This window comes from Martes martes (assembly GCF_963455335.1).
Source record: "Martes martes genome assembly, chromosome: 7".
Taxonomy (NCBI): Eukaryota; Metazoa; Chordata; class Mammalia; order Carnivora; family Mustelidae; genus Martes; species Martes martes.
Genome location: NC_137894.1, coordinates 92,392,267 through 92,680,624, shown reverse-complemented (window position 1 = coordinate 92,680,624; position 288,358 = coordinate 92,392,267). Strand labels below are relative to the sequence as shown.

Genomic DNA, 288,358 nt, shown 5'->3' with positions numbered 1-288,358 from the left:
AACTAGAAAATAGGACACAGAAGAAATGAATATGAATGCAAATGGATGTCAAAACTCTGCATATTCTTGAAGATAATAAAGTTCAAGTTCCACATCCAATGCAAATTACATAAAATTTGGTGCATTGCTATTATCTAAATAGATAGGAAAATAGTTTCCATCTTTAATCAAAAGAAAGATCAATCACAGTCATTTGCCACAAAACTTGGAAAACTGGTACAGAAGTTGTATTGATGTATCTCAGTTTCTGTGAGATGGAGAGAATAAGAACCAAAAACTTTCTTCAAATTCCAATATGATCTTCAAACAGATGTTAATGACTGCACTGTGGTAGACTACTCAGACTTCTACTTTGGTCTCATTTACCCTCAAAGCCAATTTATTTCAGGTCCACAAGCACTCAGAAAAGCAGGCATGGTTCATGCCCCCACGTTCTCCCTAAGTGTGTCAGCAATATGCAACTCAAATCCTTGGACTTCCTTATTTTCCCCTTGCTTTAGGATAAAGTCATACATCATCACAAACAACCAAAACTAATTAGGCACCAAAGCATTATGCTACTAACACTACTCCCCCTTAAAGAATTTGTTGCAAAAGCATAGACTAACTTTAGACAGAAAGGAGTGTGCCAAACTTAGGACAAAATTGGCATGATGTGTGTATCAGATGATCATATGAAACCATCAGCAGTTATCAAGATTGAAAAACAAAGACAAAGGATAATTTTACAAGGAAATAAAACCCTCACTCCACTAAACTCATCCTCTTAATAAACTTAAATAACCTTAGCTAGTGAAACACTTATAAATTACATATAATTTTGATGAGTCAAGTAATTTAAATACAAATTACCTCTTCTCTAAAGTCTGTGTATTTCATTTGAGATACAGAATTCATCATTTGAGTTGTTTTTTCTTCTTCTGGTGAGAAGTAATGAGTTCGATTTTACATTGTTGATATGTGTTTAGGATAGTTTTAAAAAGAATAGCAAAAGAGGTTTTTATTCATGGAAAATAAAATTGTCTAAGAGAATACATTGGATGGCCATTAGATTTTTTTCCTTACATTTCTTTTCCATGTTAAGCTTAATTGATGATGTAGTTCAGTTCTTAGAAATATAACATTTTTTATGTCAAAAAAAAAGACACAAATTAATTAACTAGGAAAAGAAATGAGTACATAGACACACGATCTTTAGGGTATTGATAGGTGGTCATTAATCATTCTAGGAAGATTAAAAGAGTACAGGCCCCAGTAAAAATCTGCAACATTTTTTTTAGCACCAGGCCTGTGGCAGTTGAAAAATCCATTCTTTCTGCCTTTGTTAATAAAATGCACAACTTATATCTCTGAAAAATTTTATAGCTAAACCTCTAGAGACTTACCTTCTCTCCTGTACATAAAGAGAAAATGTATAGAAGTGGAGACTTGTGAGTAGATGACCTTGCAAGTTTTATTCACTAGATTATCTCACTCATAGAGTAGTATCATTTTGAAGAAAGGAAAGCCCCATGCTAAATAAATGTCTCTCCTTTGTGCAAAAACCTATATAATGAAATAGCTAATTTAATAAAACAATTCCCGTATAATCTAATATATAAGGTAAAGTTACTTTATATATTTTACTACCTGATAAAAGACACAAATGAAGATTATCATGCTTCTATCAGTTAACTATTGCTGGGTAACAAACCACAACATAACTCAATGGCTTAAAACAACAAACATTTATTATTATAGTTCACATGTCTGTGAGTCAGCTAGAGGTCAGTGCAACTCAACTAGGCTCATCTACGCATCTTCTAATGCAACTAGACGTTGTCTAAGAACTCTGCTCTATGTTGGTTTTGCCTGGGGCAGCTTAACTAGGTCAACTCCACTCCAAGGGTGTCTCATCCTCCTGCAGGAACTGGCAGGCTAAGCTGAACATGTCCTTTTCGTGGCAGTGGCAGAATTACTAGAGAACAACTGAAATCACACAAGCACTTTTTCAAACCTTTGGTTATATCATGACTTCTAGTGTTCCATTGACCAAAGCAAGAAATGTGGTCAAACACAGATTCAATAGAAAGGAAAATATATTCTGTCTCTTGATGGAAGGAGTAGGAAACTCAACTGGCAAAGGGTGTGGCTAACAAAAAGACGTAAAGAATGAGGGTCATTAATGTAGTCTACCACATAATTGATAAGAGCCATGGGCAATAAACGAGATTAATATGAAATCTATAAAGCAAACTAGAAAGCATTTAGAAAATGCTGGAAATTAAGGGAAATTTCTTTTTTGCCTTATTCATAACAGTGGCACAAAGACTTACTTGTCTGTATAGATATACCCCCTGGTTGAAAACTGATATAAGCCGATTTGGTTATTTGTAATTATCAGAACTTCCAACCACTTTAGGTAGAGGAAAGTGCTGTGATTTCTCCTCCACAATCTAACTACCAGATAGTATGTTACAATGAAAGTAAGCTTCAAAACAAATTCTACTATATATAAAAACACTTATATGACCCAAAGAGTCATATAAGATAATTTTGTAAGCTTGGTAAAGTTCATATTACCCTGTCATTTTGGGCATTTTGATAAGTGAAACACATAAAAGTTTAAATTCAAAGTGAACACAGTATCCTGAAGGCAACATCAGCCAACTCTCTAGCAATCAAGAAACTGAGTTCTTGGAACTCCAGATCTAGGACACTGTTAGCACTATTTTGTATAAGTGAGTTTTTTTCCAAATTTTTACTCTTTGTTTTGCAAGAGAGGCAATGAATGTATAATTCCAGTCCTCAACATTTACTGAACACCACTCATTTCAGCAGGGGATAATTATTTCTAGCATCTCTTTTTGTTAACTAATGAACATTTTGGTACTTACTTGATGGTGATATTAGAATTGTTGCTATAACAAACTTTTGAGTGTATTTTACTCATTAAGTTACTTCAGGGAGTAACCAACAACTCCTAGAATATCAATTCTGATTAGGGCACCTCTGATGTTCACTAACAGCCCCTCAACTATAAAAGAAAATTAACTTAAACACACCAAATACCTCACACTGTTTGTACTGAAATATTTTAAAGTAAATTACAGGCGATATAATCCCCATACGATACAAAATGTAAAACATGATCTTCAAAATAAAGTCTGGCAGCATAACTGTATAATAGTCAGTAAGTCTGTCTTAATATTTCTTTTTTTTTTTTCCATCTTCTAGCACTCAGAGTCTCAATTTTTAAGGCAGGCTCTGCTGCTTTTTCTATGATTCTGTTTATTTTGTTCATTTCACAAACTCTTCCCAATGTTGGTTATAAATGCAATCTTCATTTCTTCAGTACCTCTGAGTTCCTGAAAATCTTGCTTCTACAGTCTGAAACTGACATCTAAGATCTATTTTTAATTCTCAAGCAGAAATCTCTCTGCAGTATTTGATATTGTTGACCACTATCTCTTTTCTATCTTTTCTAACGCTATCTGCTACAGACCTTGAGCCTCCTCTAATGGTTCTTAAACGAGCTCTTCCAACTTCCCCTTCCCCTCACTTATATGCCTGTATGCCTCAACTTCTATCCCACACCCATGCAGACCTCAGCACCTTTGCACCTGTTTGAGGGAGAATTTCTCTCCAAATTTACCTTGTGGAGAGTTAGTTCATCTGTCCCCTCATGGCTTGAACTATCACCACAATATTGAAGACTCCCACACTGACTGCAACTAAGCTTCAAACTCATGTCATCAAACCATGTCTTCTTCTCTTAAATTCTCCCCACCAAATTAGCCATCAGCTGGTCCTTCATCGTCCTTTCCAACTGTGCCAATTCTCATTGATCTTTACTGTTTTAATAGTTTCTGTTGGGGCACATGGGTGGCTCAGTTAGTTAAGCATCCAACTCTTCATTTTGGCTTGGGTCATGATCTCAGGATCATGAGATCAAGCCCTACATTGGGCTCCATGCTGAGCATAGAGCCTACTTCAGATTCTCTCTCTCCCTCTACCTCCCATTCATCCATACACACACTCTCTCTCTTAAAAAAAAAAAAATAGTTTTTCTCCTCTTTAACAGTTTTTCTCACATTCATTTGACAAATATTTTTGTTAAATACTCACTACCTGCTAGGCACTTCTCAAGATGCTAGGGATACAGCAGTCAGTAAGATTAATTAATAAAAAAAAATAAGATAGGGGCACATGGGTGGCTCAGTCAGTTAAGCAACTGACTCTTGTTTTCAGCTCTGGTCATGATTTCTAGGTTATGAGGCAAAGCCCTGTATCAGACTCCATGCTAGGCATGGAGCCTACCTGGGATTCTCTCTCTCCCTTTCCCTCTGTCCCTCCACCCCCACTTTATAAAAATAGAATAAAATAAAATAAATAAGGTAGACACCTCATCAAGTTTGAAGCCCCCTTTCACTGAGATTTTCCAGTTCCTATATTTCTTTCAAAGTGCTTTTCCATGACCAGAAAGCTATCCCATTCTAGTTCTACACCCCAGTTTTTCTTTTTGCATATTCAATCTCATTTTCTGTTGTATATAAACTATACCTTATCATTTGTCCTTGAGTTGAATAATTTTACAGCTAATGTACACATACATAATCTATATATATATGCATATTTAATTATATATAACATAAACAATATGTATAAAGGAAAACTTTTCAACTATTTTGTAAGTTCTGAATGGGTAATGTATTACTATCTAATGTCCGTAGCACACAGTAAGAACATAAAGATATTTAAGAAATGAATCAATAAGAATACCACTGGGAAGGGAATATCTTTTGGAGCATAAATGGAACAGAGAAAAAATATCAACTTAATTCTTTATTGCAAAAATAATAGGTAACTCTTATTGAATAATTAAATGTGCCAACCATCACTGTAAGAGCTTTACACATATTTAATTCCCCCAAATAAAATCCAATGAAAGATACCATTATTATCCCCAGTAAATGATAGGGTCAGAATTCAACTCAAGGAAAATCTGATTCTAAATCCAAATTCCAATCTATTTAGCTATACTGTATCTCATGGCTCTGAGTCTACAGATTTAGACTTCTGGCACTATCAAATGTTTTTATTCTAATAACCTTTATGAGTATCTGCATATTAATGTCATAGTGAAAGCTCCAGCTATCAGTAGAAAAGAAAAAATCCCTAATAAATTCATGAATTAGACTTCTTTTAACATATCAGCTTTGTATAAGGTGATTTTATAATTTTTCATACAAATCAAAACACTTTTGGGGCTTGAGGAGCTACCCTATTTATTACATTTTGCTGCATAACAAATTATCCCAAAATTTAGCAGCATAAAACAACAAATATTCATTATCTCACATACTTTCTCAGGGTCATAAATCCAAGAGAGGCTTAACTGAGTGATTTTATGCCAGAGGAACTTCTGTAACTTCTTAGGAAGTTACAGTCAAGATATAGGCCCAGACTATAGTCATCTGAAGGCCTTCCTGGACTGGAAGATATGTTTCCATACCCCAAATAGCTATTGACAGAAAGCTTCAGTTCCTCACATAAGCTTTTCCATGAAGGCTGCTTTTTGCAAGATATCAGCCCTCCCAAGGGGAATGATCAGGAAGAGAGAGAGAGAAGAAGAGGCAGAGGGAGATGAAATCATAGTGCCTTTTACAAACTAATCTCAGAAGTGACATATAATCACTTTTGCTTTATTCTACTGGTCAAACAGACCAACCTTGGTGTACTGTGGTAGAGCATTAACACTGAGAGGCAGGGATCATTGGGTACCATCTTGGAGGATCTTATTAATAATTAAGCCAGGACAATAGACATAAATGAGGACAGTGCATAACAAATCAAGGTTTATCACTTTTTCTGTTTGATTTCTATTTATCACATCAGGAAGTAATTTCCTATCTATAAGAATTGTTTAGTTCTGGGGTGCCTGGGTGGCTCAGTGGGTTAAAGCCTCTGCCTTCGGCTCGGGTCATGATCCCGGGGTCCTGGGATTGAGCCCCGCGTTGGGCTCTCTGCTCAGTGGGGAGCCTGTTTCCCCTTGTCTCTCTGCCTGCCTCTCTGCCTACTTGTGATCTCTGTCTGTCAAATAAATAAATAAAATCTTTAAAAAAAAAAAAGAATTGTTTAGTTCTATGACTAAGTGCCTGAAAAACCCATAATATGAATAACTGCTGAGACCTTGTCCTCCTCACTCCTACCAAATCCCTCTAGTGACAGTGATGTGGAAGCCACCAGCAGTCAACAACCAGTGGCTTTTCAAACAGGTCTCCTCTACTGCAAATACTTGATTTTTGTTCCCCTGTGTCCCTCACAATTTCACCTAGGTCCCCAAGGCCCATATATGTCTCTTCACCAATCTGGGAGTTTCATGAATGAAAAGAACGTCAAGGACCTTGTAAAATACTACTAATATTGAAAATGAAGTACTTTATAACTTAAATAGGTCTTGATAAGACTAATCCTGAAATTATAACCATGAACATTTCTGTTTAGGAGGATCAGTTTACTGGGAGAAGAAAGCACTGAAATCTAAACAGGATTTGCTAATAATTATTGATACTTCCTACACTGGGCACTTTCCTTCAAAAGTTAACATGACCACTATGTCATCTTAATAACTTCCTTGTGAATTGACCCTGGTGCTAGAGTCAACTCCAATTCACCTTCTTAATCTTTAGAACAAGAACTAAAGTAAAAGCAACACATCTAGATTAAGGAATTTGGTTGTTGGTTTCATTAACTGTCCTTTGTTCTGGGATATAATACTAGACATCAAGGAGATCTATCTATGTCTTGATATAGGACAAAAAAATAAAAATAATAGTGAAGATACTGTTTTATTATTCATTAGAACTGAGTTAAGTAAACCAACCAAGTCAGAAAACAGTATTTTCCTTCCATTAACTATTAAAGGCAACAAAAATAAAGAATTGTGGATGTTAGAAGTATTTGGGAGGAACGCAAACTATTCTTTTTTACCCTGTGCATATTACATAAGACTATCTTAGAAGGGAGTTCATTAAAGTTGGACAATGTGTGGCTCTCTCAAAGATACAATAACCATAATAATAATATAGTTGGAGTGGTAATTTGGGAGTCGGGCTTAAAACCAGAGAGTCCATTCATGATTCATTGCCACTGATATGTTGATATGCTGAAGAGAGAGAAAAAGATTGAGATTGAAAGAGAAAGAACAAGACTATACCTCCTTCCCCCTATAATTTGTCCAACCTCATGACCAGGAAAATCAGGAATTACCTACCTGAAGTATGAAAATGATTGTAAACTTCCCATGAAAATCAAGCAAGAAATAATGAGCCAAAAGAAACAGAAATAAAGTATTTCACCAATGTCTATCATGATTCATTTTTAAATTCATTCAATTTCAGAACCATCTTGATAAGCTCTGTTAGTAAGAATAAAGGAAAGTAACTGCTTAACCAGAGTACATCATTTGTTTGCTTTCTTCCACCTTTCAGTTGTGGTGGGGAAATAAGTTGGTTGCTATTTTCTAATTTTTCCTCTATTGATAATATATCCCCCCATATCACTTGTGAGCCGAGATCCTTTTTCACTTTTAAAACAAACCTCCTGCCAACTGAAGCTGACTTCACCTTACTAAAGGTTGGGTAATTCCACTAGGCAGTAGAATATGTCATTAGTTACTTAAATGTTGATTTCCTTGGTGGAGTCCTGTCAACTAATTTCTTTTCTTGTTCATCTATTCCACTCTAATTCAGGAACCACTATTGATTTATCCCAAGTCAATTTACTCCAAAAATTTTCTAGCTGTGATTTGGGAATATTCATTGAGGTGCATGGAACAACCACCATGAATCACATATTCATGTGTTTTTAATCTTAAACCTTTAAGCATCTGCTAGAGTTATTCTTGCTTCTCTTTTGTTTTTGCAACACACAACACACACAAAACATTATTTAATGGAGAAGCTAAATTGAAAAACTTCTCTCTGTTTAAAAGAAGTCATAGAGTACATATTTTCATGCAAAGAAAATGTTTTGTGTGTTTATAAACTGAATAAAGGAAAAGAGCATTCAATCTTGTTTGAAACTGCATACTAGCTATATTCCTTACATTGTGTTTTCTAATCACACTGAGTCACTTTTCTAGTTTGTTCCAAATTTCCCAGTTTTTCTGACTAGGTTTTCTGGATTTTATAGTAATGTAGCTTGTTCTTAGATGGAATTTCTGATTATGTACACAAACCCAATAAAATTAGCTGTTACCCATCAAACATAGTCCACATTGCTCTTCGCTACTGGTTATCAAAAGCTATAGAGAACTGACACCCAGGTATATCAACACAAATATTGTACCTTGTATTTTTGCATTTCCTTCCCACATTACAGTTATTTTATTCATATAATAAATATATACAGAGTACCTGGTATATGCTAGATAGTAAAAAGACAAAGAAACAAAGTGCTTTATCTCCAGGGAAATACCATTTCAGAAACATTGAATTTATTTTATTTTTAATCTTAACTAAATGTTTTTCAAATATTTTTAGCCAGACTATCATTTTTTTCAAACCTAATATTACTTAATACATACAACAGAATAAGCTGAAAAGCTGGGATGGCGAGGCTCAGTGGAGGACAGTCACTGGAAGCCCTGATACTCAGCTTCTAACATGGACAATGAGATGCCTCTGAGAATCCTAAAATTTCATAGAGCACTTTTAAATACAGGGACATAGCCAATCTGCTTATTTTTCAGGTAAAAACAAAACAAAACAAAAACCTATAAGTTATAGGTACTATACATCTTGCCCAGAGTCATCAGCCAACCAGAGGCACACCCAGAATTTTCTGTGTTTCCTGACACTCAAGTTCCCAGTTCTTTCCAGGGAGCTATAACCACTTCTGATCTTGATACTTTGTCAAAATTATTTCCTTGTAAATATTTATCTTTTGGGGCACCTGGGTGGCTCAGTGGGTTAAGCCTCTGCCTTTGGCTCAGGTCATGGTCTCAGGGTCCTGGGATCAAGCCCCACATTGGGCTCTTTGCTCAGCGGGGAGCCTGCTTCCCTCCCCCTGTCTGCCTGCCTCCCTGCCTACTGTGATCTCTCTCTCTGTCAAATAAATAAATAAAATCTTTAAAAATATATATTTATCTTTTAAGGTTTGATGAGTTCTTAAGACACATTTGATTACATACCAGAAGCAAAAAGAAAAAAGAAAAAGCTTCCAGAATTACTCATCTCTGATGTTAGACCTTAAGTTGATTTTTAAATGCCTTATCTCTTCCATAAAGTAGACGGGTGAGAACAAGGTAGTTCATCAGCCCTTCACAAGTCAGAGCACTTACTACTATAGCACAGCAGAAAGAAAAGATTTATTCACCTTTGGGTCACTGAAAGAAATTCCTATTACTAATACTTCTAACAAATAGCAATCCTGCAAACCTCCCAGAAAATAAATAATTAAATAGTAAACACATGCCCAAGGCTGCTATCCTTCCAAAATGATTTCTCTTCTGTTGCTTTGCCTTTTTGTACTATTGCCGCTAGATGTTTCTCACACCTTCTTTCAATACTTAGAGTGAAGTTGTTATGTCACAAATTTTGCCCTCATTTCCCCATGCCATGTGCCTTGCTGCTAATAATATATTCCATTGTTAAGAATCCAGGGGCAGCTGGACATAGTGATCAGAACAAGAATAATGCCTCTCACTACATTATTGTTCATTATTGATCCCTGCTATGCATATACCTGAACTACTCAAAAAACTGATTTGGGCTGGCTTCACCTCTAGCTCTGGATCACAATAAAACATTCTCTCTCCCTTCATCAATTAGTATATGTTCATAGCCAAGAATATAGCACTTTTATTAAAAAGTTAATTCTGATCCTTTATTTAAAATAAAAACATTAAATGTTACCCCATGCTATGTTGGTAAAACATGAAACTCAAGCTCCTGAGGTATACTGCTTTTATGCTGCAGATATTGAATTGTGACCCTTACCATTATAGACTAATTAAAAGTGAAATTTTATGGCATCCCAGCAGGCAGTCTGCTTTTAAAGATTTTAAAAAAAGAAAAGAGTGAAGAATAATGAATTATAAAGGCAGTTGACGCTATCAAAAAGTGCTTAATTTAAAAAGCATTTCCCATAGTCGTGGTACAAGATGTTGGTGCTCATAACTAAATTAGTTTACAACTCACCTGAATTAAATTCTTTAATCATTCAATCATTACCGTGTATATTGTTTAAGGAGGCCAAATGACCTTCAACATAATTGCTTTCTTTTTTGTTGTTGTTGTTGTTTTCAATATACACTTAATTCCTTGAAACAAACCATCAACAGATTTCTTCAATAAACAGCTTAGCTTTATGTTAGATAGCCAATATACTTTGGAAATTTTCCCAGTAATATTCAGAAGTTATATGTGTACCTTAAAGGCAGCCTAATCTTTTATCCTCGTGTAAGAAATTTCTGATGTAAGGAATAGCATGTTGGTTTCCATATTTGTATAAAATAAGTCATAATACCACTTGACCATATGAGTATCCACTATATTAATGACTTTGTTTTATGACTCCACATTTAATTTTCATGATCTTGCTGCCCCTACCAGTTTAACCTTATATATGTACGGTCTCTCTAAATATTTTGGATATGGAAAAAGAAAATATATAATGTTTGAAATAAAACAGTATTAAAATAGACCCAACCTATGTTGTGTAAAGTAGCCTTGTAATAAAGGAAAAAGAATATAGAGTCATCCAAATGCTTTGAAAATATCATGGGCCTTTGTTACACCCAAGGATATGTCCTGAGCCCTTTATGAATCCCAAATTTGTGAATATACAAAAGCATATCATCTCCTTCATAAAATTCAATGAGGTACAACTGAAAAATTTAGGTGATTACTTCAGATGTTTAATGATCCCATAAATATGAGACTGGAGTCATTTGTAAAACTATTAAAATAAATTCTGCCTCTAAAATAAACTCACCACTACATTACATCATGTCATTGCTGTAATAATGCAACACAAAATTAACTGAGCCTCTACATTCTTATAGCTTAAACTGGGCCCTGCCCAGGCATGTGTAGCCAAGTGCCTGTGTGGGAGCTGAAGTCCACTTGCCAGGCTGAGTACAGAGCTGCATAAGGCCAGCATCAGCCTAGTGGAAAAGGAGTTTTTTCTATTCTCACAAAGGCTCTACAGATTCTACTGATGACCCTGCTTCTACTAACTCTGGACAAGCTGAAGTTGAGTAATAAATCATGTAGCTAGAGCCCAGATTGTCTTTCTTAGTCTACCTGTTAGCATTACTGTGTGGAAGGAAACATGAAATGCCTGGAAATCTGGCCTAGGGGAAGATGACTGCAGACTGGCTGACACCTGTGTAAGGATTCTGCATCTAGGTAGACACATGCTTGGATTGTTCAGCCTCTCCTTCCATCCCCCACCTCCCTCCAGGGAAGATAGGTGACTGAGTCACTTTCTGTGGTACCGGGTAACAGAGCTCACTGGCCAGCACTGAAGAGGATGACAGAACTAGAACAATGCCTGGCATATTCTCTTTGGGATGGAATTTCCCAAAAAGATCATGCTAAATACAGGCCAGTTTGTATCTGATCTCTCTGAAAAATCAGTGGAGATATAGGGGTGGGGAGGTGGGGGGAGGGAAAATCTTTTCAGGTTCCCAAGGGAACTTGTGGGGAAGATATTCAAATGATGAAACTGGAAGAGTTTTCCCCAGACCAAGGAAAGAAGAAAGGCCAGACATCCAGGTATCCAAGGCACAAAGTTCTTTTTGCAAGATTTGCCCATGGTGCTGGCCAAAAAGAGAAAGGCTTACAAGGCAGAGAAACAGGAGTCCCTTCTACAAGATTTGGCCATGGTAAGAGCCAGGACTGCTGAAGAATTAGAACAAATGTAGAAAACCTGAAAGGTAATGATGCTGGGACAGATAACCCCCATGTACTCTTGACCCAAACTAATTTCACAGCAGAAGTGAAAAAGCAACAACTAACTGCTGAAGGAGGCACTGTGCCTAACCTCAAGGAAACACAAAGGACAAAATGAAAGGAGCCTCCCCTCCTCTTTCTACTCAGGCGAGACAGTGACTGTGAGCAGGAGAGGTACTGAGATGAGGCCCCCAGGGCTTCCAAGTACACCTGGCTGGGGCCCAGGGTTGTTAATTTGCTATGCCAAAAAAAAGTGATGTCACTCATATTAGAAAGCAAGTCAGGAACTTGAGGCCAATTACTTGAAGACTGATTCCCAAGTTCTGGGTCCAGTCCTTGATCAAGGAGGAATAACAGGAGAAGAGGGGGGCTAAAGGTGGTAAGGGAAATTTCCTCACCCTTTTCAAGTAACTCTGCCCCCAGAGATAAATGGGAGAAATCTCTGTTAAGTCGTCAGAGATACAGAGTCCCCAAAGGTACAGTGAATAAACGCCAACGGTTTAAAATGGTGGAGAGAGCATACCTGAAGCTAAGCTGTTTTGCTGGCCTTTTCTAAAGAGATGGCTAAGCATAAACAAAGTTTCCAAGTTAATGTTTTATCTATGAGTAGCTCTGTATTATAACGCAGGTGCCAAATCTTTCTCTGAGTCTCTGAGATCATAATGAAAACTAATTGGTTTACATGTGTCCAGAGATTTTGGGTTTGCTTCACTGGGAATATATATGTATGTTATATGTTACTGTATAAATGTATATTCCCTTTGATAAGATTAGAAACAAACTTTTGAAATTCTGCTTGGAATAGGTCTATGTGGTATAATATGGAGCCTGACCAGATAGATTGATTAAACATTTGGTCTAGGTGTGAGGGACAGTGAAAGTCCCTACATTTAATCATTTTCTGGACAGTCAACATTCTCTTGTACACTGAGTTGCAATGGTCTTAAGAAAAGTAAAGTAAACTTGGTGTAAATATGTTTGTTTTAAATTACTAACATCTCCATTTCAGGGTAAATAGTTTCGACTGAAGCCTGAATTACACCCAACAGAAAAATGAGATGAGAGGGTACAATTTGATAATAATATGCCTAGAAATAGGGGTATCAAAATGTTCTTCACAGAAGCTAAGACTTTTATTCTATTATCTCATTCTGGAATGCTGGTGTGAATCTGTGACTTCTCAGTACAACACCCCCATCTGACCACTCTCTACAGCCCTTCTCTAATACGCAGTGATTTGTTAAACAGGATTACAAAAGTTTTCTACTTAGAACTCTTTAGTATTAAAATCTTTTACTATAAACCAAAGATAAAAGATGTCATAGAAATGAAAAGGCAAACCTTTTACTGCTGGGACTTGCTTACCCTGTGCTTTAAATTTAAAATGGAATAAAAACATTATTATATTTGACCCTTTAATGTAATTTCATCCTTTAAATATTTTCTGCTTTTTCCATTAGATGATCATGGAATTACCACAGAATATAAAATTGAGGATAAGATATTAGTTAAAATTGTACATATATATAGCATACATATTATATACTTTTTAAAGAAAAATTTGAATAATGGAGTACAAATGGGAAAAAAAAACTGAGAAAAGACGTTAAATAAAATTTAAAAGTCAGTGCTTGTCTTATTTGCCTTTCATTATCATCTTGATTCAGTGTGTAGGAACTCTCTGAAACTGAGCAGTCAGAAATAATTCTCCGCAGTCTCTTGGATTTCTTGTGAGTAGAGGCACTGACAGCGTTTGCTCTGGACTACCTTTTCAAGGATGCTTATAAGGCCAACATGCTGTCCAGTAAAATAAAGTGATCTCTCTCTAGGGCAAACTTTGTGCAGGTTTGCCTGCAGGTCCTTACAAAAGATTGGGGTTTCTAAACTCAGATTCCTCAGCTCAAATGCAAACTACTATCTGTGCAGCACCCACCTGGGCCTGCACCATGTAAACCTTGTGGGACTTGGGGAGTACAGGGAACTGAGGGGAACATGAAGCTCATGCTGACTGCTGCACTGTGAGTAACAATGTCCTTCATATCTGACTCAGAAATCCTGTCTTCTACCAGCATTGGTGAAATTGTGCAGGCTAACTTGTGAATTTGCAAACAGGGTAAAATCCTAGTCCCTTCACAGTTTTTGATACCAGGCACACTATAGGGGTTCTCTTGTATTCCCCTGGAGATAAACTGGAATTTTTTGCTATTATTTTTTTTTTTTACTTCAAGAAAATTTAGTGTTGAATGATGGTGACAAGATGCTCTTGGAACTATTTCCAGAATTCTAGAGCCAAGATTACAAAATGAAACAAGAAAAGGAAATGGAGACTTTAGAGCTTAAAGAGCAAATAATAATTCAAACTTATGAGTTGGAGAGCCAAGAAGAAATATAGTATACATTACAATTAGCTGACAAAGGAAAAAAGCAGTAGGTCATAAAAGGAAAGAAATAAATAATAAGCTCTTGAACTTAGTAAAAACTGAGATAAATTGAACCCATTAATCTCCAGACACACTCATGATCTCTTCTCTTTGATCCTCACTCTGACTAACCCATGGGTGCTAGTTTCTGTCTTTATGATGTGACATTCCTTTTAGTCTTGCAATCTCACCTGGAGGCTTGAAACAGACTCTGACAACTGCCAGCAAGAGTTTTTAAGATGCCACTGGGTAAATAGACTTCCTTTGCCTGTTTGATTTACATGTATTTCATTTGTTTTGATAAAATGCCTTGACTTCTGAGATACCAAAGAAAACTATAGAATGTGATAGCTAAAGATAGAGACAGAGAACAAGACACAGAGAAGTATAAAGAGAATTCAAGTCTATACTTCTCATTGTATAGATAAGGAAAGTAAGAGCTAGAAAAATTAAAGAATAATTTGATGTTGCTATATTTTAAATTGATTATGACAAGCCAGGAATCCATATCATAGGAATCTCTAAAACGGAGAAAAGAAAGGCATCATTTATGTTTTTATTTTATTTAACAGTATCACTTAATTATTTTTGACAATTATTTCTTTTTTCTAATATGGTCTTCAGAGAAAAGTTGCTACATTTGAGCTATAGAAAATCTCAGTTTAAGATCTTTGAGACTTGAAATGCATTTTTTAAAAAGAGGTTTTTTTCAAAGATTTATATATTTATTTGAGAGAGAGAGAGCATGCACAAGTGGGGAGAGAGCTAGGAGGAGGGGAGAGAGAGAAAATCCTCAAGCAGACTCTCTGCTGAGCCTGACTTGAGGCTGGGTCCCAGGACCCTGAGATCATGACCTGGGCTGAAATCAAGAGTCAGCCACTTAACCAACTAGCCACCCAGGCACCCCTTAAAATTAGATTTTACTTATGGCATTATTTATTCTGATCACGAACATTGTGAAATGGAAAATTTCAAGTAGGTTTTTAAACTGTGCTCAAACTTGTGAAAAATTTTCAGAAGTCACCATTGGGTCAGGAGATATCAGCCCTTTAAAACAATTCTAGAGAATTGTTTGAATCAGCCCCACATTAGTTCCCATGATCCAATCTCCCCGAATCTTGACAACTTAGTAAGTCTCCTTTGGTCTGTAGTTATTAGTATGTCTCAGCATCTACTAATGTTCTTCAGAGTAAGCTTATTTTTCTACTCACCATCTTTCCTCCAAGATCACAAAATAAACCTGTGATTCATGCAGTTATTTGCAGGACTGATACTATGCACTCATGACTGTTACCACTGCTGGGTCAGATGTCTTTCCTAGCCTCTCTTCCTTTTATATTTTTTGTTGTTGTTGTATTTTGCTTGATGCTTCTGACTCAATCTACCAACTATCTAACCTTAGCTCAAAACACAATCCATTTGATTACCTATATTACAAGGGTACTTCCTCTTAAACTTATTGAATCAGTCTTCCTGGCTCCAGGGCAACCAGCATTAGTAAATAAAGACACCAGTACACCAGCAGTAGTTCAGTTCTTTATCCTCTCAGAGGTGATTTTGGAGATTTTATTCACTTGCAGACAGTAGGTGTCCTCTTAAAATCTCTTCACTTTTTTAGAGTCTCAGATGCCTCCTTCAATTATTTCTTCTATCCTTACTAATTTTAAGATCATTTTTTTCACAGAGAATGTTGAAGCAAAATTGGATTGGTTTATTTCTTCTCTTTCACCCAGTGGCTTTTTTATGAGTCCTGAGCAGAGAATGTCACTTCTTTGACTTTCTTATACTCTAAAAATTTTTGTAAAACTTTGTTAACTGCATCATACTTTTAAAATACTCAATCCATCTGAAGATATAGTACTTCTGATTCTATTCTTAAAAATCTATGACAGTCTCACATCCATCCTCTGTCATACCCTCTTCTTTCTATCTTTGCTCCTGTCTTTTAAAATCGGAGCTCATTAGGAATCGTCAGTTTATCCATGTTGACTTATTTGGGTCCTTCTTCTTCTTCTCCCTCATTTGTAATCATGTGGCAAGAATGGCCCGTTTGATAATATTCTAAACCTTTAGCTCATTTCTCTTTCAAGGACTCGTGCCATGTAATTATGCCTATTTTTCTCTTCTTAACTTCATAAGGTCTGTCTTCCTAAAATCTAGGCTGTTTATTATGCCCAGTATTCCTCTCACTGGTTATCATTAAGTACTCAGTCATGCAGTTACAGACAAGAAGCTAAGAGTCAGAAAGTCTAGATTGTAATCCCAATTTTGTTCATAATTCAACCATGGAGATCAGTTTTTTAACTTCTCTGAGCCCCAGTTTCACCATTGGAAAAGTGAAGCTAATATTCTAATACTGAACTCATAAATTACTGAGTGAAAAAAATATATAGTTTATAAAAAGTGACTGCCATGTTATCTGATAAATACCCTCCCTTACTCATAATCCAAATATTTCTCTTGTTGGTCAGAATTAAGTTCCAAATAACAGATCTCTTAACTATTTAGATGAAATTATCAGTAAAACGAGTCAAGAGCATGTCAAAGTTTTGGTTTATTAGAGATTTAGAATGCTCTAGATAGCTGAAAATGCCCATCACTACCATAGCTTGCCTTTATGTAAGTTTTTGTGATCTGATCATACACATTTACCATCCATTCTCTCTTTTAACAATGTGACCAAGAGTGAAATTCCACTATAATATTGTTTCTCTTCTCTCCTTTTTTTCCATGGGTTTTCTCATGGGCTTTTGTCATTGCTCATAGCAGTCTTGAGTTTCAAACCACCCATGTTCCTAAGTTTACTTTGTTGATTACTCATACTAAGTATGAGTAATAACACTAAGGAGAATTTCAAGGACATAAGTAGCATTATTGACCTCTTCCTAACTGTTATATCATTTGTATGAAGCATTTTCTTCACTCTTTTTCCAAGCCACATTATTTAAGAATAATATATTGCTTATTTGGCAATAAATGATCAAAAGAAACTGGTTAAATTGTTGAAAGTTGTTTCTATGAAAGTGGCTAGAAAGTAAGAGAATAGGGAGTCTGCTCCTTTTTAAAACAAACCTTGGTTTACTATTTGACTTCTTAAACCATGTGTTTAAAAATAGAAAAAAAAAAGCTAATCTTTACAAAGAAAGAAAAGGCAGTTGCTCTGAAGGTTTCCATGATTTAATGGAAGACATCAAATGGTATTTGGTTATGTAGTATTAGAAGCACGTACAAAATGTTTGGGGAGAACATAAGCAGGCACATTCATTCTTCTTTGGACAAAGAGGTGATAATAAGCTACACAGATTAGGTCTTCTTTGGTTAGGACCTTAAATTTTTAAATGGTTTTAAGTTGTTTTTAAATGTTTAGTGGTTTTCCAGTCAAAATATAGGGAAACGATATTCATATCTAGCCAGGGAAAATAGAATTAGCAAAGGCATGAGAACATGAAAGTAGTTTCACTTCTCAGTAACTCTGTGTCATTACTATGGCTAGACTGTGCCATAATCTACATAAATGCCAGGTGATAGGGCTAGAGAGTTTATTTAAGTGAAGATGGCATAAAGCCTTGGGGTGCCTAGGTAGCTCCATCGGTAATGTGTCCAATTCTTGGTTTCAGCTCAGGCCAGGATCTCAGGATCCTGAGATTGAGCTCACAGTCTGCTTGAGAGTCTCTCTCTGTCACCTTCTGCCCCTCCCCACAACTCATGTGCACATACATGCACTTGCTCTCTCTCTCTCTCAAATAAATAAAATCTTTTTTTAAAAGATGGTACAAAGCCTTACATATCAATCTATAGAAAAATGTCTTTTAAGTCAGAAATCCAAGCGTACATGCTGGATGACCTTACCATCAATCCAGTGGCTTAGTCAATAACTGAGAAGTCATCCTTGACTTTTCCATATCTCTTAACCCACATTTCTCACCTATCACAAACTGTCACTTCCTATGAGTAGATCCAAGTGAAGCACAGAGCTTTTATGCAATGCATTTTCTGCACAACTCTATGAGGCAGCCCTGTCCACCTTATTCCAAATTCCTACCATTTCCTAACTAGGGATAACTCCTTCCCTTCCATTCTCTCTGCTGGTAACCAGAGTGATCTCATCAAAATGCAGATGCTACAATGTCTTCCTCCTACTTGTAATATTATAGTGACTTTTCATTTCTCTTAAGATAAAAACCAATATCCTTAACATGGTCTTCAAAATTCTGCAGGGTTCAGGTCTAAGTATCATCTCCCCATCTCCATCATGTCCCACCATTACATGGAGCCATTGCTGTCCTCCAGCCACAATGGCCTTTTCCAGTAATTTAACACTTACATATGCCCTCCACCAGTGGCCCTTTGCCGTAGCTTTGAACCCTCTTCCAGTACTTTCCATCACTCCCATTACCATTTTCACAGTTGCCTAAATAATTTCTATTCATCCTTTAGATGTGCACCCTTAGGACATTAATGTATATATCTTCTGTGGCACGAATCATGACTGTGATATTAAATTCATTTATAAAATCATTTGACTAAAGATTATCTTCTCTCCTAGACAAGAAGTTCAATGTGAATAGGACATATATCTACATTAATACATTTAATTCATAAATGAATAAATAACATGCTTATTGAAATCTTCAAGAGTTCTGTAAAGGTCTTAGAGAACAACAGATAATTTTTGCCTACACAGCAACAATTCCAGAAAAATTGGCTCCCCAATGCCATGAATACAATTGAAATGGATGAGTTGCCTTGAAATGTCAATATACAAAACACAAAAAAATACACAAATAAACATAAGATATAATTGGAAGTGAGCTCTGAAATGGCACACTTAAGATTTTATGTCATCTAAGCAATGTGACAGGTTTTTCCATGTTTTAGGTGGTCCACCCTTAATCCTCTCTGATTCCTATTTTCATCTTTTTTAAAAATGAAAAGAACAGACTATAAGGAGATTGATAAAAATACAAAATCTCTTCAATAAGAGTCTCCTCTTCCATTTCCTTCTAAGTAAAAATAAGTGTCATCCTCAAAGCTTCTAGCCATCAGCAGGCCAGATAACCCATCTGTTTTTTTTAATTAAACAGACGGAACATTACTTCATTGGAATTGGACACTCTCCAATCTTTCTAAAGTTTTTCAACCCACAGAGCTATTCATCTATTTTTTAAAAAACCAAGAATGATACCTCATATTCACTCCTTTACTAAAAGTAAATATCCTGATTTGCCAATATATTTACTTCCTTAACCTATTTGAAACCAGATTCTCTTTCCAGAAGAATAATGATTAATATTTTAATTTAACTAACTGTGTTTAATTATATCTTCTATTTTTAGATAAGTAAGAAGAGCAAAGTTTTGAAGTTACCAGTAAATGGTTAGCAGAAAAATTCCATTTTCTATTAACAATAACTCAGTAAGTCACCCAACAGCTAACTGCCACAGTCATAAAGAAATTAATTGCCCACCTTCGATCAATCATTTATACAACAAAGTTTTATATTAAATACTTGTCAGGCACTCTACTTAACCTGGGAAAAAAGATGAAAGTTATAGTTCCTGCCTTCAAGGAGTTCAGAGTCTAGGAGAGGAGAAAGAAAATTAATACAACTTGATAGGTACTAAGACAGATTTCAGTAATGCCAGTTGAAAGAAAAGAAAATGATCCTAACAAAGGAGAGTAATTTAGGCTGAAAAAAAAACTTCATGATTCTTTGAAAATTAAAGGGCTGAAGAAACTCTAAAAGATGAAAGCAAAGGCTAGAAAAACAAGTAGTATTCATTTTTTTTTTAATTTTTGAATATATCACACTGGAGAGTTTACATTTTATCTTAAAGTTGAAGAGAAAAGATAGTAAGAACACTTGTGACATCAAATTTCTCATTTAGAAAAATTATCTTGACAGTGATATGGAAGATTAACTTGAAAGGAGAAAAACCTTCCATAAAGCCTAAAAACAATAACTCCTAAAATAGAAGACAGTTTCAAATTATCATAAAAATAAAAAGAAATATTATACCTAAGCTATCTAAAAGGTTTGAAATACTCTTCTTGCAATGCAAATAATTTTTTAAAGATTTTATTTATTTATTTTAGAGAGAGAAGAGAGAGACAGCATGACCAGGAAAGGTAGAAGGAGAGGGAAAGAGAGAGAATGTCAAGCAGACTCCATGCTGAGCATGGAGCCTGATGTGGGGATTGATCCCAGGACCCTGAGAACAGTCAGATGCTTAATCCACTGCACCACTCAGGCACCCCACAATACAAATAATTTGTTATAGAAACCCCTTGACCCCAGCTCTATAAAAATTAAAAACTTAGTCTCAAAATTATCAATAGTCAATACCTAATTTTATTTTTAATGTGACCAAAACAGTCTTAACATTCTGCTTAGCTTGACTAAACTTGGGTTTGTTCCTGAATTTAGGGTCCTGACCTCCCTTTTTTTAAAAAGCATTTACTTTCGAAAACTTAAAATTGTAAATTCTTTCTCTGCCCCTTTGAGATGTAATTCTTCTCCCAGAGTGTTGCTAGTTTTATAACAAGGATTCAAGAGCCATCATTTTGAAATGTAATCATCAAGAAAGACAGTGCTCCTATCTTCCAGTCTCTCTGAGTGGGTAGGAGCCTAACTTTGATAAATGTCAATTAGCAAACACAGATGGCCTAATCACACTGACCAACTTTTCCCCATGTCCTCCAGTACTTTCCCACTAACTCGCTCCAATACCTAAAAAATCCTCCCTCCTTTTGTTCCAGTAGAGTTGAATTCAACCTTTCTCCCCTACTGCTCTTCCTAGAGCATTCATCCACATCTTCTTTGATTTACTAATTCCTCTTCATCCTTCACATCTCAGTTTGAATATCACTTCCACTAGGAAGTCTGCTGTGCTACCACGCCTCCAAGTCTAGAACCAGGCCCTTTCTCCACTTTACCTTACATAGTATTTGTTATGGACAGAATGTCTGTGTCCTCCCCATGTCAAAGCCCTACTCCTCAACGTGATAATATTAGAAGCTGGGACCACTGGGAGGCAATTAGGATTAGGTGAAGTCATAAGAGTGGAGATCTCATGAATGATATTAGTGCCCTTACAAAAGTTATAAAAGTGTTTGCTTTCCCTCTCTTCTTTCCACCATGTGAGAATACAATGAGAAGTCAGCAGTCTACCGTCTGGAAGAGGATCTTCACTGGAACTGTATTTGCTACACTTTATCAATTGCCCATTTTCTTGTCTCTATCCTTTACTAAATTCATAATTTCACCAGGATAAGGAGTATATTTGTTGTGTTCTTTATAGTACATATAATATTAATGAATAAATATTTGTTGAATGAAGTAATGGATGATTATGAAAGTGGCCCAGATTTTAGTGTTGAAGCCAGGACACTGATTAGGCTCCTGACTCTCAATATAGGATGTTAACTATGTCACCTATCTGTTTTCATGCTATGCAATACCGTCTTCAATCCTGAATATAATGTGCCAGAATGCGATGCCTTTGTTAGAAACCACAACCTTGAGTGGTAACCCAGAGAATTTAAGACAAATTGCCCTAGGAGAAAGTGATATACCTTTTCCTTTACATGCATTAAACTATCTATAAAAGTTTAAGAGGAAGATAACTTCATATTACTATAAAAATATAAAAAGAAGAATCAAGTTGAACCACCAGAAAGTCCTTATATTTGGACCATATCACTTTAGTCCCTCAAAGGTTCACATAAGGCCACTACATTTGAAACTCCAGGGGCGGAGCATCTGGGTGGGTCAGTCAGTTAAGAGTCTGACTCTTGACTTCCGTTCAGTTCATGATCTGAGGGTCATGAGATCGAGCCCCACATTGGGCTCCAGCCTGCACATGGAGCCTGCTTAAGATTCTCTCTCTCCCTCTCTTTCCTCTCCTCCCCACCATACCCAACACCCCTGTGTGTGCATGAGTATGTGCATACATCTCTCTCCCTCTCTCTCTATCTCAAAAGAAAAAAAGAAAGAAAGGGAACTCCAGGGGCACTATGTACTTAGAATTCTGTGTGAAAGGCACACTTCTTCCCCCAACTCTCCTTGAATACATGTCATTGTATATCGGAATAGCATCTTGTGGAGTTTTATAAGGCAGTGGTCCTGGAATCACTTCCACTCAGTTGCTCTTCGTGTTAAGCCTCTGGCTTTTATAAAAACCTGGAAATAGACATAAGAAATCGCTCCTACATTTCAGTATACATATTGTTAATATAATCAGTGTACTCCATATGAAGTCCCACAGAGAAATATACATTTTTAATTTAATATAATTTTTAATTTGCTAGTTTCTTCAAAGAAAGTAGAAAAATGCACAAAACACTATCCAGTCTAGAAAATTAGTGAGTCCCTACTCACTGCATCCCTAAGATAGAAGAAGTTGGCTGTGGACTGGCCAAATTCCAAAATAATCTTTGAGCTATAGTTTCAAATATCTTTTGGGAATGTCTAATTTCAGTAATGCTGGAGATATGAGAAGGGGCCCAACTGTTTCACTTCCTTGGAAAGAAGCAATCTCCCCATCTATATCTCATTGCCTTCTTCTTTCTTAAAAAGCCAACTAGGATCCAGAGTAAGCCTGAGGGAAAAGAAGTATACTTTGATATGCCTAGTCTAAGAAAAATAAGTACTCAGAACTAAACTAACTCATCAGCACTGAGGATTCCACCAGACTTTGACTCAAAGTTGAGGTTAGAAAAGAATGATATTCCTTTTTCTGGTATTGTTCCCTATGGATATATGTCTCCTGAGAGGTGGTAATGGAAAAGAGAGGCTGAATACTTGGGACACTTCTTTATTTCCACAGAAGTATCCATTCTGACAGATATAGAATACCTAAAATTGCTCAAAAGAGAAATTTTAGATACCAAAACATATTATAAAACTGTAATTATTCAAATGTGGTATTTCCAGACTGATAAATTGAACAAAACAGTTTTTTTTAAGACTTTTTCATTTATTTATTTGACAGAGAGAGAGAGAGAGACAGAAAGAGAGGGAACACAAGCAGAAAGAATGGGAGAGGGAGAAGCAGGCTTCCCGCTGAGCAGTGAGCCCAATTCTGGGCTCGATCCCAGGACTCTGGGATCTTGACCTGAGCTGAAGGCAGCTGTTTAACGACTGAGCCACTGAGGCACCCCTAAAATACTTTAAGGATTTATTTATTTATTTATTTATTTATTTATTTATTGAGGCAGGTATAAAGAGAGGGAGAAGTGGGAGGGGCAGAGGGAAAGGGAGAGTGAGAATCCATGAGCAGACTACCTGCTGTGTGTGTGGAGCCCAATGCAGGGCTCTATCCCAGGACCCTGAGATCATGACCTAAGCTGAAATCATTACTTGGATGCTTCACCAGCTGAGGTACCCAGGAGCATCTGAACAAAATTGTTTTAACCAAGGGAGTAACACAACCAGATTTGCATTTTGAGGGGCACCTGGATAGTTCAGTCAGTTGTCTGCTTTCAGCTCAGATCATGATCCCAGGGTCCAGGGATAGAGGCCCATGTGGGGCTCTCTGCCCAGCAGGGAGTCTGCTTCTCCCTCTTCCTCTGCCCCCTCCTCCTTCTCCTGATGATGCACAGGAGGGATCTCTCTCTCAAAAAAAAAAAAAAATAAATAATAAAATCTTTTCTTTTTTAAAAATTTGAAAGAGAAACTGGAAAGTGGACTAAAAGAAGGCAAGAGTGGCCCCTGGAATAACAATTTTTAAGCCTTTGCGATAATCCATGTAGGAAGTAACAGGGGACTGAACAATGGAAATGGCAGAGGGGATGGAGATAAATGTAAAAATCCATGAAATACCTTAAAAATTAAAAACATTGTAACTTGCAAGTTGACAAGATGATGGAGGTAAGAGAAAGGAAAGAACTGAGAATGGTGCCAAGATTCCTAAATTCACCACCTGGTGGATGGTGTCATTCACAGATATGGGAAACAATAGGAGTAGAAAGTTCAGAAGGAAGATATTCATTAGAGTTTTGAGATAGTTTTAGTGTAAGATAACTGTATGATACACAAACAGAGATATGGTGGTTGTTGTTTGAGTTCAGAGAGAATTATGGCCTGAAAATGTAGATTTGGGAGTCAGCAACATAGAAGTAATTCTTAAAGCCATGATAGTGCTGAACAACACCCAAGTGAATGTGTACAGGGGGAAAAGATGTATGACAAAGCTTTAAGGTTTACCTAAAGATAGTAAAGATTGGTCAAAGGAGATGACAAAAAGCAAGACGGAGAAACTGGATGAAAAATGGGAGAGTGATGTATCAGAGACAACTAGGAAAAGAGGGGTTTTTCAAAAAAGGAGTTGAATGTGACATTGGGTCAACAGTGTCAAAGATTAGTGATAGGTCAAGTAAAAATAAAAAGAACTGAACTGAAAAATATCCATTGAACTCAGAACAATGAAGTCAGGACCTTGACAGAGTAGTTCAGTGAAATGAAAAGCATCTATATGGCAAAAGATTGAGAAATGAAAGCAAGGAGCAGAAGCAGGGGAATATAGACAACAGTTTTTTTGTTTTTTTGTTTTTTTAAAGATTTTATTTATTTATTTGACAGACAGAGATCCACAAGCAGGCAGAGAGGCAGGCAGAGAGAGAGGAAGGGAAGCAGGCTCCCTACTGAGCAGAGAGCCCGACGTGGGGCTCGATCCCAGGACCCTGGGATCATGACCTGAGCCGAAGGCAGAGGCTTTAACCCACTGAGCCACCCAGGTGCCCCTAGACAACAGTTTTAAGAGTTTCAAATGTAAAGAAAAGGAAAAAATGGAAAAAAATAAGGTAAGATTAGAAAAAGACATCACAGGGAGATTTTATTGATGTAATTGTTTCTGTGGTTCATTATTAGGTTAGTTGTTTTTGTTGTACACATTTTTTTTGTTTTTTAGGTAGGCAAAAATTGAATATGTTTAAATGATTATGGGAAAGCATGGTGGCCAGCCACAGAGACAATCCCAATGATCCCTGCCTCCTGGTGTTCATGTAACATCCCCTGGACATACACTGAATAGTACAGATCTGTGCAAGTAATGGAAATGTGTAGAAATAATGGTGTGTGATTCCTAAGCTAAATGATAAAGGACAATATGACTTCTGCCTTGCTTTCTTGAATCACTAGCTTTGGAGGAAGCCAGCTGTCATCTTGTGAAGACACTCAAGCAGCCCTATGGAGTTTTTCATGTGGCAAGGAACACTCATCCTGCTCACAGCTAGCAAGAAACTGAGACCTCCTGCCAATAGCCATGTAAGTGAGCCATTTTGAAACAGATTTTCCGCCCTGATCAAGCATTCAGATGATTGTCCCCTGAGGCTGACATCTTGACTGCAACCTCATAAGAGAGTCTGAGCCAAAATTTCCCACATTCCTAATCTACAGAAACTGTGATAATAAATGTGTGTTGTTTTAAGCTGGTAAATTGTTATGCAGCAATTAATAACTAACACAAAAGGTTATAGTATTAAAAGGGAGAGGTTAAAAATACAAAGAAGAAAGAAATCATCAATATGCAAGGTATGCAAGGGCAGGTAGAAAAAGAAAGCATTCCGTAAGTGAGATGACCAGCTTCAGATCAAAATAAGGGTGTCTCTTTTATTTCATAGGAGGGAAATAAAAGGATGGGTATTTGAGGTCAAAGCTCTTGGTCAGTGGCAGGGAGTGAAGAAGTATGCATCTGATATTCTCAGTTTTCTCTGTAAGAAGAAAGGAGTAATATGTTAAGAGTGAAGAAGGAGGTAGGAGAGGTCTACAGTTTGAAGAGGATGGGGATTAAGGAGCACCCTTGTGATAAGCACCAGGTATTGTATGGAAGTGTTAAATCACTATATTGTACACCTGAAACTAATATTACACTGTATGTTAACTAACTGGAATTTAAATAAAACTTTTAAAAATTTTAAAAATATAAAATTATTTAGGAAAAAAAAAGAAAGAAAGAAAGAAATTTTACATAGCCTCTGTAGAGAACAGGAAAGGAGGTAACCAGGGAGACATAGAAGGATTTTTCAGTGGCACTGAGAGCCCAGTTAATGTCAGAGATCATGAATTTTTTATGTAACCAATATGTGGATTCTCTCCAAAGTAGAGGTGAGCTATAGGAGTACCTGTTGGCAAAGTCTCAGAAAGCAACTTTGGATCATACTTCAAATTAAGACAAAGTTGCCTGTACTGTGGTCTAATCACAGCTTGATAATTAAAATTGGCAAGTGTTATTGAAGAGAAGCATGGTGCCATACATCATGCAAAAATAGAAAACTGGCCAAGAAAATTCACACTAATCCTCCAATACTTGTTCTATAGAGCTATAAGCTATGTAACTAGCTTTTTAAAAAGGTCAGCCAGGGGCGCCTGGCTGGCTCAGAGGGTTAAAGCCTCTGCCTTTGGCTGGGGTCGTGATCCCAGGGTCCTAGGATCAAGCCCTGCGTCGGGCTCTCTGCTCCCCAGGGAGCCTGCTTCCTCCTCTCTCTCTGCCTGCCTCTCTGTCTACTTGTGATCTCTGTCTGTCAAATAAATTAAAAAAAAAAATTAAAAAGGTCAACGAATCTAATAGTATAAAAAATTAATAGAGATGTTTTCTGGATATTATTAATGATTTGTTATTTTTTACTTTTCCATATAATCACCTTTTCATTATCTTCTAGTCTCTCTTAGTCCTCTAATAGGCAATTATTAATGGAGTCTAATGGAATTGTCTCAAAAATAAGCAAAAATTACCTCCCTTCATGCTTATATGTAATAAACTGCATTCTTCAGAATTCGCCCATCACACTTGTTGTAATGAGCACTGGGTGTTTTATATAAGTGATGAATCATTAGATTCTACACCAGAAACTAATATGACACTGTATGCCAACCAACTAGAATGTAAATAAAAACGTGAGAGAGGGACGCCTGGGTGGCTCAGTTGGTTAAGCAGCTGCCTTCGGCTCAGGTCATGATCCCAGTGTCCTGGGATCGAGTCCCACATCGGGCTGCTTGCTCGGCAGGGAGCCTGCTTCTCCCTCTGCCTCTGCCTGCCACTCTGTTTACTTGTGCTCACTCTCGCTCCTCTCTCTCTCTGACAAATAAATAAAAAAATTTAAAAAAAAAAAAAAAAAACGTGAGAGAAAAAAAAAGAATTTGTCCATCATATATGTTTCACCCATTGAACACAACATATACATAAACTTAATCTAACAAATAATTAGGAAATAATTGGTATGTTCTAATCTACAAAGTAAACTTTCCCCTCTAAAATAAATACCCATCATTGGAATTCAAATAGCAGAGCAGTAGTATACAAACCAACTTCAAACCAACTTCCGTCTAACTAGTTCTAGTTTGCCTCTTTAAGAATTTTTTTTAATTCCCAAATAAACCATGCTTAGCAAGATTTATACAATCCCACCATGCATTAGCTGAACAATACACAACAATACCCTAAATATGAATGCAGCTCCTTGTATTAATCATATTCATTAAGGGATAAAATATTTCATACAAATAAAAGTTCTTAGGCCCCAAGGTATGAAATGCAATATTTCTCAGCCATGACTATTTTTAAAGAGGCGTATTTCTGAAAATACCTTGGGCTTTACTTCAGCAAACAATAACACACACTAATGCAAACAGATACAATGCCAAGTCATTATTCCCATCCTTATTAAGGCAAATAGTCAGGCCAACCTGAAGCACTATAAATAATGAGAGTGTTAAACTGAATACAATGAATAATTCATGAAACCTAATTCTTCCAGCCTCTTTGGCAGTTCTTTCACAGCCAGCTGAAACAATTCAGAATGATTACAAAGATGTATCATCTGTACTGTTGGGGCGTATGACTTATCTTTTAAACTAGATCGTTTATTTAAAAAATAATAATCATCTTATGGCTACTTTGCATTCTAAATGTTTGTTTTTTAGGATAATATGAGGCAAATGTACCTTTTTGGAGTTTAGAAATGAGATAATGTCCAAGGGGTATCTGCCTCACAATTGAGACCTGAAGTGAGGGTTAAGTGGAGCTCCAAGAGTACACTGGAATAGTCTATGACTCTCAGAAGCATTGTGTTCTTTTTGTGGTCCAACACTTCACCAGCATGAAAAAATATAGTATCATCAAAAAGGATCCTGAGCATTAAGTGAGCTGAGACACTAACTCTATTTCTGGATCTGCCATTGACTTGATTTGGCCCCACCCATAACAATGAAACTTATCTAGACTTTAATCTCTTACTCTATCACATTTGAGTATGGACCCAAATAACCATGAGGTTCCTTCTATTTTCTATATTCATCAATCTCCATCACCAACAAACCCATCTCCCAGCTTCTAACCATATTCTATTTGATTATAAGAATCATGAAGGCAGAGATAGGCCTATTTTGTTCACCAACATATCCTCAGCACTTAGCATAATACCTGACCCACTGGAATATTTAAATAAATATTCATTGAATAAACAAATGAACCCATTCCAATTGAGAAACACAAATTCAATCCCAAGACTGTTTCTTCTTCACACAATATTTGATACAGCAAAAGTTTGGAACAGCCAAAGCCCCAAGTTACTGAAACCGGCTAAAGATAAAGGAATTACTACATTCAACAACAAATATCTTAGCATTTGGTTTTCTCGCCAAATTATCAGAGCAACATATTTTCCAAAGTGTATTGTGGAGCAAGAATAGAATATGTTGGATACCTGGGTGGTTCAGTGAGTTAAGTCCCTGCCTTCTGCTCAGGTCATGATCTCAGGGTCCTTTGATTGAGTCCCACATCAGACTCCTTGCTCATCAAGGGAGCCTGCTTCTCCCTCTGCCTGCCGCTCTCCCTGCTTGTGTCCTCCCTCTCTCTCTCTTACTCTAACAAATAAATAAAATCTTTTTAAAAAAAAGAATGGAATATGTTTTTGTATTTACTCAGTGTAGCTAGGCTTAGGACTAGCATTCTGAATATGAACTGACTATCCTTTTCTATAGTAATCCTATTGTAAAGGAACAAATTCTCTCCCTCGCCCAATACACATATATGAACGAATGCACACTTAAGCCCATATCTCACCTCAAAACACAGACTCAAAAACTATACACAATAAAAATGGTTTTAAAGTAGACACCATGGAATATTCTGGAAGAGAATATTCTGTAGTTGCTGACAACTTCATGCTTACAACAGTCTATTTTGTATTTTATCCCCATTGTTTGATTCAACCTTTGATCTATGGAATTTTGGCATTATACTCAAGAATCAAGGTTTAGCACTCTGTTTCCTACCTCAGGAATCCTTCCTGACTTAGGATAGCAGTGTGGGGGAGGAATATTTTAACTTGAATTTCAAAACATATGAAATTTATTCAAGCAGGCTATTGTAACCATTCAAAATATGAAAGAAAGACAATTTATATCTAATAAAAGCCTCTATAACAGACACCTTGTACTATATTGTGCTTTGTATAATAATGATACAGTATGAAAGATTATAATGTAAGCCATAAAGTATAGCAGAAAATCCCAGAACCACTTAATGAAGTCATTGTGGTGACTCTTATAATAGATACCCAATATTTACTCTCCCATTCTTCCACTGAGTAGCATAACTGCAACTTCAGAAATTTATTTAAGCTCAAATTTGCCAGTGCTTGTTTTAGGAATGAGTATGTGGTACAATTACTATCAATTAGACATGAGAAGAGAAATACTAGAAGCTTTTAGAAATATTATTCCTTCTTCCAAGGCAGTGGGGAAAAAAAAAAACTGGTATCTCTCTATAGCTAGAAATTAATAAGAAAACATATGGCCCAGACTGCAGTCAGGGAACAGGGAACCAGCCTTGGTTTGAAACCCAACACTACTTACAGCATAATGGAAAAAACAGAAAGAGCCTAGGTTCCAATGACATTAGTGTATCACTAAAACAGTTAAATCTGTAGCCCACTTTACTTTTGGATTCTCTTTTATTTGAGAAAATAAATGTCCTTATTGTTTGGGTTAGTTAAGTGTGGGCTCTGTTCCTGAAGCCCAAAGAATTCCATTTGACACATTTAATTTTCTGTATGTGGAGGCCATCTCCTATGTAATTCTAAATAAGCATATAATTAAGGCGATTCAAGATGACTTTTTTTTAAACCAGAATTTTAAAAAGGATAACAGCAAACTAGTTAAGAGTTCAGCCATACATAACATAAAAAATTACACACAATAGCCCACTCTGAGCACACAGTATACTCAGCAAATATTTCCTATTTGATTTATCAGGTTTTTTATTTGATCATTCACAAGTGATTTCTTTAAATGCTAAACATAAAAGGCATCCTAGAAATAAAACTTTATGTGTCAGTCTGTCATTGTGCAAAGAACTTTATGGAAGTTAGAGATGGAAGAAGCCTGTCTGATTTGTCCCTTTGTCAAGGCATGAGTTTCTTACAATGTATTTTCTCGTTAAAATTATCCAAAGGGTCTCAATCCTGAGGTTTTAATGAATAAGCTGACTTCTAGCTGGGATTGAAAAGAGATTTTTTTCCCCCCTGAGGAATAGTACTACAAATGTGATCAAGTGAATTACTGAGGGATTTCACCCTACTCTATAAGACTCCTGGTCTGTTCCAGGGTGATAATCTCTAAATACAGAGAATGAGGAAAGGGCAAATGTTGTATATTTGTAATAGTAAAATGGAAACTCAAAAGAGAAATTAAGTTCAACAGAAAGAGTTGCTCTCAGCTTCCACCACAACTACAGACAGATATAAATTCCATGTGAAAGTAAACTTTCTAAAAGATCATTCCAATTATAAGGGCCATAAAAACAACCTCAATTTTTTCACTTGGCCTCACCTCCTAACATGCATCAATCACACTAAAGTAGTCGGGCTTTACAGTTTCTTAGGATATATGTACTCTTCCCATGGTTTTGTTTGCAATGGTTCCTTTGTTTAAGACGAACTCCCGCTCGTCCCATCCCTTCCATAACTGCCCTCCACTCCTGCCTCTATTCTGTTTTCTCATCTCTTCCCTATTCTCTCTTCCTCTCGTCCTCCCAGTTCCCACTCACCATTTCAGGTCTAATTCAAATCTTTGAGCATTCCTTTCCTCTGAATTCCTGTAAAGGAAAGTCTGTGCCACAAAATTCTGTGTCCTGATTTAATGAGGCAAAATGGTATGATGAAAAGCATGGTCTTTAAAAGGAAATAAGAATTCAGCTCTGACATTCAATAGCAGACCCTCAAGGAATACTACTGGTTATTATTATTAATAGCAATAACAATAAGCAGTTATTAAAAGTTGATTTAGCTATGTGGTAATTTTATGATCCTGAGCAAGATATTTGACCTATCAAAACCTCAGTTTTTCTATCTGTAAAAACAATAACATCTGTCCACTAACCTCATAAAATTGTGAAAACTGAAATGAGATGATATGTGCGATAGTGTTTGTAATGATTATACAAATATTTACATAATAGATTCTAAGAGAGATATTGAATATACTCATTAAAAGATTATTAATAACATGAAAGAATGCTTATGTTGCAATGGCAAATGAACAAAGAAAAATAAACAGTAGTTCAACAATGTAATAAAAACTACATAAAAAGTACATTTTATGAAAGAGTCTAATGAGACATTAGTAATAGTTTTCAGGGCAGGAACTAAGCTAAATCAAGTGGGTTGCATAGGCACAAAATTTAAGAAGGCACTCTCTTATTTCGTGCAAAAGCAAGGTCAGCCTCCTTAAATTTTCTGCCCAAGACAATATTCTGGATACCCAGATAAAGCTACAATGCTAGGGCAACAGAGGGCCAATTTAGAGCTGAAAAGCAATGGCTAAATAATTGGCACACCAATTAATTAAAACTTTCAGTAGGAAGACTATATCTTAACTGTTTTTCTTATAATCAAATTGTTTCTAAAGATAAATTCTGGGGCGCCTGGGTGGCTCAGTCATTAAGCATCTGCCTTTGGCTCAGGTCATGACCCCAGGGTCCTGGGATCGAGCCCCACATCAGGCTTTCTGCAAAATGGAAAGCCTGCTTCTCCCTCTTCTGCTCCCCCTGCTTGTGTTCCCTCTCTCGCTGTGTCTTTCTCTGTCAAATAAATAAATAAAATCTTAAAAAAAAAAAAGATAAATTCTGACAAAGGGCAAAGTCCCAACTCTTAGCCAGAAGAAAGCATAAAGCAAAAACAAAAGCCTACCATAGATTTCAATGTAATGAAATAGCTTACCTTGAGTTGGAACCAGAGTCTGCCTGGAATTTTTTTAGTCAATATATGATTTCATGACCTAGAACAATCAGTTTTCCAAAGAAATATCTCAATAATGATATAGGTAGCATAATGTTGTTGACAGCATGAGAGTGCTGAAACCAAATCAGCCAGTTTCAACTCCTAGTTCCACCACTTGTAGGCCTATTCATTTAAGGCAAATTACCTAATTTATTTGGGGTTTAATTTCCTCATCTATAAGTTCAATATAACAATAACACCTTCCTAATAATGCTACCATGAAAATTAAATGAGTTAATCTACATGTAGTGATAAGAGTAGTGCATAAAACATAGTAAATCCTTAATAAATCTTGGCTACTATTACTAGCTCATGATTACAATTCTTCCTTTAGTTAAAAAAAAAAAACCATAAATGCCTCTGGGGATAACACTGTAATTCGTGGTTATTTATACTAGACTGTAAATAAAAGATCTGAAGGCAGATTTGGGAGGAAAACATGAGGAATCAGAAGTGGAGATTTAGGAAAACATGTGAGTAGTAGGTTTGTAAAAAAATAGGGGCACCTGGGTGGCTCAGTGGGTTAAAGCCTCTGCCTTTGACTCAGGTCATGATCCCAGGGTCCTGGGATTGAGCCCCACATTGGGCTCTCAGCTCAGCAGGGAGTCTGCCTCCCCCCCCACCCCCCGCCTGCCTCTGTGCCTACTTGTGATCTCTGTCAAATAAATAAATAAAATCTTTTTGGAAAAAAATGTTAAAAATAAATAAATAAATAAATAGAAGAGGAGGACAGATGGTGGAGGAGTAGCAGACTGAGATGACATCAGGTCATAGGAGTTCAGCTAGATAGTTATCAAACCATTTGGAACACCTACAAACCCAAGAGGAGATCAAAGAGAAGAAGAGCAGTAATTCTAGGAAGAGAAATCAACCACTTTCTGAAAGGTAGGACATGGAGAGAAGTGAATCTAAAGCAACAGGAAGATAGACCGTGGGAGGAGGGATCAGGTCCCAGCAAGTTGTGGAGTAGTGGAGCACAAAATCAGAACTTTTAGAAGTCTGCTCCACTGAGGGACATCACTCCAGAGGCTAAGCGGGGGTGGAGGTCTCACAGGGACAGTGTGGTACAGGTCCCACAGGGTCACAGAAAAACCGGGGGTATCTAAGTGTGGCAGAGCTCACAGGTATCAGAGCAGAGAAACTGACTACAGAGACAGAGCTGAGGAGTGAGCTCTCAGCTCAGGGTGACCTTAAACCATGATCCACAACAGTCGGGCCACTGCTCTTTGAGCATGGACCCCACAAGTGGCAGATCCAGGGATACTCACCTTCCTCCTCTGAGCAGTGCAGCAGGAATCTGCTGGGTTTGGAGACTCCAAATGAGGCCGTGTGCCAGAGACAAAAACGCTTGGTCACAGACCAGGTGAGCCCAGAGTGCAGCCAGAGACTAAGGAGACGGGAATGACTGGCTGCTTTTCTCTGAGAGCACACTGAGGAGTGGGGCCCCAAGCTCTCAGCTCCTCTGGGTGGAGACTGGGAGGCAGCCATGTTCATTCCCATCCTCCAGAGCTCTACAGAAAGCGCTCAGGGAACAAAAGCTCCCCAGAGTGAACCCTAGCAGATTACTTAGCCCAGCCCCTGGCAAGGGGGGTGCAATTCCACCTCGGGCAAAGATATTTGAGGATCACTGCAACAGGCCCCTCTCCCAGAAGATCAGCAAGAACATCCAGCCAAAACCAAGCACACAGATCAAGGAGAACAGCAGAACATCAGAGCCAGGGGAAATCAATGCATGGAATTCATGGCTTTCTCCCCATGATCCTTTAGTCTTGCAAAGTTAAATTAATTTTTTTTAATTTTATTTTTTTCTTCTTCTATTTTTTTTAACTTTTCCTCTTTCCTTTTTTAATGTTTTATAACTAGTTTATCTTAACAATACCTTTCTGAGGAAAAAATCCTTTTAAACCTTCATTATTATAGTCATATTTTATCCTTCATTGTATTTAACCTTATTTTTTGTATACATACAGGGTTTTCTTTTTCTAAAAAATTTTGGGATACAATTTCTTCTAACATATCAAAATTTATCCTAAATCTAGCACAAGGCTTTGTTCTAGTCTCTAGCCTGAGCAAATTCTCTCCACTTTCTTTTTCTTTCTTTTCACAACCAACTTATCTTATCAATTTCTTTTTTAGAATTTTTTTAAATTTTCATCTTTACATTCATATTCCATCCCTTCATCGTGTTTACCCATATATATGTGTGTGTGTGTGTGTGTGTGTGTGTATATATATATATATATATATGTATATATATAATAGTCATTCTTTCTTTAAAATTTTGGGAGGTAGTTTCTTCTAAAAGACCAAAATACCCAAAATCAAGTCGATGGCTCTCTGCAATTTTTTTTTCTTTTTACCCCCTTTCTTCTCCCCCTGATTTGGGGTGCCTTCTGACTTGGTTAGCATACATTTTACTGGGGTCTTTGCAACCCTTAGTATTTTTTATTCTCTTGTTCATATATTATTATCTGGAAAAAACGACAAGGCAGAAAAATGCATCACAAAAAAAAGAATAAGAGGCAGTACCAATTGCTAGGGACCTAATCAACACAAACATTGATAATATGTCAGAACTAGAGTTCAGATGGCAATTCTCAAGGTGCTAGGTTCAAAAAGGCATAGAAGATATTAGAGAAACCCTGTCTGGAGAAATAAAAGCCCCTTCTGGAGAAATAAAAAAAACTAAAATCTAACCAATCAGAAATCAAAAAAGCTATTAATGAAGTGCAATCAAAAATGTAAGCTCTTACTGCTAGGATAAATGAGGCAGAAGACAGAATTAGAGATATAGAAGACCAAATGACAGAGAATAAAGAAGCTGAGCAAAAGAGAGACAAGCAACTACTGGACCACAAGAGGAAAATTTGAGAGACAAGTGATATCATAAAACAAAACAATATTAGAATAATTGGGATTCCAGAAGAAGAAAGAGAGAGGGGAGCAGAAGATATATTGGAGAGAATTATTGTAGAGAATTTCCCTAATATGGCAAAGGGAACAAGCATCAAAATCCAGGAGGAGCAGAGAACCCCCCTCAAAATCAATAAGAATAGGTCCACACCCTATCATCTAGTAGTAAAACATACAAGTCTTAGTGACAAAGAGAAAATCCTGAAAGCAGCTCAGGACAAGAAGTCTGTAACATACAATGGCAAAAATATTAGACTGGCAGCAGACTTATCCACAGAGACCTGGCAGTCCAGAAATAACTGGCATGACATATTCAGAGCACTAAATGAGAAAAATATGCAGCCAAGAATACTATATCCAGCTAGGCTATCATTGAAAATAGAAGGAGAGATAAAAAGCTTCCAGGACAAACAAAAACTAAAAGAATTTGCAAACACAAAACCAGCCCTAGAGAAAATATTGAAAGGGGTCCTCTAAGCAAAGAGAGAGCCTAAAAGTAGTAGACCAGAAAGGAACAGAGACAACATACAGTAACAGTCACCTTACAGGCAACACAATGGCACTAAATGCATAACTTTCAATAATTACCCTAAATGTAAATGGGCTAAATGCCTCAATCAAAAGACACAGGGTATCAGAATGGATAAAAAAACAAAACCCATCAATATGATGCCTAAAAGAAACTCATTTTAGACCCAAGGACACCTCCAGATTTAAAGTGAGGGGAAGGAAAACAATGTACCATGCTAATGGACATCAAAAGAAAGCTGGGATGGCAATCCTTATATCAGATACATTGGATTTTAAGCCAAAGACTATAATAAGAGATGAGGAAGGAAACTATATCATACTTAAAGGGTCTGTCCAACAAGAAGATCTAACAATTTTAAATATCTATGCCAAAACATGGGAGCAGCCAACTATATAAACCAATTAATAACAAAATCAAAGAAACACATTGACAATAATACAATAACAGGAGGGGACTTTAATACCCCACCTCCCATTGAAATGGACAGATCATCTAAGCAAAAGATCAACAAGGAAATATAGGCCTTAAATGACACACTGGACCAGATGGACATCACAGATATATTCAGAACATTCCATCCCAAAACAATAGAATACACATTCTTCTCTAGTGCATATAGAACATTCTCCAAAATAGATCGCATCCTGGGTCACAAATCAGGTCTCAACTGGTACCAAAGGATTGGGATCATTCACTGCATATTTTCAGACCACAAGGCTCTGAAGCTAGAACTCAATCACAAGAGGAAAGTTGGAAAGAACTCAAAAACATGGAGGCTAAAGAGCGTCCCACTAAAGAATGAATGGGTCAACCAGGAAATTATAGAAGAATTGAAAAAATTCATGGAAACAAATGATAATGAAAACACAACTGTTCAAAATCTGTGGGACACAGCAAAGGCAGTCCTGAGAGGAAAATATATAGCGATACAAGCCTTTCTCAAGAAACAAGAAAGATCTCAAATACGCAACCTAACCCTACACATAAAGGAGCTGGAGAAAGAACAGCAAAGAAAGCCTAAACCCAGCAGGAGAAGAGAAATCATAAAGATCAGAGCAGAAATCAATGAAATGGAAACCAATATCTATAGAACAAATCAATAAAACTAGGAGCAGATTCTTTGAAAGAATTAATAAGATGGATAAACCCCTGGCCACACTTATCCAAAAGAAAAAAGAAAGGACCCAAATTAGTAAAATCATGAATGAAATAGGAGAGATCACAACCAACACCAAAGAAATACAAACAATTTTAGGAACATATTATGAGCAACTATATGCCAGTAAATTTGACAATCTGGAATAAATGGATGCATTCCTAGGGAAGTATAAACTACCAAAACTGAACCAGGAAGAAATACAAAACCTAAACAGACCCATAACCAGTAAGGAGATAGAAGCAGTTGTCAAAAATCTCCCAAGAAACAGAAGCCCAGAGCCAGACGGCTTTCCAGTGGAATTCTACCAAATATTTAAAGAAGAATTAATACCTAGTCTCCTGAAACTGTTCCAAAAAATAGAAATTGAAAGAAAACTTCCAAACTCATGTATGAGGACAGGACTATCCTGATCCCAAAACCAGACAAAGACCCCATCAAAAAAGAGAATTACAGACCAATATCTTTGATGAACACAGATGAGAAAATTCTCACCAAAATACTAGCCAATAGGATCCAACAGTACATTAAAAGGATCATTCACCACGACGAGGTGGGATTTATTCCTGGGATGCAACCTTGGATCAACATCCACAAATCAATCAATTTGATACAATACATTATTAAAAGAAAGAGCAAGAACCATGTGATACTCTCAATAGTTGCTGAAAAAGCATTCGACAAAGTACAGCATCCTTTCTTGATCAAAACTCTTCAATGTGTAGGGATAGAGGGTACATACCTGAATTTCATCAAAGTCATCTATGAAAAACCCACAGCGAATATCATTCTCAATGTGGAAAAACTGAAAGCTTTTCCGCTAAGGTCAGGAACATGGCAGGGATGTCCATTATCACCACTGCTATTCAACATAGTACTAGAAGTCCTAGCCTCAGCAATCAGACAACAAAAAGAAATTAAAGGCATCCAAATTGGCAAAGAAGAAGTCAAATTATCACTCTTTGCAGATGATATGATACTTTATGTGGAAAACCCAAAAGATTCCACTCCAAAACTGCTAGTACTCATACAGGAACTCAGTAAAGTGTCAGTATATAAAAGCAATGCACAGAAATCAGTTGCATTTCTATACACCAACAACAAGACAGAAGAAAGAGAAATTAAGGAGTCAATCCCATTTACAATTGCACCCAAAACCATAAGATACCTCAGAGTACACCTAACCAAAGAGGCAAAGAATCTGTACTCAGAAAACTATACTCATGAAAGAAATTGAGGAAGACATAAAGAAATGGAAAAATGTTCTATGCTCATAGACTGGAAGAACAAATATTGTGAAAATGTCTATGCTACCTAAAACAATCTACATATTTAATACAATCCCTACCAAAATACCATCCATTTTTTTTTTCAAAGAAATGGAACAAATAATCTTAAAATTTATATGGAACCAGAAAAGACCTTAAATAGCCAGAGGAATGTTGGAAAAGAAAGCCAAAGTTGGTGGCATCACATTTGTAGACTTCAAGCTCTATTACAAAGCTGTCATCATCAAGACAGTATGGTACTGGCACAAAAACAGACACATAGATCAATGGAACAGAACAGAGAGCCCAGAAATAGACCCTCAACTTTAGGTCAACTAATCTTCAACAAGGCAGGAAAGAATGTCCAATGGAAAAAAGACAGTCTCTTCAAAAAATGGTGTTGGGAAAATTGGACAGCCACATGCAGAAAAATGAAACTGGACCATTTCCTTATACCATACACAAAAATAGACTCCAAATGGATAAAAGACCTCAATGTGAGACAGAAAGCCATCAAAATCCTTGAGGAGAACACAGGCAGCAACCTCTTCAACCTCAGCCACAGCAACTTCCTCCTAGAAACATCGCCAAAGGCAAGGTAAGCAAGAACAAAAATGAACTATTGGGACTTCATCAAGATCAAAAGCTTTTGCACAGCAAAGAAAACAGTTAATGAAACCAAAAGACAACTGACAGAATGGGAGAAGATATTTGCAAATGACATATCAGATAAAGGGCTAGTACCCAAAATCTATAAAGAACTTATCAAACTCAACACCCAAAGAACAAAGAATCCAATCAGGAAATGGACAGAGGACATGAACAGACATTTCTACAAAGAAGACATCCAAATGGCCAACAGACACATGAAAAAGTGTTCAACATCACTAGTCATCAGGGAAAGACAAATCAAAACCACAGTGAGATACCACCTCACACCAGTCAGAATGGCTAAAATTAACAAGTCAGGAAATGACAGATGTTGGAGAGGATGCAGAGAAAGGGGAGCCTTCTTACACTGTTAGTGGGAATGCAAGCTGGTGCAGTCACTCTGAAAAACAGCATGGAGATTCCTTAAAAAGTTGAAAATAGAGCTACCCTACAACCCAGCAATCGCACTACTGGTATTTACCCTAAAGATACAAAATTAGTGATCTGAAGGGGCACATGCACCCACATGTTTATAGCAGTAATGCCCACAATAGCCAAACTATGGAGAACCCAGATGTCTCTCAGCATATGAATGGATAAAGAAGATGTGATGTATATATGTAATGGAATACTATGCTGCCCTCAAAAGAAATGAAATCCACCATTCAGAATGACGTGGATGGAACTAGAAGGTATTATGCTGAGTGAAATAAGTCAATCAGAGAAAGACAATTATCATATGATCTCCCTGATATGAGGAATTTGAGAGGCAGAAGGAAAAAATGAAACAAGATGGGATCAGGAGGAAGACAAGCCATAAGAGACCCTTAATCTCACAAAACAAACTGAGGGTTATTGGTATGAGGGGGCGTATGGAGAGGGTGGTTGGGTTATGCACATTGGGGAGCGTATGTGATATGGTTATTGCTGTGAAGTGTGTAAGCTTGATGATTCACAGAGCTGTACCCCCTGGGGCAAATAATATATTATATGTTAATATAAATAAATAAATAAATAAAAGAATACACTGTAAAGTCCACAATATTTTGCTCACGGACATAGAGCAAAGATAGGAGCCTAGTTTAAAAGTTGAAGAGCAGTACCTAGGATTCCTTCTTTTCCTTCCACTAAATTAACTAGTAAGAAATATTTGGGCAGTCTAATAGTTAACTAGACCTATGTAAATAAATAAATAAATAAATAAATAAATAAATAAAAAGTGTTCTCAAGAAATTCCCTGGAAGAAACACAATTCATAATCATGAAATAATTAGAGACTAGCTCAGCATATAGGAAAAAACTGAATTGTCTGAAATAATATACACCACCAAAGTTTAGCCTCTATTGAGGCTATAGGAACCCATCTCTTGCCCCACACAATACTCCCCAGTAGCAATAACTTCAAGGGTCCTGGCATAACATTATTAAATCAGAGATAATTAGATGGGCAGAATCTGAGATTTTATTGGTGACTACAGAGATCAAAGATATGGTCTCAGCCTGTCATAGAGAGAAGCTTTCATGAAGATTTCCTAAGTCCCCACATCATAATAACGTTATAAGTTTCATAGTGCTCCCCCCGTCAAAATAATACCTACTTCCATGTAACATGGAGAAGGGAGGAGAGGGAGGAGAGGGTGTCATGTCAGGAAAGAAAGTTTACTGTCTTTTTCCGAAGAGGTTTCTAAAACCTACCTGGCTCACTGGCTTAACTTACTCTTTGATCTTTCAAATAGGTCATCACGAGACTCCTTGATCCCTCAAGACAAGCCTCACAAATCTTAAATGTATAAAGGAATAAATGAAGGAAATCAATCTTCACCATTCTACCTTAGTCTTGTTTTCAGAAGGAGCCATAACTGATTATCAGAAAATTAGCCTCCATATCTCAGCTAACTGGTTTTCAATTAGTGAAGTGTTTTTAAGCTGCGCTTTGCAACTGTTTAGCAGAGCATGAAATCCATTCTTAAAAATTATGTTATATATTTGTATTCAGGTTTACATGTATTTAGATCATGATATAAAATGCTTTCTTAGCATGGGTCACAAGTCAAAATATTTGAAAACACTGGTCTAATCTATTAAGAGGGAATGAGATGAACAAAGGAAATGCACCATATTGACACCTAGCTATACAATACATTGAAATAATTTTCAGCAGATGAGGGGAGAGGACAGGTCATCTGATCTACCAGATCTGATAATATCAGAACAGTGTCAGTTCTTTTTCTTTTTTCCAGAATTTTAATTTTAATAAACATATAATGTATTTTTATCCCCAGGGGTACAGGTCTGTGAATCGCCAGGTTTACACATTGCACAGCACTCATCATAGCACATACCCTCCCCAATGTCCATATCCCCACCACCCTCTCCCGTCCCCCCTCCACAGTGTCAGTTCTTAATATGATAGCTCTACTTGCCTCTTCTCATAGAAGGATCTGGAGAGGACTCCAAATTTAAATGTTGAGTTCATTTTCTCTCACTACTTACTATGTAATGGTTGTCATTTCCCTAGATCTATAAATAAAGGTATATATGCCTATGGGTGCTGAAGAGTTTATGTGTCTATGTACAAAATACATACATGTATAATGGTATTTCTTGTTAAGATGGGCAATACTGGACCTGTCCATAATAAATCTTGTTAAGGAGACATTATCTGATAGAACACATGTAATGTAGGCAATTACCTCAGAGGGTGTGGAGGAGAATGCCCTAAAGAAACAAACTGCAAGTTATGATAAGCTGTCTGTGAACATCGAGTAAAGGCCTGCAGTAAGGTAGCCAATAGGACAGCTGACAAGAAACACAGACCATTATGTATGTGTGAAATGGCTTCCTTGTTCGTTTCTATCCTGCTGTTTTTTGCCTATGCACCCCTGGAGATGTCAGCCCCACTGATGCCAAAACTGCCCTGAAAATGTATCCACCTATCCAGCCAGTTGCTTTCATCACCATTACTGCTCATTATTTTTATCATTTCTCTTTATCTTCTTTTTTAGATGATGTGCATTATATGTTATATGCTATCTATGCTGACAAATTCATAAAATTCATTATGTGCTACATTTCCAGGCTGTGTATATGAAGTAATTCAAATAACATCTTCATGAGAAAATCATTTTCTCACCCACACATTTTTCATCTGCACAAACTCTAAATCTAAAAGAAATGGAAAGGCTAAAGGAAGCATACAGAACTTCCCACAGAGCAGAATAAATCAATTTCACTTTAGTCTCACCTCTTTATCCCCAAATATGGTCATTACACTACCTAGAACTGACATAAATAGGAGAAAGAAATGCATGAGGGAAGAGAGGCTGGGTGGGAGTACTATTAAATGCCATTTTCATAGCTCTTAGCAATTTTACAAAAGCACTTACATATACATTATAACATTTAATCCAAACTACATTTGATGCTGTAGAGAATATTATTCATCTTCATTTTTCAAATAAAGAATGGAGGCTCTTAAAGGTAAAAACAAAGCCAAGATTAAGAGTCCATCATCTGATCCTTCCATCTATCACATTGCTTCTCTACTGACTCAAGATGTTTGGGGCTTGTTCAAAAGGGATAAGTTAAAATCTTTTTGAAAAAAAAATGTTTTAAGATGTAGGGTGGTATATCATCTCAATCCCAACACAATCTTCTATCTGCTCTGGTCATAAGTCTCTACTACTAATTATCATTTTCCATATTCATCCAAAGCAGCAGTGATAATTGTCTAGAACAAAGCAAATATACTCTACTTGTTCCCATTCTCTCATAGCAAGCCTACTTTCTGTATCTGAACCTAACATATAATACTCAAAATTTAGACTCAAAATCAGGAAATTTTGTCATTTTATTCTATGTATAAAACGTAAATACAGGATACCCAAGAACCCAAGTTCAGGTCATCCCAGGATGTTTCCCACACTTACATGTGTATGTTTGTTAGGAAAGTCAAAGTAGATGTGAAAAGAAACAGCTTCTCTGGCAATTCAATCTTTCCCAGTCTCTTATGTCCAAGAGAGTGACGGAAAAGATATTAAGCTATTCAGCAGGGAAAGTATGGAAGTGTTGAATCACTATATTGTACATCTGAAACCAATATTATACTATACATTAATTAACAGTATTTTAAGTAAAAACTTAAGCAAGAACAAAATATTGTTATTAAAAGGAAGAAATCACTTTGATAGACATAACATTTTATTTGAAAAGAATCTATTGAACATCTCTAATGTACAAGACTATACCTGCCTACCTACCACAAAAATAGTAATAGTGGTAGAGCTTCAGAAACCTTTCTTGCAGTCTAGGACCCAGCCAAATGAACAACCATTGGTATTTTGATATCTTTTCTTAATGCTCTCCTTTTCTCCCTCTCTTGCTTTCTTCCCTAAAGTAATAGGCTATAAATATAACTCAGAACTAAGAGTTCCTAATTAGGACTACTCATATCCACATAATATCGCAGAAAGAACAAGTCTGAATCACCTCTTGCCCTGATTCAATAGCTAATATCAACAAAGGGTTCAGTTATCCTATTTTTTTTAAGATTTTATTTATTTATTTGACAGACAGAGATCACAAGTAGGCAGAGGGGCAGGCAGGGAGAGGGGTGGGGGAAGCAGACTCCCCGCTGAACAGAGAGCCCGATGCAGGGCTTGGTCCCAGGACCCTGGGATCATGACCTGAGCCAAAGGCAGAGGCTTTAACCCACTGAGCCAGGGAGGGACCCCACAGTTATCCTATTTTTGGCAGAAGGTTTTTTCCTGGGGTTTCTTTGTTTGCTTGTTTGCTTTTGTTGTTGTTTTTCGGTTTTTTACAGCTAGAAAGATGTACTATATATATACTACATATATATACACACTATATATATATACACAATATACATATACTATATATATATAATAAAGTTTAGTAATGGAAAAATTTCCCAAGTATGACATAACGAGATTACACATAATACACATACACATACAACCTAATCCAAATCCAAACTCAAAATAACCAGGATCCGAAAGGAAAAAATATCAGAGACATCAGAGAGTAAATTTTTCTTGTCACTGTAATTGACCAAGGCTTCATCATTTTTTCCTTACCATATTGTTTTCTTATAATATTTTTACCATATTTCTGATTATTCATCCTATAATACTATTTTGTCCTCAACAGATGGAAGTACTGCTATTGTTTGAAAAGTTTTTATTGTGCAGTCAAAACAAATCTTTTATTTTAATCATTTACAATTAATTAAGGACACAGTACTTAAAGTTAACTATGGTGAATCTTTTTGTAAAGTGAGTATTTGTAGCAATGCATAAAGTTGAAATTTCATATTTTGGGTTGCACGTTGGCTTTTTCATAACTGGAATAGGTTATTTTGAAGTTTCATATTCACAACTAAATGTGATACTGCAAATAGAGTTGACTGTATGTCCATCAATATTTTATGTTAAAATGGCTGAAAACACCACATAACTGTCTTGATTTATCTCAGTACTGTTTACTCCAAGGAGTTCAGTAAATGCATTACAGATGCAACAAGGACTTCAACAACTATAGCGTCTGGTTCTTATAGAGAGTATTCCTCACAAGAAAATAAAAACTGACAACCTAACTCGGTGTGAAAAGGTATAACCTAATGGTCTAAGATACCACTCTTTCTTTCTGACCTCAATCTATCATTCAATAACACAGTTTACCATAAGTGAACTGAGACTGAGACTTACACCCACTGAAAACTGCTTACCATTTCTAGAACAGCACATGCTTTAATGATGTGCATGCAAGCTTCTCTGATTTAGAAGGCTCAGCTTAGAAAGTTGCTCTCATCAGGCTTAGGTAAAGTAAGATTCTAACCTATCCACACCTTATTAACTAAAAGTCTCAAAAAACAAAAACAAAAAACAAACCCAGCGCTACTCATTTTCTTTCTTGGTTATTTTCAGAGAGGAAATGAGAAACAATAGAAGGAAAAGGGAATTGGTTATCAATCTCTCCCTTAGAGAAGGTCCTCAGTGCTTTAAAGAGAGGCTGATTTTTATGCTTTATATTCTGCTTTCCCAGTGGCTTAGGGGAAAGGTAGAGAAAGAAACTATACATCAGAATGAGAGAAAACATTTCATTAGAAGATGGGAAAATTCAGAATTCCTTATAAGGTTCCTTACTTCTCTAAGGTCAAGGTCATATTAATATAAATCCATCTTAAGTTAAGAAGGGAAGAGAGGAAGCCCTAATTACAAAGAACACTCCTGTAATTGCTTAGCTCTTCTCAAGGCTGTGGTACGTGCAAAGCTTACTTGGTCAGCAATGAAGCAATAACCCAGAGCCCTGTTTGCACAGGGAGCCTGAATCCTGACTTGCACCTGTCTGACTCATCACCACAGCCAATTGCCTTCCCACCTGAACTGAGATGAGCTGATGTTTTACTAAGTAGCAGTCCCACTTCTTCCAATAAGGAAAATCTGGCATGCTGTGGCATTCACTACAATAATTTCATAAGAGCCTTTCAACCTCTCCCTTTCAATAAGACACAATAATAAATTTAACAAACAGCTCCAATCAAATAGATTAGCCATTCAAAAACTGTGTTGAAATATAGAAACCAACAGGTTTCATCTCTTTCCCTCTCAGCATATAAGAAATAAGGAAGGTACCAGTAATTCCCTTCCAACGTAACCTTTTTAAGCTTTTCAACTCTGGGATACTTTTACCTTTCAAAAAAACAGAAATGTTGCTTTAAGTATTATTTTCAAAACAACAAATTATCATTTAAGATGAGAAACACACTTGTAGACTTTTTAGAGGTTATAGGTTACTTTCCCCGAGCATAACAACATTTGAAATCCAAGCATCTTATAAGACTCCTTTGCTAGAAATAAAATTTGCAAGGATGGTTTTATGACAAAAAATAAAATTGTGTGTGTGTTTCTGCAGATACAAAGGAAGAGGGAATATTTTATCCTTCTTATCTTGCTGAGATTTTCATCAGCAGTTAGAAGTCCCTACCCAGAATTTCATTAATTAGTATCAAGAGAAAAATAAAGAATAGGCTAAAAAGCTCAAAACTTACAAAGTATAAAAGGGAAAGGGCCAAATAAGATTTTTTTAAATTATTTTTTTATAAACATTTAATGTATTATTAGCCCCAGGGGTACAGGTCTGTGAATCGCCAGCATTACACACTTCACAGCACTCACCATCCAAATAAGATTATTAATAAGTGAAAATTGGGGCATGTAATGTTTTGCATCCTCATCTGGCAACTCAATGACATTACATTTAGAAAAATAATTATTGCTCTTATAAAGGGAGCTCCATTACATGGGAGAATTATGATAATTTGCATGAATAGCTTAAGCTTCAAAACTCTGACTTGGGAACACAAAATTTGTAGTTAACATATTAATTCTAGATATTTCTTTCATTAAAAAGTTGGTAAAAATATATGATGTTCTTATCTGAAATATAAATGAATTTTTAATTCCTTAAAGGGATTCTGCATTATGTAAAAGAAATTTGAGAATTAGTATGCAATTCTGAGGATCAAGGCCCTTTCTAGAAGCATAAAATATTCAATTAACTATCCTGTAGAATTTTTAATTGTGACATTGAAATGCTAAGCAGAGTATTAACATCTATTATTCTTTATGAATTAATATTTTCCAGGACTGCATACACTGTCGGTTCTCTAATAGAACCTGAGGGCACTATTTAAGTTTTTGGTTTCATGTCTCGACCCATGTTAAAGGGTCATGTTTAATTCTGACAAAGCTCCTTTTCATAACCAATGAAGCATCATTTCAAACCAAGGAAATATACTTGTTTAATTTCTAAGGGGGTATTTTTTAAGACACTAAGACAACTTCTTGCATAATTTCAAAATCAATTAAGATGTTCCAAATTCCTAATGCTGTGCTATAAGAAATTATTACCATCATGTGCTTTCTGGCTCATCTCTTTCCTTCACAGAAAGAGCAACAAGTCCTCCACCCTACTTCGAGAGTCAAGCCAGCTCTGCATAAAAGTGTAATCAGCACAGTAGGAGGTATTATAACAGTATTCTTGATACACCACCAAAACTTAAATGAAAAGAACTAATAGCAAATAATGGTTAAGAGTCTGAATTATGAAGTCAGAAAATCAGACAGAGCTAATCTAAATATTGAATGACTTTGATCAAGTTACCCAATCCCTTCAAATCTGTCCTCTCATCTGTAAAATGAGAAAAATGATAACACCTACCGCCATAGGGATCCTGTCAGAATTATGAAATAACACAGGTGTAACATTGAACCCACTGCTTGGTCTCTAGAGAATGATCAGTAGCTATTTTATTTTACTACATTAAAACTCTGTCAATCACCTGGACATTTTTTTTAAAGATTTTTATTTATTTATTTGACAGAGAGATCACAAGTAGGCAGAGAGGCAGGCAGAGAGAGGGGGGAAGCAGTCTCTCCGCTGAGCAGAGAGCCCGATGCAGGGCTTGATCCCAGGACCCTGAGATCATGACCTGAGCTGAAGGCAGAGGCTTTAACCCACTGAGCCACCCAGGCACCCCCGACCTGGACATTTCTAAAATTCAGCATAATTCCAGAATAATAAACGGGTTTTTAACTTATCTATAGCTGTAATCAGTTGGCAGCAGCTGCCTAGAGCATTGTGCTAAGAATAATCAATGAAACTAAGGAAAGATTATATTTGCTTAGTAAGAGGGGAAGAATTGTAAATATATTATAAAAACTTCTTATGTAATTTCAAAATCAATGAGATTTTCCAAACCTGAGTCTGGACTCAGCAGAAAAGAGTTATCAATTATTACTCTCTAGTATGAGCCCAGGATGGGGAAATAGCCATGTTTCTATCCCTAGTATAGCTCTGTATTTCTTGTCATATAAGTAATTTTTCCTGCTGATGAATTTTTTTGCTTTTCACTTAGTTTGCCTTCATGCAAATAAGAAAATCTGTTCATAGACATTTCTGCAAAGAAGACATCCAGATGGCCAACAGACACATGAAAAAGTGCTCCACATCACTCAGCATCAGGGAAATACAAATCAAAACCACAATGAGATACCACCTCACACCAGTCAGAATGGCTAAAATTAGCAAGTCAGGAAGTGACAGATGCTGGTGAGGATGTGGAGAAAGGGGAACCATCCTACACTGTTGGTGGGAATGCAAGCTGGTGCAACCACTCTGGAAAACAGCATGGAGGTTCCTCAAAAAGTTGAAAATAGAGCTACCCTATGACCCAGCAATTGCACTACTGGGTATTTACCCTAAAGATACAAATGTAGTGATCCAAAGGGGCACATGCACCCAAATGTTTATAGCAGCAATGTCCACAATAGCCAAACTATGGAAAGAACCTAGATGTCCATCAACAGATGAATGGATAGAGTGGTATATATATACAATGGAATACTATGCAGCCATCAAAAGACATGAAATCTTGCTATTTGCAATGATGTGGATGGAACTAGAGGGTACTGTGCTTAGTGAAATAAGTCAATCAGAGAAAGACAACTATCATATGATCTCCCTGATATGAGGAAGTGGGGATGCAACATGGGGGGTTTGGGGGTTAGGAAAAGAATAAATGAAACAAGATGGGATCGGGAGAGAGACAAACCATAAGAGACTCTTAATCTCACAAAACAAACTGAGGGTGGCTGGGGGGAGGGGGATAGGGAGAGGGTTATGGACATTGGAGAAGGTATCTGCTATGGTGAGCACTGTGAAGTATGTAAACCCAGAGATTCACAGACCTGTACCCCTGGGGCTAATAATACATTATATGTTAATAAAAAAAATTTTTTAATTAAAAAAAAAAAGAAAATCCGTTCGTATGTGTAAAAGAAAAATCGTGAGCAGATCCAGAGAAAATTACTAAAACAATCTTGGTCCAAGACATGTCAATTCAAACTGCCAATGCAACACTGCCAAGAATGTTCAGTTGACTGACAGGTCATCACAATAAATGGGGTTTTCTTTCTTTGTTTTGTTTTTTAAGTAGGCTCTATACCCACTGTGGAGTCCAACTCTGAGCTTGAACTCATACCTTGAAATCAAGACCTGAGCTGAGATTAAGAGTCAGGTGCTTATGGGTGCCTGGGTAGCTCAGCTGGTTAAGTGTATGCCTTTGGCTCAGGTCATGATCCCAGGGTCTGGGGATTGAGACCTGGAATTGAGTCCTGCATCGAGTCCCACATTAGGCTCCCTGCTCAGAGAGGAGTGTGTTTTTCCCTCTGCCTGCCACACCCCTTGTTCATGCTCTCTCTCTCTCTCTTTCATAAAAAAATCTTTAAAAAAAAAGTCATATGCCTAATCACATTAGCCACCCAGGTGCCCCAATAAATGTTTATTTTTTAAATAAATACATATGTATAAACATTAGGCCAAATAGTTCTACATATTGAAAAATAATGTGTTTGTTTCTTTTTGAAATGTACAAAGAAAGCTAGAGATCACTTACATTAAGGTAGTTTTTGAATAGTGGTGATTTTTTTTTTTTTTTGCGGAAACAAATATTCAAAGATAGCCTACCTCCCTACTGCCAACTTCCTTAGTTTAAAAATTTGTATGATTTTAATAGTTTCCTATCTCACATTTAGGTCTTTAATCCATTTTGAATTTATTTTTGTGTATGGTATAAAAAAATGGTCCAGTTTCATTCTTTTGCAGGTTGTTGTCCAGTTTTCCCAACACCATTTGTTGAAGAGATGTTGTTTTCCCATTGGCTATTCTTTCCTAGTTTATCAAAAATTAATTGACCATATAGATGTGGGTCCATTTCTGGGTATTCTATTCTGTCCCATTGGTCTATGTGTCTGTTTTTGTGCCAGTTCCATATTGTCTTGATTTTAGAAAAGCAAGCAATACAGAAGAGAAAAAATTTTTTAAACAATTTAAAAACAGAGTTCATCTGCTAAACTCATTATTACATAAATTCATTAGATTTACAAAAGATGTTTTTCAACAGTTCATATATAATCCTATTCAATATTTATCTTTTGCTTAGATAACATGTCAAAATTCAGATTTTTGTTACCATTAATGTAGTATAGTTAATAATAGCATCCAGCAAGACATGAAAGATTAAGCCATCTTCCCCAAATAGCCAAATAAACAAACATTGACATAGCATCTTAAATTTACCAACTGAAATTTATTGCTAATTCTACTCACACAATCAGTGAAATAAAGTGGTTTTATTAAAATACAATGCTAAAAAAAAGAAAAAAATACAATGCTTTCATCCATAGTTTGACTAACATGTATTTTCTTTTTAATTTTTTTTATGTTGTAACACCTCTTTTTTAGTAGATAAGCAGAACATTTCTACTATCACCTGAAAATGTATGTTTCTTTCATAACTGCTCCTATAAAATACTTAGTATAAACCAACTGGTCTAAGAAAATTTGTATGCAATGCTTTTCACTATGTTATTATTTTGAAGAAATGTAAACCCTTGTGTATTAACACTAAAATGGATTGTATCTAAGAACTACAGAATCTTAAAGTTGGAAGAGTGCTTAAAGCAGTGATTGCCAATGATTTTACCAGTAAGAACCCCTTTCAAATGTCATCCAAAATAACTCATGTTTTGAAAAATTCCTATATCCCAAAAAATACATTTAGAGAAGTGATTATTGTCCTACTCTTAATAAACATATGAAGCTATGCCCACTTTCCAATGGGCTTTAGAAATAGCTCGTGCACCAATGTGAGTACATTGTGCTGTTAAAGGGTGTGATATCCAGAACCAGATGCCTAGGTTCAATCCTCAAGTCACCACTTACTAGTTGCATGATCTGTGCTTGTTTCCTTAGTATTATAATGAGAGTAACTACCTCATAGAGTAAATACCCTTAAGTCCTTAAAGAAATGCCTGGCAGATGGTAATTATTTATAAAGTATTATTATGTTAATATTACCATTGTATTCCATGAGGAAGCAACCATCTTTGAAACTTACCTAGTCTAAGTATCTAGCCAAGTATCTTTTTCTATAACAATCTTGACTGATAGCCATCATCTCCTTCTTGAACATGTCCAGCCAACAGAGAATGTGTCAGCTATCTATTGCCATAATAGTAGTGCATAATAAACCACCTAAAAACACAGTAATTTAAACCTATAACTCTTCAGCTTATAATGAACAAATGAGTCAGCAAATTACACTGAGCTTGCCTAGGCAGTTCTGGACTTAGTTGTATTCAGCTTGGACATCTAGGGGTCAGCTGGCCCTCAGCTGATTTATAAAGGCCTCAACTGAGAAGACTAAGATTACTCATACATGTCTCACTGTCCAGCAGTCTGGCCCAAGCATGTTTCTATGGTGTTGGCAAAGATGGAGGAGAAAACAAATCCCACCATGCAAGCCTACCTCAGTCTTCTGCTTGTGCCACATATGCTAACATCCCATTGGCCAAGCAAGTCACATGGTTCAGGCCAGAGTTAAGAGGCAGGACAGATCAAACTGCCCATTGTGGGAGGCACTGCTAAGTTACACGGCAAAAGATGTGGAGACAGGGATTGTGAAAAGTTAGATCATCACTGCCATTATACACAGGGAGTTTATTAGATCAAAGTCAGTGCTTCACAATTTTCAGACACATATGCTTGTGACTGAGCCAAAACTTCCATTTCTTTAACTTCTCTAATTTGTTCTCAGTTAATCTTCTGGAGGTACAATTGTGTAGCTCTAATCATTCTTCCACATGACATTAAGTAGCATTAAAATATTTGATTAGGCTCCTCATAAGTCATATCTTTTGCAAGCTAAAAAAAAATGCAACTCTATTGTACTTCATATCATTTGGAAAATGATCTTGCTTATACTGTCAATATTCCCCTTAAATCATGGTACTTTATATATGTCAGAGACATTCTTGCGTTACTCCATTATTGTCACTATTCCAGGTACTGTTATTACATCTATTATTACATTTAAAAAAATAGCGTAGGCTTTTTGGCTGCCATAACACACTTAGAACTCACACTGAGCTTGCCAGCAAATAAAATGCCCTGGTGTTTTTCATATATTGTTAAGGGAATCTCCTCTTAGTACAAATTTCCCATAGATGGACCCAAGAACAGACTTTCTTGAGTATATGCTTTAGTTAACAATAAATCAATATGGCATCATCATGGTTTTCTTGTTGACAGTTTCAATTATCTGAATTATTTGCTACATGTTTGTAAACTCACTGATCACTCTATCCCAAATGCTGGTCTCTAGTGAATTGCCTATTATCTACTGCCAAAGTATTTACCATGATTTGTTACCAATTGTTTGTTTATAGCTCTCTCTACTAAAATATAAGCTCCAGTGGGCAGGAATTATTCTTTCCTCCATTGTATACACATTTCATTCCCTTGCCCAGACCTTTTGTGATGTGGCCTCAGCTCACTCTTCCGTGGATACACTTCAGTTGGTCAAAGTCATTTTCAAAATATGAAACCCAAAACTAAACAAAATCCACTGTATATGTTTTATCTGGAAGGAAAGGTGTTATTTATCTGTGATAGGACCAATGATTGAACTACTACCTTTTTTTTTTTTAATTGTTTTTGGGCAACTGCATCACACTCTCAACTTATTTTAACTTTACAGACAACAATATCCTTAAAATGTTTCATGTACCACATTATACACAAGGTTTTTTTGTTATCTTTTTTTTCCACCTAAGTGAAGCACTTTACATTGTTTGGGGGAATTTCATTTTCTTATATTTAACCTCCCATTTCCCATTCTAGCTAATCAGGATTATTTATATTTTAATTCTATTATTTGACATATTAGCTTTGCCTCCCAGCTTCATCATTTGCCAATCTAATGAGTATATCATTTTAATAAAATAATTTTAAAATATTGACCCCAATATTTCAAAAGACACATTACTAGAGGTATATTTTAGGCATTACTCAACCACAGCCTTCAAGCCAATTTTTGTGTCTTTAATGTATTATGCTTTCAAAGGATGTTTATATTTTAGTGTGAAAACTTTAAAAGGCCAAAAATCTGCAAGGCCAATAGAAATTAATTTCTAACAATGAAACTTAAGAGTTGTGGAAGGAAGAGTTCTGCCAGGAGAATTCTATTGTAGTTGTCTATCTATTCATAAGCCTATACTAGCTAATAGCATCCTTGCCTACATTTTAAATTCCTTCTCTTCTCAATGGTAGTTGAGTTATGCTGAGAATTAAAAGTATTGCCTTGAGTGAGACTGATCTGGAGGAGATACAATCTGCTGATTTCTTTTAAACATAAACTCTAATGCATATTATTTCTCATACTAACAAACATCTGTGGTACACAGCTCCACATAAAGAATCCCTAAGGGTTCCAGGTAATCATGAGGGCTGTAACAATACAATTTAAAATTATTTTCTCATGTAAAATCTGAAAGAAGTCAGAGCTTCCAGATATTAGACTTGATTTTTGGCATACCTAAGTTACTGTGATCATCTTCTAAATTCATTTTGGATTCAGCAATTTTACTTCCATTTTTATAACTCTCTCATGTCACTGAATCTTCCCTAGAATCTACAGCCCTGACTCAGTGAAAACGAGGTGAATCACAAGCTATACTTGTTTTATTTTTAGTGTGCAGCACAATCCTGAGGGAGTTACAGATGTTCGGAGACAAAACACACACACACACACACACACACACACACACACAAAAGAAAGAAAGAAAAGAAAAGAAAACCCTTGTTAGGCTAAAATAACACTCCTTTGAGCCATAAAGAGAGTGCTTCCTATTGCCTGAACCTTAATACAGATCAAGAGAGAGGGGGCTGCATGACACTTTCAGGAGAAACTATGTGCTCTCTGCCCTTTTCTGATGTCTTTTTCAGTGTGACAAAAGAAACAAATAGCAAAGGAAGAACCAGGTGAGTAGTCTACCACACAATTTCATTTCTATTACTCACAGGCTATGTGTGAGATGCATGGGGAAAAGAAAACCAGGAGTGGCTGCTTTCCAGCCAAAACAAACCCTTTTGTCAGAGATGAGAAAACTGTTCTAAAATTATGCTAAATTAAAGCATGTCAGTAGATAGGTTCCAAACATGACTCTGAAGCTATTTTTAAACAAAGTGGTAACTACTCCCTTGACTAACAAAATGTTTGCCAGTAATTAACTCTACTTTTTCTACCTTCTATTCACTTTAGAAAGTTTTATATTTAACCCAGACAGCTGTAAGAATTGAATATAAATTAAATCTGAACTTAAAATATTACTACACAATTCAAGTGGTTTTTTTTCTTCTAAACGAGTTTTATGCTGATGAAATCACATAATATCAGGTTTTATTTTTACAACACACTGAGTGTTTATCTATAGATACCCTGAGGTGACAATAGCTCAGTAAAAATACTGCTTTTCTTCTCCTTGGAAAAGTATGTAACTACATGAGCTTAACTGGTAATGGGGACTAACCTCCCAAAAGAAAGTCCCAGCTTCCAGAGTGACATCACCTTAAGACATTATGAAACAACTAACATGGCTTACTCAGTAAAATTAACTTTAGTCAAGCAGAGAGAGTCAATTATCATATGGTTTCACTTATCTGTGGAGCATAACAAATAACATGGAGGACATGGGGAGATGGAGATGAGAAGGGAGTTGAGGGAAATTGGAAGGGGAGGTGAACCATGAGAGACTATGGACTCTGAAAAACAACCTGAGGGTTTTGAAGGGGTGGGGGATGGGAGGTTGGGGGAACCAGGTGGTGGGTATTAGGGAGGGCACGTATTGCGTGGAGCACTGGGTGTGGTGCAAAAACAATGAATACTGTTACACTGAAAATAAAAAAAATAAAAAATAAAAAAAATTAACTTTAGTGTAGCTCATATAAAGCAAACACAGTATTCAGAAGGCAATGGTCCTTGTTTTATTTAAATGACATACTCTATCAGTAGCAATTCCTGAACTTCCTGATGGATTTATGGACCACCTGTGAGATATGGTCAAATAGAAAATTTTTAAATTACAAATATTTATTACAATTATAGGAATTATTACAAATATAGGAATACAATTATGTGTATTTTTACTTATACCATAGCATCTTGTTACTCAAAGTGCATTTTGTAGATCACTAACACTGGCCTCAGCTATATGCTTGTTAAAAATGCAGAATCTCTGGCCCCACCCCTACCTCCAAGTCATAATCTGAATTTTAAACAGATTCCCAGGTGATTCCTATGCACACTGACGTTTGAGAAAAGTAGACTTTAAAAATCGCTTCTAGGGGTGCCTGGGTGGCTCAGTGGGTTAAAGCCTCTGCCTTTGGCTTGGGTCATGATCCAGGGTCCTGTGATCAAGACCCACATTGGGCTCTCCGCTCAGTGGGGAGCCTGCTTCCTCCTCTCTCTCTGCCTGCCTCTCTGCCTACTTGTGATCTCTCTCTGTCAAATAAATAAATAAAATCTTTTTTAAAAATAAATAAAAAATTAAAAAATAAAAATTGCTTCTAACTCAGATCTTCCACAGTCAGGACCCTACGCTCCCATTTAAATAACTAAAGCACATTAATATAGATGTATTGTCGAGTCCTGCATTCTTTTTAAATTAAGTGGAATAAAAATTTGTATGAACTTGTCAAATAATGAATAAATAACTGATAGTGGCAGCCAGAATGAGAGTTACAGGAAAATTGTACTTAACCAAGGAAAACAAATCTGATGGATATTATAACATATTCAGTATGCTTAATGCTTTTAAAATTGCAAAGGATGCTACTAATTAATATCAAATGAAGCAGCTATACTAAAACCAGAGGACCACATCCAAGACAAAGGCAAGAAGCAAATTATAATGTCAAATATAAGGTTTCATTTGAAATAGGAAATAGAATTTTTTGTGCAGATTGTTGTGGAAAAGACAGATATAGAAAGTCATGAGGTAGAGCTTATTAACATCCTCCCCTTTGTCTTTCTGCCCCACCTTGCCCCATGTAAGTATTGTGGAGAGAACCCTGTGTCCCATCTCTGAGAAAAACTGCTCCTAAACAAACTCAAGCAAGTGATCACTTCAGGATTTTAAACAAACATCTCTAATTCCTCCCTATACTATTGCCACAGTGACATTTTTTTTAATGCAAACAAACAAAAAAAAATCATTTCCAGATTGAACCCTCCAGTGGTCCAAACCCCTTAGCAAATACACAGATCCTTTCATGAGCTGCTCGTGACTTTCCAGGCTCATATCCTGCTACTTCCACATGTCCCACCATACAGCAATTCCACTCCGCCAACTCTAGCTGCCAAGTCTTTGCCCTTTTTTCCTCCTTCCTAAAATGGTCCTCTCTGTTGCTTCCCCCTTATTTCCTGGGTACATATCTTTCAAGTTTTGGGTTTCAGTAGAATTATTCTTTCCTCTGTTCTACCAACATAGTAGCACTTAAGATGCTATATTCCAGTTTATTGACATCTCTTTCTCTTCCACTAAGCTAAGTTTCTTAAGGACAGAAATGCCTTACTCATCTTTTAAACCCAGTAACTAGTACACTAACAGATATTAGGTACGTGTCCCTTCCTGGATTCTCTAATTTTTTTTTTTAAGATTTATTTAGTTATTTTTGAGAGAGAGAAATAGAGAGAGAGAGAACAAGAAGAGGGAGGGACAGAGGGAGAAAGAGAATCCCAAGCAGACACCGCACTGAAGACGGAGCCCAACGCAAGGCTCAGTCTCATGACCCTGAGTCGAACGCTCAACCAACTGTGTCACCCAGGCACCCCTGGATTCTCTACTTTTTATTAATTGCTTGATTAGCTGGACTCTCATTTGATGAGAGCTTGGTGTTGATTTCTTTCTTTCTTTCTTTCTTTCTTTCTTTTTTTTTTTTTTTTTTAAGATCTCTTCAATGTTCGGGGCACCTGGCTGGTTCAGTCGGTGAAGCATCAGCCTTCAGCTCAGGTCATGATCCAGGGTCCTGGGGTGAAGCCCCACAAGGCTCTCTGCTCAGCGAGGGGTCTGCTTCTCTCTCTCCTTCTGCCTGCCACCCTACTACTTGTGCTTTCTCTCTCTCTCTCTCTTTTTCTGTCAAATAAATACATAAAATCTTTAAAAAAAAAAAAACTTCAATGTTCATTCTCTGAATCCTTCATATTTGAATGATAACATTGATGGATATATTATTTTGAATATTTAGACAAATATTCCTTTGTCTAAGAATGTGTTAGGCATACTTATTTCTTGCAGCATTCAATGTTTCTGCAAAAGACTAACACCAACCTGAATTTTCCCCTTTGTAAGTAACTTGCTTTTTTCTGCTTGACGTCTAAAGAACTCTTTCTTTTCTTTAATCCTGAAGGCTCAATAATAACCAGGTCTCAGTGTTGATGCTCAATATCAAATTTTCCTGTTAGATGTGTGCACTTCCTTATTAAAGCAATTTTCCACTACTATATCTCTGAATACTTTTTTGTCATCTGTTGTATATACTTCAGAGATACCAACTGTCTTTGTCAATCATCCATGTCTGTCTTCCTCTTCTTAATTGCTTTTATCTCCATCTGCTTTGCATTTACTGTGATCTTATGTCTTTCTTCTATTACATTAATTTGAATTTTCACTATCATTTCTGTTCCTTATTCTTTTAATATACTTATTAGATTTAAAATGTTATCTCAGTGAGTTTCTTTGTGCACTTGCCCTTTTGTCTCATTCTGTTGTTTTATATTCTTGTGTTTAAACTTTCATTTTATTGAATTTGTACTCATATAAAAATTCTCCTACAGCAAGAAGCGCTCACAATGAAACAGTTTGTTACTGAAGTTATGATTTTTGCAGACAATTTTCTCATCTGATATATGTATAGACATATCTTTGTCTTTCTCTATAGTAAATTTGCAGAGTTTTAAGTCATTTCTTTTCATCTTGCACATGCTTAAATAGGTAACACTGTCCAGACATTATTTGCTCTAGTATAGTGTTTTGAAATCATTTTTATTTCTTCATACAGTCTGTCACAAAGGTCATGCTAGAAGATTTAACTTTGCTAATGTCTATAAGAGAGAAGAAAATAATAACTAATACTTTAAAACAGTACTATGTGTCAAATACTGTGCAAAATACTTTAAATTAATTTACTATATTTATGAAAAACACTAAGATGTAGTGGTTAGGAGAATACATTCTGGATAAAACTATCGACACTTGAACCTAGAGAGTTTATCTTGAGATAATATATTATTTAATTTCACTAAACTTTCATTTCCCTCTCTCTAAAGTGAGACTAATAGATCCTGGAACCTTGGATCCCAGGCAGTTTTGCAGAACGCTGATGTCTATGACTCTAACATGGACTTTCATTTAAAGAAATTCACAGACCATTAATGTACAAAAACATAAATCAATTTGTATTGTGGCATTCAAATCCTAGCACTTTGGGAAAGCATTGTTCACAATAGCCAATATATGAAAACAATCTGTGTCCACTGGTGGATGAATGGATAAAGAAAATGTGGTATACAATGTAATATTATTCAGACATAAAAAAGAGAAACCCTGCCATTTGTGACAACACATTTTCTATAGAAAATAGAGCTACCCTACAAACCCAGAGGATATTATGTTAAATAAAATAACTCAGAAAGATAAATACTGTAAATCTTACTTATACACTTACTTATATACCAAAAACATGCAACTCAGAAACAGAGAGTAGAACAATGATTACCAGGGACTGAGAGATAGGAAGATGGAAGATGATGGTTAAAGGGTATAAACTTTAAGTTAGTTATAAGATGAATAAATTCTGGAGATATGACATACAGCATAGTGACTATAGTTAGAGGTACTGGTATTCCATAGTCGAAATTTGCAAAGAAAATAGATCTTATTTTTTTAAATTTTTTATAGATTTTATTTATTTGCCAGAGAGAGAGAGAGGGAGCACAAGTAGGGGGTGCCTAGGCAGAGGGAGAAACAGGCTACCTGCAGAACAAGGAACCCAATGCAGGATTCAATCCCACGACCCAGGGAACATGACCTGAGCCGAAGGCAGGTGCTTAACCTACTGAGCCATCCAGGTATCCTGAAAACAGATTTAAAATGTTCTCATTACACACACACAAATCATAACTATGTGAGGTATGGATATGTTCATTGACTGTGGTAATCATTTCACAATGAAAATGTTATTAAGCCATCACACTATAAACCTTAAATATGTATGTTTTATTTGTCAATTAGGTCTCAATAAAACTTTTTAAGGAAATTTTAAAGGAAAAAATTTTAAAACCAAAGCAAATGTCATTCTCAATGCGGAAAAACTGAGAGCTTTTCCCCTAAGGTGAGAAACATGGCAGAGATGTCCACTATCATCACTGCTGTTCAACATAGTACTAAAAGTCCTAGCCCAGCAATCAGACAACAAAAAGAAATAAAAGGCATCTGAATTGGCAAGGAAGAATTCAAATCCTCACTCTTTGCAGATGATATGATACTTCATTTCGAAAACCCAAAGACTCCATCCCAAAATTGCTAGAACTCACACAGGAATTCAGTAAAGTGTCAGGATATAAAATCAATGCACAGAAATCAGTTGCATTTCTATACACCAATAGCAAGACAGAAGAAAGAGAAATTAAGGAGTTGATCTCATTTACAACTGCACTCAAACAATAAGATATCAAGGAATAAATCTAACCAAAGAGGCAAAAGGTCTGCACTCAGAAAACTACAGAATATTCATGAAAGAAGTTGAGGAAGACACAATGAAATGGAAAAACGTTCCATGCTCATGGGTTGCAAAAAAAAAATATTGTGAAAATGTCTATGCTACCCAGAGCAATCAACACATTCAGTGCAATACCTATCAAAGTACCATCAACTTTTTCATAGAAATGGAACAAATCCTAAAATTTGTATGGAACCAAGAAAAGACCTCGAATAGCCAGAGGAATGTTGAAAAAGAAAACCAAAACTGGTGGCATCACAATTCCAGACTTAAACTCTATTACAAAACTGTCATCATCAAGACAGTATGGTACTGGCACAAAAACAGACACATGGATCAATGGAACAGAATAGAGAGCCCAGAAATGGACCCTCTCAACTCTATGGTCAACTAATCTTTAACAAAGCAGAAAAGAATGTCCAATGGAAAAAAGACAATCTCTTCAAAAAATGGTGTTGGGAAAATTGGACAGCCACATGCAGAAGAATGAAACTGGACCGTTTCCTTATACCATACACAAAAATAGACTCCAAATGGATAAAAGACCTCAATGTGAGACAGAAAGGCATCAAAATCCTGGAGGAGAACACAGGCAGAAGCCTCTTCAACCTCAGCCACAGCAACTTCTTCCTAGAAACATCACCAAAGACAAGGGAAGCAAGAACAAAAATGAACTATTGGGACTTCACCAAGATCAAAAGCTTTTGCACAGCAAAGAAAACAGTTAACAAAACCAAAAGACAACTGACAGAATGGGAGAATATATTTGCAAATAACATATCAGATAAAGGGCTAGTACCCAAAATCTATAAAGAACTTATCAAACTCAACACCCAAAGAACAAAGAATCCAATCAAGAAATGGGCAGAGGACATGAACAGACATTTCTGCAAAGAGGACATACAAATGGCCAACAGACACATGAAAAAGTGTTCAACATCACTAGTCATCAGAGAAAGACAAATCAAAACCAGAATAGGATACTACCTCACACCAGTCAGAATGGCTAAAATTTAACAAGTCAGAAAATGACAGATGTTGTAAGGATATGGAGAAAGAGGAACCCTTCTACACTATTGGTGGGAAAGCAAGCTGATGCAGCCACTCTGAAAAACAGTATGGAGATTCCTCAAAAAGTTGAAAATAGAGCTACTCTATGATCCAGCAATCACACTACTGGGTATTTACCCCAGAGATACAAATGTAGTGATCTGAAGGGGCACATGCACCCAAATGTTTATAGCAACAACATCCACAATAGCCAAACTATGGAAAGAGCCAAATGTCCATCGACAGATGAGTGGATAAAGAAGATAGATAGATATAGATAGACATATAGATAGATAGATAGATAGATATAGATATAGATAGATGTAAAATGGATTATTATGCAGCCATAAAAAATGAAATCCTGCCATTTACAATGACGTGGTCGGAACTAGAGGGTATTATGCTAAGCCAAATAAGTCAATCGGAAGATGACAATTATCATATCATCTCGCTGATATGTGGAATTTAAGAAACAAGGCAGAGGATCATAGGGGAAGAGAGGGAAAAAGGAAACAAGATGAAACCAGAGAGGGAGACAAACTGTAAGAGATTCTTAATCTCAGGAAACAGACTGAGGGTTGCTGTAGGGGAGGGGGGTCTGGGAATGGGGGGACTGGGTAATGGACATTGGGGAAGGCAGGTGTGTGGTGAGCGCTGTGTATTGTGTAAGACTGATGAATCATAGATCTGTACCCCTGAAATAAGTAATATATTATATGTTCATAATAAATAAATAAATAAAATATAAAACAAATACAAATAAACAGGGTATACAAAACTCCCTAAAAAAAAGAAAAGTAGGCTATTAATTTCATAACGAGATATGATCTATTTAATACTATAAATGACATTCAAAAATATTTGGCAGACTTCAAAGTATTTTTTCAGAATTTGTAAATAAGAGCAAAGTTAGTTTCCTAATTTACTAAAATCACACATACAAAACTATGTTTTTTGAAGCATGGGAAAATGTTTATTTTTTAATGTTAAGTTTAAAAAGTGATACGAAAGTGCATAAAACCATAATCCTAGCTAATTAATAAACATGCAATAAAAAGACTAAAAAGTAAAGTATAAACACATTAATAATGGTTATTGTGGCAGACTACTTTTAATATTGTCTTTTAATTTTTAAAAATAAAAAATAAAAAGAGTCTGTACCAACCTCTTTGGGTAATTATTTGGCAAAATATACTAAAGCTGAACACATACCACATGTGACCCAAAAGCTAAAAACATTCACTGAACACCTTATCCATCAGGCCTTGTCCTGACCACTTCATATATATGTTGAAGTGGTAAGGATAGACATCCTTGCCTTTCTCCCAATCTTAGGGGGAAAGAATTTCATGTTTCATCATAAGTACAGTATTGCTAAAAATTTTGTGTAGATACATTTTGTCAGTTTGAATAGGTTCTCTTCTATTCATAGTTTAATGATAATTTTTATTATGAAGGGGTGTTGAATTTTGTCAAATGCTTCTACTGCATCTATTAAGATGATCATATTGTTATTCTCTTTTCTTAATGTTATATATTACATTGTTTGAGTTTTCTGACATTAAACCAACTTTGCATTCTTGGAATAAATGCCATTTTAGTTTAAAAAAATGAGACTAATAAAAACATCTAATATCATTGTTGGGAAGGGAGTAAGTGAAACAAAGTATGAAAAATACATAAAAGAGGCATTTAGTGCTTGTCAAAGGAATGAATGAATATATATGCTTCAGATAAAACTTCTGAACATCACAATACATTTCCAGTTTCAGTTCGAATAACTTGATACTAAATTTGACTAAGTTTGTGAATTGGGCCTTTATCATTTTTTGATACAAGTGCGGCTATCTCACGCAAGCATGTAAGTTTGAAATAGCTGAAATTTTTTAGCTTGATGTCACTGAGAAATTGAAAGAGGAGGTTTGCCACCTAGTGGAAACCTGTTAAATTCTCGTCCTGCTTCTGAGTTCTGGCAAATTCGTGGATTCAAGTGAATTGCTTATTTTATATCTTCTGTGAGAAACTTCCCTCACATAACTTTTCGTACACATTTACAGGGAGAAAATGCTCTGTGGTAGAGCAAAATCATTATCATCATCATCCTCAGCAGCATCAGCCCCAGCTTTGAATTATCATCTGATCAAACAGGATCTGCTCTACAAGATAACATATATGTCACAGCATTTTCAAATGAGGCTTAGAAGAAAATTCCAGAAAATAATAATACAAAAGACACATACTCTTTTTTTTTTTAAGATTTTATTTATTTGTTTGACAGAGATCACAAGTAGGTAGAGAGGCAGGCAGAGAGAGAGGAAGGGAAGCAGGCTCCCTGCTGAGCAGAGAACCCGATATGGGGCTGGATCCCAGGACCCTGGAATCATGACCTGAGCTGAAGGCAGAGGCTTTAACTCACTGAGCCACCCAGGCGCCCCAAGACTTGTACTCTTTAATGGAAATTTCAGAATTTCTTCCACAGTGTCCATGCAGAAGGGCCAAGAATATAAGTAGGTTCATGATCCTAGGTTTCATCTTATTTTAACATCCAGTTTCCCTATAAGTACTCCCTTTTCTTTCTCTCTGCACTTATCTTTTTGTGGATGACAGTCTGATCATGAAGTTCCAAACTATTTTGTCTTTCAAGAAACTATTTTCTTTTACCAGCAAAAATCACTTAAACACATTTTCTTTTCCTCTAACAGATTATCATGTTTAATAAGCACTTCTTGGTTTGAGGTTAATATTACTCCTATAACCACCATAAAAATAAAACCCTGAAGTAGCTAAGTCTTATGAAACTAACTCATATCTCAAGAAACATATTACACTGGTAGGGTCATGAGCTTTGGCATTAATGTACAGTTCTTCAGTCAAAGGGTAACTAATCTACAAGTTGAATAAGTTTCCTTCTCTCTGAAAATGAGGAAACTTGACAAAGTTATGGGTGATAATTCTTTTTTTTTTAAAGATTTTATTTATTTGACAGAGAGAAATCAGAAGTAGGCAGAGAGGCAGACAGAGAGAGAGAGGGAAGCAGGCTCCCTGCTGAGCAGAGAGTCCGATGTGGGGCTCGATCCCAGGACCCTGAGATCATGACCCGAGCCGAAGGCTTAAACCACTGAGCCACCCCGGCACCCCATGGGTGATAATTCTTAAAAGAGGAAAGTAAAGAGATTCCATAAAATTATTTGAAAGGTTAATGGTTTTAAAATATAATGAGACAGGAACTATGGTTAGGAGAAAAAAAATGTGCAGTAAGATAGGACAAATGCATGTGTGCAAAGGATATGGTAGACAGTAGGTTCCAGGACCTTATGTCTTTCAAGGCCACCATTAGGTAGGGCTATTTTTGACTTTCATGTACATATTAAGCTGACCCATCCATAAACCAAGTTTGAGTTTTCTTGTTATCCTTCAGGCATTCATACAGAATCCCTATAGAATCAGAGGCATGAGCTGAGGGAAGGGCACTAATATAATGATGTCATGGAGGAGGGGGGTCTGTAATACCTGCACACAAAGCTTGTTTGTGCCACCTGGTCATGCTTATACTTACTCCCAAATGTACCACTTCCATTTTGCAATATACTGTTGCTTGTCCTCTCTGACCTTATTATTTGGGGAGTCTGACAGGATTCAGCTCATGATGGGAATTTCTAGATAAATGGTCACTAGATGCTCCATGACCAGGCATCATGTCTCCACCAGGGAATAGGAGTACATCAAAAGGTATATAATTCTCTACTGAAAATGTCATGGCCTTGTTCCAGAACTCAAGGAATTTACATTATGATTTGCTCACTGGTGCTTGTGACAATCTCCATACAGCATCTTTTCTTACCAACACCTTTAACATAATGGATTCTGCCAAACTGTATGGCCCAAGTGACAGGGTTGCTTACATCACAGCACACACCTGTCACTGAGTTCTTTTCTGCTCTAGATCCCATTTAAAGTTAGAAGCCTTTTATGTATATAAACCAGAAAATTATCTCTAGGACTAGAATTATGCTACCTCCAGACCTCTGCGGATCACCAGGTATTGTGCTTCCTTTTAATTTTTTTAATTTTTTTATTTTTTAAAAGATTTTATTTATTTATTTGACAGATAGAGATCACAAGTAGGCAGAGAGAGAGGAGGAAGGAAGCAGGCTCCCTGCGGAGCAGAGAGCCCGATGTGGGGCTCGATCCCAGGACCCTGGGAACATGACCTGAGCCGAAGGCAGAGGCTTTAACCCACTGAGCCACCCAGGCGCCCCTGTGCTTCCTTTTTAATGTAGGAGATAGGTGATGCAATAATTTGTATTTCACTTTAAAGGAGATATCCAGGCACACCATTGATCAATAGATCTCTGAAATATTCATAGATGTGGTAGACACTTGAACCTTCATAGGATATTTCTCCTGCACTCTAGAGTACACATCTTGCCAATGCCTCCACTGTGTTAGCTATCTCTTGCAAATCCAACAAAATCAACACAATATCATTAAAATAATATAGTACAGAATGTCAAAATGGTCCATATCTACTTAAAATATATTCTGACAGAAGGCAGGAGACTTAAAACTTCCCTGGGAGAAGCCTATTAATGAATATTATTATCTGTTCCATATCATTATTATCTGTTTCTTATTCTCTTTTCTTTTTTTTTATTTCTTTTCAGTGCAACAGAATTCATTATTTATGCACCACACCCAGTGCTCCATGCAATACGTGCCCTCCATAATACCCACCACCAGGCTCCCCCAACCTCCCACCCCCCACCCCTTCAAAACCCTCAGATTGTTTTTCAGAGTCCATAGGCTCTCGTGGTTCATCTCCCCCTCCAATTTCCTTCTTACTCTCTTTTCTAACTGAAATAGAAAAGAAAGCATTTTCCAACTCAGTGACCATTTGCCACATACCTAAAGCCAAACTAATTCACTCTAGCAAAGGTTCCTCATCAGGCACAGTGATCAGCTGAGCCTGTGTTAGTCTACAGTCATGCTTTAAGATCCATTGGATTCTGCAGGGGCCAGGTAAATTAAATGGAGATGTGTTAGGGACTACCACTCCAGCATCCAACCAGGAGTTGGCAAACTTTTCTGTAAAAGGCAAGGTTCTAACTATTTTTGTGTATGAGTCTGTGGTCATACAGTCTCTGTGGCAACTACTCACCTCTGCCATTGTAGCACAAAAGTAGCTGTAAATTATATATAAATAAATCAACGTAGATATATACCAATTAAAGTTTATTTACAAAAAACAGTTATCAGGTCAAATATTTAGTAATAGCCATTCAATCTTGTTATCTGTTTATATGTATATACAGAGCTTTCCTCCAATAAATCTCAAATACCTAATATATTCACCCACTAGAATATTCCCTTCTGCCAGTTTACCCTCCCAATTCACTACGGGTAAAAGCTTAACAATGAACCACCACTTTTGTCAGAAAGCTATTTGGGCTCTTTATTGGCTACCAGGCAGTGAGTAATCCAGCTCATCCAGATAAGATGGGGTTTTAACCGCATCTTATCAATGGTTTTAATCCTACTCTCAGTACCAACTGCCAGCGGTCTAAGTCCTCTACAAGCAGATGGATCTGAGTTTGAGGTACAAGCTGTTGATTAATGACCAATGCCAATGAAAGGGAAGAAGGGAAACAGGACTGAGGAGAGGAAAAAAATATGACAAAGATCCAATAAAGCCTAAGCCAGTTTGGCATGAAGTTCTGAAGCAGGTACTGCCCATCAAACTATCTTGAGCTGGGCCAAAATGGCCAGGCATTTAAACCTCTGCTTCACTCAGTCACCCAATGTAAGCTGCCCACACAGGATGTGACTTCAGGTAAAGTTGTTCTCTGCAGCCAAGGCAAACACTGGAAAGAGACTTGACCAATGTGGTAGGCTTGAATAATGGCCCAAATGTATCCATGTTCTAATGGAACCTGTGAATGTTACCCTATATGGTAAAAGGGACTTTGCATGTGTGATTTAGTTAAGTATCTTAAGAAAAGAAAGTATCTTGGATTATTGGGAAGGGGAAGTGGGGAGCAGCTAGAGAAGTTGTGTAATCACAGTGGTTCTTTGAAAAGGGATGCAGGAGGAGTCAGAGTCAAAGGAGAAGGCAATATAATGATGGAAGCAAAGATTACAGTAATACACTTTGAAGATGGAAGGAGGGGCCACAAGCCAAGAAATATAAATGGCCACTAGAAAATGAAAACAGCAGGGCAACAGATTATCCCTTCAGAGCTTCCAGAAGGAACTAGCCCTGCCTACACCCTGCCCTTAGTCCAGTGAAACTGATTTTGAACTTCTGGCTTCAGAACTGTTAAAAAAGGTAGAAAAAAAAAAAAAAAACAGGTTTGTGTGGCTTTAAACCAATAATTTGTTCCAGCAGCCATAGTAAACTAATACTGCCCAAAAATGTGGTTGGTGTGTGTCTCTGCCTGCCACGCTGTGGTAAAGTCATAAAATCTCAGTCTCGGGGTCTTATAGGAGATGTGTATAAACTTTACTACAACATCTGCACCCTAGAAACCCTTTACTGTAACAAAGAAAAGGGGGCAGACAGAAAATAAGATTTCATGAGATTAAACACATTCTGTAAGTCATGATGGATCAAAATCATAGTCTACCATTCACGGGTAGGGAGCACTAGTGATCATTTAGAGATAGAAGATAATGTTGATCTTGGACAGTAGCCCCCAGACAAGAACCCCAAATGAAGCCACCTTAGACACTAGATCTTAAGATACTAGAGTGTAAGACACAAAGATGGATTCACATCCAAAAATATCATGTATTCAATAGCAAATCTAAAAGTCCTCAGGTTTATGCTTCAGTGACTTCTATAATCAGGGGAATGGTGTATTCTACAAGCCTGAAATAATATAAATACATTGATGGAGTTCCTCAAGGTTCCTATTCTACTATGCCCTGTATATTTAGGGTATACTGGCCCTAAAGATAAAACCCAACTGAGAATCATGGATACTGGAAGTTGGTAACCATGTTTAATCAGACACTGGTTGGTTGAGATAAACTATCTAATGCATAATGCTCAATTCCAGGTAAAGTTGCTTCTTTCCCTCCCTTCGCCACATACCCCTTCAGACCCTCTCTGATTCCTCTTCCTCTGGTAACCTTCCATGTCTCTTCCCCTACCTATACTCCACCAGGCTCTGTTCAGTAAGAGTCGGCAAAAGTAAACCTAGAAGAAAGTCAGAAACTACGGCCCCAAAGTAGCAAATGTGTATGTGCTTGGCATTTGTTACTTTAGATGTGGTATATGAAAGACCATGGCTTACTGTGCTAGTTCCCATATTTCCCATCCTTAGGAGAATCAGAAAAGTCTGAAAAAGTTATCTTAATAGAATAGATATAAGGCTCACCACAGCAACCTCAGACTGTGATAAGAGTGTTGAGGTTTTGGGGGGTTTTTTTGCTCATCACCTAACTTAGGACTGGGCCAGTGGCGGGGAAGTTGATTTTCAAGACTGTTTCATGAGGGGTAGAGGGATTATCTTTTATTGCATATTTTCTCCTAAGACAGAGGCAGAAATATGAGAGAAAACTTCTATTGGTTCAACTATCAATTTAATAATACATCAGTATCATTCTTCTCTGGATTATGTGGACAAAAATGAAATTATCTTTATATTTATAATACACTTTGGACAAAAACCCACTCACTATTTGAACATTGAACATCCATATGGCCTTGGCTTCTATTTTCCAAAGGAATAAAAACATCTGCAGAAGAAAGTCCCCAAAGCCCAACTGAAATAAATTTTACATTTCTTCTATTTTCATGCTAAGGTTAGATAATCATAAACGAAACCTAAGGAGATACTTCTACATGATTCTTCTTTAGGAAGACTCAGATCTTTAGAAGTGGGGGAGGGAGGGGGGAGAGAAGAGACACTGTAAAAACAGTAACAGCAAAAGACATTTTTATATTTTTTTAAACTACACAAGAGCACTGAAATGGCTGAGTGGGACTTTTGAACAACTATTTGGGTATGTGTACATATGATGGTTATTCATATTTTAATCTCATCTATTAAACAGACATAAACCATTCCAGAGAGAAGATTCCTCTTATTTTGCAAAGACTTCCAAAGGAAAAAACTTGGACATTTCATGTCATCTGTCAGGAAGCTTCTTTTTTAATTAGGGTGACTACCTCTGTCCCTACAAAAGGGTATTCTCACTTGCCTTCATCAGTTCCCAGAGTATAGGTCTCAGCAGGAAACAGAAAACACTCAGCTGAGATTTGAAGATATTTTAATAAAGAGCCATCCACAGATATGAAAAAACTTAAGAGATTCAGCAGGGTTGTTGAGCACTCTAGGACTGTTAACCTCCTAGAGGTGAAGGGACAAGCTGGAACTGGAACAATGGAGGAGTTGGGAAAATGGAAGCCTGTAGTTGTAGAGCTTCAACCACAGCCAGAACACAGCTCTAAGGCAAGGACAGAGAGAAGGAAGAAATGCATTGATCTCTCCTCTCTCCCTCCTCACACTCCAGATGCTTCCTAGATGCCTGGGTGCCCCCCATTGCCTAAACCAACTAGAAGCCAGAGAACTCTAAGAAAGTCTACATAATGCAGTTTATGTAGTTAGTAATTCTTGAGGCAATGCAGTCCATTCCTAGAAAATTCTAACTTTGAAAATTTTTATGTGTAGCCAACACATCTTTAGAGCCTCCATCTACTTTTTCTAGTTCTAACACATTGGGCCATGCATCATTCCTTGGGGCAATAAAAATACTTTTCGATAAGGTAGACAGTAAATATTTAAACAGAACTACAATGTTTCTCTGAATATTCTTTTCAGTAAAGTTCAATAGTAAGTTTTTAATTTTTTTAATTTAAATTCAATTAATTAACATACAATGGATTATTGGTTTCAGAGGTAAAGGTCAGTGATTCATCATTCTTATATGATACCCCGTGCTCATTACATCATATGTTCTCCTTAATGTACATCACCCAGTTTATCATTTATCTTTTTGTTTCGAAATTGTAATACTTTGTTTTACTCCATATGAAAGTAATATATTCTCAACGTAAAAAAATTTTAATATCAATGCATATAACATATAAAGTAAAAGCCTCCCTCCTAATCCCACATCCTCAAAATAACTACAGTTAACATCTTAATGTATACAATAGACACAACAGGGATGGCAGTCCAGTTCACAACTCTACCTCAGTGGCCATGCTGGCAAACTGTAGACTCTCACCCTCACGATAACACTGATTGGTTAAAAATGTAAGCATTCTTAGGGCTAATCAGAATCCTGCACTGAGATTTTCACATGGGAAGCTCAAAGACAGGATTTTTTTTTCCCCACTCTGGTTTTAGAGTTGTACAATGTGTATCTGTAGAAGTTGCTGGCAACTGTGTTCCCCATAACATGGAGAAATCCTGTCTGCAATAAAAGAATTAAGCCAAAATAAGAGAGAGAGACAAAAGACGGAGGGGGGGCGGGGGAAGGCTGATAGTATTCAGGTTCCATACTCTGGCCCCTGAATTTCCTGAAATTTCCCTCTTTTTCTTCTACTTCTTCTTCTTCTTCTTTTTTTTTTTTTAAGATTTTATTCATTTATTTGATAGAGAGAGCCAGAGCCAGAGAGGGAACACAAAGCAGGGGGAGTGGGAGAGGGAGAAGTAGGCTTCCTACTGAACAGGGAACCTAACTCAGGACTTGATCCCAGGACCCTGGGATCATAACCTGAGCCAAAGGCAGCTGCCTAACAACTGAGCTACCCAGGCACCCTAAAATTTCCCTGCTTCTTAAAGCAAATTACTTTTCTTTCCTTTGTTTATGATTTTATTTTCTAAAGATTTTATTTATTATTTATTGACAGGGAGAAAACAAGGACAAGCAGGGGGAGAGGCAGAGGGAGAGGGGGAAGCTGACTCCCTGCTGAGCTTGATCCCAGGGCCTTGGATCATGACCTGAGCCAAAGGCAAATGCCTAACAGACTAAGCCACTCAGGCACCCCTATGATTTTATTTTTCAGTAATTTATACACCCAACCTAGGGCTCAAATGACAACCTGAGATCAAGAGTTGCATGGTCCACCTGCTGAGCCAGCCAGGTACCCCATTTTTTTAAGATTTTATTTTTTAGTAATCTCAAAGCAATTTCTTTTAGTATGAGTTATTTCAGTCCTTTCAACAAATCTCCTTTTCCATATAAACTAATTTTAGTTGAATTTGCCACCCTAGGAGTTACTGGCTAATTCAAAGTACATCTTTGCAAAATTTTAAAATCCACCAAAAATATGTTCAAATAAGTGGGATTATAGTACGATTACTGTTACTTAACTTGTTTTGCTTCTTAAAAATAATCACGGACTTCTTTCTGTGGCAAAACCACTACATCTCTCATCAGTTTTAATGGCTCTCTCATCAGTTTTACGCATTCATTTGTGTAAGGCACCATTTTTTAATTTAACCAATTATCTACAGAAAATACTTAGAAAATTTTTCATTTCATTAGTATGAATAATGCTTCACTTATCCTTGTACATATATTACTGCATACCTATGTAATTATATTTTTGTATAAATTTCCAAAAGCAAGATTTTTGGCTCAATGGACACATACATTTAAAACTTTAATAGTTATTATCAAATTTCCCTCTAGAAAAGTTTTAAATATTTCTATTTCTAACAACTGTGTGGGCAAGTGTCCTCACCAGCACTGAGCATAACCACAGTTAAAACTTTACCAATATGGTTGTCAAATGTACTGTCTCATTGTTATTTTTGTTCACTTATCTAATTGTAAGAAGGATTGAGCATCTTTACACTTTGAATGGCGATTTATAATTATATTTCTTTCTCTTCTCCTTTTTCTCCTCCTCTTCTTCCTCCACTTCCTTCTTTGTACCAAACATAATATTCCAGGACTGACATATCGGAATCAGAACAGGGCAGGGCCATCAATCACTGCATTTATTCTAAATACTCTTGGTAACACTGTCAATCACACATTACATACATTTTTTGAGTTATATGTGAGTTAAGACAAGTGACAAAAGCCAATTCAAACTGGCTTAAGGACTAAAGGGACAATTAGTTCATATAACTAAGAAGCCAAGGGGTATTACTGGGTTGATATGTTGGCCAACTGAACATAACAATAAATAAATAAATAAATTAATTAATTAATTAAATAAACTCACTTGCAAGTTTCAAGGAAGAAAGGAAAGAAAGAAAGAAGAAAAGAAGAAAAGAAATGCACCTTCATCCATGCGTAGTTTTGCTCTCTCCATTTTTTGGCTCTTATTGTTCTGTGTTTATTCTTTGCTCAGACAAAACTCTTCACATATGGTGTCAAGATAACCACAGAAACTGCTCACATCCTCTTTGTTTAAATCCATGAGAAACAAGAAATTCTACTTTCCTGAGGCTCCTTTGATCTTCATAATTAGCATGGTAATCTTTAATAGGTGTTCCTAAGTTCATATGATCAATTTACTAACCCCCCCTTATGTGCCGATAAATCTTATAGTCCTTTCGAGAAGGAGAGTAGAAAACCCTCACACATCACAGAACAGAAATTAGACCTCTTGCATAATCCTCAAACACTGAAAGCTGTAAATAGTTACCACTAAATCTACACAGAATCAGGAAATGTTACAGGTCACTGCACCCTCTCACGGTTAATGACCCCTGTTCCTTTAAAATCTTCTTGGCTAGGCAGAAACCTCAAAGCTGGCTTTTGGACAAGAGTACACCTTCTCCAGGTGGCTGGAACACTGAAAGAATAAAATTAAATTAAAAAAACAATAAAGATCATAAATGAAATATTTGGATTCCCCCAAAATTACACTGGGATACATTTCTATCTCTATGACAAAAAAAGCTCTGTGTACAACAGCTTCCAACATGGAACAAAGGACAGCACAGCATCAACTGGAGGCAACTGTGGATGGATGAAATGTATTCTCGTTCACTATGTGCAGTCCTTTTATGCACTAGACCCACATATGCCTCCAGTGAAAGGATACAGAAGTCTAAGATCCTTGGGATAGAAAAGAAGAGGACATGGTGTGGGGATACTTCAAGCACCCTAAAATATCTTAGAGCAAGCACTCTAGCAGCACACATTAGCACTCTGAGAGCCAGATAGAATGAATCTTATCTTAATAGTCAGCAGTGCAAAGAGCCAAACTAACCATATCAGAGACTACTCCATATCAGAGACTAGAAGAAATGTAGAGAACATGGCATCTCAATCAGGGATCTTTAACCCTTCCCTCTCTTAGAAGTGGGAATGAGAGAAAAAAGAAATAGACAGAATTCACTAGGAAAAGACAAGTAAAAAGTAAGACTTAAGAGAATGAAGATGGTCTGTCCAAGAGACCATGGAGAGAACATAAACTCTCCAACCACCACCTGCCTCCCATACCAAAATCCTTGGATCTCCCAAAGTTACACAGAAAGAATAGAGACTAATCTTAATTGACTTTTAAAAGAAAAGGTAACCCCAGGAAGCTAGAAAATTTGAGATATTTAGGATGCACATGTTATTTTCTTGCCACCTCTCCTCTATATTACATTTCTGCAGTTGGTTATTGCTTTGAGGAAACCAAATGTAAGACCTTACTGCTACTCTAATAAGACCTTTTTCATTCCCCAGTTAAATTCTATTTGGTTTATTCATCCCATTACTCAAGACTTTTGAAGATATTTAGGATCCTGATTTTATCATGTTTGTTCTCTACCCTAGAGTTATAGTGGTAGCACATTTGATTTGCCTTTCTTCATCATCCTCATCAAAATCTTTAATAAAAATGTTGGTAAGCTAATATTTGACAAGAGAACCAAAAGGAGAAAGGAGAAAAGACAGTCTCTTCAATAAATTGTGCTAGGACCATTGTATATTCACACATAAAAGAATGAAACTGGACCTCTATCTAATACCACTCACAAAAATTAAGTCTAAATGGATTAAAAGCTTTAATGGAAGACCTGAACCCATAAAACTCCTAGAAAAAAACATAGGAATAAAGCCTTGACATGGGTGTTAGTAATTATTGGTAATTATTTTTTTGGATATGAGACCTAAAGCACAAGCAATCGAATCAAAATAAACAAGTGGGACTACATCAAACTAAAAAGCTTCTGTACAGCAAAGGAAACCATCAACAAAGTGAAAACCCACAGAACAGGAAAAAATATTTGCAACCATACATCAGATAAGGGGTTATTATTCAAAATATATTTTAAGATTTTATTTATTTGTCAGAGAGAGAGAGAGAGAGAGCGCAGAGCACAGGCAGACGGAGTGGCAGGCAGAGGCTGAGGGAGAAGCAGGCTCCCCGCTGAGCAAGGAGCCCGATGTGGGACTCGATCCCTGGACGCTGGGATCATGACCAGAGCCGAAGGCAGCTGTTTAACCAACTGAGCCACCCAGGCGTCCCCAAAATATATTTTAAAAAACTGGTACCTGGGTGGCTCAGTACCTCAGGTGGCATCTGCCTTCAGGTCCAGTCATGATCTCAAGGTCCTGGAATCAAGCCCTGCATCAGGCTCCCTTTGGGGAGTCTGCTTCTCCTTCTGCCCCTCCCCATGCTTGTATTTTCTCTCACACACGCTCTCTCTCTCTCTCTTTCTCTCATGCTTTTTCTCTCAAGTAATTAATAAATTTTTTTTAAAAAACTCATACAACTTAATTGCAAAAAACACAACTAACCCAGTTAAAAATGGGTAAAGGACCTGAATAGATATCTTCCAAAACAGATATCTGAAAGGCCAACAGGTATGTGAAAAGACACTCGACATCACTAGCCATTAGGGAAATGTAAATTTAGACCATACTGTGATATCACCTCATGCCTGTTATAATAGCCATTATCAAAAATGACAAGAGATAACAAATGCTGGCATGGATGTGGAGAAAAGGGAACACCTGTGTACAATTATAGGGACAATAAACTGGTAGAGTCATTATAAAAACCTGTATGAAAGATCCTCAAAAAATTAAAAATAGAACTACCACATGATCCAGCAATTACACTGCTGGGGCTATATTTAAAAGAAACAAAAACACTAACTTGAAAAGATATTTGCACCCTCATGTTCATAGCAGCATTATTTATAATAGCTAAGACACAGGAAACCTTAAGTGTCCATCAATGGATGAATGGATAAAAAAGTTGTGAGATATAAATAAATAAATACATACACATATACATACATAAATATTTCAGCCATAAAAAAATGAGGAACTCCTACCACTTGTGACAATAGAGATGGACTTTGGAGGCATTATGTTAAGTGAAGTAAGTCAGACAGAGAAAGACAAATACTATATGATTTTACTTACATGTGGAATCTAAAAGTTTACATAAAATTTTATGAGTTTACATAAAAAAGAGTTCAGACTTGTGGTCACTACAGGTGAAGGGTAGGGAGGGGGGAATTGGAAGAAGATAGTCAAAAGGTACAGACTTCAGTTATAAGATAGGTATTACTGATGTAATGAACAATATGGTGACCATAGTTAACACTGTTGTATGACAAGTTGAAAAGTTGCTGAGAGTTAATCCTAAGAGTTTTCATTATAAGGAATTTTTTTCTTTTTTTTTCTTTTCTGCTTGCTTTTCTTTTTTATATCTACATGAGATGATGGATGCTAGCTGAATCCATTACGTAATCATTTTTACAACACATGTTAATCAAATCATCAAATCAAATCATCACACTGTATGCCTTAAATTTATACAGTGATGTTGTATCAACTATTTCTCAATAAAACTGGAGAAAAAATATTTAATGTTAAGTTTTACAGTCTTTGATAGCAGAGAGCTATCAAAACAACCACTAGTGGGCATCATTCAGCCAGTTATTTCAGAAATTATGCATATCATTGCATGTTCTCAAATTTAAGAAGTCCATATCAAATGTCCTGTTGAAGCCTACTAATATTACTCTAGTATTTTCCCAATCTTCCGGAGGCATAACCCCAACAAATAAAGTTGTTTGAATTTTGTCTGGGAATTTTCTCTGCTGATAATGATTAATAAAAGGGAATCCTGTCCTGGGATCAGTATGATAGTTCTAAAGTACTTTATAAACTAAGATCAGACTTCTCTTTTTAAAATTATATCTTTTTTTTTTTTTAATGCTCAGCAGTACTCCCTCTTGCTCATTTCTGAGTTCATCTACATATTTAGACTCACAAGACCAGAATAGCTTACACTTGGAACCAAAGGACACAAGGACAAAAAGCATAGCAAGTCAGAAAGGTAGTATCAGACATTTTCCATATATAGAAGTCCTCAAGGCAACCCACCAGCCCAGGAGCTTATCCTCATTGACCACCCCCAAATAACAGTTCAAGTGGAAGAGAATGAGATCCACATGGACATGTGCAATGATCATCCTGGATTAGAAGCTCTATGTCCCAGTAAGAACCAATATTCATAGGCATAACATCTGGGTACCCCCCAAAAGACAGTTACTGAGTATTTAGAAAAGCCCAAAGTTTTGTCTTCACTCCAGGAATTTATAGTCCACAACTTCCCTGGTCTAGGTGAATTCACCAATCAGGGTCATTTTTACCAAAAACAACATTGCTGGTTATACAGCTGACATTCTGCCTTTATCAGGTTTCCAAGGAAACATAATGAGAAAGCTAACCCAAAGTTAAATTGGGCCACAAAGAAAGAGAAAGGTTTTCCTATCCTTTTACTTATTCTTTCTATATACCCTTTCCCAAATTTCTATTTAAATACCTTATGAAGTCACACACACACACACACACACACACGCACATACACACACATGCACACACACACACACACACACACACACACACACACACACAATATCTCATCAACACCAAAAACTAAGACAGATGAGCATTTCAATGCTGGAGTCTGAAAGAAATTGTACTTATTATGAGACATGAAACTTCCATGAGGAAAGCACTTAAATTCTGATCCTGAAAAGGAGAAAGAATGCATACTTTACCACTGTCTGTTTCTGAAGAGATACGGGGTCTCTACCAATCAAAAATTTAGAAAACCATTCTTCTTTTCAAAAATGGCCAATCCACGAAGTGACTATTTCTGCTTACCATTGGAAGACAATTTTCTAGCAATCCCTGTGCTTCCTGCATGTGTTGTAAAGAGGCACTGACAGCTTTTGTTCCAGTATAACTTTTCAAGGATGTTTGTATAGAAAACAGTCTTGAAAAATAGAAACAATGTTTCCCTCTAGAGCAGATGGCAGTTTTGTTTCCTGACCAGAAAAAGTAAAGCTATTGTCTTTAGTGAAATGTTTCAATGAAAACTAAACTAGTGGACAAGAAATATCAGAGACTTAAGCTACAGGGATAAGGAAGCTAGTAAGAAGCAAGCTGGTTTATATTGCAAATTTGAGAAAATTTCAGAAATTGTAATAACACTCCAGGTCTATCTGAAGGCAAAGTGTTGAACTGAGCTGAAAACAGGAGAAATGGTTGAGAATCTACATTTTTAAAAAAAAGTTTCCCTGACCTTCTCCAGCCTAAAACTTGAAGACACGTGTTAAAGCTGAGGGATTAGTTGCCATTTGAAAACAGATTGATTAAAAGTCTTCATACTGAAAAGTGATATCCCTAGCCCTCTCTCTCTGTCCCTCTCACAGAACAATAGCAGACAAGTTTATACTCTCTGCAGACTGTTCTCTGTTTAGCTCTCCACCACTTTCTGACCTGTTCTGTGAGGATATCTCTGTGGACTACATTACCCAGGCCTCCTTTGCCTTTGGCTTTCACTTGAAATCAGCCAAAGAGAGGCTCCCGCAGAATAACAAAAGCTGGAAGGACAGAGGGGTTGGGCTATATATTCTACCTCGTCCCCCAACACCACTACACACTTTTGACAGTGGCTGTGTTCCTCTACTTTCAAACACAGCAAATGTTAGGTATACTCTCATACCCAGTTACAGATCTTTGAGGTTCCAGTAACACTGTCCTTTCTCCTTGCCTCTTTAGGCCTGGGGGAGATAAAGGCTTACAGCTGTTTTTAATCTCTGGGTATTTCACCATCCCTTGAAGGATCCTATTTGTAAATATTCCCCTCATTAAATTCTCCTGAAAGCACTCTTCCATTATGCACTGCCATTACCCCTTTGAGTGATCCAACTACTTCCTGAAGGCCCAAACAGATACATACCCTATGAAAGTTTTGCAGGAAGCCCCTAGTGAACCTAAACAAGCCTAAGAGAAAGATCTGCATATGTTTGTTCCTAAACAAAAGGGAATAGCATGAACGGATGCCCAGAGGCATGAAACAGCTCACTGTGTTCTAGGGACTATATTAGGTGTGTAGATGTATGAAGTAGACAAATGCCAACTCACAGGGCACTTTTTAAGCCACCTCAAGGATCTTAGATCCTGTAGGCTCTTCAGAGGTACTGAAGGATTTCAAGTTTGAGTTTCAGATCAATCAACGTGGAGACAATATAAAGAAAAATTTTGATATCCACAAGGCTCTAAGATGGTGGCTAAACTGTCTTTCTCTGAGATAAAGAGCAGAGGATGAGAGAGTTTAAGGGAGGCATTCATGGAAAGAACAGGCTGTGAGGGCAGGGAGGGAACATAGAAGGGGGAAGGTAGGCAGAATGATGCAAATTTCCATTCTGAAGATGTTGAATATGAAATATCTGTGGGAAATCAAGGTGAAAGTTTCCTTGAAGCACAGGGAAAGAGCTTCCTTTCAATTTACTGAACCAACTTAGTCAATATAAACCAGATCCAGATCCACAGGGGAAAAAAAAAAAAGACTGAGCAAATTTTCCTTTAACCAACATAAGAGAGCAGTAGGCAACAGGCAAGACCAGTTAAGAGTTTCCCAGTGCAGCCACCCATTTAACCACAAGATGGAGTCAGAGTTAAACTACAGGAGAGCCTTAGAACCTCCTCCAACGCAGGGAAGCCATCATTTACTATGCCTACAGATTTTGTTTATTAGCAAAGAAGAGCTACTCACTGGCAAGTATGGCTGAAAACAAACATTAGGAACATTCTAAAACAAATTATATAGGCTCCAGTATGGTCTAGGAGCTAGGAAGATAGTGTGTGTGATGAGCAGACAAGAGTCAGGTGTCTGTTTATATCAGACCTTAGGGGCTATGCAACAGCAGGTCTGAGCCTTTAAGACAAACCACAATTCATAAAAGTTGATCAAGTTAGGTCAATTGGCATAATAATCAGAAATAAGAACAAAGACACTAAGCAGTCTATGTATCACCAAGCAGGATACCAGGCTTCACTCCAGTTGACTGTTGAAGAGTCCCAGGTACCCTCAGGCTAAATATTAGACTGGGTCTCATGCTATCTTGGCCCTTAGTAAATGCATGCACTCCAGGTGCTCACTATGTAATTAGATGAGTTAGCAAAAAAGAAACCAAATCAACCTTCAAATCTCATTCCGTCATTCTTAATCTCTTTCCTAGGCATCATTTCAACACAAATGGAGGCAGCAGGACCACAGTGAGGTTTTAGGCATTTAGCTGCAAATTGGGAAGAGGATGGAATATTATGGTTTCTTTGAGTGGCAAGGATCTTCGAGTGGCAGAATTGGGCCAAGATGTTTTCAAGATGCCAACTATTTGGAGAAAGAGATATTTGACAGAACATAATCAGAAACAGGGATTGAGAAAATCAAACCATTTCCTATTTACCACCTAATAATTTGAGATTCTTTAATAAACTGTTTCCATTTCAAATCTTTGACTTCAAATTGGCTTCAGTGTAGCTTTATGTAGCTTCTCTTATTCTTACTAAATTTGTTAGAAACAAAAATTGCCAATCCTGCCAATCAGTGCCACCACAAATCTCGATTTGAACTTTAACCTAATGTTCAATATGCTCCAGCAATCATTCTGTTTCTCTCAAGTCAGCCCTCACATTTTCCATTAATACTGTTCCAAAATGTAATCACTGTTCTCACAGAGGAATTACAGTGAAGATTAAATACTTCAGTACCTCTGAGTCTACTTTTAACCCACGATCTCTCTTCCTGTAACAGACAAAAATATAAGCCATGAGAGAGGAGTCAAGATGGCAAGGAGTAGCAGACTGAGATGACATCAGGTCATAGGAGTTCAGCTAGATAGTTATCAAACCACTTGGAACACCTACAAACCCAAGAGGAGATCGAAGAGAAGAAGAGCAGCAATCCTAGAAACAAAAAATCAGCCACTTTCTGAAAGGTATGACGTGTGGAGAAGTGAATCCGAAGTGACGGGAAGATAGACTGCAGGGGAGGGACCAGCTCCCGGAAAGCAGTGGAGCAACAGAACACAAAATCTGAACTTTTAAAAGTCTGCTCCACTGAGGGACAATGCTCCAGAGTCTAAGCGGGGATGGAGCCCTCGTGGGGACAGTGTGGTCTCAGGTCCTGTGGGGTCACAAAAGGATGGGAGGTGTCTGAGTGTGGCAGAGCTTGCAGGTATCCGAGAGGTGAAGCCAGCTACAGAGACGGAGCCCAGGAGTGAGTGCTCAGCTCGGGGTTACCTTAAACTGTGATCTGTGGCACAGCAGCCCACTGCTCTTTGAGCAGGGACCCACAAGAGGCAGATCCGGGGAGACTCACCTTCCTTCTCTGGAGACAGGAATCTGCTGGGTTTGGAGACTCCAAATGGGACTGTGTGCCAGAACAGAAATGCTCAGTCACAGGCTGAGTGAGCTCAGAGCACGGCCGGAGACCAGGGAGACAGGAGTGATTAAGCACTTTTCTCTGAGGGCACACTGAGCAGTGAGGCCCCGACCTCTCAGCTCCTCCAGGCCGGTGACTGGGAGGCTACCATTTTCAAACCCAACCTCCAGAGCTCTATGGAAAATGTTCAGAAAACAAAAGCTCCTGAGAGCAAACCCAAGCAGATTACTTAGCCTGGCCACTGACAAGGGCCATGCAATTCTCCTTGGGCAAAGACATCTGAGAATCACTACAAGGGCCCCTCCCCCAGAATATCAGCAAGAACATCCAGCAAAGACCAAGCTCAGTGATCAAGAACAGTGGAATTCCAGAGGAGGGGAAAGCAAAGCATGAAATTCATGGCTTTCTCCAAATGATACTTTAGTTTTATAAAGGTAATTAAAATTTTTTAATTTTATTTTTTTCTTATTCTAATTTTTTTAACTTTTCCTCTTTCCACTTTCAACATTTTTTTAAGTACTTTATCTTAACGATAACTTTCTTTTTAAAAAAATATTTTAAACCTTCATTATTATAGTCGTATTTTATCCAACATTGTATCTAACTTTATTTCTTGTATACATATAGGGCTTTCTCTTCTAAAAAAATTTGGGGATACAATTTCTTCTAATAGATCAAAATATACCCTAAATCTAGCACAAGTCTCTGTTCTTGTCTCCAGCTTGAGCAAATTCTCTCCACTTTCTTTTCTCTCTCTTTCCAACCAACTTATCTTATCAATACCATTTTTTATAAATTTTTTTTAAATTTTCATCCTTACAGTCATATTCCATCCCTTCATCACATTAACTCTTATATTTGTATATATATGTTTTTCTTCCTTTAAAAAATTTTGGGAGGTAGTTTCTTCTAAGAGAACAAAATACACCCAAAATCAAGTGAGTGGCTCTGTTCTATTCATCACTCTAATACATATACATATTTTAATATTTTTAAATTTTTTCTTAAAATTCCTTTACCCCCTTTTTCTATCCCCAATTTGGGGGCTCTTCTGATTTGGTTAGCATACACTTTTCTGGGGTCTTTGCCACCCTTTTAGTATTTTATTCTCTCATTCATATATTCTTTTTTTTTTTTTTTTTTTTGGGAAAAAAAAAACACATTTTAATGACCTGGAACATCTTTCCCACAAGAATTAGGGAGTGGCTGACACCATAAACTTGTGGAATGTTATATACACTTCTGCACTCACTTCTCTTTACTTTTTAATCATCTCATTTTTTTAAATTTATTTATTTATTTTTTTATAAACATATAATGTATTTTTATCGCCAGGGGTACAGTTCTGTGAATCGCCAGGTTTACACACTTCACAGCAATCACCATAGCACACACACTCCCCAATGTCCATAATTCCACCACCCTCTCCCAACCCCCCTCCCCCAAGCAACCCTCAGCTTGTTTTGTGGGATTAAGAGTCACTTATGGTTTGTCTCCCTCCCGATCCCATCTTGTTTCATTTACTCTTCTACTACCTCCCTAGCCTCCCATGTTATATCTCCACTTCCTCATGTCAGGGACATCATGTGATACTTGTCTTTCTCCGATTGACTTATTTCACTAAGCATGATACCCTCTAGTTCCAACCACATCGTCGCAAATGGCAAGATTTCATTTCTTTTGATGGCTGCATAGTATTCCATTGTGTATATATACCACCTCTTCTTTATCCATTCATCTGTTGATGGACATCTAGGTTCTTTCCACAGTTTGGCTATTCTGGACATTGCTTCTATAAACATTCGGGTGCACATGACCCCTTCGGATCACTACGTTTGTTTCTTTAGGGTAAATACTCAGTAGTGCAATTGCTGGGTCATAGGGTAGTTCTATTTTCAACTTTTTGAGGAACCTCCATGCTGTTTTCCAGAGTGGTTGCACCAGCTTTCATTCCCACCAATAGTGTAGGAGGGTTCCCCTCTCTCCGCATCCTCGTCAAAACCTGTCATTTCCTGACTTGTTAATTTTAGCCATTCTGACTGGTGTGAGGTGGTATCTCATTGTGGTTTTGATTTGTATTTCCCTGATGCTGAGTGATGTGGAGCACTTTTTCATGTGTCTGTTGGCCATCTGGATGTCTTCTTCGCAGAAATGTCTGTTCATGTCTTCTGCCCATTTCTTGATTGGAATATTTGTTCTTTGGGTGTTGAGTTTGATAAGTCCTGTATAGATTTTGGACACTAGCCCTTTATCTGATATGTCATTTGCAAATATCTTCTCCCATTCTGTCAGCTGTCTTTTGGTTTTGTTAACTGTTTCCTTTGCTGTGCAAAAGCTTTTGATCTTGATGAAATCCCAATAGTTCATTTTTGCCCTTCCTTCCCTTGCCTTTGGCGATGTTCCTAGGAAGACGTTGCTGCGGCTGAAGTCAAAGAGGTTGCTGCCTGTGTTCTCCTCAAGGATTTTGATGGATTCCTTTCTCACATTGAGGACTTTCATCCATTTTGAGTCTATTTTTGTGTGTGGTGTAAGGAAATGGTCCAATTTCATTCTTCTGCATGTGGCCATCCAATTTTCCCATTACCAATTATTGAAGAGGCTGTCTGTTTTCCATTGGACATTCTTTCCTGCTTTGTTGAAGATTAGTTGGCCATAGAGTTGAGGGTCTATTTCTGGGCTCTCTATTCTGTTCCACTGATCTATGTGTCTGTTTTTGTGCCAGTACCATGCTATCTTGATGATGACAGCTTTCTAATAGAGATTGAAGTCCGGAATTGTGATGCCACCAGCTTTGGCATTCTTTTTCAATATTCCTTTAGCTATTCGAGGTCTTTTCTGGTTCCATATAAATTTTAGGATTATTTGTTCCATTTCCTTGAAAAAAATGGGTGGGATTTTGATAGGGATTGCATTAAATGTGTAGATTGCTTTAGGTAGCATAGACATTTTCAAAATATTTGTTCTTCCAATCCAGGAACATGGAAGATTTTTCCATTTCTTTGTGTCTTCCTCAATTTCTTTCATGAGTACTTTAGAGTTTTCTGAATATAGATTCTTAGCTTCTTTGGTTAGATTTATTCCTAGGTATCTTATGCTTTTGGGTGCAATTGTAAATGGGATTGACTCCTTAATTTCTCTTTCTTCTGTCTTGTTGTTGGTGTAGAGAAATGCAACTGACTTCTGTGCATTGATTTTATATCCTGACCCTTTACTGAATTCCTGTACAAGCTCTAGCAGATTTGGAGTGGAGTCTTTTGGGTTTTCCACATATAGTATCATATCATCTGCAAACAGTGATAGTTTTACTTATTCTTTGATGATTTGGATGCCTTTAATTTCTTTTTGTTGTCTGATTGCTGAGGCTAGGACTTCTAGTACAATGTTGAATAGCAGTGGTGATAATGGACATCCCTGCCATGTTCCTGACCTTAGCGGAAAAGCTCTCAGTTTTTCTCCATTGAGAATGATATTTGCAGTGGGTTTTTCATAGATGCTTTTGATAATATTGAGGTATGTGTCCTCTATCCCTCACTTTGAAGAGTTTTGATCAGGAAGGGATGCTGTACTTTGTCAAATGCTTTTTCAGCATCTATTGAGAGTATCATATGGTTCTTACTCTTTCTTTTATTAATGTGCTATATCACATTGATTGATTTGTGGATGTTGAACCAACATTATAGCCCTGGAATAAATCCCACCTGGTCGTGGTGAATGATCCTTTTAATGTACTTTTGAATCCTATTGGCTAGTATTTTGGTGAGAATTTTCGCATCTGTATTCATCAAGGATATTGGTCTGTAATTCTCTTTTTTGATGGGATCCTTGTCTGATTTTGGGATCAAGGTGATACTGGCCTCATAAAATGAGTTTGGAAGTTTTCCTTCCATTTCTATTTTTTGGAACAGTTTCAGGAGAATAGGAATTAATTCTTCTTCAAATGTTTGGTAGAATTCCCCTGGGAAGCCGTCTGGCCCTGGGCTTTTGTTTCATTGGAGATTTGTGATGACTGTTTCAATCTCCTTACTGGTTATGGGTCTCTTCAGGCTTTCTATTTCTTCCTAGTTCAGTTGTGGCAGTTTATATGTCTCTAGGAATGCATCCATTTCTTCCAGATTGTCAAATTTGTTGTCATAGAGTTGCTCATAGTATGTTCTTATAATTGTTTGTATTTCTTTGGTGTTAATTGTGATCTCTCCTCTTTCATTCATGATTTTATTTATTTGGGTCCTTTCTCTTTTCTTTTTGACAAGGCTGGCCAGGGGTTAATCAATCTTATTAATTCTTTCAAAGAATCTATTCCTGGTTTCATTGATATGTTCTATTGGTTTTTTTTGGTTTCTATTTCATTGATTTCTGCTCTGATCTTTATTACTTCTCTTCTCCTGCTGGGTTTAGGCTTTCTTTGTTGTTCTCTCTCCAGCTCCTTTAGGTGTAGGGTTAGGTTGTGTATTTGAGACCTTTCTTGTTTCTTGAGAAAGGCTTGTACCACTATATATTTTCCTCTCAGGACTGCCTTTGCTGTGTTCCACAGATTTTGAACAGTTGTGTTTTCATTATCATTTGTTTCCATGAATTTTTTCAATTCTTCTTTAATTTCCTGGCTGACTCATTCATCCTTTAGAAGGATGCTGTTTAGTCTCCATATATTTGGGTTCTTTCCAAATTTCCTCTTGTGATTGAGTTCTAGCTTCAGAACATTGTGGTCTGAAAATAAGCAGGGAATGATCCCAATCTTTTGGTACTGATTGAGACCTGATTTATGACCCAGGATGTGATCTATTCTGGAGTATGTTCCATGTGCACTAGAGAAGAATGTGTATTCTGTTGCTTTGGGATGAAATATTCTGAATATATCTGTGATGTCCCTCTGGTCCAGTGTGTCATTTAAGGCCTTTATTTCCTTGTTGATCTTTTGCTTGGATGATCTGTCCATTTCAGCGAGGGGAGTGGTAAAGTCCCCTACTATTATTGTATTATTGTTGATGTGTTTCTTTGATTTTGTTATTAATTGGTTTATATAGTTGGATGCTCCCATGTTAGGGACATAGATATTTAAAATTGTTAGGTCTTCTTGTTGGACAGAGCCTTTGAGTATGATACAGTGTCCTTTCTCATCTCTTATTATAGTCTTTGGCTTAAAATCTAATTGATCAGATATAAGGATTGCCAACCCAGCTTTCTTCTGATGTCCATTAGCATGGTACATTGTTTTCCACCCCCTCACTTTAAATCTGCAGGTGTCATCGGGTCTAAAATGAGTTTCTTGTAGGCAACATATTGATGGGTTTTGTTTTTTTATCCATTGTGAGACCCTGTGTCTTTTGATTGGGGCATTAGCTCATTAACATTCAGGGTAACTATTGAGAGATATGAATTTAGTGCCATTGTATTGCCTTTAAGGTGACTGTTACTCTATATTGTCTCTGTTCCTTTCTGGTCTACTACTTTTAGGGTCTCTCTTTGCTTAGAGGACCCCTTTCAATATTTCCTGTAGAGAGGTTTGGTGTTTGCAAATTCTTCCAGCTTTTGTTTGTCCTGGAAGCTCTTTATCTCTCCTTCTATTTTCAATGATAGCCTAGCTGGATATAGTATTCTTGGCTGCATGTTTTTCTCGTTTAGTGCTCTGAATATATCATGCCAGTTCTTTCTGGCCTGCCAGGTCTCTGTGGATAGGTCTGCTCCCAATCTAATATTTTTACCCTTGTATGTTACAGACTTCTTTTCCCGGGCTGCTTTCAGGATTTTCTCTTTGTCGCTAAGACTTGTAAATTTTACTATTAAGTGACGGGGTGTGGTGACCTATTCTTGTTGATTTTGAGGGGGGTTCTCTGCAACTCCTGGATTTCGACATTTGTTCCCTTTGCCATATTAGGGAAATTCTCTCCAATATACTTTCTGCTCTCCTCTCTCTTTCTTCTTCTTCTGGAATCCCAATTATTCTAATGTTGTTTCATCTTGTGGTGTCACTTATCTCTCAAATTCTCCCCTCATGGTCCAGTAGTTGTTTGTCCCTCTTTTGCTCAGTTTCTTTATTCTCTGTCATTTGGTCCTCTATATCACTAATTCTCCCTTCTGCCTCATTTATCCTAGCAGTAAGAGCCTCCATTTTTTATTGCACCTCGTTAATAGCTTTTTTTAATTTCAACTTGGTTAGATTTTAGTTCTATTATTTCTTCAGGAAGGGCTTTTATCTCTCCAGAGAGGGTTTCTCTAATATCTCCCATGCCTTATTTGAGCCTGGAGAGAACCTTAAGAATCGTCATTCTGAACTCTAGATCTGACATATTACCAATGTCTGTATTGATTAGGTCCCTAGCCTACGGTATTGCCTCTTGTTCTTTTTTTTCTGGTGAGTTTTTCTGCCTTGTCATTTTGTCCAGAGAAGAGTATATGAAGGAGCAAATAAAATACTAAAAGGGTGGCAGAGACCCCAGGAAAATGTGCTTTAACCAAATCAGAAGAGACCCCAAATCGTGGGGGGGTTAAAGGGGATAAAAAGACATTTAGAAAAAAAAAATTAAAAAAAGAAAAATAAAGAAAAAACATAAAAAAGAAAAAATATGTATATATTAGATAAACTAGTTTAAAATGTTAAAAAAGAAAAGGGCAAAAGTTAAAAAAATTTAGAAGAAAAAAAATTTTTTTAAAAATTAAATTAACCACAAAACTAAAGAATCATGGGGAGAAAGCCATGAGTTCCATGCTTTGCTTTCTCCTCCTCTAGAATTCTGCTGCTCTCCTTGGTAGGTGAACTTGGTCTTGGCTGGATTTCTTGTTGATCTTCTGGGGGAAGGACCTGTTCTAGTGATTCTCAAGTGTCTTTGCTCGAGGCAGAACTGCACCACCCTTACCAGGGGCCAGGCTAAGTAATCTGCTAGTGTTCACTTTCAGGAGCTTTTGTCCCCTGAACGCTTTCAGTAGAGTTCCGGAGGACGGGAATGAAAATGGCGGCCTCCCAGTCTCTGGCCTGGAGGAGCCGAGAGCTTGGGGCCCCACTCCTCAGTGCGCCCTCAGAGAAAAGAGCCCAATCACTCCCGTCTCCCTGGCCTCTGGCCATGCTCCGAGCTCACCCAGCCTGTAACCAGTTCAAGGTAACCCGAGCTGAGGGCTCACTCCTCGGCTCTGTCTCTATAGCTGGCTTCCCTGGTCTAATACCTGTGAGCTCTGTGACACTCAGACACCCCCGATCCTTCCGTGACCCCGCAGGACCTGGGGCCATGCTGACCCCACGTGGGCTTCACCACGGTTTAGCCTCTGGAGTGATGACCCTCAGTAGAGCAGACTTTTAAAAGTCCTGATTTAGTGCTCTATTGCTCCGCTGCTTGCCGGGAGCCGGCCCCTCCCCCCGGGGTCTATCTTCCTGTCGCTTTGGATTCACTTCTCTGCCAGTCCTACCTTTCAGAAAGTGGTCGATTTTCTGTTTCTAGAATTGCTGTTCTTCTTCTCTTTGATCTCCTGTTGGATTTGTAGGTGTTTGCAATGGTTTGATAAGCTATCTAGCTGATCTTCTGCTACCTGATGTAGTCTCAGCCTGCTACTTCTCTGCCATCTTGACTCCTCCCTTTCCCCTTGTTCACATATTCTTCACTGGATAAAATGACAAGACAGAAAAACTGACCACAAAAAAAAAGAACAAAAGGCAGTACCAACGGCTAAGGACCTAATCAATGAGGACATTTGTAATACGTCAGAAGTAGAGTTCACAATGGTGATTCTCAAGGTACTAGCTGGGCTCAAAAAAGGCATGGAAGATATTAGAGAAACCCTGTCTGGATAAATAAAAGCCCTTTCTGGAGAAATAAAGGAACTAAAACCTAATCAACCTGAAATTTAAAAAGCTATTACTGTGGTAAAATAAAAAATGGGGGCTCTTACTGCTAGGATAAATAGGCAGAAGAGAGAATTAGTGATACGGAAGACCAAATGAAGGAGAATAAGATGAGCAAAAGAAAGACAAACAACTATTGGACCACGAGGGGAGAATTCGAAAGATAGGTGATACCATAAGATGAAACAATATTAGAATAATTGGGATTCCAGAAGAAGAAGAAAGACAGAGAGGGGCAGAAGGTATATTGGAGTGAATTATTGTAGAGAACTTCCCTAATATGGCAAAGGAACAAGCATCAGAAACCAGGAGGCACAGAGAACCCCCCTCAAATCAATAAAAATAAGTCCACACCCCATTGTCTAATAGTAAAACTTACAAATCTTAGTGCCAAAGAGAAAATCCTGAAAGCAGCCGGGAAAAAGAAGTCTGTAACATACAATGGTAAAAATATTAGATTGGCAGCAGACTTATCTATAGAGACCTGGCAGGCCAGAAAGAACTGGCATGAGATATTCAGAGCACTAAATGAAAAAAACATGCAACCAAAAATACTATATCCAGCTAGGCTATCATTGAAAATACAAGGGAGATAAAAAGCTTCCAGGACAAACAAAAACTAAAAGAATTTGTAAACACCTAATCCGCCCTACAGAAAATATTGAAAGGGTCCTCTAAGCAAGGAGAGAGCCTAAAAGTAATAGACCAGAAAGGAACAGAGACAATATACAGTAACAGTCACCTTACAGGCAACACAATGGCACTAAATGCATATCTTTCAATAGTTATCCTGAATGTAAATGGGCTAAATGCCCCAATCAAAAGACACAGAGTATCATTATGGATTAAAAAAATAAAACCCATCAATATGATATCTACAAGAAACTCATTTTAGACCCAAAGACCCCTCTAGATTTAAAGTGAGGGGGAGGAAAACAATGTACCATGTTAATGGACATCAAGAGAAAGCTGGGATGGCAATCCTTATATCAGATCAATTAGATTTTAAGCCAAAGACTATAATAAGAGATGAGGAAGAACACTATATCCTACTCAAAGGGTCTGTCCAACAAGAATATTTAACAATTTTAAATATCTATGCCAAAACATGGGAGCAGCCAACTATATAAACCAATTGATAACAAAATCAAAGAAACACATTGAAAATAATACAATAACAGGAGGGGAGTTTAACACCTCCCTCACTGAAACGGACAGATCATCCAGGCAAAAGATCAACCAGGAAATAAGGCCTTAAATGACACACTGGACCAGATGGACATCACAGATATATTCAGAACATTCCATCCCAAAACAATAGAATACACATTCTTCTCTAGTGCACATAGAACATTCTCCAAAACAGATCACATCCTGGGTCACAAATCAGATCTCAAACAGTACCAAAAGATTGGGATCATTCCCTGCATATTTTCAGAACACAATACTCTGAAGCTAGAACTCAATCACAAGAGGAAAGTTGGAAAGAACTCAAAAACATGGAGGCTAAAGAGCATCCTACTAAGAATGAATGGGTCAACCAGGAAACTAAAGAAGAATTGAAAAAATTCATGGAAACAAATGATAATGAAAACACAACGGTTCAAAATCTGTGGGACACAGCAAAGCAGTCCTGAGAGGAAGTATATAGCGACACAAGCCTTTCTCAAGAAACAAGAAAGATCTCAAATACGCAACCTAACCCTACACATAAAGGAGCTGGAGAAAGAACAGCAAAGAAAGCCTAAACCCAGCAGGAGAAGAGAAATCATAAAGATCCCAGCAGAAATCAATGAAATGGAAACCAAATATCTATAGAACAAATCAATGAAACTAGGAGCAGATTCTTTGAAAGAATTAATAAGATTGATAAACCCCTGGCCACACTTATCCAAAAGAAAAGAAAAAGGACCCAAATTTGTAAAATCATGAATGAAATAGGAGAGATCACAACCAACACCAAAGAAATACAAACAATTTTAAGAACATATTATGAGCAACTATACGCCAGTAAATTTGACAATCTGGAAGAAATGAATGCATTTCTAGAGAAGTATAAACTACAAAAACTGAACCAGGAAAAAAATACAAAACCTGAACAGACCCATAACCAGTAAGGAGATCAAAGCAGTCATCAAAAATCTTCCAACAAACAGAGGCCCAGAGCCAGATGGCTTCCCAGTGGAATTCTACCAAATATTTAAAGAAGAATTAATACCTAGTCTCCTGAAACTGTTCCAAAAAATAGAAATTGAAAGAAAACTTCCAAACTCATGTATGAGGACAGGACTATCCTGATTCCAAAACCAGACAAAGACCCCATCAAAAAAGAGAATTACAGAACAATATCCTTGATGTACACAGATGCAAAAATTCTCACCAAAATACTAGTAAATAGGATCCAACAGTACATTAAAAGGATCATTCACCACGACCAGGTGGGATTTATTCCTGGGATGCAAGCTTGGATCAACATCCACAAATCAATCAATTTGATACAATACATTATTAAAAGAAAGAGCAAGAACCATGTGATACTCTCAATAGTTGCTGAAAAAGCATTCGACAAAGTACAGCATCCTTTCTTGATCAAAACTCTTCAATGTGTAGGGATAGAGGTTACATACCTGAATTTCATCAAAGTCATCTATGAAAAACCCACAGCGAATATCATTCTCAATGTGGAAAAACTGAAAGCTTTTCCGCTAAGGTCAGGAACATGGCAGGGATGTCCATTATCACCACTGCTATTCAACATAGTACTAGAAGTCCTAGCCTCAGCAATCAGACAACAAAAAGAAATTAAAGGCATCCAAATTGGCAAAGAAGAAGTCAAATTATCACTCTTTGTAGATGATATGATACTTTATGTGGAAAACCCAAAAGATTCCACTCCAAAACTGCTAGTACTCATACAGGAACTCAGTAAAGTGTCAGTATATAAAAGCAATGCGCAGAAATCAGCTGCATTTCTATACTTTAACAACAAGACAGAAGAAAGAGAAATTAAGGAGTCAATCCCATTTACAATTGTATCCAAAAAAATAAGATACCTAGGAATAAACCTAACCAAAGAGGCAAAGAGTTTGTACTCAGAAAACTATAACGTTCTCCTGAAAGAAATCGAGGAAGAAACAAAGAAATTGAAAAATGTTCCATGCTCCTGGATTGGAAGAACAAATATTGTGAAAATGTCTATGCTACCTAAAGCCATCTACATATTTAATGCAATCCCTATCAAAATCCCATCAATTTTTTTCAAAGAAATGGAACAAATAATCCTAAAGTTTATGTGGAACCAGAAAAGACCCCAAATAGCCAGAATAATGTTGAAAAAGAAAGCCAAAGTTGGTGGCATCACAATTCCAGACTTCAAGCTCTATTACAAAGCTATCATCATTGATGACCATAGAGTTGAGGGTCTATTTCTGGGCTCATAGATCAATGGAACAGAATAGAGAGCCCAGAAATAGACCTCAACTCTATGGTCAACTAATCTTTGACGAAGCAGGAAAGAATGTTCAATGGAAAAAAGATAGTCTCTTCAACAAATGGTGTTGGGAAAATTGGATAGCCACATGCAGAAAAGAGACAGTCTCTTCAACAAATGGTAATGGGAAAATTGGACAGCCACATGCAGAAAAATGAAACTGGACCATTTCCTTACACCACATACAAAAATAGACTCAAAATGGATGAAAGACCTCAATGTGAGAAAGGAATCCATCAAAATCCTTGAGGAGAACACAGACAGCAACCTCTTCGACCTCAGCCGCAGCAACGTCTTCCTAGGAACATCGCCAAAGGCAAGGGAAGCAAGGGCAAAAATGAACTATTAGGACTCCATCAAGATCAAAAGCTTTTGCACAGCAAAGGAAACAGTCAACAAAACCAAAAGACAGCTGACAAAATGTGTGAAGATATTTGCAAACGACATATCAAATAAAGGGCTAGTACCCAAAATCTATAAAGAACTTATCAAACTCAACACCCAAAGAACAAATAATCCAATCAAGAAATGGGCAAAAGATATAAACAGACATTTCTGCAAAGAAGACATCCAGATGGCCAACAGACACATGAAAAAGTGTTCTACATCACTCAACATCAGGGAAATAAAAATCATGTACATTCCTCAAAAAGTTGAAAATAGAGCTACCTTACAACCCAGCAATCACACTACTGGGTACTTACCCTTTATAAAGATACAAATGTAGTGATCTGAAGGGACACGTGCACCCATATGTTTATAGCAGCAATGTCCACAATAGTCAAACTATGGAAGGAAACTAGATGTCCATCAACAGATGAATGGATAAAGAAGATGCGTGTATATATATTCAATTTAAAAAGATGCATGTGTATATATACAAAAGAAATGAAATCTTGCCATTTGCAACATTGTGGGTGGAACTAGAGGGTATTATGCTGTGCTAAGCAAGTCAATCAGACAAAGACAATTATCATATGATCTCCCTGATATAGGAATTTGAGAGGCAACATGGGGGGTTGGGGGGAAACAAGATGGGATCCGGAGGGAGACAAACCATAAGAGACTCTTAATCTCACAAAACAAACTGAGGGTTGCCGGGGGGAGGGGCGGTAGGGAGAGTGTGGTTGGGTTATAGACATTGAGGAGGGTATGCGCTATGGTGAGTGCTGTGAAGTGTGTAAGCTTGACGATTCACAGACCTGTACCCCTGGGGCTAATAATACATTATATGTTAATTAAAAAAAATAAAATAGGTGTCCCTGGGTGGCTCAGTGGTTTGGGCCTCTGCCTTCGGCTTAGGTCACGATCTTGGGGTTCTGGGATCAAGGCCCCCATTGGGCTCTCTGCTTGGTGGGGAGCCTGCTTCCCCCTCTCTCCCTCTGCCTACTTGTGTTCTCTCTCTGTGTGTTAAATAAATAAAATCTTTTAAAAATAAATAAAATAAAATAAAACATAAAAAAATGTATAAGCCATGAGAAGATTTCAACTTTAAGACTATTCCTTACCTAAAAATCCACAATCACTCCTTTCTTCCTCACAGCTATTTATTCTAAAAGTAAAGTCCTCCATTGTGGTACCTGGGTGGCTCAGTCAGTTAAGTGGCTGCCTTCAGCTCTGGTCATAATCCTAGGGTTCTGGGATCGAGCCCTGCATCGGGCTCCCTGCTCAGCAGGGAGCCCGCTTTTCCCTCTTCCTCTGCTGCTCTGCCTACTTGTACTATCAATCTCTCTGTCAAATAAATAAATACAATCTTAAAAAAAATTTTTTTTAAATCTTTTTTAAAAAAAGTCAAGTCCTCCATTGATATCAGGCTAATAATTCATCAATGTTTACTCCAAGAAAAAAAAAATCCCACTAAATCAAAAGCTAATCTTTCCAAACAAATTTGTTAATTTGGAATTTTAGTTTTTAAGATTGTCCAAAATTCACAGAAAGCAGACTGATGGTTGACAAGGACTGTGGGGTAAGGAGAATAGAGAATGACTGTTTAACAGGTATGGGATTTACTTTTGGGGTGATGAAGATTTATTCACGGCAGTTCTTGCACAGCATTGTGAGTGTACTAAATGCCACTGGAGTGTATACTTTTAAATGGTTGATTTTAAGTTATGTGAATTTCATCACAATTTTTTAAAAAGAAAAAATGTGTTAACTATGCAGAAACATGAAAATATTCACACTGTACTACAGTTATACACAAGTATTAAAAAACAGGAAATAGAAGAGGAAAATATCAGTATGATTGTATACAGTAAGGATAAGTAATGTCTGAAAAACTCTTGCTTTAGTTACATGTATTTATGCATTTATTCGGTACAATATAAAACATATATCTTATTGTGGGTTGCACAAAAAGACAGAAGCCACTGCAAATAAACTCTACCTTTTATAACCTTTTAATTGTCCTTCTATGGCAGCCATGAAGTGTGAAATTCAAACCTCCATTCATTAAAAAGTGTCACTGGTCTATGAGGAGTGCAGTTAGCTAAACAGCCTCCAACTGCATTGCCATCAGGATCTGTTAAACCTTTGACTTCAATAAACTGACAGTTACCTGCAAGAGAAAAAAAAAAAAAAACTGGGCCACCAACCTACTCACAAAATCAAGTAAAAAATTAATTCAAAATTATAAAAATTAATTCAAAATGGATTAAAGACTTGAATGGAGGACTTGAAACTATAAAACCCCTAGAAGGAAACATAGGTGGTAAGCTCATTGACATCAGTCTTGCTGATTATATGTTTGGATTTGACACCAAAAGCAAAGGCAACAAAAGCAAAAATAAATAAGGGAGACTACATCAAACTAAAAAGTTTCTGTACAGCAAAGGAAACCATCAACAAAATGAAAAAGCAACCTACATAATGGGAGAAAATATTTGTAAATCATATATCTCATAAGGGATTAATATCCAAGATATATGAAGAATAACTCAATAGCAAAGCAAAGTAAAACAAAATGGAACAAAACCCCAAAGTCTGATTTTAAAATGGCAGAGGGACTGAATAAACATTTTCCCAAAGAAGACAATGAAATGGCCAACAGGTACATGAAAAGACACTCAACATCACTAATCGTCAGGGAAATACAAATCAAGACCATAATGAGCTACCACCTCACACCTGTTAGAATGGTTATCGTCAAAAAGACAAGAGATAACAAGTGTTGGCAATGATGTGGAGAAAGGGGAATACTTGTATATTATTGTTAGGATTGTAAACTGGCATAGTCACTTAAAACAATAGTATAGAGATTGCTCCAAAAATTAAAAATAAGAACTACTATATGACCCAGGATTTTACAGTTGGGTATATATCTGAAGGAAAGGAAATCACTATCTCAAAAAGATATATGCACCCCCATGTTCACTGCAGCATTATTAACAATAGCCAAGACATGGAAACAATCTAAGCATCCACTAAGAATGAATGCTAAGAGAAGTGGTATATATATACAATATAATATTATTTGGCCATAAAAAAGAAGAAAACCTTGCCATTTGCAACAATATGGATGGATCTTGAGGGCATTATGCTTAGTGAAATAAGCCAGACAGAGAAAGCCAAAAACTGTATAATTTTACTTTTATGTGAAATCTAAAAACAAAACAAAATAAAATCAAACTCACTGATACAGAGAACAGACTGGCAGTTGCCAGAGGCAGGTGGGAATGGGTAAAATGGGTGAAGGTGGTCAAAAGGAACAAATTTCCAGTTATAAAATAAATAAGTCCTGAGGATGTAATGTATAGCATGGTGACTATAGTTAATAATACTTACTGTATATTTGAAAGTTGCTAATAGAGTAGATCTTAAAAGTTATCATGACAAGAAAAAAATCATAACTGTGTTCTAATGGATATTAACTAGACATATTGTGATCATTCTGCAGTATATACATATATCAAATCATTATGTCGTACACCTGACACTAATATGATGTCATACAACAATTATATCTCAATCCCAAAAAATTTTAATTTAAAAATGGGGTTATTTTTTAAGATTTTATTTTTAAGGGCACCTGGGTGGCTCAGTGGGTTAAGCCTCTGTCTTCAGCCCAGGTCATGATCTCAGGGTCCTGGGATCCAGCCCCACATCAGGCTTTCTGCTCAGCAGGGAGCCTGCTTCCCGCTCTCTCTCTGCCTGCCTCTCTGCCTACTTGTGATCTCTCTGTGTCAAATAAAGAAGTAAAATCCTTAAGGAAAAAGATTGTATTTTTGAGTAATTTCTACATCTAATGTGGGCCCTATACATACAATCCTGAGATCAAGAGTCACAAGCTCTACTGACTGAGCCAGCCAGGCTCCCCTAAAAAAAAAATGTTTTTTAAGCCTTTGAGTCAAGGCCATCTTCTTCCCTGGAAGCTGTCACCACTATGTATTCCAGGACCTACCCATTTCTGCCCACTCCAGGACACCTCTGATGGATTACCCCAAGTCCTGTTGTGTTAGCCAATACTTTGTCAAATCTGCATTGCAATTTTAGGCTCCCTCTGCCCGATTCTGTATCAAAGTATGAATCAAAGTCTAGAGGTTTATCAGGCCCAATCCTTCTTCCTCTCCCTTGACCTTCACAGGCTTTATCTCCCAGTAAATCTCTGGTACTCCTGACTCCATTTCTTCTTGCAGGATCTAACATTAGTCATCTTTATAGCACTTACTACAACTTGTAATGTGTTTACATGTTTGTAGTAATGTCTCTATTATACAGAAATCTCTGGCAGTTTTTTCTTCTGAAGGGTCCTCCCCTCACACAGCCTGGATAACCTCCCTTTTGACTGCATCCTCATCCCTCCTCTAGGCCCAGACACAGCAGTAGTGATTATATAGTTACACCTTACATAAAGGAAACACAACTGAGAGTGAAAAGAATCTAAAATCCTGTTTCAGGGCTATATCTTACAAATGTAGGATTTCTTAACCCTTGGCATTATTGACATTTTAGATTGGTTAATTCTTTGTATTGGAAGGGCTGTCCTGCACACTGTAGGATGTTTAGCAGCATTCCTGTCCTCTACTCAATAGATGCCAGTGGCATCCCTCTCAGCTGTGACATTTATGGTTTAAATGTCTCCAAACATTGCCAATTGCCCCACTGCGGGGTGGGGTGGTGGTGGTGCAAATCACCCTTGGTTGAAAACTATCAGCCTTGAAGAAAGAGCATCTTTCTTCTGATTCTCCCCAAAACGTAAAATGCTATATGATCAATTAGTACTCTGCTGGAACTTACCATTGTCCTGGGAATATTCCTCCAGGCTAAGCAGACCCAGATGCCTTGGCAGCAGCTCCCACCCAGTGTGAGGTTTCCATTCTCTTCCTCCTTTGTCTGTCCTTTGGACCCTAGCATGTGTTACCATGAATAACAGACTTAAGCATGGACAGATTATCCAGAGGCTGACTGAAACTTAAAGGAAGGCCCATCCAGGGCAATATGTTGATGTCCCAGTGGACAAATGAACATTGTCCCTTTGCCTGCATGCCTTCTCAACACAGTTTGCTATCCATAAACTGTTTCCTCCAGTTTTGTTTGGAAAATCATTAGTTATCCTTCTATCTGTTGCTGTTCACCCTGGAGCATGTTATATACTAGCTATTTCTAATATGAAGAGTTATATTTTTTAAAAAAAATTAAAGTCTATATTTCTGAGTGTCTACCTTTAATAAGGTTCCTAGTCTGGCTGAATGTGTGAGCCATGGCCATTTTCGTAAGAGGCATAGAAACTTCTCATATTTCTATTCCAGATGCTTTGGAATATGAATGCCTATCTCCTCAAAGTCTCTCTCACACAATGCACATTTCATACACTTTCATACATATCACTTAACAGATATCTTAAGTCTAGCTTTTCCCACAAATCTTGTGCAAATTCATGTCCAGCCATTTTCTCATTATACTGCACAGACAGAAACTTCATTTTATCCATGTAGATTTGTTTTCATCTCCTCACCTCAACTGTTTTCTTTTCTTTACTTGCAGTCATTTGCATGTTTTAAATTTATATTTCGGACTCTGAATATTCGGTGTGCATAAGATTTAGTGAAAACAGGACTTAGACAAGGGGATTGCAAGAGTCACTTTAAACAATTAATCCATTACAACCAGTGCAGTCCAGTGTTAACGGGAAAATGCGACATATGGTCCTAGGATGCTGAGGAATCTTCCTGGATGAAGAATAAAATAAATTCTCCTGTCCCGTGCTGTCTTGTTGGGGAGGGGGGCGGAGTTAATGGAGAGAAGTTGCTGAATCAGAGCTGGAAGGGGTTTAGACTGAAAACATTTGTTACTCCTCTGGCACCTCTTTCTCTGCCCCCAAGACTGAAACAGGGCGCGCTACACAATGCTTCCAGCTAGCGAATGCGTCTTGCCAGAGCGCTGAGATGAGGGACGCACCATAATCCGCGGTGGTTGGAGTAGAGCATCACTGGGTGCCATCTAAGGCAAGGCTCAGTCTCAGTGCATTGTCACAAACTGCTTTGCAACCCAGAGTCGTCAAGATTAAAGCTTTTGGGATTCGATAAAATCAGGTTCAGAAAACATCACACTTCTTGGGGAAACAGCTCAAATTAAACATGCCATTGCAAGTATAACTTTGCATTCAGACTATTATGCTCTAAAGAACAAAACATTTTTTTCTCATTCTCAAATATCTGGCTGCCAGGGAAAACTAAAAGCTCTCTCAAAAGCACTCGGAAAGCTGTTTCTTCAGACAGGTGAGCAACAGATAACAGAACACCACCAGCTCTCGAACTAGTAGCGGAGGAGTGTAGCTGAGAAAGGCCAAACTTAATAAAACGCAGGAGCGCGGGAGAACGCAAGTGACGTCTGACGTAAGCCTTCCTGCCGCAGAGCATAACGGGAGGAGCGGCGAAACGCGCTACGGGCGCGCGACATCTGAAAACGAAACGAATTCTGCAGAAGACTAGAGCGGCGCTCTGGGTACTCTTGGCAGCTTGGGGTTACCTTCCTCTTGTGGAAACAGCATTGTCCGCGCGGTAGGGGCCACCCGCAGTTTTTTCGAGTCACTCAGTGACGCAGTTCCTGAGCGCGCCAATAAGGGGCTGGCTGGAGGGCGGGCTCTTCAAATTTGAATTCCCAAACTGTTGTGGGTGTCGGGGAACCTCGCGGAGGAAGTGAGGGTCACCTGAGGCCCGGCTGCGGGGCCTGGAGCTGACTTGGGTGGGAGGCGCGAGCCCTGGGATCGCCCAACCCACGCGAAGCCAAGCCCGGACTGCCGCCTTCTAGCCCTGTCAGGCCCTTCACCCAAGGTATGAACTCCTTCCCCCGACCCTCGCCTCCTGCCACCTGTCCCCTCTGACGCAGAGAGTCCCAGCCTCTCAGCGTTTTCAACCCTCGTGGGCTTTTGTACATTTTTTGCTTTGGTGGTGGTGGGGGTGTCTCACAACTGCACATTCATTGCGTACATAGTTGTTGCGTGTCTACTATCGTTCAGATTCGTTTCGATGGTGAAAGCTCTAAGCCTTTGTTCTAAAATCACTTCTAGTAAAACAAAAACAAAAAAACCCTTTACGTTTAAGAGTGGTTTGTGTGCATCACTGCCCTTGGACCCTAAGATCCACGGCGCTATAGAAACAGTTGATCCATCAAGCTCATGAGTTCTTCTGGTTTAATTACACATCGGTTACAAACTTACGTAGATGTTAATAAAATTATTTAGAAAATGGTGGGCCCCTTCATCCTACTCTTCAGAGTTAAACACTATTCACAATTTGGTACACTTGCAGATTTTTTTTTTTCCCTATGCTTATGCTCATGTGTTTTACAGAAATGAAATTATACGTCCTCTTCTACTCTTTCCTTTTTTTTTTTTTTAAATTTAATATAGCCTAGCTATTTTCTATGTCAGTACATATACGGGAATATATCTTTTTACTGAATAAATAGAATTCAACTCCATGGATGTAGCAGAATTTCGTCCTGTAGTGGTGGAGATCTAAATTGTTTATAATTTGTCCAGTACTTCAGTGAACTGTATAGTGCTTGTTTAGGAACTTGGGCCTTGAACTCAGACTTAGGTTCTGCTCTTAATCATGGTCAGTAGAACCTTGGGCAGGTTATTTAACTACCTGTCTGTGCCTTAGTTTCCCCATCTTCAAAACTCTTCAGAATTGCTGTAAGGTTATGTAGTATCTGACTACATGCAATAAATATTGACTGTTACTGCCACTTATATATTTGCATCCTTAATGTAGTTGTTTCTGTAAGAAAAAAATTTAGAAGTGGAATTTCTTGGTCAGTAGCATACACACCTATATTTTGAAATTGATCTTTTCCAATCTGATAAGAAGTCCCACTGTTTAAATTTGTATCTCTTCCTTTATTAGTAAAATGAAGTGTCATTTGACTCACTGAGTGGCTTTTCCTGTGCTTTATTGCCTTTCACGCCTTTTGGCCCTTTTCTGTGTTGATCATTTTCTTAAAATTGATTCATTTGGTCACTTTGAATGTTATTTCTGGTAATTGAGTTGAATCACTTCCTTTATTATGTCTAGTGCTGGGGGGTTTTGTTTGTTTGTTCCCCTCCTCCAAGTGTATCATATGCCAGTTAACTTAAAATTCCTCTCATTTTTTTCTCATCTCCACCTCCCAGTTTTGGTTAGTGTGCTTTGGGATTTTTTACCCTTTCCATCATCATCATCATAATAGTTATTATTACTGCTACCCCTATAATAAATTCCTAGAAGAACTTTTCATGTAATTTTGGGAAGAAGAGTAACAGTTACATTCAGAATCATATCCATGAGGAAAACAGTTGTTTAGCCTTGCTTATATATTTTTATGCAGTATTAAGTGCTCATAGCTAGCTTTTTCATATAATGGTTTTCTCATGCCTGAGTCTTTATTTTAAATAAATAGCATTTTTTTCCTTAGTGCATTAGCATTTGTCAGTTTTTAGAATAAATGGCAACAATTAGATTTTCCAGATAGTTTTAAGTAGTTAGTGAAGCACAAGCATACCATTTTAGAATTCACCTTCTCTTCTCTAGTCCAAGAAGGAACTAACAATTTCTTGTTAGTGACCTCCATCTCTTAGGTCAAATGTGCTTGGCTGTCAGGATACTCTTTTCCTCAACTTGAGAAATACCTGTTACAGAATCCCCATCCTCTAACATCTGTCTCTTCTTCCATCAGAGTCTGAGCACATAATTTTTGTTTTGTTCTTCTGTTAACTAGGAGAAGAATGGGACCTTAAGGGTTTGGCCTCTACCTGGTGATTTCCTGATTTTCTTTTGTATCTATTCTACAAAGCCTCTGTGGTCAGAAAATCCTAAGTAATTTTTTTTCCTCCATATCCTCTCTTCCACCAACCACACTGAAACCACAGATAACTATTGCCAACTCTTTTGGCATCTGTTGAGTTGCTATTTATCACATAGTGGGAAAGAGAGACTCCTAGGAATCTTCTCTCCTTTTTGGGGGGGGGGGTGGAATTTGAGGTTTTCCAGAATCCTGACTACTCACATCCATTCTACTACATGTTTGAATTAGGAGGGAAGAGATTGGACAACATGAAAGAGGAGTTATATGCTGGTTCTTCAAGCTGTTTAGTGGGACCATAATCTTCTGCCTTTAGGTAAAAACTAATGTATGTCTACTACAGATTGGGCCTGTTTTCAGTTTGACTAGTTTATTTGCATTTTATACTTCCTGTTGAGCATTTCATTAGGTTGTGAAGAATTGAGATTGTGTGAAACTGTACATACTTTGCCAATTTTTAGTGTGCAGTTGTCCCAGTTTATTCATTTTTTATTTTGAGAGTTTAAAGTGAACCACTAATGAGTATTTTAATTCTGAGCACAGGATTCCTATCACTAGCACATTGCCAAACACATAAATCTATGCATTATTAGTATATATTTACTGAATTAACATTCTGTGGAAGAATTCAGTAGTTTTTGTGTCACAGGACTAGATTGCCAAGATAGCCTTCTTTGTCAGCTCTTGTTATTAAGGAAAATTTCCTTTTTTTGTCTTATAAATTATTGGATAAGATACTATTTGTATATGAATTTTTAACATGCATACTTCTCACACAAGTTACTTAAAGATACTTGATTTCTTTGATCTGACTGCATTAGTATTTTCTGTGGTACACTTTTTATGTTTATATGATGTCAAAGACTGATTAGAATAGTTATAAATTTAGCAAAAGAGATGCAGCAAGTTGAAACTAGTAAGTTCCAAGCATCTTGGGTGGAAACGTTTTATTTATTTACCAAGTATTATAAAATGCAACTATATGGCTCACCACCTAGAATCTTAATTATAGGTGTGGTAAGTAAAATATATTTATAAAAGCAAGCTAAAACAAGTCTAAGACCATGTATGCTCAAATACATGATTTCCGCTAAAAATTCTAAATATCATTAATTTCTTTTAAATCATAATGAGTATAATTTACTTTAACTTGAGGATTTTTCAACTAAAACCTCATAGTTAAAATGTTCAGCAGCATAACAAAATCAGGACTGGGAATTATTTAACTAAAAATAGAATGAATCTTTCAGCTTTCATTAGGTTGTATCATCATAGCTGCTGCCTTAGAATTTAAGTGCTGAAAAGGAAAAGTGATGTTTGTGAAATTTAATCTTTTAGAGTCTAATATAGTGCCCTATGTGGATGTGATTTAATGCTTTTTGAAGCAAATATTAGATTGAAACCTCTAGGACTTGAGATTTAAGTATGTTTAAAAATCAGATATTCAAAATTCAATTTTTATAGTTACTAAGTAGATGATTTGGTGAATACTGCTTTTTCTAGAGAAGTAAATTTAAAGACCAAACTGCTCATCTAAAATATTAATAAAATGAGTCTTTAACAAAAACATAAAACCTTAGATTTGTGAGCTATAGATTATCCAGTGTTATGAACCAATTTTACCTTTTAATTAGAATAATATTGTTATTGAAAGCAAATAAATTTTTTTGCATGAAAGCATTATAAAGGTTGATTTCACATTAAACTACAGGTTCCTCTGGGCTCCTGCTGAAGGTCTGCTACCCTGAACATTGTGTTTAACTGAACTATCTGTTAGAGAAAATTTATTTCTACTGTTTATCAAGATGATTGCAACACCTTTGAAACACCCAGAAATTCATTTGTCTTCAGAGACCTCTTCTCAAAGAAGGAATATGCCCATGCATGCAATCTTTTTTGACAGCATTCCTGCAGGCACACTTACTCCTGTGAAAGATTTGGCAAAATATCAGAACCCCTCTTTAACATTGAATGACTATAAAAAGAATAAATTCCTAGAAATGACAAATTTTAATAATAAAAATATATTTCATTCCACCATGCTAGCAGAGGCTACCACCTCTAACAGCTCTCTTGATATCAGTGCTATAAAGCCCAACAAGGATAGATTAAAAAATAAAACAAACTATGAATCACCAGGAAAAATATTTCAAAGAATGAAAGAAAAAGTACTGCGTGACAAGCAAGAACAAGCATCAGGAAACAGGAGTTTGTTGGAACCACCAAAAAGTGAAAAGAAAAGTTTCACTCCTAATGGAGCTGAGAAAAGACTATTGCAGTATACCTACATCTGTGAAGAAAAGGAAAACAACAAATCATCCCAATCAGATAACAGTTCACCAAAAGGTTAGTTTTATTATGTGTTGGTTGAAAAGCTATGATGTGTTGTATTTATTGTGTCTAATACTGTTTTAGGTACTCAGGAAACAAGAGTGAACAAAATGGACAAAAATCTCAACCCTTGTGTAACTAGCTCATATTCAGGTGGTGGGAGAGATTTAAAATAAATAGTTTTTATAGTACAAAAGAAAAGTGTTATGAAAAGAAAAGGCAGAGTAAGGGTTATGGGGAGAGCTGCAGTGGGTTGTAATTTTCCATGTGGTGGTCAAGCTGTGGTTCAATGAGAAGATGGCATTTGAGCCAAAAAACTGAAGGAGGTGATAGATACAGACAGAATATTGGAAGAATGGAGAGGGATGATCCACACAAAGCAACAGATGACACAAATGTCCCGGAATAGGAGGAGTCCTCAAAAATTCAAGAACCAGCTATGAGATTAATAAATCGTAGAGTGAGTGGACAGAAGTGGAGAAGAGAGGATGGTTACAGCCAGATAACATAGAACCTTATAGCGAATGTTTGGTGTTTTACATGAGCAAATTAAGGAGTCAGTGGAGGGTTCTGAGCAGAGAAATGACAAGATCTGACTTACATTTTTAAAATATCACTTGCTGTGAATTTGAAATAGTGCGTTTATCTAGGTGAGATAAGGTGTTGATTTAGGTTTAGGTGGTAGCAGTGAAAATAATAAGTGGTTGGATACTGGGTATATTTTGAAGGAAGAGCTCATAGACTGGGTGTGGAATATAAAAGATACAAAGGTGGGGAATGTAAAGATATAAAAGATGTATAAAGATATAAAAGTTTTATATCTTATAAAGATTTCTATTTATCTTTTATATAGATACAAAAATGTAAAACCACTTCTAGGGTGTTTTTGTTGTTGTTTTGTTCTGGGTTTTTTTGCTTGAGTGTCTATAAGGATGGAGTGATTTTACTGAAATGGGATAGACAAGGTGGGGAGGAGCTCAGTAATTAAGTTTTTTGTATGTTAATTTTGATATATCTGTTAAAAATTGAAGTGTAGATGTGATTAGGTTGTTGAAAAAATTTAGTTGGGATTTAAGGAAGTGGTCCAGATGAGAAAAATGACATTTGGGAATCATTAGCACCTAAATGATGTTTGAAGAGACTAAATGAGATCGAAGAGTAAGGGTAGAAAGAGAAAGCATTCAAGGATGAGTCCTAAGGCACCCCAGAATTTAGAAGTTAAGAATAAACCACAAGAAGAAGTTAAGGAGGAAGAAAAACCAGAAGTGATACTTTGGAAGCCAGAGAGTCTTTCACTGTATCTAATGCTGCTGATCAGTTAAGTAAGATGAAGGCTGAGATTTAACCATTGGATTTAGCAACATGGAGGTCATTGGTGGCTTTGATGAGGGGATTTAGTGGAGTGATCGGATCAAAAACATGATTCAAAAGGGTTCGAGAGAGAATGTGAAGGAGAGAAATTGACAGTGGTAAGTATAGACAACTCTTTGAAGGGAGCAAAGAAATATGGGAGGTACGGTTTTAAAATATTTTAGTTTTGGGGTGTTTGGCTGGCTCAATCTGTAGAGTGTGCAGCTCTCAATCTCAGGGTTGTTGAGTTCTAGCCCCATGTTGGACCTGGAGCCTACTTTAAAATATATATATATATATATATATATTTTAAGTAATAATAAATAATCTAAAATATATATATATATATTTTTTTAGATTATTTATTTATTTATTTGACAGATAGAGATCACAAATATGCAGAGAGGCAGGCAGAGACAGAGAGGAGAAAGCAGGCTCCCTGCTGAGCAGAGAGCCCTATGTGGGGCTCGATCCCAGGACCCTGAGATCATGACCCGAGTTGAAGGCAGAGGCTTAACCCACTGAGCCACTCAGGCACCCCAAAAATATATATATATTTTTAATATACATATATATGTATTATCTTTAATGTATAGTGAAAGAACATTTTTGTATGCTATTGGGAATAATCTAGTAGGGAAAGAAAAACTAAAATTGGTAGTATGATAAACTTGAGTAGTTAAGAGGGAACAGAATCTATAAGTGGAAGTTTGGCCTTAGCTGGGAAAATAAACATCATAAATCAAAGAAGAAGATAGGCAGTGTTATAGAACTTAAGAAATGAAGTGGGCAATAAAGTCATCAGCTGAAAGTGAGCATGGGACACTGGCATTAAAATTTGAGGAGGTGGAGGTTTAAATAATACAGGAGAGTAGAAGAGTCAATGGTCTAGGCCTAAATTTGATTTCTAGTGCAACATTAACGATCTACTTGAGACTTGTGAGCATGAACTTAAATGAGATCAGTCAGTGTGGTTATGAGTTCTCCTTTAGCCCTATTTAGCTGCATGGGTGCTGCTGGGGTATAGGCAGGGAGTTGGATTTTATCAGGATTGTAATTTTATCAAATAGGATGAAGAGGACAAAGGAGTTGAGATGTGTATGTAAAGGGACCATGAAATTTTAGTTATACAAAGGAAAGGGGACCTAAAGGAGATAAGGAAGTGTGAAGAGTGAAGAAGTGTTAGGTATTGTTAGATTAGTCATTGGATTTGAGAGAATGATATGGAAAGATAGAATGATCAGAATTTGGGACTTTTGAAATAGAGAATTTAATGAGTTGCAGTAATTGATAAACATAGTTTACGTGCACTATCTTATATAATCCTTTCAGCAGACACTATGGGTAGATGCTCATTTAAAAGTCTGGGAAATTGGGTTTACAAAGAGGTTATGTCTGCCCTACGTCTCACAGGGAATAAGTGATGTGCTGAGAATAAATATAGGTACTTATTGGAAAGCCCATGCTCTTTATTATACAGTAGACTGTGGATATATTGTTGTATTTCAAAGACAGTGATCTATTTTGATACAAAAAGCAGAGTTTCTAAGGGAGTTTAGGAGGGAGGTAGGGGAGTACACAAAATATGTTTCATACAGTTTGGGAGAAAAGGAGAGAAGCAAATAATGCACAGTAAAGCATGTTTTATTTGTTAAGTGAAATTAGAGAGGGAGGAAGAAATAACACTGCTTTGAGAATCTGATGACTCTTTTCCCAGAAAATGCACATACATAGAAACACAAATTTTGTGTGTCATTTCAGAGACCTTTTGGAGAATCTGCATAGACTTCGTACTCTAAAATAAATGACCTAGATTCTATAGCATATTATATCTGATTGAATTACCTACTTGCCTTTACTCCTTTGCCATGCCATTTCTAGTAGAATGAGTTAAAGAAATAGGAACTTGCCCTTCTTTTATGATACACAACAATATAATAAAATCCTTATATTAAAATTTTTAAAGCCGAAGCTGCATATTTACTAAAGCAAAATCATTACCAATTTTTGTCAGAATATTTGAAATTAAACATATAAAGTAATTCAGTTTTTCCTCCAATTTTAAGTCTATTACCTCCCCTTTTTGTGTGAAAGAAACTCATTTCTACCTTCAAGAAGTCAAACCAACCATCTAGGATATAAAGCAGAATAAAATGTAACCAATTCTTTTAGTTCCTACTTGTCTAATAGATAAGCCTACCAGATTTTTGTCTTTGAAGTTCTACTAAAGAGATGTCAAAGGCATATAAATTATGGTTATGTCTGCTTTTGAGTCACAACATGGCAACTCTTAACATACAGGCTACACCTTTTCAACTGTTCTTTCATGTTTTAGAAATTTATAGCAACCAGAAGCAGAATCAGAATTTTTTTTTTAAAGATTTTATTTATTTATTTGACAAGCAGAGATCACAAGTAGACAGAGGCAGGCAGATAGAGAGAGGTGGAAGCGGGCTCCCCGCTGAGCAGGGAGCCCGATGCGGGGCTCGATCCCAGAACCCTGGGATCATGACCTGAGCCGAAGGCAGAAGCTTTAACCCACTGAGCCACCCAGGCGCCCCCAGAATCAGAATTTTTAAGACTGGATAGCGCTTCATATATAATCTTAAGATGGACCTCTCTGATTTTTGGCAGCACCAGATTTTATTCCAGATCACTAAACTTTTAAGTTCAGTAATAAACTTTTGTGTAGAGCTGGCAAGTTATAACATGCAGAGTTTTGTTTTTTTTTTTAAAGATTTTATTTATTTACTTGACAGAGATCACAAGTAGGCAGAGAGGCAGGCAGAGAGAGAGAGGAGGAAGCAGGCTCCCCGCGGAGCAGAGAGCCCGATGCGGGGCTCGATCCCAGGACCCTGGGATCATGACCTGAGCAGAAGGCAGAGGCTTTAACCCGCTGAGCCACCCAGGTGCCCCAACATGTAGAGTTTTTTAAAAATTCTTTCTCAGCATACTATAGATACAGAGAATGTAATAAAAGCATGAAAAGATAAAAAGGGAAATGTAACTCATATGTTATAGAGGTGTACTATATTGACCTAATCATTATTGAACACAAGTAAAAGACATTTTTTCTTCTCAGTGACTAATAAAATTCAATTTCCTCTTTCTTTAAAAAAAAAAAAACCAAAACTCAACCTCAATGCAAGAAGTTCCTCTAGAATCATCAAATAGTACTTTCCTTCTGAAAAAGTAAAAGATTCAGTGTCAGCAGGAAAAGAAAGCATCTCTGCATAATTTAACTTATGGTAAAGAGTTTTTTTTGTTTTGTTCAGTGTTCTAGATAATTATTCTCCCTTTGTAGGCATCCCTTTCAGAGCAAGACTGGGCCAAAGGTGAGACATTCCTAACCTGAACGCTTCTTTTTAATATAAACAGTTCAATGTTATTCGTTTCTCTCTTTTAATTTCATATGATTCTTCTGTAAATTTTGTTTGATCTTGTTTTTTTTACAGAGGTTCCATTTCTGAACCAAGAACATGAAAATGTTTCAGCTGCTGGATCCTCAAACAAGGCATTACCTAGAGCTCAGTTGGGTAAACAAAATTTTCACTCAAAGGAGAATACATTTGTAACCACTAAGTCTAAAAAGGACACCTTTGTTTTAGAAGGCGTTGATTCTATCATTGAAAAATCCCAAAATTCTACTCTTGAGACTCTCAGTACTAACTGTGTTCCAATTAAAAATGATGGCCAGTCAATGGTTTCTGATAGTAAGATACCAACAGAAAGGACTTCACAACAGGAAATTAAGGAAGGAAATGAGAACACAATGCCCAGAGAGACTGATGTCCTGGGTTCCATGAATGATACATGTAAAATTGTGCTTGCAACTCCAAGATTTCATATAACAATACCTCGGAAATCAAAAAGAAATGCTTCAAATCATTCTCCTCCAAGTACACTTCAAACTCTTACAAATGAAGTTAAAAAAAATAAGGTAGGACGACTTAAGACAGATTTACATTTATGTTTTTACCCTAATTCTTCAAAAGCTGAGCTCAAGCTCTCATTAAGAGTAGGTTCATTTTTTTGTTTGTTTTATTATTCAGTGTCAAGGCATTGTGCCTAGTGAAAAGAGCAGTGGATTGAAAGTAAGAGAAGCCAAGTGTTAAATTTTAACCTTGTTCTGTTACTGGTTGTATAATCTTCAACAATTTACTTACTCCCTTTGGGAATGAACACTGAGTTCCTTGCTGTTCTTAATTTTTTTTTTCCTGATTCTTGGGGTACTATTAACTGCAATTAAAATAGGAGGGGATTATAGCTTCTGAAGACTTGAGAATTTTTCCTGTTTTAAAAATAATACAGAGTGATCAATAAAACACTTCAGGCTATCACACTATGTTGCATTAGGATAATTCTCTGAAAGAAGTGGGATGAAATACAAGTTCAAGGAAAAAGACACAGTGAAAATTTTCTAATTGTTAAAGGTTTATCCATAAATTTTTTAAAGGATGATAGTGGTATTTAAATTCCATCTAAATTTGAGGGGTACCTTGGGGCGCCTGGGTGGCTCAGTGCATTAAATTTGAGGGGTACCTGGCTGGCACAGTAAAGCATGTAACTCCTGATCTTGAGATTGTAAATTCAAGCTCCCTGTTGGAAGTGTGATGTAATAGTTGTTGTTTTTTTCCCTTTGAGATTTAATTTTATTTTAGAGAGCGTGCATGAGGGGTGGGGATGTTTTGCAGATAGAAAAGGAAAGAATCCTCAAGCAGACTCCTTGCTGAGTGTGGAGCCCAATGTGGGGCTCAATCCCAGGACCCCAAGATCATGACCTAAGCCAAAATCAAGAGTCCGATGCTCAACCAACTGAGCCGCCCAGGTGCCCCCATAATAGCTATAGTTCTATATCTCTATGTATTCTTTGGAAATTGCATTATTTGCAAATATTTAGACTTCATGAAAATTTTTAGATGTTGCTTTAAAAATGTATGAGGTGAGTTGAGCAAAAAGTTTGAAGATGACTGTAATGGGAGATCCCACATACTAATTCTGTCATTGCTACAGTGCTGTTTATCTTATTTACTACAAGAAGACCAAGCCTTCCAAGACTCTTACCTGTATACAGTTCTGTACATGCCCTAGTTCTGACCCAATCTGTCTCTCATCTCCAAACATTGCATTGTACCCTCTTGAACTCAAGGTATATCATCAGCAAAATTTTAAATTCTCAATTTTCTGTGAACATTTCTTAATCTTGCTCTAACCAAAATATGGCTTCTTTTCTTAAATAGTGGCTCTTTTTTTTTCCCATATCTCATATTGTTGGACGTAAAGATGATATAATGTATCTCTTTTGTTCCTCATTACTGTTTCAGGCCATTTTCCTTCCTTTTCTCTAATACAGCCCCCCCACCTTCTTTGAAGCAAGTGCTATAGCTCTTGTGACTTTATCATTCCCTGTAACTCCTTGTAGTCCTGTATAATACAACTTGCTAGTCATAACCTTGCATTACTATTGAAGTGTTTAACGCCTGTTATTTTCTTCTGCTACTACTTCTGTCATCAACTCTGGTGACACTGACATCCATAGAGATGATCCATCCAGCCTCCTTGAATTCTTGATTTTTTTTTTTTTTTTAGATTTTATTTATTTATTTCACAGACAGAGATCACGAGTAGGGAGAGAGGCAGGCAGAGAGAGAGAGAAGCAGGCTCCCTGCTGAGCAGAGAGCCCAATGAGGGGCTCGATCCCAGGGTCCTGGGCTGAAGGCAGAGGCTTTAACCCACTGAGCCACCCAGGCGCCCCCTGAATTCTTGATCTTAAATGACCTTTCCCTTAACCATTACCGTCTACCCTAGTCATACTCATACTTCTGTCATCAACTCTGGTGACACTGACATCCATATGGATGATCCATCCAGCCTCCTTAAATTCTTGATCTTAAATGACCTTTCATTTAACCATTTTGTCTACCCTAGTCATACTCATACCTTGTCTTTGCCAGTACATGCTCCAGATTCTCACTTTCAAGCATCCTGCTCACACAAACCCCTGCTTTTCCAGATCATTCTACCCCTAGCACTCTTCCCTCTCCCTCACCATGAATACTCCACCTTACTAAGGTAATCCTTTAGACCACAGGTGCTCTTCTTTCCTCATTTCGCTCTTTATACAGATTCCATGGTCCCATCATTTTAACCATCCCTTTGATTTAATTCTCAGGACTCTATTGCTTTTCCTTCCATTCTCATTCTCTTTTTTTTTTTTTTTAAAGATTTTATTTATTTATTTATTAGAATGAGAGAAAGCATGAGAGAGGAGAGGATGAGAAGGAGAAGCAGACCTCCTGCTGAGGTGGGAGCCTGATGCGGGACTGATCCTGGGACTTCTGGATCATGACCCCAGCCGAAGGCAGTCGCTTAATCAACTGAGCCACCCAGGTGCCCCTTCCTCTGTTCTCCTTTGACAAAGTTGGGATCCTAGTTAAATTTCACTCATATACCTAAGAAATATCAGGTGGGGGCACCTGGGTGGCTCAGTTGGCTGAGCATCCGTCTTTTGGTTTTGTCTCAGGTGTAATCTTAGAGTTGTGAGATTGAGCCCTGGGTGGGGCCCTGAGCTCAGTGGGGAGTCTAAGACTCTCTCCCTCTGTCTCTCCCTCTCCTCTTTCTCATAAATAAATAAATCTTAAAAAAAAAATGGCTGAAATGAAATGCACAACCACACTGGTCTCATTTTAAATTTGACGGCAAACCTTAAGGGGGCTCTCAGTATAAACATCAGTCCTGCTACACTTCACTTGTTAATCCACCTCATACTCTGACTTTCCTAGAATAGTATTTCCTGCTTTTTCTCTTAAAACCTCCAAATCTCCTCTCTCTTCCCCATTCCCAAATTATTGAACCTCATGTTCCCATTACCAAATCCACCATTCTGGCTGCTCTATCCACATATTCTGCTTCCCCTTCTCTTGTAATGGATGAACAGTTTGTGCTCCCTTTTCAAGGCCATTTCACTTCCTCTTACCACCTATAGAACTTTGTCCCTCTAATTATCCCCTCAGTTGTTTTCTGTCTTCTGGAAAATTCCCATTAGCATATAAATGTGCTGAAACATGGCCTGCATTTAAAAAAAAATGCAAAGAAAAAGTCCACCTTCCTATTACTCCCTATCCCATTGCAACTGTCACCCCATCTTTTTGTTTCCATTTACTGTAAAACACCTTGATAGAGGTATATGTATTCACAGTTTTTGTTCTTATTCTTTCTGAAATATATTCTACTTTGGACATTCATAAATCACTCTGTGAAGATTGCCCTTTTCAGGTTCCCCAGAGATCTCTATATTACCAAACCAGTAATTATTATTTTTTATTATTCTCTTGCTGACAAGGATTTAACACTGTGAATCAAAACATCCTTCTTAAAACATTGTATTGTTTTTTCTATTGAATTCCATGATACCTCACTCTTGATTTTCTACTGTCTCACTGGCCATTCTTCTCATTCCGCTATGCTGCTTCCTCTTGTCACAATCCATAATATTGGAATTCCCCAGAATCAGTCCTTGAAAATGATTCTCTAGTGCCTGCACACACTCCAAAGACTGGATTATCCAGTGCTGTAGCTTTACATTCCATTTCTTTACTGATAGTTCCTGAATATATATCTCTAGTCCAGAACATTCTCCTAAACCCTACAGTCACATATTCAATTGTCTATAGGACTTCTCCATTGATATTTAATAGGCATCTCAGATTTAATATGTCTAAAATGATTTCTTCCCCCCAAACTTCTCAACTGTGTCCCATACTGGTACATAGTAATACCATTCCCCCAAATTTTAACTTAGGTTAAAATTTCAGATTTGTTTGAGACTCTTGTTTTTCTATCATACTCCACTCCAGACTGTGAGGAAATCCTGTTGGCCCTTCTGTCCTAAATCTAGCCACTTCTCACTACTCAATCACTACCTTAGTCCAGGGTACCATAAATTCTTGGATTACTATAATAGATTAATGGTCTCCTTGCCCCCCCCTGTTCTCTGTCTCCATTCTGTTCTTCAGACAGCCAGAATCACCATCTTTTCTTTTTTTTTTTTCTTTCCTTTTTTTTTTTTTTTTTAAGATTTTTTTGTTTACCCTAGAGGAAAAGAGAGCATGTGCACAAGCAAGGGAAGGGGGAAAGGGAGAGAGAGAATCTTTAAGCAGACTCCTCGCTGAGCACATAGCCCTACACAAGGCTCGATTGCATGACCCTGAGATCATGACCTGAGCCAAAATCAAGAATCTGACATTTAACTAACTGAGCCTCCCAGGTGCCCTGCCAGAATCTTTATATAGTACATTTTCTACCCAGTAACTCCTTAAAATATTAAGTCATGTCACCACTCTGCTCAGAATCCTCCATTAACTTTTTATCTTTTTATCTTAGGAGAAAACCCTAAGCCTTTACCATCTTTTACAGGGCTCTACATAATTCAGTCCTTGACATGCCTAATCTCATCTCTTACTCCCCTCTGTTGCTTTCTTGCTTATTCAAGCTGCTGTGCCCTCTATGCTATTTACTTGGGGACTTTGTACCTGTTCCCTTTGCCTGGAAGAATGTATTCCCAGGTAACCCATATATCCTATCCCTTACTTTACTCAGTTTTCTGTTCCAAGACCTTTCCTATTATATCTAAGTAAGCATGTCTTGTACCCATTTTTGATGATTATCACTGCCAGACATTATTTGTCCATTTGTTTGGATATAACCACCACCACTCCACTTGCTTCTACACATCCACCCCCCAGCCCCTGTGAGCACACAGTAGCATACACACACACACCAATGTTTGATGTAATAGGGCAGCCATTTTGTTTCTTGCTGAATCCCACTGCCTAAAACAGTGCCTGGCATATAGTACAGGTCAAGAATATTATACTGAATGAATATGAATGCACATTTTGATATTTTATGTAAGCAGGATGGTACAAAATTCTGGAGCCAGAATTCCCAGATTTGTAACCGATCTGTGCCCCTAACTAGCTATGTGTGACATGGGCAAGTTATTTAACTTGACTTTATAGTTACTTTATCTATAAAATGAGGAAAATATTACCTGCCTCCTAGTGTTATGAGGATAACATGAGTCATTGAATCTAAAATGCTTGGAACATTGCCTAATATTATTTTTTTTTATATTTTTAGATTTTATTTATTTGACAGTGAGACACAACGAGAGAGGGAACACAAGCGGGGGGAGTAGGAGAGGAAGAAGCAGGCTTCCCGCGGAGCAGGGACCCTGATGCGGGGTTCCATCCCAAAACCCTGGGATCATGACCAGAGCTGAAGGCAGACGTTTAATGACTAAGCCACCCAAATGCCCCTTATTTTTTATTTTTAACATCATCTCCATCTGACTGTCCTTGATCTATCTTAGATAGTTCCAAATGTCCAAGTATTAAAGATGAAAAAGGAATTTCATTGCCTGTTTGTAATTGAGGGAAGAATAAAATAAAAAATAAACATAACTGAGGAGAAGTGCAATAACTAGAAGGACCTTCCATTTTAGCATCTTTTTCTGGCTCGCCATAAAACTATCACTGAAGAATTTGTCTTTATAAATTTATAATTTTTTGTGTGTAAACTAAATGGCTATTCAAATTAGTTATGACTTTTGCTGAATTTCTCATCAGAAATAGTTTAGTGTTGTTACTTAGTAGAAGCAATTTCTCAACACAGACATTCACAGAAATTTTCCTCTATAGTAGGATTTTGTCCTAAAATGAAGAATTCTCTGAGCTGTTTAGATATTTGCTCTGGATTAGACTGCTGTGAAATATAGATTATTAGTAATCACCTTTGTAGTTTAAAGAAAATTAAATGTAGTTCAAAATCAAATTTACAGAAAAAAGAAAAATGCTATATTTTTTAAGGATAAGAATGATGGTGGGGGCACCTGGGTGGCTCAGTGGGTTAAAGCCTCTGCCTTCGGCGCAGGTCATGATCTCAGGATCCTGGGATTGAGCCCCACGTTGGGCTCTCTGCTCAGCGGGGAGCCTGCTTCTCCCTCTCTCTCTGCCTGCCTCTCTGCCTACTTGTGATCTCTGTCTGTCAAATAAATAAAATCTTTAAAAAAAAAAAAAAAGATGGTAGAGTATATACTACACAGCTTACTCTTATATAAGTCAGGTCTTTTGTCTTTAATGGATATCTTAGAATTTTAGGTGAATTTTTTTTCCTCCAGTGGTTGAGATATTTGATATAAGAATATTTGACATAGAACTGGTTCTGGATTGGACAAAAAATTATGCAGTACAACTTCCAATCTTCCTGTTTTCTGTTTCATTGTATATGAGAGTCTTTACGTTGTTACTATTTAAAATAGAATGTGGTTCTTACATAGATGAGCACTAAGTTTATGAGTTTTTTCTTTTTATATGATGTAAATTGATTTTGTAATGTTTTTGCTACAAGTAACACAGGAAATATGTACTTCGTTTTATGCTGATAGGTGGTCCAGCTACAGGAATGGATGATTAAAATCATAAATAATAATACTGCTATATGTGTAGAAGGAAAATTGACGTAAGTATAATACTTCAGTATTTTAATAAAATTTATAAGTATATAAGAGCTGGAAGGAGATGCATCTTCCTACAAAACAAAGACTTTGTAACAAGGTTACAAACTGAAGCCAGAAAAGTAAAAGGACTGTGCAGAAGCTGGCCATGTTGATTATAACCAGATTTCTTGTTTTCGCCTGTTAAGTTCCTTTTAGAATAGTAACAACTCAAATTTGTATACACAATGCTTTTTTTTTTTTTTTAAGATTTTATTTACTTATTTGACAGACAGGGATCACAGGTAGGCAGAGAGGCAGGCAGAGAGAGGAGGAAGCAGGCTCCCCGCTGAGCAGAGAGCCTGTTGTGGGGCTCGATCCCAGGACTCTGAGATCGTGACCTGAGCCGAAGGCAGAGGCTTTAACCCACTGAGCCACCCAGGCACCCCTCACGATGCTTTATATTTTAAAGAGCTTCTATTAAGTGGACTGGTGTTCTCTGCTTAATTATATATGGGTAGTTAATATTTACTACGTGCGTTTCAGTCCAGATTCTCACATCTAAATTGGGACAACCAGATCTAAATTACTGATCCAGAAAAGGAATCAGAATTATTTAACACTTTGCCATACAACTACATATTAAGTAATCATTGGCACTCTCTGGTTCTCCCTAAAGCAAAAGCGTCATCAGGTGAGTGGACTTTGCCTAATTTTGCTACTCTATTAGCACCATTTTCTCTTTTTCAAAACCAGTTTCTTAGTGGTTAAAAAAAATTGTAATAAAAGGTTGTCATAAAATAAGATATCACTGTTCAGGGTACTCACCTAGAAGTTTGTAGGTTACTTATTTAAAATCTGTCTTACCCATTCTATTTCTACTTGTCTTGGGCCAATATCCTTAATGTCAAAGAGGTGGTCTTTGTTGGAATCGCACTGCTGCTGCCTTACCAGCTATATGAAGTGGGCACCTTATCCTTTATCAGTCTCAGTTTCTTCATCTGCACAATGATAATAATAATATTACCTATTCTTTGGGTTATTTTGAATATTAAAATAGTTAATATTTGTGAGACTTGAGAACAGTGCTTTTGGAGTGCTACTTAAATGTTAAGTAAAGTGAAACAAAAAAGCACAGGATCACTGTATTAAAATATGTCTGAGTTTAGTCCCATTAGACCAAATGAAAGGAACTTAACTGTCATATTACCCTTAAAATTAGTGTGTTTATTACTAGTTATCTGATGAATTGGGAATGTTCAACATTTATCTAATACATCTTTATATTTTCTTTCTGTTTTATATTCCTAGCTTCATTTAAGGAAATACAAAGAGTAGATTTATGAGTTAGTGATTTGATCTTGCAGTTTGTTTTTTTTCCCAGTTGGAACTCTTTTTTTGGTATTTTCAAAAAGGAAGGTAAAAATACTTTGATGGGTAGTGAGGGTAAAAAGACAAAAAGTACTCACAGGATTAGGGGAATCCAAACTATGTAACTGCATGAAAGCTAAACACAGTATAAGCCCTGAGGAGGGGGACAGGAAAACATTCTTCAGAAACTTGGTATCAGTTAAGATGAAGTTGCAAGCATTGTCAGCACCATTTAGAGAAGGCCCCTGCTTCCTTGCTAATGATAACTTTTGTATTGGTGGTTTGGTTTGGCCACAGTACAGTTTCTTGGTACATACTCTGAGGATCACATTAGCCAGGCAGTTGAATTCTGCTGCAGTGTTTGGCCTTCAGATGTTTATAATTAAATGAATAATATTGCTAAATGTTTCTAGAGTGCGAATTTATTACTTTTTATTATTATAAGTTTGTATACTTACGTATGTAAATTGTGACTACTGGTAAAATGTGAATATTTTGGCCTTTAATTTTCTCCTAGAGACATCACTAACATATATTGGCACAGTAATGTCATTATAGAACGGATTAAGCACAACAAACTTAGGACTTTATCAGGCAATATTTACATATTAAAAGGGATGATAGATCGGATTTCCATGAAGGAAGCAGGTAATGACTCATTATTATAAATTACTTTAAATGAATCAATTAACCAATTTCTAGCAGTGATACCTATTTTTTTTTATTCTTAGGTGTTTTAAAATTATGAATCAGTCAAAACAAAAAATTAAAACAGAGTTGACCACATTATGTAAAACTATTTATTATATGTGTTGACTGTTTTTCTCTGATTTAATCACCCTTAATGATGGTTTAAATAAGTCCAGTGATTTTTAAAAAGTCAAGTGAAATATTGTTATGTGAGGAACTGCTTTATAAGGCTGTAATTTAGCTTCCTAGTTTGTTGAACCTGCCCAGCACAACCCCAGTCCTATTATAATCTAATTTTCTGCCTATGCCTTGTACACAGTAATGTGGCTGAAGAAAAACATACCTGAGTATCTTAAAGTTTGTGATTACCAGCAACAAGTTGTTATCTCTTGGTATTCTACCACATTTCCCTATTGCATTCACTCTCCCATCCTCCGTGATGACTATTGCATATTTTTACAAATTTTTAATACCTCCTTTTTTCCTCTCACAGTAGAGGTGCTAAGGGAGGGAGGGGAGCACCTGAGCAATAGAAACAATCAGAAGAGAACTTTACCATCACATCTATTGACCTGCTTGCATCTGTATCTGCTTTTGTTTATGAATGAACTGTTCCTGTCTGTGTCAACCTCTCCATTTGTACCATACTTTCATTTTCCCTCTTTTACTCAGGGATATCACTCCAGTAATTCTCCCTTACCCTGTCAAAAACCCTTTTAACCCCACTTATGTCAGGTACTGCTTGCAGCAAAAACAGCTCAGAAGATTCTAATTCCTTGAATTCTTTCCTGTTTAAAAAAAAATCTTTAATCATGCCTTAAATCACAATTCTTTACCAAATAGCCCTTATCAGAGTTACCAATGGCCCCCACATTGCTAAATCAAGTATATGCTTATCACGGTTATTCATACTTAACCTCCTTGAAATACTTCTTTTTTTGCCTTTTGGAACACCGTATTCAGATTTTCATGCTGCCTTACTCCCTGTTCCTTCTTAGTTTATTTGCTTATTTTGCTCTTTCTTCTTTGCCTCTAAATATGGGGTAGACTGTAGCTCTTTGTATGTACATTCAATGATGTGCTTATTTCTTTGAGGCTTTAAATCTCATCTCTATGGTGACAAATGATGAATTTATATCTTACCAAAAAAACTCCCCAAGCCACTCAACTCATTTTCCATCTGCCCATTTGACATCTCCGTTAGGATGTCTGCAGGCATCTCAAACTTGGTATGTCTAAAACCTGGTCTTCTCCCTATAATCTGCTTAGGTAATGTTAATAGTCTTCCCCCTCTTTCCTTATTTCCAGTGGCTAGCCAGAATGCTTGGAGGCATTTTGAATCTTGTCTCTCTCACACCCACATTTAGTGGGTCAGTACATACTATTGGCATTATCTCCATAATTTATTGAGAAGCCAGTCCTCTGCTGACCTCTGTGGTCCAGACCTCCCTTATCTTTTGTCTGAATCATTACAGAATCCTATTTCTACAGAATCCTAATTCTTCACTTGTATTTCCAGAGACTTCTCAAAATAGCAGCTAATACAGTCCTGTTAAAGCAAGTTAAATTCTGTGGCTCCCTTGCTGAAGATTTTTCTATAGCTTCCCATCTCACCCAAAGTAAAAGAGTAGGCCCATAAGATGACCCCAAAGCCTTATCATCTTCCATGTTCCCCTACTGCCTCTATTCCCTTCTGAGTCGTCTCCTAGTACTAGCTTCTTTTCACTTCTCTCCAACTATACTAATTTTTACATCAGACCAGGCACACTCTTACCTCATAGCCTTTTATTTCGTTCCCTTTGCTTCCAGTGTTTTAATCCCATATTGCCACATGGCTCCCTCCCTCATGTACTTCAAAGCTTTACTCAAATGATGCTATTTCAGTGAGAACCTCATTTAAAAATGCTGCCTGCACCCCTCTTCCTCCCCCAGCATAAGTATACTAGTATCCTTTCACTCACTGGCTACTTAATTTTTCTCCATAGCATTGGTGACCATCTCACAAACAAGATGTTTATTTATTGGTTTGCTTACTCTTTCACACTAAAAGTCAAGTCCATGAAGGCAGGAATTTTTGTTTTGTTAGCTGCTGAATCCTTAATGTCTGTGGCAGTGCCTAGCACAAAGTGAGCAATAAGTATGTGTTTTTTCAATGATCTAATGAACCAATGACATGTCTTTAAAATTCTCGGCTTTTAGATAATTTTTGTTTGTTTATTGTTAAATAGGATATCCAAATTATCTCATAAGGAAGTTTATGTTTGGCTTTCCAGAAAAATGGAAAGAGCATATTGATAATTTTCTAGAACAATTAAGGTAAAGTACTTCTTAATTTTTTTTTTAGTATTTCTTAATTTTTAAAAAAGTAACTTTATTAAGATATAATTTATATTCGATAAAATGCACCCATTTTAGGTAAAAAATTTGGGGGGCTTTTACAAATATATGTTTATGTAACCAATTAAATTGGTTTTAACTGGTTTTTGGGGGGGCAGGGAATGCTAGTTTTGAAGTTCTCTCTAACCCTAGATTTTTAGAAAGCAGTAATACTTTATTAGAATTTCTGTCATATGGAATAAATCTAAAAGGAAAATAACACCGTTGACATTTCAGGGAGCATCCTCATTCAAACACCATTTAAGAGGCATGTTGCTGTTAAACATGGGTGTTAAGTTCTTGGTCCTTTTTCATTCATTCCTTCAGTAGTTATTGTCAGTTGCTTAGCAGACGCTGTGTTGGCACAGGAAAAGCAAAGAAAATTTGATTGATTCTTGCCATTAAAGGAACTCACAGGGAATACAGTGGTATAAGTTAATTAATCACAGTACCATTGTATAACTTATAATGCTGGGGTGGAGGGATGGTCCTGTGAAGAGCCAGATAAAAAGTGTTTTTATGGGCACACTGCCTCTATCAACTATTCAGCTCTGCCTTTGTAATAGAAGAGCAACCGTAGACAGTACTTTAATGAATGAATGTGGCAGTGTTTCAGTAAAATTTATTTCCAAAAATAGGCAGCTGTCAGCAATTGTTCTGTAATTTTCTTACAATATTAGCTTAAGTACAAAATGAAAGAGCATAGAGTAGTAACACTTACAAGGTTTTATATGATTCATTTAAGGTGTTGTCTTTCAGTTCTTTGTGGGGGAAGAGGTAGAAGTCATAAAGGTTTAAATAATGTAAGATTAAAGATAATCTTTGCTTGGGGGGTAAGCTTTATCTGAGCGACTTTATTTGTTCAGGGTTTTTTGGGGGGTTTTTTTGTTTTTTGTTTTTTGTTTTTTAGAACAAATATTAGAGGAAAAAATGCTATACTTGTTTTTAGGGCTTGTGAAAAGAAAGAGAGAAAGGCCAGACAAAAACAGAAAACGGGAAGATTTGTCCCTGATATACGAAAATCATCAAAAAATGATGCGAGAGAAAACCAAACAGATGTCCTCCAAAAAGCCAGCACTACTTATGACATTGATTGTTGTCATTTGGGTATGTTTGCTCTTTTTTTTTATCTACACTGGTTATAGTGTATTTAGTTTTTGACTTGCACTGCCCTAAAATTCTTATTTTTTAATACTTGAAAAACTACAGTGCAGTCTATTCTCTGCTTGCTTCTTTAAATATTATGTTTTAGTTCATCAGAATCAAGAACACTAATAAACATGTCAATGAAAGGTGACTTTCTTTCACTTTCCTAGACTTAAGTATTTAGGTTACCAACCCACATTGGACCTATATTACAGATGCCTATATTTTATATTAAATTGCATTTTTGTTAATAGACAAAACCAGTTTGCTTCCATGGAGGAAATGGCATGTTTTTTTGAGTGACCATTGCTGTAAGGTAGCTGACAGAACTGTTGTGTCACCTCTTTGCCAAAACTGTAATCTGCCTCATATCCCATCCTACCCCCTGCTGGAAAAAATGTATGAACATTAACTTACTACTCTTTCTAGATAACATTTCTTGAAAGAGAATTCTTTAATGTGGAAAGGCAGTTTATCTTCTATTTAATAATTTGTTAATATCTCCATCTTTGTACACATAGAAGTGAAAAATGGTAAGCGCAGTAGGTTGCCAGGAGCCACAGAATTAAACGTGTGCCATGGTAATTGCCAAAATAAACCACCATTAAGGCTCCCAGATGACCAAGTAAATAATACTTTTCAAAATGGAGGAGGAAATGACTTATCTAATAAGGTAAGCTTTTACTGTACACTGTGATATGTAGAGTGGTGGTGTGATGCTACTAAAAATGTTCAGGACCAAATCAGAAATCATGAATTCTGTTAAATATCAGCCTTGACAATGTCTTGATACTTATTTTCTCCATGCCTCATTGGAAAATTGAAGTCAATAAAACAAAGTTTAGCTCTTAGAGTAATGCTTAAATAAAGTGTGTGTGTGTGTGTGTGTGTGTGTGTATATGCACTTGACATATCACAGGTATTAAATCATTATAGGAAATATCTAAGATAGTTGATACCCACATGGTGATTCCAAAACTCAAGCTCTGGCAAATAAGTTTCTGAATGCCTCCATTAATGAAATTTGTATCACTAAAAGTACCTAGATATTTGCATGCTTGATACATACTGTGAAAATACTTGAGGTCCTGTTTATAGGTAGTAGTTGTTAAAATAAAAAGCTATTTTTTTGTTTTGAAGGAATTAAATGGTAAGAAAGAATATGAAAACTTGTCTTCAAAGAAACCTGAAAATTGTGAAAGAACAGATGAAACAATAATTAAAAGTCAGAAGCAAGGTATTATATCTTTATTGATTTTATAATAAGCAGATAACTCTTATTTGAAATGTTTTTAATATAATAATACTATATAATATTATGTTAAATATATAATAAAGTTATATTAAATATATAGTAAAGTGAGCTCAAAATTTCCAAATCTAAAGTGGTAAACGAAGTATTACAATGGTTATAAGTGTCGGGGGTTTTTTGGGTGCTTTTTTAGAACAGCAGTTTTTTCTTTAATTGAACCATAATTAACATACAGTGTTACTAGTTTTAGATGTACAATAGAGTATTGTTTTTCTATGTAACATAATTTGCATAATAAAATAATCTATTACCTTACATGCCATATTTACTTGTAGGTTTCCCTTCCTTAATCTAGATACTAAATAATTTTTATTTGTTTATTTGTTTAACCCCCTTTTTTTTTTTAAAGTAAACTATTCACCCAACATGGGGCTCAAACTGATAACCCTGAGATCACATGCTCTACCAGCTGAGCCAGCCAGGCACCCATAATTTTTTTTTAAATAACAAAGCTATACATTATTTTAAATATGATTTTTGGAATGTTTATGGTGATATAACTTTACTGGGTTTACATTTAAAAGAAATGTTTAAAGACTATGAATCTTTTTATGAAATTAATGCCATCATTTAGCTATGTATAAGTGTCAATTTTCAGTATGATTTCTTTGAAATCCTGCATACCAGAATTTAAAAAGAGTCTTTTCTCTATACATTAGCAAGTTTCAAATTTCATGTTGAGTTAAATCCATCAGCTTAGTAGCATGTTTGTTTTATTTCTTATAAGTGAAAGGAAGTGAAAGTGAAGAACATTTATTAAATGTTTAAAGACTATCAGGATCATGTTACTTAGGTTAAAGTATCCAAAATAGGATGAATCTTTATTCAGATTATTTAATAAAATGAATAAAAATATTCAGAATAAAAGTATTTTATTTAAAATTAGAAAGCTCCAAAATTTCAAATTGCCAGTTGAACATTTGAGTAGGATTTATGTGAGGAATTAAAAGAAAACACTTCCGTCAGGAAGATAGATGATCCATTGAGAAATCTTGTAAAAACTTTCTTGATTACTTTTAATTAGTACCACTTCTCCATGAATTATAATTTAGTGGCTTCTTTTCTCCCCAGCATCCAACATTACTCATCAGTCTTTATTTTATCATTCATCTTGTAAAATGGTACATTATATGTGTAGGTTGTTGCAGTATTTCACTATGATGCTTGGTGTGATGGTTTATGATTTGTACGTATTACTTATAATGGCAATTGGAGAATTTCTCTCATTTTAATTTGCTTTCTTTAAAAGTGACACAGTATAGTAAGGATTCCCAAGTTCTGGTTTGATCGTTATTCCATAATGCTTCATGGAGTTTGGACAACTCAGCAAAACTATGTTTCCATTGCCACCATTAGGGATGATAATGGGGCACAGAGATAGAGTTCCTTGTTCCCCTAACTAGGATAGCTTGCATTTCATGTAAGGAATTATATACCTAGTAAAGTTTTAGCAACGCTAGTGGCTTTCTTATGTCACCTAAATATTTTACTTCTAAAGAGTTGATTTACTATATATTTATCATTTACTGCATATTTGAAAGGCTCTGTACTAACTCCAACAACAACAAAAAAATCTAAAAATGAAGATAAAATTCTTACTATTAAGGATTTTTTTGCAGTCTAGTTCAAAGATAAGACAAGTTTGTATATTTATAATGCAGGGCACATTGTCAAACATATTATTTGAAAGTATTCTGGAAATTTGAAGGAGAACTTCTCATTCAGTTGAGAGAATCAGGACAAAGTTTGTGGATGACGTGTATTAGAGAATGGAATTAAAGCAAGTAGTGATTTGGTTTGTGAGTAAAGAAGACTTTCCAAGTAGAATGATAGTGAAAACTGAAAATCAAGAAAATTGGGAGAAATAGTGGTCCAGTAGACAAAGAATATAGTTCAGATTTAAGTACAGTGAGAGATCAGAACTACATTCAAGGCCAGACAGAGGAGTTTATGTGTACACTAAGTAGACTGTAGGAAGTCACAAACTGGTTGGTATAAAAAATATGTTTACAATTGAGGGGCAATAATCTGAACAGACTGGTGCTTCAGGAAGACTAGTAATGACAGTAATGTGTACATTGGAGTTTATGGGAAAAAATGTTTTATTTTAGAAAAAAAATTCTGTGCTTTATTTTGTAGCTAATTTGAGATTTTGATGTTTGGTTTTGTCTTATGAAATTAAAGAGAGAACTGAAGAATCGAATGTATCCATTGACATTCTAACCTCAAGACAACTGTTTTTCTCAGACAAAGAAAGAAAATGTATGGCTCTTAATCAGAAGGAAGCTTATATTTTAGTGACACCACTTAAGTCTAAAAAAGTGATAGAACAAAAATGCATGAAGTATAATCTGTCCTGTGGCACCATTAAAGCAGTAACAGATTTTGCAGTGCCAAATCATCAGAAAGAAAGTAAATCAGACTTAAATGGAACTGCACATTTGATCAGTAAGCCCACAAAGACCTTCAAAAATGCATTTGAGTATAGTGTGGATCAGAAAAATAAAAACAAGGAACATTGCAATGAATGTGATTTGCTCACTGTCAACCAGAAAATCAAAATATCTCATCCTAAAAAGGAAAAGACAGTCACCTCCAATTTTAAGAAAAATACAATGTTGTTACCAAAATTGAAGAAAATCAAAAAGGCATCTGTGTCATTTTATGAGCATCAGTCTTCATCAGATTTGTCTAGTGAAGAGAGCGAAACAGAAAAGCGAATTAGAAAGAAAGCTGAAATTGCTAAGAAAACCAGAGCAAGGAATACCAAAGAAACAGTGGTTCACCTAAGGAAAAGCACAAGAACCACCACAAGGAAAATCCCAGTGATATCTGAATCTGAAACTGAAGAAAGTGAAAGTGAATTTTATATCAAGCAGAAGAAAGCTAGATGTTCTGCTAAAGAAATTCTTCAGAAAGCTGGTATTAGGAATGAGTCTCCAATTACTGAGGCAGTGGGCTCTAATGAGACAAATAGGCATTCCTTTGATTGTTTTCCTGATATAATTCAGGATGAAGAATGGAATGAGAAGGAATTACAGAAACTTCATTGGTAAGTAGTTAGATTTGACTTTAAAATATCTAGCATAGTCACAAAACAGTGGAAGACGTAAAAATTCCAATAAAAAGCTGATGATTAGAGTGACCTCTAATCATTAATATGGAAGATATCCAAAAACACATGGAGAGAAATTTATACAAAGAATGGAGGGAGAATCCAGATAACTTCCAACTATGTGCTTTGTGGCCATCTCTACAGCTTCCATATGAACAAAAAAAAAGGTTAATCTTCCTTTCTTTCCCATTTAATGTTTCAAGACAGCTACCCTCCCCCTCAAGAAAAGAGTAACTATGTGAGGGGGTGGATGTGTAATTTAACTTGATTGTGGTTGTCATTTTACACCGAACATGCATATTAAGTGATCCCCTGTACACTTTATACAATTTTATTAAGGTGGGGAAAATACTTTGACAGAGAAATGCTGCTGTCTTATATCATATTTTAAGAAATATTTTTTAGTTAAATTTATAATTACAAAACTTTAAAGCTGAATTCAGACCTGCAGATTATTTAATATGGTCTTTTCCCCCTGCATTTACAAAGTAGCAGTAGCCTCAGAAATTAGGTGATCCATCCAAGGTTTCATGGTTAGTGCTGCTAATAAACCAAATATGACAAGAATTGGATTTAGCTACATAGACTTGACAAGCAGTTTGAGTAGTGCAATAGCATTGGAAGCTAGAGCAGAGTTGAGCAATGGAGAGTGAAGAGAGAGTAAAGACAACCTAGGTGGATAACACAAGAAATTGGCAGTGTTAGGGAACAAAAAAATAGGTAATAGAAGAGTGTGAATATAAGGGAAGATGTGTTTTTGGTTGCTTATTTGTTTGTAAGAGGACTCAGAGTATGGTGGTGAGCTGATGGGAATGATCTAGTAGAAAGAAAGGAAGATGTGACTGGTAAGAGAGAAAATAGAAACACACCACGATCGGTGATTCATTTGCTTGAGTGCTCCCTAACCTTGTAATATTTGGAATTCATTTTCAGATCTACCTTCTTGAAACACTGTTCTTGAAATCTCTGTGCTACTATGTTCCTTCTCTTTCATTTTCTTAAATGTTCCTTCTCTGTTTTATTTTCAGGCAGAGAATTTTCCTTCTTCTCCAAAGTTCTTTGTTTTGGGTGCTTTCTTGCTATGATAAAGTAGTCTTCAGTGCCCTTTTCCTTCCATAGTTCTAACTTTACTTTTTGAACAGGGATTCCCAAATTTGTATCCCTAGACCTGAATTCTTATATTTTGATTTCTATTTCCCATGGGGCACCTGGTTGGCTCAGTTGGTTACACATCTGCTTTGGGCTCAGTCATGATTCCGGGTCCTGCTTCTCCCTCTCCCTCTGACCCTCCCCCCACTTTTGTTTTCTCTCTCTCTCTCTTATAAATAAATAAAATCTTAAAAAAAAAATTTGTATTTCCCTTTGCCTGTTGGGCATCTCTTCATAAATCTCACAGACAGAGATTCTAACATAATATGTCAAAAACTAAACTTATTTTCTCCTGCCAGTCTACTTGGCCTGACATTCCTGATTCTGAAAATGTAATTCTTTCCATCAACAGTGTTTAAACTTTATCATTATTGATTCTGTTTTTAAATCAGAGGAGTTCTCAAGGAGCTATAGGTTTTTCCACAGGATCATTCCATCTGCACTCTTTCTCTTCACACTACTCTTTTTCAGACTTCTAATGCCTGCCTGAATTATGGAAGTAGCTTTGTATTTTTACTTTGTTGTTTGCATCTGTGTAATCTGTTTTATGTATCTCCAGATTAATTTTAATGTAATGTTGTGCTTCTAACATCAGAAACCTGCCCTGCATTCTTACTAATCTTCAAATTATATAGAGATCCTTCTGTCTTGCAGTGACAGCATATAGTACTTTTACTTTAATTATCCTTTCCAGCTGTATCTCCCATCATGTTGTTACCCTAACAGTTTTCAACCTTTACTCTATATCCATTTCATCTACGATTATTTTAATGCTTGAAATTAAGATTCCAGTTCCCAAAGGAAAGCACATTCTAGTGTTTTTTGTGTGCAACTATGAACAGAATGCACGGAACAGCTTTTTGTTGACTCAAGAAGCTAAATAGTAGCAGGCCGGTTTGGAAAGACTAGAATTTTAAGTACCACTGAAGTGAGGACATAATTCTAGTTTTCCCTCTGGTGTTCCTTAACCTAGATTAAGGCCACTTAAAATGTAGAAGTGGGCACTGAGGCATGACTAAGAGTTCAAAGAAAAGCCCTCCACTTCTGGCTTGGGGAGAAGGAAAAGGGACTACTAGCACTCAGCAACAGTAGAAGTTGTCCCCCAGTTCTCTTTTTCTTTTCTCCTTTCCCTTACATCACAGTCTCCATGTAATCCTGCAAGGGTGAAAATCACAGCAGTATGTGGGGCCCACATGGACCTAAAACTGAAAGTGGGAAACCTTTCTCCAGTTATAGATAGGTCTCAAAAGGGTAAGGCAACTGGGGTTCCTTCGTGTCTCAGTTAAGTGCCTGCCTTTAGCTCAGGTCATGAAAGAAAAGAAAAAGGTAGAGCTACCTGTGTTGGAATTTTTCTCTTTCTGTCCTTTGTGCTTGGCATTGCAGAAGGATAGTTGTATGGAGTGTACTGCAGAGCTGGGTGACTAAAGCCCTAGGTTTCTGCCAGAGAACCAAAAACAGGAACCCTGGGGAACTAAAAATTGCAAAGGTAGGATCTAGGGAAAAAAACCCTATATAAAGTTGTTTATGAACTTTTGGGCTCACCCCTGAGTTGCAAATGTGAGGATGATACTAAACCGCATACCCAAGACTGACAACTGAACTGAGAGGGAGAGTGCCACCCAGTTTCTAAGCCAGCCAGCCACTTGGTATCCCCCACACAGGATATTTTAATAACACTGCAAAGCTTTAAAAATAGAACATACTGAAACTACTACCACAAAAGACTGACTGGAATTTTTAGCTCAGGCTACAACCAGATTGCCTGCTAAAACAAAAACATTAGCATTTTCCATAGATAAACATGACCAAGAGTTTTACAGTATTTCAAAATGCCTAGGAAATAGTCCAGAATTACTCAGTATACAGAGAAACAGGAAAATTTTGATTTATTTAAAAAAAAATGCTAATGCTGAGATGACACAGCAGAATCTGAAAATATTCTGAAGCAGGTGTATTAAAATTGTCCAGGAGCCTTTCCCAAGAGCTGACAAGATGGCGGATGTGGAACAGCAGAAGCGTACCTTCTGCAAGTTCACCTGTGGCATCGCAGACCTTGACCAGCTGCTGTACAGTCCTGGCAGGTTGATGCAGGTGTACGGTGCCCAGCTGCAGCAGAGGCGAAACTGGAGTTTGTGGGGGAAGCCATGCTCACTGCTGGAGCACCTGTGCAAGACCAAGAAGGAATCTCCCCCGCCATGGCATAGTCCCGAGGTGCGCCTGCAGGACATGATCACCATGCCCAAGATGGTGGGCAATGTGGGGGGTGTCTAAAGTGGCAAGACCTTCAACCAAATGGAAATCAAGCAGGAGATGATTGGCCACTACCTGGGCAAGTTCTTCACCACCTACAAGCTTGTGAAGCACTGCAGGCCCGGCATCAGGGCCACCTACTCCTCCTGCTTCATCCCTCTCATGTAGCCTGTTCGGCCAATAAAGGCACAGAATTCTTTAGTCAAAAATTTTTAAAAAGCTCCAGGAACTAAAAGCAAACATTCTTGAAAAGAACAGAAATTCAGAAAACCTCAGACATAGAAGACAAAAAGGCTCAAATGAAAATTTTAGAACTGGGAAATAGAATAATCAAAATAAGAAACTTAGTAGATAGGCTCAAGAACAGAATGGAAATGACGAAGGAGCCAGTCAATATCAGAAATGAAGGAATAACAAGAGAAGTGGTAACTATCTGGGTACATACAACAGACTGTTTTCTTGAATTCTTTAAAATGTTTAATGGTTGATAGCCAATATTACATTGTATGGTGGAGCTTTGAATATATGAAATTTAATACATAAAACAACTATAATATAGAGAAAGAATGAAGAGACTTATGGTAAATTTTCTGTTCTACTGGAAGCAGTAAAATATTGATTCTAAGTAGATGATTATGTTTGTAGTAATCCATAGAGCAACTACTAAGAAACTATAGAGAGGTATTTTCAAATATACATTATAGATAAAATACTAAAAAAAAATTTTAATCCAAAAGAAGACAGAAAAGGAGAAATAGAGAAATAGAAAACAGAACAAAGCAGACAGCTAATAAAATTATTTAAATCCAAACATAATTATGTTAGTGGTCTGAATGTGCCATTTAAGACAGATTATCAGCATGAATTTAAAAACATCCCTGCTATAGTGCCATGTAAGAGAACTTCAAATATGAATAGGTAACTTACAAGTAGAAAGATAGAAAAATACCATGGTAATTCTTAGCTGAAGTGGCTATACTAAAACCTGTCAAAGATTTTAGTGCCAAGAAAATTATCAAGGATAAAGAACATCACAAAATTAGAGAAATGTCAATCACTAGGAAGACAACAATCTTAAATATATATGCATCTAACCAAAAAAACCCTCAAAATACATGAATCAGAATCAGAGAACTAAAAGGAAATGACTGAACTGAAAAGATAGGTAAAACGACATTTACAGTTGGAAACTTCAGTGCTTTTCTGTTGCAATTGATTCACTAGTAGACAAAAAATTAGCAAGGCTACAGAAGAACTGAACAACACCATCAGCTAACTATCTAATCAACGTTTATAGAACAGTCTACCCAAAAACGGGGGAAAAATACATTTTTTTCAAAGGATAGGTGGATCATTCACTAGATTGAACATTGACTAGGTCATAAAAACATCTTAACAAATTTAAAATAACTGAAGTCATGCAAAGGGTGTTTGTTCTTTGACCATAGTTGATTTAAACCACAAGTCAATAAAAGAAGGCTAACAGGAACGTTTCCAAGCAGTTGAAATTTAAATAACACACTTGTGAATAATCCCTGGGTCAAAGAGGAAGAGGTCTGTGGGAGAAAAGATACTGAACTGAACAGAAATGAAAAAATATCAAAATTTGTGGTGTGAGCACAGAAGTTCACAAACAACTTTATGGGGTGGTTTTGTAGAGCTCCTCTCTGTTGATTTCTGTGGAACTTTCCACATAAATGAGTCATGGTACACTCTTAGAATGAATGGACTACTGAGTAATAAAAAGTAAGAACTACTGATAATGTAACAACCTGAATGAATTTCAGAGGCATGCTGAATGGAAAAAAAAAAAAGCAGCCATCTCAGAAGGTTACATCCTGTATAATTCCATTCTGGAAAGACAAAACTAAGAAAACAGATCAATGATTGCCAGTGGTTATAGTGGTGGACACAAAGAGGAAGCACTAGGAATATTTTTCAGCGTAATGAAACTATTATGTATCCTAATTGTGATCATGGTTATATAAGTCTTTATATTCGTTAATATTCATAGAACCATATCCAAAAAGACAATTTTACTATGTTAACTTAGAAAAAAATGTTAAGGTGCCTAGACTGCATACTCTTAAAATATTTAGATATGGCAGGCTTGGGTTTGGGCTCTGCTTTTCTAGGGTTTTTGTTTGTTTGTTTGTTTTTCCCAAAGCTCTAATCCCAGCCATGCCTTTGAAATTTACCATACTACATATATTCTGTTCCCTAACTTTGCGTCCTGTCTCCTCATCTTCATTTCTTTGTCAATACTGTTGTCAATACTGTTGCCATATTTTCACCTGTTATATTTTACCCATCCTTCAGATTTTATCTCACATGTCAGTCACTCCTTCCTGTCACCTTTCTTTGTCATCACTTACTCCTACTACCCCACTTAACTATATATAATGATTCTTTCTTAATTAGGTATAATACTTAATGCTTCTTAGAACATAAAGCAATTCCAATCCTGACTGCATAGCACAACAATCACCTGAGGATCTTTTGAAAAATTCAAAGTGTTGCCACTGTAAACCTACTAAATTGAAATCTTTAGGGGTAGAGTCTGTGAATCTATTTGCTTATTTTAATAACTTAGTTGCCTGCTTGTACATTTGGTGTAACCTCCTCAAGTGATTCTTAGTTGCATCCCATTATTTTGTACTCCTCATCATGCTTATAACCTAGTTAGGAAGTAATTACTCTTAAGAGGTTTATGAAAGTATATCAGGGTAATCTGACTTAGCTTAAGCAGATACTTGAACTAAGATCTGAAAGACAAAAATTATTTGTCAAATTTTCATGATAAGTTCATTTTAAATAAAACAGTAGAATAAAGTGGCAAGGAAGAAAGCATATTTACAAATACTGAAAGAAGGCCAAAATGATCAGAGTACAGAAAATGAGGGCAGAGCAATACAGGATGAGATAAAAGAGACAAGAACAATGTAAAAGTCATAGTAAATACTTCGGTTTTTATGCTAGTGAGTTATAAACACAAGTTATACTTTTCTCCCTCTGTCACCTATAAAAGCAAATTTTAAGTAGGATTGGAGTGACATTATATTTGCTTTTTAACATTATCTGGGATAAAGTAGAGATGTGTTAATTGCAGACTAATTAAATGCACTAAGTATTTTTATTATGAAAAATAGTCCTGGCAGTTCTACACTTGGGAAGCTGGAGCCTCCCAATCCTTTTAGTTCTTCACTTTAGAACACCTGTGGAATGATTAACTGTGCAAAAAGTGGAGCATTCATTAGTGTTTAATGCTTGTAAGTATTTGTCTTCCTTTTATGCATGGAGTGAGTAGTATTCTATAGTCAACTTGTCCTTTCACAAGAGCTGATTCGTGTAGATTTACAATTAGATAAATTTATTAAGTAATACCCTAAACTCATCATTTCCTAATTATTTTACTGCATTTTATTATTACTATCTATGCCTTAAGGTTCTTTACATCAATTATATCTATATGGTGGAAATCCTGTATAATTGTGTCTTATCACACATTTCTTACTCCACATTCAGGGACATTATGTTGGTAGCTTAAAATCAGCCACAATAGAGGTATTTACCATATGGAAATTGGCAAAACCCTACGAATAAGGACTTTTTAACCCCAGAGGGCTGGTTTTTAAAATTTACCAGCATAATGCTGCATAGGTTAATTGATGAGTTAAGTAGATCTTTTCTGGCTGAACTGTCTGCTTAACCACAATATGTAAAATCTGTTTGGGGAGGGAGGAAAGCAGAAATATGTGTACCAGTTTCTAAATATTTATAAATAAAATTTCAGAATATAACTCATTTATTAAATTGGGTGACTACCTTATATTGACAGTTTTTTTTCTCTTTCAATTTTTATTTCCCTCAATTGTATATAAAATATTGTATTCTGTAAATTATGATAGAATGAGAGTAAGAATAACACTTTTTAGTAAGAATTTATAACTTGAGAATATATAGCAACTTAGTGCTCATTTTCCAATATACTTAGCTCCGGTAAGATTAGTCATGCTAGAGTCCCCCAGAAGATCAGATCACCCATAGTTAGACTTAGGAAAAAGATGTTGAGAGAACTGAGATGAATTTCAGGTTTCATAGAATACAACAAAATGGAAGATACCTACCAAATATGTAAAATTATATCATGTTTTAAACACTCAAGTAAGTTACTGAATGGAAGGAATGGTTTCTTCTTCCTAGTTATCTAGAATGGTTTTGGTTAAAATTCCTTTAGCTCAGTAAGTCTCATTGGTTTAGTGGTATCCATTCAGGAAGGTGTTTTTATTAATTTGAATTTCTTGTTCTTTAACTGGTTTTGGTCTTCCGTAGTGCTTTTGCATCTCTGCCAAAGCACAAACCTGGTTTCTGGTCAGATGTAGCTATGGCTGTAGGTTCTCGATCTGCTGAAGAATGCCAGAGGAAATACATGGAAGATCCCAGAGAAAAAGGATCCCAGAAAAATGTCACTAAGAAAAAAACAGTCAGTCCCAAAGGCCAAAATGGTAACCTTTGTAAATTGTTTTTTCCTAGTTCTCAGTACTGATTTCTAATCACTCACTAGATATATTTATCTATGTATTGTTGTCTTACAGGTATTTTCTCCAAATTTTATACTTAGAAAGAATTCTAAAGATCATCTGTTGAATTTTTTTAAGTCTTATGTAGATAGTTAATCCCGTCAATAGTAGCCTTAGCAGCCTTATGCTTTGAATTTATTCTAGGAAATCTCCAGTTAGATCCAGAGATTTCAGTATCTGGATTATTTTTCTAAGAGTCTAATTTGAGTCCACTTGGTTAGGGCCCCCTAGAAATTCATAATAAAATTCAAATTAAATTTATTTTTCATATTCCCCAGGAGTACACATTCCTGCTCAGGGTTTATGACATAGCTTATGCTAAGCTTTGGAAATATTCTTTCCTTGCCCTAACTCAATAAGGTTTATATTTTTTTACAAAATCAATAAATTAGGCATTTAACAAAGGGAATGTAGGAGGTAACCTTTCTTTCCCACTGGGTAAAGACCTTTTCCACCTCACCCTGGCTGATCTTATGTAGTTTCTTCATGAGTATTCTGTGGGCTAATTATATTGCATAGATCCCAGTACAGAAAGAATCTTCTGTTATATAGAAGATGTATTAATAGAGGATGCATTTACTTAATATAAATATATAATTTAGGTTTTACAAAGTCTGTTAACTTTAGAGCAGTTGCTATAAATGACCAAATCCTTATCAAAATGTTTTGCTGACTCCTAAGGCAAGATAGTTGATGCTGATAAGAAGCAAATTATTAAGATAACTGCCAAAGTGGGAACTCTTAAAAGGAAGCAGCAAATGAGGGATTTTCTGGAACAGTTGCCAAAAGATGATCATGATGATTTTTTCAGTACAACACCTTTGCATAATCAAAGAGTACTGGTAAGTGTCTTAAGTGCGTGAAATCGTTTCTTTCTTCATATTGACTTTTTACATCTTTTTTTTAAAGATTTTATTTATTTATTTGACAGACAGAGATCACAGGCAGGCAGAAAGAGAAGAGGAAGCAGGCTCCCTGCCAAGCAGAGTCCGATGCGGGGCTCAGTCCCAGGACTCTGGGATCATGACCTGAGCCAAAGGCAGAGGCTTTAACCCACTGAGCCACCCAGGCGCCCCTGTCTTTCATTTTTGTATATGGTTAGTGTTCATCCCTAATATTTAGGCCAAGGACTGATAGTTCCACAGACATGACTCAAAGTATAGTATAGGAAGCATTCTGCCAGTACAGGCTCTTCTCATCAGGGTCCAGACTCTACATTTCAAAGGTAATGGGTATAGAGCCAAATTGAAAACCCAGAAATGTTAAAATAGGCTAAATGTATATATTTAAAATTTCATATGCAATGAGGCAAACTTACAAAATTATTACATACTGTATAGTAAATACAGTGGAGGGATTTAATGGCACACAAAGTTGACATTTGTATAAATGAATTTTTATAGTATGAAAAATCATAATTAAAAACTTCAGCAGCTGGGGGCACCTGGGTGGCTCAGTCAGTTAAGCCACTGCCTTTGGTTCAGGTCCTGATCCTAGGTCCTGGGATCCAGCCGCATGTCAGGCTCCCTGCTCAGCGGGGAGCCTGCTTTTCCCTCTCCCTCTGCCTGCTGCTCTGCCTACTTGTGCTCTCTCTCTCTCTCTGTCAAATAAATAAATAAAATCTTTAAAAACATCAAAATAAAAAAAATTAAAACTTCAGCAATTGGGAAAAAATATTTACAACACATAATGCCAGTGTTTATAATATAAAGAACTAATTCAGGTGTTACTAAAATTAGTAAAATTTGTCAAGGTGCCTGGGTCACTTAGTCAGTTAAATGTCTGACTTTGGCTCTGGTCATGATCTCAGGTCCTGGGATCCAGCCCTGAGTCAGGCTCCCTGCTCAGTGGGGCATCTGCTTCTCCTTCTCCCTCTGCCCCTCCCCCCACTCATGGTTGCTATCTCTATCAGATAAATAGAATCTTAAAAAAAAAACCATGTCAGATTGGGGGGGGGGTGGTATGTGCTATGGTGAGTGCTGTGAAGTGTGTAAACCTGATGATTCACAGACCTGTACCCCTGGGGCTGATAATACATTGTATGTTTATAAAAATTTTTTTTTTAAATTATAAAACAAAATGTCAAGATTGCAGGGAAAAAGTGGGCATGAAAAAATTTCAAAAGACTGAATGAATACTTGGGGAGGTGGTTATATTAGCTGACAATCAAAAGAAAACTAAGTATATGTATATATTTTAAGTTACAGAATCTTTTGTAAAAATTAGTTAAAATACCCACTAACAAAAGCAGTGGAGACAATGATGTAGCCATACATCAGTGGATGTAAAATGAATCATACCTTTTGGAAAGCATCATGGTCTTGTTAAAGAACCATTAGATTAATTGTATTCATTGGAATTTATCCTAAGAAATTCAAAAGAAGCCAAAATTCTGTTTTTTTAAGATTTTATTTATTTGAGAGAGGGAGAGTGAGAGGGAGAGCCAGCCTCCCCACTGAGCAGAGAGTCCAACGTGGGGCTCAATCCCAGGACCTTGAGATCATGACCCAAGCTAAAGGCAGATGCTCAACCAACTGAGCCACCCAGGCACCCCGAAGTCAAAAATCTGGACAAAGATATTCATTGCAGGTTTATATTAACAGTAGCAAACTGGAAGCAACATATATATATCTAGTAAGGATGCTGCTCATAAACAAATACAATATAAATATTAATTGCAAATTTGAGACTATATCTTGAATATAAACGTAAATGTTAAAGAGTATTAAGATTAATGCAAAAACGGATAGATATAGACAACTGATTGAAGTGTAAAAATTCAGAGAGTTGTTTTGTTTTAGTGAGCTAAACTTCAAGGGTAATTTTTAAATTACTCATTTTTTTAAAAATTTACTCATTTCTTAATATTGTTACATCATTTCCAATACTAAAAAGCTACACAGTGCTTTAAGAATTTAGTAACATCATTTTCTGGGGTCTTTTAGCCTACACAAATAAAGGGAGGTATTTTAAGGGAGCCATCTGAGGCTCTTACTGTGTTTCCTACATAACAGCCATGGTCCTTTAGGGGTTATATCCTTAATATAATTCTACCATCATTTCAGGTTTCTGTAAGGTTTTAATGTAACGGAAGGTAAAATCTTAATGAAGGATTGTTTATTGTAAATATATATACATAAAAGTTTAATATTGCTTGAATTCCTATTAAGTGCCAAGCATAATAATCAATGAATTAGTTCTATTTTGTTCTGTTTACACAGAGGTAAGCAAACCATGACCCATGGGTCAAATCTGGCATGCCACATTTTTTAGAAACAAAATTTTATTAGAACACAGACATGTTCATTGTTTACTCAGCTATGTCCCCTTTCATGCTACAACAGCAGAGTTGAGTATTTGGAACAGAGACTGTGAGGTCCACAAAGCCTAAAATATGTACTGTCTGATCCTTTACAGGAAATGTTCGCTGACTCCTGGTCTTTTCACAACCTTTAGAAATAGATGTCATTGTCTCTGTTGAACACAATAGAACCAAAATTTTTTTAAAGGCCAAGGCTCTGTTCTGTAACCACTAATATGTTGTCTCAGCTGGAAAATTATAAGGAGGAAAACAGCTTATTAGCCCACCCAAAAACATTTAGTAGTAATGAGAAATGCCATTTTTAGGGTTGTCTGCTGGCTGGTAATAAATATTTGTTTTCTAGTTGCCAAGTCTCCAGGACAGTGCAGAAGAGGATGATATTCTGCCAAGTATGGACAAAAATCCAACAACTCCATCATCAGTTGTCTTTCCATTGGCAAAAACTCCTCAGTGTCAACATGTCAGTCCTGGCATGCTAGCCTCTATAAATAGGTAAATAGGCATATGATACTGTAATTCTCTGCATCAGCATTTAACATTTCATGAGTTGGATAGTAGATGTCAGTAATAAGAAGAGTTATCATTGAAAAAAATCAAGAAAGAATAGTTCTTAAAAGTCAAGGATGAACAAGTAGGGACAGTATAGGGACACCGCTCACACTTTACATCAGGAAAATTCCAAATGGATCAAAGTTCTGCATAACAAATTATACTATAAAATATACCTTAAGAAACCTTGCAGGATTATTTGATAATCATTGATTAGTAAAAGTCTTTTCAAACTATGATGCAAGACTCAGAAGACACTAACAAAAAGAATCATAAAGTCAACCAGGTAAACAGTTTTCCCCTACCAACCACCATAAGCAATCAAAAGATAAACAGTGAAGAAAAAAAATAAACAGTGATCTGACAAAAGAATATATGGAATTCATCAAAGGAAAAGACTAATTTTCCTAATGCAGCACTCCTAAAAATTAAGAGGAAAGGAAAGCCATTCTCATGCATTACTAGTGAGAAGGTAAATTAGTATATTATCTGTAAGAAGCAGTTTTTCAATATTTGTCAAAATTGTAAATACACATGCTCTTTGACCTATCAGTCCTGCTTCCCAAATAGTGAATGCACAGCTTATTAGAGTATTGTTTATAATAGCAAAAGACTAGAAGCAACTCAAATTCTAGTCAGATTAACTCTGGTACATTATGTAGCCATAGAAATTAATGAAGAAATTCTTTATGTACTATTATGGTAAAATGTTCAAGATATATTAAGTGAAAAAAGTTAAATGCAGTGAATTATTTGGCTGTGTGTGTACTTGCATATGTTATATGTGCATATATATATGTGTGTGTGTATATATATACACACATATATCTGTAATTGCTTTCCTTTTATTAAATATATCTGGGAGAATATATAAGAAACTGAAAACATTAATGATACCTCCAAAATGAACCAAGATCACTTGGAGATGAGAATAAGAGGGAAACTTTTTGAATTTTGAACTATGTGACTACAGGAACTACTTGAAATATAAATAAAATTAAGAAAAATCAGGGGCAACCAACAATTCAATGACACAGAGAAAAGATGGAAAGTAATAAATAAGAGGCCTGAAAATAAGCCACTCCATTTGATAATCAAGCAGGACAGTGCTGATTTTATGAAAAGTAATTTCCATGGTTTTGAGGCAGAAGCCGAATAATAATGACTGTGAAAAAAAGTATTCAGTCCTCTCTTGAAGCTTAGTGAAATTTTAATTTGCATTTATTTGGTAAAAACAATAATACTCCCCCAGCAATCCACAAATTATTTTTGGTTTATTTTTGATTTGGTATTCATTGCAAGTGAAAGTATATTGAGAGTATAATTTTGGACAAAGTTTTTGGTAAGCGCTTTGGCCAAATCATCAAAAACTTTAAAATACTTATCCCTTTGGCCCTTGAATTTTATTAGTCATTTATAAGGAAATGATTTGGGGAAGTATGTATGTACATCTGTGTGAACAAAGATGTTCATTATGAAGCAATACTGAAAATGTGGAAATGACCTAAATGTCCAATAAAGTTAAGAAATTAGAATTCATCCATATAATAGAATAATATGTAACAATTAAAAATCATGCCTTCAAAGAATTTTTTTTAAAGATTTTATTTATTTATTTGACAGAGATCACAAGTAGGCTGAGAGGCAGGTATGCGGGGGAAGCAGGCTCCCCACTGAGCAGAGAGCCCGATGCAGGGCTTGATCCCAGGACCCTGAGATCACGACCTGAGCCAAAGGCAGAGGCTTTAACCCACTGAGCCACCCAGGCACCCCAACCTTCAAAGAATTTTTAACAACAAAGAATAATGTTCAGTTGATTATAGATTATAAACAGTATCCCAATTTACATAACATATTCAGAGAGGAAATTTCTTGACTAAAAACATCACTAGCCATTATCCCTCACTGAATGAGTTTTGGTTTTTAGTTTTTTTGTTTTTTTTTTTTTTATTACATCACTTTTACAATGATGGCAATACATCTTCCCCGCCCCCCAATGGAACACATGGTGGACTCATTAATATCATGAATATATTTCCTAAAACTTTGAAAAAATGAGTTTCCTAGGCCTCTACACTATCTTGACTCACCAGCTCTAATAGTTGGCTTCCTTTTTATTTTAAATAAAGAAACGGTTTTTATCACTTCAGAAGTGACTTTTTTGTACAGGACAGCAGGCTCATGGGGTGCTGATCCTGAACAGCTGGCCAGGCTTATTCACTAGCTATACAGCAGTGTTTGTGGTTCACATTAATACCTTAATACAGTCATATATTTAGAATTTTAAACATGTCATCGCTTTATGGTTGCTTCCAGATTATCATAAAGGAAAGGATAATTGATCATAAAGGATCTTGAATTCAAGAGAGAATTAGAATTGGTGTTCAGTTGGTATTTACTGTCATAAGCAAGACTATGAACTGTAGGGAGAAATGGGAACAACCAATCTGTTTGGCTTCAGTTTGTGTCTGTAAATTGAAACAAGTATTTGCTAAGAATGAAAAGGGGGAAAATAAGCTAAAAAGAAACGACTCAACATTTAGTTGGAAGCTATAAATTAATTGAGGATTTTCATCACCAGATATATCCTTAAAGTGGCTAACTGTTAAGATTCAATCTGGATAGGGAAGGAAATAAACAGTAGAAAGGAGTGAGAGGTCTTAAAGGGAGTCCAGGGACAAGTCGGCGCAGTGAATTTTGGAAAAGAGAGCAAGATAGTGATTGGAAAGAGCACAAATGGAACAATGAGCAATAAACAGAACCATAATTTCCTAGAATATTCTTACTCAGTGTTTCCTTTAAAATGTTAGGTTGAAGCATTTTGTCCATTTCCATTAGTACACTGTTGTCTTAAGACAACATTTGGAAAAGACAAATACACTTTTCCTGTTTTTAAGTTTTTATTTAAACTCTAGTAAGCTAACATACAGATTAGTATTAGTTTCAGGTGTACAATGTAGTGACTCGGTACTTCCATACGACACCCAGTGCTTATCACAAGTATGCTCCTTAATCCCCATCACCCATTTAGTCCATCCCTCCCCTATCTATCTCCCTTTTGGTAACCATCAGTTTGTTCTCTATAGTTAAGAATCTGTTTCCTGGTTTGCCTTTCCCCACCTTCCACCCCCAGTTCATCTGTTTTGTTTCCTAAATTCCAAATATGAGTGAAATCACATGGTTATTTGTCTTTCTCTTATTTTACTTAACATGCTTTCTGGCTCTATCCATGTTCTTGCAAATGGAGATTTTCTTTATTCATCAATTTCTTTATTCATCAATTGATGGATACTTGGGCTGTTTCCATGATTTGGCTATTGTAGGTGATGTTGCTCTAAACATTGCAGTGCAGTATCCCTTTGAATTAATATTTTTTTATTCTTTGGGTAAACACCCAGTGGTGCCATAGCTGGATCATAGGGTAGCTCTATTTTTAACTTTTTGTGGAACCTCTGTACTATTTTTCACAGTGGCTGTACCAGTTTGCATTCCCACCAACAGTGCACGAAGTTCCCCCTTTCTGCACATCCCCACCAATACCTATTGTTTGTGTTGATTTTAGTCATTCTGACAGGTGTGAGGTGATATCTCATTGTACTTTTGATTTGAATTTTCATCATGATCAGTCATTTTGAGCATTTTTTCATGTGTTTGTTGGCCATCTGGATGTCATTGGGGAACTGTCTATTCATGTCTTCTGCCTGTTTTTTAATTGGATTATTTCTTTTTTGGGTGTTGAGTTGTAGAAGTTCTTTATATATTTTGGATACTAACCCTTTATCAGCTATGTCACTTGCAGGTATCTTCTCCTATTCCATGGGTTGCTTTTTAATTTTGTTTGATTGTTTCCTTTCCTATGCAGAAGCTGGTTATTTTGATGTAGTCCCAATAGTTTATTTTTGCTTTTGTTTCCCAGAAAAAAAAATATATACTCCCCAGAAAATACACTTTTTCCCAGAAAATGTACTTTTTAAAGATCAAAACACATTTTAAATTAACTTTGTCAATTGCTATTCAAGCTGTGGAGAGAAGTATGATAGTTAATGTTGACTTAAAATTTTGTATTCAAACAGGAATGATTGTGATAAATATGTCTTTCGTATGCAAAAAAACCATAGAAGTAAAGGTGGCATTGTCTGGGGCAATATCAAGAAAAAAGTAAGTTTATTTATTCATTTATTCATCATCTTTATGGAACAACTATAATATATGGCAAATTGTGGGAGTTATATGTAAAAGTTATTGCCCTCAAAGTAGTTACTCTTAGAGAATATTATTTATGGAGGTACAATGAACCACCTTGTCTCCCAATTATATATTCCTTCTGACCAGATTATAGCAATTTCTTCCTCCCTCACCCACGTTGAAATACTTATATTGCACACTTGCTCTAGAGTATAATTCTTCTCAGAGAGTTTGTAAACTAAACATTGGGATTACATAATCCTATCCAATCTCTATGGGTTTCCTTTGTCCACAGGAAATGGTAGATACTTAAAATCAGCCTGGAGACTAAATTCTTTAAAAGAAATCTCCAATATTGAGGGTGCAGACAGACTCAATGATTCTTAGATTTCCTTTTTCCAGTCCCACATTCCTGGGACCAGAGAATGAAATTCTGGTTTGTTGCAAAGGACCTGGAATCATCATAGTGAGAAAGACTTAGCTGGCTTCTAGTCTCTATTTCGCCAGTGAAAAAGTTGGGTTGTTTTGACAACTGTTTCACAAACTTGAATGTGGCCAAGGGTCACTTAGGGATCTTGTTAAACAGATTCTGATCCAGTAGATTTGAGATTTCTGCATTTCTAACAGGCTTCAGATGATAATGCCTATGTTGCTGTCCATGGACCATACTGAGTAGTAGCAAGATCTTAATCCACTCAGTCTGTTCACATGGATAAATCTATAAATCTATAAGGACCCTTCTTATTAAGAATTTTTATTTCTTTGTATTTCTGACATCATCCTAACCAGTACTGGACTTCTTTTCTTCTTAATGGGTCATAATGGGAGCAATCTACTGAAATACAATAATATCCTTGTGATTTAGTCCTATTTTTTCACAGACTAGTATTTTGTAGTTAGTGTGTGAGACAGAGAGAGCAAAGGATTTAGAAATGTTAAAAATTCTCATTTCAAGATTTGACTTCCCGTACCAGCTTTATAGTAAGACAAGCTATTTGGGCTTTCTAATCTCATTTTATTCATGTATGGTTATCATTGATGTGGGAATCATGTGTTTAGTGTCCTTGAATGATTTTGAGAGCTAAATGATAGAATAGTGTTTTTGACTCATTTCACAAGAAAAAGTACATTTATGTCACAATCTGATCATGGGTTTGTATCTCAAAAGTTTGAACTATATTTACCTTTAGTACAGTGGATACACCCTGTCATATTTTCTATTCTATTCCTTTTCATTTTTTAAAGACAGGCAGCCATGGCCAAAAGTTTAAAAGTCATTGATGTAATAAGTATGTATCATACATTTAAAATTTGTCATATAAGTTACCATTTTAGACAAGAATTTAAATTTTGCTAGTGTAAGGTAATGGATTGAATACTTAGATTTTGGCAACTGTCCAGAGGCCCACAGACTATCCCGTCACCTCTGTAGCATTAGTTTGTAATATTTTCTTAAAAGTCATGTTTGCCAGCAATAGGAAAAACACTGAATAAGTATTCTTGCCCCAGATAAATTCAACTTAAAGTTCGACATTTCACAGATAATTATAATGTGATTAGGTATCATTATAGGCATGTGTTCAAGGTACTTGGGATGAAGCATGCTTATTTTGCCTATGTTTGAGGCAGAATTCACAGAAGGTACTATTTACTATTAATATAAACTCTCTTGCAGGTTGAAACTGATTTTTTAACTCCAACATCAAAGAAAGAAACCCTGTTTAACAAAGGTAATTTATTTTTCTTTTGTAGCTTAATCTATTATAAGATAGCCTCTTTATTAACATGGTACATGAAATTAACTGCTCTCAAATGGGCCAGACTTAAACTATTCAGTTTCTCAGTTCTTTTTAGTTTCTTTGAAATTACTTTTAGAAGTATATTCATCTTTATTAAACTTCTCTTTACAGAATTAGGAGAAAATTCTGGTATTGGAAAACTTTTCACTAATGCTATGGAGTCTTTAGATGAAGAAGATAAAGATTATTATTTTTCAAATTCTGATTCTGCATAGTAAAAATGAGAAAATATTTCCAGGATTTTTATCAAGAAGCAGATATTTGTATCTTCTTTTGGAATACATATATTTTCCTTATAACATACCTTCATATGAAATTGTGGAAGGTTTTAGGAGTTTGTATTCAGAGTAAAACATCCTCCTGTAAATATTCCTCATTGCTACAGGTTACTAAAATATAAGGACAGTTGTTTTGCTTGTATAGATATTTTTAAATTTCTGCAATATTAAAATATTCTAGGGGTGCCTGGGTGGCTCAGGGGTTAGAGCCTCTGCCTTCGGCTCGGGTCATGATCATGGGGTCCTGGGGTCAAGCCCCACGTCGGGCTCTCTGTTTGGCAGGGGGCCTGCTTCTCCCCCTCTCTATGCCTGCCTCTCTGCCTACTTGTGATCTCTGTCAAATAAATAAATAAAATCTTAAAAAAAAATTCTAGATAAGTCTCTCTTAAGCATCCAAGTCTGCTTACTTTAAGAAAATCATGTTCCAAACAGATTTTTTAAAGGCTTCCAAGAAAATATTGCTACCCTTAGGGATAGGGTAGGGGAGGGAGAATGAAAAGTAGATTGTACTGCTGGGTACTGGATACTGGGTACATGAAAATGTCTGAGTTAGCATTTGTTATCACTTGGTATACAAGCCAGAATTGATCTAATGTTTAAATTACATGTTGTTGAAACTAACGTGACACTCTTTCTCCTGGTTTTTTTCTTAAAACTTGTGATTGGCATATCTATGAAACCTATATAAATTTAATTTATTGCTTTTTCGGTATTTTATTAGGTAGAATCAGAGAACAAATTTTGTTGCATTACGCCTTATTTACATATGCAGACATGGTTTACATTTGGTCTCAAAAAGACTGGATTAGGCAAACATTCAAGTAGTTGAACTACATTGTAAGAAGTTAATATTTATAGTAAACATTTTCTTTTCAGATAACTCCTTTGGAAATAAATATTATTTAGCTCATTTTGCCACTCCGTTTTGAAATTTGACATAGAATATTTTTCCTATGGTTATAGTATATATTCACTTACCCTTTCTGTCCAGTTAAAGATTGTTCAAATAAACTTGGTTTGGTTTTATAACATTTGTATTTTTGTGGTTGTTTGATTACTGGATCATAGAAAGTAAATAAATATGCACTTTGTTATTGGTTCAGCTTGTTGCCTCAAAAAATATCAGAACTTTTAGTAAAAAATATATTTTCTTGTTTCTTAAGAATTTAGTCAGTAACAATCAGTTGTATATAGAACTTTTGGAAACACAAGATTTGAAAAGAATATTGCTGAGATATTAGACTGAGTTCATAATTGTTTCTGCCACAAAGACTTAGATGTAGAATGGAACAAATGAAGGCATTATCTTAGTGAAATACAGTTTTATGACTTAAATTGCCAATATTTGGTATAATACCATGCTGTTTAATGTTAATGGATATTGTTTTTAAGGAGTTAGAAGGTACTTAAATTCCATAATGGGAAACAAAAGGATAATTTTGATATAGCACAGACTTCACACCAAAAAGTATGGCCTCCCCCCTCCCCAATTCCCTTTGTCCTGCTGGAACTCATTCAGTGTCCTTCCTAGTATACTTTACTGTATCCCACCTGCTAGGTACCTGGTTAGTCCCATTTCTTTCCATCAGGTCATTAGATAAGCTAGTAAGCCTTAAAGTAACCTCCAAAGGAGACTTAAAAGTAGGCTTAAAGATGGATTAATAATTAATAGGGCTAACAGTTAAGTGCTACCAATGAAAGTATAAAGAAGACTACTGCAGCTTAAATATGGATAGAGCTCTGTACACAGCAAGCATAAATAAATAAAATCCTCTAGGTTATTTAATTTAAAAAATATTTTGTCTGGTGGTTGGACACAAAGAATTTGAGCACACTGGGGTCTGTGTGGGAGGTGCTGCAAGGTGGTCATCATCCCAGGTCAGTGGGAAGTTGTTGAGGAACTGCATGCTTCTGGCATGCAGCTAGGGCATGGTACCACCAAATGTCCCCACCCACCTGCACCGCTGACAACATGTAGCAGGAGTAAGCAGCAGCAGAACAGCAAACTGGAACCAGAAAGAAGCCCCTCTCTTCCTTCTACCGATAAAGCTTAAATCATGCCCACTGTAGGGAGAAATGTTCAAAAAGTCCAGTCCATTATAGCAAGATACCAAAGGGTAAATTTGAGCCTGAGAGAAAAATAAATCAATGCCTGCACATGAGCCAGTAACTTCTAGAATTTTTCACTTCAACAGAATTACTGAACAGTAGAACTATGAAATCTGCTCTAAGTAGAATTAAGAATTTATACTACCACAAAGAAGCTAAGTTCACAATTAAGAGTAACTTTTTAGTTGGGGGGGAGAGGGGGCGGGAACCTGTCTCTAGTTCCTGGGTTCTGGTTCTAGATTTCCCAGTAAACTTGAATAAGTCACTTGTTTGTGGGCCTTATTTCCACCTGATAAGAAAAGAGAAAAGAAATTTGAATTAGGTGAACTCTGAAGTCCCTGCCTGGTATAAGGCAAGCAGAACTCAACTGTGAGGTTAGTTCACCTACTCTGCAGGGTAACAAGAAAACAATGAGGCAACCAGAGAATAAAAGACTCTAAATGGGGAGGGCGGGTGGTGGAGGGGGATCCATAGTTAAAGACTGACTAGGAGGGTCTCAGATATTGCAGATAAAAACATGGAGACATCCTAAAATATTAATAGCATCACAGACACTATTATGGGCACAGTGAAGTCCACATTCAACAGCTCATCTGATACTAACTAGTTTCCCAAATCTAAGCCAATACTCCACTTCTTTGAGTATGATATTTCAACAATAAAAAAAACAGTGTAGGTTGGAGTTCATACTAGCAGGATTTGACTATACTTGATTGGGACACTTTTGATAAGATAATCATATTCAGTTAAATTTTCATCTCTCCTAGTAACTGGAGCACTTATCTCATGATAGAGCTACCATTCACATCTTACCCAATATGTAGATAGACTCAGGCCATTTAAAATATTCTCTATGATATTATCATTTATATATAGGAAATTATTTATGACCATTAAGTTGGCAGCAGACACCTCAACCTATTATGCTTACAAATGGCAAAGTACAGTGCTATAATTTCTGGAAATTTTCTAAAATACATCTCTACCTCAAGCTTTTACTTTTTTTTTTTTCCCCTCGGGCTCCTCAAGCTTTTACTTTCTTAAAAGCACCTTCAGTAAACCTTCCTTTATTCAATAAATAAGTTTCATAATCTAGTTAATCAAAATGATACTGAACATCAGGTTTTCTTTTAAAATAATTATAATCTATATAAATAAAAATGTACACAATATAAATTAGATATGAAACTATTCTTTTACATATTTTAAACTGATCACCACAAACCACAGTAATGATTATTGAAGTGCATTCGGTATTGCGAGAGTTCTTTTTCATAACCGAACCTGAGCAATATGATCATGCATCAGATTGTAGTCTACCTTGGTTAAGACCATCTGGTAACATCTGCACATCAAATACATAGTGAATATATCTGTATATCTCCTCAGCCTTCTGATGAGTTACTTGTGCATATACAGAGATTTCTTGAGGTGAGCTGAAAAATAGATGAGTAGAACTTTTGTACAATTTAATCTTATTTGCTTAAAGAACACCAAACATAAAAGAGTTAATATGTCCTTAGTGTTGAGTTTAAATAAAACAGTTATTCTCTATATTTAAAGTCATATATAAAAATAATTTCACTCTTTTACACATGGGCCTTTGGTTTAACCTATTTTCTGAAATCTTCCTTTTCAAGCAAAATAATAGACAAAAACTTACAATATTTGCAACTGTCACATTTGTCTAGTTCCAAAACTAAACAGTCCAGACTCTGAGAAACAAACTGAGAGTTTTAGAGGGGAGAGGGGTGGGGGGAATGGGTGAGCCTGGTGGTAGGTATTAAGTTGGGAACGTACTGCATGCAGCACTGGGTGTTATACATAAACAATGAACCATGGAATACTACATAAAACACTAAAGATGTATTGTATGGTGACTAACATAACACAATTAAAAAAAGAGGACAAAAAAAAATGCAAGCTCAAATATAAGAGCTGTCTCTCTAGCTCCCAGAAGGCTCTAAGTTCCCCAAAGGCAATTCTTCCCCCCATTAAGATCTTCAACTTCATGCAGTGGCTATAACATAGAGGCAAGCAAAAAATCTTTACTGAATGAGATAATCTCAACAGGTGCTATACATCTTTTTTTTTTTAATTAAAATTTCTATGAAATACTTCTAAGAATCATTTAAAAGTAACCATCCAAAAAAAAAAAAAAAGTAACCATCCAAAAATATTACAACATGGCGCCTGGATGGCTAAGTTGTTAAGCTTCTGCCTTTGGCTCAGGTCATGACTGGGATCGAGCCCCACCTTGGGCTCCAGGCTTGGCAGGAAGCCTGCTTCTCCCTCTCCCACTCCCCCTGCTTATGTTCCCTCTCTTGGTTTCTCTCTGTGTCAAATAAATAAAATCTTAAAAAAAATGAAAATATTAAAACAGACATACCTGTTAGTCATCTTTTTCACAGAAGAAAACCGGTGACACATATTTAATGCAGTTATGTAACTTATATTGGGAATACTTAGATAAAACTGAAGTGCCTCACATTGACTTCTGCTCACCACTGTTGGAACATGAATGCCAACATTCTTTCTTTGTTCTAGTAAAGATAGTTCCTTTAGCAAATCTGCAGTTTCTTCTTGGCAGGAACTGAAAAGAATTCGGATCCCAGCACCAATTAAGGCACTCAGCAAGTTGTCGTAGCTCTTTGTTCTCCTAAACATCCTGGATGTGTCTCCTAAATATTTCATATTTAGGAAAATGCAAACCTTAGTAAATTACATTAAGTAGAATCATTAATACTACATATAATCAAAATCCCAAGATCCATACCCATTAAGCAAATTAGTGCCATCTTATGCTAATGAGAAAGCCTCAACTAAAGATTTAGTGATTCTCAAGTATCTGGGAGATAAAATAGGAAGAATTATCTTTATGAGGGTCTTCAGTTGGAATCAAAAAGATGAGTCGGCAGGAGAGATCTCATATTCCTAGATAATTCATTCCTAAACACCAATACCATATTATCTCTAAAATTCATAATGCTAGCACTGATGAATATCTCAAGTACTGACTTAACTGATATAAAATCTTACATATATTTATCCCAAGAGTAACTCAAAACCCTGCATACCCATTTTAGTGTCATCCTTAATTCTTGCCTATTAACTTACTTCCCTACCTTTCCCATTCATTTCTTTTCATATTCTATCCTCCATCCTTTTGGGGGCATTTTTCATTATGGAAAAACAAAACAAAACTTTTTCCATAACTTTTTTTTCCTGCAACTTTTGCCATGTTACTTTCCTTTTATTCCAAATCTATTTCCTTCACAAAGGATATTTTGGTAAAGAGGAAATTATAGATTTTAGCACTAAGAGGACCGAAGAGATAGCTTAATCAAAAGTCACTTGTCAGAAAAACAAGGAAAGAAAGAGACAAACTTGGCTACTGAAAGAGTGACTTATCCAAGGCCACATAGTTTACCAGTGACAGCATGAGGATAAAAAGGTACAATGTTCAATTACCAACCCAGTGTTTTATATAAACTACATTATTTCCTTTTACTTTATACTGTGTGGCTGTATAATTCTTGAATTCTTCCATACTGGCTGGCCTTTTGCCTGCATGATTTCTCTTAGTCCTCATAATATTACAAAATGAATAGAACAAGTATATTACTAACCCCTCAGAGGGAGTGATTTGTCAACGCAACGTCACAAAGCTATTGTGACAACAGAATTCAGTGTGTCTTCTGATTCCATATTCCATGACCTTTTTTATCATTCTCAGGGCTCCCCCTACAAGTAGGTATCACCCAAATAAACTCCGTAACTGAAGCTCCCGTGCACCCATTTCAGCTCCCTAATAAGAACATCTGAGTATTCAACTGAACACTCTCTATACCTCAAATCTGCTCTTTGATAATCATAATTAATAAAAAGCACCACTACCTAGTGCCCAGTGAAAGAGATCAGTTGATTCAAGGGTAATTCTTGCCGCCTCCCACCAACTACTGCTAATCCTGCCTCCTAAATCCCCTAAATCCTCCTCCTTTTTCACACTACTGCCTTAAGGTCCTATCCTTTCTGGAGCCCCTGAAAAAAAGGCATGACTGGTTCACTTGCCTTCAATTTCTTACCCTTTAACTCTCAAACTGCCTTTAAACACAATGACTAAAAAATCCAGAAATAAACCTATTTATGAAGCAGCTAATAATAATAGCATAAAATAAACACAATAACGAAAAACATTATGGCTTTATATAAACACATAAAGTGACATTTTTGAGTCAGGTATTTATATTTTAAGAGTTTCCAAATCCTGATAGCAGAGTGAACTAAATAATAGTCTAGTTCCTTTACAGCCTTATAAACAAAAAGATTTAAAAATACAAACCTGTTTTTTCTCTGTCCTTCTCCACTATCACACATATTCTTTCAAACATGCTCTGTAGGTACTGGATCTGGTCAATGAGTTTGTTCTTATTGATACTATTTAACATCTCAGATTGAGACCTCCTTTCCACCACCATGCGGTTGCTCACAATGTAATCACAGCCATTAAGAGGACAAACCTCTACTTGTAAGCCATGAATTGCTCTTAGGGAAGAAATTACTTCTGATCCAGAAGTGATTTCACAACTATCTACAAGAATACAAGTTCTTTGGCCTTCCTGTGGAAGTCTAAGAGAAGCATATTTGCCAGCCAAATGTGGTCTTGAATTGGAACAATTTGCCACGGAAGTTCTCAAATCCTCCAGAGTACTACCAACCTGAAAAGGTGGAAAATACTGGTAACTATCAGGCTAAATATTAGTGCCATAAACTTCTAACACCTGAAACTGATTTTCCTTACTAATATTATTTCCTCTTTTTAACTGTTTTTTTTCTTCCTTCAACATGATCAAAGTGACTGTGTAACATGAAGGACCAAGCTACCACTTCACACCTAGTAGGATGGCTAAAATGAAAAACAAACAGTAAAATAAGTGTTGTCAGAATGTGAAAAAACTGGAACCTACATTGCTGGTGGGAATGTAAAATAGTTTGGCCACTGTGGAAAACAGTTTGGCGATTCCTCAAAAGTTAAACACAGAGGGTGCCTGGGTGGCTCAGTGGGTTGAGCCTCTGCCTTCAGCTCAGGTCATGATCCCAGGGTCCTGGGATCGAGCCCCGCATTGGGCTCTCTGCTCAGGGTGGAGCCTGCCTCTCTGCCTACTTGTGATCTCTGTCAAAAAAAAATAAAATCTTAAAAAAAAAAAAGTTAAAAACAGAATTACTGTATGACGCAGTAATTCTACTCCTAGGTATATACCAAAAAGAAGTGAAAATAGAGACTCAGATATTTGTTTGCCAATTAATTTTGGAAAATTCTCAGCCATTGCCTGTTCAAATAGATCTTCTAACATATTCTCTCTTCTCCTTAATTCCAATTATGTGTATCTTAGACTGTTGGACACAGTCCCACAGCTCTTGGATGCTCCATGCTGGGTGGTTTTTTTTTTTTTTTTTTTACCCTTTGTGTTTCATATTGGGTAATTTCTATTGACCAAGCTTTAAGTTTGTTCTCGTTCCATGATTGTGTTGTATCTACTGATGGGCTCCTTAAAGTTGTTCTTCATCACTCTTACTATGCTTTCCATTTCTAGCATTTCCACTTTCTTGTTTTTTATATTTTCCATTTCTGGAATGATGGTCTCTTTCTCTTCATGCATGTTTGTTTTACTTTTCCACTAGAACCTTTAATATATTAATCAAGATTATCTTAAAATCCTTGTCTGGTATTTCCAACATCTGAGTCATACCTGAAAGTTCTTGGGAATGTTTTCTTCTTCCTTCTATATATCTTGTAACTTTTGGGCAAAAGCCAAACATCTTGTGTAAGGTAGTAGTAATTCTAGAAATAGCTATGCTTTTTTTTTTTTTTTTTTTTTTGGCTAGGCCTTTAGTGTGTGGTATTTAACCAATCTAGTCAAAAGTTGAGTTTAGGGTTTTGTTTTGTCTTTAAAGATCTTATTTATTTGTCAGAGAGAAAGCAGCACACACAAGCAGGGAGTGGCAGGCAAAGGGAGAAGCAGACTCCCTGCTGTGGAAGGGGCCTGATGTGGGACTCAGTCCCAGGATCCTGTGATCATGTCTTGAGCTGAAGGCAGATGCTTAACTGACTGAACCACCCAGGCATCCCGGTTTTCTTATTGCTATGATTAGCCTAGAGACTTTAAACTCCCATAGTGTTACTTTGTATTTAGGGTGGGGACAGGGTTCTGCAGATCATTTTTTGAAATGTTCTCTCAGCTTTAGATCTTCTCTGTGAGCCTGCACCTCAGTGATGTTCTCTCTTTATACCCTTGTCCCTCTCAGCAGTTGATTGCTTTTGTTACTTAGTGCTTACTAGCCTGGTTGGAGGGAATGTTAGGCACATGAGGTGGCATGGCGGCAGCAGGGCAAGTGGTGGTGGGGGAGGGAGGGAAATTCTACTTTCCTGCTTCAGCCTGAGCTGGACTTTTGTCCCTCAGTCTCAGAAATAGGATCTGCTCAGTGATCCTGCCCTCCCTCCTCCCAGCGGTTGAAAATCTCTAATTCTCTAGGCCCAAGATGTTTTCATGCTCCTGTTTCAGGTATAGAATGTTTTTTTTCTTTTTGCCTTCTTCCATCTGCAAAGGGTCTTTCACCAAGGCTCTGAGATATAGCTATAAGGTCTGCTGCTCGTCCCCAGCAGCTTTTTGTTCTATAGGAGAAATAGGGGAGAAAGGAACCAGATGGGGTTTGCTGCCTTTTCCACAGTAACTGCTAGTCACCTTCCCAAAGGCCTGGCATTAGCAAAGGAGGCTTCTCTGATTCTCAGTCTTTCCTGTGAACACCTGATTGAGTCTATGGAGAAGGGTTATGAATTCCTCTCTGTGTGTAATTCCTAGGGGTTCTAAATTCTCATGCTAGTTCATTGCCTTTTGCAATTTATTAAAGTTTTAGCTTAGTCTTCTTACCAAAATATACAGTACCCAGTAACTGTCCCAAATCAACTAGTCTCTCATTGGAAGCACTTGTCTTTCCTTAGAAATGAGGCTCATCTACAACCTCAGCTCCACAATAGTTTCAAGTAAAACCATATTCTGTGGATTATCTAGCTTTTTGTTGCTGCTGTGACTAGGATGGGAACAATGTTCTTTCCAGTTTTCTATACCCTAAACTAAAGATGGAAGTCCTAATCACTCAAAAATAATCTTCAAAATAATTCAGTATTCAATTTCAAAAAACAAAAAATAAATGTTAAAAAAAAACTGCATTAAAGAACCAAAAGAGAATATTTAGAATACTTAGTTATTTTGAAGTAGAAAATGGTTTCCTAAACGTAACACTGAAGTTCAGAAACTGTAAAGAAAAAAATTGAGACTATAAAAAAGTTACCTCTTCCCAAGGCAAAATCCACCATCAACAAAAATGTACCTCATGTTCTCACCCCTCCTACTTCAAGTGAGAAGAATCATAGTACATTGAAATGGAGTATAAGTAACAAGAAAATTTAAAACACCTTTCTATAAAAATCTATTCATCTTTTTTCAGTCCTCAAAGTATTACTAGAGGTATCCATTTTTAAGAGCATGCCAATGTAGAAATGTAGCTAGTGCTTCTGATTTCCAAAGGATTGTGCATATACAGATCTTTCTCAAGTATGATGATAGGATTACTTCTCAATAAACCCATCATAAGTTGAAAAGATTGTTAAGTAGCAAATGCATTTAATACACCTAACCTACTGAACATCATAGCTTACCTTACACCTTAAAATTGCTCAGCATACATACATTGGCCTATAGCTGGGCAAAACCCATCTGATTTAAAGCCTATTTTACAATAAAAGTGTTGAATATCTCATGTAATTTATTGAATACTGTACTAAAAGTGTAAAACAGGATGGCTGTATGGGTATAGAGAGTTACAAGTGTAGTAGTGGTTCACACTCACAATTGTGTAGCTGACTAGAAGCTGCAGCTGCCAACATGACCTCAGAGTATCAAACTGCAGGTTGCTGGCCCAGGACAAGATAAAAAATTCAAAATCTTAAGTATGGTTTCTACATAATGCATATTGTTTTCACACTGTCATAATGTAAAAAAATTAAGTTGAACCATCTTAAACCCAGGGCCTTATTATGTACCTTGACCCTTGGGATTATTATCTTTACACTATAGCTAAAGATACTGAGGCTCAGAGAAATTAATTAGCCTCGAGTTCTATTACAAGACTTAATCTAGTCACCTTTATTCTAATTATGCCTTGAAGAAATAACTTTGCGCAAAAAAGCCTGGGGACAGTTTAAAACTGGAAACATCCAGATGCTTGGGTGGCTACTTTGGTTAAGCCTCTGACTCTTGATTTCAGCTCAGGTCATGATCTTGGGGTTGTAGGATTGAGCCCTGTGTTGGGACTCCACAGGGCATGGAGCCCAAGATTGTCCCTTTCCCTCTTCCTCTGCCCCTCTTCTCTCTCTCTAAAATAAATAAAAAATAAATAAATAAACCTTTAAAAACAAAAAGCTGGAAACATCAAATTAAGAGCTATAGTGTTGATACTAGGGCATGTTGCTAAGGCCGAATAGCCTAAATAAATAAAATATTTAGAGAAAATAAATAAAATATTTAGAGAAAGAGAAGTTTAGGTCTAGGTCTCTCTCCAAGATAACAATCAAGGGAAGGAATCAGTCATGTACAGTTAAGGGATTCCTATTACCAAAACCTTTAACCCCTATTTTAATAAAACTACTATAAACTTAAAAACTAAAAGTGGCTTTAGGGATTATTTCAGCAATAATAAAAGACAGGGAGAAGCTGGAAGCTGGACTATCTGGCCATTCTAAAACCAGAAAATTTTAAAGGAAGAAAATCAGGTAGTGGTTCCTAAACTTCTCTCCCTAGTAAAGTTACATATCTGAAGCAGGGAAAAGAAAGTTAATCTTTGGGGAACTAGTTCTGAGCATGTAATTTCTGCTAATTTTATTTTGCAAGAAGCCCATTTCCTACATCCTTTCTGTAAAACTAGCAAGCTTCTTTATAGAGTTTTATTAAGAAAACTATTACCATATTTAAAAAAATTAAAATGTAAACATCCCTATATGAATTATCAATAAATTTAGTGTGCTATTTTCTTGTTTGAAGAATTTCACCACTGAGGCACCTGGGTGGCTCAGTGGGTTAAGCATCTGCCTTTGGCTCAGGTCATGATCCCAGGGTCCTGGGATCGAGTTCCTCATCAGGCTCCCTACTTAGCAGGAGTCTGCTTCTCCCTCACCCTCTGCCTGCCGCTCTGCCTACTTATGCTCTCTCTCTCTCTCAAAAATAAATAAAATCTTAAAAAAAAAAAAAAGAATTCACCACTTTCTAAATTTTGACTTATTTAACACAAAACACAAAAGAAGGCAAAACAAGAGGAGAACTTGGCTAGCACCGTCGGAAGAGCATGGGACTCAAGATGTTGGGTTTGTGAGTTCAAGCCCCATGCTGGGTATAAAGATTACTTTAAAAAAAAAAAAAATAGACTTTTAAAAAAAAAGAAAAACAGCAAAAAATCTCTCTTGGTAAACATATGAAGGTTTTTTCTCTAATTTGATCCATACCTTCAAATGAATTGGAAATTTTCTACAGTCTTTCTGTGAATCAACAGAAGAGAATGACGGTGAGGTAGGTTCAATATTATTACAGCTCCGAGGTTTGAAGTCCAAAACATCAGAAACTGCATCCTTTAAATGAAGTGGTGTCTGTTGTCTCTGCTGTGGTGGCTGATTAACAACTGGGGCAGAATGGTCCTTGGACTGCAATGAAGACCCAAAATGCACTATATTCAAACAATGGTCCTGCTGTTTGCTCTTATTAACAGTGCTTGGGTTAACCACAATACTGGATTCTCTGTTATCATTTACAGTGTTTTCCTCCTCACTTGAATCATCTGGTAAAATAATTCTGGAGAATTTCTTTTTTGAACGTGCACAATTCTGTCTCGTCTCCATTTGTTTTAGCTTTACTGCACGTCGGGTTTTATATTCTTTACTCCCACTTGCAAAGCAATCTTCAGTTATTATGTTGAAATCAACACACACTTCTTCTTCACTTGATTGGCTTTTGTAAGACTCATCTTCATCAACACAAAAACTATCTTCTAAGTAGGTTTCGTCTTGCTCAGGAATCTATAGTAAAAATACCAATTAGCACATTATAAATTTCTTTCATAAAATCAGTATGTATTTAACATATTCTTTTAAGTGCATGAGATATTTATGAGTATTTCACTTTATCAATTCAGTCACTTGCACTCAACAAATATATCCTTACTATATTCTTTATGGAAGAAAATGAGAAGACTGAGATTTAAAAAAAGAATAATTTACCCCTAGAAATTTACACTCCATTGTAGGTAGCCAGAAAGATAAACAGTAATTTATAAACAATGTGGACAAGTGCTACATAACAAACACAATGGAAGTATAGAGATATGAATGACCGTATTACCAGGCTGAATATTGGCAATTTGTAAACAAAGAAGACTAGTGTGAAAATTTGTCCATAAATGAAAAATAATCTATAATTTTTAGAATATGACACCTTTGTAAAAAAATAATTTTCAAGAGAAATAAGAGAACACATAAGACTTAAAAATTGTTAACAGTTATGATGAACTTCTATTCACTTCTTTTAAACATTCTTCTAATTGGAAAACAATAGTGAATTCTAATTGGCTCAAATTGAAGATAGAATAATTTGAACAAATTAGGAAAAAAAAGCATTCTGAAGATAGAATAATTTGACCAAATTAGGACAAAAAAGCATTCTGAGAATACATTTAGTCCACCTTCCTTCCTGACTCAGGGCAGAAATTATCTCAAATAGCTCTAACAGTCCAGTTTCAGAAACAATGGAGGCTTAATTAACAGGAATATATTTCAACATTATCATCAGGAAACTCTCTGCTATATTTCTATATTTCATACCTGTGAGAAAATATTTATGTTGTTATGTTTCTTACGGACCATTTTATACTGATTGCTCATCAATGGACTGCGCAAAGATTTCATGTAAATAGCTCTCATTTCAGAATCTGTGTAAAGATAAGAATTTCAAGTAGCAAATTTATTTATTTATCTTTCAAAGATTTTATTTATTTATTTATTTATTTGTCAGAGAGACATAGAGAGAGAGAGCACAAGCATGGGGAACAGTCGGCAGAGGGAGAAGCAGGCTCCCCACTGAGCAGGGAACCCAATGTGGGACTCGATCCCAGGACCCTTGGATCATGACCTGAGCTGAAGGCAGACACTTAACCAATGGAGCCACCCAGACGTCCCTCAAGTAGCAAAATTAATTAAATGAAAACTAGTAAAGTATTTAACTTTGACCTATTCTAAATTTACATAATTCAAGCCCTGTGGAATTATTTTACCCAAAAAATATTTAATATGTACTGAAACAAGTCTAAAAACAATTATTAAAAAAGTTAGTTTTGCCTCTGAAATCAGGCTATGTGGTTGGATGATTGTGACAATTTATTTAAGCTCTCTGCCTTAGCTATCTTTCTCTGAAAATGAGTTTTAACATGCCTTTTCATGAAAAATAAATGTATATGAAGAACTTCAGGACCATATTTGATATATAGAAAATACTGAATGAAACACAAGAAATTCAGGCAAGAAAGAAAGCATATGCTTAAAAACATCAAAAGGCATAGCTAGTAGTAAGTATGTTTCATAATTTTTCAGTCGAGCAAAAACTGGGAAACACATTAAGTTTTTATTGATGTCTGCCTTCTTTTTAAGGTTATAATCAGACAGCAATTTTACTTTTGTCTCCCATTTTCTTTTACATTTTTTGAAGTGATTAACAGGTTCTTTTCAGAGATAAAATTGCTAATTTAATAGGGCTCAGACCAGATGTACAATGTTTTCTTTGAATAACGTTTCCTTTATCTCCATTCCATAGCATAGCTATCAACTACTAGATACCCTCCTGATTACCTATTCACTTCTTACTCATGCTTAATTCCTATAAACTTAGTGAGACTCTTACTTCTAGTTTCTTAGTTAGAAGAACTCAGAATCAGGAGCTTTCAGAGAATTCTGTTTGTTTGCTTCATAGATTTTTTTTTTTTTGATCTAATGTACATACAGTAAAATTCATCTTCCTTTATGGTACAGTTCTGTCTTGACAAATGTATTGTTATAAGAAACAATAAACTATTTGCTGTCCCTATGGTTTTACCTTTTCCCAAATGTCATATAAATGAAAAAACAAAAAACTCTAAAATCCTACATTATTTCAAATGCACTATGTCTGAAATGGAGTTTCAGGGGTGCCTGGCTGGCTCAGTCAGAAGAGCACACAACTCTTGATCTTAGAGTCATGAATTTGAGCCCCACACTGGGTGTAAAGATTTGTAAAAATAATGATAATAATAATAATAATAAATAAAAACTTTTTAAAAAATTGTAAAAATAAAATGGAGTTGCTGATCTCCGTACCCTCTGTCTAAGGCTCTTCCCTGCAGCCTGCCCAATATCAGACAACAACGACTCTGTCCTTCCTGTTGCTCAAACCCACTGACTCCTCTGTTTTTCTCAAATCCATCAGAAAATCCTGTCAGCTGTACATATCCCAAATCCAATCTTTCTCACCCTCACACTGCTACCACCTTGGTAAACACCACTAGCATTCCTTAGATTACTGCAATAACCTTCTAAATAGTCTCTTCTCCCACCTTTGCTCCGCTATAGGCCATTCTCAACACCAAAGCTAGAGCGATACTACTGCAGCAAGTCGGACCAGGAGATGCCTACTCATTAATTCTCTGATATCACTTCCTACCACTCCACTTCTCCATCGTTCAATTCCAGTCACAGTGCTGTTCCTGGAATATGCTGGGCACACTCCTGCCGCAGTATCTGTCTACTGGTTGTTGTCTTTGCATCAAAATTCCCCACCAGATTATACTGTAAACCTCCAAAAGCCGCTCTGGGGGTGCCTGGGTGGTTCAGTGGGTTAAGCCTCTACCTTCGGCTCAGGTCATGATCTCAGGGTCCTGGGATCAAGCCCCGCATCGGGCTCTCTGCTCAGCAGGGAGCCTGCTTCCCCCTCTCTCTCTGCCTGCCTCTCTACCAACTTGTGATCTCTCTCTCTGTCAAATAAATAAATAAAGTCTTAAAAAAAAAAAAGCCACGCCGTTAATGAACATCAAGAGCATAATACTAGGAACCCTTATTCTGAAATCATATCAGTATCAAGGACATAGTACTGAGAACAGTCTCTAAGACCTTTTTTCTTTAAAGTACCGCTTGGGAAAATTTGTTGTCTTAAATCATGACAGAGAGTACAAGAACAGAATAAATGGCAAGATTTGTGAAAGATTAGAACCCTGAGAACCCCACCAGAATCTTTCCTTTTTCTATTATAGCCAATATGAATCATCTGCAATTAATGTATTATATATAGGATCTGCTCAGGCATTGTTTGGAGACATCATTTTCCAAAAGTAGATCTCTCTTACTTGGCAAATTTAATAAATTTAGGTTTGTGTATCACCTGCTGTTAACAATCAGCATTGCTCAAGTCCTCATCTCCTTCTAGTCTTTGATCAAGTGTCACCTTCTCCATAAGACCTGCCCCTAATTACCTTATTTAAAATTACTGCTTGTCTATTATTAATATTCCCAACCCCTGTCACTCCAAATCTTCATCTCATTTTTTTATTTTTCTGTAAATTGCTCATCCTATAACATACTAAATAATTTAGTTATTATGTGTATTGTCTCTTTCCATTCACATGTTAGCTTCATAAGGGCAGAGATTTTTGTTCCCTTTGTTTACTGATACAGCTTTCTCAGAACCTTACCAGCACACAGTAGTCACTAAATACTTGTTAAATGAACATCTGACACTGAGCCAGCCAGATCATTCTGGTGAGAAATGATCAAATTAGCAGAAGACTATAAATAACCAAGTCTAAAAAAATAGCAAATAGTATAGAATTTGAATGAAAGTAACCAAGTATTTCACACATACCAAATTTACTTCCTTTTAAAGTTCTTTAAAAACTGACTAAAATATTTAAATATAACCACATTAAAATCACTGAAAATTAATAGAAAAAGTATCATTATATCATTTACCATTGATAGCCTGTGAAAGTTGAGTTTCATCATTTAAGAAGTCAAGTAATGAGGAGTCTTGTTCATTTTCTGACTCATCATTTTCATCTGATGAAACATACTCTGCCTCTTGTTCGGAGAGCTCTGCTTCGTAATCTAAAAACTTCTTAGCTGCAAGCTGTGACAAATTAGAAAACATGGAGACATCCTCAAGGAAATCATTTATTTTCTTAAATAATTGGAAATAGTTCTATAAAATGGATTTTTTGGCAATGCTTTTAAGACAAAAAAGAAAAAGAAAACTGCAAGAAGAAATGACAAAGTAGCACATCTATTTAAAATTTCTAATAATTCTATTATAAGCAAAATACAGCACAAGTCAGCACGTCAGTTTGCTGAATGTTTCTTTTTTTTTTTTTTTTTTTTTTTAAAGATTTTATTTATTTGACAGACAGAGATCACAAGTAGACAGAGAGGCAGGCAGAGAGAGAGAGAGAGGGAAGCAGGCTTCCTGCCGAGCAGAGAGCCCGATGCGGGACTCGATCCCAGGACCCCGAGATCATAACCTGAGCCGAAGGCAGCGGCTTAACCCACTGAGCCACCCAGGCGCCCCGTGCTGAATGTTTCTTAATAAGCATAAAGTCTCCCAGGTCTTCTGGTTAATTAATTTTGCCAGGAAGATGACTGCACCACAAAAAAGACTTCAGAAAAAAAAGGTGGTAAAGAATTATTTCTAAGGATTTGAGTATTGTATAGAGATTTAAAAAATGAAGTAATGACTGTGAAAGCAAATATTCTAAAACTCAAGATTTGTCTCTGTATTTTTTTAATTTGAGTCTTAAATTTTCAATACACTGAAGTTTCTTCATTTAGTCATTTAAAATAACAAAATACTAAAAGATAGTTTCAAAACAAGAAAGAAACAAAACTATCACAGCTTGAGATTTTAATTTCAGTAAAACAGGGTCAAAATAGTTTTAATTTTCTAATTTTTTTCTTTGAAGAAATTATAGTGAGAAATCTTCCTACATAAAATCTTCTATACATAAATTATATGTATAAATATATAACATAATAGTAAGTTATATATATATATATATATATATATATATATATACACACACACACACACACACGCACACACACATACATGAAAGTGAAAAAAGTTTACCTTAAGGTAACTCTGTTTCTTTCGGACTTTGATGCCCCTTTTTGCAGTCCTGTTATGACCCCTGAAGTCTTCTAATTGTGGATGTTGTTTGTGAAAATTCTCACTTTCATCACTAGATGATAATTCTAACTATAATAATTCAATAAAATTCTTGCATAAGAAAATATAATCAAATTGCATTTTATGTAGTTCTCATGGCTTATTAGTTTTATTTTCATTTTTTTATTATTTTTTTTTAAGATTTTATTTGTTTATTTGACAGACACAGATCACAAGTGGGCAGAGAGGCAAGCATAGAGAGAGGAAGGGAAACAGGCTCTCCACTGAGCAGAGAGCCTGATGCAGGGCTTGATCCCAAGACCCTGGAATCATGACCTGAGCAGAAGGCAAAGGCTTTACCCACTGAGCCACCCAGGTGCCCCAATTTTTTCTTTTTAAATAGTTGACCTAACATTTGACCTTTTTTTGTTAGAAAAATAAAATATTCTCACAACTCAGAGCCATGTTAAAAATACATAATCCTTAAGAATGTAAAAGTCACTGGTGCCTGGGTGGCTCAGTCAGTTAAGCATCTGCCTTCAGCTCAGGTCATGATCTCAGGATCCTGGGATCAAGCCCCAGGTCAGGCTTGCTTCTTCCTCTCCCTCTGCCCGATCCCCCACCCCCACTCATGTGGGCACTCTCTCTTGCCCTCTCACTCTCTCAAATTAATAAATAAAATCTTAAAATTTAAAAGTTAGGTGATATTAAGTACTAAAACACTAAATTAGGTAATATAGTAATACTAGTATTCATCCAATTTAGTATTACATCAAATTTATTTGATGAAAACTTGTAGTTTTAGTTTATCTCCTCTAGAAGATCCTAAAGGTCTTTACAAAAATTAAGTAAGCCTATAAATATAGCTATCAAATCAGTCAAAACATATAGGAGTCCTTTCAAACCAAGAAACCAATAAAACCATAATAAATTTTAACAATGAAGCCTATCACTTTATCTCTTACAAATAATATAAAATCAATCAAAAGAATAAAAGAAGTTCACCAAAATAACTTCAATTACCAGGAATAATTTTACTTTAAAACAGATTGATCATCAGCATTATCAGTATTTTAATTCATTTACCATGAATCAATCAGACATTCTAGTTAAGGTAGCAAGTTAAAGCAGTTTTTCTAGTGAAGTACTATAGGAGTATACAAAGGGAATATGAGTTGATTACATGTTTTATTAATTTTGCGGTTTATCCTAGAGTACAGTAGAGAATTAAAAAAAAACCACAGGATTTCCTAATCTCAAGGTTTTTCTACACTTACTAGCTTACAGCTGATAACAAATGAACATCATTAGCCTACTCAACTTCAGAGTCAAATAGTCACCAATGCCTGCCAGACATTGTCATTTCATTCACTATTGTACAAAATCCTCAAACTCAAACATATTCAATGCTGAATTTATCCCCTTTTTATTGTCTCTGAATTTGTGACACATGTCCAAACAGCCCTAGCCAAGAAACGGAGACTCATCTTGAACTCCTTCCTTTCCTTTTTCAGGAAGCAAATGAAAGAATAAGGTCTTCCAAAACACCTTCATTTTTTCCCAACTTTACTTCCTGGCACTCTTTGTCTTTACCATCTAATAATAAAGATGCTGTTTCCCCATTTTGTGTCATTCTTTAAGCTGCCTGCTCTGTTGGCAATGCTTTTCCTTGCCTCACTGCCAAATATGCTTTAAGAATTAGCTAAGGTCGAAATAAGTCAATCGGAGAAAGACAACTATCATATGATCTCCCTGATATGAGGAAGTGGAGATGCAACATGGGGGGTTTGGGGGGTAGGAAAAGAATAAATGAAACAAGATGAGATCGGGAGGGAGACAAACCATAAGTGACTCTTAATCTCACAAAACAAAGTGAGGGTTGCTGGGGGGAGGGGGGTCGGGAGAGGGGGGTGGGGTTATGGACATTGGGGAGGGTATGTGCAATGGTGAGTGCTGTGAAGTGTGTAAACCTGGCGATTCACAGACCTGTACCCCTGGGGATAAAAATACATTATATGTTTATTTTAAAAAAAATTATTAGCTAAGGTATTTATTATCTTCAAGAAACTTTCCAGAATCCCCAAGGACTAGGATAAGGGCTTATCATTTTTTATCATTTAACTTATTAAAAATTATATTGAAATTATCTGTTTACTTATCTCTTTCCTGTTAGATTTTAGGTGACTTAAGACAGTACCAGGATATAATATTTAAAGTAGTGTCCCTCAGCATCTTACACAGTAGAGATAGAGCAGATATTTAGGGAACTGCTGAAGTGTACTGAATAAAATTGTTTTTAAAGAAGTATAAATTTGAAATAGAAATTCCAATCACATAGGATTTACTATCTATTTTTGTGTTAACCATAAACCTATTAGATCAACCATATCTACATTCATCTATACATGTATTTTTCTTGTAATAATTACTCCAAAAGAATTTTAATTACTCTACATTATCGATTACCTACTTACTCTGTTTGGAGGAACCCTGCGTTTTTTTACAGCATGTAGTGGGGAATCAACTTCATTGTTTTTCTGATCCTAGATAAAGTAGATAATTAGATAAAAGGTTAAAAAAGAAAGACTTAAGGTAAAGGAGAAAAAAGCCTTTACATGATCACATTATTGTGATTATTACATCACTCACCTCAGGAGATTCTAAATGACTCACCTCAGGAGATTCTAAAACATTTCCTTTTGTTCTTTTACTTTTTCTTCGGAAAATTTCATCATCTTCACTTTCATTGCTTGTTAACTGTTCACCTATAATTTATCCAAAAAATGAATCTGGTCAATAGATTTATCTAATCACAACTATTTTATCAATGGGTACATTATTTAAAAAGACTTTTTCAGAAGCTTAGCCAAAAAATCAGCATGAGAGAGAAAAATAAAACAGTGCCAGTGAGGAAATTAAGAAATGATAACTTTTGCTAATAACCACATTTTTGACTCAGATTCAATTTGAAAAATTAATAACCAAAATGAGGCTGCGAGTGCAAAGTCTAATTTTATTAGTCAAAGGACCCAGAATTCATCTCTCGCTCTCTGCCCTTTGTGTCTTATTTTCATTCTAAAGGAGTTAAAGCATGAAAATGTAGGCTACAAAACAATATTTGAAGAGATTCTTATTTATATATTTATGTACATATGTCTATATACATGTGTTTGTACACAAGCATGAAATAAAAATTGGTAAGATATTCACCAAAATGTTGTAACTAGATCACATTCAGGAGGGTGGAAAGAATGCTAAAAACAAACATCTGATGTGTAAAATCAAATATTTCAAATTTTCAGGTACTTAAAGCTTGATTTCTGCACTTTCATAAAATTCAGATTCAGACACCGTTCCATGTTTCTAGGAAACCTTCTGTAAGAGCCCTGTGGTTGTTCCAAGATATGCTAATTAATTCTTTTATATGCCTGCCTTCAGAAGCTGGATCGTAATTCCTCTCCTATTAAGTAAGGGCCAGACTTAGTCACTTGCTTCTAACAAAAGAATATAATGGAAATGAAGGGGGAGTTACTTCAGAGTCTAGGTCATTAAAGTTGCTGAGGTCTCATCCTTGTTCTCTGTCTTGCATCACTCACTTTGGAGGAAGCCAAATGCTGTATTGTAAAGATATAAGAAGCAACCCTATAGTGAGTCCTAAAGAAAGGACTATTAAACATGAACAGTTGAGACTTATTAGTTTTGGAAATTCCCAGCTTCTCTAGTTGGCAAACAACACTAAATCAAGAAATCTTCCAAGCAAAGATCTAATCTAGAGGACTGCCAGGAAACTACTGTCCAGGTGAAGCTGAAGGTGAAACTGTAACTGCTTTAAGACCAAAGATCAAAGATGGTGCCTCAAAGTACTGTGCAGTCAGATAAAAGGCCCTCTGAATAGTCTAAGGATGTCTTTCATAGATGCTTTTTTTTTTTTTTTTAAGATTTTATTTATTTATTTGACAGAGAGAGTGACAGTGAGGGAAGGAACACAAGCAGGGGGAGTGAGAGAGGGAGAAGCAGGCCTCCTGCTGAGCCGGGAGCCCAATGTGGGCCTTGATCCCTGGAGGCCAGGATCACAACCTGAACCGAAGGCAGACGCCCAACGACTGGGCCAGCCAGGCGTCCCACAGATCCTCTTAAACAGGACTTCCAAGATTAAGGAACTATCTGCAGACATTTTAGCAGAAGCCCAAAGTAGAGGAGTTGCCTTGAAAGGATTTGTGAGCATTACTAGTATCTAATGCAATGAACCCCAATAAGATTCACAAGAGATCCACAAAGATATACGAGAATTATATGGGAAGAAACACAGCCAGATACAACAACAGAAAGGGGCAAAGACAATATAAAATGAAAAGAGGCCTTTAAAAATCCCCAAATTTTTACTAAATGGAAATGGCTGAGGAAATTCTGCTAAGGGTTATGAAAAAGGGTCAAGCATCCAAAGGATGAAGCCAAGACCCATGGAGAGTTATTTCCAGGTCTTGAGTCCTCATCAAGGAACTTCCCATCTCAGCTCTACTGCATTTTACAATTGCTATGGACAGAGATTCCTGTGTGCCTCCTCTTCCCATCACCACCCCACTTTTGAAAAAGCCATCCTGGAAGCAGATTTTCCATGCCCAGTCAAATCTTCAGATGACTGTTGCAACCCCAGGTGAAAACTTGCCTATAACCTGATGAGAAATCCTCAACCACAACTATCCAGTTAAGCAACTATCCAATTCCTAACTACAAATAAATGTTATTTTAAGCCACTAAATTTGGGGGACTAGTTTTTTAAACAGCAATAAATAACTAATACAAATTCACACAATCAACTTCTCCTCATACTTTGTGCCAAAAAACAAACAAATAAAAAAACTACCCAGACAAATAAACTTAAATAAATCCTTTTTACAGATGGGCACTGTATAATCAACTAGTTTTATTTTTCATTACCTTCTAAGGAAGTCAGAGTTAAATGCAAGGCTCAGATATAGTACCTACTCATTTCAGGAGGTTTTTCCTTTCAACTGGTTTAGTGGCGCTATAATGAACTGCTATTATAGTATACACATAACATGGTAAGTGATCTTAAATCCTCTATTTTAATTAGGGGAAGTAAAAAATACTAAGTATGAATAAATCATGGGAATAAAAACTACAGCTTTGGGAATACAGTCGATGCTATAGTAAACAGAGTTGTATGGTGACAAACGTAGCTACACTTGTGAGCATATACAGAGATGTGGTGTCATTATGTTCTATACCTGAAATTAATGTAACATTGCATATCAACTACCCTCAAAAATAATAAATATTCCCTAATAAATCATTATGTATTTATTAATTACATTGCCCATAGTTAGTAGTTAAGTATAATGCTAGAAGGTTTAATGCAAATCTGACACAAAGATAGAAAAATTATCTCGACCACTAACAGACTTAATATAAAGATGTTCAAGCAAATACTGGAGGCTCACAGGTAACATAAACTTAGTAAAAATATATATGTCAGACTACATCCAAATTTTAAAAATTAAACATATTTCCAGAACTTACTTTCAAGAAGCTTTTATCTTAAATATTCATAAATCATGCTTTGATCCCAAAGAGAATAGCATCATGAAGATTTACAGAGCAAAATCATTTTATCCTATAATTACTTTTTCTTCAACTATAAGGAACAAAGTTCATAAATGGCCTGCTATAATAATCTATACATAAGCTAGAGTTGAGTCTATCACAGTACTTGAAGAATACTTTAGTCATTTTAACACCAAACATCTAGCATTATATTTTCTAGTTTTTCTGTAACAGTTTCTGTAACTGTGTAGAATTAGAACACAGAAATCCAGAGATTCCTTTGGAACTTCTGTGGTCTTGCCTCAATCCTTCATATAGTCTTATTTCTCAACAGTTTTTTTTTTCCCCCAACTATTTTTCTATGTAAATCTTCTACTCTATACTATTTCTTCTAAATCTTATTCTTCCCCTTTCCCCCTTTGTTTGCATTTTATAACATCCAAATTCTCTATTTTCAACATATTCAAATTGTCAATATTCCTGAAGAGCCAAAATTAAAATCTATGTTTAAAAAAAAAAATCTACATTTCCAATCTAATCCATTTCAAAATTCTGTCATCTTCTGAACCTCCTAAACATCCACTACCTTTTTACTTGGTAGTTATTTTCACATCTTACTGGTATCTTTTCAAATGTACATGTCATACAATTGTCTGGGTTTTACAGTCAAGGGGCAAAGCCAAATCTGTATTTCGGTATCTAGCATAATACTTTTCCCATGACATGCATGCCATATATATATGTAGATATATCTTTTATCAGTAAGCACCAACTTAAGAAATACATAAATTATCTAATTCAATACATCAAATACCAAGAAATTACATTTTGAAAAATTACAGAAACTTATCTAGAGTAATTATTCCAGAAAGATTTATGTGTTTTATTAAGATGGAATCTTACCTTCAGCAGGACGACAGGATTGACAAAGACTGATTTTTTCCCTGCTTTTAGCCTTTTCTACAGAAAGTCCTGAATCAACAAAAGTTGAATTAAATGTTTCTTTGAAACTCTGTAGATCTACTTTTCCCTTATGAGAATCTGGTGTCCAAGGCATTTCCTTCCTCTTAGAAAATGAGTTCAAGGTGTTTGATTCAGAAAGTGGCGTACTCATAACTTTTTCTCCTACTGGCAAAGAAAACTGACAATAACCAGGTGACAGAAATTCTTTATTTTTTGCTGCACTCCGTGGAAAATGTGCAAAACTTGGACTCCACTTATCTTCACTTGATGGGATAGTAATAGTTCTACCCATAGAACTAGCAACAGGATCTTGTGGTATTATTGCTTGATTTGAAACATAATTTGCATCATTGGTCTCCTTAATATCTAAACACCTTCCAGAAAGCTCATCTAAAAATTTATTTTTATTTGTATCTGATGCATGTCCTAATGCTTCATCATCAGAATCTGGACTACAAAATCCTAAATCAAAAGTAACAGAAAATAAATCCTTAGAGCAGTCAAAAACATATTCATCATGCTTCAGTTTTTCCTCATGGACACCTTTCAAATGTTCATGAGATTTCCAACTATTAGTATCAGAGATAATTTGATCTTGGGGTTCAGAATTATCATCTAACAATAGTTCATCAGAAATTAAGAAGTGAGAGACCAGTGTCACTTCACTTAAAGCAGTTTTGTCTGACACACATGAAGATTTATATTTATTGTTTGAGGGAAAAAGACTCACATCATTAAACTCTGTATTAACATCTTTGAATAGGGGTAAACTCTCATCCTGATCAGTGAGCAATACTGGGAGGCCATTGTTATCTATATCACAGTTATTTTCTTCAACTGAATACTTTGGAGGGCCTATGTTTATTTGAATATGATTCCTGGATACTAAATTTTCATTTTTATTATCTTTATGTATTTTATCAACATAGTCATAGAAACTTGGCTCATCAGAAATCTTATCATTAGCTGCAGTATAAAAGCAACTTTTTTCAGAAGAATGATTAATAAATTTAAGTGAATTCAATTCTAAATCCTGTTGAGAATTTGCAGGTAAATATGACATCAAACAAGTAGATTTTTCATTTTGTAAATATTCAGTGTAAGGCAGGAAAGGCAAATGATCAAGTTTACAACCCTTAGCAATTTCATATTCCAAATTTGAGAGTCCACTGAGAGGTGGAGGAGAATGAGATAAAAATCTCTCTACATTATCTAGTATCTCTTTTGTTAATGAATGGCAATTATGCAATTGGTCATCTGTTTTAGCTATACAAAGCTCTTTCTTAAATGGAAGAAATATGCTAGATGAAACATATTTCTCATCAGTGAAACTGTTATAACCAGAATCTAAAAAATTTCCAGTGAATGAACTAGATTTATTTGTAAATTGACATTCCATTAATCCATGTGGCTGACTAACATCTTCATTGACAGCACATATGGCAACCGCAACTTCATCTTTATCTGATTCCCTTTTATCACTTAGTAGGTCTACCTGAAAAATATTTTCAACAGTAGTTCTTCCATCAGTATCTAAAGAATCCATAACATCATTATTTTCTTTTATAGGTTGATCTTTTTTAAATTCTTTAGAGGCTTTTTTCTTTAGAGAAGCAATTTTAACAGGTTTGATATGAATTTGTTTAAAAACTTCAGCACATTCTTCATCAGATTCTGTCACTGAGTATGAACTGCTATGATTTATATTCCTTGAAAATGAAGATTTCTTATTACTAGTAAAGGGGCCATTGGCAGGAGGATTATATTCATTCCTGGGAGCACTAAATATTGAGCTAATATCTTCCACTTGTAAGTAAGGTTTAATTTCCAATTCATAGCTGCATTCTCCCTAGAAAGAAGGAAAATGAAAAAGTCTCAGGAAATAAGAGAAGAGCTTTACTTTATGTTATTTTCTAAACAATATTACATTACTCAAAATCAAATGATTTTCTTTTATAACAAAATTTATTCTTTTTCTAAATATTTTATTTATTTATTTTAGAGAGAGAGGAAGCACGAGCATGTGTGAGAGGGGGAGGAGCAGAGAGAGAGAGAGAATCCCAAGTAGACTCTGTGCTGAGCAGTGAGCCTGTGAGGGGGCCCTATCTCACAACCCTGAGATAATGACCTGAGCCAAAACCAAAAGTGGGATGCTTAACCATCTGAGCCACCCAGGAACCCCTAACTTAAAAATTATTCTAATAAATCAAGCAAGATTATAAATGGCACTACTGTGTAATTATTATAAATTATCTTTATTTTTTTAATTTTATTTATTTATTTGACAGAGATCATAAGTAGGCAGAGAGGCAGGCAGAGAGAGGAAAAAGCAGGCTCCCTGCAGATCAGAGAGCCTGATGTGGGGCTCAATCCCAGGACCCTGGGATCATGGACCTGAGCTGAAGGCAGAGGCTTAAACCCACTGAGCCACCCAGGCGCCCCTAAATTATCTTAAATTAGTTAATGTTTTTGTATCCTTAGAACTTAATAAATGAAAGACCCATGATAACTATTTGCAGAAAGAACAAATTCAATAAATACATAAAATAAGATCATATGGGTGCCTGGGTGGCTCAGTCAGTGGAGCAACCAACTCCTGGTTTCAACCAAGGTCATGATCTCAGGGTCCTGAGATGGAGCCTTGCATTGGGCTCTGAGCTCAGCAGGGAGTCTGTTTCTCCTCTCCCCCTTCCTGTCACTCACACTCACACTCTCTCAAATAAGTAAATCTTCAAAAATAAGTATTATAAGCACTAAGTTCTTCACTTCTAATATTTAATTGAACAATCATTCTAATTTCATAAAAATAGATATTAATTAATATATATAAGTGAAAATTATAAATACAAGTGTTAAATTTACTGTCTTGATAAAGGTAAACTAAGAACAACTTTTAGACATCTGAAATAAGTGTACCTGTAAATCCATTAGGCTGGAATATACTATTAACAAATTTCCCAACCAAGAACTCTTAAAGTTTTTTTTTTTTTTTTAAGATTTATTTATTTATTTGAGAGAGAGAGAAAGACTAGAGGTGGGGGCAGAGGCAGAGGGAGAGTCTTAAGCAAACTCTGTGCTGACCGCAAAGCCTGGCATGGAGTGGATCTCACAACTCTGAGATCATGACCTGAGTTGAAACCAAGAGTTAGGCACTTAACCAAGTGCACCACCTAGGCACCACAGGACCTCTTACAGTAAATTTCTAAAGTGTACTTATCAGTAATTCTAAAACTACAAGTCCCTTCAGTCCTGTCCTACCCTCCCCACTTGTCCTTGAGTGGCTACTTTAGTCGGGATTCCTCTACTATTCAGGGACTTAAGCAGTTAATTCTCTACTTTTTGAATAATAAATACAGTAAGTATTAATTTGAGAAAGTTGTCTCCCTGCTAGTGTATATGCTCCCCACAGACAGAGTATTTCATCTGGCTTCTTCACTGATGTGCCAGAGGGCCTGGAATAGAAGAGGACATATAGAAGGCACTAAATAAATATGTGTTAATTTGATAGCATAGGTTTTGCTGGGATCCACAACTAGTTACTCCATTTATATGTATTCATGAATAATAGCTAATAATAAAAATAGCAGCTACAGTCTATTGAGTATGCCTGTTACTGTTCTATACGGTCTACACAAACTAAGTCGATTAATCCTCGCAACAACCCTATGAAGAAAGTATTACCATTATTCCCATTTTACAGAGAAACTGAGGCCCAAAGAGGTTAAGTAACTTACAGATGCATGATTAGTAAGAGGCAGACCTGGGATTCTAACCCAGGCATTTTGGATTTCATACTCATAGTAGGTTCATCATTCTCATTCTCTCAAAGAAGAATAATCAAGTAGCTTCTCATGGAATCAATAATTCTCTAAACTATCACCAGGACAAAAGAGACATACCAAATCACCTATGTGATGGAGAATATCTCAATAAATCCAATTTAACAGGAGTGCTAAATCAGCTTTACTAAAAAGTTTATACAAATCATAGGTATATTAAAATTTTACTCTGGTTTATCTATAATGACAGATGATATTCTTCTAATTAAGTGTATTTCTTCACCTAAGGCAGAAAACTGGTTCCCTATTGAGATCACAAGAAACTTCACAAAAAGCAAAATATTCTAACTATAATTATTTAAATACTTGTTTCTTAAATAATGATTTCAAATTAAGAAGCATAGGGGTGCCTGGATGGCTCAGTCAGTTAAGCAACCAGCTCTCGATTTCTGCTCAGGTTGTGATCTAAGGGTTGTGGGATCAAGCCCCAAACAAGGGCTTTATGTTCCATGGGGAGTCTCCTTAAGATTCTCTCTCTCCCCCCCATTTTGCTCCTCCCCTCAACTCACCCACACACTCTCTTTCTCTCTCAAATAAATAAATAAGTCATAAAAAAATTAAAAATATCAAGTATTCTTTTCACCATCATACTGGCAAGAGAAAGTTATAATAAAACCCTACCTCTTCATGTCTCATTCCTTCTATCATTTGCATAATGCTTATAAAATGGTGGCATCGATCTGAGTGGTCAACTTGATACGTAGGAAAAGGACGATCCTGCCACACTCTCCATTCAGAAAGAGAGAGTTGATGAATTCCAATGTTTGGTTCCTGGGTCTTGAATAATGATTTTAAAAATAATAAAAATGATAAAAATACCCACTCAGATTTCATAAACTGATTAAATAAACAATATACAGATAATAAGCCTAACATAAAAAGTCTGAATTCATTTGGATATTTTCAGTAAAATCTCAGGAGACTAAAAAAAATAATTTCATAAAGTACAAAAATGCCCTTTTAAATACATTTTGAAAGTAACTATTGAGTTATTACTTAGTTATATTCCTGTTTGTACAGTTCCATGTTAAGAGCAAATATTTAAGAAAATGTGTCGTTTCAAAAGTACTATTGTGCTAGATTTATATTCCATAATCTAATAAAGACACATTCACAATCTCTCAGTGATGATGATCTTAATTTTTTCATGCTGCTGTTCCTCACTTTCTCTAGTAGTAAATGAATATAAATTATGAATAGCCATATTTCAAATCTTATAAATCTGCTAAAAGGACTCTTTCCTAAGGTTGTTTTTCCAGCTCTCTAGGCATATATGTAACCTTTGATCAATTCTCTTGACTTTGATTAAGTTCACCAATAATTTGTTCGTAGTGAGAGAAATAACAACAACCAATTTAAAGTCCTACACAATTTAAAAAAAAAGTTTGTACAAAAGATGTTCATGACAGCACAATTTTAGGTTAGTAACACTGAAAAGAATTTGAAAACATAACAGAAAAACAGTCAAGCAAACCATGGTACATTGCAGAATAACATAACAATCATGTAAAGTATGCCTATATAGAAATGCTAGAAAGTAATGGGAAAAAGGCAGATATTATATAAATGTATTACACTCATGTAAAAATATATATACCCAATAAAGAATATAAGAAAATTTGTAGTTCTACAAACTTAGACTCTAATATTCTTTTTAAACTGTTTAACATTCTTAATTTTTTAAGCCACTTGACATTCTGATCATGAATACTCTCTCTACTCTCAAAGCTACTGCATAATCACTATAAAGAGTATCTGAAAACATGTTCAACTTACTGGTATGTTTTCCTCATTTTCTAAAGATGAAAACCGAACTTGAGGCAATGTTATTTCCTTAATTTCATCACTTTCTCTTAACCTATAACGTCTGTTCCATAATTTAAATTCTTCTGCTGATAAGAACCAATCATTTTTTGAATTACTCTGCTTCATTCCTGTAAGTTGAAAAAGTAATTGAAAAAAAGTTTAAAAAAATCTGCTAAGGAAACACAAAATACACAACATCAACTCAAACTCTCTAGTTGTTTATATCTATTCATCTTTACTAAACCACTGATTCTATTCCTTAAAACCAGTATTTTTCACATAATCATCCTGGTTATCACTTTTCTCACCTCTTTAAAAGTACTAGCACAGCCTCCTGTTCAGGAGCTAACCTTCCATAATGACTTCATTAATGTAACAGAACCAGATAGGTAGGCTCTCAATCCTGGTTTCTTTAGGACTCTCTCCATGTTGTATCTAAGACCTGGCATAAAAGAGTCAAAAAACTTACAAATGAAAACTGGCATGATTCTATCTTTTTTTTTTTATTCTATCATTTTATCTTTTATCAAAGATTATTTGAAGCTTGGTTGGGGGTGGGGGAAGATGTCAAGACTAAAATGGATTTTTAACTTAAGTCTTAAATGGGGGGTGGTGGTAGAGGTAGACAGAAAAGACCTACTGCTTTAAAAAATGACAATAATATACTTTTTTTAAAAATATACTAAATTAACTCTTTCTGACTTTCATAATCTCTATAGAGGAAAATAATCAGCAAACTGAAAAAGGATAAATGGTATAAAGTAGTAACTTTGGTCCAACAGAGATGAGGGCAGAAAAAAAAAAACCAGAAAGACTACTGAATTAGGTATCAGGAAACTTTTGTCTTAGCTATTTCCAATATTGTATAAGAGTCCACTTTTGTAAAGTAAGGGGTTTGAACAAGTGATCTTTCAGGCTACTTTCAGATCTAACAATCTTTAAAACAGACTTCTAAAATAGGAAGGCATTCCTCTCTTTTAGTCACTTTAAGTAAGTTCAGGTCTCTAAGTCCAGATGAATTAGGCTAATTTAGAGAAGATTACATTTATACATGCAATTTTAGCAAGATGAATCCCTAACGCTTTGAAAAATCAGGGAGAATGGGGGGAAAAAAACCCACAAAAAAATAAACATGAGCCAATATTATCTCAATTAAAAAGAAAACAGGTTTTCGGGACGCCTGGGTGGCTCAGTTGGTTAAGCAGCTGCTTTCGGCTCAGGTCATGATCCCAGCGTCCTGGGATCGAGTTCCACATCGGGCTCCTTGCTTGGCGGGGAGCCTGCTTCTCCCTCTGCCTCTGCCTGTGCTCACACTCTCTCTCTCCCTCTCTCTCTCTGACAAATAAATAAATAAAATCTTAAAAAAAAAAAAAGAAAGAAATGTTTCTTTAAAAAAAAAAAACAGGTTTTCGAATTTTACTAAAGAAATTTGTCATCCATCTCTAGGACTGGTTAGTACTTGGATGGGAGAAACAATTATTAAACATATGGTTAATTTTAACATTTATAAAAATACAGTGATTACTAAGAATAATTTATGCAAGCTTAATCAATTTAAATAAATAGTTAAATAAATTTAAAAGAATCCAAAATACAGATGACCTTTAAACAAAGCAGGGGTTAGGAGTAACAACCCCCCAGCTGAAAATCAGCAGTTATCTTTTGGCTCCCCAAAAACTTAAGTACTAACAGCCTACTGTTGTTTGGAAGCTGTACTGATAACATAAACAGTCAGTTAACACATATGTTTTGTATGTTTTATGTATTATTAACTATGTTTTTATAATAAAGGTAGAAAAAATATTAAGAAAGTCGTAAGAGAAAGTATGCTTACAGTACTGAACTACATTTATAAATCTGAAAAAAATTTCATAGGATTGGTCCCACACAGTTCAGATCAGTGTTGTTCAAGAATCAACTGTACATACATACAATCTTTTCACTTTAACCAAAGATTTGGCAAAGTGTTATAAAATGACAGGCATATTTCCATTAAGTAGATTTGTATGAGATTTAATAAGCATATCCAAAAAGCATCGATTTACAGCTCTGAGTTAAGGGAAAAAACATTAACAAATTTAAGTGAACCCAAAGCAAATGACTAGAATAGAAAGAATCTTGGCCAAGTTAGGCCAAGTTGAGTTGGCCTAACATAGTTAGTTGAGTTGCCTAACATAGTGCCTATAGTTAACAAGATGATATTGTTCTTCTTAAAATATTATTAAAAAAAACTGCTGCAGAAACTATGCCTATCTTGATAGCTAATTTGATCAGATGACCCCCAATGTTCCTTCCAAATCTTAAAATAAAACTATATGATGTTATGATTCTTTAAAAGCCCTGATTAAAAATTAAGTAAAATTTAAAAGAAAAAAATTTTAGTTTCTCATCTTCATAGTATTAAAATTTCAAGATTATTTTCTTGATATCACCAAAATCTCTGCAGTTCTTAAAGTAGCAACATTCTCATTACTAGCCACACTCCTGGCACCAAAGAATTTCTCACTGACTCAGAATTAGCAGGAACTTGGTCTAACTCGGCCACTATCTCATGTAAATTTAAAAAAAAAAAAAAAAAAAAAGTTTTCTCTTTTGGAGAAAGGGAGAGAAACCATTTCATCTCCTTTTCTTAAAGCAATTTCAGAGACACCTAATGTTTGTAAATCTTTTCTTTAACTCTTTGATGTTATATGCAAATCTCTAAAATCTGAGCAAGGCTCTAGTTAGCATTTCAACCACAGATGTTTTTCTTAAGGATGTAAGAGCTCTCTCTGCAATGTAAACATCGAGGAAGATAGTGTCCCTCTCAGTCACCAGGGAAATTTAACCATAGCACCGTTCTCTTCACTATATGCATGCAGAGATAAAAGTTATCTTATTATTTCTTTGAATAAAGGCAACGAAGCTAACACAAATGGCTACCTCAATTACCAGGTGATTTGGGGATGAACTATGAAATAATATACAGCAAAAGGTATTATCCTCCCATAGGAGGACAAGTTACTATTATCTTGAGAATATGTATGTAAAGAATCATAACTGCCTGAAGGGATGTATAGCGTAGGATTTCTGAATTCATATTATCTTAGTGGATTTCAATGATGCACACTATAATCTGATTCAATGAATGATTCAATTGAATGATTCAATTCAGTTCAATTATTCAATAATAAAAGTTCTCTTTCTTTTCTACATTTTGTAAAGAGGATTCTCTGGGTTGGCAGGTATTTTAATTTTCCCAACCCTGAGTTTCTCACTCTGTTCTGTCATTGTCTCCTTCCCTTTGCCAGAGGAATAAGCTCTTATTTTTCCAACACTCATAACATCCTAGAATGTACACTGAGTTTCTCAAGAAAGAAATATATCAACATTTGGCCTGCTAACTAACAACAGGGAAAAAAAAATGCGTGGCTCAAATGTAAAGCTTTTTTATTTACCATTCTTATAGGAAAAGTTTGAGGACTTCCGCTGCAAGTTCCGAGGCTTATCTGGTTCATAGACACCACATGTAATGAACATTTTGTGTAATTCTGGATTGATTCCATCAGGAACCATTCGTGGACTTCCTTGGTAAAAATGAAGAACCTGCCTGTTACCTGAAATAGCTTTATAAATACTTCTTTTGTTGGACTGACTTTGATTATAAGTCTGCAAAGAAAAATGTCAAATTACATTATTTCTGTAATAGTCACTTAGCCATAACAAGCATTATTATATTTGTTTGGATTTATTATAAACAGTAAATTAAACTCTGATCCACTTAAACACTGAGAATATCTGTTACCTTGAATTTGAGACCTGTTCAATTAACTCTTGAAAATCAGTTCAAATACTGCACAAAGGAAATCTACCTTTTATTTAGGATATTTCTATTTTTGAATAAGGTGAATATTCATATATATAAGTGTAAATTGCTTTTTTAAAAATACTATTCCCATATTCCAGCTTGTTACTTCATCTCTCTACACTTCAGTTTTGTTTTTTTTTTAAGATTTTATTTATTCATTTCACAGAGAGAGATCACAAGTAGGCAGAGAGACAGTCAGAGAGAGAGGGAAGCAGGCTCCCTGCTGAGCAGAGAGCCTGATGTGGGGCTTGATCCCAGGACCCCAGGATCATGACCTGAGCCGAAGGCAGAGGCTTAACCGACTGAGCCACCCAGGTGCCCTACACTTCAGTTCTCTTAACTACATACAAGAAAACCATTATTCCCCATACAGGATTAAATGAAATAATGAATCTGACACACTTAGAACATTGCCAAGGAGAGTAGGTCCTCGTTAAATGTGGGTCATTATGATTATTTTACAGGTAAGAAAACTAACATCTGAATACAGAGGTTAAGTGGTTTGCCTAAGGTAATACAGTTAGAACCCAATTCCACTCATTGATAATACATAAATTTTTACAAGCTGCCAGGCATTTACTTTATTGGAATCATTTTACAGATAAAATAAATGTTACATAATATGCTATAATCACATGAAAAGTATCAGGGGAAAAGTTCATTTTTCAGGATGATGTTTAAAGGGCCTATAAAACAATTTAAACCAATTGTTTATAACTGCTATAATTAATTTAAGAATCTTTAATGTGAACCTACATATTTATTAATTAGTTAGTTAATAATTTTAGTGTAACAAACAAAGTACTATTAGGTATAACATCATATTCCAGGAAGGTCTGTCACTCAAGATTGCAGCCAAGTGTGAATATAATTTAAGTTTCTTATCACTTTGTATAGGCATCAACAAACTTCTCCATAAAGGGCCAGAAAGTGAATACTTTAGATTTTGCAGGCCACATAATATCTCTAGCGCATATTGCTGTTGGTTGGTTGATTAGTTTAGGCAACTCTTTAAAATGTAAAATCCATTCTCAGTTCACTATATTTAAAAACAGAAGAAAAAACTAAATTAAAAACAAAAAACAGCCCTTAGAAACATAGGAAAATACTAAAACAAAATCGATATTGAGGGGTACCTGGGTGGCTCAGTAGGTTATGCGTCTGCCTTCAGCTCAGGTCCTGATTCTGGGGTCTTGGGATTGAGCCTCCTCCCGGTCTCCACCCCATTCCTAGGGTTTCCTGCTCAGCGGGGAGCCTGCTTCTCCCTCTCCCTGCCCCCCAACTCATGCTCTCTCTGGCTCTCTCTTAAATAAATAAAATCTTCAAAAAGAAGAGCTAAAGATCTCTCAAAGATTTAAAAAATAACAATACATATTGATTTTTGTATCTAAGTATCCCTAAATTAATACTAAAGTAGAAAAATGTGTTCCTTTATATGGATAAAAATTACAAAACAGAATCTAGTTAAAAATTCTCCTAACTACAAGAAAAGAATACTCAATCTACTAAAAAGTAGGGGGAAAAAATCAACCATAATTTCCTACACATTTTTGGGACTTTGAATGTTAACAGACCAATGTTTACCTTAAACTGTATTTCTCAAATTTCAATTATCAAATCACATTTCTACAAGTCTACTTACACGTTCTTCTCGTCCTTCGGCAAGGATAACAACTATTCTGCCTTGACGTTTGCGGCCAGTTCTACCCATTCGTTGTACAAGACGAATTGGGCTCTTCTGGGCATCAAAACATATTATAAGATCAACTTCTCCTATATCCAGACCTTCTTCACCAACACAAGTAGAAACCAATGTGTTATAACCACCACTACGAAATTGTTTCACAACCTAAAATAAAAGTGATTTTAAAATAACCAAAGACAAATGTAAGCGACTTGTAGAGCAAAGAATACTTTTTCCACTCACCCGAAAATGGTGAAATCAGAACCCAGGATACTGTGGAAATGGAAAAGTACCAAAATGGCAATATAAACCAAAACAGACTGTGGTAAAATGCAAAGGGCAGTCCTAATGCCTTTGCTTTCATAATGGTTGTGATGCCAAAAAGGCTTGTTAAGTTTACTCATAAATTAGAAACCCAAGATATTATTTACGTGTCACTAAAGGGCTATGGGCAGGTAAAGAGCCCAGAGCAATTATAGCTTGCTAATCATATCCTAGACCTAAATTTATTGTTAGGTCTATCTAAAGTAAAAATATTATTACTCCTAAATTCCTATCTTACCTTCTATACTGCCATTCCAGTGAAGGGCAGCTAAATGCCATCCCAAAATACGACTGTGGGAGTTTAGGGCATGCTGCCCCAAAATATGCTGCTTTGATATATTATTTTGAGCTGTAGACACTTGAAAAACAGCAAAAGCAGGGAGAAGATTCTTCTCCCTTTATCTGTCCAAAAACAGAAAGAACTCAATTGTCATAAATTCGCTCCCCGGGATTTTCATCAACCAGAAAAAAATCGACTCATCATAGGAGAGGAGACTAAAAGCCATCACTACAGCCAGACAAACTTGGTTACAAACTACCACACCTCCCTTCTATTCTTCTAAGGCCCCATTCATCTTTCCCAAATATCTCGCCCATGAAGCCTATGTTCCTCCTCTCCTTTCCCTATTAATATGGTATTTAGGTCAATTCTAAACAACCTCAGGAAATTACTCATTTTTCCCTGTGTATCTCCCATGTATAACATAAGGTACACATGTTAATAAACTTCAATATTTATATATTTGATGTTTATTCAACATCTCTACTTGATGTTTAAAACAATGCTACTCAGGGGCACCTGGATGGCTCAGTTGGTTAAGCATCTGCCTTCGGCTCTGATCATAATCCATGGGTCCTAGGATCAAGTCTGGCATCTGGTTCCCTGCTGAGCAGGTAGTCTGCTTCTCCCTTCCTTTACCCCTCCCCACAGCTCCTGCTCACTCTCTCTTTCTCTTTCTCTCTTTCTCTCAAATAAACAAAAATCTTAAAAAGATAAAATTTAAAAAATTTTAAAAATAAAACAATGCTGCTCAAAATGCTGTTCACGAACTATTTATTACTGGTTTGGTTCACAAACTGTTTATTACTAGCCAACAACAATAACATAAATACAAACTTAAGAGTAAGTGTTTATTTTGTTGGTTTTTTTTTTTAATTTTATTTATTTATTTGACAGAGAGAGACAGCAAAAGAGAGAACACAAGCAGGGTAAATGGGAGAGGGAGAAGCAGGTTCCCCACCGTGCAGGGAGCCAGACGTGGGACTTGATCCCAGGATCCTGGGATCATGATCTGAGCTGAAGGCAGACACTTAACAACTAAGCCACCCAGGCACCCCAAGAGTAGGTGTTTAGAAATGACGAGCAATACTATGTTTGTTGGCTTTAATAATAAAAAATTTGGCCATGAACATTGTTTTCATTGATTTTACTTTTTTTTATTAATTCATTATTATTGTAATTTTCAAAAGTATCTGTGACATACTAAGGGGGAAATAAACTAATCCTCCATCAGTTTTCATAGTCAGAAAAACACTAATCCCATAGACATACCAAAGTTAACTCATCCAGAACCAAACTTCTGATATTTCTCTCCAAAGCCTGCTTTTCTTGAAGTCTTATCTATCTTCATTAATAGTAGCTCTTTTCAGTTTTTCAGGCCAAATTCCTGGAGTTATCCTTCACACTTCTCAATCTCATACCCTGCTCTAATTTGCAAAAAAATATCCCCTCAGCTTGACCTTCAAAATATATCCAGAATCCAACCATTTCTCACAACTTTCCCTGCTACCACTCTAGTCTAAGCCACCATGAGACTTAGCTTGATAACAAGACTTCTAATAGGTCTTCCTGTTTGCACCCCAGGTCCCGTATATTTTATTAAGACAGCAACTGGTGTGATTTTTATTAAAATATAAATAGAGGGGCAGCTGGGTGCCTCAGTTGTTAAGGATCTGTCTTTGGTTCAGGTCATGATCCCAGTGTCCTGGGATTGAGCCCCACATCAGGTTCCCTGCTCAGTGGGAAGCCTGCTTCTGCCGCTCCCACTCCCCTGCTTGTGTTCCCTCTCTCACTGTGTATCTCTCTCTCAAAAAATAAATAAAATCTTTAAAAAAATAAAACATAAACTAGGTCATGACCCTACTCTGCTTCACACTCTCCAAGGGCTTCTTTTCCCATCTCACCCATAGTATAAGCCAAAGTTATTAAAATGAAAACACCCCACTTGCATCACCAGACAGATCATCTAAACATAACATAAAAAAGGAAGTGGCTATGAATGACACACTGGACCAGATGGAATTAACAAATATTTTCAGAACATTCTATCCTTAAACAGCAAAACACACATTCTTTTCAAGTGTACATGGAATATTCTCCAGAACAGATCACATATTAGATCACAAAAGAGGCCTCAAACAGGAGCACCCAGGTGGCTCAGCTGGCGAGACATCTGCCTTTGCCTCAAGTCATGATCCCAGGGTCCTGGGACTGAGACTCACATGGGCTCCCTGCTCGGTAGGGAGTCTGCTCCTCTCTCTCTCTCTCTCTCTCTCTCTCTGCCCCTCCCCCACCACCGTTCATGCTATCTCTCCAACACTCTTTTTCTCTCTCAAATAAATAAAGTCTTAAAAAAAAAAGAGAGACCTCAACAAATACAAAAAGATTAAAATCATACAATGAAACTTTTCTGGCCACAGTGTTATAAAACCAGAGTTAACCACAATAAAAAATTTGGAAAGACCACAAATATATGGAGGTTAAACAACATGCTACTAAACAATGAATGGATCAACGAGGAAATCAAAGAAATTAAAAAAAAAATACACGGAAACAAATGAAAATGAAAACACAATGAACGGTCCAAAATCTACAGGATGCAGCAAAAGCAGTCATAAGAGGAAAGTAGAGAGCAATACAGGCCTATCTCAAAAGGGGAGAAAAAAATCTCATATAAACAACCCAACCTTACACCTAAAGGAGCTAGAAAAAGAACAACTAAAGCCAGCAGGAGGAAAGAAATAATAAAGATTAGAGCACAAATAAATGATATAAAAACTAAAACAACAACAACACAGAACAATAGAATAGATCGATGAAACCAGGAGCTGGTTCTTTGGGGAAAAAAAAAAAAAAATCAATAAAAGTAAAAGCTCTAGCCACACTTATCAAAAAGAAAAGAGAAAGGACCCAAATAAATCATGAATATAAGTGGAGAAATAACAACCAACACCACAGAAATACAAATAATTACAAGACAGTATTATGCAAAACTATATGCCAACAAATTAGACAACTTGGAAGAAATAGATAAATTCCTAAAAAAATTTAAAGTACCCAAAACTGAAACAGGAAGAAATAGAATATTGAACAGACTGATAACCAGCAAAGAAACGGAATCAGTACTGAAAAATCTCTGGGGGCGCCTGGGTGGCTCAGTTGGTTAAGCGGCTGCCTTCGGCTCAGGTCATGATCCCAGCGTCCTGGGATCAAGCCCCACATCAGGCTCCCTGCTTCGTGAGCCTGCTTCTCCCACTCCTACTCCCCCTGCCTGTGTTCCTTTTCTCCCTGTGTCTCTCTCTCTCTGTCAAATAAATAAATCTTGGGGCGCCTGGGTGGCTCAGTGGGTTAAAGCCTCTGCCTTCGGCTCAGGTCATGATCCCAGAGTCCTGGGATCAAGCCCCACATTGGGCTCTCTGCTCAGCAGGAAGCCTGCTTCCTCCTCTCTCTCTGACTGTCTCTCTGCCTACTTGTGATCGTTGTCTGTCAAATAAATAAATAAAATCTTTAAAAATAAATAAATAAATCTTTGGGGAAAAAAAAAAAAAATCTCCCAAGATACAAAAGTTTAGGGCCAGATGACTTCACAGGCAAATTCTACCGAACATTTAAAGAAGAGTGAACACCTATTCTTCTCAAACTATTCCAAAATATAGAAAAGGAACGAGAACTTGCAAATTCATTCTATGAGGCCAGCATTACACTGATACTAAAACTAAAGACCACTAAAAAAGAGAACAGCAGGTCAATATCCCTGATGAACATGGATGCAAAAATTCTTGATAAAATATTAGCAAGCCAGATCCAAAAATACATTAAAAATAATCATTAACTGGGGTGCCTGGGTGGCTCAGTGGGTTAAAGCCTCTGCCTTTGGCTCGGGTCATGATCCCAGCACCCTGGGATCGAGCCCTGCGTCGGGCTCTCTGCTCAGTGGAGAGCCTGCTTTCCCCTCTCTCTCTCTGCCTGCCTCTCTTCGTACTTGTAATCTCTGTCTGTCAAATAAATAAATAAAAATCTTTAAAAAATAATAATCATCATTAACCACGACTAAGTGGGATTTATTCCTGGGTTACAAGGATGTTTCAATATTTGCAAATCAACCAACATGATACACATTAGTGAAAAAAAGATAAGAACCATATGATCCTTTCAATAGATGCAGAAAAGGATTTGACAAAATAGACAAAGTACAGCACCCACTGATGATAAAAACCCTCAACAACATAGGTTTAGAGGGAATATACCTCAACATAACAAATGCCATCTATGAAAAACCCACAGCCAGTATTATCCTGAATGGGGAAAAATTGAGAGCTTTTCCTCTATGGTCAGGAACAAACAGGGATGTCTACTCTTGCCTCTGTTATTTAACATACTAGCCTCACAAATCAGATGTCTAACAACAACAACAAAAAATAAAAGGCATCCAAATTGGCAAGGAAGAAGTCAAACTTAAACTACTTGCAGAGTACATGATATTCTATACAGAAATGCCAAAGCCTGAACTAAAAAACTGCTAGAACTGATAAATAATTTCGGTAAAGTTGTAGAATACAAAATCAATGTACAGAAATCTGTTGCATTTCCATACACCAGTAATGAAGCAGCAAAAAGAGAAATTAAGGTATCAGTCCCATTTATAATGGCAGCAAAAACCATAAGATACCTAAGGATAGATCTAACAAAAGAGGTGAAAAGAAGACCTGTACTCTGAAAACTATAAAATGCTGATGAAAGAAACTGAAGCTGACACAAAAAAATAGAAAAACATTCCATGCTCTTGGATTAGAATAACAAAGATTGTTAAAATGTCTATACTACCCAAAGCAATCTATACATTTAATGCAATCCCTATAAAAATGCCAACAGCATTTTTCACAGGGCTAACATGAACAACCCTACAATCTGTATGGAAGAGCAAAAGATCCTGAAGAGTCAAAGCAATCTTGAAAAAGAAAAGTAAAGTTGGAGGTATCACAATTCTGTACTTCAAGTTATATTACCAAGTTGTAGTGATCAAAACAGTACGATACTGGCACAGAAACAGACAAGAGATCAGTGTAACAGAATAGAAAACCCAGAAATAAGCCCACAACTGTATGGTCGATTAATATTTGACAAAGCAGTAAAGAATATCCAACAGGAAAAAGATAATCTTTTCAACAAATGATGTTGGGAAAATTGGACCACTTTTTACACCACACACAAAAATAAATTCAAAATGGATTTGAAATCAAGAGGAGAATATAGGCAGTATCCTCTTTGACAATGGCTGTAGCAACTTCTTCTAAGGCAAGGGAAATAAAAGCAAAAATAAACTATTGGGACTGCATCAGAATAAAAAGCTTCTACACAGCACAGGAGACAATCAAAACTAAAAGGCAACCTACAGAATGAGGGAAGGTATTTTCAAATGACATATGTGATAAACGGTTAGTATCCAAAATACATAAGAAACTTGGAAAACTCAACATCCAAAAGATGAACAATCCAATTTAAAAATGGGCTGAAAACATGAATAGACATATCAAAAGAAGACATCAACGTGGCTAACAGATACTTGAAAAGATGCTCAACATCAATGACCATCAGAAAATACAAATGAGGGGCGCCTGGGTGGGTCAGTTAGTTAAGTGACTGCCTTCGGCTCAGGTCATGATCCCAGTGTCCTGGGATCAAGCCCCGCATGGGGCTCCCTGCTCAGTGGGGAGTCTGCTTCTCTCTCTCCCTCTGCTGCTCTGCCTGCTTATGTCTCTCGCTCTGTCAAATAAATAAATAAAATCTTAAAAAAAAAAAAAAAAAGAAAGAAAGAAAATACAAATCAAAACTACAATGAGACAGCACCTTACAACTGTCAGAATGGCTAAAGTCAAGAACACAAGAGACAACAGGTACTGACCAGGATGGAGAAAAAGGAACACTGGTGCACTGTTGGTGGGAATGCAAACTGGTATAGCCACTGTGGAAAACGGTATGGAGGTTCCTCAAAAATAGTTAAAAATAGAACTACCCTATGATCCAGCAATTGTACTACTAGATATTTACCCAAAGAATACAATAACACTAATTCAAAGGGATACATGTATCCTCATGTTTATGGCACATTAACTATAATAACTATAATAACCAAATTATGGAAACAACCCAAGTGTCTATTGACTGACGAATGGATAAATAAGAGGTCATATATACATACAATGGAATATTACTCATCCATAAAAGAGAATGAAATCTTTCCATTTGTATGGACATAGATGGAGCTAAAGAGTATTATGCTATGTGAAATAAGTCAGTCAGAGAAAGACATATACCGTTATGATTTCACTCATATGTGGAATTTAAGAAACAAAAATGAGGAGCGTCTGGGTGGCTTAGTCGATTAAATGTCTGACTCTTGATTTCGGCTCAGGCATGATCTCAGGGTCCTGAGATTGACCCCTACATTGGGATCCATGCTCAGTGAGGACTCTGCTTATCCTTCTCCCTCCCCCAGCTTGCTCTTACTCTCTCTCAAATAAATAAATAAATTAAATCTTTCAAAAACAAAACAAAACAAAAATGACCAAAGGGGGAAATAAAAGAGAGAGAGGCAAACCAAGAAACAGACTCTTAACTATAGAGAACAACAGATGGTTGGTTACCAGAGGGGAGGCACGTAGGGGGATGGCTAAAGTAAGTGATGGGAATTAAGAAGGGCACTTGTGTGACAAGTACTGGGTGTTGTATGTAAGTGTTGAATCACTATACTGTGAAACTAATATTACACTCTATGTTAACTGAAATTTAAAGAAAAACTTTTTTTTATAAAAAATGGAAATGACTTATAAAGTTCTAAAGGATCTGGCTCCTACTTCCTCCCTGACTTCATCTCCTTTTTCTAAATAAGTGAACAATTTAAGTACAACTATTTCCACAAAAGCTTATTTTAGAATAAAACTCCTCTAAGGAAAGCAATTATTGCAGGAATAATAAAAAGGGTTGTTACTCTGGCCTACATAAAAATATTATTGATATAAGTGAGGAAAGGACAAATTCAATATAAAATCAATAAGGTTTCTTACAGTACCTGACAAACTCAGGAAATAATGATTTTAGGTAATATCAAAACTGGCCAGAGATTAGGTTGGGTACTATTAGTATCTCAAAATGCTTAACAGCCCAGACAAAAATCCACTTCATTTTTCATTTAAATATAAATGTTAGAAGTAGTAATAATAACCTGCTAGATATCTGAATCTTTTAAAATACATATAATCAGATTTGAGATGGGTAAATGTATTGTTTTTCAGACCCAGGAAGACCTCTTAGACTGTCCTCACCAGATACAGTCAGCTTAAACAGACTCTTCTAAGTGCAATGAGGACTGGTATAAGACACTTAAAGAACAGGATCCTTCTTACTAATGTTTACAAAATCAAGATCTGTCAAAAGTAATTAGATATTAAAGACACAACTAATTGTCAGTGATATTCAAATGTAGACTACAACTAACCTTCAAAAACTTGTATACAGTTTTAAAAAAATCAATAGTCTAAGATTTCCATACCCCCCCCAAAAAAAAAATACAGCCCTTAGAAAACTTTTGACTCTTATTCAGAGCATAATTATTATTATTATTATTTTTTTTTTTTAAGAGAGAGAGCACATGGGGTTGAGGGGAGTGGGCACAGTGGTAGAGGGAAAAGAGACACTCCATGCCCAGCACAGAACCTGACTATCTATCTTTCTTTCTTTCTTTTTCTTCCTTTCTTTCTTCCTTTCTTTCTTTCCTTTCTTTCTTTCTTGCTATCCTTTCTTTCTTTTCTTTCCTTTCTTTCTTTTTTGTTCCACACCCAGCATGGTGCCCAATGCAGAGCTTGAACTCAGGACACTGAAATTGATACCTGAAGTGAGATCAAGAATCAGACACTTAACCGAGTCACTCAGGCAGCCCACCAATGACATTTTTAAACTCAGATTTTTAAATAATAGAAAAAAGAAATAAATTCATTATTTCTTTAGAACATATAACAAACATGACAAAAAAAAATAAACATTTACTGAAGACTCTACAGTATGATTTCATTTAATGCTCACAACTACAAGAACTATATTTACAGATAAGAAAAACTGAGGCACAAGAAGTAAAGAAACTTTTAAGTGGTAGGGCCAGGATTCCAATCTAAGTAGTATGATTTCAGAGCCATTCTGCTTACCCACTGTACATTACCTTACTTGAAAAGAAGTCTCAAAACCACAAAAAAGCACTCTTTGATCTTTCAAAATATGCCTATGTTTATTTTTGTTTCTACTATAAAATTATTTTTAAGAAGTAGCCACTTGACCAATGAGTTAAAACAAAAGAGGCATATGTACAAAGCTAAAATCAATTTTATTTTAGTTTTCATCATTTCCAAAAGTAATTACCTCCAGTTGCTCCTTCTGGGTAAATCCCTTCACGCATTTCCCTGAGGCATGGCCAACAAAAGTCATCACTCTAATAACTGGCTGATGCTGTAAAAGCATTTCTGCAATTTCTTGAACACTATCTCGAAATGAAGAGAAGATCATAACCCTGGTCTCATCACATTTCTTTTCGGAGGTGTTTTGAGCTATAGAAAAAAAAATACTTTAATTACAACATTTTTTTTAAGCATATACCCAAGAATTATTTCAAGACAACCCTGAAACTTATACGAATGAATTTGTTTCAAAAAAAGTAATTTCAGATATCTTAAACCTTTGCTGGTTTTCCTCCTAGTAATTTTAATACTCTTAGCTTCCTACATCTCATTGGCTGTCATAATAAAATTCTAAACAAATCAAATAAAAATTACCTGAGTCATTTTTAACCAGTCCAATTCATGCATGATGCCAGTTATTCTCCTTTACCTTCTAAGTCAGAATCCCAGAACTGTACTGCTCCCATTGATTTCATAAATATTTCCTTTTCTTTTTATTTTTTTAATTTATTTTATTTTATTTTTTCATATGATGTATTTTTATCCCCAGGGGTACAGGTCTGTGAATCGCCAGGTTTACACATTTCACAGCACTCATCATAGCACATACCCTCCCCAATGTCCATATCCCCACCATCCTCTCTATCCCCTCTCCCCCCAGCAACCCTCAGTCTGTTTGAGATTGAGTCTTTTATGGTTTGTCTCCCTCCCAATCCCATCTTCCTTCATTTTTTCTTTTCCTACCTCCCCCCAACCCCCCACACTGCATCTCCACTTCCTCATATCAAAGAGATCATACGATAGTTGTCATTCTCCGATTGACTTATTTCGCTAAGCATAATACCCTCCAGTTCCATGCACGTCGTCACAAATGGCAAGATATCATTTCTTTTGATGGCTGAGTATTATTCCATTGTGTATGTACACAACATCATCTGTTGATGGACATCTAGGTGCTTTCCATAGTTTGGCTATTGTGGACATTGCTGCTATAAACACTCGGGTGCACGTGCCCCTTCGGAGCACCACGTTTGTATCTTTAGGATATATACCCAGTAGTGCAATTGCTGGGTCATAGGGTAGCTCTATTTTCAGTTTCTTGAGGAATCTCCACACTGTTTTCCACAGTGGTTGCACCAGCTTGCATTCCCACCAACACTGTAGGAGGGTTGCCCTCTCTCCGCATCCTCGCCAGCATCTGACATTTCTTGACTTGTTAATTTTAGCCATTCTGACTGGTGTGAGGTGATATCTCATTGTGGTTTTGATTTGTACTTCCCTGATGCCGAGTGATGTGGAGCACTTTTTCATGTGTCTGTTGGTCATTTCGATGTTTTCTTTGCAGATATGTCTGTTCATGTCTTCTGCCCGTTTCCTGATTGGATTATTTGTTCTTTGGGTGTTGAGTTTGATAAGTTCTTTGTAGATTTTGGATACTAGCCCTTTATCTGATATGTCATTTGTGAATATCTTCTCGCATTCTGTTAGTTGTCTTTTGGTTTTGTTGACTGTTTCCTTTGCTGTGCAGAAGCTTTTGATCTTGGTGAAGTCCCCATAGTTCATTTTTGCCCTTGCTTCCCTTGTCTTTGGTAATGTTTCTAGGAAGAAGTTGCTGTGGCTGAGGTCGAAAAGATTGCTGCCTGTGTTCTCCTCTAGGATTTTGATGGATTCCTGTCTCACATTGAGGTCTTTCATCCATTTGTTGTCTATTTTTGTGTGTGGTGTAAGGAAATGGTCCAGTTTCATTCTTCTGCATGTGGCTGTCCAATTTTCTCAGCACCATTTGTTGAAGAGGCTGTCTTTTTTCCATTGGACATTCCTTCCTGCTTTGTCAAAGATTAGTTGACCATAGAGCTGAGGGTCTATTTCTGGGCTCTCTATTCTGTTCCATTGATCTATATGTCTGTTTTTGTGCCAGTACCATACTGTCTTGATGATGACAGCTTTGTAACAGAGCTTGAAGTCCGGAATTGTGATGCCACCAGCTTTGGTTTTCTTTTTCAATATTCCTATGGCTATTCGAGGTCTTTTCTGGTTCCATATAAATTTAAGGATTATTTGTTCTATTTCTTTGAAAAAAAAATGGATGGGATTTTGATAGGGATTGCATTAAATGCGTAGATTGCTTTAGGTAGAATAGACATTTTCACAATATTTGTTCTTCCAATCCATGAGCATGGAATATTTTTCCATTTCTTTGTGTCTTCCTCAATTTCTTTCATGAGTACTTTATAGTTTTCTGAGTATAGATTCCTTGCCTCTTTGGTTAGGTTTATTCCTAGGTATCTTATGGTTTTGGGTGCAATTGTAAATGGGACTGACTCCTCAATTTCTCTTTCTTCTGTCTTGTTGTTAGTGTAAAGAAATGCAACTGATTTCTGTGCATTGACTTTATATCCTGACACTTTACTGAATTCCTGTACAAGTTCTAGCAGTTTTGGAGTGGAGCCTTTTGGGTTTTCCACATATAGTATCATATCATCTGCAAAGAGTGATAGTTTGACTTCTTCTTTGCCAATTTGGATGCCTTTAATTTCTTTTTGTTGTCTGACTGCTGAGGCTAGGACTTCTAGTACTATGTTGAACAGCAGTGGTGATAACAGACATACTTGCTGTGTTCCTGACCTTAGCGGAAAAGCTTTCAGTTTTTCCACACTGAGAATGATATTTGCAGTGGGTTTTTCATAGATGGCTTTGATAATATTGAGGTATGTGCCCTCTGTCCCTACACTTTGAAGAGTTTTAATCAGGAAAGGATGCTGTACTTTGTCAAATGCTTTTTCAGCATCTATTGAGAGTATCATATGGTTCTTATTCTTTCTTTTATTAATGTATTGTATCAAATTGATGGATTTGCGGATATTGAACCAACCTTGCAGCCCTGGAATAAATCCCACTTGGTCGTGGTGAATAATCCTTTTAATGTACTGCTGGATCCTATTGGCCAGTATTTTGGTGAGAATTTTCGCATCTGTGTTCATCAAGGATATTGGTCTGTAATTCTCTTTTTTTGATGGGATCCTTGTCTGGTTTTGGGATCAAGGTGATACTGGCCTCATAAAATGAGTTTGGAAGTTTTCCTTCCATTTCTATTATTTGGAACAGTTTCAGGAGAGTAGGAATTAATTCTTCTTTAAATGTTTGGTAGAATTCCCCTGGGAAGCCGTCTGGTCCTGGACTTTTGTTTGTTTGGAGATTTTTGATGACTGTTTAAATCTCCTTACTGGTTATGGGTCTGTTCAGCTTATCTATTTCTCCCTGGTTCAGTTGTGGTAGTTTATATGTCTCTAGAAATGTATCCATTTCTTCCAGATTGTCGAATTGGTTGGCTTAGAGTTGCTCATAGTATGTTCTTATAATTGTTTGTATTTCTTTGGTGTTGGTTGTAATCTCTCCACTTTCATTCATGATTTTATTTATTTGGGTCCTTTCTCTTTTCTTTTTGATAAGTCTGGCCAGGGGTTTGTTGATCTTATTAATTCTTTCAAAGAACCAGCTCCTAGTTTCATTGATTTGTTCTATTGTTTTTTTGGTTTCTATTTCATTGATTTCTGCTCTGATCTTTATGATTTCTCTTCTCCTGCTGGGTTTAGGCTTTCTTTGTTGTTCTCTCTCCAGCTCCTTTAGGTGTAGGGTTAGGTTGTGTATTTGAGACCTTTCTTGTTTCTTGAGAAAGGCTTGTACCGCTATATATTTTCCTCTCAGGACTGCCTTTGTTGTGTCCCACAGATTTTGAACCGTTGTGTTTTCATTATCATTTGTTTCCATGAATTTTTTCAATTCTTCTTTAATTTCCTGGTTGACCCATCCATTTTTTAGAAGGATGCTGTTTAGCCTCCATGTATTTGCGTTCTTTCCAAATTTCCTCTTGTGATTGAGTTCTAGCTTCAGAGCATTATGGTCTGTAAATAAGCAGGGAATGATCCCAATCTTTTGATACCGGTTGAGACCTGATTTATGACCCAGGATGTGGTCTATTCTGGAGAATATTCCATGTGCACTAGAGAAGAATGTATATTCTGTTGCTTTGGGATGGAATGTTCTGAATATATCTATGATGTCCGTCTAGTCTAGTGTGCCATTTAAGGCCTTTATTTCCTTGTTGATCTTTTGCTTAGATGATCTGTCCATTTCAGTGAGGAGAGTGTTAAAGTCCCCTGCTATTATTGTATTACTGTCGGTGTATTTCTTTGATTTTGTTACTAATTGGTTTATATAGTTAGCTGTTCCCATGTTAGGGGCATAGATATTTAAGATTGTTAGGTCTTCTTGTTGGACAGACCCTTTGAGTAGGATATAGTGTCCTTCCTCATCTCTTATTATAGCCTTTGGCTTAAAATCTAATTGATCTGATACAAGGATTGCCACCCCAGCTTTCTTCTGATGTCCATTAGCATGGTACATGGTGTTCCACCCCCTCACTTTCAATCTGGAGGTGTCTTCGGGTCTAAAATGAGTTTCTTGTAGGCAGCATATTGATGGGTTTTGTTTTTTTATCCATTCTGATACCCTGTGTCTTTTGATTGGGGGCATTTAGCCCATTAACATTCAGGGTAACTATTGAGAGAGATGAATTCAGTGTCATTGTATTGCCTGTAAGGTGAGTGTTACTGTATATTGTCTCTGTTTCTTTCTGATCTACTACTTTTAGGGTCTCTCTTTGCTTAGAGGACCCCTTTCAATATTTCCTGTAGAGCTGGTTTGGTGTTTGCAAATTCTTTCAGCTTTTGTTTGTCCTGGAAGCTCTTTATCTCTCCTATTTTCAATGATAGCCTAGCCGGATATAGTATTCTTGGCTGCATGTTTTTCTCGTTTAGTGCTCTGAATATATCATGCCAGTTCTTTCTGGCCTGCCAGGTCTCTGTGGATAGGTCCGCTGCCAATCTAATGTTTTTACCCTTGTATGTTACAGACTTCTGTTGCTGGGCTGCTTTCAGGATTTTCTCTTTGTCGCTAAGACTTGTAAATTTTACTATCAGGTGACGAGGTGTGGACCTATTTTTATTGATTTTGAGGGGCGTTCTTAGCATCTCCTGGATTTTGATGTTTGTTCCCTTTGCCATATTAGGGAAATTCTCTCCAATAATTGTCTCCAATATACTTTCTGGTCCCCTCTCTCCTTCTTCTTCTTCTGGAATCCCAATTATTCTAATGTGTTGTCTTATGGTGTCGCTTATCTCTCGAATTCTCTCCTCGTGGTCCAGTATTTGTCTCTCTTTTGCTCAGCTTCTTTATTCTCTGACATTTGGTCTTCTATGTTACTAATTCTTTCTTCTGCCTCATTTATCCTAGCAGTAAGAGCTTCCATTTTTTATTGCACCTCATAAATAGTTTTTTTGATTTCAACTTGGTTAGATTTTAGTTCTTTTATTTCTCCAGAAAGGGCTTTTATCTCTCCGGAGAGGGTTTCTCTACTATCTTCTATGCCTTTTTCGAGCCCGGCTAGAATCTTGAGAATCGTCATTCTGAACTCTAGATCTGTCATATTACCAATGTCCGTATTGATTAGGTCTCCAGCCTTTGGTACTGCCTCTTGTTCTTTTTTTTGTGGTGAGTTTTTCTGCCTTGTCATTTATTCCAAGTAAGATTTGTTTTCTCTTCTTCTGGAATTCCACTGTTCTTGGTGAGTGAAGTGGGTCTTGGCTGGGTTTCTTGTTGATCTTCTGGGGGAGGGGCCTGTTATAGTGATTCTCAAGTGTCTTTGCTGCAGGCAGAATTGCACCTCCCTTGCCAGGGGCTGGGGTAAGTAATCCGCTCGGGTTTGCTTTCGTGAGCTTTTGTTTCCTGAGCGCTTTTCATAGAGTTCCAGAGGGCGGGAATGATAATGGCGGCCTCCCAATGTCCGGCACGGAGGAGCCGAGAGCTTGGGGTCCCACTCCTCAGCGCGCCCTCAGAGAAAAGCGCCCAACCGCCCCTGCCTCCCTGGCCTCCAGTCGCATCTGGAGGAAAGCAGTCAATTGCTGGCACTTGGAGAAAAGCGCCCGGTCGCTTCCGTCTCCGTGGCCTCCGGCCGCGCTCTGAGCCCACCCAGCCTGCGACCGGCTCAAAGTAACCCCAGGCTGAGAGCTCACTCTTCAGCTTTTTCACTGTAGCCGGCTTCCCCGCTCTAATACCTTCGAGCTCTGTGGCACTCAGACACCCCCGGTCCTTCTGTGACCCCACGGGACCTGGGGTTACGCTGACCCCATGTGGGCTTCCCCCTGGTTTAGCCTCTGGAGTGATGTCCCTCCATGGAGCAGACTTTTAAAAGTCCCGATTTTGTGCTCCGTTGCTCCGCCGCTTGGTGGGAGCCGTCCCCTCCCACCGCGGTCTGTCTTCCCGTCGCTTTGGATTCACTTCTTCGCAGGTCCTACCTTTCAGAAAGTGATCGATTTTCTGTTTCCAGAATTGTCGCTCTTTTTCTCTTCGATTTCCCGTTGGATTTGTAGGTGTTCACAATGGTTAGATAAGCTATCTAGCTGCTCTCCTGCTACCCGATGTCGTCTCAGCCTGCTACTTCTCCGCTATCTTGACTCCTCCCCGCTCCTTTACTTTTTGTCCACTAAAAGCACTCTCTCAATCCAGGCCATGGGATTCTACCCCTGAACCTATGATATTTTCAAATTCTCCAAGGCTAACTATAGAATACCTCCTACAGTCAATCACAAAACTGATCTCAAGGTCTCTGTGCTTGGGAGGCAGCAGAATACACAAGTAAAAACATAATATTTGAAGGTGGGCCACTTAACTCTCTGGGTGATGTGTAATCATGACAGTTAATCCTGTTAAGCTTTAATTTCTTCATATCTAAAATGAATGGAATATAAAGTATATGGCCTTGCCCACAGCAACTGGTTAATAATTGCCCACACCAATTGCACATAGCATTTGGTTAATAACTGAAAGTTGTATGGGTTTTTTGTATGTTTTATTTTTAACCTTTCCTATGATATCTATTAATTAATCTTCATGTGCATGCCAGGGACTGCACTAAGCATTTTATATATTAACTCATTTAGTCTTCATAACAACCCTACAAATTAAATGATTTAATATACGTAAAGTTGATTAACAATACCTAAGGAAAGAGCAAGAGCTGTTGCAAAAATTATTCTAGATAAACCTCCTTTGAATTATCAAGCCTCTGCATCTGACCAACTCCTGACCAACTGCTACTTTCAATGCAAACTTTATCACCTTCAACTGGCTATAGCCTGCCTTTCTACCTCCATTCTACTGAAGGTCCTCTACCAAAGTCTCAATAACTTCCATATTGCCAAATCGATGATCACTTTTTAGTTCATTTTACCACACGTCTCAGCAGCATCTAACCCAGTCCAGCCCTTCCTACTGAAATAGTCTCTTTCCTAAGCTTCTCTGCCATTCACTTATCCATCTTTTTTAACCTCTTTGGTGGATATTTCCTCTTCTTCTTCTTTTTTTTTTTTTTTATTTTATTTTTAAGTAACCCCTTACACCCAATGTGGGGCTTAAACTCACAACCCCAAGACCAAGAGTCACATGCTCAACCAATTAAGCCAGCCAGATACCCCTCCTCTAAACTGTAAATGTTGGTATTCTTCAGGACTACATTCTGGGTCCTCTCATCTCTAAACTGTATTCCTGGTTATGTGATCATAACCATTCCTGAAACTTTAAATATTATCTGACTTCAAAATTTATTCATATATATGTAAAGAGATTAAAAATAGGGACGCCTGGGTGGCTCAGTTGGTTAAGCGGCTGCCTTCGGCTCAGGTCATGATCCCAGCGTTCTGGGATCGAGTCCCACATCGGGCTCCTTGCTCGGCAGGGAGCCTGCTTCTCCCTCTGCCTCTGCCTGCCACTCTGTCTGCTTGTGCTCACTCTCACTCCTCTCTCTCTAACAAATAAATAAATAAAATCTTTAAAAAAAAAAAAATAGCCTGGGGACACCTGAGTGGCTCAGCCAGTTAAGTGGCTGCATTTCACTCAGGTCATGATACTAAGGTCCTGGGATCAAGTCCCGCATCAGGCTTCTTTCTCAGCGGGGAACCTGCTTCTCCTTCTGCCTGCCACTCCCCGTGCTTGTGCTCACTTTCTCAATCTCTCTCTCTCTCCAATTAAAAAAAAAAAAGCCAAGACCATTCTTCTGAGATCCAGATTCACTTATTCAGTGCTTACACATCTCCACCCAGATCTATCAAAAACATGTAAATCTGTTTGCTCTTTCTTCTGTATGCTGTTCTTAATTTTTTCTTGGTTCATGTAATTATTCAAAATACACACACACACTCATAGGTTTCTTTTTTTTCCTTCATATCCTATGTCTAATCTATCAGCAAATACTGTTGGCTCCAAATTCAAAATATATCTAGAATCTATAATCACTTAGCACCTCCACTACTACTTTCTTGGTACATCAACTGTACCACTACTACTTCCTTGGTACATCAACTGTTATCTTTTTAAACTATGACTATAGTCTCCTAAGTGGCTAATGTTGACGCTCGGCAAAAGCTACCAGAATGATCTTTTAAAAATGTAAGTCAGATAACATCACTCTACTGCTCTAAATGTCCCTATAATAATTTCACAAAGCATAAACATTTACAGAATAAAAACCAAAGTCTTGACTTGGCCTATAAGGCATAAATGATCTGGTCCCTGGCTACCTCTTCAATCTTCACCTAAACCAATCTTACCCTCAATATACTACTCCAGTGGCATTGTTTGTTTACTGATCCTTAATCATATCAAACACCCCATTGCCTCAGGGACTTTGAATCTTTTATTCCCTCTGCCTGGTATGATCAATCCCTAAAAATCCACAAGGCTTGCTCCCTCACTTCCATCAAGTAACAGCTCAAACATCACCCTAGAGACAGGCTTTCCCTAATACCCTATATAAAACAGCACTCCTCCATGAGTATCTCCTTACCCTTTTGACTTTTCCCCACCATTATATTATACATTGCTTTAGTGTCTGCTTGCCTTCTATTTTCCCAGACTTAGTTTTCTTTTTCATAGACTACTTTATTCTTAGCTTTTTGACCATTTCCCTTGTCCCACTCTCCCAAAATTTATTAAAGCTTTTTTTTTAGGTTTATTACCCGGAGTAATTAAAAGCCCATCTTCTCTATAAAGTGTGACCACAAAGCTCTTTCAGTAGCTTTGTCTTGCCTTGAAGCTACAAACATGACTTACCATTCCATGACCTGAAGTGTTCAACTACAACTTCTTCTAATTTCTTTAACTTTGGATGACTATAAAAAAATTTTTTATCTTTATCTCCTACAACAAAAACAAAACCACCAAAAAATTGTTATATATTTTCCTTTCAATTACATTAACATATTTTAATTATCCTTTTCAAAATAGATTTGTTGGGGGCACCTGGGTGGTTCAGTGGGTTAAGCCTCTGCCTTCAGCTCAGGTCATGATCTCAGAGTCCTGAGATCAAGCCCCATATTGGGCTCTCTGCTTAGCAGGGAGCCTGCTTCCCCCCTCACCCTCTGCCTGCCTCTCTGCCTACTTGTGATCTCTCTCAAATAAATAAACAAAATCTTAAAAAAAAAAAAAAATGGATTTGTTGGGATGCCTGGGTGGCTCAGTCCATTAAGGATCTGCCTTCGGCTCAGATCATGATCTCAGGGTCCTGGGAACAAGGACTGGCTGGCTCTCTGCTCAGTGGGGAGTCTGCTTCTCCCCCAACTCATTCTCATGCTCTTTTTCTCTCAAATAAATAAAATCTTCAAAACAGATTTAACTTTTTTTCTATTCATTTAAGTAACATCTGTGTAGCACATAAGCCCTACCATAAAATAAACTTTAAATTTTTCTTTAGAGACTTATCTATTTACTTATTTTAGGGGTAGAGAGAGAGAGAGAGAGTAAGGGAGAGAATCACCAGAAGATTCTCCACTGAGTATGAAGCCCAGCATGGGGCTCAATCCTACAATCCTGAAATCATGACCTGAACAGAAATCAAGAATCAGTTGCTCAACTGACTAAGCCACCCAAGCGCCCCTGAATTTTTATTGTAATTACATTCTGAAAGAGAATCCAAATGAAATCAGCAGCAAAGTAGAAGGGAAAAGTATGTATTTAGTTAAGTTATAAATCAGTTTTTGGTAGTTCTGAGAATTTTCACTAATAGTACCAACTACTATTAACATCTAGTATATAAAGTTTACAAACTTGGAATGTATATTTATTGTAATTTAAGGAATAAAATCTTTAAGCATTTAACAGCCCCGTTGCTATAGAAAGAAGTAATGATAGATACATGGCTCAATGGAGCAAAATTTCAAAATCAATCTGATAAAGAGAAATAATATAAAATTTTAAAAGAAAACCACACCTTTTTGGATAGTAGAAAAGCCATTTGCTGAAGTACCACGTGTATGTGCAAACATGCACTGTAGATGATTATAGAGTTTCATGAAGTCCTCATTTCGGCCAAGTTCATTTTTTGTCCGAGTCATTCCTTCAGAAATTAGGAAAAGATTTTCCAAATTAATAATATAATAGCAAAATTAATCAAAATTATTTATTAAAAAGAAATTACACTTTAGCAATAAATACAAACTTTTCTAATTCAAACATGAAAGCCAGCAACTATTTCCAGCTCCACATTCATATTTGTATTAATGAATTGCTTGCTTTTTATCATCAATTTAGCAAAAACAAAAAGGCATAATCATTTTTTACATAACTATTTAATAGCTTTTTGTTGTTTTTGTAATTGTTCTGTTTGGTTTTGTTTTTTTAAATAATCTCTAGGTCCAAAGGAGGGCTCAAATTCATGATCCCAAGATCAAGAGCTACACACTACTGACAAAGTCAGCCGGACACCCTTATTTTATTCCTTGTTAAAATAAAACATCTTTAAGTAACCCAAACTGTTCAACACATGTTTAACCAAAATAATAATATGTCATTACTCCTTTAAATAATTTCATATAATTTACCTTTAGTTCCATCCATAATTCCACAAAGGAAGAAATATAATGATCTCAATCCCATTTGCTGCAATAATTCATAACCATGATATAAACTAATACAAATAGCAAACTCTCCCTCGATTATGCCTTGTTGTATTCCCTAGGAAAAAAAAAAGCACACATCGAATTTAACCAGAGGAAGAACTAAAGATACATGTTCTGTGTGAAACTTATCACTCTATTGAAGGTGCACCTACTGAATGTCATAGGACATAGTGCCAAAGTATTTTCCATAAAAAATTTGTCCCTCTTTAATTTTATTTTTTCTTTAATTCAATACAAAATTTACATTTTAAAGAGAATAAGTGATGGAGAGAAATACTTGTCATATATTTTTTCTCTTTCTAGGTAAATTATTAGCAGTATATATAGATTCCTTTTTTCTTTCAAAACTATTTAACAAGTACCTACTACAGATCAAGCACAGAGAGAGATATTTGGGATACAATGGAAAATAAGTCACATAATGGCCTATGCTCATAAATGTTACTGGCACCGGAACAAAATTTAATTAGACAGTTTAACACTAACATTTAACATCAATAACATTTGACACTGTCCTAGGACCAGACACTGTTCTAAGCACATTACTTACACAAATTTGCTTAATCCCAATACCTGGGAGGTAGGTTCTATGGTTTTGCCCATTTTATACACGAGAAAGGTGTAAAGCCAGTATTTGAATCCATGAAATCTGGCTCAGGGTCCTTGTGCTTTTAACCACTACCCTCAAGGAAAAGTGAAATACATAGTCCTTTTTTTTTTTTTTTTTTTAGATTTTATTTATTTATCTAACAAAGAGAGACACAGTGAGAGAGGGAACACAAACAGGGGCAGAGGAAGAGGGAGAAGCAGGCTTCCTGCTAAGCAGGGAGCTGGATGCAGGGCTGGATCTCAGGACCCTGGGATCATGAACTGAGCCGAAGGTAGATACTTAACAACTGAGCCACCCAGGCACCCCTACATATTCCTTTTATGAGAGCATACAGCAAATATAACTACATGATAGGATAATTTTTAAAAGAGACTACTGAGAATAAGTTTTAATTATTTTCCTTTATTAAAGATAAAGACTATATTATTCTCTACCTTACATCTTTAGTAGCATTTAATTTCAGTAATAGTCATTTTAAATGTCTGCAAGGTAGTGATAAATGCCCTAAAATGGCACCGCAATTACCTAAACCACCTCTCTGCAAAATACAAACTCTCATCAGTAAGATCAAGTTCAGAAGGTTTAGATTTATTACCTAAAATTTCAATGAACCTTTAATGACTAGCAGAAATTAAAACACTTTATTAAAGTTTAGTATGATATACTGTAATTTTACAGAAAAGTTTCCCTTAGTGGTTCCCTAGATACTACAAGATAAAGTCTACATTTCTCGGTATAACATTTAAAGCTACGCTTATGTGCTTACAACCAAGATTAACTATCATATCTGACTTTCTTAATCTTTTATCTCAGCTACATTGGCTTGTTCACTGACTCTTTCATACCGTTATTCCAATTGCCTCTGTTCTTTTGCAAATGCATTATCTCTCAGTTCAAAGAATGACTCGGTGCTTTTTTGCTTGTGAGCATCTCTGACTTTGGACCTACCTTGATGGGTTTGTTCCTATCCATCTATTGTTTTTTCCTAGGAAGACTGGAAATAAGAAGCTTACTATGATGCTTCCTCCAGCCTCTAGTATCAAGAGTTAAGACTAGTTATAAAAGTTAGTTATATTCTACTCACTCATGGCACTAACAGAAATGAACTAAAATACCAAGTCTTTACTAAAAGTTAGAAAATAAAATTATCTTAATTCAAAGCATTAAAGCGTATTTTTGATAGACTTTTTCATGCTTTTTATAAACTATATAAATCATATCTGAATTCTTGATGAGCTAATATATATCCAAAAAATCATTATTTACATTTTATCTTGGGTCTAAACAAAAACTTAACCTCTCTTCAAAATTAATTTAAATATACCTACCACAATATTTGGAGATGGGTTTTTCCTAAATTGATCTCTTGCCAAAATTATCTGATATTTTGTTAGATTGGGGATATCCTTTCTCATCAAAACATTCCTCTGAATCAAAGAACTGGCAAATGCCTCCAAAACCTGCAAATTTCAGTGAAATTTAGTTGAAACTTAAAGTCCTTTTTCAAATACATTTTCTCACATATTAAAATAGAAGTTACGTATTGAGTAAAGTTTGTTTTAAAATAATTTTTTTTAAAGATTTTAATTGACAGAGAGAGACCGCAAGAGAGAGGGAACACAAGCAGGGGGAGTGGGAGAGGGAGAAGCAGGCTTTCCACTGAGCAGAGAGCCTGACGCAGGGCTCGATCCCAGGACCCCGGAATTATGACCCAAGCCGAAGGCAGGCGCCTAACGACCGAGCCACCCAGGTGCCACTTAAAATAAATTTTTAAGTAAACACACAAAATAACAACAAAACTTAAAAGTACTTAACATTTATCCCCAGATTATATCTATATGAAGAGTCAGCACAAGCATCTATTGGATCCAACTATAATTCAAGAACATATGTGCTTATCTGTGTATTTCTTAATTCCCCTCCCTTCCTAACCTACACATGCTGTAATCTAAGCACAGTGAATAAAGGGCCTCTGATTTCTCAATGCTGCATCTTCAATATGAAGAACAAAGTCTAGCATATAGGTAAATATTTGTAGTCTTGCTGATCAAATCAAAATGTCTTGAGTAAAAAAAAAAAAATGTCTTGAGTACAATTTGATTTGTTGATTCATTCTTTCAAGAAATATTTATTAAGCATCTAGTTTATGTCAAGCATTGTTCCAAAGGCTAGAAATTTGTAGCTGAGACAAATGAAGTTGCTACTTTCATAAAGTTTATATCCAATGAAGGGAAGTAAAGAATAATGAGTGAATAAAGAGAGCTTCTATTACAATAAATGCATTTAAGAACCCAAAACACAGTAATACTATAGAGTTTTGGAGGGAAATGGAGTCACTATTAAGTAATATTTGAGTTGACGTCTGAATGATGACAAGTTCTGAGGACAGAGCATATCAGGCACAGGAAAGAGCAGACAAAAAGTCCTAATGCAGGATGAGCTTGATGGCACAGTGAACGAAAATAGAGACCTAGGGATGAAGACATAGTACAGCAATGTGTAATTAACAGTTTAAATTTATGCCTAATTCTATTTCCTAAAATAGAGCTTTTTAGTAGTTTTATTTTTCATCCCTTCCAGTTTTGCTGATCTTATCACCTATAGAACCATCCAAAAACATCAATAAAATGAAATGCCTATCATATTTGTTTATACAAATTATAGTTTTTACATCCTTATAAATGGAATGATTTTAATCAGGGAAAAATGTACTAGTATTAAGGAGATGATTTTTATATCAAAATAAAAAGCTTCTGGAGATGCCTGGTTGGCTCAGTCCTCAGAAGAGCATGACACCCTTTTTTTTTTTTTTTTAAAGATTTTATTTATTTGACAGGGAGAGACAGCAAGAGAGGGAACACAAGCAGGGGGAGTGGAAGAAGGAGAAGCAGGCTTCCCACTGAGCAGGGAGCCCGATGCAGGGCTTGATCCCAGGACCCTGGGAATATGACCTGAGCCAAAGGCAGACACTTAACGACTGAGTCACCCAGGTGCCCCAGAAGAGCATGTGACTCTTGATCTTGGGGTCATGAGTTCAAGCTCCAAGTTGGGCGAAGAGTTTACGTAAAATAATTAATTAAAGAAATAAAATAACTTTTTTTAAAAAAGATTTTATTTATTTGGCAGGCAGAGATCACAAGTAGGCAGAGAGGCAGGCAGAGAGAGAGAGAGAGAGAGAGAGAGAGAGGAGGAAGCAGGCTCCCTGCTGAGCATAGAGCCCGATGCAGGGCTCGATCCCAGGACCCTGGGATCATGACCTGAGCCAAAGGCAGAGGCTTAATGACTGAGCCACCCAGGCGCCCCAGATAGAAAAAATTTTTAATCAAAAAGGAAATGATCATGGGAAATACTTTGCCATATCTTAATAATACTTAAAATTTTGTCACAAATAATTTGAAAACAAAAATAAAGCATATTCCTACAGAACTTTTCTTTAAGAAAGACTTATTAAAGGTTAAATGATAGATGAATATTTTGGCTATCTATTCCTATATAACAAAGTACTTGAAAACATCATAAATTAAAATAACAACCATTTTATTCGCTCGTGATTCTAATTCTTCAAGTAAGAATTCAAGCAGGTCACTGAGAGCTGAGGCCGAGATACTGCATTAACAATGAGCACACCTAATACACAGATACTGGTTTCAAATTACCATTCTTCCATAAAAGTAACAAGGATTCCCTGGAGAAATGGTTGTTTCCATGGCTAGAACACGAGAAGTACCAAATGAGCACAAAATATCTTGTGAGGACAGAAAGTTAAGAAGTGTTAAAAAAAAAAATGCATGTCTAGGGGCACCTGGGTGGCTCAGTGGGTTAAAGCCTCTGCCTTTGGCTCGGGTCATGATCCCAGGGTCCTGGGATCGAGCCCCGCATCGGGCTCTCTGCCCCGCATCGGGCTCTCTGCCCGGCAGAGGGCCTGCTTCCTTTCCTCTCTCTCTGTCTGCCTCTCTGCCTACTTGTGATCTCTGTCTGTCAAATAAATAAATAAAATCTTTAAAAAAAAAAAATGCATGTCTAAAGGACACAAGGAACTCTAAATGGCCAAGTTGGAGCAATCTGAGCAACAAAACTCATACTGATATCAGTATTAGATTGTAGCGGATAGGAAAAAAAAATCTATTTGTCTATACTGATAAAAGAATTAAATTAATAAATGAATTCTAACTGACAAACATTAAAGAATTGAGAGAAAGAAGAAACTGTGATTAAGCAAACATAACAATTAACTGTAGCGGGCAATAACCATCATTGCATGCTAAAATTAGAGAGCAAAGTATACTGAGAAATAGGACATTTGAGTAGTCTTAAACTAACTCCCCATTGGAACTCTATATTATTTGGGCATATTTCCTGAAAGTCTAAAACCACTGCAAAATAAAATGTTAAAAATAAAATAAAGTGTTAAAAATAAAAAAGAGGGGTGCCTGGGTGGCTCAGTGGGTTAAGCCTCTGCCTTCGGCTCAGGTCATGATCCCAGGGTCCTGGGATCGAGCCCCATATTGGGCTCTCTGCTCAGCAGGGAGCCTGCTTCTCTCTCTCTCTCTCTCTCTGCCTGCCTCTCTGCCTGCTTGTGATCTCTGTTTGTCAAATAAATAAATAAATAATCTTTATTAAAAAAATAATAAGAAAAAAAAAAACGATTGTCAGGGCACTGCAGGGACAACTGAACTCTGTTCTTTGATGTCTGGAGCCCTGAATGGCTGAATGTTAAGTGTAATACCTCAACTATAGCCATATGTTTACACCCTCCACTCTAGCTATCAACCGGTTCCTCCTTTCTCCTAAACACAGCTTAGCTGAGGTTCATCATGGTTTACTTGAGGTTTATCACATTCTGTGGTCAAAGTCAGTCACAGAGCCAGTCTAGATTAGAAGGAAAAGGAAATGGGAGGAGTGTCAAAGAATTTCCAGGCATCTTTAATCTGTAACAATGAAGATATGAAAACAAGATGTTCTCCTAGCATGACACTAATTATGAACTATAGAAAAATAGTGTGTTACCTCAAATTTTTCGTATTGAAATTGATAACTGGCCAAGCAATTTCTCAAAAACTACAATATTGACATTTAGCCCAGATAATCCTTTGTTGTTGGACTACTCTTGTTCATTACAGAATGTTAACCAGCATTCTTAGCCTCTACACATTAGATTCTAGTAGCAACTCTACTCTCCACCCCCTCCAGTTATGATACCCCAAAATCTGTCAAGACATTGCCCCCCTCCCCCTCAAAAAAAAGACATTGCCAAATGTCACCAGGTGGGCAAAACTGCCCTCAGTTGAGAACCTATGCTGTATAAGAGATCCAGGAGGAAAAATAATGAAAATATATTTTCTTACAAAGAAACTTCTGGTTAAATCTGGACTTATGTTATAAGTGTGAAAATTCACTGAGCTATACACACTTAGGTTTTGTACACTCCACAATTTATATGTGTGTTTTATACTGCAATTCATAGGTGTACTTTTTTAAAAAAGGCTGTAATTGGCTTTAGAAATGGTCCATCATTTTGTATTTCCTCTTTAACTAATAGTAACTAACAATTAAAATGTGGTACTAACTCCAAAAATTTTAATTTCAAGTAATTTTTCAACATGCTAATTATATAAAATGATATAACTATATATTCTCACAGCCAAGTTCTACAAAATAAAATAAAGACATTATTTGTGAAAATCCTAAATAGTAATAAAAATGGCTTACCTGGATATATGCCTTTTGGATGGCTGCAAGTTCTTCACCAAGGGGAACAACTAGCTTTTCAACTCGCCTTTCATGAGAATATGGCAAAATATCTGGAGAATCCTCAGAACGAAGTTCTATCTGCCCAATTCGTAAGTTAGTAATAACCTGTTGAACAGCCTACACAAAATCAAGTATGATTATAAATACATTGCACGTTAAATTTTTTAGCTTAGGTTACCAACAAAAATAAAATAGTGGTAAAATTTGGAATTCATATCATTAAACTTCTTTTTGTTTTTAACTATAAGTTACATTAGAAGTAGTACAAGAGAAAGATAAGGCTTTAAAACATCTTTCTTTCATGCAGCCCTTCCAGCCAAGAATCCAAGAAATAAGAATACTGGTAAATGTTCAACAAGTTCTTCAAACATATTTTGGACTTTTCAGTGGCAGTGATACACTCCTTCCACCAACATTTTATGAAGATTCAGACAAAACAGAAGTTTTGGGGTAGCGAACTAAATCCCCAGAATCACAACCCAGATTTCCTGGTTCCCTGGTAAACACTTTTTTTCCAGTGGGTTTTTTTTTTTTTTCTTTGTGGGGAGAACAGAGAAATCTTTTAAAATGGGGAAACTGGGAAAACATCACCTTAACCAAGTCGAGATTAACAGCAACAGTGGTAAAACAAATCAACATCATGTAGTCTCTGAAACCATGCACCAAGAAAGCTATAGCATCACTTCTAGAGTATTCTTGCCAAAAATGCATAGCCTCACTCCAATCATAAGAAAACATCAGACAAACCCAAACTGAGGAATATTCTACAAAATAACTGGCATTTGCTCTTAAAAACGTCAATGTCATGGAAAACAAGAGAATGCTGAGAAACTATCACAGATACGAAGGACTGAACCATGACAACTAAATGCAAGTGAGATCCTGGACCAGACCTCAGAACTGAAAAGGACAGTGGTGGGAAAACTGACAAAATTCAACTCAGGTCTACAGAGCAGTTACTAGTACTGTGCCAATGTTAACTTCCTAGTTTTGATAATTTTACTACGGTTATATGTTAACACTAGAGGAAGCTGAGCAAAGGAGAGATAGAGACTAGAATTTTTGCAAATTTTCTGGAAGTCCTAGTGCAAAATAAAACTTAAAAAAAACTGAAAACTTAAACAATTTATAAAACACATATTGGGGCACCTAGGTAGCTCAGTCAGCTAAATGTCTGCTTTCAGGTCAGGTCATGATCTCAGGGTTTTGGAATCTAGCCCTACATTGGACTCCTCACTCAGCAGGAAGCCTGCTTCTCCTCCTTCTGTCCCTCCCCCACTTTGTGCTCTCACACTTTCTCTCTAATAAATAAAATCTTTAAAAATAATGAGTAAAATAAAAAACACATTATTTCAAAATTTAGTACTTTTAACAAACTATTTATGCATACTGACACCTAAAAACTAATGAAAAAAAATTTTTTTCTTAATTAAAAAAATAAAAACTATTAATGTAGAAAATCTTCACCAACCAAAGAAGAAAACAGAGGCATGTGTAAGAAATGTTAGTCTTGATGTCAAACTAAATACTAGAATGACAAACTCATCTGGGCCCTGTACAAAAGTTATTATTTTCCTTAAATGTTAAGAAATGGAAAGACATTTTACTTACCTTTATATCACTACCTGGTGTGGCACTAAGAGCCAAGATTCTAAAGTGATTTGTATATTTGACTAGTTCTCTTACAACCTTAAAAAAGAGAAAAAGTTATTTAATTTTATCTATCTAATACAAAAGAACAGTGTTTCTGTTAAACAAGCTATTATATATGTTCCATTATCATTATTTCTTATTCAGAGTATTGATGGTCTAAGGGATGGAACTATAATATATATTTTATATATAAAAATATAATACATAATCATGTATAATATATTAAAATATAAAAATAGGAAAAAATACCAGTATGAAATTAGATCTAAAATGGAAAAAAAAATTGTTTAAGGAAAAAACTTTAAAAATCCAACTTTCCTTTTAAATTCTAACACATTTTCTCAGTGGCACAAAAGCATCATTCTAGATGTTGCAATATGAACTCAACACCCACATCTGTATGATTAATATCAGATATTCCACCAAATTCCTATATGATCTTCACATGAGGCCCCAATACAAGGGAAAAGGACCCTTAAGTAAACTGAATTACAGTAATAGCTCTCAAAATCCTATAGTTCTGCATTAAATATAGGAAATAGTAACACCAGATTACCTAAAAACTGATCTTATTTAAACCCATGTAAAGGATGAATTCAGCGAGACTCACACTGAATCTTGACCAATCTCAAAAAATATTATTTATGGAATTTCTTTTTAACATGATATAGAACATATATTAAGATAGAACATTTTACTTACAGTCTAATTGTTCTAAGTAAAAACTGATGCAAGACAAACCCTAATACGTTACGTTTATCCAGGTGGGATTCTCATGCATTTTGTAGAAGAGGAAATGGTGCTGTGTTTGTAACCCAGGAAGCTACATTCTTCATGGACTTGGTGTGCCTATTGGAATCTACATCTGTAATATTCAAGGTACCATAAACACTCAGGGCTGTATGGAAAATTAGTGAAATCAATGCATGTCTCCACTGTACTTCATAAAAGCATAAGCCTTATAATTTAAAAAAAAAAAAGTACGCTGCCTCAGTGGCTTAGTCAGTTAAGTGTCTGACTCTTGAACACAGCTCAGGTCTTGATCTCAAGGTGGTGAGTTCAAGGCCCACATTGGACTCCACAACCAATGTGGAGCCTCCTTAAAAAACAAACAAACAAACAAAAAAACTCAATGCTAAAATTTTTTTGAAAATAAAATAAATGAGTTAAAGTTGCTATGTATAAGCTAAATCTACAAAATAAATTCACAGAGTTAAAAATTTTTAAATGCCACACTCAAGCAGAAACCTTAACACACTGCGTATTAATTTAACTTGGAAAGATATGAAAAATATATACATCCATTTACTGCCTAAAATCAAGAGACTCTTAATCTCAGGAAACAAACTGAAGGTTGCTGGGGAGAGGAGGGGAGGGATAGGGTGGCTGGCTGGGTTATGGACATTGGGGAGGGTATGTGCTATGGTGAGCGCTGTGAATTGTATAAGCCTGATGATTTACAGACCTGTACCACTGAGGCAAATAATACACTATAAGTTAATTAAAAAAAAAAAAAAAGGCAGTGAACTTACAACGAAAAACAAAAATCAATTCTAAGAAAGATAACAATTCTCCGCAAGATAACACAGAGATATAACACAATAAACTTAAACTTAAGTTCCTTAATCAGGGAAACTACAGATTCACAAACTGGCAGTAAAAATCACCTCTCTGGCACTAAATAAAATCAACTTTCCCTTCTATTCTTACTCTTTCCCTGTTATCACCAGCTTATAGTTTTTACCTACCTACCATCTCTATGTTGATGATTTCCAAATCTGTATCTCCAGCTCAGAACTCTCCATTGAGATTCATGTCTATCCCCCACTGCCCACTGGGTATCTATAGCTAGATGCCTCAAAGACACTTCAAACTCAGCAATCTAAAGCTACCTTCATTATCTTTCCACAATACCCCAAATCTTCTGTGCATCCATAAGTCTCCGTTTGTGAATGAGGAGCACCAACATCCTCACAGTCTTCCAAGTCAGAAACCTGGGAAGGAGTCATCCCAAATTTCTCCTCTCCCACACTGTACACCCTGCCTTTAGCCCTCTCTCTTCTAATCTCTTTTGAATCTTAAGTATCATCCCAGGTAAACATTTTTAAATGAGTCTCCACCACCCATATCCCCTATGTCCTACAAAGAGCATTCAAACTGCTAGCCATAATAGGCAAATGCCTTCATGACCTAGACCTTAAGTTCTTCTCCAGCCAATCCCACCTCTTCACCTTTATAATTCATATTTATGTAGTATATAACTAGAAGGCACTGTTAGGTATATTGCACACATTATTTCATTCAATCTTGGTAACAACTCTTTTGACAGTTAAGTATGATTTAACTTAGCTGCCAGAGAATGACACTGCATATCTACTACCAATTTTTGAATAATTAACTTTGTTCCAAAACTCCACCCATACCCTATTTTAGATTACTGCCTCAACCATGACTAGGCTTTCATCATCTACACCTGACACTAATGTCTTGCTAGGGATTAAAAAAAAAAAAAAAAAAAAGCAAAACCCAGGCAGCAGAGACATTGGTTTGAATGAATGAAGTATTTTCTTCACTGAAATAATGTGAGGTTTTTTTCATAATGATAACACAATCAATAACTTCCATCATTAATAAGTATTCACCAAAATACTCTTTAACAGTATGTTCACAGTACAAAATACTTTTAAACGAAATATTACCTGGCAATATGCATAGTTTCCAAGAGCTTTATGAGCTTCATCGATAACTAGACACTTTATTTCAGCAGCAGGACAAGCTCCTCTAGAAAGATCATTTACCATGACTTGAGGTGTAAGAAAAAGGACTCTCTTACTGTGCCATATTTCCTTCCTGGTGAAAGCTTGAGTAGATCCTGTAAACAAAAGTGACATCCTACATTCTAAATACCTGGACTGTTACCTTTAAAATATCTATAAATAATCTGGCCTAATTTCAGAATGCAGTCCTGTTTTGGTAATCTGCCTTCAGACAAGAACAATTTAACAAATCATTGAAATGTTACATTTTAAAGCTCTGTTTTGATCCCAGTGTTAATGGTGAGACACAACTAGACTGTCTTTAGGGAATTCCTACAACATAGCATAATAACTGAAGAAAAGCAAATTCTTCAACTGGGAAATCTTTCTGGGGAAGAAAGTCAGAAAACCTCCTGTTCACTTCTGATGGGGTATACACACAAATCGCTTCAAAGTACTCCGACAAATTACGGGGAGTCTCTGAAAATTGAGGAGAGCAACCCTTTTTGTGAGGGCCAAACTTGCTACAAATAGATAATGCTTTAAGAGAGAGAATGGAAAATACGGATACTGTGATCTGGGGACTATTCCTCCTGGGTTAGGAATTCCTTTAGCTCAATTTCCACCAGAATGCGTGCTTTCCCGAGTAACCCCCCACCACCCACCTTAATTTCAAATTAACCCATTTTCTAAGATACCTGTCATTTCGGCCATGTGGGACTGCGGAATACCCATCACTCGGTAGCAAGCCTCGATCTGCTGTGTCACCAAAGGTTTCGTGGGGGCCATGAAGACCACCTTGCCGGAAGGGAACCACCGGTAGAAATTGTACATGACCACGGCGGCAATAAAGGTCTTTCCCAACCCGGTAGGCAGACACACCAGCGTGTTGCAGAACAGAGAGGTCCGAGCAATGTGCAGCTGGTAGTCCCGCACTGGGCAATTAGTAGGGTAAATCCACAGGGAGCCCGCTGAGGTGCAGAAACCGCCATTCTCTAAACTCAGCTGCCGCTCTGCCTCATACACTGCAACCAGCAATACATCATCGTCTGACTCCCGCTGAGCCTCGGTAGCCTCTGCAGCGGGAGGAAAATGTGCCCTAGAGATGCCAGGGCTCTGAGGCCGCTCAGGTCCAGAGTTGCAACCCGGAGCTCCGGCGGACCGAGAAATGCTTGAGCCCCACGTCTGAAAAAGTGTTCTTTGCCGTCCGCTCATTAGGATGACGACCACCAAAGGCTTCTCTCAGACGCTAGCAGTTCCAACAGCTCAACCGCCACCATTCGGATCCCCATCGGTTACTTTCGCACAAAACAGAGGAACGTGAGGGCGGGACTGCAGCCTGTTCATCTAGTTGAAAATGCCGCCACTGAGTTTGCGTCGGAAATATGATTGGCTAGCTTCCCGGAAAACCTCGCTGCCTCCCCGAGACGCATGCGCACTGTTCCGGCGTTAGTCTGAATTTGGTCCGCGGCTCAGTCTGTTCACAGACTCTAAATATAAGTTCCGTTCCCAATGACTGTGTCCCGGCCTCGTTGCTAAAGTGATATTGCTTAAAATGGTAATACATACATACATACATAAATTTGAGATCCTAGGGACAACGGATACCGATTTTTTTGTGAATTTAACGTTATCGAGCGAATATTTCTTATTCCTTGTTGGCTGTATTTTTAAAGATGTGAAAAGCAAAAGGGTTAGGTTGAATTAAATATCTTATTTCTTTTTCCAAGCTGAAAAAACAAAAATACCCGGTCTCTTTTTCACAGTATTTGGAAAGACAGCCCATTATCTTACTATTTTTATTGTTAAGAGGGAAGTGAATGGTTTGGTCCCGTATTCGTGGGGAAATCCGAAAGCAAAAAAAGTAAGGCTTTCCTGGCTCCACCATTACATCTTCATAAATGATATAGAGCAGTAGGCGTCTGTGTGGTATTAGTCTATTCTGGCGAAAGCTTTCTACCTCAGGCTTGGATATAATTCCCGGCTTCTCCACCCTAAACCTTGGCAGCTTGGGAATAGCCTCTGTAAATTTGCTTCCTCGTGTACACACGAAGTACACAGACCGTCCGTTTGTTTTGAGCATTAGTAATATCACTGTCATCATCCGCAAGCGGCATCCTGCGAGTAGCTTCTTTACGTCGCTTTATTTGGTCAAGTGTCTTGAACTTGCTTTTAAACAAACTTTCTCGTGTGTTTTTATTTCTTGGGCGGGGTAGGGAAGAGTTATATTTTAGTTTCACTTGGGTGAGTTTCAAAAGGGAGATTTGGGGTATGGGTTGTTCTGATGGGCAAGGACTGAGCCTATTCAGGTGTGAATTTTTAGGCTAGAACTAGATAAAATGTGATTAGAAGTCTGAACGTTTTCTTTAAGCAGGTTCTATACAGGCTCTTAAAGGCATAGCAGCCCGTCGGGAATACACAAGTGTAGGTAATGGCTGGTAAATATCACTACCTACACCGGTTGCTTCGCAGGGTTCCAATGAAGGGCGCACGACAGTTTCAGGTAATGCGCATAGTCCGTCGCAAAGACCGCGTCACCTGGATCACACCCGGACCCGACCGAGGCCTTGTAAGTACAGCCTTGACGTCACTCAAGGACGGGCCCCAATCCCGTCCCGTCGCACCGTGACCCCGCCCCCTCGCGCTCCAAGCGGGGGTCACGCCACGCCCCGGGGGCGGGGCGATGCTGAACCTAGGCGGGCTGGCTCAGTAAAGCAGAGGCAGCGGGGGAAGATGGCGGCGGCCGTGCCACAGCGGGCCTGGACCGTGGAGCAGCTGCGCAGCGAGCAGCTACCCAAGAAGGACATTATCAAGTTTCTACAGGACCACGGTTCAGATTCGGTACCAGAGGCGGCGGGGCGGCCGGGCTGGTGCGGCTGAGGGACGCCTCACCCCCCCCGGACATGCCCGTACATTCCGTATTCCTCCGTGCCCCCGCCCTCGTCCTCCAGCGGCCGGTGGCCTGGAAGGCCGGAGAGGCCTCGCGTGCGCGGGGGAGCCAAGCTCCCGCCCTTCTGGGCTGCCCCGTTTGGGCGGGGGTATCGGTTTTATTTCTTGGGGCAGGCAGGAAGAAATCGCATAATTAAAACCTCATTGGGGTCCTTGAGTGAGGGTGGAAGCCATGAAAAAGAGCTCAGGAGATACTGGGGGTGGGGACGGGTACCCGAGCTCTAGGGACCTGGGTGAGACCCCTGCGGTGGAGAGTAGGCCGTTAGAGAAATGGTAAGGATTGTGAAGACTTTTTGAGAACGGTATGTGCGTTTTGCTTTTTCTCATCAGTTACTAAATACTGAACACTAATGCGTGTAATTTTTAAAAAATCTATAGATTGCGGTTTAACTTTTTTAAAATATCGACTCTTTACATGACCTTTTCACTTTTATACTGAGGGTAGTTACATGCGCATTTAGCGTACAGTATCTCCCATTGTTAGAAACTAAGATGTGTTTGGCATTCTTTATCCTTGTACGCCCTGCATTTTTCAGTCTAGTCTCCATCTTAACCACCCAACTCTGGTCACAAGCGTTTTGGGGGGTTTCTTTGGTTTGGTGGGGGTTTTTTTGGTCAGACTTTTTTCCCTTCGGAAATTAAGATCATTCATACCTCTCTTAAATTGCTGAACCACTGTACAGTTCGTGCACTCTGCATTCCCCATTTATGGGAAATAGAAACAGCAGTCTGTATGGTTTCTCTACAGTTTTTCATTTAAGTTCTAAACTTGCATTAGAAAAATTCTTTCTGGGTTCTTCTGTAATGATGTTTATTTTCGTTTTGAGGTGTCTTTTTTTTTTTTTTTTTTTTTAAAGATTGTATTTATTTGAGAGAGAGCACAAGCAGGGTAAGCGGCAGACAGGGAGATGGAGGCTCCCCTGCAGAGCAGGGAGTGGGATGTGGGGCTCATCCTAGGACCCTGGGATCATGACCCCAGCTGAAGGCAGTCCCTTAACCAACTGAGCCATCAAGGCCACCGATTTTGAGGTGTCTTGAAAAGGAAATAAAGTTATTATCTAGCAACCAGTTCCATACATCTAGAATAAGTATCCTGACATCAGCAAATACTTACACAACATCTATAGCAAGAACTATGCTCAGTGTTTGGGGATACAGGAATAAGTATCCTGACATCAGCAAATACTTACACAACATCTATAGCAAGAACTATGCTCAGTGTTTGGGGATACAGGGTAAAAGAAAGACCATGCCTCAGGTATCCCATTTTATACCATTTTAATGGAGTTATTTTCTCTTAAGTCAATTCATATTTTCAACGGGAACAATAGAATAAACTAGGCATTATCATTTGTTAACATTTAATGCCTCAATCCTGTACGTCATCAGATTCTTAGAGAACACTGTGCAGTCAAATGTAAGACTGGCCTATCAGGGACAATTTCAAGAGACTTGAGTTACCAAAATATTTTTTGACAGATGAATCTCTTAAGTGCATATCCTCCAGTATTCATTCACATACTTAAGCCTATATTTGACAGTCACTATTTTATTGATCATAAGATATTAAGGAGATGTTTGCATTTTGGATATTTTTGGAATCTTGCAAAAGAAATGACTTGAGTGCTAAAAAGCATCTGATACTTCCATTTAATCAAAATAACCTTTCCCCATCAGTCCTTATCATTTAGAACATTTCTCTAATTGGGGGAGAGGAAAAGCAGAGGAGAAAAGAACACAGCACTGATAGTGTTAGAAAAGTTCTTTTATAAAAAGACAGAATATGGCAGAGGACAACTTCGAGAAAATAACAAAAATGAGGAATCAAGGACCAAAAGGAAGCAGAATAAAATAAGGAAACAAAGACATTATTAAAATCCTTACATTGCTTGATTTTGAGATGAAGTTAGTATTTTCGTGTCCATTTACCAACGTAGTTTAAATTTGCCAACTTTAGAGAAGTGGAATTCTGTTACTTTGGTTTATTAAGTACATTGTTATTAGTCCTGATAGCTAATATTTATTGAGTTCTCACCAGGCAACAGATTGTATGTTTAAATGTATTAAATGGACTATTGCATTTATCCTTAGAACAAACCTCTGACATAGATGTTGTTATTAATCTTCTATTATGATACCGAAACTGAGTCTTTAGGAAAGCTTAGTCCTTTGTCTTAAGATCAGATAGCTAGGATTTTAATACAGATGGTCTGACTCCTCAGCCCACACACTTAACCACCATATCCAGCATTGTGTAACAGTGCTTCCCAGTCAAGAATGAGTTACAGCTTTGGGGCGCCTGGGTGGCTCAATGGGTTAAGCCTCTGCCTTCCACTCAGGTCATGACCTCAGGGTCCTGGAATCGAGCCCCACATCGGGCTCTCAGCTCAGCAGGGAGCATGCTTCCCCCTCTCTCTGCCTGCCTCTCTGCCTCCTTGTGATCTCTCTCTCTCTCTGTCAAATAAATAAATAAAATCTTTAAAAAAAAAAAAAAAAAAAAAAAAAAAGAATGAGTTACAGCTTTGTCAAGATAGGTATGCCCAACATGGTTGGAGATTCCTAGGACCATAGCCAAGTAACATCCTGCCAGTAGCAGCATCATCCAGTTACCAAAATGTGCTTGCTGTGTAAATGTTCTGTAATGGGAAAAGCATTAGTATGCAACAGTGTGACTGCTACATAATATTACAGTTCCAGTCTTGTCAATAATTTTTATTAATACACTGTATTTTTTAATTTTAAATCTTTTTTTGTTATGAAGGGTATAAAATATATTTATTTCATTTCTTCCATCATAAGTAGTTTTATTGAAGATATAATTACTAACATAAAAGGTCATTTTTTTGAATTTTAGACCTTTATTACATGAGGGAGATTATTTTGACTAACCAGCTTTTTTTCTTTATAGTTTCTTGCAGAACATAAGTTATTAGGAAACATTAAAAATGTGGCCAAGACAGCTAACAAGGACCATTTGGTTACAGCCTATAACCATCTTTTTGAAAGTAAGGTGAGTATTGTTTCATTTCATTACCAGAATATTATTTTAGATATTTTATTTGCAAAAAGAAATTTTAAATTTATTTGCAGAATATGTTTAAGTTTTTTCACCTGGCATTTTTCTTAACTGTAATCACAAATGGACTAGCTGCCAAATCTAGCAACGTTAATCTGCAGGATGGCCGGATATTGTGATATTTTGAAAGGAACCAGATTTTTAAAAATAATTCCCAGGATGCCTAGATGGCTCAGTCAGTTGAGCATCTGACTCTTGATTTTGACTCAGATCACTATCTCAAGGTCCTGAGATCAAGCCCTGCACTGGGCTCCCTGTTCATCGGATAGTCTGCTTGAGAGTCTTTTCCTCTGCCCTTCCCCATGCTTGTACATCCCCATGCTCGTACTCTCTATCTCAAAATAAATAAATAAATCTTTCAAAAATAATAATAATTCCCTGTAGCTTAAATTAAGACAACAAATAAGGGTACTGAAAAGTCAAAAATCCAAAGTTCCATTTCATTAATGAATTTAAAATCTTAGTTAGATTTAGGCTGACCCTTTAGAAAAACAAATTTTAAGAAATTCTCTAATACCTTTTCACTATGAAATGACCATCTTCCACAGCAAGGAGTCTTTTTTTTTTTAAGATTTTATTTATTTATTTGACAGAGATCATAAGTAGGCAGAGAGGTAGGCAAAGAGAGAGGGGCATGCAGGCTCCCCACCGAGCAGAGAGCTCAATCCCAGGACCCTGACCTGAACCGAAGGCAGAGGCTTAACCCACTGAGCCACCCAGGCACCCTGCAAGGAGTCTTTATTAAGGAATTGTGTGAATTTTTTTTAAGATTTATTTATTTATTAGAGAGAGAGAACACAAGCGGGGAGGAGGGGCAAAGGGAGAGGGAGAACCTGACTCTCTGCTGAGCAGGGACCCCACCATGGGGCTTGATCCCAGGTCCCTGGGATCATGACCTGAGCCAAAGGCAGAGGGGACCAACCAACTGAGCCACCCAGAAACCCCAGGAACTATGTGAATTGTATTCATATCTGAGTCTGAGTTGGCCTTTCTACATTTTTTTTTTCCTTTTAAAGATTTATTTATTCATTTTAGAGTAAGACAGAGTATGGGAGAGGGGAGGGGCAAAGGAAGAAGAAGAGAATCCCAAGCAGACTCCCCATGAGCACGGAGTCCAACACAGGGCTTGATCCCATGACCCCAAGATCATGACCCAAGCTGAAACCAAGAGTCAGAGGCCCAACTAACTGAGTCACCCAGTCGCCCCTGAATTGTCCTTACTAAAAATCTCCTTTTCAGCATTTATATTATGAGATGCTTTGAGGTTTCTAATTTGTTGATTAAAATGTTTAACATAAGATTTTTCCTTTCTTCTTAGGTAGTTTCCATTTATTTGTATTTGAGTTATATGGCCTATATTCATGATGTACATGTTTATTAAATTGAAAAGTTGAAAATCTAGATGTCCCTTCTAGCTTTTAGCCTGTTCTTAATATGGTAAACAGTAGAACATTTTCCTTACAGCGTTTCAAGGGTACAGAAAGTATAAGTAAAGTGTCTGAGCAGGTGAAAAATGTGAAGCTTAATGAAGATAAACCCAAAGAAACCAAGTCTGAGGAGACTCTGGATGAGGTTTGTATATAATATTATTTTATTTCTCTTGTGAATTTGAGAAAAGTATTTGTTTACAGCCCTGCTTTCTCTAAGGGGTGGAGGAGTATGGCTACTTTCAGTGAGCCAAACACTGATTTGGAGTGTGTTATCTCCCTTAGGTATACTGAACCAGAATAAAACGTGTAAGAACCAAAGCTTTACAGTTATTAAGCCTTTCCTATAAAATACCTCTAGCTTTGTATTTTATAGTTCCTCTATGTTTGACCAGAACTTCTGAAGTTCCAAAGCCATTTAAAGGTCCTGTTTATAGCCAAGTTGGACTGAGTAAAAGATACTTCACTGTGATTATTTTTAGCTTTTTCTAATGTACATGGTATCCTTGGCAATAGAAATAGTCCAGGTTTGGCTACAGGGTATGCAGTCATCTGCCTCATCTTTCGCAACATAGGTTTTACATTTTGGTACAAGGGTTTGAAGAACTAGATAAAACCATTTCTGCAGATGGACAGGGACATAGGGCCAGGGACAGCAGTTAGAACAGACGCAATAGAGCTGAATTGACTATAATCTTGCCACTTCCGATAATACTTGCTAACTAAGCTTACTCATTCTAGCAGTCTTAGTATCAGTGATAATAATCTAGTAATAATAATAATATTTTTTAGGTCTTAAAAAGAGGTGCCACCTAATGATGAAGGCATGGCATTTGGATATTTGTAGACAGAGTGCAAGTTCAAGTATAGAATTATAGAAGTTTATATGACTAAAGCTAGTTAATTCACATGATATTTTCTTGTTGGTTGAAAAGCACAAATTAATGTTTGTGGATATGTACACACAATAAAGCAGTTTTGAGGTTTGTCACATCTAACATTACTGATAAATGTTACATGTATTGGACAAATATTGAGCAGCTACTAAGGTAAAAAAAGGTATAATAATTACTGAAAAGGATTGCAAAAACAATTGGTAAAAATAGTTTGTCCTCCAGAAAATTACAATAAAGGAGGTATTAGGCAACAGACTGTATGTATATCATTAAGAGGTTAAGAAAAAGAGAGCTACAAATAGGGTATAAGGGCTGGAGACAATCTAGAGAGATCTTAAGAGGATCCTAAATTACATTCCTTTTTTTAAAGACCTCTTTTCTCAGGGGCACCTGGGTGGCACAGTCAGCTAAGCATCTAGCTCTTGGTGTCAGCTCAGGTTACGCTCTCAGGATTGTGAGATTGAGCCCTGTACTGGGCTCCACACTCAGCGCAGAGTCTACTTAAGACTCTTACTCTTCCCCTACTTCCCCCACATGCTTTCTCTTTCTCTAAATAAATAAATATTTTTTAAAATAAACAAAATAAAATACAAATCTGATTCTGTAACTTCTCTTTAAAACTCTAAATTGGCTGTTCAGTGACCTGAAGATTTTAAAAAAAGTTTCATAATGTATGCTACATGTATTTCCAGCCTCATCTTAGACCATTGCCTCCTTTACTTCTCCCCTGCAGACTATACTGTTTTCATGCTCTACCCTACTATAAAAATGCTCTTCTCTTTATAAGCCTTCCCCTAAACACCTACCTCAAAGAAACCTCTCCCATCTCATAGCCTACACTGGGTTAGGTCACTGTGTCATTCCCATCTTAGACTTGTGCTTCCTCTTTAGGTCTCGTAACCCATGCAGTTACACACATGACTATATTCTTTGTTAGGATGAGGGTCAGGACCAAGTCTACCACCATCCGAATGTATCTCCAATTTCTAACACATGGAACATGCTCAGATATTTGTGGAATAATAATAGGGATAATTATGTTAACATACTCTCATTTTTAGAGGCTATGATGTGATCCAGTTAACTCAAATTGTAATGATTACTCTCAAAGTTCCTTTATCTCTGTGTCTACAAGTACCTAGTTCAGATCCAGTCTCAAGAATGCAGTTCTTTTCATCACTCTGAAGTAAGAAATTGCTGTAAAACCGGGAAATTACCTAAAAGCCAGGTCCATTCAAGCATATAATTTAGGGGTAGCTTTGGGAGTGATCTTACTTCTCACCATGAACTAAGCAGGTTCTTACAGTGAAACCCAAAATCAGATCAAATAACTACTACTGTGAAAGTGTGTTATATAGGTCCCAGAAAGTCCAGTTTGTTTTCTGGCATCATCAAAACCTGTACCTTCTGTCTCCTTGAAGATTCACAGTGCTTGTTAGCTGATGACAGCTCTGAGAAGTCATGCAGAATAAAGGCATATTTAACTTTCTTTAATGTAGTGATTCTCAAACTTAATTATGGTAAACCCCTTTTCTTCTCTAACAGTGTTAACAATGTTAAGGAATAAGTGATCTCTAAAAGATAGTTTGTGAAACACTGAAATGGAGGCTATTCCTAGGCAGACTGGCACCTTCACCATTAAGACTGAGCCGTAATCACCAGTTACTTTTTTTTTTTCATTATTCTACGACCTAGATTTAATGTAGATAACACAACGCGCCCAAGCATCTTGAGACAACAAATGGGAAAACAATGAAATGACATTAAGGTTTAAAATATGGTTATTGTTCACTAATTGTACCTTATCCATTCAGATAGTTAAGTGTGATTTCTTTAAAAAGTCTTGAGATAGTCTAGTATTTTTTCATAAAAAAATTATGTAGTCATTCTCATTTTGTTTTACCAGATTTTGTAAGTCAACTATATTTTTAAAATATTTTTCTGATATAAAAATAACATATGCTATTTTTCAAATAGAAAAGTGGGGCACCTGGGTGGCTCAGTGGGTTAAGCCGCTGCCTTCAGCTCAGGTCATGATCTCAGGGTCCTGGGATCAAGCCCCGCATCAGGCTCTCTGCTTAGCAGGGAGCCTGCTTCCCTTCTCTCTCTGCCTACCTCTCTGCCTACTTGTGCTCTTTCTCTGTCAAATAAATAAATAAAATCTTTTTTTAAAAAAGAGAAAGTAATAGAAAAGTATAGAGAATAAATATTCCGACACCTAGAAATGAACATGTTTAACATTTCAGAATGTTGTCTTTGAATATTTTCTAAGTGCATATTTATTTAAATAGTTGCGATATTACTATAGTTAGAAATTTCTATTGATTTTTCACTTTATAAGAATTTTTCCACATTATAAAAAATTGAGTATTGGATTACCATAAACATGCGGTTATTTTGCCACTGTGGATAATGGTGCATTGAATAAGTGCACAAAGATTTTTTTTCCTAAGCTTCAGATTACTTCTTGAGCATATATTTGTATAAATAGAATTATTATTATTTATTACATTTGTGATCTTTTTAAATTGCATTCCAAAGAGATGGCACCAGTTTATACTGCTACTAGTAGACACCTCACCATTTATAGTAACATTTTTCATTAAAACAACCTTGGAATGGGAGTGTCAGCAAGGAAGTTAATGGTTGCTTTTATAATAATATATGTACTCATGCTGTAGATGTGACTTGATTTAGGGAGTCAGCCTAGCTTTAGTTGAAAGTGCTAATTCTTAGACTCTGAATTAAATAGGACTATATACTCTATCTGGGTATTACTTTCTGGTAAAAAAGATGGAAAAAAGACTGTCAGGTCGCTGTGAGTTTAAATGAATTGACATAAGAAAAACAAAATGATTTGTGTAATACTTGGCATTCCATATGTGCTTGGGTAAAGTGGTTAAGAGCATGGGACTTTACATGCTAGCTGCCTGGTTTCCAGTCCTACTCAGCCACTTAGGAGCTGTAGGTGCATAAGGAAGTTGCTTAACCACTCTATTTCTATATTTCCTTTTTTGTAAAATAGGAATAATGTACCTAAAGCATAAGGTAGTAACAATTAAGAGTTAATTTATGTAAAGCATTTGGATAGTGCCCAGCACATAGAGGGTACTCAGTAGTTGCTATTTTAACTGTTATCACTAGAGGTTAACTATCATCAATACTATTTATTTATTTATTTATTTTTTAAAAGATTTTATTTATTTATTTGACAGAGATCACAGGCAGAGAGGCAGGCAGAGAGAGAGGGGAAGTAGGCTCCCTGCTGAGCAGAGCGCCCCATGCGGGGCTCAATCCTAGGACCCTGAGATCATGACCTGAGCCGAAGGCAGAGCCTTAACCCACTGAGCCACCCAGGCGCTCCTATCATCAGTACTATTATTTGAGGTATTCAGGCATAGTGGAAGAACAGGGGCTTTGGATTCAGACAAGCCCACGTCCATATTCATTCTCTACTACTAATCAGCTCTGTTGCAAATTCCCTGAACCTCAGTCTCTTCATCTGCAAAAATTCAAGTAGGTGACCCCTTCTTCAGAGGGTTAAGAGTAAGTGGGATGGTATGTGTTACTTCGCTGGCAAATACTAGATGTTTAATGTCTTTTATTTTCTTTTCCCATTATTAAATGTTTTGCAGTGTAAAATTCTATATACATAGTTTAATTTTTTAAAAGGTTTTATTTTAATTCGTTAGTTAACATAGTGTTACATTCATCTCAGGTGTACACTATAGTAATTCCGCACTTCCACACATCACCTGGTGCTCATTGCCACAAGTGGACTTCTTAATCCCCATCACCTGTTTAACCCATACCCCCACCACCACTGACCTCCCCTCTGGGAACATCAGTTTGGTCTCTGTAGTTAAGAGTCTGTTTCTTGGTTTATCTGTCTCTCTCACTTTTTTTCCCTTTGCTTGTTTTATTAAATTCCACATAAGTGAAATTATATGGTATTTGTCTTTCTCTGACTTATTTCACTTAGCATTATACTCTGGCTCCATCCATGCCATTGAAAAGACAAGATTTCATTCTTTTTATGGCTGAATAATACTCCATTGTATGTATATATACTACATCTTCATTATCCATTCATCATCAATCAGTGGACACTTGGGCTGCTTCCTTATCTTGGTTTTTATAACTAATGCTGCTTTAAACATAGGGGAGCATATATCCCTTTGAATTAGTGTTCTTCTTTTGGTTAGTACTCAGAAGTGCAATTGCTATTTTTAACTTTTTGAGGAACCTCCATACTGTTTTCCACAGTGGCTGCACCACTTTGCATTCCTGCCAACAGTGTGAGAGGGTTCCCCTTTCTCCACAGCCCCACCAACACCTGTTGTTTATTGTGTTATTGAGTTTAACCATTTTGACAGGTGTGAGGCATTATCTCTGTAGTTTTGATTTGCATTTCCCTGATAAAGTGATGATGAGCATCTTTTATTCTTTTAAAGATTTTAGTTACTAATTTTATCAGAGAAAGCACAAGCAGGGGGATGACAGCCAGAGGGAAAGGAAGAAGCAGACTCCCTGCTGAACAAGGAGCTGGATGCAGGACTGGATCCCAGGACCCTGGGATCATGACCTGAGCCAAGCCAGATGCTTAACCCACTGAGCCACCCAGGCATCCCAATGAGCATCTTTTCGTATGTTTGTTGGCCATCTGGATGTCTTCTTTGAAGAAATGTCTATTCATATCTTCTATTTTTAAATTGGATTATTTCTTTTTTAGGTGTTGAGTTGTATAAATTCTTTATATATTTTGGATACTAACCCTTTATCAGCTATGTCATTTGCAAATACTTTCTCCCATTCTATAGGTTGCCTTTGTGTTGTTTCCTTCACTGTACTGAAGCTTTTTATTTTGATGTAGTCTGATTAGTTTATTTTTGCTTTTATTTCCCTTGCCTCAAGAGACATACCTAGAAAGAAATTGCTACAACCGATGTTAGAGACCTTACTGGCTATGCTCTCTTCTAGGATTTTTATGTTAAGTCTCACGTTTAAATCTTCAGTCCATCTTGAATTTATTTTTGTGTATGGTGAAAGAAAATGAAAGAAAAGTTTCACTCTTGCATGTTGCTGCCAGTTTTCCCAAGATCGTTTGTTGAAGAGACTTTTTCCCTTGGATATTTTTTCCTGCTTTGTCGAAGATTAGTTGACCATATAGTTGTGGGCTCATTTCTGGGTTTTCTATTCTGTTGCATTGATCTGTGTGTCAGTTTTTGTGCCAGTACTGTACTGTTTTGATCACGACAGCTTTGTAATACAACTTGATGTCCAGAATTGTGATGCCACCAGGTTTGCTTTTCTTTTTCAAGGTTGCTTTGGCTATTTGGAGTCTTTTGTGGTTCTGTACAAATTTTAGGGTTGTTTATTCTAGCTCTGTGGAAAATGATGTTGGTATTTTGATAGAGATTACATTAAACATTTAGATTACTTTGGGTAGTATAGATATTTTAAAATATCTTTTCTTCCAATCCATGAGCATGGAATGTCTTTCCCTTTCTTTGTGTCATTTCAATTTCTTTTATCAGTGTTTTATACTTTACAGAGCAGGGTCTTTCACCTGTTTGGTTAGGTTAATTCCTAGGTATCCTGTTAATTTGGGTGCAACTGTAAATGGGATCATTTTCTTAATATCTCTTTCTGATGCTTCATTATTGGTGTATAGAAATGTAACAGATTTCTGTACATTGGTTTTGTATCCTGTGACTAAGGAATTCATTTATGAATTCTAGTAGTTTTTTGCTTGAAGTGTTTCACGTTTTCTATATAAATTCTGTATATTTTTTTAATTCTATATATTCTTAAGTTTGAATAAGAAATTGCTTTCTTCCCAGAAGGAAGGTGGGTGGGGAGGATGGGTTAAATAGGTGAAGGGGATTAAGAATTCACTTATCTTGATGAGTGCTTGAGTAATGTATAGAATTGTTGAATCACTGTATTGTACATCTGAAACTAATATAACACTATGTTAATTACACTGAAATTAAAAAATAATTTTTAAAAGATTTTTAAAAATAAAAATGGGCTTAATATTGATACATTGACTTTTAAAGATTAGTTTCTTTAATGCATCATAATGAATATTTGAATAGTAGAAATAATAATTACACTGATAAGAACCAAACACTATATAATGGGAGGTAGAACACAACATAGTCTATAATGAGCTTTGTTTGGCATTATTAAGTATGATAGTTTTTACATAAAATAGATAAAATAGCTCAAGTAATTATTTGAGCACTATTTGACATTAATAATTGTAAGGGGCAGTAATAAAGCACTGGCACAAATTATCTTTCTCTTTTAACTTACTGTCTGTTTACATTTCAGTTTATCATACATTTTTTTTACTCAATAATAAACTGATACTCTTCACTGTTAAAGTACTGCCAAAAAAAAAAAAGAAAACCAAACAAACTGCTTTTCTCACATATATGAATCACCACTGGTTAGTCTTTAGCTTAAGATTTTATTTATTTGAAGAGACACAGCAAGAAAGGGAACACAAGCAGGGGGAGTGGAAGAGGGTGGAAGAGGCAGGCTTCCTGCTGAGCATGAGCAGGGAGCCCCATGCAGGGCTATCTCAGGACCCTGGGATCATGACCTGAGCTGAAGGCAGATGCTCAGTGAATTGAGCCACCTAGGCGCCCCACCTTTAGCTTTCTTTAAAAGCTTCTGATAATCCTGTTTTGTTCTAGGAAATATGTCTGTTATGGTAATTTCTATAGATGATTCTGTTTATTGTATGAACTTACTTTAAAGTTCAGGAACAAATGGAATATTACTGTATTCCTTCTAACTGGATATAGTAAAAATATTTACTAATGTCAATTATTGGTGCTAAACAACAGATTTTTGAAAAGAAAAGTCACAGTGCTTTATTTAATGTTTTACAGTTTTATAGGAATTAGATAGTAATGATATTTCTAACCTTGGAAAATAATGGGATTTATTTTATGGTTTGTTGAATAATAGAATTTTGTCAAAAGAACATTGGTTTCCAAGGTAGCTGGAAGTTACTTGAAATTATAGATAGGCTGTTTACTAATATTGCCACAGACTTGCAAGTAGATAGTGAGTTTTTTGTTTGTTGTTTTTTTTTTAAACTCAGAGGTGAATCAGAGGTAAATAGTTTGTTACCAAATCTGTGAAATTTTGTGACCAGACTTGGGTCGTAATTGGCTATATAAGAATTCTCTTTGTGAAAAAAAAAAAAAAAAGTTAATTCTCTTTGTCATCCTTCTAAAAGAAGGATGTGAGTTACTGTTTGTGTTGTTTTGTTTGTTTTTAGGGTCCACCAAAATATATAAAATCTGTTCTTAAAAAAGGAGATAAAACCAACTTTCCCAAAAAGGGTGATGTTGTTCACTGCTGGTATACAGGAACATTACAGGATGGGACTGTTTTTGATACTAATATTCAAACGAGTAAGTCTAAATGTAATCTTATCTTTTTAGCTTTAAGGCACTGCAAAATATGTGTGTGGTACATGAACAGTTGGCTGTACCTTTCTCTTGGCTGTCACTTTTTTCCAGAAGTCTTTTGCACCTGTGATTTACTTGGACTCAGAGGTCTTCAGTTCACTATATATTGGCCGGGTGAATAAATACTTCTTGGTCATTGGGAAGCAAAAAATAAGCTTAGTCTAAACTTGGTTAATATCCCAAAGTTGAGGCTTTCGTATTTAATGTAAAAGGCAGAACAGTGTGCTGTTTTAGTAGTGTAAACATAGGTCCTTATTCTCTCCCTCCTTTTTGACCATAACTATATTTACATACAGAATTTTGTTGGTGCATTAGCTTTCTGAATCTTTATTTCTTTTCAAATGCATAATATGTTGTTCTAAAATTAAAGACTTAAGTCATTATGTTTTTCCATTGGAACTTAATTTCATCATGCATTATAAGAAAAATTTGTTTTACAGGTTCAAAGAAGAAGAAAAATGCCAAGCCTTTAAGTTTTAAGGTTGGAATAGGCAAAGTTATCAGAGGAGTAAGTAAAAATGGCAATGAATCATTAGATATTTTGGCACATGCTGCATGTGGTATGGTGCCATAATTAGGATTGGGATTTGATGAACAGTCTGTGGAGTCTGACAAATCAGGTACTGCCATTGCTAACTGATCTGGCCCAAGTTTTCTGGGTCTCAGTTATGGACACTACAGTCTTCCTCAAGGTTGCTGAACAATTAAATGAGCATAACTACAATGCATAATATAATGAGACTCAAGTATTATTTTCTTCATGCCTGCCCCTTTTATTTTTTCATCATAAATTCTTCATCAGAAAGTTTGGCTTTCTAAATTTATCTTTAAGATTCTTGTAAAATGTTACAAAGGTTGTTGTACCACTTTCACATCAAAAAGAAAGGTAAAATACCTGTCTCACTGACGTACTTAATTATAGAAGCAAAAGTTTGTTCTGGGCCTTTTCACCTCTCACAACCAGGATTCAAACACTGGAAATATAAGCATGCTTTTTTTTTTTTTTAGCTACCCTTACTTACATGGAGAGATAATAGAAGGAACTTTGAGAAAAGGGGAAGGTAGGATTGAGTTGTACTGACCAATGCAGTGTACGAAAGGAGGTAGTAGAGCAGGGCTCATTACTGGCTTCACTGAATCAAGTTGTTATTCCAGGGCCCATTTATTAATAAAATGTCTTTATTCACAACATCAAACATTATAACTGAAATGCCTGTTAAATGCACTAAGAACCCTCCATGTTATTTTTTTTTTACTGTGGGTAAGTCCTAAAAAACAGCTCAATCATATTCAGAGCCCCAAACAGATTATAGAACATCTTAAAACTAAAGGTTTAGTTGAAAATAATCTTAACTGCTACCTGATTATACCAAATTGATAATAACTGTATACCAAGTTAATCAGTTGTTTCCATGACTAATTTGCTTGTGTATTTCTTCTACTGAACCGTATTAATTTCCATCATATAACAGATCTCTATCCCTTGAGTTTTATCAGAGTATATGATCTTAGTCATATTTACCTTTGCATCCTGTAGATTTAACTGTTTTTAGTAACTTCCTTTAAGATCCAGGGCATATGGTTGTCTCAGTCGGTAAAGTATGTGACTTTATCTGGGGCTTGTGAGTCCAGGCCCCATGTTAGGGGTACAGTTTACTTAAAAATTATGTATGTATATATATTTTCCAAATTTGGACAGATGGGAGTGGCAACACAGAAACCTGTATCATTTCTTTGAGTATTTTACCTTCTACAGAAGGTCAGTGTCGTAACATGTAGTTTATCTTGTATGTGCCATCCTGACTCCACAATCTAGTGATCCTAAGACGATTCTGTTTTTAGTTTATCCCTCTAATATCAAGTCAGAAGTTTGCCCTGGGATATATCAAGTGTATCAAGTTTTTTATATTACTAATAAACTGATTTCCATAACTTAAGACAGTTAACATTTTAAAAAGTGCTTTCACACTAGCATTTGAAGCATATATTGCACTAAAAAATTGTTTAACATATCTTTTTTTTTTTTTTTCCATTGAGGAAATAAAAGACAAAGATTCACCCTAGGACTTTGCCTTACAATATAGTAAAATCCAGTTACAATGCTTTTTGGTATATTCAGCCTTCTAGTTTTTCATGAATTTTTTTTCCAATTGTCATTAGTTTTTATTTCATGTTCTTGCCTTTAGTGGGATGAAGCACTCTTAACTATGAGTAAAGGAGAAAAGGCTCGACTAGAGATTGAACCAGAATGGGCTTATGGAAAGAAAGGACAGCCTGATGCCAAGTATCCTTTTTTCCTTTGTGAATAAAGAAAAAAACACGAAGAAAGACCACCTGAATGTATACAAGATATCATCTAGGTTAACTTGGAGATCAGGAATCATGTCCAGACTAGTATTCCTGGTATCTAGATGCGTCTGTATCAGCACCTTCAATATGGACAGGAGTTAGTATTTTTCATTGAGAAAAAGTGTGCAAACTTGAGCTAAAATAGATTCTTACCTTTTTTTCCTCTTGAACTCAAGTTTTCTATTTTTAGAGGTAAGCTATGAGGTTTTAAGTTTTCATCTTTGAAAGGCAGTTGTTACTGTATGAAGGATTTACTTCAAGGAGTTAAGATGTCCAGTACAAACAACTGAAGTAATTATAGGATACAAGTATGGCTCATGGTAATTTTATGCTACAGTATAATTTCAGGCAATTAATGGGTACTCAAAGCTTAGAAATGGAACACATATTGAGGATTACCAGTTGTGAAGTTGAGACCATGGGTCTAACAATGTGTAAGCATCTGTGATTACTACTAATGATAATACTTTTCTGATAGGCTTGGTTTGTGAAAATTCAAAATCCATGCCTCCTGACCATGTCAACCAGAACAATCCAATAACTAAGTGAGAAGGTAGTTTTTTATGTTGTTAGTTCCACTCCCACTGGACTAGTTGGATCAGTTAAAGTAACTATTAAAAAATTTGGAAGGCCTCTCCAATTTTATCAGTTAAGATTATTTGGGAATATAATAATCCTCTTCTAAACCTATCAAAACTAGATGGCTCAACTACAGCTCCCCCTCTCTCTCATGTGAAGCATATCAAAACCAATCAAATAAAAAACACTTCTCTGAATTCAGCATCTTAAAATTCATAGCAAATATCAGGCATTAGCTACATGAACTTTGATTTAATATAACTTATACACCCAACTAGATAGAAATCATTTTTTTTTTTTTTTTTTTTTTTTTTTTTGGTAAGCACAGAGTAGCAGTCTTCTTTAGGTGGTGGCTAAATTGGGAGTACTGATGAAGCATCCAGGAAAGGAATATCCAAGTCCAAGCTCAACCTATCTAGTCGGTCTATACTGATAGGTTATAATCACCATTCACAAAGATATTTTTAGCCACCACTAAGGTAGTATGTACTAGCAACTCAATCAGTCATAAAGCTCTTCTCTTTGGGGTTAATATCCAATATCCATTATATATAATTCTAATTTTAGACTGAGGTTATTGGGAATGAAGGAAGAAGTAATTTTTATCAAATTTACCTTGACTTCTTCAACAGAATTCCACCAAATGCAAAACTCATTTTTGAAGTAGAATTAGTGGATATTGACTGAAATAGCAGCAATGCTTCAGATATAAAGACATCAGCAACAATAAAACATTGCCTTGAAGAAACTTATGTAACTAATTAGAGCTGGTTACTATTGTAAGGGAAGAGTCAACTGGAAAATTCAAGAGCTCAGATATTGTTTACCCAATCCCCAACTTTTAATATACGTAATCCATTATAATTCCCTAAAGTTTGAAATATTTTACTACAGCTATGTAAAATACTGGTTAAGGAGAAATGACTTTCCTTTACCTCATGTTGTAAACTAAAAGGCTCAATAAAAACATATTCAGTGTCTTGCATTTGTTTGGTGTTAAGATATAAATATTCTGATGAGGTTAACCACAGCTAAGGCTTAATCAGAACAAGGAGTTACAGTAAAATTATCTAGACAGCTTTGCCAGGGACACTCCTCTTAAAATCTTTAAGACTTTTTTAAGATTTTATTTATTTATCTTAGAAAGAGTGCATGTGCATGAGGTGGGGGCGGTGGCAGGGGAGGGCGAGGAGCAGAGAAGAGGAAGAGAATCTGGAGCCAACTCCCCACTGAGTTTGGAGCCTGACACAGGGCTCAATCTCCCAACACTGAGATCACAACTTAAGTGGAAACCAAGAGTCGGATGCCCAAATGAGCCACCCAGACGCCCCTCCTCTTAAAATTTTAAAAGAAGTAGCCCTGTATAGTGAGAAGCCAAGCACAGAAACTGAGGAAGCAAAAATAGCTAAATGGTCTAATTCTGGCAAGAAGACAACAACTAAATTCAAGAAAAGTATATTTCAAAACCAATGAGTCACTAATAATGAATAAAGTTAATATTGTTAGGTGATCCAGCCCCCCCCAATAAATTCATAACAATTTGTTGAGGAGTCTTCAGTTTTATTACAAAAATGAAGATGATCAGTTTGATCAAAATGAAATCTTGCTCACAAGTTTTACATGAATATTCTAAATACAAAGTCTCCTGAAACAACATACTTTTGATATGATTTTCATTTTTTTAAAAGGGATGCAAACATTCCATTTTTCATTTATAATCTCTATCCCAAGACAGTATTTAATAGTGTATCTTTTCTGCAGTTAAATGCAAATTCACAAGGATAATTGAAACAGACAAAACCTTGTCATCAAAGGTTAAAAATCCTCTTTTTTTTTTTTTACAGAGGTAAATCCTTAATAACCAGCCCTTATGTATTTTCAGAATCTTGTACTATACTGACATGATTTACAGTCAGTTTTTTTCTTTTTTCCTATCCCTTAAGGCTACAAAACTGTTGCGAATGCATTGCAAAAGAATTCTAGACCACTTAATGCAAAAATCAAAAAAATAGTTCTCCAATAAAAAGTAAATTTTATAAATGGTAGGAAATATCTGTGGTAAACTACTAAGTGACATTTTCCCCTATTACTAAACAAATCATGTTACACAGAAACAGGAAGACAAGTTATCAAATACAAGTTTATGCTATGTTTACATCCCTCATTTAAAAAAAAATAATTTCCGTATTTTTCACACATTCCATCTGATATATTTTCTCATCAGGTTGGAGGGGGAGGGTAATACTGTCCATAATTCCAAGGATTCTGATAATTGTACTGAAAGGAAAAAGCACACATGTTAGCATGCTAGAACTGGCTGATTCCATTTATAAAAGTAGATATAGTTAAGAAAAAAGGCATGTGTTCACTGCTAACAATTCTAAGACTTAACCACAAAAAATAATTTATTATACAGTCTGGAGTAGAAGTTGTTTAAAAAAAAAAAACCTGTCCTAACTTAAGCTTTTCTAACTAACATCCACGAACAAAAGATTAAATTATGTGAACTCACTTGATACCAGGCACTATAATTATACGCAGCTTGATTTGCCTGTAAATCACCATCAATCATCTGTGTAGATGATGAAGTTGTATCTTCTGTGTGAACTTTCTTTTCCTCTGGTTCTTCTGATCTAAATAAAAGGACAAAACAGAAACTTTCAAAATTCCCACAGGTAAGTACTTTTAAAACAAATGGATGAATGTGTACATTTGTACCTACGTACATTTATTTTAGTAAAGTTTTTAACCACTCACTTTTGTATGATTTTTTAAAATCATGAATATAAAGTATCTAAACTACCACAACATGAATGGTAACATGTAAAAATATTTATCTTTAAAGGCATTTCGACAATGAAATGTCTTCTTTTAAGCATCCCTTCATTACATACCCATTTTCTGATTTCCTTTTTAAAGAATCCTGTTCTTTTAGGAGTGTTTGATGTTCATCATAAGCATTCAAAAGCCTGAGGGAAGGAGGGGAAAAAAAAAGAAACCTCTGGAATATACAAAAACCAAACTGTTAAATTTATTAAGTTTTGGATTTATTTCCACTTGGAAACAAAAATATGTTGCAGTGAATATCCACTGAACCAATATTAGCAAACTTCCCAGCTACAGCCCATGTGATTGAAATGGGGCTTCAGGGATTCAGGACTGTCCAATTACAGTACATCCCCTGACCAATATGACCCAAATCAAGATGTTTAGTAAGTCCTGGGATTCTTGAGCTATTAGAAAAATGCCTGTTCTCTGTACTACAGTTGGCTGAAGGTGATGAGATACTGGTCAAGAGCTACCTTTGGTTATCATTTCTAACACAGAGAGAGAGCCCACCTAAGAAATTTACTACACAACTAAGACAGTGACTTTGAGGGTGTGTTTTTGTCAGTGCAAAGAATGAGTCCTGACCATTCTGTAATTTATATACTTTCAGATCTAATTTAACAGTGCATATTAAGATACCTGACACCTGTTAGGATAAATTATATTTAAACATTGGCCATGTGATAAATTGAATTAAAACTAATACAAAACTACAGGGATGCCTGGATGGGTCAGCCAGTTAAGAGTCTGCCTTTGGCTTGGATCATGATCCCAAGCGTCCTGGGATCGAATACCGCATCAGGATCCCTGCTCAGTAGGGAGCTAGCTTCTCTCTCTCCTTCTGCCCTCTCCCAACACCCCACACCCTGCTTGTGCTTGCTTGCTCTCTCTGCACTCTCAAATAAATAAAATCTTAAAAAAAAAAAAACTAATACAGAACTACAATCTGTTATCATTGATTAAAAAGGTAGTTTTTTAGGAGGTGCCTGCATGGCACAGTTGGGTAAGCATCCAACTCTTGGTTTCACTCAGGTCATGATCTCTGGGTTGTGAGATCATGCCTGTGCTGGGCTCTGCACTCAATGCAGAGTCTGTTTAAGACTCTCTCACCCTCTCCCTCTGGCCCTCCCCACTGCATGCAAGTGCACTGTCTCAAATTTTTTTGAAGATACCTTTAATAAATAAAAAAATTCTAACATTGATATGTGCATTATCTCACCTGGAACTCAGAACTTCAAAAACGGTGTCACCTGAAGCCAAACTGACTGTAAAAATCCTAAAGATTTTATTTTCCTTTTACCATTTTCTGAAAAATTTTTTTAATAAAGACAAATGGCCTTTTTTTTTTAAGTAATCATAAACCTGAACACAGATAATATTTTTGTATAAATGACCTTATATACTTTACATGCATACAGAACTTCCCTGGGAAGCCTGCATATACACACACACACACACACACACACACACACATCTAATGATAACCAGTAACTCTGATCCCAAAATGTTTAAGAGGCTATAAAACTGTTACTACCAGCAACCTCTGGTTGAGGGTTTACTCAACATCAAACACTTTAAATGGACTAAGTTCTTTTAAGACTTTTAACAACCTGTGGATTAAGTGATAAGAGATTCAATCATGAGAAAATTTGAAAACTGAGGAATACACAAATGGTAAAGTGACTAAGCTAAGACTTAAGCATATATTGTCTGAATTAAACATCAATTCTTACCAATACCTTATACTGCTTCCTAAATTTCTAAGTTTCTAATTTCTAAGCTCATTTATTTTTTAATCATTCCCTTTTTAAATTTCAACTACGATAATCTTAGACCTGACATTCAGACCCTCTGTAACTATATTTGCAAGGGCCTAACTGGCATCTTTATGTTGGGCCTCAGATTTGTCCACATACTATTGCCAAATTCAAATATATCATATAATCTCAGTCAAAACTCTTAACAGCTTCCTACTGTCATTTGTGGTACTGCACATGCTTTAACCCAGCCCAGTGTTCAATGCACAGCACAATCAACATCACATTTCTACTACTTCAAAACCCCTCCAATAAAGCGGATGTTACTTTTAAATGAATTTCTCTTCGACCATTTTATCCTTTCCTTGTCAGAATCCAGGAGTACCTAAATGAAGTCCCATCTCCTCTGCAAAGGATGACAAATCCATTCCGATCCACAGAAATTACAGCCTTCTTTAACAGTTTTGTGCCACCTCAGATACTTACATATTTCCTCTGATCATCATACCATCCACTAGACTAAAACCTGGAATTAAATATCCCATTTCTTTTGTGCACTTTCTTCAGTACAAAATAAACAGAAGACACTAAATATACAGCACATGTGGTTAGAGGCATAGACTTTGAAGCAAGTTCTATTCCCAGTTGCACAATGAAATAATAGCTAACTGACCTTTGCAAACACTATTAATCTCTTTAAGCCTCTCTTCATCTATTAAAAGAACAACAGTACCAACAACAAAAAAAAAAACGGTACCTACACCTTTTTCATTAGGCTTACATATTTTACATTAGATAATTCATAAAACACATTTAATGTGTCGAGCACATACATACGATTATATTAAAATCAACTTATGTTAAAATGTTTATTATTTTAACTACAATTTTACTCAACCATCAAAAATATATACACACACACATAAGGACACATAAATCCTCATTTTATCAACGGTTCTTTCAAAGGAAAAAAGGGACATGCCTACTAATAAGTGGGATAGTTCCCTACTAGAATCAGTTAAGAATGGAACAGTAGCAACACTCTTATCAGTACTTCTACTCTTCTACTTTGCAAATATAAATCCTAAACTTCTCCTTTTCCCAAATGCCTTAGAGTGAATCCTTCCACCACCCTCAACTTTCAGCTTCTTACAATGCATTAAATTGAGTCCATTAGGCATGATTTGTGCAACCATATCCATTTTCTCCCAATCAGAGATAAAACGGCGTCCCTATTTCAGATTAAACCCATCCACTTTTAGTGGCCTATATTCTATTTCTGTGTTTTAGGGTTCAATACTTGACCCATTTCTTTTTCATGGGATTGCTGTTTCCTGCCTTCGCTCATGGCTTGCATTACCATGCTAAAATTTTGAAAACAATTTTGAAGGAAAGACAAACCATCTATCCTCCTGTTAAATACATACACATTTGCAAAATTGAGTTTACCCTCCATATATATGAGGAAAAAGTAACCTAGGCAAACATTTTAAATTTAACAATATGTTAATTTGTACTAATCATCAAACTCCCAACCAAAATTATCAATGCTCATTGACTATGCAAATAAATAGATAATATATAATTAAGATCTTACTTATTAACATCTGAACCAAAATCTTCAAGAAATTCCACTTTTCTCTGAGAAAATGTAATTCTCATTTTAATAGGTAATGAACCATGTATAGCTCTGTCAAAACAATTTAGGATATTTTCTTCATTTTGTTTGAGGTCACCACTATATTCCATTTCAAGTAAATTGAGGTATAACTTTGTATTCTCCTGTGTAAAAAGCAGTATCAATTAATAATAATTCTAAGATATTTTGATTAGAACAGATATTTTAAATGCCTTACTTTATGTCTAAATTTGAAAAATATTGAAAATCATATTAAAATCTAACATGTTAAATGTTTTGAGCATACATCAAAACACGTCAAAAAACTAATTAGCACACTGAGAAGTAATGACATCATCCTACTATCTCCCAAATTACGAAAATTGTTAAATCCCAGTAAGTGAAAATCCTATTACCTTGGGTTTAATGTGGCTTGATCTTACTATGACAAATAAAAAAATAAAACATTAAAAAATAGTTTCTACAGTTCCCATTAGTTTACATCTTTACAAATGTAATCATCTTCAACTGCAGCTGGGAAACGCAGTTACAGACCTGTGTCTTAAACAGACTTGGTATTAGCTGAAAATCCTTAAAAACTTAAGAAATATCATATACGCTGCCTTTTATCAACTGATAGAGTGAAATACTTTGGAAAAGGAGAATCTCACTCGTATAGCAGATAAAACGTAGACAACTATCATGCTTTTGATTATAAGGTATTCTCCCAGGTCCTCCTCTACTTAAAATAATCAGTAAATCTGCTGTAAAATTTCTAAACATGAGAGAAACAGAACGTGTCACAATGTCTGCAACCATTTTTAATCCAATAATTTTAATTTTCTCAACCTTTTAATTCCTAATAATTCAAAAAATTTTTGAAGAATGGCAACATCAGTTTAGAGGGACTGTTGTCTTCATTTAGTAATGAAATATATTACATACAGACCAAATCTTTCATCATAGTTGCCAAAATGAGAAAACAAACAAGAAGCACTGTTTTTTGGGTTCTTTTTGTTTTTGTTTTTTATGAAAGATATTCTAAAATACAAATACATACTTTGTCTCTTTCGATTGCTTCCAAAAGCACCTTTCTTGATTTTGGAAGGTTTTTTTGTATTTTGAAAAGATGCCGAGCTAGTTTGATAGCATAAAACGACGATTCATTATTTGATCTGGCATTCTTAATGGCATCCTGAAGCAAATGTTCAGCTTCTTCCATATTTCCATGCCGTCGCTCTAAACTTACTCTTCTCAAACGAACCATTGCCAATCCTAGAACACATTCTTCAAATGTTCTCAAGATATTCCTGGCTTCGTTAATATTACCTAGAAATGTTAATTAAATGTTTATGTTTCTGTTTAAACTTCTGAAATATCCTTTATGCAAAGTATGGCAAATAACAGTCCACAGGCTAAATCCAGCCCTCTGCCTGTTTTGTTTTGTTTTGTTTTTTAATTTAAAACTGGAAACAGCCATGCTCATTTGTTTATCTATTATCTACAGATGTATCTGGGCTATAACGGCAGAGTTGTCAGGAAAGAGACCATATGGCTTGCAAAGCCTAAACTATTTACTATCTGGCCCTTTATAGAAAAAATCTAATGACCTCTGCTTTACACCATCCCTCAAGACTCAATTCCTAGAACTTTTTCCTGAAGTAACTTAAAATCCCAAAAATATCAACTGAATTTCCTCATTCTTACCCTGCTGTTCCTCAAAAGCTGCCCAAAGCATATGCACCATGGGTTTCTTTGGGAGATGAATAGTGCAAGCTCTGCTGAAGACATGCCTCACTCCTTCAATGCTATGGTTTTCCATGTACTTGGCATACTACATACAGAAACAGAGGAAATACTGAATAATTTACAGTTGAACAAGCCATTAAATATGTGACAGAACGATAAAATTCTATTTTTAAACCCATTCAGCACCTTTATTGAACCACTAGACTAGTTTCTGTAAGGAAGGACGAAGAGAGGCAACGAGGTTGGCATATGCAGCAGTCAAATCTGGTTGCAAGCAGACCATCTCCTAATGCAACAGATATAGTTATATGAACAACATTCAACAGAAGTACAAAAAAGGTTAGTCACTAGATCAATGTTTATAATATGTTCAAGTTTCAGAGCACCTAATTTTCTTACCTTAATCCAAAATTCCTCATAGAGGGCACATGATATGACACATCTTTCAAAGAGAACCACAACTCGTTCATGAGTCCCATTTTCAATTTCAAATTCTAAGTATTCTTTCCAGTTTTTTAGTTGTGCCTTTTCCAATGGTTTCACATGAAAATAAGGTCTTTTAATCTGCAATAAAAGTATGACAAAAAAAAGTATGACATAGGAATGAAAGTAAACCAAAACCAACACCAGAAAATGTGTAACTATGGTACTAATAGGAATTATCTAAATTATGTATGTAATTACGGTGAACCAAAAAAATTTTAATCACCATACTTCACAATAAAAACTTTTAAAATTAAATTTCTTAGGCTTTACAAATTGAAGAAATAGAATGTATTTTCTATTTATTTAGTAATTGTAATGGCACTACACAATTTTATGTCCAGTAAATTTTTTTCCTTATTATTTTAAAACTGAACACAAATTATAAAACAGAAAACAGATCAGTAATTGCCTAGGGCTAGGAGTGGGGTGGAGGTTACTGAATGAAAAAGGGGCCAAAGGAACTTTCTGGGATGATAGACTAGTTCCATATCCCGACTGCTATGGTGCATTGTAATTTCAATATACAGTCAAACCTCATAGCCAATCAAAAACAAAACAAAACAAAACAAAACAAAAAAAACAACATACTGTATGATTCTACTCAAATGAAAGGCCAGAACAGGAAAATCTATAGAAACAGAAAGTAGATTAGTAGTACCTTAGGGCTGGGGATAAGCGGTGGAGCAGACAGATGAGGGAGTAGAGGGGTGACAGCTAAAGGTAAAGGGTAAAGGATTCCTTTGTGAGGTGATGAAAATTTTCCAAAATGGACCACAGTGATGGCTGTACCTATCTGTGAATACACTAAAAACTACTGAATTATACACTTTAAATGGATGAACTATATATATGGTAAGTGCATTTTATCTCAAAATTGTTTTAAAAAACCAGAAATAAATTAGAATCTTTGGAGGGAAACCCTCATTTTACTACATCTAAAATGGGTACATTCTGTTGTACATAAAGTATGAACTCAATTAAGTCGATTTAAAAAATTGAATAACTGCAAAAAATGGTTACTTCCAACTTGAGTAAATCTGAATTCATTCTTGAAGATTCTAAAATTGATAATGGAAAATGATAAAAATAATCGTGGGAAATAGATGGTATCTAAATAGGCAAAAATAAAAAGGAGTAGAGACAAAACTAAAAAGAAAATACATTATTTCTACCTTTATATTTTGAGGCCTATTACAAAACAAAAACACTTACACCTTCTTCAAATGTCCACCTTTTACTAACTTCATGCTCATTATAATTAAACATTTCTTGATGAATTTCAATGATTCTATGTCTCATGTTTTCTATTTCTGTAATCAGCTTGGGAAGAAAAAGAAAAAAATTTAAATCACACAAGTTACATACTGAAATTTTATTTTTAACAATTATTATACTCTTTTTTTTTTTAAAGATTTTATTTATTTATTTATTTAATAGACAGAGATCACAAGTAGGCAGAGAGGCAGAGAGAGAGAGAGAGAGGAGGAAGCAGACTCCCTGCTGAGCAGAGAACCCTATTCGGGGCTCGATCCCAAGACCCTGGGATCATGACCTGAGCCGAAGGCAGAGGCTTTAACCAACTGAGCCACTCAGGTGCCCCCATGCTGAATTTTTTTAATATTATTTCTTACATTTAAATATTATCCATGCCTACTTTATAATCTGAGAATAGTGGTAGGTTTTATTTATTTATTTATTTATTTATTTTAAGATTTTTATTTATTTGTTTGCCAGAGATCACAATAAGCAGAGAAGCCAGCAGAGAGAGGAGGAAGCAGGCTCCCTGCTGAGCAGAGAGCCCAATGTGGGGCTCGATCCCAGGACCCCGGGATCATGACCTGAGCTGAAAGCAGAGGCTTAACCCTCCGAGCCACCCAGGTGCCCCTAATGGTAGGTTTTAAACTGTTAACCATTAGGTGCAAAGTACAATCAACAATACTAAAATTTATAATAGAATTTCCTAATAAACCACTTTCTTGTGTGTGTTTAAAGTGGACCAGGAGATTACTGCATGGGCAAAACGTCCCTTCTAAGCTATTTCCAGGTGTCTCATAGTAAAACAGATTCTCTACCTTAAATCTATATTTAAACCACATTATAGCTAAAGTCCCACTTGCCTTAATTAGAAATTAATTTTATACGAGATACAAGTCATACAACACATACAGTCAAGGGATATAAAGTCTAGTTTCCCATGCATTGAAGGATTTTTTACTAAGTCTGGTTACCTTTGCTGGATCAGTAATGTCTTCAATTCCCGATGGTAGATCATCACCAGGAGGACCATCATCACCACTATGTCCATTTACAGAAGCTAATTCCCTTCGCAGCTGAATAAACTGTTCGCCAGTTAATAGATCTCTAGGCAAGTTATTCTGTACATGTTCTTTAAATCTAAAAGAAGCCAATAAAAATAAATGCTCTATATAAGAAGTATAATTTTATTTTTTTTTTAAGATTTAATTTATTTATTTGACAGAGAGACAGACAGAGAGACATGGTGAGAGAGGGAACACAAGCAGGGGGAGTGGGAGAGGGAGACGGAGAAGCAGGCTTCCTGCAGAGCAGGGAGCCCAATGTGAGACTCAATCCCAGGACCCTGGAATCATGACCTGAGCTGAAGGCAGACGCTTAATGACTGAGCCACGCAGATGCCCAAGAAGAATAATTTTAGATCCCACATTCAATTCCTACTACACAGTACTCTTTCAAAAAAAAGTCTGATACGAAACACCAAACCCTTTCCATCCTTTTTTATAATAAAAACTGACCACCTGATGACACCTTCATTTCTTTCATGCCTTTGCAATATAACAGAGAAAGCATGGACAGGCATAAATTCAAATCCTAATTCTGTACATTATTAGTTATTTGACTTTGGGCAAGTTTTTTCTTTTCTTAGATTTTATTTATTTGGGAGAGAAGGAATGAGCATGCACGGACGTGGACAACTGGGGGGGAGGGGCAGAGGGAGAGGGAGAAGTAGACTCTCTGCTTGAGCAGGGAGCCCGATGTGGGGCCTGATCCCAAGACCCCGGGATCATGACCTGAAAGGCAGGCGCTTAACAAACCGAGCCAGCAGGTTCCCCAGTTTCCCCTTCTTTAAGTCTTGGCTTTCTCACGTGTAAAATGGTACAATACTATTTTGCAAGATTGACTTATTTATGCAAAACTACTTTAAAATTAAATATAATCCCTATTTAAATTATAAATGGTCATTTGAAAATGATCAACAAATGTCTGCAGTTCCTTCCCCACCTCCCAATTACTCCTGAATTTGTGTCCATGCCAGACACTCCAATGAAATTGCCCTAATAAAAGTCACCAAAATTACATGCAAAATTAAACGGACACTTATTTCATAGTACAGTCTATACTCTAACAATGTCTTCACTGTTAAAGGCCTTTAACCATGCTTTCCTTTTAGAACCTTCTTTGCCTTTGGCTGAGTTACCACTTTCCTGGTTTTCCTCCAAGTCTCTGACTGATCCTTGATCTTTGAGGATTTTCCCTTTCTATCAGTCCCTAAATGTTAGGACTGCCATGGATTCCATTTGGCATTTTGTTCTCATCTATTTTCATTTACTTCCTGGTCAATCTCATTAACACAGAACACAGAAATAATAAGCAAAAAACTTGAACTTCTTCTCAATTCTAGTCTATCCAATCGCAAAAACTCTGCCAAAGAAATAGGTTAATTTAAGCTACGAGTGTTTTTGGGAAAAAAAAGTCATTTCATTTTTCCACATACACTAATTTTTATATATATGTGTGTGTGTGTATATATATATATGCAAATTAAATCAAAACACCAACATGAAGAGCTAAAATAGTTACACCATCTAAATTGGGAAACTTATATACATCTTAAACTGACTGCATCATCTTTATCCATGAATCAACACCCTCAGTATTTCTAATTTTGATTAATGGTACTGTCAACCACTGTTTCTAAATCTCTTTGACCTCACTTACATTCCACTGGGTATCAGGTCCTATTGATTCTACCTTCTAAGTATGTCTTCACGTCCTCCTCATTTTTCATCTGGATAAACATGGACAGCTTCTAGACTCTAGTCTCAACCCTAATACTGCTATCAAAAATGTTATTAAAAAGTAAACGTGAGGGGTGCCTGGGTGGCTCAGTGGGTTAAAGCCTCTGTCTCCAGCTCGGGTCATGATCCCAGCATCCTGGGATTGAGGCCCGCATCAGGATCTCTGCTCAGCAAGGACCCTGCTTCTCCCTCTCTCTCTCTCTGCCTGCCTCTCTGCCTACTTGTGAACTCTGTCAAATAAATAAAATCTTAAAAAAAAAATTTCTAAAAAGTAAATATGAAGAACAAAAGAGTAAACACGATCATATCTCCCTCCTACCAAAATAACTTCTGTTCATTTACCCTGCATTCAGGTTAAAATCCAATCTACTCAGATAAAGTCTTTTATATTCTAACCCAGACTGACCTCTTCAAACTAATTATTAGACAGAGTTGTACATGTACCCTATGTTCCAATCTTACAGACTTTTCCCCAAGTTTCTTAAAACTGATTTAGGCTATTCACACCTGAATTTTTATGAATTTTAAGGCTTTCACTAATGTATGTATATAATATGGGAAACAAATCTAGATTTTGCAGAATCAATGGATACTGAAAAATAACCTGATCCATTTCACCACTGGGAGAGAGAAAATACAGACTGCCTTATTAAAAAAAAAATTAGAAACGAGGAGGTAACTTTCAGAAAGTACAGTAAGAAAATGAACAGATTTAGGGGCATCTGGGGTGGCTCAGATAATGTTAAGGGCTGCCTTAGGCTCAGGTCTTGATCCCAGAATCCTGGGATCAAGCCCTGTGTAGGGCTCCCTGCTCAGCATAGAGCCTGCTTCTCCCTCTCCCTCTGGAGCTCCCCCTGCTTGTGCACTCACTCACTCTGTCAGATAAATAAATAAAATCTTAAAAAAAAAAAAGAACAGACTTAATATTCAGGTAAAAAATAAAACTCAAAAGCATTGGGCTACAAATAAAAATATAAAATTGATGACTACTTACAGAGCACAAATTTAAAATAATTGCTACATTATGGGGCACCTGGGTGGCTCAGTGGGTTAAAGCCTCTGCCTTCGGCTCAGGTCATAATCCCAGAGTCCTGGGATCGAGTCCTGCATCAGGCTCTCTGCTCAGCGGGGAGCCTGCTTCCTCCTCTCTCTCTCTCTCTGCCTGCCTCTCTGCCTACTTGTGATCGTTGTCTGTCAAATAAATAAATAAAATCTTTAAAAAATATAATATTAACTGTTACATTATATAGAAAATTATTTCAAATGGTGATAAAATATGAATATTAAGCAATAAACGTTCATCAGCCTTTCCTAATATAAAGCTAATTTAATAAAGAATGGCTAAGAGTCTAATATATACTGAGCCCTATTCCTACATACTAAGAATAAAAGAAATTAATAAGTCTCAGAAACTGACAGATATGCACAGCAGTTTAAAAAAGAGACATACTTTCAAAGCAGTGTTATTAGTGTTAAAGTAAGTAGGGGTGTCTGGGTGGCACAGTTGGTTAAGCCTCTGGACCCTGGGTTTCAGCTCAGGTCGATTTCGGGATCAAAGAATGGAGACTCACGTCAAGCCCCGTGCTGGGCTCCATGCTCAGCATGGAATCTACTGAAGTTTCTCTCTCCCTATGTCTGCTTCCTCCCTAAAATAAATAAAATAATCTTGTTTTTTTAAAAGACAAATGTAGGGGGGCACCTGGGTGGCTCAGTGGGTTAAAGCCGCTGCCTTCAGCTCAGGTCATGATCCCAGCGTCCTGGGATCCAGCCCCCCATCGGGCTCTCTGCTCAGCAGGGAGCCTGCTTCCTCCCTTCTCTCTCTGCCTGCCTCTCTGCCTACTTGTGATCTGTCAAATAAATAAATAAAATCTTTAAAAAAAAAAAAAAGACAAATGTAGGGGCACCTGGGTGGCTCAGTGGGTTAAGCCTCTGCCTTCAGCTCAGGTCATGATCCCAGGGTCCTGGGATCGAGCCCCAAGTCGGGCTCTCTGCTTGGCAGGGAGCCTGCTTCCTCTTCCCTCTCTGCTTCCCTCTCTGCCTACTTGTGATCTCTGTCTGTCAAATAAATAAATAAAATCTTTAAAAAAAAAAAAGACAAATGTAAATAAAGAGGCAGAGTGCTGGCACAAATAACAGAACATTCTATTTTGGCAAATTAAAGTTTCACACAGAAAACATTAAGCTGTGTGGTTTTGAGTACTATGAATTAACCAGGCAAATGGGAAGTAGAAAAGGTATTAAAATCACAGAAGCACAAAAGAACAGTGCCTGCTGGGAAATTATCAGTATTTAAATAGGTCTAGAGCGTAGGAACTACCAGGGACCGGGTCTGAGAAGTTAAATCAACATCACAAACTCTCATGCTAAAGAAAATTTTAAATTGCGTATTTCCTTAAAGATAATGTCATCAGTATATATCCAATATACAAACCTACATAACAGCAATATTTCTATGACAGCACTTACAACACTTTTCTTAAGATTTATTTATTTGAGGGATGCTTGTGTGGTTCAGATGGTTAAGCGTCTGCCTTCAGCTGGGGTCATGATCCCGCTGGGATCAAGTCCCACATCAGGCTTCCCACATCAGGCTCTTTACTCAGCAGGGAGCCTGTTCCTCCCTCTGTCTGCTCTGTCTGCTCTTTCTGCTCTGCCTGCAGCTCTCTGTGCTTCTGCTATCTGCTCTCTGACAAATAAAAATCTTAAAAAAATAAAAATAAAAATAATAAATAAAGATTTTTATTATGATAAAATTATATTATAATAATGTATCATTATAATATATGATAATATATTATAATAATTATAATTTTAAAATATTTATTTGAGAGAGGAAAAAAAGAGGAAAGCGTGCACATGGGCAAAGTAGTGGAGGGATGTAGGGAGAGAAGAATCCCAAGCAAATCTGCCACTGAGCAGGGAGCCCCACCTGGGTCTCGATCCCATGACCTTAAGACCCCCACCGGAGTTGAAATCAAGGGTCTGTGCCCAACCAACTGAGCCACCCAGGTGCTGCTGAACACTTTTGTTTTAAACATGCTTCCTCCTCCACACTTCTGACCAGCTTGAGAGCCAACACCATTCACACATAGCTTCTCTGAGCATTTACTTCTACAACTTAAATGGTATACAATCTTTTATATAACAAGTACTAAATAAATGACCAAGTAGGAATGTATTAGGCAAAAGAAAACATTCCACTGGTTCTCAAAGCAGTCAGTCATGTCTTAAGATTTACTTACACAAACACTACTTGTGAGTGTGCTATAAACATTGATAAGGAAAGTGGTTATCAATATATTAAAAGAAAAAGAAATAAGGGGTGCCTGGATGGCTCAATCGGTTAAGCATCGGACTCGTGATTTCAGCTCAGGTAATGATCTCAGGGTCATGACAGTGAGCCCTGCACCGAGCTCCGTACTCAGCACAGAGTCTACTTAAGATTCTCTCTCCCCCTCTCCCTCTCTCTCTCAAATAAATCTTTAAAAAAAGAGAGTGCAGATTAAAGAGCAGTATGTATAATGCAATCCACCAATGTCTATTATAAGCATATACATAATTTTAAAAACCTACTAGGATATTCACTTTTTTTTTTAAAGATTTTATTTATTTGAGAGAGAGCACAAATGGGGCTGGCGGGGCAGAGGGAGAAGCAGGGTCCCCACTGAGCAGGGAACCCAATGCAGGGCTTGATCCCAGGACCCTGAGATCATGACCCGACCCAAACGTAGACGTTTAACCGACTTGAGCCACCCAGGCTTCCTGGGATATTCATTTAACAACTAAAAAAAGATTTGGAGGAGACTATACCAAGAACTTTGGAGCCACACCATCTATATTTCAATCAGCTTCCAAACACTAACTCTGACCTCATGCAAATACTTTATTTTATTTTATTTTAATTTTTTTTGAAGATTTTATTTATTTGACAGAGAGAGATATAGCAAGAGAGGGAACACAAGCAGGGGGAGTGGGAGAGGGAGAGGGAGAAGCAGGCTTCCCACTGAGCAGGGAGCCCAATGTGGGGCTCGATCCCAGGACCTTGGGATCATGACCTGAGCAGAAAGCAGATGCTTAATGACTGTGCCACCCAGGTGCCCCTCATGCAAGTATTTTAATATTTCTGTGCCTCTACTTCCATAAAATGGGGATAATAATATCCCCATAAAGTGGGGATAATAATATACCTCACTGGCTTATTATGAGGATTAAATCCTCACTGGCTTATTGTGAGGATTAAATAAATTATAAACGCTGTAAGTTATATGCTTAAGTTATAATGCTGTAAGTTATAAATAAGCATTCAGAATGGCATCTGACATATAGCAAATGCCATGTAGCAAGTGTTTCCTAATTATATTTTATTTTTCTTACCAAAAATAAAGTTATCATCACAGACTTTATCTATACTGTAGATCCCGTAAGAATTGGTTTAGGAAAAGGCATCCCCTTTGTCTTGTAAGGATTTTTAAAATCTTTGTATTCTTTTATTCAAAAAATATGCATCAAGCATTTCCGTATGTCAAGCCTTGTGTTAATAATGTCTTTATTTATTTATTTTTTAAAAAGATTTTATTTATTTATTTGACAGAGATCACAAGTAGGCAGAAGAGAAGCAGGCAGATAGAGAGGAGGGGAAGCAGGCCTCCTGCTGAGCAGAGAGCCCAATGCGGGGCTTGATCCCAGGACCCCGGGGCCACGACCTGAGCTGAATGGCAGAGGCTTTAACCCACTGAGCCACCCAGGCGTCCCTAATAATGTCTTTAATCAAGTGTCTTCCTAGGTCATTATACCCTAGAAACCTGGACATGTCCTCTATTTCGTAAAAAACAGAAACCATATATTCAGATCTACACAATTCCTATTCCTAATCTGGATCTGCATAACTTCCTCTAATCTTCAGCAAATTGATTCACATAACTTTTTAGATGCTTCATAGTCTTCTAACTTTTTTAGTAAAAAAAAAAATTTGGAAATTCACTTACTAAAAAAAGCACTAAGTTTACAGGCTCTAACACTATACTACTTATAAAAGTCTTAACAAAAATGTAGAAAATATGGTAGCTAAAAAACATGTAAGTATTTATCAACACAGATACTTACAATACATACTTTCTTGTTCAGAAAGACTTTGAGTCCTTAAGCAGTGGGATATTTTGAGTACATCAGAAAACAATGTGGAAATCACATCACACAGAATTAGTTGTTTTAATAGTACTCATAAAAATGAAATAATACCAGTCATGACAAAATCATAGTGGAAAATTTAAATGAAATTATTTTTGAATACGAACAGATTTAGATTTACTACATAAAACAGATCTTTTCGAAAATAGATGTTTTCGGTATAAGGTGTTATATGAATCACAAGAATGTACCTTTAGTACATCATTAAGTTTCTGTTTTTAAGATTTTTTTTTAAGTAATCTCTACACCCAACTTGGGGCTTGAACGTACAACCCTGAGATCAAAAGTCACATGCTCCACAGACAGAACCAGCTAAGGAGCCCCAAGTAAACCACTAAGTTTTAAATAAACATATTTATGTGCCACATACTCTATTAACTTAGTACCACAAAGAATAATTAAACTTGGGTTCTATTTTCTCATTCTTTCACCACTCTGAAACACCTTAGATAGGATTCCTGTTATTCCTCATCTATAAAATGGATAAAGAAAAACTTGTGTTTAAAAACAGTAGGCACCTGGGTGGCTCAGTTGGTGTCTGTCTTTGGTTTAGGTCATGATCCCAGGGTCCTGAAAAGAAGCCCTACATCAGGCTCCCAACTCAGCGGGGAGCCTCCTTCTCCCTCTCCTCCCTACTCATGCTCTCTGTCACTATTTCTGTCTCTCTCTAATAAAATCTTTAAAAACAAATAAAAACAGTAAAGTTCCTAAACATTTCCTATAGTACATGGGAAAAAGTTAAAACTTAAAAGTGTATAAATTGTGATTATCAAGTAAGAAAATTTATTCCTCTTTTTACTAAAAGAATCTCACATGACATTTCAAGAGAATTATAATCAACATTAATTAATTACCTGAATAATCAAATATATTTTAATGACTGGATTTTTCCACCCACCTCTGAAAATGGTGACTATACAGCTGTGTTGGAATACCAAGAATACGATCATATATAGCTGTAACTTCTCTCAGGTTACCCTGTTCATTTTCCCAGTTTATATACATTTCCCACAGTCTGTCAGATCGGAAATCTGTTCCTGCAGCTAGAACAGCGTGCTCGAAAGTTCTGAAAAATTAAGTCACCTCTAAGTTATCTTTCCAAAATAAAATCACTTCTAAAATATTTCTGTACCTTATAATAATACAAATATCAAATCATTAAGTTGTACAACTAAAACTAATATGTCAGTTAATTTTTTAAAAATTAAAAAATAAATAAAACATTTCAAAATTTCAGAAGATCATGCTAAATTCAAAATTACATTTAACTGCTTTCTATACAAGTAGAGAATAAAAGGCAGAAGGAGTAACAAAAAGTGTACAACAGCTACTTTTTCAAGAGTAAGTAAACGGGAATATACATACTTTGATGTAATTTTATCTTACACAGAATTACAATGCAAAATGTACACACTGCAAACATATCAAGAGTGACAATCCAGATACTTAAATATTTGTGAAATTTGAAATGTCTGTCAAATAGATTCATCTACAGCAGAAGACAGAGACAAATTTTATCTCAATTTAAGGACTAATTTTCTGGCAAAATATAACTCTCCAAGAAGGAATCCAACTGTCTTGTAAGGTAATGAGAAGTATACATGTTTTTAAAACTTTCAAAAGTCTCTCCTGATTCTAAAATTACAGATTACTAAAACAAAACAATAACACCATGTGTTTTTAAACAACCTAACTCATTTCAATAGATTTTTATAAGCAATTTTAATCACTGGATTTGATATCCCAGTGAGATAAAACTTTTAGGTACATATTTCCAAAATATATCTTACAATCAAGAGGGATTTTTAACAGTATGAACTACACTACCTGAATTAATCTACAACTTTAATAAAATTCCAATCAAAGGTCTAACAAATTTTAAGTGGAACAGGTAAAACAAATTCTAACATTCAGCTAACATACAAAAAGGACAATGCAGAGGTCATTTTCCTGAAAGACATCAAAAGAAATTAGGAAGCTACAGTGATTTAAAGTCTGATATTGGCCAGGTAACAGAAAAATGGATCACGAAACAGTTCCAAGAAAGCAGAACAATGTACATGTGAGAATTTAGTATATGATAAAGAAGGTATTTTAAATCAACACAAAAAAGTTGGACAAAATAAAAGGTTAACCTAGGACTTAAAAAAGACACAGATGTCAGATGAATGAGTTACAAAAAAAAAAAACTATTAAAAAATTAGAAGAAAATACCAGATTTACATATTTTTTGGCAAGAAAGGCAAAAGACTCACATACGAATAAAAGATTAAAGATTGAACCACATTAAGAAAAAAATGATGAAAAGACAAGATAGACATTCTAAACGAAGTTTAAAAATGTACTAAAACTGGAGGATGTTAATATATCCATAAAGGATTAACAGGATGTGTCTATGCATGCATGCACACATGTATATGTTTGTGTCTGAGGTTTTCAAGACAGTAAAATACATGTTACTGCCCCTGCAGAAACCCAAAATGACTTAGGAAATTAAAACACCAGAAACTAACAAAAGTGGAAGGAGTTGGGAGAGTTAATCATCTTAACTATGATTAAGAAGCATTTAATGAACTAAAGACAGGATATTTACAAAAGGTTGCTTTAACGAATGATAAGAGACCTTAAACCTCCTTTCCTACCCAGCTATGGGATTTCAGCAGCTAGGTATACATTCCCCAGGCAGATCAGATGATCCTTCAATGAGGAACTGCTTGGCACAGTAGTAAAATGTAAGAATACCAACACTGGGATTCTCCCAACAAAAACCTAAGTGCCCATTTGATTACCCTACTGTGAAGCCCATCAAGACAGCTGATAATACCCTGCATACAAAATACACAGAGCTTATATTCAGTTTATTAAAATCTAATTTTTTAAAAAGATTTTATTTGAGAGAGCACATGCACCCACAAGTAGGGGAAGGGAGAACCAGGCTTCCTGCCAAGCAGAGCTCCACACAGGGCTCAATCCCAGGACCCTGGGATCATGATCTGAGCTGAAGGCAGATGCTTAACCAAATGAGCCACTGAGGTGCCCCTAAAATCTAATCTTTTATTTTTTTTGAAGATTTTATTTATTTATTTGACACAGAGAGAGAGAGAGAGAGATCACAAGTAGGCAGAGAGGCAGGTGGGGGTGGGGGGGCAGGCTCCCTGCTGAGCAGACAGCCCGATGCAGGGGCGTAACCCACTGAACCACCCAGCTGCCCCTAAAATCTCATTTTTTTTTTTTTTAAGATTTTATTTATTTATTTGACAGACAGAGATCACAAGTAGGCAGAGAGGCAGGCAGAGAGAGAAGGGAGGAAGCAGGCTCCCTGCTGAGCAGAGAGCCCGATGCGGGGGCTCAATCCCAGGACGTTGGGATCATGACCTGAGCCGAAGGCAGCGGCTTTAACCCACTGAGCCACCCAGGCGCCCCTAAAATCTCATCTTTAACATGAGCAGAAATCAGACAAGTCAGAGATGAAAACAAGTAAATAAAACACTTCAGAGAAAACAGTGCTGGAAACAGAAGATAACTTTAACACTCTTTATACTTTTTCAAAAAGAAAAAGATATAAGCCATGTAACAAAAATAGGAAGAGAAAAGGAACAATAAAAAAAAAGATTCTCAGATATTAAAAAAATGATGGCAGATATTAAAAATCCAATATAAGGGTCAAGGAAATACCTCAAAAAGCCAAAAATATCTGACATGTAAAAAGTAAAAAAAATTAAATTAAATGATTAAAACAGAAGATCCAATGTACAACTATAAAAACAATAGAGAAAACCACAGGAAGAGAATTACCAACATAAGAATATATACAGTAATGATGATTTTTTAATTTTATTATTTTTTTAAGCAAACTCTAGGCCAAGCAAACTCTGAGCCCAACATAGGGTTCAACTCATGACCCAAAGATGAAAAGCTCAATGCTATACTAAGCCAGCCATGCACCTCAATAATAACATTTCTCTGAAGAGAAAGACATGAGCACCATAAAATGAAAAGGCCCACTAAGCACAATGAATTAGAAAAAGAAAACTCACACCAAAGCATATTATAAAACTGCACTTATATCAAAGATAAAGAGAACATTTTAAAAGCTTCCATGAGGAAAAACGAGTCATACAAAGGGAATCCATAGAATTATCATACTTCTCATTAACAAAACCAAAAGCTGTAAAAGAATGGAGATGCCTTCAAAGCCCTAAGGAAAAATTACTTCCAAATCAAAACTCTATACCCCACTGGATCATCAAGTGGGTGTTTCAGATTTACAAAATCTTAATTTTTTTTTTTTTATCCCAAGCATCTTTTATCAAGAAGTTATAGGATGCACTCCTCTAAAGATAGGCATCAGCCAAGAAAAATTCAGATCTTATAAACTCTCAGAATTAGAGCTTGAAACCCAAGAAAGAGGTAAAAGCATCTCCTACATTCATGATGAGGAAATCTCAAAATAACTGCTCTTTGGCAGAAACAGAATAAAGCAACCAATCCAGACTACAGAAGAGAAAGTTGCAAGAGGGATATCCCCCAAGGGGAAGGGTAAAAAATGGAATTTGCAAATTTCCGAGTATAATTTCCTTTCACAATTTCAGATTAAGTAGAGTAACACTAGATATACACAGTTTTTAGCTTCAAAAAAATGCACATAGCATTTGTACACTGCCAGAAGTCCAGTTATTACTACTGACAACTGAAAATAGCTGTTGGAGGGGGTAGGAAATTTTAAATGTTCAAGGAAAACAAAGCAAGTGAGAAAAAGGAAGGAGTGTAAGAAGGGGTAATTAACTCCAGGAAAAATAAAAGGCTCTGAAACCTATCCATATTGGAAAAGTAAGAAATGGGAAGACAGGGTATAAGTGAACTAAAAATCTCATCTACCATACCAAAATCATAATGTAATAAAGAGAGAGAAAGAGCAGTAAAGAGTTACTATTATAAACATGTAGGATAATGTAAGAAACAGATAAAATATCTGAGGAGGGGTGGAGGGACTGCTTTTTGTTACAAGCAGTTTAACAATGACTTTTTAAACCATATGCACATACTTTGATAAAAATAAAAACCAAGAACACATTAAAAAAAATTCCTATCATCAATAAGAAAAGGACAATCCAAAAGTAAAACGAGCAAATGACATGAACAGGCAATAAGCAAATGGCTGATACAAGTATACGAAAAGATGGCAAACTGGGATGAGCAATCCAGAGATATGCAAACAAAAATAATGAGGTATCACTGGAGGTTAAAGAGAATGTGGCACAGCTATGGGAAAATATGACCACTCTTCATATACTGTGGGAGTTTAAAATTGACCACTTTTGAAAGAACATTTGATAGAAGTTTTGTGTTCTCTTTGACAAAAATTCTATTTCTAGCATGCTCGACATAAATAATGACTAATACAGACATGTTTATAGCACCACTGATTATTTCCTATAAATCAGGATTTAGTCAAATAAAATATAGTACTTCAATACCACAAAATACTTTTGCAATGCTTGAAAAATTATGATAGGGAGAGATTCCAAAATATCCTGTTACATTAAAAAAAATCAAATATGTACAATACATACATGTATACACATCCGTATACGAAAGAACACACAATTCATATATCATAGAGGGAATGGGATTGGGAACATAAGGAAGAGGGCTTGTGAAATAAGAACATTATCTATAATATTTATAATCATCTGTCAGTTTATTACATGTATCTTTTTTTAAATAGTGAAAATGAAACGTATGTTAAACATTCAGTTTAGCATTCACGAATAGTTCTACTGTCAACATCAAAATATTTGACTTATTTCTATTTTGAAGGCATCTGAGTATCAATTTTTAGCATACCCTCTTATTGTACTGTTTGTCTCAGGATCACCAGGGTCCAATGTTTCTTTTAAGAAGTTTATATAATGTATCCACAGATCAACACTAAGAGGTATTGCCTGAAGCCCCCGTCGATATACCTAAGAAGAAAACAACAAACTGTACTTCAAATATTTAATTATTTCTTAACAGAGAGGCAACACTGTGTTATCCGGTGAACCTTAGAAATACTAATTACTGGAATTTTGTTTAAATAATCTACCATTACCATTTGGGTGGAGGTTGGATAGAACATGGCAATGTTCTGATCCCCACGTGCAGAGTCTTGATCTTCAAAGCGCAGCAGTCCCTGCATTCTGACCGGGTTGTGTGGGCAGGCTTTGGGTTACAGACCATAGGGCACAGACCCATTAGAGCATCAATGACAGCGTCTGACCAAAAATGCAATAAGACGTAGCAAATGTGACTAGCAAACCAACTATATTGTTTGGAAAATGAGAAATAAATGTAAGTGAGAGAAAAGCCCTGCCCTACTTGTTAAGCTGCAGTGTAATACAGAGGCTTGCACTGCAAAGCTTGACAAACTGTAGAGGTTTAACGCACCTGCCAACAAAGAGAGAAAATATTAGCTACAAATGCCACAAGAGTGACAAATGCAAATAAAATACCCTATAAAATTGTTTGACCATAAATCGTAGGTACTGCCAGCCAAAAAAAAAAAAAAAAAAAAAAAAAGTTTTTGTTTTATTATTTGGCTTACAGTACCTAATGGAGATAATTTTATTCAGTAATGTACGCACCTCATCTGATTGTTTAATGTTGTCATGCCGCTTTTCAAGGTCTGCATACTTTTTCCAGTAACCATAGCAATATGGATAGTGTATGAAAAATTTGTCAAACGCTTTCCTGGCAGCCATCAAGTGATTCTGATGAAAATAAAACAAGGTGTTTAAAAATCCTGCAAGTTAATGTCACAAAAATATTATTTCTTCCAAATTTATTATCTCAAATAAAATAAACTCAGATTTAAAAACCACACACACACACAATCTTTTTCTTGCATATTACAGTCTTTTCCTTTGAAACAAAAGGAAGTAATTCTGTCAGATAGCAAGGTAACTTTTTATTTCAGCGATTAAATACACATTTGCACATACACACCAATTATTACAAATATTAGACTCTCTACTAATGTTGACAAATAGGTACAAATGTTATGAAAGTTATTTTAAAGCTAAAAAATGTACATATCTAATGTTATTCAACTTAATCTGGAAATTATAAAAGAGGCAAGTTTAATTACAAAACAGTAAACCTCATCTGATATTACTTGATTCATCTGTCACTTCTAATCCCATTTAAATAGTTACTAACCTCCTGTTCTACATACTGAAGCAAATATACCCAGCCTGTAAAATCCTGAGGATTGCTTTCTACAGTTTTCCAGAATTTTTCATACTCTGGAGGGAAATTTGCTTCTGTTTCTGTCACTGGAAGGTCCACAGCATTTGTTACTTCATTTTCTTCTGCAGCTGCATTCACATTAGGAGATCCATCAGGGGACTGTTCCATTTCCGTCACATTCATAATCTCAGTACTGAAATCAGCAGACTGTTCTACCACTACCTCTGAACTGTTGCCTGTGCTGCCATTACTAGAATTTCTGTACTCATCCATGTGAGAATTTTGCATATTTGTTTATGTTGTCTTCAGTTAATGATCTGTGGAAACACAAATAAAGAGGAATATCTTCCAAATGTTTATTTGGCATCATGAAAACCACCTTTTAAAAGTCCCAGCTACCTATTAAAGAAATATATTAATTTCATTCTTGATCTCTGAACAATGGAAACACTGAATCAAAGAATCCGTGTATATTAAATAATATGTGTATATTAAATCAGGGAAAATGTTGAAATTTTTCTCTAGAAAAACTGCATGAGCCATGTGGCAAGACACTTTCAGTTGCGTATCCAATATCCTCTCTTACCATCTTCCTAGTAAAACCTGTTTCTGGTCTGAGTAACAACATATCTAGCCCCATGTGGGAATCATGAGACTGAAAAGGATATCTACTACAGAGCTCTGGGAAAGATTTTGCTTTTCTGACAAAAAGGGACAGTCACAAATAGTGTAGGTTCTACCACTTTCTTATCACCTTGAATGTGAACATATCTAAAACAACCTATGACTTTAAAGCAGTCAATAAGGAATTGGCAAGGAAAAGTAAGAAATGCTGGCCCTGACGTTATCAGTTACTAATAACACATTGCCAATTTCACACTATGTGCAAAAATAAGTCCCTATTTGTTTAAACTACTAGGAATAGACAGGTTTTCTATTACTTGCAGACAAAAGTCCTAACTGATTAACCTAGTAACAGTGCATGAAAATGGTCATTTCTCCATCACCTCTCGTCAGCACTTAATATCATAAAACCTAATTTTTGTTCATTTGATTAAAAAAAAATAGTACCTCATTGTGATTTGCATTTAACTACAAGAAACCTGAATTTCTATTCTTTTCTTAAATGCCTTCACATACTTCACTCATATTTTCTATTACATTACTAATTTTTATTCTTATCTGTTTGTACAAGCTCTTTGTAAACTAAGGAAATGAGATCTTTATAATATACATTATAAAACTTTTTTTTAGTTTTTCTTACTAGTTTTTTTGTGTGTATAGAGGATATCTTGTAAACATCAAGCAGCTATGAAATCCAAATCTTAAAACATGTTCAAAACATTATTTCAAAATATAGTATGAGGCAAATTTTATCCCAAAAAAGGAGAAATTTAACATGTTAAATCAGGAGACCTTCTGAGGCTGAATGCCACTGGAAGAATTAACTATAACCAGGTAAATTTAAGGAATGTTAAAAAAAAAGAAGTGGGAATGGATGCCTGGGTGGCTTAGTTGGTTGAGCATCCAACTCTTGGTTTCGGCTGAGATCATGATCTCAGGGTCCTGGGATCAAGTCCTGCAAGGGGCTCCATGATCATGGAAGTCTGCTTGAGGATCCTCTCTCTCCCTCTCCCCCTCACCCTCCCTCCACTCATGCATATGCATGCACTCTCTCAAATAAATCGGAAAAAAAAAAAAAAGGTAGTGGGGGAGGAGAGGAGAGAGAAGAGAAAAATAAGGGAACGGGGTAGTTTGGGTGGAAACAAAAGTTAATGCCTAATGTATGTCTAGTACTATATTACATTCCTGGTAGAGAATATTTAAGTATAACAGAAAGTCCTTACCTTAGGGCTTATTAAATTCATTGGAAAGAGATCAAAAACAGGCAAAACAGAGAATTTTAAATGAAACAAAGTGAAAGTTTACAGAAATCAATTGAAAATTACAGCCATCTAGAAGGGCTTCATGAAATAAAAAACTGGGTCTTAACTTTGAAAAACTGTAAGTTTTAGGACAATAGAAAGAATAATTATCCAGAATAGAGAAAAGCCCACTTGACAGAAAAATCCTTCTTGACAGTCAATAAACAGGTAGAAATTAGAACTGATTCGAAGACAAGAGAGAAACCAGGTTTTATATCGGGGAAGAGGAAAGGTAAGCAGCAGAATAAGCAGGGTAGAGCCGAAGAATCTGAAAAGAAATGATATAAGTAAATCTACAGATCCGTGTGATGAGAAATAATACAAGAAGCAAGTCCACTTGGCACACAGTAAAAGAGAATCCAAAGTACTAGATTATGAGAAAAAATAAGTTCCCTTCCCATTAGCTTTTCCATGTCTGAGGCATTTGAGGCCCTAAAAAGGCAAAGCTTTCAATTTTTTTTTTCTCTTCTTCCCCTTCCTTTAAAGAAAAGACACATTTGAAGATTAATTTTCCATATGCAAATTAGTCATTGATTCGTGTCTTTTTATTTCAAACAGATGTCAAACAAACAAACAAAAAAATGTTGGTTGATAGAGCCTGAGTCATTTACCACCAGCCCTATTCTAATATTTAAGTGGAACATAATGGCTTCTTCTGCAATCAGCAAATTTACCACACCCCTGCATCTTCAGAGATTATCAATTACTCTACACCCTGCAATTAAAATGCTGTAAAAAGAATTAAGATCATCATCCTTACCCTTAGGGAGATCATTCTTCTGATTACTCTAAAAATCACAGAGCCAAACAAATACACTAAAGTTATATTTTTATAAATTATTCCAACATATTCTTTATAACATGGTAATTAACTAGTCCCACTTTATTCTTGACAACAACCAATAACTTCCAATCAGCAACATAACACAGCAAAGGGGCAAAAATATCAAAAGGAGACAACTGTGGTTTTAGCATAAAGACAAACAAACCAAAGAGCCCAGAAATAAACTTTCTCACATATACAGTTAAATGATTGTCAACAAGGGTACAAAATCATTCAAAGATGAAATAAAAGAACAAAGAGCCCAGAAATAAACTTTCTCACATATACAGTTAAATGACTGTCAACAAGGGTACAAAATCATTCAACAAAGAAAAGGCAATCAATTTAATAAAATGTGCTGGGAAAACTGGATATTCACATGCAAAAGAATGAAGTTGGAGCTTTACCTTATACCACATACAAAAATTAACTCAAAATGGATTAAAAGCCTGAATGTAAACCTAAAAATATAAAATTTTTAGAAGAAAACACAGAGGAAATCTTCATGATATTGTACTTGGCCATGATGTCCCAGAAATATCAAAAACAAAGGGAACAAAAGTAAAAACAGACAAACGGACTATATCAAAGTTTAAAACTTTTGTGCATCAAAGATCAACAGAATGAAAAGACAACAGAATAGGAGGAAATATTTGTAAATCTTATATCCAATTATGAATTACCATCCAGGATATATAAAGAACTACAACTCAGCAACAGCAACAAAAAACTTGATTTAAAAGTGAGCAAAGGACATCAACAGTATATCTCCAAAGATGATATACAAATAGCCAACAAGCATATGAACACATGCTCAACACCACTAATCAATAAAATGCAAATCAAATCACAATGAGGTATCACACAACACCCATTATGATAGCTACTATCAAAAAAAAAAAAAAAAAACAAACAGAAAATAACAAGTCTTGGCAAGGATGAGAAACTGGAATCCTTGTACACTGTTGGTAAGATTCTAAAATGATTCAACTGCTACAGAAAACAGTATGGAGGTTCCTGAAAAAATTAAAAATAGAACTATATATGACCGAAGAATCCCACCTGGTATAGATCCAAATTACTGAAAGCAGGGACTCAAAGAGCTGCATGCACACCCACATTCATAGCAGCACTATCCACGATAGCCAAAAGGAGGAAACAACTCAAATGTCCATTGACAGATGAATAAACAAAATGTAGTATATACACTGAAATATTGTTCACCCTTTAGGGTTTTTTTTTAATAGGGGGAAAAGAAAGAGAGAGAGGGTGTTCAAGAGTGAGCAAGAGGGAAGGGGCAGAGAGAGACTCTTGAACAGGCTCCATGCCCAGCGGGGAGCTGAAGCAGGGCTCAATCTCTCAACCCTGAGCCTGTATCAAGAGTCTGATGCTTACACAACTGAGCCATCCAGGCACGCCTATTCAGCCTTTAAAATGAAAGAAATCCTGTCATATTCTATATGGATGAACCTTGAGGACATTATGCTAAGTGAAGTAATAAGCCAGTCACAAAAAAAGACAAACACTGTATGATTCTACTTATATGAGGTATCTAGAGTAATCAAATTCATAGAAACAAAGTAGAATGCAGTTACCAGGGAATGGAGTGAGGGAGAAAAGGGAAGTTGTTTAATGCATACAGTTTCAGCTTTGTAAGATGAAAAGTTCTGGTAGTCTATATACAACCATGTGAATATATTTAACACTACTGAACTATACACTTAAAAATAGTTAAGGTAAATTTTATGTTATGTGGCTTTTATCACTTAAAAAAAAAAAAAGGTAAGCAACAGTTTAATTATAACTAAATTAGGGGGCACCTGGGTGGCTCAGTGGGTTAAGCCTCTGCCTCCGGCTCAGGTCATGATCTCAGGGTCCTGGAATCGAGCCCCGCATTGGGCTCTCTGCTAAACAGGGAGCCTGCTCCACCCCGACCCCCCGCCTCTCTGCCTACTTGTGATCTCTGTCAAATAAATAAACAAAATCTTTTTAAAAAAATTATAACTAAATTAGCAAATATAAAGTACAAAAGACTAGGAATTAGAATTTCCAAATACTTTTTTTTAAGATTTTATTTATATGAGAGAGACAGACAGAGATAGCAAAAGAGTGCACGAACAGGGAGCAGAGGGAGACGTAGGTTCCCCAATGAGCAGGGAGCCCAATAGGGAGCTCCATCCCAGAACCCTGGGATCACGACCTGAGCCGAAGGCAGATGCTTAACGAACTGAGCCAACCAGGTTCCCATCCAAATCCTTCCTTCATCATAAGATATAGTATGGTAAATATTAGAATGAACACGGGGTAAGGGGAGTGAGTCCTAGTCCTCTCCCTTAAGAGCATGTGATCCTAGTCAGACTTAAACTTTCTTCCTCACTTCTAATTAGGGACCAATAATACTTGCATAGGGCTACTGGGAACATCAGATGAGATAAAAGCATGTGGAAGTCTATAAATTCACACAAATGAAAAGTATCACTGGAAACAACGATTTCCTCAAATAGCATTTTCCAATCCTCATGTTATACTTTAAAATAACTAAGGAAAAGACAAAAGAATTCCACAACACACTTAAATTTTTTTGAAAAAGTTTTTAGAGGAGGAAAAAAGCTGTTACCTTTCTTCATAAATTAGCAGACAACAGAGTTTATCTGGAGGTCTATCTTATTTCTTGATTTTTAAATTTTACACATGTTTTGCTCTATTAGAGAAGATTAGAATTTAGCTATTACACCAAACATGCCTCTATAACTTCCCTCTCACAAATATGATCCAATTGCAATCAGTCTGGAGTTAAATCAACATTCAGGTTTAGATTAGTATGCCTATGTAAACATTTTTTTCCCCAAGCTATCATGTATACTGTAATTACATTTAATTACATTTCCTTGCTTCTACCTCTTTAAATCTTTCATTATTTTCATATGCTTGGTTTTCTTTGACAATTGACCTCAAACTCCTGGAGAGCTCTTATAAAATTCCTTCAAAAACAACCAACACTCAGGGTGCCTGGCTGGCTCAGGTGGTAAAGCATGCAACTCTTGATCTCAGGGTCATGAGTTTGAGCCCCACATGTGGCATAGTTTACTAAAATAAAAACAAACAAACAAACAAAAACAACTGACACTCATACTATCAAGTCCATTTTCCCTTTAGGAGACATCCTGTTTGAAACCATATAACCTTCTGCATCAATCCAGACTGGTTTGTCTTGTCTAAGTTTGTCTGTTCTATTTGACCCAAGGAATTCCTTTAACTCCTTTCCTGGGCTGAATTTCATTTACAACAGCCAAACTATTTTTCATTCCTGATTTATTCCCTCTTTTAGAAAATCATTTCTATAAAATTCTGAAAAAGCATATGAGGACTGAAAAAATTAAGACTTTTCAATTCTAAAATCCTCATAATTGAATGATAGATTGTCTAGGTATAAAATTCTAGAATGAAAATAATTGTTTCTTAAGAGTTTTAAAGAGGGGGCATCTGGCTGGCCCAGTTGGTGGAGCCTGAGACTCTTGGTCTCAGAGTGGTGGTGAGTTTGAGCCCTAAGTTAAGCATTCAGATTACTTAAAAATAAATAAATAAATAAATAAAAGTTTTGAAAAAAATAAAAATAAAAAAAGTTTTGAAGGAATTTTTTCATCATTTCCTAATACAGGGTGTTGTTATTTTTATTTATTTTTTTTGAAGATTTATTCATCATTTGAGAGTGCACAGGAGTGCAGAAGGGAGGGACAGGAGAGGGAAGGAGGGAGAGAGAATCCCAAGCAGACTCCACCCTGAACATGAGCCCAACACGGGGCTCAATACCACAACCCTAAGATCACAACCTCAGTTGAAACCAAGAGGTGGGCACTTAACCTACTGTGCCACCCAGGCGCCCCTAGGGTAATGCTATTGAGAAAACTCCTCTATATGAGACATGGTTTTTTTTTCTCCAAGGTAGCTAGCATTTAAATCCAGGTGTTCTGAAATTCCAAAATGATGTGCCTTAAGTCTTTTCTATTCATTCTGCTGGCATTCATTGAGAAGGCCTATTTTAATCGAAATATTTACATCATTCAATTCTTATATTTCATATTTATCATTTATGTAATAATTTTCTTCCCTCAGTTTTATCTTTGTTGAACTCACATTACTCAGTTGTTGGGACCTCCTGGACTAATCCTCTACTTTTCTTAGATTTTCCTACATTATTCCCCGTCCTCCTTGACTCAGTCTACTCTGAGATCACTTTTACTAGGTTTTTAATATATGAATCAAAATTTTAATTCCCTTTTTTTTACTCTGAATAATCCATTTTAGTCTCCTATTCTGTTTCAATGGTGTTTCAATGGTGCAGTATCTCCTGCTCTCTCTCTATAAATCACTTTGAATTTTCTTCTGTTCTAGACCTTCTTTATTAAGTATGTCACAGTAAATCTCATGTAAATATCCATTTTTGAAAAGCTATTTTTTTCTTTAATTTATTTGACAGAAAGACAGTGAGAGGGACGCCTGGGTGGCTCAGTTGGTTAAGCAGCTGCCTTCGGCTCAGGTCATGATCCCAGCGTCCTGGGATCGAGTCCCACATCGGGCTCCTTGCTCGGCGGGGAGCCTGCTTCTCCCTCTGCCTCTGCCTGCCACTCTGTCTGCCTGTGCTCACTCGCTCGCTCTCTCTAACAAATAAATAAATTTAAAAAAAAAATTAAAAAAAAAAAAAAGACAGTGAGAGAGGGATCACAACCAAGGGGAGTGTTAAGTGGGAGAAGCAGGCTTCCCATGGAGCAGTGAGCCCAATGCAGGACTTAATCTCAGGACTCCAGGATCATGACCTGAGCTGAAGTCAGAAGTTTAACTGCTGAGCCACCCAGGAGCCCCAAAACGCTATTTCTTTGGGATTATACTCTCAATTTTCAATATGTCAACATGTAGCATAAACCTCAAAATTAAGTATATTTTGACCTACCAATAACACTTGTAGAATTTTCTCTTAAAGAAATAATGAGGGGCACCTGGGTGGCTCAGTGTGTTAAGCCTCTGTCTTAGCATCAGGTCATGAATCTCAAGGCCCTGGGATTGAGCCCTGCATCGGGCTCTCTGCTCAGTGGGGAACCTGCACCCCCCGCCCCCGCTCTGCTTGCCTCTCTGTCTACTTGTGATTTCTCTCTCCCTCCTTATCAAATAAATAAATAAATAAATCTTAAAAAAAAAAAAGGAAGAATGAGGAATCTACAGGCAACCTATTAGAAGTATTAGACTAACAAAGTTGCTTGAGAAAAGAGAAATACATAAAAAAGTGACATTTCTATAATTAGAAATAGTTCTTCTTCTTTTTTTTTAATATTTTATTCATTTATTTGACAGAGACCACAAGTAGGTAGAGAGGCAGGCAGAGAGAGAGAGAGAGAGAGAGAGAGAGAGGAGGAAGCAGACTCCCCGCCGAGCAGAGAGCCTGATGTGGGGCTCGATCCCAGGACCCTGCGATCATGATCCGAGCCAAAGGCAGAGGCTTTAACCCACTGAGCCACCCAGGCATCCCAGAAATAATTCTTCTTGAAGGCCATTTTAAAGAACTAGTCATGAACAAGGGTTCATTGAAAGTGTTCACTGCAGCATTTTTCCGAAGAAAATTACTATCTATTGGTTCACTATGCAGTCCAGTCTATACCACTCCAACAAAAATACTAATTTCTCATAATGAGCTAGCTGCCACAACAAATGGTCAATCTTTATTCTCTTAGATTTCTATAAAGCCTCCATTTCCTTCTTAAAATTCTTACATCTCCAAGAAGCAAATCTATCATGATACCAACCTCTGAATACTCGTCTCATTTATGGTCTTGCCTCTTTCCCATTCTCAAAGTATTTGTTTTGTATCTCTTCTACAGCACTCCCATAGTGGCTGAAATCATTATTGGTCCTCCTCTTTCCCTTGGCCATAATGGAGAAAGTATCTCTGCTCCTAGCAAAGGTCACACCCTGAATTCATGATTTGATCATTTCTCCCACCCATCTCAAGTACAGTGGTTCATAAATTATCTTTACTCTCCCCTTATCAGTTTCTTTCAGTTCTTAAATCCAAAAGCCTTCAAGTGTAAATGTTTTTCTTCTTCTATATAATAATTCATGACGTATATATGACAACTTAGCTTAAAAACAAATGAAGGATAATCAATCAAAAGTTATGTTAAGGATTTGGATTTTGTTCTAAGGACAAAGCCAATGAAGTTGTACAAGCTTGTTATCTCTACTTCTGTAACCTCCATTTACTATTCAATTTGGTTTCTTCATAACTCTCTAAAATTTGCCAAGGTCACAATCTTCTTGATTATTAAGTCCAATTAAACATTTAATCCATCTTCCTGATGTACTATTTACAGCATCCAATAGTAATGATGACTTTCTACTTGTAAGATTCTCTTTTACAGATTTTTCTGACACATCATATTCACCTAGCTTTCCCCCTACTATTATGAAGAATTTTTTTTCTTCTCAACAGTCCTGTAAGAATTGGTAGCACCCAACATTTTGTACTCAACTCTCTTCTTTTCCCAATCAACACTCTCCTTGGGCTGAAAATGTTCTTCCCTTTGATATATTTCCTTCACTTGGCTTCTGAGTCACACCATCACCTCTTTCTACCTCATAATCACTCTTCCTCCCAAGTACTAGTCTCCTGAGGCACTCAATCTTTCTTTCAAGTTCATCTATTCCTTCTCTATCTCCATTAACTCCCAATCTCACATAGTTTTAAATACAAATACTAATTACATGCCAACTTCCAAATGCTATCTCCAGCCTTTTTTTCCAGACTCCAGATCCATATATTCAACTGCTATTTTTATCATCTACACATACAGAGCCATTTCAAATTACAAAATGTCCCTAAGTGAACTTCTGATCTTTTCCACAAAACCTGCTCTATCCACTGCCTTCCCCATATCTGCTAACAGAAAATCCCTCCTTTCCGTTGCTCAGGCCAAAAATCTTGGGAGTCATCCCTGACTTTTCTTTCTTTCACACCCAACCACTTTGTTACGGAAACTTTCGTATGTATTCAGAATTCCACATCTTATAATTATCATTCAAACCACCCACCTCTCATCTAGAATACTATTACAGTCTTCTATAACCTTACATAGGTCTCCTGCTTTGTCCTTTTTGCTGCACCCACCCTACCTCCCTGTCCCCAGTCCATTCTCAGCACAGCAGATAGTATTCTTTCTAAAACACAAATAAAATCATGCCACTCCACTGCTCTATCTCACAGAGTAAAAGTCAATGTCCTTGAAATGGCACACTGTCTTCCTCCTACCATTTATCTTTTGACCTCATCTTCTCCTACTCTTAACCCAATTCAGCCCCAGTACACTGGCATCTTGTTTTCTCTAAAACAGACCACACTCTCCAGCCTTAGAGCCTTTAAATTGGCTGTTTCCTCTACCAGAGTGATTTTCTCCCAAATGCCTTCCTTAACTCCTCCTTTATTGATATGTCACCTTCTCGGGGCATCTGACTCTTAATTTCACCTCAGGTCAAGATCTTGGAGTCCTGAGACTGAGCCTGGTGTGGGGCACTGTGCTTGGCAGGGAGTCTGCTTGAGATTCTCTCCCTTTCCAAGCCCACGACCACTCCCTTTCTCTCAAATAAATAAATCTAGGGAGGAAGGAAGGAAGGGAGGGAGGGAGAGAGAGAGGGAGAATGGGGGGGGGAGAAGGAGGGAGAGAGGAAGGGAGGTGGGTAGGTAGGTCACTTTCTCAGTAAGACCTACCTGGGCAATCCTATTTAAAATTTTAACTTGCTCCCATTCCCAGCATACATGATCCCTTTTACTGTATTTGATCCCCTTTACTGTCCTCTATTTTTTTCTTTTATCCATAATATTATACTCTAACATAATAATTTACTTATTTAGAATACCCTAACATAAGAATTAACCATCCCCTTCTTTTTATTCACAGAAGTACTGCTGTAGTTTAAGTAATCAGTATCTCCCCACTACACCAGTATTTTTCAAACTGTAGACTGCTTCAGACCAGCTTTTTCTCCTCTTTTGCAAATGAAAAATAAAATGGAAAAAATTTTATCGGACTGCTTTGCACACAGTAAGGGTATATTCTTTTGTGACATTTGCTGTGACTACACACACACACACACACTTCAATTACTGCATACTGAGCTGCATGGCACAATGAAGACACTTATTTGTGAAAGAATGAATGAATGAAAGTATATCATCATATACTCCTATGATTTCAATTACTAGCTATTTGTCATAATCCTGAGACACCATTAATTGAACAAGTATTTTGATGAATGCCATTTACCCATTTTTAAGAATAGGAAAAACAAAACTGACTAATATTAATGTCAAAGGTTATATAGTTAGTAAGGCAGAGAGAAAGGATTCAAACCCGTTCTAACACCAAAACTCTCCCCATCCTCTACCAACTTCTGCAGCCAAGAAATTCTCCTTTTGTTGAAGTTTGGTTTTGTTTTGTTTTCCAGTTCAGCTCCTTTCCACTTCAAGGCCTTAGTGCACCCAGTTTCTTCCATCTGGAATACTCTCCCACCCTCTACCCTACCCCCACTTAGAACCTTCAACCTAGCTGAAGCCTACTCATTCTTCTGCATGGGAAGTTTAAACACCACTTCCTAGAAAGTTTTCCCATACACTCCGAATTAGTTAGGTTCCCTCCATGATGCTCCACAGAATTCTTTTTCTCCACAGCACAAATCACATTTGTGGTACTCGTTTGATATCATCTTTCCAACTAGACTACAAATTTCTTGTGAGTCAAGACCAGATCTATCAAAACACAGGGATACAATATACCAGGATGCCTAGTACTACACACTCAATTCACTGAATAATAAATAAACAGTATCTGAGTCCTTAGTCCTCCCAGAATAAAAACTAATATATTACTTTCATAACCAAATGAGAGTACTGGGGCTTTAGGGGTGGTCCCTGGGTGGCTCAGATGGTGAAGTGTCTGCCTTCAGCTCAGGTCATGATACCAGGGTCCTGGGATGGAGCCCCAAATAGGGCTTCCTCCTCAGCAGAGAGCCTGCTTCTCCCTCTCTCTCTACTATTCTCCCTGCTTGCGCTCTCTCGCTCTGTCAAATAAATAAATAACATTATTAAAAAAAAAAAAAAAGTACTTGGGCTTTAGGGTCCAATAGAACTGAATTAAAGATCTGGCCCAGGGGAACCTGGGTGGTTTCATCAGTTAAGCATCTGCCTTCCGCTCAGGTGGTGATCCCAGGGTCCTGGGACTGAACCCTGTGTTAGGCTCCCTGCTCAGCGGGAGCCTGCTTCTCCCTCTCCTCCCTGCTTGTGCTCTCTCTTACTCTGTCACTATCTCTCCTCCTCTCTCAAATAAATAAATAAAATCTTAAAAAGAAAAAAAAAAAAGATCTGGCCCCGTTACTTGTTAGGGAACACTGAGCAAGATACTTAAACTTTCTAAGCCTCATTCACAAAATAATCACAAATACCTTGCCATAAGGATTAACTACCCTCTTCATTCACACTGCTATTACTACAATTTCAGTAATTATCATCTCCCCTCTTTTTTTAAGTTTATTTAAGCAATCTCCACACCTAACATGGGATGCTAACAACCCAGAGATCAAGAGCCACATGCTTTACTGACTCAGCCAGCCAGGCGTCCCTATTTTATATCGCCTCTTGAGTAATGTTTTTCAAATTTCAAACTGATTCCAATCAGCTTCTCATTTTTTTAAATGGAAAAATACAGAATTGAAAACAATATATCAGAGTTCATGCACACACTAAGGGCATGCTAAAATACACACAGAACGCAACTACTGTTTATTGGGATGCAAAATTACATGCACAACCTACTATGGGTCACAGTCAAAAAACTTGAAAAACACTGCTATACTACTGCTACAGATAAATTAATATTACTGTAATATTAAAATGAGCAGAAGAGAGGCCATGGTTTTACTCACTACTGTGTTCCTAGAACCTAAAACAGTGTCTAGTATGTAATAGCACATTAAATCTCTGTTGAAAAAGTGAGTGACAAATCTGGTCCCAACTTAGCTTTTCAAATATACTAATCCTACAGTATTCCTCCTCATTGCTTTTTACAGGGCTCAATATATTTTTCATGTCCGAACACTGGCTTACTCTATTCTCTTAGACTAACAAACTTTCCTCCTTTTCTCAACTCACAAACCAATCAATGCCCTTCTACATTTCACTTTCTTATAAAATCGTATTAGAGGCCCAAGTCCACAACCATGAAAGGAAACATGGTAAGTTATAATGTGACTATATATACACTAAAAAATACAGTTCTACATCATACATTCAACTTTTAGTTTAGTTATAGCAAACGTTAAACATTTCACTAACAATTCAGCATGCCATCTTAAAATTTAAAAGGTCTTCTGGAGGATCATTTAACCCATACTTAATTAAAAATGTGAAGTCTAATTTAATACCTTCTCTCTTAACTCTCTCTAGGCACTCAAAACCATACCATGTATTTTTCTTTTCATAAACAGAGCAACACAAAAAAATCTAAAGTCATCACTAAGGACCAAAAAATCAGTCTGAGTATTGCAAATCAACTAGCTTTCCAATCTACAAGTTACTCTGTTCCTCATCCTCAGATAAGCCAATTTCAAGACACAAGTTGTTAAGAAGAGACTACCATAACCACTTGTTTGGGAAACTATTTTCTGAGGCTAAGTAGAATGTCCACAGACTGACCTTTTTTATTTTTCCACATATTAAACACTTAATATTTTCCAGAAACTCAACCTTGTATTCATATATTTACATAAATGACTGCATCACCTCTAAGTCTTTAGGGAAAAAAAATTACCATTTGACAGGAACTACTTTCTTTCTCCTTTGACTATTTTTCACACAAAATCCTATGTTTCATGCAGATTAGTTATTAACATACCATAAAAGGTTCTGTTATTTCTCTTTATGACTTTTAAATAATCTCTAAACCCACTGTGGGGCTTGAACACTGATCAGGAGTCACGTGCTCTACTGACTGAGGCAGCCAGCCGCCCCTGTTCTTTTTAAGACACGTGTGTACTCACACCTTTTATCATTTGATTTATAAAATTCTTTTTGGGGGGCGCCTGCATGGCTCAGTCAGTTACGTGTCTGCTTTAGGCTCAGGTCAGGATCCCAGGGTGCTGGGATTGAGCCCTCCATCAGGCTTCCTGCTCAGGGGGACTCTGCTTCTCTCTCTCTCTCTCTCTGCTGCTCCCCCTGCTTGTGCTCTGTCAAATAAATACATAAACTCTAAAAAAAAAAAAAAAAAAAAAAAGTCTTTAAAAAATAAAATTCTTCTTTCTTACTCAACTATAGGTAAGCAAGTAAAAATATTACCAAATACTCTGACACTAATTAGCCATCTTTGGTCAACGCCTAATTATTCCAGAGTTCATAATCTACAAATTAGAGTTTTTTAGCACAAACCCTTTCGTTCACTTTATACCTACCAGAAGCTGAACAGTGGAAAGTTCCAACTTTTGCAACTCTAGAATGAGGTTATAAATGGGAGGGGGGAGGGGGGTACCTGACAGTTGTTTTTCTCAATCTACTTAAGCTCCCAGAGAGACCAAAACACTTAAGTTCCAATATGAGCTTCATATTTCCCTGTATAAAATTGTTTTCTTAAGGTTCAACTTTTCCAGCTGTAAAAAAGTTTAAAGTTATTTCTGAACAGACTGGATCAGTTGCCAAATAACCTCAAGTCCTTAAAACTAAGGCAATATGGACATCGAACCAAAACCAATTTAATCGGCATAAAATAATACAGTATTATAATCATCAATAACATAAAGAGCAGTACTACTTAGTGTCGGTCTTTGATTACAAAAGGTAAGCATTACTTTAAAACAGGTGTCTTTAGAAGATCCTACTAGGATCTTTAGCGTCTTTTTTTTCTGATTCTATTCTATGCTGCCAAAGCTCTGGCTGATCTTTGAGGTGCTGTGACTCGGTCCCAACAGCATGGCCTGCGTAGTCGGAACGCGGAACGCGCCACTACAGGGCGCCTACAAGCTTTTATTAACAGAATTTGAATTCTCTCAATCCTCTGACGGATACTATTGAGCCCCTTCCACTTCCAGTCGCCCCAGCACACTGGTTTCCAGCCTTTGGGGAAGCTAGGGCTTCAGACTTACCCCCAAAACGCTTCCTAAATCAAGGTGGAGGCCCGCATTTCCCCGCCCTTCATAAGGCGCACTCGTCAGAGAAACGTTTGGTCTAAGAAAAGAAACCTCACCCTGCCCCACCCAACAGGTGGGAAGGAGAAAGTAATGGACAGCTGGGAGCCGAGGCCAGGCCAGGCCTCAAACAGGGCGGGAGAGGGAGGCCGCAACCCCAGTGCGGCCTGAAACAAGGCAGGCCCCTTCCTGACCCACGAAATACCGCCCCCCCCGCTCCGCCCGGCCAATTCCAAAACGCCTGCCCCAGCTGACCTGACGACGGATGCCACTCAATGCCATGAGCCGCAGTCTGGGCCAACCAAGCCGAAGATGGCACTTCCACCGTCTCTGTCCCACAGACACCGCAGCAGCCGACACCAGCACCAGGGCCGCTTCGTCGAGAGCAGGCGCGCATGCGTCGGTGCCCTCGGAGGCGAAGGAGTCACGTGGTAACACCGCGTTCAGGCCTCGCCCTCCGCGGGATCCTGAAGGGGGTGGCGGGGGGCAGGCAGGCCCCGCCCCTTTTCCCCCGGATTGCGACTCTGCCGCCGGAAAAGATCGGGCGGCCGCTCCTGATGTTTTTCACCCCTGTGGGGACTTTCTGAACCAAAAGACAGTGTTTAGGGCCTTGTACATCCTTAATCTGAAATACAGACGGCGCTCCACACCCTCCAAAGGAAAATACTGTCTTTTGCGGCAAATCTCAGGTTTTCCCAACAATTGCCCAGGTTTTATCCCTTTACCTAAACGTGAGGAGAAATTCAGCCTTAAATCTCTGTAACTCAGGATGATAAAGACTCTGGGTCCTCTCAGTTTTCTCAAGAAGAAACATTAAAAAAAAAAAAAAAAAAAAAGGAAACAAGTTAGGGGCTTGGGGAATTGATCATTACAGAGTTATATGAAATTAACCTCCGGACAAATGAAGGCTGCTTGCACTGACAGTATTAGCAGTCTTCTTCAGTTAGGTTCTCATCCTCGCTTTTTTTTTTTTTTTTTTAGATTTTATTTATTTATTTGACAGACAGAGATCACAAGTAGGCAGAGAGGCAGGCAGAGAGAGGGAAGGAAGCAGGCTCCCCGCTGAGCAGAGAGCCCGACATGGGGCTCCATCCCAGGACACCGGGATCATGCCATGAGCTGAAAGCAGAGGCTTTAACCCACTGAGCCACCCAGGCGCCCCCCAATCCTCGCTTTAAAAAAAGTTTTTTTTTCGAATCTGGCCTCTCTCCTATTTCTCTTAAAAGGTTCCTGAGTTCACCCACCACTTGCCATGCAATCTCTGTTGAAGGTTCAGTAGTATCACAATTGGGTTGCGAGTTCCTCCTTTGGAATCTGATTCCAGAAATATCTCTGAAGATAACGTTTCCCCTCCACAACGTTGGTAACCATAAATCCCCTCAATACCATCTTTGCTTCCAAATATCAAAATCAGGGGCTGGCTGGGTCGGAGGAGCCTGTGTCTCTTTAACTCAAGGTAAGGAGTGTGAGACCCAATTTGGAAGTAGAATAAATGAATAAATTGAATGAATAAATTAAACCCTTAAAATTAAACCCTTAAAAAAAATCAGTCTTCCTCAAGTATCATATGATCTCACTGATAGGAGGAATTTGAGGGAGTGGTGTCAGGCAGTGTAGTGGGGAAGGGAGGGAAAAATGAAACAAGATGGGACCACTGAGGGAGACAAACCGTAAGAAACTCTTAATCTCAGGAAACAAACTGAGGGTTGCTGGAGGGGATGGGGGTGGCCCATAGGGTGACTGGGTGATGGACATTGAGGAGGGTATGTGCTTGATGAGTGCTGTGAATTGTGTAAGGGTGATGATTCACAGACCTCTACCCCTGAAACAAATAATCCATTATATGTTAATATAAAGCCCAGCAGGGACAAAAAGAAAAAAAAAGAAAAAGTCTTAATACTGATTGTATTTCACTTTCAGCAAACTGCGTGTATTTGCAACTTTCCCTTTCCATTGCTTCTTACTATTGAAGCTAACTTTTGGATTCTCAGTGCAGCTATGCTTTTTACTGGTTTTGTCAGCAACTTTTAGATGTTTACCATGGGAAAGAAACTTAATGGAGTAATCTATTAGGAAGTGACTCTAAGTGCCAGGACTTCTTCGCTCCTTTTCTGGTTCTTCCAATCTTTCCTAAACTTATTTCAAATTCTTCATTGATAAGTAAGATTAGTTCTGAGATCCCATCCCCCTCATATAGTCATTTTATAAAAATCTATCTACATCTTCATCTTTATTCACTGCAGATTCATTGCTTCCTTTTAGTTTTCTACATCTTACCTTTCCAGACAGTGCTCTTGCTCTCTCTCTCCTGCTGGAAAATCTCCACTAGTGTTCCTCCACAAATCTCTTGTCGTTATGGATCTGCTTTTTGGAGAACCCAGACTAACACAAAAACTAACCAACATAAATGTTAAATTTAATGCAATGTGTTTTCTCCTAATTGATTCCATTACCTTCCCTATGTCAGTGATTTATGCAATGGACATTTTTTATTTGTTTTAGCTCTTTGGGACATCTCTTTCTGAAGTAGAGAGCCTACATTCCACTATAGAAGCTAAAACTACCTGATACTTACTTTCCTAGTCCCCCTCCTCCACCACACACACACACACACACAGAGGCACAGGCACACACACTCTCTCATAGAGATATGATCACATGGCTTGTAGGGCCAACATCCAATGTGGCAGTGTGTCATTATCAGTGGGGTGATATGGTGGCTGTCTTCTGTAATACTAGCAGGCTGGTGGACTAGCTCTGCAACACAAGGTATATATTCTTATTAGCTAGCTAGCCTCCCAGTCTCATAAAACTGTGACACCAGATTTTTTATAAACCTTTCTTTTGTTTAAATTAGGTGCATATAGTTAGTTAGTTAGTTGTATTTGCTGATAAATAAGACTTGTGAAACGAGTTCCAAGAACCGTTGCAGATAACAGACTCTCAGGGAAATAGAAACAAGTTGGATTAGTCCTAACCAGGGCCGAGAAACCAGTAAAAATCTAGCTGGTACCAAAATAAGTCCTTCTGGTGTTTATGGAACACAGTGCATACAGTACACATATGATATAAAATGATTAACTATATATGATATAAAATGATTAACTTCCAACGGTATAATGATATACCCATGGAAGGCAGTTTTGGGCTGAAGTGTGGGTAGAATTTTTATTTATACTAACACTGGAGAGCTTAAAAGAGAATGAAGAAATGAGATTTCTAAATTCTTAGCTTGAAGTAGGAATCAAAAATTAAGGACTTCCTCTGATAATAACAAAAGAATTTATTCTTTGCAGCCACGGGGCTAAAAGAGCCAAACACCCTCAAAGTTGGGGCCCATAGGTTGCCAAATTACAAAGTTAGTTGAATTCATAGTCTTGTCAGAACCCTTCTGTGAAGATTAAGGTATTGTTCAAGAAAGAGCAGAACCAAAGAAGTGAAATGGGCATGTGGTAGAATTCAAATAACTCAAATGCCCTTAACTCATTACTTTTAACTGAGCCTCATTCAACAAACAAAAGCAGCCCCTACTCACTGGACTGAAAAGACTGTTTCTGCCTTACATGGATATCTGTATAGATCTCACCTAATCTGTAGACGTTTCACTTTGCATGAAGAGGCCAATTTTTCTTATTCCCCATTTCCGACACTTACCATTTTTTCTAAACATATAACAGAATCAGATTTCGGCATATTCTGGAGGCCAATTACAACATCAAACTTGTATAGCAAGATGTATAGCAAGACAGTTGAAACTTTACAAATTTATGTTGACAATAATATGAAGAATACAGGAGAAAATTCTTTGAGTGCTAGACTGAGGAGGAAATGATTTTAAAGTATATATATGTAATATATATATTTGTAATATTACATATTAACATATACATATATATGTATAAATTCAATATGCTAGCTTAAACAGTCAGGCACGGTTTTAACAGTTTGTTCTGTAGGAGTGTGGCATGAACTATTCATGAACAACTTTCTACTCACCTATAACTATGTATCCTAGAAGTGCCAGGTACACTCCCTTTACCAAGATTAATACACAGGTGAAGGGACAGTCAGCAACTTTGGAAAGTGCTAGTCTCCAATTAATGATGGTTCAATTTAACAATTTTTCGAAGTGGCTCAAGAGTGATTAAGCACACAGCCAACTTGATCATGAGGATAAACGACAAATACACTTAAAACCATTCTGTACCCATATAACCATTCTGTTTTTCACTTTCAGTATGGTATTCAATAAATTTCACGAGATATTTAACACTTTATTATAAAATGGGCTTTGTGTTAGATGATTTGCCTAACTATAGGCTGCCCAACTATAGTGTTCTGAGCATATTTAAGTTAGACTTGGCTAAACTATGATGTTTGATAGGCTAGGTGTATTAAATGCATTTTTTTCTCTTTTTTTAAAAAGATTTTATTCATTTGGGGTGCCTGGGTGACTCAGTCCTTAAACGTCTGCCTTCGGGCTGCCTCAGGCCCTGCAAAAGCCTGCTTCTTCCTCTCCCACTCCCCCTGCTTGTGTTGCCTCTCTCGCTGTGTCTGTCAAACAAATAAATAAAATCTTAAAAAAAAAAAAGATTTCATTCATTTATTTGACAGAGAGAGAGAGTGCACAAGCAGGGGGAGCTGTAGCAGAGAGGGAGAAGCAGGCTCCCCACTGAGCAGGGAGCCCAATGTGGGCTCAATCACAGGACCCTAGGACCTGAGGCTAAAGCAGACACTTAACCAAGTTAATCTGTGGTTCATCAGATAGAAGGGGGGCTTACAGAATATGGCAGATACTGTAGGCTGGCTCAGTCATAACTCTTCCAACTGAAATTTCTATTACCTTCTCTACTACTGAGACTCGGAGATGAAATACTCAATTTTTTAGCTTCCCTTCAATCTAAGGGCAGTCAGTGAGATGTAGCTGGAAGTAGATAAAAATGGCCTCTTTTCCTAAATAAAAAGGCAGAACCTCTAGAGATACTCACCAGTGTTACAAACTTCATTAATTTTTGACTCCCCTATCCTTCAAATCTGTGTCATCAATTCAGTCAATCCCGTTATCAATAGCTTTCAAATCCATTTTCAGTTCTTACTTCTTCTACTATTTATTAAGTTTAGACCTGATGTCTGGTCTGATGTCTGGCTCTGGTCTCTGGGGGGATCACTAAATTCCTTCCTATTGATACTTAACATAACTTTACAATCTTTTTCAACACAGGCAGATACTATCAACTCGTTACACTGGAACATTTGATGAACTCCATTTGCCCCTTTGGATTAGTGCTTCAGATTGACTTCCTTGCCCACACCCTTTCTCGGCTCCAACTAATCCTCTGCTACTGGTTATTTTTTTAAACATACCACTTCTACCTTTAAAAACACTGCTTTCTGTCTCCAGAATAAATTTCAAACTTATATATCATTCACCATCTTATTCAAGTATTATATTTATTTAGCATCCAGGGTAGGTACTATTTCAGGCATAGTGATAAAAAAAAAAAAAGTAATTCAAGACTGGCCAGAATTTGGTACCACCAGATCATTTTACATAGTTCTGTCTCATTACTTGTATTTTTTTTTAAGATTTTTATTTATTTATTTAGAGAGAGCACATGCATGAGTGGGAGAGGGGCAGAGGGAAGAGAGAGAATCTCAAGCAGACTCTGCTGAGCTAGTAGTCAGATGTAGGGCTTGATCTCACCACCCTGAAATGATAACCTGAGCCAAAACCAAAAGTTGGACACTTAACCAACTGAGCTACCCAGGTGTCTCTGCATGTATTTTTTTTTTAAAGATTTTATTTATTTATTTGACAGACAGAGATCATAAGTAGGCAGAGAGGCAGGCACAGAGAGAGACAGAGGGAAGCAGGCTCCCTGCCAAGCAGAGACCCCGACGCAGGACTCGATCCCAGGACTCTGGGATCACGACCTGAGCTGAAGGCAGAGGCTTTTACCCACTGAGCCACCCAGGTGCCCCCGTGCATGTATTTTTTGACTACTTTGCTAAATCTGTAAATTACTTTAATGCTTTTTAAGTCTATGCTCATCCATTGTTCTGCCCAGAGAGGAGTTTAATTGTGAATTAAGGGTTTAGGTTCTCTTTTACAGTACACATTATGAAACCACAAATCACTAATGATAATATAGTACTTAATTGATTTTGCCTTTGACATTTTCAACCCACTAACTGCAATGAAATAAGTAATCTTCACTTATCTTAGCACTAAAGATTTCTATAGGGTTTGTGCTCATCTTTTTTCATTTGCTCCTGGGAATAAGTCATCTTTGTAGAAAATTTGAGGTTTATAAATGTTTTCTTATACATAATCTCATTTTAAATTTGGATCCCAGAATAACCCAGAATTACATAAGTTTTGATAAGTAATAAAAAAACTGGGTTCCAAATCCATGCTTTCTAATCAACGTCTTAAGCTCTTTACAATATCTTGCTTCCCTTTATCATATCCCTTTTAGTTATTTCTACCTCCCTTAATACTAATATTCACTACTGTCTCTTTTTGCCATTGTTTTCTCTTCACATTATTTTTATCTTCAGATTCCCTTCAGACTTTCAACTTATTATAATTTAAATTTTATCACATAAATAATACATGTTGCTCATTTCTGAAAAAAATAGAAACTGCTTAATAGTACACTGAAAAAATTAACTTCTTTACTCATAGTTTACTACAGTTTAATATGTTCGTGTATATAATTCCATTTCTATTTTCTGTATGCTTATATATGAGATAGAGACATTGTATTTATTTTGTAGTCAGGCTTTTTTCCTTTAACACACTATGATAATTGCCCTGTGATTATTTAATATTTTTAATGACAATATGACATGGACTCCATTGGGTTAATATGCCATTTAAATTTTTTTTATTTTTTAGTTTTCTGCTGGTGGGGGTAAACTTTTATAATTATTACTGCTTGTAAAAAACCTTCATTCCAAAAAAAAAAAAAAAAAAAAAAGAAACCAAGAAAAAAAAACCCCTTCATTCCAATTTATTTAGGCTTTCCGCTCTTTAGTTTTTTTTTTTTTTTTAAGATCTTACTTATTTATTTGAGAGACAGAGCACAAGCAAAGGGAGTGGTAGGCTGAGCAAGAAGCAGGCTCACTGCTGAGCAAGGAGCTGATGTGGGGCTCAATCCCAGGACCCCAGGATCAGGACCCAAGCCGCCAAAGGCAGACACACTTAACAGACTGAGCCATCCAGGCATCCCTCCTTTCATTCTTTCATTCAGTGATCCCTCTCCAATTCTTTGTTGACTTCTGGATTTATCAATCCTTGATAACAGAGTCCTAGAATTCTGAGTGCTCAATATCATTAAGTTACTAAAATGGAGGAAATCTTTAAGGCTTAGGACTCTGTTATATAATGAGTATTTTTTTATAATAAAAACACCCAGATTATATAAAATTCTCACATTAATAGTAGTGATTATATTTACTGTACTTTTTCTTTTTTTTTTTTAGATTTTATTTACTTATTTCAGAGAGAGAGAGAAAGAGAGCATAAGAGGGAGAGGGAGAAGCAGACTCCCCACTGAGAAGGGAGCCTGATGCAGGGCTCAATCCCAGGACCCTGGGATCATGACCTGAGGCAAAGGCAAGAGGCTTAACCAACTGAGCCACTCACATGCTCCTTTACTGTACTTTTTCAATGCAAAATCATAGTATATACATTTTTTAAAAAAAGGATAATTAAACTTGTACATAAAAATAATGGTCTTCTACCTTTGAAATTTAAAATTTACCTTCCATATACTTAACAATTAATGCAAATTTAGTAGGCACAATTTGCAATGACACAAGGACAGTGGTCAAAATTAATAAAACTTGGAATCTATAACCATTGTTTCAATGGTGCATATCATTAAGGGTTAAAGCAAAATTTAATGATGATTTCAGATATGCAACCAAGGTCAAAAGTGTCTAAACCAGGTGCTGACAAACTATTCCAGAGGTCTGTTTTTGTTTGACCTGAGCTAAGAATGTATTTTATATTCTTAAAGAGTTAAAAAAACAAAAACAAAAAAACCCCAAAGAGTATGCCACTGTCTGTCTGCAGCTTACAAAGCCAAAAACATTCACTTTTTGGTCCTTAATTTCAGACCTAAACTATAGAAACATAATAAAATACACTTGGAAGAACAGATAAAGCATGTATGTAACTATGAATATATGTTATAGTACCTACAAACAGAAAAAGTAACCAAGTCTTTACTTTCCATTCAGCTTAGCTTCAAATTGTTGTAAAACCCCTTTTATTCCTCAGGAGTCATGGAGTAATACAAAGAATCACAATTTAAAATGAAGCCATATACATCAGAAAACTGGTAAGTGACACAAGAAATGAAAAAGAATGAGGATAGTTCACAATTGTAATAAAGTGATCATCGAGTAAACAAGGCACAGAATTATAGATGTTTAGAACAAGATAGAACTTTAAAAATCACCTAGTCCAGCCCTCATAGTTTAGAGATGGGAACACTGAGACCTAGGCCTGGCAAGTGACTTGCCCAAGATCACATGGCTAATTTCCTCTAAAGGTAGAACTAAAACCCAGGTCTATAGTTAGGTCAATAGAGATAGGTCAATATTATATCAAGTATACCAAGTGAAAGCGATAGGTAAATATTATATATATTTTTTATTTTAACATATTTGGAAGGTGGAAAAATAGGACACCTCTCACACATCTACAGAAATAAATCTTTTTATTTTTATAACATTCCTTTTCTTTTTATGATGCATACAGTACTTATAGCCCAAGAATTCTGAGAAAAGCTATAGAAGACCTGGCACTATTTCTGAGAATTACACAACTGGGCAGCAAAATAACACCTTTATAAATGTTGGGACATATAGAAATAAAATTTAGTGTTTGCACACAAAAATAGGGAAGTTACATTCAACACGTTTTCTTTAACGTGCATTTAAAATGTTTAAGCATTTTCTAAAACTTTGGTTATCATGCTTCATTATAAATTGTTGAATTTCAAATTATGTAGATGATTTAACCGAAATGGTAGGCAAATATATCACATTAACACAGCAGCAAAAGCAAGCTAATACTGCACAATCATATTAGCAGACTGATTTCAGAAATACATGTTTTTCACAAATAGCACACAGAAGTTAATTTGTGATAACATAGTTCAATGACTTTTCTTTCATTTTATAAAATAAGGCTGAGTAATGAGACATAGCAGAACATGATTACATAATAAAAAGTGTATTTTTAATTACAAATCTAATCGTACATATAGGGCAATGAATTGTGGTTTCTATAGAATAGTGCAAATAAGCAGGACTTTCCTCAAAAATAATATACTTGGATTCATTCCATGTACCTCAGATTCATGAATATTAGGTTATATTAATCATTTTAGGTTTTTGTGAGATGAGTACAAGTGGCAGGGTTCAGATAGGGCAGATGTGTACTCATTGGCTGCAAATACAAATAGCCATTGACTTAATTTACCAGATGAGAAGTGCAGGCACTGAAAATGTTACTTTAAAAAAGTTCCATTTGTCATCATGTAAACAATTTTCTTCATCATACTATATTTCATCAAAGATTCATAATTCATTTTATATTGTCATATCGAGCAATTCTTCTAAACTCTTTTTGATATGTGGTGGTTGAGATGCAGCCTGATTTAACAGATTCTGACCCATTTGTGCAAAAAGTGCTTTTGATAACTTAGCTGTGGCTGTTCGTATATTTCCTCCAGCTCCAGGCAAAGAACCACTATTTGTCATGTTCCCCAAGAGATGCCATAAAACAACCAACACTTTCTGTTCTGTGGCATGGGGCTTCCTTTGATAAAGTTCCATAACAATATCTGAAACATAAAAATACAGTAAATAATGAGGTTTTCAAAAAAAATACATTCAAGTTTAACTAATTAAAAAGCATACAAAATGTACTAAGCTTTCCCCCTATGCCATTTGTCCTAAAATGTCAGGCTTATATTTATTTATTTACTTGTTTGTTTTTTAACAAAGTATTTTATTTTTATTTTTTTAAATTTTTAAAAATTTTCTTAAAAGGTTTTATTTATTTATTTATTTGACAGACAGAGATCACAAGTAGGCAGAGAGGCAAGCAGAGAGAGGAGGGGAAGCAGGTTCCCTGCTGGACCAAGAGCCTGATGCAGGGCTTGATCCCAGGACCCTGGGATCAGGACCTGAGCCGGAGGCAGAGGCTTTAACCCACTGAGCCACCCAGGTGCCCCAAATGTCAGGATTTTAAAGAAAAGTAAGGTCAGAAACTTTCCTCCCAAAGAACGGGATCTTTAAGTATTAGAATTCCATATATGACAACTTAGTTCAGGTAAAAGTAGTAAACATAGGAATTAAACCCAAAATTCATCTCAATGTTTTCCAAATGTAGTTAAATAAAAACATACATTTTTAACTCACTGACCTTTTATCAAACACCTAATTCGAAATAGTTTTCCAACTGCACCAAATTGACTTTAATGTCTTTTTATTTTTTTCTGTATTATTTCTACTGACAGGAAGACTAAATACTTACTGGATAAAAAAAAGATAAAATTCTTAAAGAAAATTTTGGGGGATAAAAGTCTTAAAAGGTTCTCGTATGGATGATTATGCAATTTATTTCTACATTGTGTGTAATGATATTGAATTTGGTAGTTAACCCCAAATTAAATTGAAATACCTATCAGTTTATCCTAAGGTAATAAAATATTTCTTTAGAGTGCTCATTTTTTTTTTAAAGATTTTACTTACTTATTTGACAGAGATCACAAGTAGGCAGAGAGAGAGAGGGGGGGGAAGCAGGCTCCCTGCTGAGCAGAGAGCCCAATGCCAGGGTTCGATTGTAGGACCCTGAGACCATGACCTGAGCCAAAGGCAGAGGCTTAACCCACTGAGCCACCCAGGTGCCCCTAAAATATTTCTTTAGAAATAGCAATTAATGGGGCACCTGGGTGGCTCAGTGGGTTAAAGCCTCTGCCTTCAGCTCGGGTCATGATCTCAGGGTCCTGGGATCGAGCCCCACATCGGGCTCTCTGCTCGGCAGGGAGCCTGCTTCTCTCTCTGTCTCTGTCTGCCTCTGTGCCTGCTTGTGATCTCTCTCTCTCTGTCAAATAAATAAAAAAATCTTAAAAAAAAAAAAAAAGAAATAGCAATTAAAACATACTTACCAGCAAGCTTTTCAGTCATATCCTGTTTTGCTTTTCCATTTAAAAACTGAGCTTTTGTGCAAAATGGCTGTAGAAGTAAGTAATTGTCTAAACAAAAAGAATATTAAAGACATATAAAGAATTATGGGATTTTATTTTCCAGTACATAGAATTGAAAAGAAAATATATTCATGCAAATGAATGCAAATGTGTTAAAAAGATTTTTTTAAATCTATGTAATCACTACACTTAACATTATCTATAAAACCTTAATAGGATAATAGTCTTATAGCAAATAAGAAATAAAAATACCTGAATATTAAAAGAGCTATCATATGGTATAAAAAAGCAAAAGAATTGCCCATCTCCCAGGCATCTTATTCCAAAAAATAGAATACAGGTTTATCAAAAACAAACAAAAAACAGAAAATAAAAATTGTTGTAAGGGTAGTTTTTATCTTAACTGATTTTTTTTTCAAAGTTTTAATTCTGTAATAATTATAGATTCACAGGATGTTACAAAGGTCTTGTGTACCTTTCACTAAAAGTTATATCTTAAATAATTATAGTATACATCAAAATATGGAATCTGACATTTATACATGTGCATAGTTCTAATCTGCATCATTCACCTATTTGTTAATTTTTGGAGGTTTTTTTTAATAAGCTCTACACCCAACGTGGGGCTTGAACTCATGACCCCGAGATCAAAAGTCACATGCTCTACTGACTAAGCCAGCCAGGTGCCCCTACCTAGAACTATTCTCTCACCACAAAGTCTCCCTAGTCACATCCAGCCCCTCCTCCCTAGCTGCCCCTAAACACTGATAACCACTAACCTGTTTTCCATCTCCATAAATTTTATCATTTTTAGAGGGTTATACATATGGAATCCTACAGCATGTGACCTTTTGGGACTGTCTTCTTTCACTGAGCATTGTGTTGTGTGTATCCATAATACTATTTTATTACCAAGTAGTATTCTATCGTATGAATGTATCACAAATTTTTTCACTATTAACCCAATGAATTACATTTAGGTTATCTGCAGCTTTTGGCTATTGCAAATAAACCTGTTATGAACAACAGTGTACAGGTTTTTAGATGGAAATGAGTTTTCATTTCTCTGGAATAAATGCCTAAGGATGGAAGGGTTATACGATAAGCATAGTTTAGTTTTTCTAAGAAATTGCCAAACTATTTTCTACAGTGGCTACACCATTTTATTTACATTTTCACCAGCAAAGTAGCAAAGATTCAGTTTCTCTGAAATCTTGTTAGCATTTGGTTTTGTCACTCTTTTACATCTTAGCTGTCCTAATACTTGCTATAAACTGAATGTCTGTTTCCTCCAAAATTCTTATGTTGAAACCCAATCCCCACTGTTATGGCATTTGAAGGTGAGGCCTTTGGAAGGTGATTAGGTCATGAAGGTAGAGCCCTTATGAATGGGATTAGTGCTCTCTTACAAAAGATGCCCCAGAAAACTCCTCTGCCCCTTCTATCATGTGGCAACACAAACAGAAGATGGGGCCATCTAGGAACCAGAAAGTGGGCCCTCACCAGACACCAAATCCATTGACACCTCAACCTTGAACTTTCTGCCTCCAGAACTCTGAGAAATAAATGTTTTCACGCCATCCAGTCTGTAGTAGTTTGTTGTAGCAGCCCCTACAGACTAACATATTTGTGTAGTGATCATGGTCTTAACTTGAATTTTACATTTCCGTAAATACTAGGGATGTTGAATAGCTTTTCATGTGTTTATCTGCCATCCATATATTCTCTTCAGTGAAATGTTTCTCCACGTCCTTTGTCCATTTTCTAATTAAATTGTTTAATGTTCAGTTTTGAGAGTTCTTTATATACTCTGAGTTCTTCCTCATATATGTGGTTTGCAAATGCTTTCTTCCAACCTGTAGTATGTCTCTTTACGTACTCAACAGAGTCTTTTGAGGAGCAAATGTTTTTAATTTTGATGAAGTCTAATTTATTGACTTTTATGGACTATGCTTTTAGTATCGTGATAACAATTCTTCACCAAGCCCTCAGGTACTAAGGATTTGTTATCCTTAAAAGTTTTACAGTTAAGTTTTACATTTATTTATTTATTTATTTTAAAAATATCTTATTTATTTATTTGACAGACAGAGATCACAAGTAGGCAGAGAGAGAGGAGGAAGCAGGCTCCCTGCTAAGCAGAGAGCCCAATGTGGAGCTTGATTCCAGGACCCTGAGATCATGACCTGAGCCGAAGGCAGAGGCTTTAAACCACTGAGCCACCCAGGCGCCCCTAAGTTTTACATTTAAATCTAAGATCCATTTTAAGTCAATTTTGCATCAGATGTGAGAATGAGGAAGAAAAAAAGAACTGAAAAGTAAAAAATAAGGGAAGATAAAGTCAATTGAATGGGACAGTATTTAATCTCTAAAAATAATTTAAAATACTACTGAGAATATCACATTAAATGACAAATATTGACTATGATTTCAACATTAAAAAAAATACAATGTAGAATCAGAATGTACAAAAGTAAAGTCAAAATAATTTGAGTGCCAAAGTAAAGATTTCTTACCTACGTGCTGACTCAGTGCCTGAACAACATTTGTGGCAGCAGCATAGATGCCTGGATTCTTAGAATTCAGATTGTTATCTACTATTGCTGGAATTAGCATGTTGATTATAGGTGATAAGTTGTCTCTAAGCAAAGGAATCATTTTGTGCATTGTTTCTAGAGCCACCAGATTTACTTTACTATTAGAATCATGAAGTCGAGATTTAAAAGCATCAAAGATCTGAAAGTAAATTCATAAATTATTTAAAGTGAAATAATACTTATAGTTATTTAAATTCTTTTTGGCATTCTGTAATATTTTTCCTATTAATAACACTGTTTAAAAACATACACACAACATTTTATTTAATCTGAACTTAGATAATAGGAATTTTATAAAAATTTGGATGTTAAATCTAAGTCTCAAAATTTCTTAGAGCAAAAAGACAAATCTTCAAAGATCACCCAAAAGACATACTAATAAATTAAGGTTGAGAAATTCAGCTTACTAGGAAGATGACTGGCTTATTGTAAATGGGATAAAAATGCTCTTTTTTGGAAGGTACAAGTTACTTAGGTAACTCTAAGAACTCAAGAAAAGTTTCTATTTTTATCACTACTGATAACAGAATTAGACATGTAAGTTTTACTGTAGAGATCTGATTTAATTTCAGTTTGTCTTATGAAAATTTTATATGCAATTTCAGAGTTAAATTTTTATTATTACCTCTTAACCCGGTTATTCCCTACTCTTTCGAATTCTTAACTTTCATAAGCTTAATATACACTAAGGGAATGATAAATCTTTAGTCACATCAGGTGAGTGAAGAGCTATTCAGTGTAAGATATATATATCTGTGAGGCCAATACACACACACACACACACATACACACATCTCTCGTATAAAAACTATGAAAGTTAATATATATACATAAAATTTTTCATGGTAAGAATAGTCTTCCCAAGAGATTTATTTTTATTCAAAATTAAGTGACAGTACTACTGGAATTAAGGGTAGTTATGGTATGTTGGCCAAGTTTAATGCCCATAAATACAAATTTAAAATGGAATTTAGTAATTAACTGAACTCTGAAGAAGCATAAATCATCTATGCTCAGTTTGTTACTATCTCTTTTTCTATTGCTTGTCATCTTCCTAAGGGTTGGTATGTAAATTAGTATATACAAGATTTGTAATCTACATATAAAAATTTTCATAGCTATTCTTAAGTAGCATCAGAGCTCTTAAATGCCCCAGTTCTTAAAATATTTATTGATTTGCTCAACATATATTCACTGAATGTCAGGTTCCACAGGCTCTGAGAATACAAAGCTTCAGAGAAGTTACCAAAATCAAAGAAGTTACCAAAATACCAAAGAAGTTACTGAATTCTGGGAGAATTCAGACAAATAAGCAGCTATTTTTCTATTTTTTCCCCAATTATTTTGTTCTCGAATGCTTTTAACACAGCACAATCTAAGCAATCCATACTTTTCACTAAGTTTAACATTTTAAAATAATATATGTAAGATATAAGATTTAGGGTAATTTCTTATACTAATGAGCTGTTAGCTACATATTGAAAATGAAAATTAATTTTGACAGTTCATTACCTTCACAATGTTTCCAACAACAAGCTCTTGATTGTTTTCAGTATCTGATAAAAGCTGCTTAATCCCATTAATGCGATCACGGAAGTCTTTTGCATTTAATAAACTGGTTATGACTTTAATGTATTCAGCACTTTCTAAGGAATTGCGGGGAATTGATTTTCTGGTGATGTCACGAATTTCAGTTATTTCTCTAAAGTCAAAGAAAGGTAAATTTAATTTCATTATTAATTTCCTATAAGAAACACAAATATAATAAATAGTTCTTATTACATATTTATTTTTCAAAAATTCTCAAAGTGATCGTCATAATACCTGTATTGGGGGGTCCCTAAAATCTCCTCTGAGAGGGGTGCCTGGGTGGCTCAGTGGGTTAAAGCCTCTGCCTTCACCTCAGGTCATGATCTCAGAGTCCTGGGATCAAGCCCCACATTGGGCTCTCTGCTCAGCAGGGAGCCTGCTTCCCTTCCTCTCTCTGTCTGCCTCTCTGCCTACTTGTGATCTCTATCAAATAAATAAATAAAATCTTTAAAAAAAATTAAAATCTCCCCTGAGACTGTTGATTTGCTAGGAGGACTCACAGGATTCAGCACATAGTTTTACTCAGAGCTAAGATTTATTACAAAAGTAGACAAAGCAAAATCAGCAAAGGGAAAAAGTGCAGGTGTCAAAGTATTGTCAAAACTAGATACAAGCTTCCAAGGGTCCCTCCCCAGTTCACACAGGACAATTTCTTTTTTTTAAAGATTTTATTTCTTTTATTTGACAGAGAGAGACATAGAGAGAGAGGGAACATAAGCAGGGGGAGTGGGAGAGAGAGAAGCAGGCTTCCCTCTGAGCATGGAGCCCAATGAAGGGCTGCATCCCAGGACTGTGGGATCATGACCCAAGCTGAAGAAAGACACCCAACGGCAGCCACCCAGTTGCCCTAACACAGAACAAATTTAATTACTCCAGTAAAAATTCATGACAATACATGTGAAACATTGTCTACCAATGAACCTTATTAGAGACTCAATGCTCAGGCTTTACTTTTTTTAAATTTTTTTTTGAAGATTTTATTTATTTATTTGATAGACAGAGATCACAAGTAGGCAGAGAGGCAGGCAGAGAGAGAGGGAGAGAGAGGAGGAAGCAGGCTCCCTGCTCAGCAGAGAGCCCGATGCGAGGCTCGATTCCAGAACCCTGGGATCATGAGCCAAAGGCAGAGGGTTTAACCCACCGAGCCACCCAGGTGCCCCTATTTTTTTTTTTTTTTAAGTATTTTATTTATTCGTCTGAGAGAGAGAGAACATGCAGTAGGGAAAGGGAGAGAGAATCTGAAGCAGATTCCACACTGAGTGCAGAGCCTTACATGGGGCTCGATCCACAATCATGAGATCTTGACCTGAGACAGAAGCAAGAGTCAGATGCTTAACCAACTGAGCCACCCAGGCACCCCTCAATGCTCAGGGTTTTTACTGGGAGTTGGCATGATTTGTCCTCTGCCTAGGATATACTAAAATTCTAGGCTGCCAGAAGGAAAGCAGGTCTTTAGCATAAACCACATTGTTTGCCCAAACAATTGTGGTACAGTAAATTACTCTTATCAGTTAAGGAACAGTGGTAATCTTCCTTAAATCGTAGTTCCCAGATGCGAACCAAGGGCTCATCTTGTCAGTACGACTTTTGAAAAATAGAAGTCTCAGGTCTGCTATATTAGCTCAAAATATCCATGTGAATTTGCATGAGAAAACTAGAATCTTGACACTAGCAGGCCTTACTATTTCAATGATTTACTATTACTAGCATCATCTTTTTTAATGCTGTAAAGGGGTGATGCAATGTAGCAGATGAATGATCCCTTTGAAACTAAAGTGTCATGCACATTGACAGGTCTTTTTTTTTTTTAAGATTTTCATTTATTTATTTGAGAGAGAGAGAGAGAGCACAAGCAGAAGGGAGAGGCAGAGGGAGAGGGAGAAGTAGGTTCCCTGCTGAGCAGGGAACCCCACGTGGGGCTCGATCCCAAGACCTTGAAATCATGACCTGAGCCAAAGACACATGCTTAACCAACTGAGCCATCCAGGCATCCCCAAATTGACAGGTCATAAGGACAATAGTACGTGTTGCCAGTTACCATCTCTCTAACTACCAGTATTAAAAATGGCACGTAGGTTGTCTTAAGAGCACTGATTAAAGAATGACTCAGAATCATCCTAAAAGCAGATATAGAATGGTGAGCTAGAACACAGATCTTAGTTAGATGTATTTATTCATTATTTTTAATTTGCTTAAATAAATTGATCTGATGTTAATCTGTGAAATGATTAATTCTATACAATGGGAAAAATAGAAGATTAAAGTTATATTAAAATTGAGAAGTATATGATACATAAAAGGTGAATAAATGAAAAGAGTAAAAAGAACACCTCAAGAAGCCACCTAATTACTGCAACTTGTGTTTAAAGATGGCTTTTCTGTTATTTAAACAAAATGGATTTAATAGCAAAGTAACAGTGAATATACCTTAGGGTGTATGACAAAAAATAGACATACACACCACACATACACACACACCCCTCAATCAATCAGTTCAAAAGAAGGCAGGACAAAAGGGTCATTTTAGACATAAAGACACCTGCAGATTGAAAGTAAGGGGACAGAGAAACATTCATTATGCCAATGGACATCAAAAGAAAGCTGGAGTAGCAGTACTCACATCAGACAAACTACATTTTCAAATGAAGACTGTAACAAGAGATGAAGAAGGGCACTATATCATAATGAAGGGGGCTATCCAAAAAGATCTAACAACAAAAAGTATTTATGCCCCACATAGGGAGTACCCAAACATATAAAACAGTAACAAATATAAAGGAACTCATTGATAATAATACAATAATAGTAGGAGACTTTAACATCCCACTTACAACAATGAATAAATCATCTCAACAGAAAATAAACAAGGCAACAATGGCTTTGAATGCCACACTGGACCAGAACGACTTAACACATATATTCAGAACATTTCATCCCAAAGCAGGATATACATTTAAGTACACATGGGACTTTCTCTAAAATAGATCACATACTTGGTCATAAATCAAGCCCAAACAAGTATAAGTAGATTTAGATCATACTGTGCATATTTTCCTACCATAGTGTTATGAAACTTGAAGTCACTCAAAAGAAAAAATTTGGAAAGACCACAAATACATGGAGGTTAAACAACATGCTACTAAACAATGAATGGGTCACCAGGAAATCAAAGAAGAGATAAGAAAAATACATGCAAACAAAGGAAAATGAAAATACAATGGTCCAAAACCTTTGGGATGCAGTAAAAGTGGTTATAAGAAGGAAGTATATAGTAATACAGGCCTACCTCAAGAAGCAAGAAGAATCTCAAATAAACAATCTAACCTTATACATAAAAGAGCTACAAAAAGAACAACAAAGCCTAAAGCTAGCAGAAGGCAAATAATAAAGATTTGAGCAGAAATAAATGACATAGAAACTAAAAAGAAAACAACAGAACATATCAATGAAAGGCAGCAGTGGTTCTCAGAAAAAAAATTAGTAAAATTGATAAACCCCTAGCCAGACTTATCAAAAAAAAGGACTCAAATAAATAAAATCATGAATGAAAGAGGAGAGATCACAACCAACACCAAAGAAATACAAAATGCTGTTTTTAAAAAATACATTTTATTTATTTGAGAGAGAGAGTGCAAGCATGAGCAGGGGGGGAAGGGTAGAGGGAGAGGGAGAAGCAGATTCTCCACTGAGCAGAGCAAATGCGGGGCTCAATCCCAGGACCCTGAGATCATGACCTGAGCTGAAGGCAGAGGCTTAACCCACTGAGCCACCCAGGCACCCCAGAAATACAAACAATTATAAGAGAATATTATATGCCAACAAGTTAAGCAATCTGTAAGAAATCGACGCATTCCTAGAAACATTTAAACTACCAAAACTGAAACAGGAAGAAATAGAAAATTTGAACAGACCCATAACCAGCAAGGAAATTGGATCAGTAATCAAAATTCCTGCAAAATACAAAAGTTCCAGGCCAAATGGCTTCACAAGGGAATTTTACCGAACATTTAAAGAAGATTGAATACCTATTCTTCTCAAACTATTTCATAAAATAGAAAAGGAAGGAAAACTTCCAAATTCATTATATGAGACCAGCATTATCTTGATTCTAAAACCAGACAAAATCTCCAGTGAAAAAAGAGAACTATACGTCAATATTTCTCATGAACATGGATGTGAAAATTTTCAACAAAATACTAGCAAATTGAAACCAACAGTACATTATTAAAAGAATCACTCACCATGATCAAGTGGGATTTATTCCTAGGCTGCAAGGATGATTCAGTATTCACAAATCAATCAACATGATATACCACATTAATAAAAGAAAGGATAAAAACCATATGATCCTTTCAATGGATGCGGAAAAGGCATTTGACAAAGTACAGCATCCATTCATGATAAAAAACCCTCAAGAAAGTAGGTTTATAGGGAGGTACCTCATCATAATAAAGGCCATACGTGAAGAACCCACAGCTAAAATCATCCTCAACGGGATGAGAGCTTTTCCTCCATGGTCAGGAACAAGACGGGGATACCCACTCTCACTAGTGTTATTTAGCTTAGTACTGGAAGTCCTAAACTCAGCAATCAGACAACAAAAAGAAATAAAAGGGATCCGAATCAGCAAGGAAGGGGCACCTGGGTGGCTCAGTCATTAAGCGTCTCACTTCAGCTCAGGTCATGATCCCAGGATCCTGGGATTGAGCCCCACATCTGGCTCCCTGCTCTGCTGGAAAGTCTACTTCTCCATCTCCCGTCCCCCCTGCTTGTGATCCCGCTCTCGCTGTCTCTCGCTCTATCAAATAAATAAATAAATAAAAAACTTAAAAAATGACAACAGCAAAAAATCAGCAAGGAAGAAGTCAAACTTTCACTATTTGCAGATGACATGATACTTTATATAGAA

General features: G+C 36.5%; 5 protein-coding genes across 11 annotated transcripts in view; 2 read left to right on the top strand and 3 right to left on the bottom strand.

Annotated features, from left to right (window-relative positions):
• Nucleotides 1-98,708: 98,708 nt before the first annotated feature.
• Nucleotides 98,709-144,496, top strand: MIS18BP1 (MIS18 binding protein 1). Its single transcript, XM_080808561.1, has 17 exons — nt 98,709-99,160; nt 101,403-101,487; nt 102,883-103,517; nt 108,308-108,792; nt 115,300-115,373; nt 117,236-117,366; nt 119,637-119,724; nt 120,734-120,891; nt 121,452-121,603; nt 122,071-122,167; nt 124,427-125,294; nt 133,089-133,261; nt 134,018-134,178; nt 137,002-137,150; nt 141,281-141,365; nt 143,068-143,122; nt 143,303-144,496. Exons 3-17 carry the CDS (start codon nt 102,977-102,979, stop codon nt 143,404-143,406), a joined length of 3,321 nt encoding a protein of 1,106 aa, XP_080664687.1. The 5' UTR covers nt 98,709-99,160; nt 101,403-101,487; nt 102,883-102,976; the 3' UTR covers nt 143,407-144,496.
• Nucleotides 144,497-146,427: 1,931 nt separating this feature from the next.
• On the bottom strand, nt 146,428-210,708 carry FANCM (FA complementation group M). The gene is made up of 23 exons (XM_080808560.1): nt 210,089-210,708; nt 209,334-209,506; nt 206,593-206,670; nt 204,940-205,098; nt 200,559-200,690; nt 198,543-198,675; nt 197,933-198,058; nt 196,777-196,863; nt 187,577-187,761; nt 178,522-178,728; nt 176,470-176,680; nt 173,003-173,160; nt 171,848-172,003; nt 167,328-169,236; nt 163,533-163,624; nt 163,334-163,402; nt 160,821-160,949; nt 159,671-159,827; nt 156,503-156,609; nt 155,135-155,701; nt 149,921-150,296; nt 147,968-148,259; nt 146,428-147,014 (listed from the first exon to the last, which is right to left on the bottom strand). The coding sequence occupies exons 1-23, from the start codon at nt 210,603-210,605 to the stop codon at nt 146,876-146,878; spliced, it is 6,159 nt and encodes a 2,052-aa protein (XP_080664686.1). The 5' UTR covers nt 210,606-210,708; the 3' UTR covers nt 146,428-146,875.
• A 1,361-nt stretch (nt 210,709-212,069) lies between these two features.
• On the top strand, nt 212,070-229,144 carry FKBP3 (FKBP prolyl isomerase 3). 2 transcript variants are annotated; one of them, XM_080808559.1, is made up of 7 exons: nt 212,070-212,231; nt 215,248-215,349; nt 216,880-216,987; nt 225,039-225,174; nt 225,672-225,739; nt 227,418-227,515; nt 228,792-229,144. In XM_080808559.1, the coding sequence occupies exons 1-7, from the start codon at nt 212,124-212,126 to the stop codon at nt 228,844-228,846; spliced, it is 675 nt and encodes a 224-aa protein (XP_080664685.1). In that variant the 5' UTR covers nt 212,070-212,123; the 3' UTR covers nt 228,847-229,144. The 2 variants fall into 2 exon arrangements, with proteins under 2 accessions (XP_080664685.1, XP_080664684.1); XM_080808558.1 differs by lacking the exon at nt 212,070-212,231 and adding an exon at nt 212,339-212,612.
• A 556-nt stretch (nt 229,145-229,700) lies between these two features.
• PRPF39 (pre-mRNA processing factor 39) lies at nt 229,701-268,440 on the bottom strand. Of its 5 annotated transcripts, XM_080808551.1 has the most exons (16): nt 268,287-268,433; nt 253,041-253,387; nt 252,467-252,592; nt 252,201-252,269; nt 251,935-252,097; nt 251,688-251,806; nt 246,739-246,906; nt 238,827-238,992; nt 237,811-237,918; nt 236,512-236,676; nt 236,071-236,197; nt 235,424-235,692; nt 234,343-234,527; nt 231,054-231,128; nt 230,672-230,792; nt 229,701-230,436 (listed from the first exon to the last, which is right to left on the bottom strand). In XM_080808551.1, exons 5-16 carry the CDS (start codon nt 252,019-252,021, stop codon nt 230,380-230,382), a joined length of 1,647 nt encoding a protein of 548 aa, XP_080664677.1. In that variant the 5' UTR covers nt 252,022-252,097; nt 252,201-252,269; nt 252,467-252,592; nt 253,041-253,387; nt 268,287-268,433; the 3' UTR covers nt 229,701-230,379. The 5 variants fall into 5 exon arrangements, with proteins under 5 accessions (XP_080664677.1, XP_080664678.1, XP_080664679.1 ...); XM_080808552.1 differs by lacking the exon at nt 252,201-252,269; XM_080808553.1 differs by having other exon boundaries at nt 251,935-252,269; nt 268,287-268,412.
• Nucleotides 268,441-276,298: 7,858 nt separating this feature from the next.
• Nucleotides 276,299-288,358, bottom strand: part of TOGARAM1 (TOG array regulator of axonemal microtubules 1) — an 81,977-nt gene continuing 69,917 nt past the window's right edge. For both annotated transcript variants that reach the window (XM_080808545.1, XM_080808546.1), the window contains 4 exons: nt 283,372-283,561; nt 281,779-281,998; nt 279,224-279,310; nt 276,299-277,894 (listed from right to left, as the gene is read on the bottom strand). In XM_080808545.1, the coding sequence (XP_080664671.1) occupies nt 277,641-277,894; nt 279,224-279,310; nt 281,779-281,998; nt 283,372-283,561 (751 nt within the window). In that variant the 3' untranslated portion in view covers nt 276,299-277,640. The remainder of the gene's footprint in view (nt 277,895-279,223; nt 279,311-281,778; nt 281,999-283,371; nt 283,562-288,358) is intronic.

Excerpts from the sequence above, each read along its gene's own strand:
- FANCM (XM_080808560.1), bottom strand. The coding sequence starts at position 210,605 with ATGAGCGGACGGCAAAGAACACTTTTTCAGACGTGGGGCTCAAGCATT. Across the intron at positions 200,691-204,939 it reads TCCAAAAGGCATATATCCAG|GTTTTGGAGGCATTTGCCAG; the intron begins GTAAGCCATTTT and ends TGAAATTTGCAG. Across the intron at positions 163,403-163,532 it reads ATGTTTTAGAATCTCCTGAG|GATCAGAAAAACAATGAAGT; the intron begins GTGAGTCATTTA and ends TACTTTATCTAG.
- FKBP3 (XM_080808559.1), top strand. The coding sequence starts at position 212,124 with ATGGCGGCGGCCGTGCCACAGCGGGCCTGGACCGTGGAGCAGCTGCGC. Across the intron at positions 225,175-225,671 it reads TGATACTAATATTCAAACGA|GTTCAAAGAAGAAGAAAAAT; the intron begins GTAAGTCTAAAT and ends TTTGTTTTACAG. Across the intron at positions 227,516-228,791 it reads AAAGGACAGCCTGATGCCAA|AATTCCACCAAATGCAAAAC; the intron begins GTATCCTTTTTT and ends CTTCTTCAACAG.
- MIS18BP1 (XM_080808561.1), top strand. The coding sequence starts at position 102,977 with ATGATTGCAACACCTTTGAAACACCCAGAAATTCATTTGTCTTCAGAG. Across the intron at positions 119,725-120,733 it reads AATTTTCTAGAACAATTAAG|GGCTTGTGAAAAGAAAGAGA; the intron begins GTAAAGTACTTC and ends ACTTGTTTTTAG. Across the intron at positions 137,151-141,280 it reads ATGCTAGCCTCTATAAATAG|GAATGATTGTGATAAATATG; the intron begins GTAAATAGGCAT and ends GTATTCAAACAG.
- PRPF39 (XM_080808549.1), bottom strand. The coding sequence starts at position 253,358 with ATGCAAAATTCTCACATGGATGAGTACAGAAATTCTAGTAATGGCAGC. Across the intron at positions 234,528-235,423 it reads AAGCAATCGAAAGAGACAAA|GAGAATACAAAGTTATACCT; the intron begins GTATGTATTTGT and ends CTTTTTACACAG. Across the intron at positions 231,129-234,342 it reads TTTGGTTCAGATGTTAATAA|GCTTTTGAATGCTTATGATG; the intron begins GTAAGATCTTAA and ends TCCTTCCCTCAG.